The 223,892-nt window shown below is 47.5% G+C and overlaps 4 protein-coding genes and 2 non-coding genes across 27 annotated transcripts; all 6 read left to right on the forward strand.

The window, feature by feature from the left end:
- Window positions 1-18,527: 18,527 nt before the first annotated feature.
- On the forward strand, window positions 18,528-57,620 carry ATG16L1 (autophagy related 16 like 1). 4 transcript variants are annotated; one of them, XM_046018570.1, is made up of 19 exons: window positions 18,528-18,793; window positions 22,046-22,139; window positions 27,211-27,316; window positions 28,291-28,364; window positions 29,228-29,479; window positions 34,476-34,541; window positions 36,906-36,992; window positions 37,645-37,701; window positions 37,915-37,962; window positions 38,588-38,690; window positions 42,150-42,255; window positions 46,401-46,471; window positions 47,189-47,260; window positions 52,598-52,718; window positions 52,979-53,084; window positions 54,313-54,462; window positions 54,601-54,648; window positions 54,983-55,084; window positions 55,853-57,619. In XM_046018570.1, exons 1-19 carry the CDS (start codon window positions 18,679-18,681, stop codon window positions 55,944-55,946), a joined length of 1,872 nt encoding a protein of 623 aa, XP_045874526.1. In that variant the 5' UTR covers window positions 18,528-18,678; the 3' UTR covers window positions 55,947-57,619. The 4 variants fall into 4 exon arrangements, with proteins under 4 accessions (XP_045874526.1, XP_045874527.1, XP_045874528.1 ...); XM_046018571.1 differs by lacking the exon at window positions 37,915-37,962 and having other exon boundaries at window positions 55,853-57,618; XM_046018572.1 differs by lacking the exons at window positions 37,645-37,701; window positions 37,915-37,962 and having other exon boundaries at window positions 55,853-57,616.
- On the forward strand, window positions 18,758-27,185 carry LOC123950584 (60S ribosomal protein L23a-like). Its single transcript, XM_046018574.1, has 3 exons — window positions 18,758-18,793; window positions 22,046-22,139; window positions 25,257-27,185. Exon 3 carries the CDS (start codon window positions 25,857-25,859, stop codon window positions 26,325-26,327), a length of 471 nt encoding a protein of 156 aa, XP_045874530.1. The 5' UTR covers window positions 18,758-18,793; window positions 22,046-22,139; window positions 25,257-25,856; the 3' UTR covers window positions 26,328-27,185.
- LOC123951284 lies at window positions 39,623-39,897 on the forward strand. Its single transcript, XR_006820428.1, has one exon. It is a non-coding gene; the product is annotated as a small Cajal body-specific RNA 6 (non-coding RNA).
- Window positions 51,864-52,087, forward strand: LOC123951285. The gene has a single exon (XR_006820429.1). It is a non-coding gene; the product is annotated as a small Cajal body-specific RNA 6 (non-coding RNA).
- A 98-nt stretch (window positions 57,621-57,718) lies between the features above and the next one.
- Window positions 57,719-96,425, forward strand: SAG (S-antigen visual arrestin). Of its 15 annotated transcripts, none has more exons than XM_046019918.1 (17): window positions 57,719-58,056; window positions 61,750-61,993; window positions 69,717-69,851; window positions 74,116-74,176; window positions 76,350-76,394; window positions 78,052-78,245; window positions 79,842-79,901; window positions 81,309-81,385; window positions 82,250-82,385; window positions 82,916-83,000; window positions 84,962-85,034; window positions 86,951-87,088; window positions 90,126-90,203; window positions 91,033-91,056; window positions 92,608-92,663; window positions 95,754-95,763; window positions 96,164-96,425. In XM_046019918.1, exons 3-17 carry the CDS (start codon window positions 69,777-69,779, stop codon window positions 96,267-96,269), a joined length of 1,218 nt encoding a protein of 405 aa, XP_045875874.1. In that variant the 5' UTR covers window positions 57,719-58,056; window positions 61,750-61,993; window positions 69,717-69,776; the 3' UTR covers window positions 96,270-96,425. The 15 variants fall into 15 exon arrangements, with proteins under 15 accessions (XP_045875874.1, XP_045875872.1, XP_045875878.1 ...); XM_046019916.1 differs by having other exon boundaries at window positions 61,851-61,993; XM_046019915.1 differs by lacking the exon at window positions 57,719-58,056 and having other exon boundaries at window positions 60,201-61,993.
- A 7,025-nt stretch (window positions 96,426-103,450) lies between these two features.
- On the forward strand, window positions 103,451-217,283 carry DGKD (diacylglycerol kinase delta). 5 transcript variants are annotated; one of them, XM_046018558.1, is made up of 30 exons: window positions 103,451-103,627; window positions 128,223-128,333; window positions 129,976-130,056; window positions 179,142-179,246; window positions 179,505-179,637; window positions 180,886-180,992; window positions 181,353-181,478; window positions 181,608-181,710; window positions 182,336-182,498; window positions 185,292-185,400; window positions 188,524-188,663; window positions 189,837-189,921; window positions 191,099-191,193; window positions 191,299-191,398; window positions 191,475-191,748; window positions 193,082-193,237; window positions 194,117-194,245; window positions 195,473-195,569; window positions 198,022-198,132; window positions 199,666-199,762; window positions 200,012-200,119; window positions 201,099-201,212; window positions 202,263-202,397; window positions 202,713-202,864; window positions 204,530-204,641; window positions 204,726-204,818; window positions 205,785-205,904; window positions 213,480-213,597; window positions 214,773-214,903; window positions 216,134-217,283. In XM_046018558.1, the coding sequence occupies exons 1-30, from the start codon at window positions 103,472-103,474 to the stop codon at window positions 216,221-216,223; spliced, it is 3,651 nt and encodes a 1,216-aa protein (XP_045874514.1). In that variant the 5' UTR covers window positions 103,451-103,471; the 3' UTR covers window positions 216,224-217,283. The 5 variants fall into 5 exon arrangements, with proteins under 5 accessions (XP_045874514.1, XP_045874515.1, XP_045874516.1 ...); XM_046018559.1 differs by having other exon boundaries at window positions 193,082-193,231; XM_046018560.1 differs by lacking the exon at window positions 214,773-214,903.
- Window positions 217,284-223,892: the final 6,609 nt, after the last annotated feature.

The following is a 223,892-nucleotide window of genomic DNA, read 5'->3' on the forward strand; positions in this document are numbered from 1 at the left end:
ACCAGGAACAGCAGAGAAGGGCATGGCTTAAAGGCACCTCTAACTCCTTTGTCTCCTCTTTTGTCCCCTGCTACTTCTCCCCTTACCCAAACCAAGCAGAGGCCAGAGGGCAAGGGAGCCCAGGAAGCAGCAGTGTCTGTTAAGGGTCAGCTTCCACACAAGGGGCGCACTGAGAAGGGCAGAGAATGGAGGAGCAGGAGAGTGGGCAAAACAGCCAAATCAGTACAACTTGTTACAAAAATGAATTAGATCATCCTTTGATGGCAACTCTTTCAAACTATACATACACTGGGAGTAAAGGACGGGAGGGCGTGGGGAGGGGGCCACATATGCAAACAATTAAGAGAAAGAGACATTGACAGTCATTGGCATGACAGCCGCTGTTAATTACAGGAGCTAATGGAGTGGGATTCTTGGCATGACTTACTCCAAAGTAATTCATATTTGGCTTGGAAAGCAGAATGGTTTTTATAACAGATTTTTCTAATTATGTTTTGCTTATGTTAATATGAGGATTTGATTCCTCAAGTAAATACCACCTGATCACAAAGCAGGGTGGTTCAAAAGCACGCTGGGCGCCAGGTGGAAGACAGGCTGGGATTTCACAATTTGCTGCAAACGATGCAAAAGTAAATGGAAGGTTTCGCTTTGGTTTCCCCGGGGGCTGCGCTCTCCAGCTGGTGTGTAGACGCATGAAGGGCAGCTCCTCTATCTCATGCTTCCTCTGGATTCATCGAAAAGAATAACACTCAAACGGCTATGGGTAAGCATCGTCCGTAGAAGCTGTGGGAATGCATGTCCCTGGGCCTGCCAGAGCACCAGGTGCCCTTGGTCTGGATGGTGCCTGGGAATCTGAATTCCAGCAAACATTCCAGATCAAGGTGATGCCGCTGGTCAAGGCATCACGTCTGGGGGAAATGCTGTTCAAAGTGCAGGACATAGTCATGCACAAAGGAAGCAATGTGGTGTAACAAAGCAGGGAATGGTTTGGGCTCAGAGCCGGCTTCAATCCTGACTTCGCTGTTAGTTGAGGCTAGTTTTCTTCTCCGTCATTTGCAAGAAGGGTAGTACATATACATAGGGGTACACTTGGAAATGATGAATGAAAAGTGAAGATCATGACTGATACATGGTAGCTATCACTATTTGTACCCAGAAGCTTGTTGATAGAGCCTTTCTCAACATAATTGGGTTCTGGGAGTCCTAGCTTAGAAGACCCAGGGACACAGCACCCACGAGGTGTGCCAGGTCAGACGTCCAGCCCTGGGTCCCTGCGCTCACTGAGCACCGCCCTGAGATAGTAGATTTCATACAATCTTTGGTTTTCGAGGCTCCGTCTCTCCTTGTTTCCACGCAGGAAATTATTATTCATCCTGCAGCATATGGACAACAGGTTTTTACCCATTCTCTCTTGCCTCTGGCATTATACCATCCAACAATCTGGTGTTAACAAAAAATATTAAAACTAGCCATCTTAAATTTTTGGTTCTGGTTCATAATATAACACCACGAAAGGGAAAATCTTTTGCACAGTCCCAGTGGTGCAGAAACATTTAGAAATGATTCTAAATATAGACTCCTAGATGACAGAGGGGTTGTTTTATGTCATTCTGTGATTTCGTTTTCACAGCATGTTCTATGTGCTAGCATAAAAAATTTTAATGAAGTCAGAATGCTAAATTTAAGTGAACCTTTGCTCTCGTTCATTGCAATGTACAGCTCGTTGCCATTTAATTGGATGTGCATCTTGGCATCAGACCGGCAAGCAGCAAAACAAAAATCAGACCTCATAAAGCAACAGTCTTGATTATGCTGCAATTCTAAGTACCACTGTGGGTCTTTCCTAATCTTTTATGTACTTGACCTTCATGAATACATGCAAAAAGTGTTTTCAGTTGTTCCTCTTAAATCACCCTAATTGGACAGATGTACACAATAATAAATGACTTGAGGAATCATTTACATAATCTAATTACTTATCCTTGATGATATAGGATAAGCTCCAAGTTTTTTTTGGTCAATAAATAGCCTACAAATACTGCTTATTATGGGGAACAGATTTATACTGCAAGCTGTTCTAAACAGACCATTCAAAACGATCACTTATAACTTAGGTACGAAATCTACAGTAACCTGTTAGTGACTGTACAATCCAGAGTAGTTCTGCTAGAACACTAGAACCATGCTTCTCAAACTTAGGGGTACATGGGGTGCCTGGGTGGCTCAGTGGGTTAAGCGTCTGCCTTAGGCTCAGGTCATGATCCCAGGGTCCTGGGATCAAGTTCCATATTGGGCTCCCTGCTCAGCGGGAAGACTGCCTCTCCCTCTGCCTGCTGCTTCCCCTTCTTGCATCCTCTCTCTCTCTCTCTCTCTCTCTCTGACAAATAAATAAATAAAATCTTAAAAAAAAAAAACCCAAAACTTAGAGGTACAAAAAGATAACCTGAGGACACCCCTTCAAAATGTAGGCTCTGGGGCCACCCATAGAGAATCTGATTCAGTAGTCCCTAGAGCAAGGGAGAGACAAAAACAGAAACATGCATTTCAATCAACTTCCCAGGTGATACTGATATAGCTAGTGAAGTAACTAGTCCATTTTTCCTGGATGGGCAGACTCCCAACCTTGGCATCCTCCCCTGGCTGGATGCTTCCAGCTCTTGGACTTCTCTTGGCCTGACCCCATAACAGTCCAATCACAGAATAAGTTCATGAATATCTAGCAGGTTACTAGCTCAAAGATTGCTCAGAAAGGGTAATCCTAGATGCCTTTGGGGCCAAAGAAAAATGTACTATTATATGTGTTCTTTGCTTGATCCTCATGACGCCATAGAGTGAGTCTTACCCATATTTTATAGAGAAAGGACTGAGGTTCAGAGAAGTCAGGGCACTTGGCAAAGATCACAGAAGAAAGGTAGAAAACTGAGTCTCCAAGCCGTATCTTCCGTCTTCAAATGCATTCTTTCCAACTCCTTGTCAGGAGTTCGGTTGTATTGCCAGGATGTGTGGAGGTGGGTTAAACATTTTTCATAAGAAATAAACTAATTACCTCTCAGAATTAATTTTCTATGCGAGAGGAGATTTCTCTGCATTCACAGAACAGCAGCGACACAGGAAATGATTAAAATTCTAAGAAAACCTTTCCTCCGTCTCTCTATCTCCAGACCTTTACAATGCTTCCATCTTTTGGTTATGTGTGAAAATAGAAAAAAACAAGTTGAGTCCTGCGTTGCCTCCAATTTTCAAACCCTCTATCAAGGGCCCAGGGTCCCCTGGCTTGGCTCCCTGGAGCTGAGCAGAGTTGCTGCTGGAACTGTTTGCCAAGGATCAGAAGCATGATCCTCACAAATCCCCTAGGATTTCCTTATGCCTTTTGCAGTGGGGATGGTTTTGTAGTTTTGATGGTCTGCTCAGGCTGTCATAAGAAAATACCATACTGTTCAGTTTCTGGTGAAAGCCCACTTCCTGGTTTGCAGAGAGCAGTTTTCTGGGTGTCTTCACATGCATGGCAGCGAGGGAAAGAGGTCTCTCTCCTCCTCTTCTTTTTAGAAGGTCGACATTCCTACCAGTTTAAGGCCCCCACACTTAGGACCACATTTAACTTTAGTCGTCTCCTGAAAGCCCTTCTCCACTTACAGTCCCTTAATCCCTGGGGGATTAGGGACTCAGCACATGAATTTTGAGGGGGACACAATTCAGTTGATAGGAAATGGAGTCAGTAATTTTCCAGGAAAGCAACTTTGAAAAGAGGCAAGTAGGCAGGTTTCCTAATTGAAACCAGAAAGTTCTGTGTGAGAAGGTACCCTCCCAACCCTTTCTTGGAGAAAGGGATGGTGTATGAAGAAGTCAACGTGCAGGGTTATCGGCCCTCAGGCAGGGCACAAGGAATACTATTGCTCGGAATCTGCTTCTGTAGTGTCTCCCGCAGAGTTGTAGGTCAATGTGTCTGTATTTGTATGTTTCCTGGGGAGGTTTGCTTTAGTCACAATGGCTTCCCTGCTGGTTTTCAGACATATCAATCAAGTTCTGGCCTTAGGGCTTCCTTGGGCTGGGCTCCCTAGGAGCAGAGCCGGAGACTGGGATTCTCATGCAAGGGATTTATGGAGAGGTGGTGAGGGAATCAGGAGAAGTGGTGAGGGAATCAAGATAGGTCAGAGGAAGAAGTTAGGCAGATGGCAGTTTTTGAAGACGTCTAGCCTAAGCCTGTCCCACCGGGAGCTTGGGAAGGAACGAACTCCACTTCATGGAGATAATCCTATGCTAGGTTAGGGCCCCCTCCTATCAGTCAGTCATTGGCTACCTCCCAGGCATTTCCAAGAAAGGAGGTTGGCCTAGGGTAATCCTCCAGAGAAGGGGACATGTGTGAACCTTTAGGAGCCAACACCTGCTACAACAAGGGGCTGGGTGCCCCAGATGGTACAGAGCATTGGGTGAGCTCCAATTGCACCTGCTACAGAGACTGTTGTAGCTGAAACTTCGGCCCGAAAACTCCCCATCCCCACACCCCCTCCCCAATAGCCTCTTAGATAACTCCCTCATCTCCTTCTGGTCTTTGCTAAAAATCTCAGCTTCTCAGTGAGGTCCATTCCTGCCTCCCTATCGATGTGTGAACTGCACCCGAACCCCCTCACCCTCATCCTCACTCTGGTCCACTTTGTCCTTTCATGCATAGCTCTCATCGCCCACATGCACATAATTCACTTCTTTAGTAAGCCCAGTCTTTTCGGCTCATCTCTCCCCATGAGACGGACAACTCTTTAAGGATAGAAACACTGGTCTAACCTTAGCACCTAAAATAATGCCTGGCACATATTAGGCATTTAATAAATGCTCACTGAATTCATTAAGTCTTGAAGGGGTCCTGACCCAAAGCAAAGAGGAGGTCAAGAGCCTAAAGCAGCAGATGATGCCCCAAGGGCTCTAGTCAGTCCTTAAGCATGTAGGCCCTACACCTCTACATGCTTATACCCACTGGGGCCTACAGGAGGGGGTACCCCTGCCTCCAGGAATACACGGATGATACCATTTGGGGATCCAAATGAATATAAAGTCGCCATTACAATGTGCTCTGTGTCCCGCCCAACACAGCTGCTCTGCTGGGGACTTAAATTTTACTTGCCCTTCTGAAATAACCTGGTCTGTACGCCCCCTTAGGAGTTTCGGCTTCGGAAAACTGTGACCCCTCTCCCCCATGATAATCCCTTACTTAGCAGAACTTCTCATTCAAAGACACATGATGTTTCACAAACAGGAAGTGAGGCATTTTCACGACTTCCTGGGAGGACACTTCCTAACGCATGTTCTCAGAAGTCCAGTGACCAGGTTGTCGATAACTACATTCTATCTGCTTGACAAAAAAGGTAACTGGGACAAATCCTGAAAAGCATTAAAAAAAAAATCAAGTCTTCCTAGCCTTCCCCCCCAACCCAAAACAACACATAGGAAATTTTTTTCTCCTTGCCTGGACAAAATGGGCAAAGAACGTAGACAGATGTATTACCCAGAGAATGGATGACAAATACACAAATAGATGAGAAAATGTTCCATTTTGCCAAAGAAATGCAAAGTAAAACAATAGTCAGATACGATGATCATCTATCTAGTGAATTTTTTTTCTACTGTACTACCCAAACTGACAAAGATGTGGTCACAAAGAACTTTCTACAGTGCATGTGGAAGGTACAGGGGAGGCAGCCGATGGAAAGTGTGTAGCCAGCTGTTTCCAGAGACTTTGCTATCTTCATCATCTTTGACCTGCTAAAGTTAGAACTCTACTGGGACCCCGTCCCACCAAAATAATCTGAAATTCAGGGAAGGGAGGTCTTTTGAAACCAGCCCTATGGGTTTTTTGTTTTTAATTTTCAGCGGGAACCCTGCTTACCAGGTCACTGGCCATTTCCAGTTTTTGAAGGTGGTGCTTCTGTAGCAGAGGTCTTCCCTTACTACCCCCAAAAATAGCCACCCAGACTTCATTTGCTTTGGAAAAATGAACTGACATGTGCTGTTTAGTCACCGGAAGGGAAAGCAAATCCCTATGCATCAATCTTAGGGATGTTGTGAAATCACCCCAAATGGGAATCCAGGATCGCTGTGGGGAGGGGCAGAGAAGGCTCCACCCACTTACCCCCATGCAGGAGACCTGCTCTCTTGGTCTTGCCTGAGAGGTCACCATAGGGTGTGGCCAGGAGGATATCCCACACTGCAGCATGAGGGGCTGTAAGCTCCAGTCATGAGTCAGGGCCTGAGAAAGGGCTCGGAGAGACCCCTTTCCCTCTGCCGGGAGTCCTCCCCACACACTCACTGTCATCTAGGACCTGGTGTAGCACTCTGGCTTCTTCCAGGACATACAGCGGCTCGTTTCCTCAGATCCTGGCAAAGGCAAGCAGGACAGGATGGGCATCTTCTGCTTGTAGCCTCTGTGATGGAATTACATCTAAGGGGTTTTCCTGACCTAAAGTTCTAAATTTCCATTTTAGTCAAAGCTTTCTAATTACAAGAAGAGAAACGAGCTGAGGAAGAGCAGACGCTGGGCTGTCAGGGGGAGGGCAGCTCCATCCTGGGCCCTGCTCTCTCTGGACCCTTCCTCGGCCCACCTCGTCCTTGCTCCTGTCCACATAAGGCTCTTTGGCCCATTCCTGGTCTGGCTTCGCCTTTTCTTGGCATGCTGCTCCAGACCCTGAGCTCTAGCTCCCCACATTAAAAACTCTGGAAACGGAATGAGACCCCCCCTTGGGTCTGCATTCATGGCTGGTCCAAAGAGTGGAGTGGTAGAAAGGCCCAGTGATGTGGTAGAATCTTAGCCGCCAGACCCACGATGTTATCAGAGGGAAAGAGAAGTGGACTTGGGAAGGGGCAGGACCCCTCAAACGTCTCCAGGAGAGTTGGAAGCTCCTCCCTTCCCCAGCCTTCTCCTGGTCCTGGGATTCCTCCTTTGGTTCCCGGAGCAGCACATGACAAGGGGAACTTGACACGAGAAATGTATTGAAGGGGATGCCTGTGGGGGAAGATGGGAGGGGCGCTGGACAAGGCTGGTCCTCTCATGGCCAATGGGGTGTCTGTCTTCATCAGCTCAGGCAGCAATAACAGGATACCACAGACTGGGGGGTGGGGGTGAGGGGGCTGTGTGCTTAAATAGCAGACATTGATTTCTTGTAGCTCTGGAGGCTGAGAAGTCCAAGATCAAGGTTCTAGAGATTCTATGTCTGGCCAGGGCCTTCTTCTGGGTTTGTAGACAGCCATGAGGAGAGAGAGATCATCTCTCAGGTGTCTCATCTTTATATATATATATGTATATTTTTAAAATTTTATTTAAGTAATTGCTATACCCTATGTGGGGCTCAAACTCATGACCTTAAGATCAAGAGTCACATGCTCTTCTGACTGAGCCAGCCAGGTGCCTCCTCAGGTGTCCCTTCTGAAAGGGCACTAATCCCGTTCATGAGGGCTCCACCCTCATGACCTTCCAAAGGTCCTGCCTCCAAATACCATCACAATGGTGGGTAGGGCTTTAACACATGAAATTCCCGAAGGCACTTTCAGTCCATGACAGCACCCTAGAGGCAAAGGCAGAAGAGGAGTCTTCCGTGTCTCAGAAGGTCCCCTGTGATGCTCCGTCACTGGCTGGGGCGTCCGAGGGTGGCATGGACAGCTCAGATGTCCGGGTGGATTCAGAGCACAGCTGCTGGGGTTGTAAGTCAATTACTCTTCCCCAGTGGGGGAGCTGAGAGGCACAAGTTCAAAGGTCAGACACCCAGGCCCTTCTTTAGTTTAAAAATGCGAAACTCCTCCCCTTAAAAGCTGTACCAAAACAGAAGGTGAGCTAGATTGGTGGGTGATCCCTGGTTTAAGTTGCAGGTTAAGGTTTCTGTTGCCTGCAGTCGAAATCCTCCTAACTTCCGCAAGAGGCTAGTATGGTTGACGCCAGAGCGCTGACTTAAGGCTGCTTGTCCTTCTAATTCCCCGTATAAACTAGTCCTTGATGCTCAGGTTTACAAATCTGCAGACCATACCTTAACTTGCCTTCTTGCGTGTACAAGCTGGTAACTGAAGGGTAAAGTAGCAGGTGTAGAGTGGGGCAGGGTTTCTGTAATAGACCTGCAAGGACAAAGATACCCTTAGAGTTTAACAAGTCATAGGAGAGTCCCTAGCAAGAATTGAAGATCTGGGGCGCCTGGGTGGCTCAGTGGGTTAAAGCCTCTGCTTTCAGCTCAGGTCATGATCCTAAGGTCCTGGGATCGAGCCCCACATCGGGCTCTCTGCCCAGCAGGGAGCCTGCTTCCTCCTCTCTCTCTGCCTGCCTCTCTACTTGTGATTTCTGTCTGTCAAATAAATAAATAAAACCTTAAAAAAAAAAAAAAGAATTGAAGATCTGTCTATGAGATCTTTCCCCATTACTCCAGCCCCGAGCACAGCAGAGGGGTCCCTAACGCTGGCCTCAACACACACTCCTAAGTGAGATGGAGCTGAGAATGGTTGAAAAACAAAACTTCGTGCCCACCTGTAGGTTCCTACCATTTCACGGAGGTGGAGGTCAGGTTGGATCCCAAGGAGATGGGGCTTTGGGAGAAAAGGGGTAAAGAGAATTAAAGAAACTGGAAGGAGAGAGGGAGAGAAAGAGACAGAGACAGAGGGAGAGAGTGACACAAGAGAGAGACTGTGGACGAGCCGTTATGCGCCACTTTGCCCACCAGGGTGTGACCACGTGGTGCTACGCCCAAGGTCCAGGGCAGGGTCCAGGCCCACGGGAGATCTCAGAGGCAAGCTGGAAAGACCAGAGGAGCCCTTTCCGAATCTCCAGCTCTTGGCTGACTCTGCATGGGCCGGAGGGATCACTGGACCCTGCGGGGAAAGACAATGGAACATTTTCCACAATCCTGCATGGCCTTCCCAAGCTCGATCGTTCTGCCCTGGACTGGACTGCCCCACACTGCCTGGGAAGCAAGGGCGGTTCAGGGGTTACCCAGGTGGTTGGAGAAACCATGTGTCCACGTGCAGTCTTGGACAAGACTGTGGGAGCTTTGCAATTTAACTGTGGGAAAGTTTAGGAGCCCAAAGTCCCATGCACACGATGGGATAGAAAAAATTCCTTATTGGAAAGAAGAGGTGCAGGACAAAATGCTGGCATGCATGTGAGTCACACACCACAGAGTGGTCAGTCCTGTGCTCCGTGCCTGCTGGACACTGTGTCCCTGGCTGGGTCCTCCTTATTTGGAGAATCTGCCTCCCAGAGACAGTTCCCAGGCCCTGGGATTTGCAGAATGGACTGCTATTTTGACTTTAGGTGTTTTTAAAAGATGAAAAGTCCACTTGATACCTCAGCAAAGGTCCATATCTTATGACATGGCAATATTCACTTATTTCCTTCGTCAGAACCCTTCTCCACCGCTGCCTGCTTTCTCTGTGGCTTTATTGCATGAGAAGGCAGTGTGGGGAGGGGCTCTGCTCAGCTGTTGATACCCCGTGAGTCTCACCAATGGTGCCGTTTGAAACGGTGTCCCTTCACTTTCCGTTGCGGGGGAAGAAAAAATACATCTAACATAAGGCAACCGTATTTTCCCATATTCCGGGTCTATTCTGATATTTCTTTGCTGTTATTGTTGTTGTTGTTTTAAAGACTTTATTTATTTATTTGAGAGAGAGAGAATGAGAAGAGAGAGGTCAGCAAGAGAAGCAGACTCCCTGCTGAGCAGGGAGCCTGATGTGGGACTCGACTCCGGGACTCCAGGATCATGACCTGAGCCAACTGAGCCACCCAGGCACCCTATTCTGATATTTCTAATTGTAACATTTGAGTTATGAACATTTTCTCTCACCAACAAATACTATTATTCAGAACAGAGATGAACTCTGTCAGAAGTTCAGGAGATTTCTGATCAAGACACTTTTCTCCAAAAGCCTGGAAATGGGGTGCTGATTAACACCAAAAGTGCATGGTGAAAAGAGCAGTGTGTTTATCAAGATTGTCAAGGGGACAACCCTGATTTCGTGCCCACCTGTGGGTTCCTACCATTTTGCCTGCCCAGCCCTAGTCTTTTCTTGGGCTTGTCTGATGTATTAATGAGGGTTCTTGGATGGCAAGAGGAAATAAAAACCCAACGTAGGGGCGCCTGGATGGCTCAGTCAGTTAAGCATTCAATTCTTGATTTGGGCACAGATCATGATCTTGGGGTCCTGAGATCGAGCCCTGAATTAGGCTCTGCACTGGGCATGGATCTGGCTTGGGATTCTCTCTCTCCCCCTCCCTCTGCCTCCCTGCTTGCATGCTCTGTCTCTCTCACTGTCTCTGGAAAAAAAAAATGTAAACCAGATTTGGTGAAATGCAGTAATGCATTTGTTTAAGCAACCAGACTGGGAGGAGAATAGAACTGGGTTAGTTTCAGGAATGGCTGGAACCAGGGACTCCAATGCCATCAAGATTCTCAGTTTCTCATCCCCTCTTCTCCTTGTGTGATTGCCCCATCTTCTTTTCAGATTAAACTTTTCACGAAACATGGGAGGGAACATGGCGACCCACGAAACCTGATGCTTATCCTCAGACTTCCCACCCAAAGGAGGAAAAGGCTCCTCTCTCCCAGATCCAGTTTAAAAGTTCCTGTACAGAACAGTGATTGGCAAGGGTTTCTGTGCTCATTCCTGGGGCTAATTTGTGGCATGGAGGGACAGGAAAATGCCATGAATGTAGTCAGGAGGGCAGAATCTGCTCATAAAAGAATAGGGGGCTGGGCTGTCTGAACAAAAGCTGTGTCCTATGTCTCCCTTCTTCTGAGAACCATTCTCTTCCCTTCCAGCCAGGGGGAGCCATCCTGGAAGGCCGATGCTGCCCCTTCGCCCCATCGATCATTAGACATAGGCATCTGCTAGCCCTACAGCATCCTCTCCCAGGAGTTTAAAGCTGGGGCTCAGAGGTGCCAGAGCAGTACTGACAGGCCCTGACAGGGGCCATGTCTTCGCCATCAGGGTGGGAAGACTGAGAAACAAAAGAAGCCCAGCTGCCAAACTAGAGGAAAAGGAAGCAGCAACTTACGGAGGGAAGCAGATGCAAGGGCTGAGCATTCTGATGGGATTTGCATCCTGGTTCCTCTGATTCCTGGTGTCCAGCCATCTCCCCACCCACTGCCAGCTCTAGGGACACCCCGGATCTGTGTGTCCTCTCCCTTAAGGAAGCTCAAATTGCACTTCTATTGCTTGTCATGAAAAGCATTCTGTGGGCACCCGGGTGGCTCAGTCGGGTAAGCATCTGACTCTTGGTTTCGGCTCTGGTCGTGATCTCAGGGTCCTGGGGTTGAGCCCAGTGTTGGACTCCCCACTCAGCGGGAGCCTGCTTGAGGATTCTCTCTCCCTCTTCCTCTGCCCCTCCCTTCCTCTAAAATACATAAATATATTTTTTAAAGGCTTCTGATACTCTATTCATCCTAAAACACCAGCACAGCACACAGCACAGCAGCGTGGTTAAATGGGGGGAGGGTGTTCATTCTTGCATCGAAGTGTCAGTTTTCCTTAAATGAATCTGAGTTCTGCCTCTTCCTAACTCTGTGACATACACAAGCTACTTGACCTCTGTGTGTCAGTTTCACACCTGTAGAAGGAAAGATTAATAGCACCTGCATCTGTAGGGTGAAAGGGAAAGAAGTTAAACCAGGTGGAGCCCAGTCCCTGGCATGTGTAGAAATCACTCAATAAAGTTCGGCTGTTATTCACAGTAGGAGACAGCAGAGTATCTGGGAGAAATTTAAACATCTCTTTAAAGATCAAAGAAACAAACCAAGGGAGCTAACTTCCCACAAACACCCTCCCTAGCCAGGGATCATATTCCCAGCTTGTTAGATGTGCTATGCCGAACCCTCCAGCCACCTTTCCAGTATTTGGCTGCCAATACAGAGAGAGATAACAAGGACTTCCTCTAAGAAAACTGAGCTCTGCTATAAAGCTTGTGTTGGGGTATGAGGCTAATACCCACCTCAGACATCGTCATTGTTGAAATATGAAATCTGGGGGCACCCGGGTGATTCAGTGGGTTAAACCTCTGCCTTCAGCTCGGGTCATGATCTCAGGGTCCTGGGATCGAGACCCACATCGGGCTCTCTGCTCAGCAGAGAGCCTACTTCTCCCTCTCTCTCTGACTGCCTCTCTGCCTACTTATGATCACTCTCTCTCTCTCTCTGTCAAATAAATGGATGAAATCTTTAAAAAAATTAAAAAATAAAATATGAAATCTGAGTGTCAACATACATAGAGAGTAGACGGCAGGACCTGCGTGTGCTTTAGTCTGGCTGTAGAACCTAGGGATTCTTCATGATGAAATTTTCCTGTAATATCCATACATAGGCAAACACAACAACACTAAAGAGAATGAAGAAAAGCCAAGGGATAAAAATGCCAAGTAACACATGCCTATAAGGGAACATGGTTACTGTCATAAAAAACAATATTTGGGGGCACCTGGGTGGCTCAGTGGGTTAAAGCCTCTGCCTTCGGCTCAGGTCATGGTCCCAGGGTCCTGGGATCAAGCCCCGCATCGGCCTCTCTGCTCCGCGGGGAGCCTGCTTCCTCCTCTCTCTCTGCCTGCCTCTGCCTGGTTGTGATTTCTCTCTGTCAAATAAATAAAATATTTTTTTAAAAAAGCGATATTTGGAGGGATCATTAGTGTGTCTGAAAACCTGCGTTGGTTGGTTTCTTGGCCATCCTTTGATTTAGCAGCTACTGTGTGTATACAGCAGACAATTAACACAGTAACATGGTTAACTTAGCTTACTTTCACTTTTAGTGATCTAATTTTGGAAAGAGTGGAAAGGAGTGGAAATAAGGAATTGAAGATCAACAGCACTGAGATATCACCTCACACCAGTCAGAATGGCTAAAATTAACAAGTCAGGAAATGACAGATGCTGGCGAGGATGCGGAGAAAGGGGAACCCTCCTACACTGTTGGTGGGAATGCAAGCTGGTGCAACCACTCTGGAAAACAGCATGGAGGTTCCTCAAAATGTTGAAAATAGAACTACCCTATGACCCAGCAATTGCACTACTGGGTATTTATCCTAAGGATACAAACATAGTGATCCAAAGGGGCACGTGTACCCGAATGTTTATAGCAGCAATGTCTACAATAGCCAAACTATGGAAAGAACCTAGATGTCCATCAACAGATGAATGGATCAAGAAGATGTGGTACATATACACAATGGAATACTATGCAGCCATCAAAAGAAATGAAATCTTGCCATTTGCGACGACGTGGATGGAACTAGAGGGTATCATGCTTAGTGAAATAAGTCAGTCGGAGAAAGACAAGTATTATATGATCTCCCTGATATGAGGACATGGAGAAGCAACATGGGGGGTTAGGGGGATAGGAGAAGAATAAATGAAACAAGATGGGATTGGGAGGGAGACAAACCATAAGTGACTCTTAATCTCACAAAACAAACTGGGGGTTGCTGGGGGGAGGTGGGATTGGGAGAGGGGGAGGGGGTTATGGACATTGGGTAGGGTATGTGCTATCGTGAGTGCTGTGAAGTGTGTAAACCTGGCGATTCACAGACCTGTACCCCTGGGGATAAAAATACATTATATGTTTATTAAAAAAAAAAATTGGAAGGGGAGGCGAACCATAAGAGACTATGGACTCTGAAAAACAACCTGGGGGTTTTGAAGGGTCAGGGGTGGGAGTTTGGGGGAACAGCTGGTGGGTAATAGGGAGGGCACGTTTTGCATGGAGCACTGGGTGTTGTGCAAAAACAATGAATACTGTTACGGTGAAAAAATAAATTAATTAAAAAAAATCAACAGCAGTTTAAAAAAAAAAACCAAGAAATTATATTTTGAAAAAGAATAAGCGGGGGGACCAGGAAAGAGTTAAACCTCCCTGACACAGCCTCCTGACCAGCCCATTTTTACTTTTTTTTTTTTTTAAGATTTTACTTGAGAGAGAGAGAGTGTGTGTGTGAGCACAAGTGGGCGGGGAGGAGGGGCAGAGGGAGAGGGAGAAGCAGGTACCCATTAAGCAGCTAGCCCAGTGTAGGGCTCGATCCCAGAACTCTGAGATCATGACCTGAGCCAAAGGCAGCCACTTAACCAACTGAACCACCCAGGCAGCCCTCATTTTTACTTTATATTCCTTAAATAATGCACATTCAGGTCTCCCTTCCTGAAAAGTGAGCTCTGTGATCAGGATCCAAGCCTGGGCCATCTGTCTTCCCCATAGGGCTCACCCCTGTGCCGGATCCACACTAGGATTCAACTGTTGACACTTGCCAGTTGAAAGATAAAATGAATCGGAAAGACCTAAAGCGGAAGGACCAGAGTAAATAGGTCAGTCGTCTGAAAGTTGAACTTGAAGTCCGCCCAGTTGTAGCAGAGCTCACAGATGAGGTATGTAGACATTGATGGTTAGGGTGAATGTCTCTGGAAGTTTTTAACAGTGGAAATGCTGTTATGTGCCACCTGGTTATACTTTGCTTCAGTGATAAAAACTTTGCACAGAGAAAGTTCTTTGGTGAGTGATGCCTCTTCCTCTCCTCTGTGAGCATATTTGTTCTTCTTAGCATACTACTACAAGAATCTTGGGATATTTTACTTATACCTTAATCCATTATAGGCAGTCAGAATCAATCTCATAGATCAATCAATCAATCTCATTGATGTTGCTTTCCAGCAAAGCAAGCTGAATCTTTCAAACACTCATTACTAACCAGAGCAAAACCAAAAACTTCTCTCTTTAGACTCGTTATCTGTCTCCAGAATATTCAGACAATCTAATCTCCTCCTCCTTCTGATTACTCATCCCCATCCAGCCATTCCAGTCAAGGTCCTGGGAATACACCTGAAGCCTTCACATCAGACTGATTTTCGCCAGGATGCCTTCCCTTTTGTCTAATTTAGGAATTAATTATATACCATTTCAAATTATTCTTTGTTTTACATGTTCCAGTGGAGCCAAACTGCAGTATTAGCTGGAAGAGACCTGGCAACGGAGTACAGTGGTTAAGGACCCAGCTGCTGGAGTCAGGAGCCTGCGTGGGAACCCAGGTCTTGCCACTGAATAGCTAGCTGTCCTCAAGCAAGTTATTTAGCCTCTCCATGCTTCAGGTTCCTCATCTGTAAATATGTAATAAATAAGGACGTAAATAAGTAAATAAGGATGAAGATGGTAACAGCAGGGGTGCCTGGGTGGCTCAGTTGGTTAAGCGGCTGCCTTCAGCTCAGGTCCTGATCTCAGGGTCCTGGGATCAAGCCCCGCATCAGGCTCTCAGCTTATACGAGAGCCTTCTTCTTCCTCTCCCTTGGCTGATCTTCCTGCTTGTTCTCTCTCTCTGTGTCAAATAAATAAATAAAACCTTAAAAAAGACGATGGTAACAGTAGCTAACAATAACCTTACCAAGTAGGGTCGCTAGGAGGATTAAAAGAATTACAGTGTGTGAGGAAGTCAGAAAAGTTCATGGGCTAGAACACTGTGGAAACTTTTATGCTTATTAGTTATGTCCCACAGAGCTCAGCACCCAGAAGAATAAAGGGTTTCATATATACATATTCATTTTTATAACTTTCTCTTGCATATGTAGTACAAGTGTAATGGGTAATAATTAGAAAACACAATAGAAAAAAAACAATAAAATAAAAGATATAGAAAATCTTTAAGATATAAAAAAACAATAAAATAAAGATATAGAAAAAATAAAATAAAAACTGCATGTCAATGGTATTCAAATTAAAACACAAACAAAAACACACCAGTAATGGTACTGCCTGGAGTTAATACTATCTTATTTTCCTATATTCCATTCATCAATTAAACAGCATTTACTGGGGCGCTTGGGTGACTCAGTCAATTGAGAGTCCAATTCGGTTTCAGCTCAGGTCATAATCTCAGGGTCCTGGGATCAAGCCCCGTGTTGGGCTATGTGCTGAGTGCAGTCTGCTTCAGATTCTCTCTCCCTGTCCCTCTCATTCATTCTCTCTCTCAAATAAATAAATAAATAAATAAAATCTTAAAAAAATAAACAGCATTTACTGAGCACCCAATAAATAGGAAGCTTCATGCTCTTGCTATGATGCTGAGCAAAAAGAGACACACCTCCTGCCTCACAGAATTTACCACCTGGTGGGAAGACACACCTTCATCAAGTAATGATAGAACTATGCGAAGCTGCAAGTGTGATTATTGCTATAAAGGAGAGTTACGTGTGTAGTAGGGAGACCTGACCTAGTTGTGAAGGTCTCTGTTATTGAAGGTTGTAAGGCAATGATTACTGAGTTGAGAATTAATACATAGGAATTAACTCGAAGTCAGAAGGGAAGAGTGTGAACAGAGGCACAATAAATCCAAACGCCCTGCTGCGGAAAGGAGTATGATGGGTGGAGGGGAGTAAAAAAAAGGACCCAAGATGACTGCAGTATAGTAGGTAAACCTAGTGGCTTAGGGAGAGGGCACACTTAGCAGAGTTTAGTACCCTTAGTTTAGAAATTATATTTATTCATTTGACAAATTTTGCCTATGAGGAACCAAGGATGTACTCCTTTTACATAAATTAGAGTTTTTTAAAAAAGATTTTATTTATTTATTTGGCAGAGAGAGTGCAGGAGCACACAAGCAGGGGGAGTGGCAGAGGGAGAGGGAGAAGCAGACTCCCTGCTGAGCAGGGGGCCAGATGCGGGACTTGAGCCCAGGACCCTGGGAACATGACCTGAGCCAAAGGCAATTGCTTAACCAACGGAGCCACCCAAGCACCCTTACATAAATTAGACTTACACCATACACTGTTTTTATTAGGAACATTTTTGAACAATAAATGTACAATAATTTAACCTCTTACTGTTGAAAGTACAGTTTCTAATTTTCCACTATTATGAACAATACTGTGACAGATGCTTTTGTATATGGACATTTGTCCAAACATTTAACAGGAATTTCTAGTGCTCGCTTCGGCAGCACATATACTAACACGAATTTCTACAAGAGGAATCGCTGGTTCTGCAAATTTGTTAATATGTTTTAATCATAAGCTTGTCTAGAAAATCAGCACATTCAGCTGTCAAGATTTAATGCTATGTGACGCTCTGGTCTAAGTTTGATACCACTGTTACGTTTGGGGGCATCTTTGGTGACTTTCAGAAAACCGCACTCTCATTTTCTTCGGTGTGTGAGAAAGGCCCTCCTATTTCTGACTCTTCCTAGTCTTTCCCACAAATTCAGATCACTCAGTACTGACTGCCAGTGAAGTGGTTCTAGCTGAAGCTCTAGAAGCCTGACTGACCTACTCCCTCCACAGGAGAGGAAAGGCTTTTATTTATTTTTTTTTTTAATTTTACTTATTTATTTGACAGACAGAGATCTCAAGTAGGCAGAGAGGCACGCAGAGAGAGAGGAGGAAGCAGGCTCCCCGCTGAGCAGAGAGCCCGATGCGGGGCTCAATCCCAGGACCCTGGGATCATGACCTGAGCCAAAGGCAGAGGATTTAACCCACTGAGTCACCCAGGCGCCCGAGGAAAGGCTTTTAAAAATCTGTCTCTGAAGGACCTTCCACTGGATTTGAGCCACACTGGAAGAGAAGCCAGGCTCTGATATTCCTTTCATCTCCTCTGGCCTCCTGTTTCGTCCAGTTCCATTTTCATGCAGTAAATTCACTAACTAGTTAAAGGTAAATGGAGCTCAGATGATTCTATTATAGACCATTTCCATTCTACTGAGTTGATAAATGCCATCGTCTGGAGTCTGTCTTCCATGGAGCACCTTCAGTATCTACTGGCAAACTGTCATTTTCCTCTTTCAAAGTTCTGTTTATCTCCCCACCCTTAGATTACCTCCTAAGAACCCATTTACTATTAGGTCATAGATAATTTCTACACTTCATAGCTAATCTATTCCCATTTTTCTAAAACTGTTCTTTGCATTCCATATCTTCGTTGTAAAAAAAAAAAAAAAAACTATTCCCAAGGGCAATGGGACACTCTTGCCAAAGTATGAAGCAGCCAGACTTTTGGGTAGGAAGATACTGGGGGGTCTAGGTGAAGTTAGGCTTGCAATGTACTAGGCATAGCGCTCACTGCATTACATAGGTTATTCCTTTTAATCCTCACAACAACCCTGTAGGAGGGTATCATGAGGATCCCCGTTTTACAGATCAGGAAACAGAGGCTTTGCAAGATTGCCATTCATCTAGGGTCATTTAGCTACTGTGTGGGGAGTGGCCCCCACTTCTGCTTGTAAACTGAGGCGATAAAAAAAGAAAGGCAGGCCAAGGAAAATAGAAATCGGAGGGGGGGGGGTGGGGGGGGCGATAGGCAGCGAAGGAAACATCAACTGACAGGTGGCTCCTTCCCTGTCCCCTTCCCGCCGACAGCCAAGGCTCCAGCGTAGCTCGCACGCCTCCCGGCGGCCGCCTCTTACCGCCTGCGCTTCCGGCCTCGGGAGGGCGTCATTACTCAGCGCCTTGCGCCGCCACCGGCCACGCGCGTGCGTGTAGCGTAAGACGTCGGGTTAGGAGGCGGGCTTTCCGGCTTTGACCACAACCCTTTCCGGCAGGAGCCGGAAAACGGTCCCGGACGGCATTGGCGGTGGCCTGTGCGTGGAAGTGTGCTCTGGGCCGCCGGCCTTCCGGCATCCGCTGGTCGCCGATGCTGCGGCCCTGGGCCGCCATCCCCTACTAGGATTGGCGGCGCTAAGGCGCCGGGGCAGCGCGCGAAATGTCGTCGGGGCTCCGCGCCGCAGACTTCCCCCGTTGGAAGCGCCACATTTCGGAGGAGCTGAGGCGGCGGGACCGGCTACAGAGGCAGGCATTCGAAGAGATCATCCTGCAGTGTGAGCGGCGGGAGGCCCGGGGAGCGGGCGGGCGGGCGGCCCCCGCAGCAGCACGCGGGGTGCAGGCGGGAGCCGTAGGCGGACCCCTGGCGTAGCCTGCGCGCCTTGCGGCGGCCCCACAAACCCTACGAGGCGGACGCCCCATGCCTTTTTTTTTTTAGATCTTGCTCTCTGACTTTAGAGGGCTTTCCCTACTAAATTGTGTGTTCTTCGTGGGCAGGCACCATTCGCGCTTGTGTTTGTAACCCAAGCTTCCACGCCTGTGTACTTGAATAGGGTCCAGAAACGTCCCGTTTGGGGCCTTCTGTGGTTGAAACGGGTCATTGACTTTAAGCATTAACTCACGTAATTAAGATTGTTCTCTGTGAAATACTCATCCTTTGATTCCTCGGACCTCTCGTTTTTTTAGTCCACCTTGGTGTTCTTTAATTGGTACACATTTTGAGTCCTGCTGGTTAGTTGCGACATCGTTATTGGAAACTTAAACATGAAGGTTTTCTCCTCTCTCCACCCCTGTCTGCAGTTTGAACAAAAATGTTCTTACCCTTAGATGAGTCTCCCTGAGCATTTCCTTGCCCCCTCCCCAATTTTACGTAACCGATAAATGACACATTTAGGGGGAGAAATGAGCACTCCTCAGTCTTATGGTTCCATCTATGCTTTGAAGTAAGACTGACAAAAGTTTGGAGTCCATGTTGATGGTGAGATTCAAAGTAATAGTCGCCTACTAATGAATTCTGATTGTGCTAAATCAGTGGTTCCCAAACCGATGTGCACATTAGTATCACCGGGATCTTTTAAAAATTAAAAAGCCCAGATCAGTTAAATTGCAGTATGTGAGGATGGGACACTGATGGGAGTGTTTTTTGATGCTCCCCAAGTATTTCTAATGTGCAGAGTGGTTTGAGTGCTTTGGTAGATAAGCGGCATGTGTTATTTATCTTCTTGAAAATTCTATGAAGCAGGTCCTATTACCTTTTTTATACACGAGGAAACCATGCAGAGAGAGATTAATAAACTTTCTTGGAGAAGCATAGCAGATTCTTGTTGGAGTCTGGATTTGAACACAGACTTGATGGGTCCTAACTTTGTATTTTGTTTTTCTCACTGGGGTTCTGAACAAATGACCCTTCCTTGCTTTCACTGAACCCGCCCTCTTAACAAAGGTGGGAAGTAGAGTGAGATAATGTGCCGCTGTTGTGCTAATTCCTTGTACTCTAAGAGATCCTTACAGCCAGAAACACAGAAAGCCCCTCCCACTCAAAAGTGATTCTCAGTGGGTTATGTAAATTCAGGTGGTCAGGTGTTTGTGGAATGCTTTGTCTTAAAAGCTAAAATAAGCTTACAGTCACATTGGGCTGGGAGTTTGACTCCACACCTTACTGATCTTTTCACTTACCTTTCTGAGTCTGATTTGCTGCATCTGTAAAAGGGGCGAATCTCGTCCTGCCCGCTTCATAAAAACTGTATAAGGGCTTTGAAAGCCATCTACAAAATAGTCTATAAACAGAAGTTGCTATAAATGCATTGATAGAGATTGGATGGTTTTTCAGCATTGAAAATAGTCATTTTGATGGGAAGGGGGAGGATGTAGGAGAAAAATCAGAAGATCATGCTGGAGAGGGAACAGGTCATTAAATAGCTCTGGTGAATAGTGCTTGCTAGGGGGCTAGGAGCCCAGGCTGATATGAGAGGCACTTAGGGGGCTGGAGAGAAAGACAGCCTTTGCCTATTAGAGCTTTTGTCTTTAGGTCAGCCATTGACATTTGGGGGGCCATTTCCATTTTGCCTGTGGAACACCTTCACTCCTCTCTTCCATTCCCAGGCCAGTCAGGTTCAGCTCCTGCCTCTGAACCTAAAGAGAAAGATGAAAAGAGACTGTAAGGACAGATGGCAGCTTCCCTTCAGCTGGATCCTTCTCTTTAGTGAGAGGAACTTTTAGGGAGGGTCCCTCTTGAATACCTCCTGTCCTTTGAAAGACCTCATATCTCAGGGCACACACCTCTGGTGTGACATTTTGAAGAACTTATTAGAACCCTTTGATGTGCGTGAACACCCAGGGTTGGAACCATACTTCCCTGTTCTGCTGAACTGGTTGATTAAATTAACCTAAACCAAGAATATTTCTGTTTCTGCCCAGGAGTTCCATTTCCATATATAAAAGAGAAGTAGAAATCAAGACTCTCTATAAGAAGAAAAAGATAAGGCCTTCCAGCAGTATTCACTATTCACTAATATTCACTAGCATAAATCCTATCAAAATTTTGTTTTAGAGCAGTTCTAATCTCAGACTTTGAGGATTTCCGACAGTCCCCATCAAATGTAGCTATTTAGCGAGTTTCCCATGATCAGTCTCTTGTTTTGCTTAGTGCCCCCTCCCACCTTGCCAGTCCCTGTGTGACTGTCATTTGTAATTCCTTTTCCTTTGAATTCCTGCATCCTGTTTCCTGTCACATTTGTTACTTTCAGAAGGAAAACTCATTTTCTTCCTTAGGTTCTCCACGCTTGTATTCTTTGACATATTAGCATCTTCCAAAGAGTCACCTGAGCAAGGAACTTCAGAATAATCTTTGACTTCTTACTAGTAAATGCCTGTCTATGTCACTGCCTGCTGTTAAAATCTATTATTTTACCATGGCCAGTAAGAAAAGGTCTGAATTTTTCATTCTGCTCTTTCATGTGTTGGTTCCAGCTTTCATTTCTGTCTGCTTGATGGATCACTGCTGGCCCTGCTGCCTGGACTCTGTCAAACCATCCAAGCATATGAGTAAAGATCACTCTTCTGGTCCTTATACTTGACCCTCTGCTGTACTTGAGTTCCTCGAGGCCAATGACTCTCATTCATATTGTATCTCTAGTGCCTTGATCTAAAAATTACATTTTCCAAATGTAATAATAAGGTACATAATGTTTCATTTTCCCACTGTGTTTGTTTTGTTTTAGTTTTTGACTCCTGAGATAAACATAGGTAAGTGGGGGACATTCTTGTAGGGATGCTTCCACAAGTTCCTTTAGCTGGGCTGCTCCTGCTTAGTTAGGCCAGGAAGCATGAAGGAGTGTATGTTCCTGGGTTTTGGACAGTTGCTACAGTTGCTGTCCAAGTGCAGCATCTGGTACTTTGACACCTCATGAAAGTGAAATGTAACCAGTTGTCCCCTGTGGGTTTTTTGGTCCAAATATTTACAGGATATGAAGTAGTGATAAGGTGTGCATCAGTTATAATAATGTGTTTCTTCTTTTCCTTTTTAATAGATAACAAGTTGCTAGAAAAGTCAGATCTTCATTCAGTGCTGGCCCATAAGCTACAAGCTGAAAAGCATGACATCCCCAACAGGCATGAGATAAGGTATTTTGAAACTATCCTTTGTTGCTTGTGTCTCTTCAGTTAAAACGGGTCTCAGTTCAGCTGTCACTTTTTTCTAATTGAGAGGTACTGTTTCTGTGCTCCAGTTTTTGTCAGTTCCTTTCAGATAAGAACTTGTGAAGCCAGGTAACTAAAATCCTTTCTTTGAGGGTATGTACCCACCGAGAAGGCTTTTCAGTAGGTGTTGTAAGTCTGAGAAGTCACTCGAGGTGGGTAACTGGGCCAATTCCTCCATCAGCCTACGGGGTTCACTTTTTCTAAATAATCACACAAGTAGGCATTCTTGAGCAGATTTTACACAGATCTTATTAATACAGGATTGACTGGTGCATAAATATGAAGTGCTTTTTATATAATACAAGTCTATTTGATGCTTTTTAAGTTCAGTGGTTTTCAACATATTTTAGTAGAGTGAAATTAAGCTAGCAGGTCGCAGCAAGCTTTATTTATTTTACTTAAAGATTTTTAAAAAAAATTTATTTGACAGAGGGGCGCCTGGGTGGCTCAATGGGTTAAGCCGCTGCCTTCAGCTCAGGTCATGATCTCAGGGTCCTGGGATCGAGTCCCGCATCAGGCTCTGCTCGGCAGGGAGCCTGCTTCCCTCTCTCTCTCTCTACCTGCCTCTCTGCCTACTTGTGATCTCTGTCTGTCAAATAAATAAATAAAATCTTTAAAAAAAAAATTATTTGACAGAGACATAGCAAGAGAGGGAACACAAGCAGAGTGGGGGTGGGAGAGGGAGAAGCAGGCTTCCCGCTGAGCAGGGAGCCTGACACAGGATTCCATCCCAGGACCCTGGGATCATGACCTGAGCCAAAGGCAGATGCTTAATGACTGAGCCACCCAGGTGCCCAAGCTGCTTTTTTTTTTTTTTTTTTTTTTTTTTTTTTTTTTTTTTTTTAAGAAAAATTAGGAAAACCTTGCATTTTAATAGAAAGAATAAATATTGTTTCATTAAATACACACATATGTGTTCATGATGAGACATTTGATGTGTTTACATGGGTCATTCATGTAAACTATTTTTTTTTTAAGGTTTTTTTGTTGTGTTTTTTTTTTTCATATTTATTCATTTGAGAGAGAGAGTGTGTGCTCATGAGCAGGGGAGGGTCAGAGGGAGAGGGAGAAGCAGACTTGTCACTGAGCAGGGTGCCTGATGTGGGGCTCAATCCCAAGATCCCGGTATCATGACCTGAGCCAAAGGCAGACCCCTAACTGACTGCGCCACCCAGGTGCCCTATAAGCTGTATTTCTTTTTGAGGGCCGTGGTCCAAAAAAATCTAAAAGCCAGATTTCATCAGAAACAGTTTAAATAGAATCATTCTATCATCTTACTATCTTTTTCCAGATGTTTATCATGTTTCCAGATGTTTATCATGTTTGCATATTAAATTTGAGGGTCGGTATGGGAACAGTACTCATTACTACCCTAGAATCTGTGTACTTTTTTTACGTGTCAGATAACATTTAGCAACTGTAAAAACGAGTTGGTATTAATTTAAAGGTTTTTTTAAACCCAGAAGTGTAAGGTGCAGCCAAATTTATTTACCCCTGTAGCTCAATCTGCTATGTAACTGCCTGCCATCCGTGTTTCCTCATCTGGTCTCCTGACAGACCAGGGTGGGAAAGAGGAACAGAGGATCCAGCCCAGGTTCTGTCCTTGCTTAACAATAAATTCAAAAGCTGCTTCCTGACTGTGGCTCTGGGAGGCCTACTGTAGTATTTAAAATATTAATTGTAGCCTTCTGGCCAATATTAGGTATAGAAAATGCCATTTTACCTTTTTCATCTAAATCAGTTAGCTGAAAACTTGAAATATTTTGTTTCTATTACCTTTTTCATCTAAATCAACCAGCTGAAAACTTGAAATATTTTGTTTCTATCTAATTAGACTCTTGGTGACTGTGTTTCTCTCTCCTGTATTGGTCAGTCAAGTTCATTTGCTTGGAAAGGTGCTATAAATAGATATACAACAATTCTTTTGATTGAATATCACTGGAATGGTAATTTAATTGGAGGTCCTTCCTTTCCTAAAAACTTGAGCCCCTAATGAGGCCTCTCCTGATGGCCTTTTTTCTATCAATGGAGCCCTTATTTCCCACAAGTCGTCAATGATTCCTTTTTCCCTCAGTGTCCTGCTCCTCCTCGTTGGTAGTCACTCACTCAGGCATGTTCATCCTTCACTCACACACCGTTGTGCTTCTATCCATTAGTCCCTTGGGGGAGAGCAGCTCAAGTGGGTGTTTGATGGTGCCAGCAGGGTATTTACAGAAGATGGGCCTGGTGGCTTCCCTTGCCCTTCTGTCTCCTTAAGTTCTATCCATCTCATCCTAGTTATTCTTAAAATACTACCACCTGTGCTTAAAAAGCTTTATCTGGATCCCTTCTCTGCGTCCCTCCTGAAGTGTTTTAATCCCTTTGCTTTCTGTGTAGATTACAGCATAGAAGTGGTTGATTCCATTCATTTCCTGTGTATGTTTCCTAGATGGCAGCATCTAGCAAATTGTTAGAAATGCAGAATCTTGGGCCCCACACCAGACCTACTGTTTTGGTAAGTTAGTAAGGCCCGTAATCTGTAATCAGATGATCTGAGAACCACCACTTTAGACCATGGCTGCCTGGTGTCCTTGTCATCCATCCGCAGCACCAGGCAAGCAGGGAGTGACCTGATGCAATCTTGAAAGAAGGGACTGCTTGTACATTTGCATATTTCACAGTGCTTTGCATTAACATAAGAGGATTCGATAAAAATAATTTCTAGTTCTTCTGCCTAATTTAGGGTGACTTCCTGTACAGTGTGTTCCACTTTCTAACCTCTTGGCTTCTACTTCATGGGTGAAGATTGGGAAAGTATTAGATTGCCTCAAAGGATGAGGTATTAGAATGGGCTTGGAACATGTCATAAAAGTACCTTTAGAGGGAGGGAGTGTCACAGTGCTCCCTTTCCCCTCTTGTTTATGACAGGGCATATGGAAGAGGCTGTTCTCCCCTCCCTTTGGATGCCGGTGTCCTACTTTTCCAGTGTCTTCCTCGTCCCCATCTTGTGCTTTCCCTGGGTGGTGGTTTAAGTGTCTGTCTTCTGATGGTTCTCCTCTGCAGCTACAGCCCCGGTCCTGAGCTGAAACACACAGGCCAGTCACCCACTGTTTCCAACCTGGGGTGCGAACCCCTGCCAAGCCTCCAAAACTACGTGGACTCTTGAGGATGTTGAGCTCAGCTCTGGGGCTTCAGATACGTCTGTTTGCTGACAGCTTCCATTTGTTCGCCTCTGGCTTGGATTTCTGTACTTGACGTGCAGACTCTGATGGCCGATTTCCACTCCACACACCCCCTTGGGTGTCCACACCACACTCTTCAGGTCTTTCCCAAACCCCAGTCCCTCCTGTCTCAGTAGGTGGTGCCTGCACCTTTCACACTTGCTCAGGCCCAAAGCTCTGGAGTCCTCCTCCACTGCTTCCTTTCCCTTGGACTCTCCAGCCAACTCAAAAGGCAAGTCCTGTGAGTTCTCTCTTCAGAATGGATCTAGGATCTGATCACATCTCACTGCCCCTACTGCTACCACCTTGATCTGAGCTGGACTTTGTAACAGCCCATGAACTTGTCTCCCTGTTTCTCCCCCTTCCCCCTGCCGTGGTCTGCTCTCCACCCAGCAACCATAGCGATCCTGTTAAAACTTAAGTGATTCCCCCTTTTACGAAGATGGCGCCGAAAGCTAAGAAGGAAGCCCCTGCTCCTCCCAAAGCCGAAGCCAAAGCAAAGGCTTTGAAGGCCAAGGAAGCGGTGCTGAAAGGTGTCCACAGTCACAAAAAAAAGAAGATCTGCACATCACCTACGTTCCGAAGACCCAAGACTCTGCGTCTCCGAAGGCAGCCCAAATACCCTCAAAAGAGCGCCCCCAGGAGAAACAAGCTTGATCACTATGCCATAATCAAGTTCCCTCTGACTACTGAGTCAGCCATGAAGAAAATAGAAGACAACAACACACTTGTGTTCATTGTGGATGTCAAGGCCAACAAGCACCAGATCAAACAGGCTGTGAAGAAGCTCTATGACATTGATGTAGCCAAGGTCAATACCTTAATCAGGCCTGATGGAGAGAAGAAGGCATACGTTCCATTGGCCCCTGACTATGATGCTTTGGATGTTGCCAACAAAATTGGGATCATCTAAACTGAGTTCAGCTGGCTAAATCTAAATACAATTTTTTCATGATAAAAAAAAAAAACCTAAAGTGATTCCGCTGCTCACGACACTGCAGTGGCTTCCAGTCATTGTCCCAGGAGGAGCCTGGGAGGTTCTGCGTAGTTTCCCCACCTCCTCCCTGACCGTCTTCTCTACCCTCCTGCGTGTGGAGCTCCGCTCATACTTTGTCCGAGGACACCAGCTAGGCTGCCTTCTCCAGGCCTTTCTAACACTTGACGTTCCCTCTTCACTTGAGGGCCCAGCCTCCAGGGGCCATGTGGCTGGCTCCTCACTTTTTTCCGGTCTGCAGTGATGTTCTCCTCTCAGAGAAGCCTCCTCTCAGGGTGCCCCGCACAGAACAGGAACCCTGTTGCTCTGTCCCCACCTTTACCCTGCTTAGTTTCTCTTCACAGCATGTCTGACCACTGGACTTCACATATTTACTTACTCATGTGTCTGCTCTTAACTGTTTATCTGTCACCTGAGAGCAAAGCTTTGTGTTTGCTGCCTTCTCCCCAGGTCCAAGGTCAGTGCCTGGCATGTAGTTGGCACTCAAACATTTGTCGAGTGACTGGACCTTGTTGTCTCCATGTTTACCTAAGCCTCATCTGGAATCCATGCTCTGTTCCTGTGGTTGGTTTATTTTACCATGTCTCGTGTTTCCTACTTTCTACTTCAGGTTTGTAATGGCTTAGAACCACATTGTCCCCGAGAAAATGAATGGCTTTATTGGCTGTGTTGTCACATACAGGTTCAAAATTCTGAGGTTACTGTTTCACTGCCCAACTGAGGAGGTTTGGGGTCTGATTTTTTTTTTTCTCTTTCCTCTCTTTTTTGCACATTCCTTCATCTGTCTGGTTTGGGGACTTAGTCCTGGACACGATGGTGCCTGGAATGATAGTCAGCTACAAGAGATGGCCCAGCTGAGGATTAAACACCAAGAAGAACTGACTGAGCTACACAAGAAACGTGGGGAGGTACTGATAGCCGCTCCTCGTCTCTGCTCTGCTCTGCGCAGGCCCTGTGGTGGGGGAGAACAGGCAGGAGGGCACTTGCACTAGAATTTGCAGCTGTCCTGGCTACATGTGGCATCATCCTCTCTCTGGGAATGCAACATCGGGAAAGCCAAGGGCTTTCCCTCCATCAGCAAGAGGGCAAGCCACTAGGGTAGCTGCCGGTTGCTCCACTCCCAGGTGTCGTGAAAGGTACAAGTGGAGGGGCGCCTGGGTGGGCTCAGTGGGTTAAAGCCTCTGCCTTCGGCTCGGGTCATGATCCCGGGGTCCTGGGATCGAGCCCCATGTCGGGCTCTCTGCTCAGCAGGGAGCCTCCTTCCTTCCTCTCTCTTTGCCTGCCTCTCTGTCTACTTGTGATCTCTCTCTCTCTGTCAAATAAATAAATAAAATCTTAAAAAAAAAAAAAAAGGTACAAGTGGAGAAACTTTGAGGGAAAGAAGCAGGCTTTTCTGCCTGTTCGAGGGCGGGTCTCACTAATACTTCCTAGGGTGTTTGAGAATGAACCCTGCAATTTCTGAAAAATTCATTAGAAAGGACCTAAAAAAAGTCCTGGGCTATATTAATCCTGGGTGGTGATTTGATGGCAAATTATGAGAAAATGTATTTTCTCATCAATGCAGCTGAATTGATCATTTTATCAGCAGAAGTGTTTGAAAGGTGGCTGAGATGAGGGGACAGATGAGTCCTCATCCGAAACCTGGCAGTGACCCGTAGCACTTCCCATCATTCCCATGAGCATCCCCATCTGCCCTCCCACTCCTTGCTGCCACCCAGCTTGTTTGTTCCTGGGGACTTGGCCCAACTCTACAGGGCACATTTTCTTTCTTAAAAATAAAAGCGCCCCCCCCCCCCAAAATTTTAAAAAGCACCCACTGTTTAGGTTCCAGCTGAGGTCCTGAAATCTCTCATTGATGCAAGTGTTCTCCTTTCTTCCCCAGTTAGCTCAATTGGTGATTGACCTGAATAACCAAATGCAGCAGAAGGACAGGGAGATGCAGATGAATGAAGCAAAGTGAGTAGAGATGTTGCCTTCTCCAAGGCTGGCCATGGGGTTGCACTGTTTATTGTACTCTCGTGGGCGGGGCCAGTGGTGATTGCTGGCAAATGGTCACCACATGGGACTCAGCAGGAGTGTCATTTCTGTGCATGCACAGCCTGGGATTTTTTTCTACCTGCTAAGGATGGCAGAGGCAAGGAGAGTGCCCTCAGTCTTCCGGGTTCCCAGCATGCCCCTGGCAAGTACCCTTGGCCCTTGTGAGTGTCCCCAAAGCATTCATGGCTCTCCTTGTGGCCACTGCATAGGAGAGCTAGCGTCTTCTGTGGTGGAGATGGTGCCAGAGTGAGCTTGTGGCCTCTGGGAACAGGGATGAGTTTGTTGGCAGGATAATTCTTGATCAGGGAGAAGCCTGGAATTCCAAATTGTAGGACCTTTGAGCTGGAGGGAAGCCTGGGTTTCCTCTGTGCCTTTTCCCCTTGCTCTGCAGACAGGGGTCTCTAAAGGCTTAGAAAGGCATCTTTGCTCGATAGAACCGATGGAAAGTGCAGAATTTCTAGCCCTTTTTTAAGCCCCTGTTAGTACTCTATATAGGCATCAAAAGTTCCCTTTTCAAATCCTGCTTTCTAGTCCTTCATCACCTGGGTGAATTTTACCTAGGGTAAAATTCCTCTTCTAATCGGCTTGTCCTATAAACCACTGGGGCTGGGCTTGGCTAAGTGAGATGTTCATAAACATGAGTCCTCTGTGGCACCTGGTGTGATGGCTAACGTTATTTTAGGGGGCCCACGCTCACAGAGCTCCAGCACCTGGCAAGGTGCCCTGGCTCCTCACAGGGCTCCCGAGCGGGCCCATTCCTCTTCTCCACATCCTGCTTTCAGAATTGCAGAATGCTTGCAGACTATCTCCGACCTGGAGACGGAGTGCCAAGAACTACGCAGTAAGCTTCAGGACCTTGAAAGAGCCAACCAGACCCTGAAGGATGAGTATGATGCCCTGCAGATCACGTTTACTGCCTTGGAGGAGAAACTGAGGAAAACTACTGAAGAGAACCAGGAGCTGGTCACCAGGTGGATGGCTGAGAAAGCCCAGGAAGCCAATCGCCTAAATGCAGAGAATGAAAAAGATTCAAGGTGAGACCTCAGTCCACAGGTAATGGTTCCCAATTTTAGTAAAGTAGAGCCTTGTTTTCTGAAAAGACAAAAACGAACCTGGCATCTCTGATGAGGAGGGATGGCACAAGCTGGCCAGAAAACACTAATACAATCAGAAATCTCAGTGGTGTATGTAAAAGAGATTTGCATTTATAAGAACACTTTTACAGCTTAGTGGAGGATTACCTTCCAAAGGGGCTTTGGCCCGTACAGTTTTTGCCAGTGAATTCTTTCAGTGTGTCAAGGAGAAAAGCTAATTCTTGAGCAACAGAAGGTAAACCAGAATTAGAAAAAGATTGGAATTTCTCCCATCCCTAATTTTATAACACCGTCCACATCCATACCAAGGCTCTGGATAGTATGACAAGAAGACTACGGTCTAACCTCACATGAACATAGATGTGAAATTCCTAAGTCAAAGTCACTGGTACCTTTTCTTTTTTTTTTTTTCCCCCAAAGAGAGTGTGTGCGCCCACACAAGGGGTAGAGTGGAGAGGGGCTGAAGGGGAAAGAGAAAATCTCAGGCTCCATGCCCAGTGCAGAGACTGATACGGGGCTCCATCCCAAAACCCTGAGATCATGACCTGAGCCGAAATCAAGAGGTGGTTGCTTAACTGACTGGGCAACCCAGGTGCCCAAGTACCTTTTTTTTTTTTAAATTTACTGCAGTCCTACTAGGACTTATCCCAGGAATTAAAAGACAGTGTATCTGGAAATCAATTAAATCTGTCGTATGATAAACTGTAGGGCCACTATAGTAGACCCTAAAAATGCTATTTGCTCAGACTCAGTTCCTAGTTCTGATAAAAATCCTTCAACTTGGAACAAAAGCTTTTAATAAACACATATATCAGCAACCAACAGCCGATAGTGTTCTTTTTTTTTCTTTTTAAGAAACTTTTTTAAAATTAATTAATTAATTTATTTGACAGAGAGAGATCACAAGTAGGCAGAGAGGCAGGCAGAGAGGGAGGAAGCAGGCTCCCTGCTGAGCAGAGAGCCCGATGTGGGGCTCAATCCCAGGACCCTGGGATCATGACCTGAGCGGAAGGCAGAGTCTTTAACCCACTGAGCCACCCAGGCGCCCCAGCCAATAGTGTTCTTAACAGGGAGACCTTCCATCCTAGACACCAGAGTCAGTCTTGATGGAGGGAAATGTGTGTGTTGAAAATTTCCACGGAGAGTCTTAACACACACCAAAACCAGGAACAGAAGGAAGGGTTCACTGTCTCCAACTCTGACTGATGTTTTGGCCATCTCACCAGATAGGATGCAGAATGCAGGGCTACTAGAAGGGGTGGGGGGCTGATGCTTACCCACTTAGAAAGCCTAAGAAAATCCACTGAGAAAACGGACAGTAAGTGGTCAACAGATTAGAACAAACAATTTTTCTTTTCTTTTTTTTTTCTTTCAAAGATTTTATTTATTTATTTGATAGACAGAGATCACAAGTAGGCAGAGAGGCAGGCAGAGAGAGAGGAGGAAGCAACTCTGCTGAGCAGAGAGCCCCCTGGGGGACTCGGTCCCAGGACCCTGAGATCATGACCTGAGCTGAAGGCAGAGGCTTAACCCACTTAGCCACCCTGGCGCCTCATAACATACAATTTTAAAGCCCTATGTCTGTAGTTTAGAATGATTGCAGTTAATCTGAAAGAATGAAACTAGGAAGGAGTCATCATAATGATTACTAATCCTACCAAATAATATATTCAAGTAGATTTCAGAATCTGTATAAAAACTGATAACATAAGGTAGAGATGAAAAATGTGATAACCTGCTTCTTATTTTATGTAAAATTTCTAAATAGTATGAGGACTTTCCAAACATTTAAAAAAAATAGAAATAAAAAGTGGACTGTATAAAATTTTCCGATTTCTTGACACAAAAACAATCAAAGAGATGCAATCATTAGGTAAATATCCTGCTGTGGAGCAGATGAGAGAGGCGAGCCCTCTGGCAGGTGTGAGGCACAGGGAGTTGATGAAAGCAGGAAAGCTGGCCTGGAGGGCTGTCGGGTGGAAGGGGGAAGTACCTTCACATTGTCTGTGGAAAGCCTATTCCACCACCTCCCAAGGCCACCTAGGCATAACCTGAGAAGTGTTCCCACTCGTTGGACTTTATTTTAAGCAAATCCTAAGACTTGGTCACGGGTATTATTTTGTGATGGCACATTACTCATAGTAATAAAAAATAAGCAGTATCTCCCTTGGGAGAGAAATAAACTGATATTTTCATACAGTGCAGTTTTACGAAGTCATCTAAAAATACACGTCTTAGGAGTACTTAGTGACCCAAGAAAATACATGTAATTAATGTAACTGAAAATAGGGTAGGAAATGTTTTCATAGGATATGATCCAAAATTTGAATGAATTTAAAAGTTTAAAAAGGAACTATATTGTTAATGGTGTTTATTTCTGCATCGCAAGACTGTGGCTTTTATTTTCTCATTTTATACTTCTCTGTATTTTCTAACTTTATTAAGTTTCTGTCATATTACAAAATGAACTGTCCTCTTTTATTCTGTCTCGTTTTTACATTTTTTGTTAAAGATTTTATTTTTAAGCAGTCTCTACCCCCAACATGGGGCTCAACTCATAACCCCCCAAGATCAGGAGTCACATGCTCTGCCAGCTGAGCCAGGCAGGCGCCCCTCGTGTTTCAGTAAAATAGCTTGGCCTCTGCTGTGGAGTCCTTAGCTTAAAGGAAGTGAACTCACCAGGGTCACCTGGAAGTCAGTGTAGTACATTGAACACCTGCCAAGGGAGAAGCAGGCAGGCGTTTAATTAAGCTAAGGAATGGTCCTTGGTCGTCACAGTGGACAGGAGAAAGACACAGACTTCCTTTGAACATGGGGTACGAGGCATATGTCTGCCCTTGCTCCTTTGGAGTGTTTCCCTAGGGATTTGCCTCTGGGTGTATTCTCTTCCAATTGCATAGGCGGACCCCTGAGGTTTCTTCACTTTTGCTCTGACTTTACTCCTTGGAAGCTTTCCCTCCTTCCTTATGATCCCCAAGTCAGATGTTCTCCTTCTAGAGCCTTAGTTTACCTGAGCGATAGCATGGCACATTTCATGTTTTGAAGTAGCTGTCCGTGTTCTGCCTCCCTCACTGTGCTAAGGTAGGTCTTTACCATCACAGTGGCTGCTATGTTGGACACACTTGGGGAATATTTGAACTATTGAAGGCGCTGTCTTTTTGGCTGTTCTAATGAAGGAGGGGCTGCAGGTGCCTTCTGCTCCCTGAAACACTAGGTCTATCTTTTATCCTTCACTTAGAGCTAATGCCTTTGCAGTAGACGAGCTGTTACATGTCCCACACCAAAATTCTGGTTTTCCCTCAAAGGTAGTTCATAGGTCATCTATTACAGCTAAGAAAAAATTATAAAACTTTGTCATTTGTCCTATAAAACTTAGTTTTCAATCTTCCTCATATAAAAGTAAGAGTGTAGGGGGCGCCTGGGTGGCTTAGTTAGGTAAGCGTCTGGTTCTTGATCTTGGCTCAGGTCCTGAGCTCAGGGTCGTGAGATCAGGCCCTGTGTTGAGCTTTGTGCCCAGCAGGGAGTCTGCTTGTCCCTCTCCTGCTCTTCCCCTCCTCCCGCTTGTGTGTATGTGCACGCGCTCACTCTCTCAAGTAAATAAATCTTCACCTAGGTGGCTCAGTCAGTTAAGCATCTGCCTTCAGCTCGGGTCATGATCTCAGGGTCCTAGGATGGAGCCCCACATCAGGCTCCCTGTTCAGCAGGGAGCCTGCTTCTCCCTCTCCTACTGCTGTTCCCCCTGCTTACGCTCTTTTTTTTGCTGTTGAATAAATAAAATATTTTTTAATAAAATAAAAAAATGAAATTCAGAGTATAAGCTGCAATCATCCCTTCCCATGATTCTCACATGCCACCTAAAGGACTTCTCCCTGTTTCGAGAATTAACACGGGTAGAAGCTTTACAAAAAATTCCAGCAGAATTCTTGGCTGGGGCTTAATAGCAGTGCTAGAATTCCAGATTAGGGGTTCTCTATATACAGAGTGAAACCACAGTTAGAGATGAAATTGCTGTGGAAGAGAAAACAAGGCCAAGGTTAAAAATGGGGGAGATCCTGAATTTAGGACTTGGCGAGAGACAGAAATTGTTCTGAGAAGGGGTAATAGTGGACTTGACTGTTTGGCCACATTAAAATTTTTCCACAGCCAAGGGGTCCCTGGGTGGTAATCAGCCACCAACTCTTGATTTTCGGCTCAGGTTGTGATCTCCAGGTCCAGGGATTGAGCCCCATGTGGGGCTCTGCATTCAGTGGGGAGCTGCTTGAGGATTCTCTCACTCCCTCTCCCTCTGCCCCTTCCCCACACTCACTTTCTCTCTAAAATAAATACATAAATCTTTAAAAAAAAAAATTGTCCGCAGCTGAGACATCTGTATGCAGCCCTGGTAAGTGGACCCATGTGCATTTTGACAGTTCAGGAATCCCACACCTCAGTTTCCTTATCTGTTAAAGTAGTGCCAGATCTCAAAGCATTGTTACAAAGATTAAATGAGTTAAAACCTGGAAATAACAATACCAAATAGTCAGGGACATGTAAATTCTAAGTAAGTCTTAACTATTAACTATTCATGCTCTTGACATGTTGGTGTCAGACTGTTTGCTGCAGAAAGCCCACTCTTGACCGTCACTGACCCTGGATAAACCTGATGTGCCTTTCTGTCCTGGGAGGCCCCAGGTCACGATGGGCAGACTCTACCTCACTAGGTCACTGCTTTCTCTAATGACATAATCCCTCTTCTGGCCTGTGCTCTGGAATCCTTTATGACAGGGTTCCTTACTGACATTATTGGTGTGGGTTTGGGACTTGGGTATCTTTGCCCAGGGCAGTTATTTGAGATGCACTGAATATTCAAATATGTTATGAGAGCTAGTAGTTTACTGAGGGCCGAAGTGCTGTGCTTTGTTGAAGCCGACATTAACTAGTGGGCTTTCTTCATTAGGAGGCGGCAAGCCCGGCTACAGAAAGAGCTTGCAGAAGCAGCAAAGGAACCTCTACCCGTTGAACAGTAAGTAGAGCTATTCCAATCAGAACTGCTCTTAGTAATTGGATTTGCTCTTTTAAAATGTTTTTATCATGTTCTTATTTCTGTAAAACTGTTTATTATAGATTATAGAAAGGAAACTCAAAGTTCTGAGGGAGCCACTAAACACTGGTTCCCGTCCCAAGGCTGCTGCAGCTCATGCTCCTTGTGGGCTGTGGGGCTGTGAACAGATTACTTCTGCACCCTGAACAGGTGCCCACCTTGCTGCTTCCTTCCTAACACTTTGATCCATTTTCTACCTGTCATTGGGCCTCCTGGAGTGTATCGCTAGGCTGGGTTCTTTCTCTTGCTCTCTGTTCTCGGTATGTAACTTTGAGTGGAGGTGCGGGCAAACCTTTGAAGCCTAAGTGAAAATGACAGTCTCTTGAAGCAAAAGGGATTGAATTCGTTTGGAACTTTCCCTGATCTGGAGTTGGGGTAGAGAGTCTTCTGCAAGATCTGAAGCTTTGTGTTAAGAGTGGTAGGTATTTAAATTTAATTTAATTCAGTTAATGACTGAATTCCGCTTGCTTCTGGTTTATGATGTGTTCCTTTTCTACTGAAAAATATTCCAGAATATAGTATTAGAATTGTAATTTACTGCATTTTAAAATGTTTGTTTCCTTATAAATGGAGGGGACTGGTTTGAATTCAGTTAGAGGAGTCAGCCACCAGACAGGGTGTTAATTTATAGGAAAAAAAGATTTCCATACCAAGGCTGTGCTTATAGACATTTCTTCTATATTCTCAGATGTGGAAAATAAATCTGTTATATTTTATAGACACTACAAAGTAAATAAATGACTGACCTAGAAATGACCGCTTATAAAAGCGACATTTGTCTGCCTCCCTACTGCAGCATAAACAGGTGACTGGGTGTGACACAACTTAGGTCAAGCATGCTGCCCAAGATCTCCTCGAAGGGGCAGAGCAAACCAAACCTAGGAGTGCCTGACCTTAAAGGCCTGTTCTTAATCTCTGTGTTTCCCAAAGAGCAGAGTTTCTGGGCAAAGGGCATTCTTACCTTTGAAAGGTTGTGATAACCAGTTGCCACATCCTGGTATTTTCTTGTGGCCCTGGGCCTTTACAGCGTTCCGAGTGTCTTCATGTCTGTCGTATTCTGAAAACATTTACATAGGCTCTGCTCGTGCTCACTACCCTTGCTGTCTCTGTTGCTCTGCTGTCACGCTTGTATGGACACAAGTGACTCCTCCAAACCAGAACCACGAAGAAAAGAAAGGCTAGCCTTGTTCTCTTTCTTCAGGCATACCTTTGTTCTCCCCTACATCCTGGCGTAGACTGGGGTCAGTTGTGTGGAATCCTAAAATCGATAGCCAAGGAAAACAAATTTTCTTTGACTTGATTTAACTTGCTTGGTAACAAGTATATGTTTACATAATCCAGATAATTAATCATGGAAAAATTTAGCTCTCAAGTTCTAAGGAGTCTGAAGATTAGGTGATAAAGGCTTGGGTTGTTAGGTTTTATTATTTTACTTCTGATTGCAACTTGGTAGGAGGTCATTAAAACCAAAATAATTGCTTGCCTTCCCCAACCAGGAACAAGGGGCAGGGTAGATTCCAGAGGTGCTTTGTATCCGGTGGGATAAGGTAGGTAAACAACAGGGCATTTCTGTGGCTTGATTATTTCACATGAAGCATGATAGACTTCCCACATGTCAGAAGCACCAAGTGTTGAAACCTAAGCATAAATACCCAGAGTCAAAAATGAATTGTGTTGAGATTTTGCTTTCCTGTTTCTATTATTAAGGCAGTATTTAAAGCCAATGTTAACACAACCATTGACTCCGTTGCCCTTCCAGCAAAAGCTTTCCTTACTTCCCTGGATCTCCTCCTTGCCCTGTCATTTTCTTGTGCTCCAGAGCTGCCCTGGCTGTCGTCTGTGCCATGCTCAGCCCATCTCATGGGAACTGTTTCTTGGTGAGCACTGTGGTCCAGTTGTTCACATGCGGGAGCCCTTACCTGTGAACCCGGCCTGAAGGAAAGAATCTCCCTTGGCACTGGATGCATGGTTCTAGGCTTGTTAGATCATTGTTTCCTTGCTTTCCAAGTGGGAGCGATGTTCACGCCTCAGAGGATCAAAAGATCACTTTTTAAGTTCTTTTCAGCTGGAATTCCAGATTTGATGTCAGTAGGTTAAACGTTTCTTTAGTGTCATTCAGAGCGTGGCCATTCCTGTTTCTCTGAAGAGCCCTTGGCAGTTTCTGTCACGGCCAACTCACGGAGGCCGCATGTGACTAAGAGATGGTGCTGGTGCTTGCGGGACAGACTCGCCACAAAGCTCCTGCGGAGCAGGATCAAAGACTTGGCCTCTTGCCCTTCTTTCCAGGGATGATGACATTGAAGTCATCGTGGACGAAACCTCTGATCACACCGAGGAGACGTCTCCTGTGCGTGCCCTCAGCAGAGCAGCCACGTAAGTAGCTGGGGCGGGCCAGGAGAGGGGCGCTCATGCCATGGGCTGATGGCATGTTGTTGCGGTGGCAGGAGCCCCTTGCTGGAACGCCCAGCCCCTCCTGCATAGCTGTGGAGATCGTGGACTCCTGAGTGTCCCCATCTTCCTCAGGTCACCTCCACATGGGACTCAAGCTGTCTGGTGCTGCCACCACCCCGTGAGGGGAGGTGGGAGGAAGTGTCATGGCTTCCCCCAAGATGGACAGTTACACCTTGTTGGGATGATTATTTAGATCATACTGTTTACTTCGTCCTTGGGTTCTAGGATTTTTTTCTCTTTGCTAATAACTAAAGCAGGACTAAAAGGATGGGGATTGGTTATTAACAGCCAGACACTGTTAGGTCAGATTGAGTCATTGTCTGAAGCACAGTTTCTAAGACAAGTTAATTTAATGCGGGGAACCTTGTGCCTTTTAAAATTTTGAAGCTGGGTCCTCCCTCCTACCTTCCCCCTGTTTTCTGATGGTTTGCTCCTCTGAGGGGGTTTCTTGGCTGGGGTTTGGGAACTTGATGGGAAACATACTCCCAGGTACCTATTTTTGTGGACTGTTTTTATTGATGAATTATGGGCAAAATGTTTCTAAGGTTTAAACCTATCCTCCCCTCCTCTTTAGTAAGCGACTCTCGCAGCCTGCTGGAGGCCTTCTGGATTCTATCACTAATATCTTTGGGTAGGTTAGAAAACCTTCACCTTTCCTTGTTAATATGTGTGTGAATATTCGTAAGTGTTGTATATGATTTATCACCATTTTTTAAACGTACACCAAATTTCCATGGCGCCAAGTATTCAGATGCTTTGACTTCAGCTTTTCACTTAGCTTTTTCCTTTTTTCCCTGTTTTCTTTCCTTGATCTTGCTGCATACTGATCTGGCCTTACCTTTAGTCTGTCCGAGTCTCCCCTTTTGGGACATCACTCTTCTGATGCTGCCAGGTGAAAATATTCCCTCTTTCAGCCCAGCATGTGAGCGTGGCTCCTTGATAATTGTGCTGATCACCGCTTCACCCCCCCCTTGTCAGGTGTGCATGTGCCTCCCAGGCCGCTGTGCATGCTCCTCGGAGTGCTGTCAGCTTCTTGAGTGGGCAGTTAGGTTGAGCTCTGCATAGCAGGCACGCTCTCATCCCTCTCTCCTCGGGCACACGTTCAATTCCACTGTGACCACACTGGATGCTGAGGATGGTCTTAACTAGGCACCGAAGTCACCTTCTAGTAGTCTTATCAAAAGACAAACGAGCTCCCTCGGAGCAGGCAGTTACATTACGTTGAGAACGTTTTTGCAGCAGTTTATTGGCTGGGGAAGCAGTTTTGCAGGACTGCTTTTCAGTGTTGGGTTTTGGAGTCCATGAGTTAGCGAGCAATCAAGTACAGGTACGTACTGGATACCTCTCAGGTGTCGTTTGAGTGAGGATGCCTCTGGTCGGGTGAATTGTTCTGTGGTTCGAAGAGTCTAGGAGGGAGAAGAAGCTACTGTCAAAAGTCGTCTTTGAATCCCTCCTGGACATTTGGTGGACAGGAAGACTTGTGCAATCCTAATTTTTTCCTTTATGTTACTTCTTAGGAGGCGTTCTGTCTCTTCCTTTCCAGTTCCCCAGGATAATGTGGATCCTCATCCTGGTTCTAGTAAAGAAGTGAGAGTGCCAACAACAGCGATGTGTGTCTTTGTAAGTACAGTTGAACCCTACGTCCCACCAAGCTTTGTGTGGTAACCGAGCCTGACAGTTAAAGGATCCGTTCTCTACAGCAGCTGGCTTTCTATTGTTTTATTTAGAGCAATAGCAAGCTTTTACACCTGTTGGCTGTGTCTGATGGAAGGAATTGATACGTTTTGCTTAGCTTAGAGGACAGAATTTATTATAACCATTTTTTGTAATATAGGACTGGCTGAGAGAGAATCCCTAGCATGAGAGATGGGACAAGGGAGAAGGAGCTGTGGTTGGTGAGAAGTTACACTAATGTATGTCATTGTTGTCACTGGTCGGCATCGATCTAGAGTGAGATTCTAGTTAGTAGTCTGTTTTAGAAGGTGGGTAAGGGCAGCTGTTTGCTTCATGAATTATACCCAAATCTGCGTGATTTCCAGTCATTAGAAACACAAGTTTGAAAGCCAGAGACAGTCCTGGGCAGAGGCCACTGTGATGCTGGGACTGTCAGCTGGAGTTCAGAGCTGGGTGCTAGTAGAAATGAAGAAGCAGGTCCCAGCTTGGGGGAACTGAGCAGAAATGGAACCAGCCTGGAGAAATGAGGGGTACCTGACTCAGGGCTGGCAGGTGGGGGCCTAGGGCGGGGAGAGAGAAGCAGAGCCCAGATAGCTGGGCTGACTTATGGGTTACATGGGCTGAGTTAGAGGAGCCAGCTTTCAGAGGAGAGAAAGACTCACTATAAAATGGGAGGGGATTTATATGGGGAAGGCTTTCAGTTCCGGCATAAGGAGGAATCAAATAGAGATTTCCACAGAGTGAACTGGCTGAGTGATTTAACCACCTTGTATGTCATAAAGACGGTCTCCTTCCAGATGAGGAGTTGGGTTGGGGACCATTAAGGTCCCTTCCCATTCCACTCCTACGAGTCCCTGACAGGCCCAGCACCTTATGGAGGTCAGTGATGATTGGTAAAAGGTCTGATTGCACTCAGTGTCACAGCCCTTTCCTTGCCCTCAACTCCCAGCAGCCCATTGTTTTCTCCTGTCACATTTAAGTCATGTGTATGGGATAATGGAGCAGCTGATAATTTGGGATTCTGTCAGCATGTGTGTCTGAGAGTATACAGTTCACAGCTGACAGATATCCAACAGAACCGGCTATGCAGGAGATAGAGGAGCGGCAACCATGGGTGTGATGGTGCATGATCTCAAGTTTTCAATCTGAGACCTCCTGAGTAGAAAGATAGCATTAAAAAAAAGAAGAAGAAGAAGAAAGAAAAGGAAGGGAATCACATGGAGGCAAAAAGGTTGGTCAGCTGTCTGATAGCTTTTCAGCAGTGGGACACAAGGGCTGGGGTGGGATCAGATCACCAAGCAAAATAAGGTGGTGTTTATTTCCCAGTCAGTTAATAATCGTGCCTTTGATAATATTTCAGGCATCTTTTTAGTCCCAAGCAGATATGACAATAAGATTTTTGTCTTCCCCAAATGATGTTTTAGGCAAATGATTAATGACCTGTTTAATGATCTAATATTTGTAATCCATATTTTCCACAGTCTTTTTTTTTTCCTTTTTATTATGGAAATTTTCAAACATTGGTATGAGCAAGGAGTAAAAGAACTTCTGGGTCCCATCACCCATCATCCTGCCAGGCAGCCCCAGTTAGCTACATCTGCCAGTTTTCTTCTCTCTGCCCCGCACACTTTTGCTGGAGCAATTTAAAGCAAATCTCAGGCATTGTAGTTCATCCATAAAGACTTCAGCATCGATAGTCTTTTTTTTCTTTTCTCTTCTTTAAGATTGATTTGTTTTAGAGAGGGTAGAAGGAGGGGTGGAGGGAAGGGGAGAGAGAGAGTCCCAAGTAGACTCCCTGCTGAACACAGAGCCCGATGTGGGGCTCAGTCAGATGCCCAACTGACTGAGCCTCCCAGTCACCCCCATAGTCTTAATTTTTAAGAGCGGTTTCAGTGACATTTTCTGGTATTTTTTTTTTTCCCATTCTAGGAGGGGATGATTTTTACCCCATTTCCCTTCCCATCCTGAACACAAAAAAAGATACCATCTTTTCAGATTATTTTTTTTCTAGTTTGGATGCCAGTCTCAGTAATTTCCCTGTGAAGGGGTGCCAGGATAGCTCAGTCGATTTAGAATCTAACTTGATTTCTGCTCCAGTCATCATCTTGGGGTCATGAGATCGAGTTCTGCATCAGGCTCTGTGCTCAGCGGGCAGTCTGCTTGGGATTCTCTCCCTTTCCCTCTGTCCCTTCCTGCGTGTGCATGCTCTATCTCTTTTGTCAAAATAATTAAACCTTTAGAGAAAAAGAATTCCCTGTGAAGAACTTATTCTTTTTTTAAGATTTTATTTATATGACAGAGAGAACACAAGCAGGCAGAGTGGCAGACAGAGGGAGAGGGAAGAAAAGGCTCCCCACGGAGCAGCGAGCCCAACGTGGGTCTCAGTCCCAGGACCCTGGGATCATGACCTGAGCTGAAGGCAGAAACTTAACTGACAGTCACTCAGGTGTCTCTCCCTGTGAAGAATTTAAAATTCTCCCAGAGTGATACCTGTTTTGTTGAAGGCCTATTGATGATTAAGCACATTTCTAGGTCACACAACTTGGCGGAAGTTCTTTTCTATAGATGAGCAAATGAGCTGAGACTTCAGAAAGTTAAGAAACTTGGCAGAAGTCATCCTGTTAGTACACACTAGTGCTGTGTTGTTTCCAGAGTGGAATAGAATCCCAGTGTAACAGTGATGCGTAGCAGCAGGCGTGGTATCTGCTCGTATTAGGACTCCATATGAGGATATACTCACATTAGGAAAGCCATAAAGATTTCTTCTATCATGAAAAGCCATGCTGGGGGCACCTGGGTGGCTCAGTGGGTTAAAGCCTCTGCTTTCGTCTCGGGTTATGATCCCAGGGTCCTGGGACCGAGCCCCACATCAGGCTCTCTGCTAGGCGGGGAGCCTGCATCCCTTCCTCTCTCTCTGCCTACTTGTGACCTCTCTCTTTCTGTCAAATAAATAAATAAGATCTTTGGAAAAAAAAAAAGAAAGAAAAGCCATGCTGTACTTTGACTAGATAGTTTAGCATGTAGCATTAAACATAATCTGGACAAAAAGAGAGGCGGTTAATCGGAGACTTAATTTTAAGCCATTAAGATCAGAGTAGAATATAAACTGAAATTTTATTTTTCTTAAGGAGAAATGAAATTAATGCAAAGACAAACTTTAGGCAGTTAGTCTACATGGATTTTTGAATGCTTTTTAAGAAGGTTGCACTGTGCTTAAATAAATGGAACTGTAACTGTAAGAATAAATGGGGGTAGGAATCCAAGTTAGTTTATGAGCGAACCCCCTTTATTTCTAAGTGAGCATCTGATGCCTTTTGTTAGATGTCCAGAGTATTCATGTGCACTGGGCTCCTTCCTCTCGGGAATGACAGTGATTGGGGTTGAAGCAGGGTGCTTGTCTTGCAGGATGCTCACGATGGGGAAGTCAACGCTGTGCAGTTCAGTCCAGGCTCCCGGCTGCTGGCCACAGGAGGCATGGATCGGAGAGTTAAGCTTTGGGAAGTGTTTGGAGGTGAGACTCCAGAGTTGCAAAGAAAGAGGCTGTGTTGGGGACATCTGGTTGACCTTGCTTTCAGGCAATCTCTAAATCATTCACCTTCTCCAGATATCTAGTATCTTGTTTCAGGAATTATCTGACCAAAGCATTATCACCATCTCAGACACTACACTTGTGTGGATATTTGCACTGAGTTTTTAAGCAGGGGCTAGAAAATGGTTTTAAGTTAATGGATTCATTAGTATTTGTGTTTTCTCAGATATAATGAGAACATCTTCCAAGATACTATAGGTTTTCGAAGGGAAATGAAAGGTCTTAAAGTCATAGACTTTAGAATTAATCTATACATTGAGCTGAGGTGTGTGCATTTAATAACGCCACTGGCTTTGGCCTAGAGAAAAAGATTGAGGTCATATCTAAGCTTGAGAATAAAAAGAGGGATGTATCTTCCAGGAAAAATGTATTTAACAAGCAGCTTATCATCAAGGACCAGAAGATCAAGACCTCATCTCTTTGATGAGACTTTGTTTCATAAGTGGCTTCAGAATACTCAGAAATGGGATGGCATTAAAACAGGAAATGGGACTTAGTGAAATCATCTCTTAGAAATCTGAAGCTAGGGATAGCTCAATTTCAGCATTTTGAGATGTAGTTAAATCTCTCTCTTTTTTTTTTTTTTTTTTTTAAATAAAGCAGGGTTGAGGAATAAGGCTGAAGATTTTAATAAGAACCACTTTGTCAACTTTCCATAATTGTAGCACTTACATTCCCAGTGTCCACCAAGAAGTAGATCCAGCGGGCCCTTGTCTATGTTAGTTCTCCTGATCCTCGCCACAGCCCTGTGCGGCTTGAAAGACAGGCATCACCCCTACTTGACAAGACGAAAACATGAAAACTCAGAGCCACTACTTAATTTGCAGAGTTGATTTACGTGGCTGGTAACTGATTAGCGTGGCAAGGGGATGAACCAGGTCCTGAACTGGGTCTGCTGACTGCAAAGCCCCTTTCTTCCCACTGTGGCCTCCCCTGAGCTATAGAGCACCTGAAGGAACATGCAGGTGACTACTTTTGGTGTGTTCAGAGCAAGAGCAAAGAGCAGTCTGTTGATCCATTTGATGATAATAGATTATCAATAAAGCACCACATTTGTCTGCCCTGGCCTTTTTTTTTTTTTTCTTTTTCTTGAAAGTGACTCCATCGTTAAATCCCTGGCAAATACAGCTAGTTGAAGCCCCTGAGAATTTGTTCCATTTTACCCAGAAACACCTTATGAATGATAATTGTGAAAAACGTGATAATGCAATAATAAAGCCATATTGTAATAATAGAAGTTTTATGAGATTTGATTTTTTTTTTTAAACAGTAGTCCCTTTTTTTTTTAAAGATTTTATTTATTTCACAGAGATTACAAGTAGGCAGAGAGTGGAGGAAGCAGGCTCCCTGCTGAGCAGAGAGCCAGATGTGGGTCTCGATCCCAGGACCCTGGGATCATGACCTGAGCCGAAGGCAGAGGCTTTAACCCACTGAGCCACCCAGGTGCCCGAGATTTGATTTTTTAAAATCTAAGCAGAGCATCTGTTTCGTTTTTGTTCTTAAGATTTATCTATCTATCTATTTATTTATTTGAGACAGAGAGCAAGAGAGCGTGCGCACACAACAAGGAAGAGGGTCAGAGAGAAAGTGAGAAACAAACTCCCCGCTGAGCCCCAGTGTGGGGCCCAATCCCAGGACCCTGGGATCATGACCTGAGCTGAAGGCAGATGCTTAATGACTAAGCCACCCAGGTGCCCCCCAGAGCATCTGTTTTGATTATGTTTTGTGATTAAATAAAAATAACTCTAGAAATACTTTCTACTTTCTGGTAGTAAAAGCACTTGTAAGAAAATTAGAACCAACCTTTAGTAACAGTGTTAGATTTTTGCTGCTAAAAAGGAAGTAAATGGAAATGAATATTGGCAGAGTTGGTGTCAATAAAATGAAAAGTTTCTGCCGGGTCTAAGAAATAACAGAATGTTTGGCAGCACTTTATATAGTTTTGAGGAACAAATATCAGTTATGGCCTAATTATAGAGTATTTCTTCTGCAAATCCCTTAGTCATCAGGTTTTTTCTCCTTGGCTAATTTTTACTGAATCTTGGAAGAGACTAAGTCCAAAAGGCCTTTTATGAAATAGTTTGAGGGTCCTGTTTTTTACCCGTTTAAAGTATCAGAAGAGTGGCACTTTCTGCTCAGTAGGAACGTCTGTCCTTGCTCTATCAAAATTTTCCAGAAGCTCCATTGGGATGTTGACATACCTTCCCTCCATGCTCTCTAGATCTTTGGGAAGGGTTTTTTTGATTGTTTGAGTTCAGTCTCTTACATAGAATAGTATTTATTGGTCATTTCTTACATTTTGGCAATGTGTTAACTGCCAGAGAAATAGACTGCTATCTTGGGCATAATTTTTGATATTTCTTAGAATTTACAGTAATATTTTTGTAAAGCTCTAAATAAAGGCCTTAATTAATTAGTGGATATTGGCCTTTTCTGACTTTTGAAAGTCTCATGATAGCTAGGATCCAAGTAAAGGCATTAAATGTGCTATACAGGTGGGGACGCCTGGGTGGCTCAGTGGGTTAAAGCCTCTGCCTTCGGCTCAGGTCATGATCCCAGGGTCCTGGAATGGAGCCCCACATCAGGCTCTCTGCTCAGTGGGGAGCCTGCTTCTTCCTCTCTCTCTCTCTGCCTACTTGTGATCTCTGTCAAATAAATAAATAAAATCTTTAAAAAAAAAAAAAAAGTGTGCTCTACAGGTATTTTGCAATTAAATTCAGAAGGTGGGCTTCAACCAGTTTAATAATCCTGACCCTAAATGTATTTGACAGCTCCAAACCCAGTATTCATATCATAATTATTACCAGTTAGAAGTATTGAATAAGAGAAAAGGCTGTTCTTTGAGATGTTTCCTATTTTATGTTCCCTTATGAACTTCTTTTTTAAGATTTATTTATTTTAAAGAGAGGGGTGTGCTTGGGTGGCTCAGTCGGTTAAGTGTCTGTCTTTGGCTCAAGTCATGTACCTGGGGTCCTAGGATTGAGCCCCATGTTGGACTTACTGCTCAGCAGGAAGCCTGCTTCTCCCTCTCCCTCTGCCTGCTGCTCTCCCTGCTTGTGTTCTCTCTCTCTCTCAAATAAAATCTTAAAAAAAATTTTTTAATTTTATTTTAAAGAGACAGGGAGAAAGAGAATCTTCAGCAGACTCTGCTCTGAGCACAGAGCCTGACTTGGTGCTTGATCTCAAGACCTGAGATTATGACCTGCGTGAAATCAAGAGTCGGACGCTCAGCCAACAGACATCCAGGCGCCCGATCCCCTTTTATGAATTTGATTTGAATGGTTCCTTAATTGTTTTCTGAGTTTGTCATCCTTAAGGTACCCTTTAAGAAGGGGCTGAATCACATCATCTTGAGACTTGTACTCTTGTCAGTTTGTGCCTACATCATGAAAGCTCCTGTGTGGGTGTCCAGAGCTGTCTGAGAGCAGGACCCAGGAGCCTGTGCGTGGTGAGGGAGGCTGGGGGGAGGGGAGTGCTGGCAGCCAGTTGGACTGCCAGAATCTTCAGTTTCCAGAGACAGAGGAAGTATACAGACAAATTCCAGAAACTCCAAACTAGCTTTACTGGCATTCTAAGGACTAGCCAGTTACATATAACTTAAAAAAAAATTCTAATTCTAATGAGAATTCACACAGAGATTATGAAAAATTTAGTGGTGAGGTTCTATAGAAGTGATTGTTAAGTCAACACAAATATAGACCCAAGGGTGTTTTTATCTGAAATAGAAATTTTTACTGAGGAATAGCAGAACTAAAACTCCATCTCTAGACGGATTGACATTTCTTTAAAATTCCTGCACTTACTTCTTTGTAAAGGGAGTTGAAGACTCTATAAATTTTTGAAGCGAACAGGGAGCACCTGCGAAGTGCTGGGCCCTGCGTGGGCTTACACACTCGTGGCTCCAACAGCTGCCCACTCTCCTCTCTGGTCTCACCGCGGTGTTTGTCGCTCTCCGATGCTGCGTCTGTGCAGGACAGCTGCTCTTCGCAGCCTCTGATTGGCTTCCATTGTTTCAGGTGCCCCATTGGCCTTACTTTCCTTTGTCTCCTCTGTCTTCCTTTATCCAGATAAATGTGAGTTCAAGGGCTCCCTGTCTGGCAGTAATGCGGGAATTACGAGCATCGAATTTGACAGCGCTGTGAGTATGCCATGGCTATGGAAATGAGTGCACTTACAGGGGCTTAGAAACCATTTAAGACATCCGGTTCTTGAAATTTAAAAATTACTCAGTTGATTTCCCTGCTGTTCTCTGTCTTAAGTCCCATCAGTGTTAGATCAGGATGCAAGGAGATGGTAAATTCTGGGTTGGTTGTGACGGTGTTGCAATCTGTGTGGGGGAGGCAGGTCTGCAGTGCCCCAGCCAGTCAGTTCTCTGCAGGCTTGCTGAAGGTCCCAGCTGAAGCCCAGCGATGCAGGGAGAGCGACAGGGGTCTAGCTAGGTACGTGAGAGACAGGCGGGTCTCAGAGCAGTTTTGGGAGGTTGCGGGATGGGAGAGCCGATGCCTCTGGGCTCTGCAACTTGGACAGTGTGTAGACAGTTGGTATTTACTGTTACTGAAGGGGGTGGAGGGGATGGCTGATGAACTCAAGAGGACAGGCTCCAGTTTGAGCCCGAACGTCTACAGCATTCCAACGGGAGGGCAGGGTTGAGCAAGTTCAGGAACAAAGTGGATTTACCGCGGTTGGTGGCTTGACAGACTACCGGGGGTAATGGTCGGTATTCACATCAGCTGTGCAGCTTTTGAGCATCTAATAAACCTTTTTTGGATTTGATTCTTAGGGAGTTTGTATTGTGTGGACTGGAATAATCTATTTTATCTAAAATTTATCTCCCCGCCCCTGCTTATTCCCATAGGGATCTTACCTTTTAGCAGCTTCAAATGATTTTGCAAGTCGAATCTGGACTGTGGATGATTATCGGTTACGGGTAAGACCCAGTTAAGAAAGTTAGTATAACTTCCAAACTTCATGAGGTTCTTAAGGCACAAAATGTAGGAAATGACAGGTTGATTAATTAGGAGAATCGTGTTTTCCTGAAAATCATACTTGATTCCTCCCTGCCTTTCCCTTTCCCCTTGGGAAAATTTGTTTCCATGTTATATTCTTCCTTTGTCCAAGATTCAGTTTCAGAATGCTTGCACGAGGAAGCCATCACATTTCTCATGAAAGACTCAGGGTGTTCCTGTTCCTAAGAACTACATACTTGGGGCAGGCGGGTGTCCGTTTTCGCCAGAACTTCCAACGATCCCAGCATTGTTGTAGAAGTTACATTTGCTACGTCCTAAGACTCTTAATGAGCTCCCAGAGTCGAGCTGAAAGTAGGACATAGGAGTGCATGTGGATATACTTAGGGTTAGCGAGAACCACAACTCTGACACAAGGTGGGAGCAGGTGGCAGGGAAAAGGGGAAGGTCGGGGTCATGTGAAGGAATTCGTATGTGAACCCGAAGTTGTTGAGAAGTCACCTGGCCTCCACAATGAAGACCAAAACTTGATGTTTATAGTACTTTTGTTCTAGTGAAAAGCAAATAGCTTAATTTGGGGACATGTTGTTTTTCTCCTTAAGCCTGAAGCAGTTTTCACATGTGCTCATTAAGAAAAGGCTGTTGAAAAATAAGAGGGAGGCTGAGTTTCTTACGAAGAAAAAAGTTTGGCATAAGCTTTTGTACATCAGCTTGCATGAGGCATGGCGTTGAGAGCTTCTTCAAGGGAAATCTGCAAAGAAGGGGAGCTGCCACAGAATGGTCTGTTGCCAGTGGTCTGATGTGATAATGCTGGGATGCAGCTTGGAGAATCTTTGGAAATGCACAGTTCACATGTCTCATAGGCTCTCCATTTTCTTGAAGGAACTGTAGGGAACACCACCGGTATTAGCCGCTAGTCAGTACCTCATGGGCGGTGGTGATCCTTCATTCTGAGTCAGAAGAAGATCCAGGGTTACACATGCAAAGTATGGGATGGGAAGCTGACAAAGATTACGTTCCCTTGTGAAAGCTGAAGAACCTGCTCTGTGTTCTTGTCTGAATGCAGGAACAGGGAGGTGGGCCACTGGGCCCCCGTGGACAGGGCTGGACCTTTTGCTAAAGCAGTAGTCCCATCTGTTCCGTCGGGTGAACAAGTTTTCAGTAGCCATCCTCTACTTGTGCACCCTCAGGGTGGCCTGGCCTGTCCTCACCCAGCATGATAACCTGCTGTGGGCTGTGCGGTGCTCTTAACCATCGATCCCTTACTGGATTCTTGCAACAGGGTTGAATACGCCTGAAGTTCGTAGTTTGCCTAAAGGAAAAGGGACTTTTCTTGAGTGGCTCTGATGCGTCAGACCCAATACCGAGGTATTGTATGTACCCTACTGCTTTTTTCATTCCCAGGGGAACAAGGAGGGGTACGTTATGGAAAACCAAGGCTCAGTTAGATAAGCCCACAAAATTGCCTAGAGTCCCCCAGCTAGCAGATGAGAATGGGAGCTGGGCTCCTTGCTTTTCTCTGTTTGACCTGGATTATTCTAGTGTCTCTAGAGACTGAGGTACAGCAGACCTGTCTCACCATGAAAAGGGACATACAGTCTTCCTTACATTGTAGGCCATTGGGGGAGAAAAGCAAGCAGTTGAGGGGTCAGTCAGCTGTGCAGGATGATATTTTCCATTGGAAAAGAGTTCTATTCAGGTGGCCATCAGCCCTTGGGTTGGACATAAGAAGGGGACCTGCGGGGGGGTGCCAGACTTGGAAGACAAAAATCATAATGTTGGGAAACTTTCTTCAAGTGAGCTAGTCTGCAAGAGTGTGCTGAGTTTCACGGGAGAAAGTGCTCAGGGTGCTGGGGCACCAGGCTTCCGCTGGGGTTGCTGATGGGTTGGGCTGGTGCTGGGATAGTAGCCTCCATAGCTGGGCTAGCTGGCTTTGAGGGCTTCTGGTCCTTTCTCTGTGTATGTGTGATGAAGATCAGGATGAACATCCTCTGGATAAACATCTACTCTGTGACCACAGAACACACATGGCACTCTTAACGGGGTCCAGGAAGTAAATACGCTCCCTCTTGTAGGAGGCTCTGGCTTCTCCTTAGACCCTAGTTAACAGAGGATGTTGGAAGACACAGAGGTGCATGTTCGGAAATGCAGGACCCAAGCTCATAGTTTTTCTGGTAAGGGAATGGTGCTGCCAGAGACCAGAATGCAAGGAGCAGCTGGCTGAGTGCTTGCTTTAAAATCCTTGTAGTAAAGATGTGCTAGAGACAGCCTGGTATTTACAGAGAACTACTCTGAAGAGCGGGTGTTTTAGATTCCCTTAAAAATCCAGAAGGTCCTTGTAAAACTGCCTAGCTGCTCTCTAAAATGTGACTTGAGGAACGGGGTTGAATAGCCCACCTTTTTCGCTTCTCTAATGTGGACGTAGAAAAATAACCACAGTGACGAGACTGGTTTTCAGATGGTGGTTTTTGCTTCAGAAACATCCTCATTGAGTTCTGCATTTTTTCTGGGGTCAGTTGACTGGTTCGTGCTAATGGTGGTTGCCTGCATGGTGGGTGGCCCTCAGGTCTCTCCTGAGGCACGGGGGAGCACCTGGCAGGGCCCTGGAGAAGAGAGGTTGAAGCTGCTCTGATGTCTGAACATGCTGCCCTATCTCTTAGAGCCGCTGTTTGAAAAAGGAAGATAAAACTTGAAAATTAAATAAAGTGAATTGAATTAAACATTGAAAAGAAATGTCAGAAACACTGAACGGATAAAAATTTTACATAAATCTGAGGCACTTGAGATAAGGACTTTGTAAATCATGGAAAAAAGCCTGGAGGAGGCTGCGTTCCATACCTTTGTGAGCATGGAATGGGAGCCCGTCCGCTGGATTTCCTCCAAGGATGAGATTTGCAGAAGGCCAGACTTCTTTAAAAGCAAGCTAACACACATAAGAAGAGCCAGGAAAGGGGTGCCTGGGTGGCTCAGTGGGTTAAACCTCTGCCTTCTGCTCAGGTCATGATCTCAAGATCCTGGGATCGAGCCCCACATCAGGCTCTCTGAACCTGCTTCCCCCTCTCTCTCTGCCTGCCTACTTGTGACTCTCTCTCACTCTCTCTCTCTGTCGAATAAATAAGTAAAATCTTTTAAAAAAAAAAAAAGAAGAGGAGGAGCCAGGAAATAACAGTATCTCTTCTCTTTCTTTCATCAGTCCAGCAGTTTTACTGGAGAAAGCTGTGTGCCCATAGCTGTTTGCCGTAGCACCATTAGTGCTCATGAGATGTAAAGTGACCTAGGTGTCCGCTGGGCATAGAAATTTCCATTAAATTGTAATTGCCACTTGACGATTATTTAACTATCAGAGTAACTTTGAAGGCTCTTAGTGGTTGGAGGAAGGAAGAACATTAATGCTCCCAGCAGTGGGCCTTGTACACGGGGCACCTTGTTTGGTCCTTTTACCGAAACAGCGGAAGGAAGAGATTCTTCTTTCACAGATGTTCGAGCCCTAACTATTCAAAGCCAGAGCATTGTGACCCCAGAGCTGGAGCATCTTCAGCTGTCATGTGGGAAACTACTACTGTAATGTGAAAATGGCAGTGGATAATTTTTTTTTTAATTTATTTATTTGACGGAGAAAGAGATCATGGGGGGGGGGGGGGACCATGTTCCCTGCTGAGCAGAGAGCCCGATGCGGGGCTCAATCCCAGGATCCTGAGATCATGACCTGAGCCCAAGGCAGAGGCTTAATCCACTGAGCCACCCAGGTGCCCCATCAGCAGTGGATAAATTTTTTAGGAGTACTTGCACATGAGAACGATGAAAGTATTAACACGCATTTAGTAGCGTTACAGAGATGAGTGCTCACAAGCCTGTTTATGAGCAGTGTCTGTTTCTCCGGAGTCTGCCAACTGGGATTTTACTGTGGTAGGATGAAAGAAAACAGTGAATGTACCCAAAACTTTGATTTCTTTGATGATGTAATTCTTTTCTCCAAACTTAATTTACCTAGCATGGGGCATGCTCTTCCCGAGTTGAATGTCTCCCCATGAACCGTACAGTGTGGATGATCTGTGCTGGGTGGAATCCTTACCCCCATACTGTATTGAATGTAAGCCTTGTTGCTGGAGTGTTCGGGATCTTACGAGAAGGATCTGTGGGAGGTTTTTATACAGCCATAGCACAGCTGCCCCCTGGCTGGCGCATTTGTCTGATGTCGTTCAGTTTCAAAGAGGTTTAAATGTGAGAGAAACGAGTCTTCGAATCTGTGCCAGCTTCTCCCTTCGGAAGGGAGAAGTATGTGTGGGCCTGGGTTTTCTGTTCCTGTGGTGAGGTGGCGTTGCTCCACTGAGCAGGGAGGGAAGATGGGTTTCAAAAATTCTCACACTAAACATTTCACAAGAAACTGTGAGATCTCGTCTTTGGGAGTCAGTGTGGAAACCCTGTAAGTAAGTTAGCCGTTGTAGTAAGTATATGAAAGCTTTTAAAGGTTTATTTATTTATTGGTTGGTTAAAAAGAAAACCTCAACGAATACCTTCTGAACCTTTGAGATTTCACACCTAGAAGCATGCCAACCTGCATTGGAAAGTCCATGAGGAGTAGTGAAAGGTCTGACTCCCAGGGTCCCCTCCCTACACCCCTGGCATCCCCTTGGGTTCCAGTATGCCGTGATGGGCAGAAGGGTGGCTGGTGCTGGGCAACGCCCCAGGGCTGTGTTCCTTGGCGAGCACCCCCCAGCCAGCTGCTAAGGGGATTCATTGTTGGGGCTGCTGGTACCTGTGGTTATGGTCTGACATTGCAAGCTGAGATTTCTAATTGAAAAAACCCCCAGGGTTTTTAATAGTTTATTTAGAGAGTCCTAATGTTTCCTTTTGTAAATTATGCCTGCAGGGAACCAGTCTGTTCTGACTTTAAATAGGATCTGGACTTTCAGAGGCACTGGGTAAAATCTAGGCTTTGAAAAATTCTGTAATTTGATACAATCCAGATTTACAGAGAAGGTTGCAGGAATCCTGCAGACCTGTGGTATCTGTAACAGTTTATTTCAAAAAGGTCCTCCAACTGCCTGTCCCTTTTTTTAAAGTTGGCACTAGTGGTGTTGGATTTTTTTCCTATACGTTATTTGTGCTGGGAGATTTATGCTCTTCTTCTTGATTCCTTACCTCTGGGCCACACTGAAAGATAGGCTTTCTGGACGTCTTGCCGAGCCACATATCCTTTTGGCTGAATATTCCTGACCAGGTGTGTGGGTTTTGGAGAAGCCAGCTCTTCCAGCATGGTGTGTCCCCACGGCTTACCCCGGCTGTGTTCTCTCTCCTAGCACACTCTCACAGGACACAGTGGCAAAGTGCTGTCTGCCAAGTTCCTGCTGGACAACGCGCGTATTGTTTCCGGAAGTCATGACCGGACCCTCAAGCTCTGGGATCTCCGCAGCAAAGTCTGTGAGGAAATTTAGTCTCTCTGTCTGTCTGTACAATTAGATGTTAACCATAAGGTGTTTGTTGCCACACATGATACAGTTTGAATTTTAAGTCTGGTTTCATATTCAGAGTGGCGTTGAGATAGTGACAGTTTTCTGTGTTTGAGAGTGTGTTTAAATAAGGAGCTCCAGTTACTCAGGGTGAGAGGGAAGCGATGCTTCCCCACAGCAGAGGCTGTGCAGGGGCCTCTGCTCGATGACTAATGTTCGCTTTTCTTTCAGGCATAAAGACAGTGTTTGCAGGATCCAGCTGCAACGATATCGTTTGCACAGAGCAGTGTGTCATGAGTGGACATTTTGACAAGAAAATTCGTTTCTGGGACATCCGGTATACTACCCTAGAGCTTGGTGGGGGAGGCAGATGAGAGGGTCTTCCCGTGGTAGAGCTCTGAGGAGGTTTTGTATACAGGGTGTTCTTTTTAAAATCCCTAGAAGTGGCAGAAATGAGCTCTAGTCCACGTTTATCTCAGTAGTCCGATATTCTTTACCGTGAAGTAGATAGTCGTGTTCAATGATCACTTAGGAGCACACTCTCCGCGCTTAGGAGGCACTTTTTCAGCTGCTAGGAAAATGAAGATGGACAGCTGGGTAGTTGGAAATGTCACAAGTCTGCACGGGGTTCGGAAGTAGAGCCAGGCGCCTTAGTCCAAGGACATGAGAGAACACCTGTCAGGATGAGTCTTAAGAAGGGAGTGGGTGTCACATGACAGAAAGCCCCTGGCAGACTTTCCAGACAGGACAGCAGGATAGCCTGGGAGATTGGGCTGTGGGCAGACAGGATTAGCCGGTGGTAGGTTGGGATCAGATGGGTGCTTGTTAAATGACTTGCTCTTGTAAGCCGTTGGGTGTTTTAACAGAGGACCTCTCTGCACAAGTGAGTAGATGGTGCAGGGGGCGTTCAGACGGCATCCTAGGAGCCGGGACCTCCTCCGGCAGTAAAGGAGACGTGGAGGGGAAGGGATTTGAGGGAGCATTCACACATGGTGGGTGAGGAAGGGGAGGACTGAAGCCAGACCACTGACTGACTTGCCTAGGGTGGGAATTCTGCCCTAGAGTCCAGCTGCACACTTGGTATCACCCAGATGGACTTGGGGAGCCCTGGAGCTGAACTTGTAAGGCAGGGAGCCTGCGACAGGCCACATGTTTGTCCCGACCCACCAGAGCAAGTTTCTGGGCCCTTGGCCACGTTGACACCTCATCACTGGAAGGGTACTGAACGGGTCGCAGGCCTGCTTAGCTCATGCTGGGCCGAAGCTCCCTGATTGGCAGTTACTGTAGCATTTCTCCAAATGGGCAAGGAAGTTAATTCTTCCCCAATTCCAAGTTCTGGTACTTAAACTATAACTATAGAATGTATTGATAGAAAAATAGTAAAAGCAGTTCCTGAAGTGATTTTTACAAGGTTGGGACACACTGGTTGTTCTTGAAGAGTATGGCATTCTAGTTGAATTCCCTCCTTTCCCCCTCTTCTCCATGGAGCATGGTGTGCTGGTCAACACGGGGAAGTGCCAATGCTTCCACGTTCCATCTTCTCAGACTTCCCGTCACTTTCGTAGATCGGAGAGCATCGTCCGGGAGATGGAGCTGCTGGGCAAGATTACTGCCCTGGACTTAAACCCAGAGAGAACAGAGCTTCTCAGTTGCTCTCGTGATGACCTGCTGAAGATCATCGATCTGCGGATCAATGCCGTCAGACAGACATTTAGGTAACTGGAGACATGGTGGTCTGGGTTTTATTTGACCCATGCTTTTTTTCTGGGGGTCACATGAACACCAGAAGCCCTGACCCTATCAACCCCGAGTGGTGTGAGCTCTTGGGGTAACAGTGCCATTGTTGGTTTCAGCGCGCCTGGGTTCAAATGCGGCTCTGACTGGACCAGAGTTGTGTTCAGGTGAGTAGCGCTTCTTCTCCTGTCCTGCCCCCCCCCCGCCCCCGCCAAGCTGGTGCATGCGGGAGTTGGGGGGTGGGGACATGTGTTCACTGTCTAACCCTGAGGGAGTGTCCAGGAATGACCTGGAAGTTCGCCATTAGGGGTCACTATCTCTCTGTCTCCTTCCTTTCTGGTGTTCCTAAGAGCTGTTGGAGAGCTTCTAGGGAAGGTGGGCTCTGTGCAGAAGGGCAGCCCCCTTTCCTGGTTCTTGGCTCTCCCTTCCCAGTGCTTCTCCCATGGGATGCTGAACTGGGGGTGGGCGCTTGACACTTTTCCGGTCTTACTTGTTCTGCAGCCCTGATGGTGGTTATGTGGCAGCGGGCTCAGCTGAGGGCTCTCTCTACATCTGGAGCGTGCTCTCGGGGAAGGTGGAGAAGGTCCTTTCCAAGCAGCACGGGTAAGGGGAACCCTGGTAGCCCCCCTGAGGTTGTGTGCAGGTGCTGTGACCTCATCTCAGGGATCCTGCCCTTTTGGGCATGGACTGAGCCCCGGGAGGACATTGTGGGCTCGCTGGCTCCACTGTGAGCTAGGTCACTGAGGGGAGCCTGGCGCCATTCATGCGGTACAGCAAGCAGCAGTGTTTGCTTAGGGATGTGACAGGCTCTCTAGTTAGAGACCTTCGAGTAGTGGCTGCTGGAGAAAGCTTAGATCACCTAGTGTCTTCTCTCTGCTTCTCTTTCTCCCTTCAGAGCCCCACTCCCCAGGAAATTGACTGGCTGTAAACCCGGATTTTCACTCTTTTTTCAGTACTCCCCCAGGCTCTTGTTTCTCTTAGTTTTGTTCTCTCCACCCAAGCTCAGCTGCTAGTTAGAATGGAGACGGGGGCTTTCCTCCAGAACCATCTCTCCTTGCTCCCAGGGGCAGTGGCCATTGTCCACTCCCCAGTTGGGCCCCCAAGGCTCTTGTCAAAGGGTGAAGGCTATTGCCTTAGGGTAGACTTGGTTCCACCAGACTCCTTTCGTTCTTTTTGTTTCTAACCTGCTTCCTTTAGTACAGTGTGGGGTTCCTTTGAGTTCCTGTGCTCATTGCCAAGGGCCTGCCTGTGAGCGGCAGCAGTCCTGGTGAATATGCCAGGTGTTGGAGAGAGCCTTGCTCCTGGAATGCAAGGGGGCCTGGCGTTCAGCTCACTAAGATCTCACAGATGTTTCGACCTCTCCCTTTGAAGCTCGTCCATCAATGCGGTAGCATGGTCCCCTTCTGGCTCCCATGTCGTCAGTGTGGACAAAGGAAGCAAAGCTGTGCTGTGGTCAGAGTATTGATGGCACCTCCGAGAGAGAGAGAGAAAGGAGCTGAAGCTGGAGAAGCACACAGGCTCCTGCGGCGGCTCTGTCCTGGCAGGTGGCGTGTTGGGTGTAGCTTCGATATCCAGAGACGAGCCGGAGCCGCGTGGTGCGTGGCCTGCCTTTGAACAGGATTTCTGAGGATTTTAGCTGAGGTCTCTAATGGCCTGAAAGGATAACACTGAAAAAATCTGGCCCTGCAGTCACTTAGCAGGGGTTCAGGTTCTTGCCTTGATTCAGGTGGGAAACACTACTGGCTCTGATCTTCCATACCTCATCCGGGGGAGAGCACAGTCACCTGCTGGCTTCCTTACTGGCTGGCAGGGCCAGGAACGCCCCACACGTGCATGTGGGTGTCAGTTCTCCCTCCGTGCTTTCTCCCGTCCTTCCAGAGTCGGTTCTGGCCCAATGCATGTCCTGTCCCCATGGGATGGTTTTCCCAGTGAACTCACTTGAATCATTGGATTAACAGAAACCCAAAAAGGATTACCCCTGCTCTCAGCCCACAGGGACTGCCCTGATTTCTGAGGAGACGACGGGACTGTGGTTCTCCCTGCTGGTCTCTGTCATTATTACGAGGCTCTTTCTCTGCTCATCTGATTACTGTTGGAATTTCCTTAGGTCTCCTAAACCGTTCTTAGAAAGCAGCTGTTCTTCAAAGCTTCAGGTTACCTTTCTCCCTAACGATGCTATACACTTACTTCTTGGTCGAGAAATAAATCTGTTTGGTTATAAAATACTTTTTGGAAGTAGGAGAGGAAGTGCAGAAACCTCCTCGCAGGGAAGTGGGCGTGCTGTGGGAGTAGAGTGGCTTCCTGCGGCCATCTGTAGACTCCCAGAAAGTGGGCAGGGTGCACGCCTTTCTAGGTGTGCCTCGGTGACAGCCGCTGGTGACAAGGGATTGGAGGCCTCGAATGTATTAGCCTGGAGCCAGCAGTTCCGGGTCACTGCCCCTTTGCCAAGCCTATGTGCAATACCCCTTGGTGCTTTAGTGCGAGAAGCCCATTCCAAGAAGCATGGGAATGTTATCTTTAGGTGTCAGGAGTTCAGATGGAGGCCAGGGAAAATCTGGCCTGTGCCGCTTTTTTTTTTTCTTAAAACATTTATCTTTACCATTTTACCTGTGTATATCATTTTAGTTCCTGAGTGACTGAAACACCATTACTTTCACCACTTTTTAATTTGCACTTTATTTTTTTTCTTCCACACTTGTTCTCTGGACAGCTGTGGGTAGGAGAGCTGGAGCTGGTTGAGGAGGGGTGCCATGTCCATCCTCCCTCTCTCCCCGGCCCTCCCCACCCCCCTTTCAGCTTGCTGCTCCAAGAGCTCAAGGGGAGGTAGAATTCACAGGCCAGGGCGCATCTTTTATTTATTTAATTATGTTGCCCAACAGAACTTGATTGTAAATAAAAAAGAAATCGGTTATATACTTTTCAAACTCTGTGTCTCTTCATGGTTATTGTGTGCTCCTCTGTCTTTCCAAGAAAAAGCTGTTTCTTTCATCTGTTTTCGTGGTATTTGTTCATTTGTAAATAACAGCTATTTTCCTGGGGTCTCCTCATCATTCATGATTCGAGCCACGTTACCACTGCCTGTAAACCAGCATTCCAGTTTCACATCGCATGCAAGTCTTAGGGTCTCATGAATCTCTGCATCTGTCCCATGAGCGCCCAGCACACTCATGACACCCCTGCCATCAGCTCTGTGCTGCAGCCGGTGAGAGTACCCGGTTCCCCACTGGAGATTTTGTCCGTAGGATCGATGATGAGCCTTACCGGTCTCCTGCTGGTCTCCGTCCTCTTTGCTGAAGGACCATGAATTACCTCACAGAGGAGTGATTTGTTCGCAGGGCCTTGGGTCTCTAAGTAAGCACCCTTGTGCTGGGACAAATCCTGATCTCCTGAAGCCACCACCCCCACCTAAGACCTCTGTCCGTTCCCTTATGATGACTATTTGGGGCAGGGGAGACAGCTGAACATCCACTTCGCCCAGCACCTGGGGGCAGGATTCTTTTGTGACCTGAAGTCTCAGAGGCAGCCAGCAATCTCCAAAAAGCCAAAGAAGCTTTTTGTAGTCACTTTCAAGAAGGGTAAGTTATTCTTAAAAGAGGTGTGAAGTAAGCATTGTAGTAACCTCCAACTATCCTGTTCTCTTTGAACTTGGAGGGAAGCTTGGCTGCTCTCCACTTTGAACAAAGCGAAGTTTTGGTTTGAGATCCATCTGTACCGTGAAGCTCTCTTCAGGTCACCTGACTGCCCCGGCTGAGTGTGTGTGTGTGTGTGTGTGTGTGTGGGCTCACACCGGCGGTGGAAGAGGACTTCCATCTGACTCATGGTCTCATGGTCCTGACACCTCCCCCCTCCAATCTGTCAGATCATCTGGGACCCTACCTGCTGCTGTGGCTTCTGTTGGGGGTAGGAGGTGGTTGCAGGAATTTCTCCCATTTCCCAGATGAATTTGGGTGGTGAGAGCTGGTGTGCTCCCTGGTAAGTGATGTCAGCTTTGACCCAGACATGAACATATCTCAGAAGTTGAGGATTTTATTTTTTATTTATTTTTTTAAAGATTTTATTTATTTATTTGACAGACAGAGATCACAAGTAGGCAGAGAGGCAGGCACAGAGAAGAGGGAAAGCAGGTTCCCTGCGGAGCAGAGAGCCCGATGCCGGGCTCAATCCCAGGACCCTGAGATCATGACCTGAGCCCAAGGCAGAAGCTTTAACCCACTGAGCCACCCAGGCATCCCAGAAGTTGAGGATTTTAAAACATTTTTTAAATGAACTTAACGTTCCCTAGGTCATTTCCCAAAATAGTGTGATAAATCAAGATCACTGCCTTATTCTTAAAGTACATGCCACATATGTACTAGCCTTTGTCCTGTAAGTCCTGCAAAGCCCCTCTGCATCTTTCACATCGTAGCACGCAGGACTATTTGTGTGGACACTGGGGTAATCTCAGCCTGGAGGGGCCAGCCTGGCCCCAAGGGTGGCTTGGTTGGGAAGTTCCAGATCTCTTGAGCAGAGTAAGGTGTGCAGAGCTACCTGTGTTTTTGTGTGGCACAGCACACCTGCTTTTAGAGAACTAGATTTTTTTTTTTTTTTTAAGATTTATTTATTTGACAGATAGAGATCACAAGTAGGCAGAGAGGCAGGCAGAGAGAGAGAGGAGGAAGCAGGCTCCCAGCTAAGCAAAGAGCCCGATGCGGGGCTCGATCCCAGGACCCTGGGATCATGACCTGAGCTGAAGGCAGAGGCTTTAACCCGCTGAGCCACCCAGGCGCCCCGAGAACTAGATGTTTTGAAAGGTGCACATGAATGAAACCCCTCGCCCATTTGGGCACCAGGAAAGAGCGGCCCTGATGAAATTCCCCTCCGAGACTACCGGATTGCAGAAACCACAAACATTTCTGGGTTCCTGTGAGGCCTCAAATCATAATCAGGAGCCAGTGGCTCTCAAATCTTGTGATCTGTGAACTGTGTCCCGTGTCACAACTTGGGGGGAGTTTCGTAGTTAAGTGAGAAGCTCTTCCAGCGTCCTGACCCCTAGTGGGCACCACGCCTACAGTCCACATGCCACTCCAGGCCCACAGGGTGAGGCTGCCACCAGTTGGCCTGGGGCTGGCCACACGGATGCCTTTACTCCACTCCATCTTTTCTCTTGTGCCCTATGGAAATGCCCACTCACTAGAAATCCCAAGTTTTCTTTCCTTTTTTTTTTTTAAAGATTTTCTTTATTCAACAGACACATCACAAGTAGGCAGAGAGGTGGGCAGAGAGAGAGAGAGGAGGAAGCAGGCTCCCTGCTAAGCAGAGAGCCCGATGCAGGGCTCGATCCCAGGACCCTGGGATCATGACCCAAGCCAAAGGCAGAGGCTTTAAACCACTGAGCCACCCAGGTGCCCAATCCCAAGTTTTCAAGCCAGTAATAAACTTGGGGAATCTTTTTTTTTTTTAAGACTTTTATTTATCTATTTGACAGATCACAAGTAGGCAGAGCAGCAGGCAGAGAGATGGGGAAGCAGGCTCCCCGCTGAGCAGAGAGCCCAACGTGGGGCTCAATCCCAGGACCCCGAGATCATGACCTGAGCCGAAGGCAAAGACTTAACCCACTGAGCCACCCGGGTGCCCCAAACTTGGGGAATCTTGAGGAAGGTGAAATATACCCATTTGTATAGATTCTGGAAGAAAAAGAAAAGTACAATCCAGTAAAATTACTTTTAATCTGCTTCACCCCCACATAATTTGATTTTTATACCTCTGGGAGCTCTGGCTTCCATAGCACTGCCCTACCAGTTTCCATCTATGCCTCCCAACCCTTCCCTGCCTTCATTCCAGATACTTCCATCCTCTGTGTGTTCCAGCCACGCTGTGCTCCTCAAACACTCCCACTCTCCTTTGTGAGTTTTCCCCTGGGCTACACAGCCCTCATCTAACCCTGACTGACTGACAGGCTCAGTGAGCTCACCCACATCCAGTGGCCCCAGAATCTGAGGAGGCAGAGGAAACACTTGTGTGTAAGGGGCCCTGGTGCATCTACTGTCAGAGTGTTTCACAGCAAACCTTAAGCTTGTCATTTTCTCTGAATCACACATCCCAGACTACTAAGGACACCGTGCCATAGTTATACCTCATATGATTGGTAAGAACTTGGTGTCATCAACTATTCAGTCCAGATTCAAATGTTCCCAGTTGTTTCAACAGTAGGCGTTCTACTATGGGCTTGTTTGGATCAGAATTTAACATAACAAACTACCTTAAAATGTAATGGCTTGAAACGGTCATTATTTCTCACGAGACTGTGAGTGGGCCGGGCTGGCCCAGTTGGGGATGAATGGTAGAGGGTGCCCTCACATCTGGCAGGCAGCTCAGAGAGCAAGAATGATGCAGCAAGATTACACCCATTAATGTGCGAGCACTTGTCACTCCACCCGGGTTGCCTTTGTCCCATCTCACTGGCCAGAGCAGATGGCACGAGCACCCTTGCCCGAGTGTGGGGCGCCACCCAGCAGCAAGGGCACAGGACAGGAATGAATTGGAGCTGTTACGGCAGTTGTCCACAATAAGGGCTCCGTTCTGTTCTCCTTTTGGGTCTTTTTTATTCTAAAGCAGTATCTGTTGCTGACTTTTTTTATGCCCCACGCTGGATCTGGTTGACTTTCCCCATAGAAGCATTATGTGTGTCCCAGATGGGAACAGTGGCCCTGTGCACAGCCATGTGCCAGGCTTCTGTGGCTCTGCCCCGACCCTAGACATGGAGAGGAGGGCAGGTGAATTGGGCCCTGGGCTTTGTGTTCCCAGAGCAATAGCCTTAGGAGGTGGTTGGCAGTTAAGCTTGTGAGCCAGGCCGGGCAGCATGCAGGCTGCACGCAGTCTGGTTTCTGGTTAGGAAGCCCTCAGTGCTGCTGCTCCCTAGAGTACATGCCCAGATGGTTCTAAGAACCTGTACGTCAATTCTCAGGACCCCCGCTGCCCCGCTGTGGTGCTCAGCATCATGGACACTCAGTCAAGTTTGTATTTAGTAGGACTGAATCAGCGAAAAGCTAACCAGACAGCCCCAGAAGGGTGGGTCTTTAACCAGCCAATGGGACGAATGACAAGATGGGAGGGAGAGTATTTAAAAACCTAAGAATAAACCGCAGAGGAAGCAGAAGTGTTGCGTAGATACTGTTCTGTGCGTGCATGTGTAGGTTTCAGGTCACAGTGTAAAAAGTCTATTTCTTTTTTACTGGTTTTAAATGTATTGGAATTCACATAAAACTAACCATTTTAAAGTATATTCACAGTGTTCCACTGCCACTCCTGGCTGGTTCCATCAAAAAAGGGACATTTCTGAACCTGGATCAGTGTCCATTTCTCCCCAACTTTTTTGATTTATACCAAGCAGCTGATCTACCTGAAGAAAAGCGTGGGCACTTGTCTTAGCTCCGGCTGCTTTCACGAAACACCACAAACCGGGCAGCTCTGACAACAGATACTTCTTCCTTCTGCCTCTGGAGGCTGGTAGCCTGAGGTCAAGGCACCCACCAGGTAGGTTCCCTTAGCTCGGAGGTCGCTGTTGCTGCCGTGTGCTCACCCGGACTTCCGAGTGCACTTGCAGAGTGGAGAGTGGGTGTCTCTTACAGGGACACTAATCCTATCAGATCAAGGCCCCGCCCTGTGACCTCATCCAACCCTGTTCACCTCCCAGCACCTTGTCACCCTGGGGATTTAGGGCTTCCACTTGTAGATTTGCGGAGGCGCGGTGCATGTGCACAAACATTCATTTCCTCTGAAAGGCCTCCCCGTAAGTGTGCTCAGCTTTAGGAGTGAGCAGCTCAGTTTGTGCTCAGCCACGAAATCTTGTATCGATGTATTGAAGCAGCTTCATGGCCCCTGGAAGCCCCCTAGTGCTGGGACCCATGTGGCATGATGAGGATGAAAAAGAACAGAGGCTCACATGGAGGCGCATGTCAGCCTTGTGGGAAAGGACAAGGGGAAGTGCCGGGCGGAATCCTCCGCACTGTGCACACGACTCTCCTTTTAAGGGACTCATCTGCACATATGATGCATCTCCCCAGCCCCGAGAGACAGGGCAGCTCACCACTCCCCTTCTATAGAGGAAGAAGAGGAAATAGCTGTGAGGCCAGGTACTTCCCCAAGGTCCCGCGGGACCCATCAATGGGCCGCAGAACCTTGGACTCCAGCCTGGGGGTGTTTATACAGCATGGAAACCTGGAGCACCAAGTGCCATTCTCAGCACAATACCTCAAGAGGACAGTCAAAATCTCACTAGGGGTGGGACCCCAGCGTGGGTGAGGCAGTGGCAATGCCCATGAGAAATGAGCACCTGGGTCCTAATCACAGATGAGTCACCCGTGGAAGAGATTAGATTAACTTGCAGCCTTGGAGGGAAGTAGAAGGGAAGCTGAGTCCTTCCTAACAAAGAATTTTCTTATATGTCACACTGTTTCAAAGAAAGGTGGTAATGATTTCCCCATCCCCGGAAGCATTCAACAACTTCTTATTGTGCATGTTGTGGAGGAGAGCCAAACAAGGGGTGGTGTGTGGACTACATTCTTTTTATTTTTTATTTACTTTTTTTTTTTTTTTTTTAAAGTAGGCTCCACATTGGGCATGAGCCTCAGAGCTGCAGGGCTTGAACTCACAATACTGAGTTCAAGACCTGGGCTGAGATCAAGAGTCAGATGCTTAACCGACTGAGCCACCCAGGATCCCTTGGATGATATTCTTTTTTAAAGCTTCTGCCCAACTTGAGAACCCCCAGGATCCCATTTATGATTTCAGATACTGTAAGCCAGCCCAACCTACAACCACCCTCTACTCCTTAGGCCAGCTGCCCAAGAGGTCCATGTTGGAATTAAGGTGGCTTTTAAAAGTTCTGATTCTCTGGCACTCTGTAAATAGAGTTGCCCCAGTCTTTTCTGGGGCTCTCTGCTTCAGGGAAACCAAGGCAATGAGGACACAAGATTTTCATTTTATAGTTGATGTTTAGCAGGATATACCAGTTTTCTTCATGCATGTGCCCTAATAAAGCCCTAAGACGATAACCTGCCCCTGAAGCCCATAAGCCTCTTAAGCTGAACATCCCCACCCTGCCGCCCCTGCAAGCTGGCTGGCACTGCGTTTGGTACCTGGAGGTGAAGCGTGGGACTTGGAGCTTTATCTCACTGGACATCGACTTGATAGAAGCAAGCATTGCTGTCGCCAGTGGTTCCCAGACTTTGCATTCATAGGGCTGTCAATTTCCAAAATAACTCTAGGGAAAGGCTGACAACTTTTTATTTTGGCCAAGTAGGGATTTTTTTCTAAACTGCCATCTACTCTCATCTTTATGTTATAAAAGAAAGGACATTTTGTCCTTACGCTCAGTGGCTGCATCCTGAAATATTTATGAGTAAAGTGTCATGATGTCTGCAATTTACTTTCAAATGCTTCAAAAGGAAAAAGCAATAGGTGAGCACATGCACTGAAGTGTTCATTGTCAAATCTCACAGAGGACTATGTGGGTGTTTATTGTATTATTCCAACTTTTCTCTATATTCTGAACTTCACGATAGATTATGGAGAATGCAAAACTCATGGGAGGGGCAGATCAGTGGTGGCTCGAAATTGGGGGGTTGATGGAGGAAATGACTAAAATAGGGGCCCAGGGAACTTTTGGGGGTATGGAAGTGTTCTGCCTTAACCATAGTCCTAGTAAAACTCATCAAACTGCACTTTAAAATGGGCAACTTTGCATGTATGTAAAGGGTACCTCAATAACGAAAGAGAGAAAGGACATTTTAATATCCAAAAATTGAGGACTTTATAACCTTAGAAAAAAGGAGGACAGTTGGGGCGCCTGGGTGGCTCAGTGGATTAAGCCGCTGCCTTCGGCTCAGGTCATGATCTCAGGGTCCTGGGATCGAGCCCCACATCGGGCTCTCTGCTCCGCAGGGAGCCTGCTTCCTCCTCTCTCTCTGCCTGCCTCTCTGCCTACTTGTGATCTCTCTCTCTGTCAAATAAATAAATAAAATCTTTAAAAAAAAAAAAAAGGAGGACAGTCCTTTACAGTGAAGACATTTGGCTCCGTGACAAAGCTTACAACAGTGCCCTTGTTTTCCTCAGTTTTCTGCCAAGCAGAAATAAATTCATCACAGACCAGAGGCTGGGAATGACTACCAGAGACTACATTTCCAAAAAGAATGATGTCCAATATCCAGCCCAATCCCACCTGCCGGGAACTGGTGGGTCAGTGACTGAAATCCATCAGTCTGCACCCTCCCAGTGACCTGGTGTTAACAAAACTGTGTGAAAATGAGTGTCCCAAGAGCAGCCACAGTTTCAAGTGGGTCCTAGATGCTGCAGCCCCTCAGACAGGGACACGGAAAGAAACACCCTGGTCATTTGTCTTCCTCTTGTTGGCGAGTTTTTAAGGGGAAAAGCAGATACTCTTTTAAATTTATAACAGTTATCTTTTAACCTTTCTGCTTTAGGAGAAGTAAATGATTATTGGAGAAAAATTTTAAATCACAGACAAGGAAAAAAAAGGTGAAACCTGACATACCCACCATACAGAGACCAGTTAGCTCCTTAGTATGTATCCCTGCAGATTATGCATATAATGCGTGTGTGTGTTTGTGTGTGTGTGTGTATACACACAGAGTGTATGTGTTTGCAGGGTATGGTCATATTACACAGGCCATCCTATGACTGTTGTGTGGTCACAATCTCTACCTTCCAATTCCAGATATTTCTATTTTACATGTCACCTAAACCATATACAGATTTTCCCAATGGACCCAAATGTCCTGTAGATCTTATTTTTCAAATTGGAGATCCAGTCTGGGATCACACATTACATCTGGATGTTGAGTACCTTGAGTGTCTTTTAATCAAATACCTCCCTTTTCTGTGACATCAGCTTATGAAAGACACCAGCTACTTCTCTATTCATCGGGTAACTCTCTTGTGGTGTCTTCTAGCTTGTTCCTCTATTCCCTGCATTTCCCATAAACTGGAAGTGATGTTGAAATGCTTAATGGATTCCCGTTCACTATTGTGGATGCTAAGATTGACCGTGGCCTTGCCTGGTCCCCTGTTGTGCAGGCCAGGCTTGCACCTCGTGGTGAGCCCAGGATCCATTTGCCATCACTTTGGTGCTAATAGGGACAGCCATTCCTCTCCACCAACTCTTCACCTGATGGTTTTGACTCCAATAAAGAATCTTTTTTGGAGTCGATCATTTCATCAGTATGTTAGTTTTACTATCATTCAGGAATGATAAGACCAACAGATCAGGAAACAATGGCCACTGAAAAGGTAATTTGTTACTGTTCTTGAAACAGGAGCAGGCAGCCTGTGCCACACAGGGCCACCTGGGGGAAGCACCAGGTTTGGACAGGAGGCAGAGGGATGGAGGGGGAAAACATGGGCCAGATTTTCTTATGGTTTCCATGGGGAAGAACTGGTGAGGCAAGATAAGTGGGTTTAGGATTGAAAAGTTTGAATAACTTCATCAGGCTCTGTGATGACGGGCTCTCTCCGGTTGGCTGAATCCTAGTCTGGGGATGATTAGGGTAAGGCAGTAGTGGCCCTGCGTGGGAGCCTGTCCCAAGAGGAACCAAGGCTACTGCGGTGGAGTCTGAGCTCCCGATTGGTTAGTTTGCATATGAAAGGTAGCTGTTTGCAGTCTCTGGGGAAAGGGGTAGCCCTGGGAGGGGCAGTCTCCAGAGTCCGCAGAGCCCAGGATGTCACTGCATCAGAAAGGCAGAAAATAGGGGGCACCTGGCTGACTCAATCAGAAGAGCATGTGACTCTTGATCTCAGGGTTGTGAGTTTGAGCCCCACATTGGGCCTGGAGATTATGTAAATAAATAAACAAACTTAAAAAAATAGAGCAAATCAGAAGTCATGATTAATCCACTTAGAGTTTGTCAAAGTATGTTTTTCTACTTCCATCATTCCTTTTGCATTTAGTGGCTGGCATTTCTCTGTTTAAAAAAAAAGTTTTCTCCCTTAGAAATTAAAAATCCTGTTTCTCAATTTTAGCTATTGCCAGCTATCACACTGTTGCAATCCAGTGACTCATCCATGTGCTTTAAGTATAATGAGATCCCTCTTCTGGAGATGGGATAAGTGCATAAAGTCAGGGTTCTCTGCATTCCCGGCGCTTATGTGTTAGTGACGATGGGATGAAGGACAGACAGGAAACAAGATACACAGGTTCTCCTGCATGTGAGGCCGTGATGAGGACAATGGAGAAAAATAATGCAGAGGAGACCACAAGTTTTGGCGTGTGATAGACCGCACAATAGGGACCAGGTGAATGGGGTCACACTGAAGCAAAGACCCAGAGGAACTAAGGAAACAAACCAAGTGGCTCTCTGTGGGAAGAATGGTCCAGAAGGGGAAACAGTTAAGTGCAAAGGCCTTGAGGCAGGTTTGAAGAAAAGCAAAGAGGAAGGTGGCTTGGAGCAAAATGGGTGAGTAGTGAGAACTAAGGTCAGGGGTGCCTGGGTGGCTCAGTCCGCTAAGCTCAGGTCTTGAGCTCACGGTTGTGGGTTCAAGCCCTGCATTTTTTTTTTTTTTTTTTTAAAGGGACAAAGATGCCTGGGGGCTCAGTTGGTTAAGCCACTGCCTTCCGCTCAGGTCATGATCCCAGGGTTCTGGGATCGAGCTCTGCATTGGGCTCCCTGCTCTGTGGGCAGCATGCTTCTCCCTCTCCCTCTGCTGCTCTGCCTGCTTGTGCTCTCTCACTCTCTCTGTCAAATAAATAAAATCTTTTTTTAAAAAAAAGAAAGAAAGAAAGAAAAGAAAGAGGGTTAGAGGTAACAAGGGATCAACTCTTGGAGGGCCTCACAGGCATTGTCCAGGCAGGAGGAAGCCACTGGAAGTTTCCACACATGCTAGCATTTCGAATGTTAGAACAAGCTTTCTGCTTAGACTTGCTTCATTCTCAGACACCACGTCAAGTTCAATATGTGAATGTGTTAATGGCCACAGTGTCCCATCTGTTTATTCCCTGAATGTTCTCGGAAGCAGCTGTTGAATGCAATGGTGAGGGAAACAACGGGATGGGCCCCTGCCCTCCTGGAGCCTAGAGTCAAGTAAGGGAAGAGAGACCATGAAATAATTTCCCACTCAGTTGTCAAAGGCGACTGTGCCTCCAACCCAGCCTGGGAGGGAGGTTGGGAAAGTCTCCCCTGAGGATGGGACTCCTCTCTTCCAGCATCTGAAGCGTGAAAGGAGTCAGGAACTTGGAGAGAGGAGAGGATTGTTCTAGGCAAAAAGAACAGTATGGGGGAGCAGGGGGAACGCGGTGCAGGACAGCGTGGAAAGCAACTGCCCGCGTCCTCTCTCAGAGCAGTGGGAGACACTAGGTAGAGGAACGGATCAGGGCTCGGAAGGGCCTTTTTCCACGTGCAGAAGGGCCTGGCGGCTGAAGATGGATGGAGTCCGACAGCAGGCGACGTTATGGTCCAGGAAAGCAAAGCGGGTGCTGTGGACGCAGGAGACGGCTCTGGGGATGGGATGATGTGGTCAGATTCCAGAGACACTGGGTAGGCGGGGTGCAGGGAGGGGGCAGATCTGACAAGACTCATCTCCATAATCAATAGGGCGTGGGGTGGAGGAGAAGAACCTCCAGTTCTGATGTGTTTTTGGAGTAGTTTTGTTGGGGTCCGGAGCCGATGGCCAGGAAAGAATTCTTGAGACGCTTTTGGTGCCAAAAGATGATTTTATTGAAGTATGGGGACAGGACCCGTGGGCAGAAAGAGCTGCTGGCCTGGGATTGTGAGGAACAACTTATTATACACTTTGGGGGTGGGGGACGTAAAGACAAAGGGAACTTCTGAAAGGATTTTCAGATGCTGGAGAAGACTTACAGGATACTGGAGGCCTGACTATTGTCAAGCGAAGGTGGTTTTTCTCTCCAGCAAGGCATTAAGGAGCTTCCTGGAGGACCGTTCTACCCTGCCCGCCTCAAGTATTTGTCAGTGGCTGCAGGTTATAAGGACGGTTAATTTTATCTACATTTCCTCTGGTCTTTGTTTCCCACATGGGTTTGGCTTCTACAAGACCAGGGTTCATCTCGAGCTTGACATTTCCCCCTGACCTTTTCGTTTCTATCCCCACCCCCAAGGTTGCATTGGCAGCCTGCTGAGTTTAATCAAGTCTGTTGAGCACTTGAAAATCCCCTGTCCTGGTGATACTGGGAGTGAAGGGATAATCAGTCTATTTCCAGAACACAAAGAGGGTTAGGATAGAAAGTAGCTTTTCTTTAGCTCTCGTCCCTCCCACCACTCCTTCCCCACTGGAGCTCCTACATCTGTGAGCCCCTCTGGAAGGAGACTAGAGGCCTTTGCCTAATGCCTAGAACTGCTGAAACCACCAGTTCACCCGTCTCAACGCTAATCCCATTTCCACTCTGCTCCTTAAATGGGATTTGGCTTCTAGACATTGAGACGCAGGTGTGGGCCCCCTCTCCAGGTTCCCTACAAATTCCCCCACGCACGTCAAGCCAGGGGCCTCGGCAGGGTCATCTGGTTACATAGAGCAGGGGCCGGCCGCTCTCCCCACAGGGACGGAGCCCCTCGCCTCGCCTCCTGGGCCCATCTGGCTGGCTGAACAAGGTACATGAAGGCCCCTGGTCCAAAGCTTCTCAGACCCCCAGGGCAGGCACAGGGAGAGCAAGGGGCAGGACCACCGGTGTTTTCCTGTGGTCAGTCTGTCTCATTTTCACCCTTTCCATGTGGTTTCACAGACTTTGCTTGTTAATGAGACTCAGGGTGCGCTGAGGTCCAGACAGCTAAGAGGGCCTTTCCACTGTGTGTCACGCTGGGGAGTGGTGGGAGACCAGGACAGGACTCCTGGGGATTTAACACATTTTCAAAATGATATTTGCTAAGTGGTTATGTTGTGGTTTTCGGGAATCTCTCCTATTCTAATTACCATGGGACATCGTCATGATAGAATTTTGATTCCAACCTGGCAAAGTGTGCCAATACTAAAGGCTAGTCAGGAAGGCAAACCTTCTAGCTGAGGTTTACTAAGAAATGTTTGAGGCTTATGGAGAAAAAGAAAACACATGTTTGGAAAAAAGCACCCCCTACCCTGTGTCATACACACAAGACAAAAGCTTTATTTCATCAAACAATGATACTTAAGCAGATATAAGGAAATGTCTCCAGGGCGTGCAGCATCTCATGAGCAGGTTTTGTACCCAGAATGTTCTTGAGTGCATTCGCAGCATCATTTTACCTCTCCGCAGCCCACGGACACCAGGCGCACACCCCGAGGTGGAAGAAGCCAGCTGCCAGCAACAGGGACCATGGCAGCCAGCGCGAAGGGCAGCAAGTCTGAGCCAAACCACGTGATTTTCAAGAAAGTCTCCAGGGACAAGTCGGTAAGTGGTACAGAAATGAGTGGCGTGATGGGGGGAAAAATTTTTTTTAAAGGATCTTTCTTGAGAATAGACCCAGGGCACCTGGCTGAGCATGCAGCTCCCGATCTCATGAGTTCAAGCCCCACGTTGGGTGTAGACATTACTTTAAAAAAAGAAAGAAAGAAAGAAAGAAAGAAAGAGACACAATCAACACCAGAATCCTGAGAGGTTGAGGGAAGCTCTGTGTCTGTGTTCTGTCTCTATTTTGCAATGAATGATCAATGAGACATAATTGAATGAATGAATTGAACATGTATAACTTCTTTTCAGTCTCCTAAAGAACCTAACCCTGAGACCCTTAATTTTCTCCTCGTCTCTCAGCCCCCACCCCCTTGCTTCCAATTTTACTTCTTTTCCTAGCTACCCTTGAACCAATGACTTGACATTTCAAACACTGTTTTTTTTTTTTTAAAGATTTTATTTATTTATTTGACAGAGATCACAAGTAGGCAGAGAGGCAGGCAGAGAGAGAAAGAGAGGGAGAAGCAGACTCCCTGCCGAGCAGAGAGCCCAATGCGGGGCTTGATCCCAGGACCCCGAGATCATGACCCGAGCTGAAGGCAGAGGCTTAATCCACTGAGCCACCCAGGCGCCCCTTCAAACACTGTTTCGTCAATAGTAACTCATCTGGTCTTTTGTCATCTTGCCGCCTGCCCCGGGGGAAAGCCCCAGTGCAGGACCAAGGCAGCTCTGTCCTCTGTGTGCCTACCCCAGCCACCATGCCTTCAGTCCTCACTTGGCTCAGGGCCACTGGGTAAGGGAACATGGCTACCCATATCCAGGCAGCTTGTGTGCTTGGCAGAGATGACGCCACTCTTGACTCCATCAGGGCACAATAGACGGCCTAAATATGCTCTATTTTCTGTGCTTTATAAACCTGAACTTTGGATTTTTCCTTTTGGGTTTCTCAAATGTTAAGCCAAAAGCCCAGATGAAACTCTCTGATTTTCATAGTGCAACACAAGAGATATAGGTTTGCACCAGGCATTCTCTGCCCTTTCTGCTCCCAGCTAAGGAACTCCACTTTGGGGTGATGATTTGAGGACCCTTCAACCATTCCCCAAACTCTCTCCCAACTTTGCATCTTCCCAACACACTTTGTTTTGACTTCTGGCAGAAGAGAGAACCACTCCTGCCGGGCCCTGTCATTTTCCCACTTTTCTTCCCCTCATATCTATGCACAACCTTTGAACCAAGAAATTTAGAATTGTTGTATATGGGGGGAAAATCCTTCTGTTAATGTCTCACATATTAGGACTATTCCAATTGCAGCCTCTGTATGGCTCTAGGCATGGTGCACCAGGAGCCCTGGGCCCATTTCTCAGTGATTCTCTCCACTCTGCCCTCTTCTGTGATCTTCATCCTCCTGCTGGTGGCAAGATGGCTGCCTAGCTCCAGGCATCTCACCCTCACTTCCTTCCCGAAGAAGGAAGAGGTTCTTGCTTCCCGGTATCTCTTCTTCAGAGTGGGAAAATATTTTCCCAAAAGCCCTCCAGCAGACTTCTCTCATATCTCATTGGTCAAAAATGGGTCTCATGCCCACCCTAAACCAGTCCTGGATGATCAGGCCCATCAAGAACCATCCTCCAGGGCTGGCCTCCTCTTAGCTTGGGACCCCATGGGGGATAGTAAAACCCTCAATATAATTGGCAACTTGCATCCAGGAAGAAGGGCGCTTGGTTTGCTTGTTGAACAAGCAGCCGGTGGGCCGCAGTTCCACATCGTTCAGCCCCATTTCTCTTCTTGCTCTTGCCCCTTGCCTTCCCTCCCCTTCCAGTTGCAGCAGAAGACATGCCTTTGCTCCCAGCTGAGGTTCATGTTATTTACACCTGGGTCTCAGGGGCCATCTCCTCCCTAGAATTCTCCATCATCAGCCTCTCCCTCCATCCCAGTTCTTTGCCTGAACATACAAACAAGTACGGACCTCATGCGTCTTAAAGACAGCAACCAGCAAGTATGGACCTCATGCGTCTTAAAGACAGCAACCAGCAAACTCCCCTTGACCCTATTGCCTTTCCAGTTCCTCTTCCTCCACAGCTAAAGCTTGAAAAAGAAGAAAACACACTCTCTCTACCTACCTTCAGTCTTCCCTACTCCCAACCTCAGTCAAATTACTAACTAACTTCCTCCTTGTCCATTCATTCTCCACTTTGCTGCCGTCATCTCCTCCATAAAATGGGGCTATTTCCTATCTCACAGAGTAGTTGTGGGGATTCAGTGAAATAACGTAGTCGGTGCTGAGCTTGGCACTTGGGACATGATAAATACTCTGTTGTTTAGCTGCAGGCCTTTCATGCTGCTCAAAATGCTTCAACATTGGGGGCGCCTGGGGGGCTCAGTTGGTTAAGCACCTGCCTTTGGCTGAGGTCATGATCCTGGGGTCCTGGGACTGAGCCTTTCGTCGGGCTCCCAGCTGAGCTGGGAGCCTGCTTCTCCCTCTCCCTCTGCCCCTCCCCGTGCTCTCTCTCTCATAAATAAATAAAATCTTTAAAAAATGCTTTAATATCTTCCTAGAGTCTTTAAGGTTGGGCCTGTAAGACCCTTTCTGGCATCAGCCTGCACTCCCATTTGGTGGCCATTGGTTCCAGAGGCATTCTGGGCTTTGTATACACTGATTTTTTGGTTTTGTCCAGAAAACATCCTCATACCATCCAACACCTACCTCCTTCCCAGCCACCTGCCTAGGTAGTCCTTGGGGTGCTTCAACATCAGTCCTACAAAGTGAAGGTATAGGGATTCACTCCAGGATGTCTGATACAAGGGGGTGGAAATAGGAGATGATTGATTGCCAACAGAAATGATTCTGGGAGTTCACGGACATAAGAATACAAATTTAAGAGGCTTAGGGAAGAAGGGTGCTAGGCAGAGTGCACGGACTCACTCATTGGTGCCCTTAACAAATGTGAATTAGAATCCTGTTGTGCACCAGGTACTGTAGTAGAAACTTGATGGCTGAACGATGAAAGAATTCCCACAATCAAGGCACTCACAGTCCTGTCGTTTAGAGTGGTGAGTGATGGTGAATGCGACCCATGCTCTCCCACAAAGGGGGTTGGCAGAGACCTTCACTGCAAAGCACACACAGCAGACAGGAAGAGGACTGAAACAGCGGTCTTTGCCCCCAACCCCCCTGCCCCTCCTGCTCAGAGCATGGGTTCAGGTGTACCTGTCCAACAGCTCACCTGGTAGGATTTCAGGGACTCTGGAGCTCCTGCCTCTATGCTCAGTTCAGATGTACTTCTTTTTTTTTTTTTTTCCATTTTATTTATTTTTTCAGCGTAACAGTATTCATTCTTTTTGCACAACACCCAGTGCTCCATGCAAAACGTGCCCTCCCCATTACCCACCACCTGTTCCCCCAACCTCCCACCCCTGACCCTTCAAAACCCTCAGGTTGTTTTTCAGAGTCCATAGTCTCTTATGGTTCGCCTCCCCTCCCCAATGTCCATAGCCCGCTCCCCCTCTCCCAATCCCACCTCCCCCCAGCAACCCGCAGTTTGTTTTGTGAGATTAAGAGTCATTTATGGTGAAGAATAAATGAAACAAGATGGGATTGGGAGGGAGACAAACCACAGATGTACTTCTAATGAGGAGGGGAAACCTTTCATTCACAGCCGGAAATGAGAGGCTTAAACATTGGGATGAGCCTCATTTGCATAAGTATAACTTTCCACTGAAGTATTACTAGTGAATTCAACAAGGTCACCTGGTTAATGTCAGACCTGACATTGGTGGGAAAACGTGGGAGAACAGGAACCATTCAAAGGGGTGGGAAGACTTCCTTGGAGCCAATTTATGGGACCGAGGAGAGAGTCCAACTTGCCTGTAATCCATAGTCTGCCCACAGCCAAGCGGGAAGAGAGGAGGGAATGGGCAAGCGGCAGAGCCAGGCAGGAAGTCTTCTCAAGACTAATCAAGATGTGGAGTGCCTTCATGGCTTAGTCGTTAATAAGGTCATGATCTCAGGGTCCTGGGATTAGCCCTGCAATGGGCTTCTCCCTCTCCCACTCCCCCTGCTTGTGTTCCTTCTCTTGCTGTCTCTTTCTCTCTCTCTCTGTCAAATAAATAAATAAAATCTTTAAAAAAAAAAAAGAGTAATCAAAATGTATCAGTTGTTGCCAGGTTTGGGGATTTTGAGGGGTTTTTTTTTGGTTGTTGCTGATTTTTAACACGAATGCGCTAGTGTTCTTTGGCCACTTAGAATCTGCATCTGTTCTTCCTACAGGTGACCATCTACTTGGGGAAGAGAGACTATATAGACCATATTGATCAAGTAGAACCTGTGGGTAAGTTGAGTTTGGAGTAAGATTTAAGTTTTAACGCTTAAACCCATCAGACAACAGCTCCTTTTGTATTTTTTCAAATGGGCTTTGCTGATAATCTGATCAAAGAAATGCAAATTAACACATCAGAGAGGTAGCCACTGGCTGATTGGAAACAATTTCCGGGGGTGTGGGAGACAAAGAACTCGTTTCTAGAATATACAAAGAAAGTCAGCAATAAGAAAGTAAAATCCAACTAGAAAATGCACCAAGGGGCGCCTGGGTGGCTCAGTGGGTTAAAGTCTCTGCCTTCAGCTAGGGTCATGATCCCAGGGTGCTGGGATGGAGCCCCGCATCAGGCTCTCTGCTCAGTAGGGAGCCTGCTTCCTCCTCTCTCTGCCTGCCTCTCTGCCTACTTGTGATCTAATTTTTAAAAAAATTTAAAAAAAAAGAAAGAAAATGCACAAAAACCCTAAAAGCAGTTCATTGAAGAAGATATATGGAAGATATATGAATGGCAAAGAAGCCCATGGAAAAATGGTCAACATCATTGGCCATTAGGGAAATGCAAATTAAACCACAATGGACTGGAATTTCATTATACCCCTATCAGAATGGCTAAAATGAAAAATAGTGACAACACCAAAAGGTGGTGAGGATGTTGAGAAACCAGATCACTCATACATTGCTGGCGGGAATGTAAAAGGGAACACGTACTCTGGAAGAGTTTGGCAGTTCCTTTAAAAATCAAACACACACTTCCCATCTGACCCAGCAGTTGCATTCCCGGGCCCTCATCCAGAGCCCTGAAAACTCACATCTACACAAAATCCTGTGTGCGATCGTTTATGACAACTTTATTTGTGATCACTCCAAACTGGAAGGAGCCCAAACGTCTCTCAATAGGTGAATCAGTTGAAACGGGCAGTGGCACATCCATACCGTGAAATCCTATTCGGAAATAAAAAAGAACGAGCCACTGATAACACACAACAGCGTATGGCTCTCAAGACCCTGCATTATGCTGAGTGGGAAGAGCCGATCTCAAAAGGCCACAATGCTGTACGATTTCACTTAGATGGTAATCTAGGGATGATGAAATAATGGCAATGGTAAACTGATCAGTAGTTGCTGGGAGGGAGCGTGGAGGAGGCAGTGCTGAAGCTGGGTGGTTGGGGGAGGGCATGACCAGAGAGAGAGAGAGCTCTCTGGTGAGGGAACCGTCAACCGCCACATGAGATAAAATGACTTGGACCTGCACATACAGTGTACCCCATGTCAGCCAGCTTCCTGGTTTCGATATGGTACTACAGTTATCTAAGATGTAACCACCGGGAGAAACTGAATGAAAGATGCACCAGACTTCTCTGTACTATCTTTGCAACTTCCTGCGAATCTGTAATGATTTCAACTACAATAGCTATCTTAATAAAGAGAGGGTGTAAAAAACCTGGCATTTCTAGGCACTTGAGGGTGAGAATGTCCCTCAGCAGAGTACTTTCTGGAAGGTCATCTGGCAGTATGTTATCAAAAGCCAAATCCACTTCTACTGTTGATGGATACAAAAATCTATCTGTAAGGATGTTCATCACCCTGTTCATGATAATGAGGGAAACTGGAAATAAATGCCGTAACTAGAGGGGGTTAATTAAATAACTTATGTATGTCCATTCAGTGAAGCCATGTGTGGCCATTAAAATGATGAGTACATATTATGTGTGTCTTTGTGTAAGAATAGGTGTTCGCAATTTATAGTTGTATGAGAAAAGCAGTTAACTGAACTGTACGTATATTGGGATCTCATTTTTTAGTAAAACATCCTTATCAGTGCATATACATCTAGTAAAAAAATTCTGCACCGGTGTCTTAACAATGGGGATGTCTGAGTGGTGGATATTTGGGTGACTTTGTTTTATTCTTTGCTTACCTTTCCCTTTCTAATTTTCCTATAATGAACATGGATTACTTGTGCAATTAAAAACTACAGAGAGGGGCACCTGGGTGGTTCAGTCGGTTAAGGATCTTGACTTGATCTCAGCTCAGGTCTTGATCTCGGGGTGGTGATTCCAGCCCTGCTTCCGGCTCCACACTGGGCGTGGAACCTCCTTCAAAACAAAAACCATAGATAAATGTATAAAGAAGTCCTCTGGTCTCTTTCCTCTTCTCCGCCCTCATTGCTCTCTCCCTTTTGGTTTAGATGGTGTCGTGTTGGTGGATCCCGAGCTTGTGAAGGGAAAGAAAGGTGAGCCGGGTTTCTTGTCCTCCTAGGAACAGGTCTGGTCGGGACTCTGGGGAGGAGGAGCCGGGAAGCAGCTGGTGCCCTCTCGCACATCCATCACTGCCAGGCGCTGTTATCCACACTCCCTCATTAAAATCTTCAGAACACTGTCCTGTTCACATTGGAGCTCATTGTCCCCATTTCTCAGATGAAAGTTAAGACCCAAGGGAGACACTTGTCCTGGGCAGCGGGGTAAGTAAATTGTGGCCAGAGCGTGGAAGGCAGGTCCGCGGCCTCCACCAGCTGTGCGTGTGCCCTGGCCAGCAGCAAAACTCAGGAGGGTTCATTGGTGGGTTTATCCCCAAAGGGGGAAATTGAGCCTGCTAGACGTTTCTTTTCTTTTTTTTAAATGGTTACTCTGGTGGTTCTGAGGCAAAGTATCATAGCATCCTTGCAGATCTCTGCCAGCTGTGATGTGTGGGGCAAGGAGTTTGGTACTAATAATAGTTGTAGAAACTAAATTAGGGCAGACCTGAGTTATCCTTATGATAATGTCACTGACTCAGTTCCATTCTAACTATGCCTTTTGAGTGGTTGCTACTGGCAACCACCAGGAATTATTCCCACCCCTGGATGTGTCTGTGGATGTCCACCCATGGATGTGGTAGCTCTGAAGGGGCATGGCAGAAATGGGGCTGAAAGTCACCTTTTCTACTGTCTCCGACTTCCTCCTGGGCGTCCTGCTTCTCTTGGGCACCTGGAGGAGCCTGGTCTGACCCCTGAAAGCCCACACCCTTGGTCAGAGAAGGGCAGCTGCTCTGAGGGAAAGCAGGGTACAGTGAGGGAGGCATAAAGCCAGGTCATCTCTGGGTACCTTCCTCTCACAAACATTGGTTGAGGGACAGGCAAGTGATCAGTGGCTCTTCTGAGCTTTTGGTGAAGACACAGACAAAATCCACAAGCGAGGACTTCCAAGGACTTCTGATATGCTTTCTGTTCAAGAACAATGCACGTTGTGCACTTTGATTTACCCCATTACAGACTGTTGTAAATAGTCCACACCCCAAAACTGTAGTTTCCCGTAATCCTTGCGGTCTGCTGCAGGCATGGATTATGTCTGTTTAATCAAACTGAACTTTCAGAGGTGTTGACTTAGAGAATGCTTGATAAGTTTCTGAGCAAGGTGAAAAAAATGTATCTGGGATCTGGTGGCTTCTCTCCTCTTGGTCCACGAGCCCCTGTCCCGAAGCTCTGGCCGACCCCTCTCTGGCGCGGGTCTGTCTTGCTCCCTAGCACTCTTTCCCTCTGTTTACCACCTTCACTCTCTGTTAAAGCCTCCTGAGGTCCCCAGGCTGGTGGGTAGAGAGAAGGGGGTGGTAGGATGGAGGACACAGGGGAGTCTGTAGGCAAGATATGTGGTTCATGGAAAGTGCCTCCCCGTCCTCTGACTCACATACGCCTTTAGAGTAACCAGCACAAGCCTCAGCGAAGGTGCTGGATCTCCAGAAGTGTGCAGGCATCTGGGTGGCTGGGTGGTGTGGTTCTCAAAACCCCTCCCCTCCAGAGGCTCCAGGTGGGCGGGAGGGGCAGACAGTGTCCAGGGTTGCCCTGTGCTCACCTGGCCAGGCGGGGGGCACCATGCCAATGGGACAAGCCCACCTTCCTCTCATCTCCCTTCCAGTGTATGTGTCTCTGACCTGCGCCTTCCGCTACGGCCAGGAGGACATCGACGTGATCGGCCTGAGCTTCCGCAGGGACCTGTACTTCTCTCAGGCCCAGGTGTTCCCGCCCGTGGAGGCTGCCCCTGCCCCCACAAAACTGCAGGAGAGCCTGATGAAGAAGCTGGGGGGCAATACATACCCCTTCCTGCTCAAGGTGGGTGACTCCTCTCCCCCTCCAAGTCCCTGCCCTGGTTCCTTTGCCCACAGCACCTTGTAGCGTGATCAGGAGGGAAGGAGAGGGGATGGAGCAATGACTTCACATTTGTGGGCCTTCAAATTGCCTCCTTGGAGGAAATTCTAGATTGCACGGGCTGTGATTGTCTTTTTTTAAGCCCTTGAAAATAGCCTCTCAGCCTCTGAAGGCACCACTTCAACCTACAGTTTAAATATTTCCCTTCATCCGACCACCTAATTATATGGGTGGTTATTCCTTCACTTGCTTGGCTATAAAAAGAAAGAAGTGGCCCTTGGTTGGCCCGGAGGAGCTCGAAACACGAAAGAGCTCCCTGCCGGACCGACAGGAGAGCGTACTCAAGTCAGGAGTCGTCCTTCGCCTTGACTGCTGGGCCTTGGGTCCCTAGATAAATAGCCCCATCTCTCGCGGGGGGGGGGGGGTCCTGGCGACCCGCAGTACCTGTGAAAGGCTTGGGCTTGAACTCAGTCTCGGGAAAGCTGCCACTACCTCTTTCACTAGCATGTTCTTGTGTCTTAAGTTTATACATTTCTCCAAAGTTCTACGGCTCAGTCTTCAAAGGGATGGAAATTCTGACACATGCGGCAATACGAATGAACCCCGACGACATTAGACTGAGTGACAGAAGCCAGACACACAAGGACACACAAGTGTCTGATGCCAATTACATGGAAAACCTGGAGCAGTGAGATTCATAGACACGGAGCGTAGAGTAGTGTGTGGGGTTAGCATTGACCGGGGTTGGAGCTTCAGTGCGGGAAGGTGAAAACCTCCTGGGAGTGGGTGCTGGGAATATTGCAGGACAGCGTGGATGGACGTCATACCACTAAACGGTGCGCTGAAAACCCAAGTCTCACGTTGTGCATACTCTACAACCTTTTTTTTTTTTTTTAAATCACTTGAAGAAACAGTTGTGTGGTCCTGCGTGTTCTCGCAATCTGGTACTGGGAGTTTGAACGGACATCACCTTGGAGAGTTAACATGCCAACGCATCTCAAAAACCTTAGAAATGTGATTTTGACCTATGGTTCCCTTCCTAGAAGCATAGCCTATGACCTTAATTGGACAAAACTGTGCCGAGGTGGATGAAGAAGGTTTATGGCACCCTTGTTTATCGTGGCAGAAAAGCAAAGTTCCAGTGACTGAAGCATCAGCTGACCAAGGGGGCTGGCCAAATTCAATGTGGTGTTACCAAAGCTCAGAAGAGTGGCGCAACTCACGGCACAGCGAAGCGGCCATAATGCACTCTGAGGAGGGTGAGGGCGGGGATGGGAGCAAAGGAGACAACAGGACGCGTGCCTCACTGGGTCTCACCTTTGTAACACACACACGTGTACATGCATATTCGTGTGTGAGGGATCCCCCGGGACACTCGGAAGTTCACGTTCATGATGTCATTCCGGATCTTGGCAATATGGGTGAACATAGCTTTTTGTGAGTTTTTGTTGTTGTTGTTGTTTTGTTTGCTCCTCCTTCCTTTTCCCAGTTTTGTACATCGAGTGCATATTACACGTGGAGTGACCACCTCTGAACGAACTGGTTTGTTTCTTCCCACAGTTTCCTGATTACTTACCCTGTTCGGTGATGCTGCAGCCCGCTCCGCAAGATGCAGGGAAGGTTAGTTCTGAAAGAAAGGCCGTGGACTCATCCATTCCTTCAAATTACTTTTTTAAAAAATCGCCTTTTGTTCTGGACAATTTCAAACATGCACAAAAGCAGAGAGACATTGCAATGAATCTTATCTTTAGCAGCCTTTAGCCAGGACGGAGCCTGTGGACCGAACACTAATCAGTCCCACCCCTCGTGGGCCCCACAGGTTCCTGGGGAGAATCCGGCAAAAATGAAATAACAGGTGTCTACGGGGCCCATCCAAGGACAGTAGGCACTCTGGAGAACAAGAGGCTAGTGAGAGGCAAAGGGGGATCTGGGGCGGTAGTTAGTTGTTCAGGATGTGTAAAGAAGACCTCCCCAGGAGGGTAAAGGAGAAGGCATGCAATCCCAGGGGAGAGCCTTCCAGAGAGAGAGAGGCATGTTGCCTGGTGTGCGGGGCGGAGGAGCAGGGCGAAATGGAGAGAGTAGGTCAGAGGCGTGGGGAGGTGTGGACATTGGGGCCATTTCTCAGTGAGCAGGGAGCCACTGGTGGACTCCGAACAGTAGGTGCTGACTTGGGCTTCCCAAGGGCACCCTGGCCACTGCTCAGAGAGGGGTTGGGTGGGCCAAGCACAAGCTCCCATGGGGGGAGAGAAGCAAAGGGGCTGAGTGTGCGCCAGGAGGCGTCACCCAGGCACCCCTCCGGCTGGTGTATTTTTTTACGATCCCACGGCTGTAGAACCACTGAGGCTGTGGCTCATATGCCACCGTCTACACAACCGACTTCATGTCCTTCAGCCGACTGTACTTCTTCCCTCGGGGCGGCTGGTGAGCGTGGTGCCGCCCCCGTGCCCGCCGTGCGCGTGGTGACGTGCAGAGATGAGCCGGCTGGGGAGGAGCCCCACGGGGCAGAGGCATTTGTTCTGCCCACACAACATATTGCTATTGAGTCAGTTTAAAAATCAGAAGACTTTGCCCCCAATTCCATTTCCAGCTTCTTTGCAGAAGTTGGAAGCGCCGCCAGCACCTGGCCCCCATTCCAGCCGGGCCACACCTGGGTGTGGCCAACCGGCCCTCCAGGGTTGGATCCCCTGCCAGCCCCGTGGGCACCTGTGTCTACGGTGTGACCTCAGTGCTATGCATGTGGGGTCACACAAAAAGGGACAACTAAATGGGCGGGGAGGGCTGGACACCATACATGATCTCCTTGGGAGCTCGGGGCCACAATGCGCTCCCTGTCCTGACGTCGTTCTTTCTTTTTGTTCTTTCCGCACGTGGCAAATCTAGCCATCATGGGGTAGCCCTCAAAAGGACATGGATAAGACAAAAAGACGGAGTGCCATTATAACTTTCCGGGGGGATGTGTGACCCCATCCCAGCTGCCGGGAAGGGAGGCATGGACTGAAGCCTTGTCTCTTCTCTTGCCCTCTGCAGTGCTGTGGGGTCGACTTTGAGGTCAAAGCATTCGCCAGAAACAGTGCGGAGGATGAAGAGGACAAAGTGCCCAAGAAGTAAGAGTGTAGCTGTGGGTCAAGGGGCAGCGCCCAGGGTGGGGGTAAGGAGCTGGGGTAGGAAGCAGCCCCTCACTTCAGCTCCCCTGACAGAGCTGCGTGGCCAGGGAGATGGGGCCTGCCCGGCCCAAGCAGTCAGGGTGTCTACACATGGGGCAGGGTCAGCGGCTCGTCATCTGGGAAAAAAAAGGACAATGGCAGAGGGGTTGGCAACCTCAAGGTTCACAGAAGCCTCTAGCAGCCCCTGGATTCCCTCTCTCTTCAGTTTTCTTCTTCTCGGTCATTCTTCCACTGTGATGAATATACACCACATGAAGTTTACCGTTGGAACCATTTCTGAGTGTGTGCTTTGGAGGCCTTAAGTACTTCCCCTGTGTCGTGGGACCATACTTACAACCCTGTGCACTGTCTGCACCCCAAACTGTCCCCACCCAGAACATTTCGTCACTCCAGACAGAGGCTCTCTGCCTGTCAGGCAGTGACCCCCCCTGGCCCCCGCCCTTGTGGACCCCAGCGTTCACCTTCCCTCCTGAACCTGAAGGAGGTTTTCTCTTGTGCCCTCAACACTCTTCCTCACACTCAACACACGCGCTGTGGAGCCTTGTTCTAATAAATAGCAATTGTAGTAACAAGTCACGTTTGTGGGGAGCGTGGAAGCATGTCAGGCATGTGAGGTGTACAGAGCACCCCCCCACCCCCCTGGCTGTGCCCTGGAGACTGAGGGTGATAGTGACCTCAAGCCCACGCCGTCATCCCGTGGGAGCATTCCTGAAGCTTCACAGCGTGAGGCCGGGGACAGAGGCCTGGATGCCCTCTGAGGAGATCTGGTGGAAGCTCAGAACTGTCTGCGTTTGTCATCCACAGGAGCTCCGTGCATTTACTGATCCGGAAAGTACAGCACGCGCCAGCAAAGATGGGTCCCCAGCCCCAAGCTGAGTCCTCCTGGCAGTTCTTCATGTCAGACAAGCCCTTGCACCTGGCTGTCTCCCTCAACAAAGAGGTGAGCCGCCGCCAGCCCTGGGCCCCGCCTGGGAACAGGCCTCGGGTGTGTTAGCAAGCTGTCTTGTGTCTAGGCATGGTTAAAGCCCCGTTTGTGAACACGTGTGCAAGGGTGCGCCCACCTGGTCCTGGATCTTGAGGAAGTCACTGCTGAGGAGAGCCCTGTCCCTGAGCTCCCCACCAGCTCCCCTTCTTAGCATTCATTCTGCCCCAAGTGGCCTTGTGACCCCACACGGGACCCCCCCACGGCCATCGCTGCCATGACCCTCAGGACTGGGCGTTCCAGGCCGGAGCACCCTTGCTCCACTCCACCCTGGTCACTGCCGTTCTCCTCAGTGAGCCCCAGACAAGGCAGACCGTGTTCTGTGTTCTAAAGGAACCCTGTTGCTATCCCTTTATCTTCCTTGAAAGTGTGGGAATTCAGCTACTTTGATTCTGGTTAAAGGATGGAGATAAACCTAGAAAACCATGAGATTCACGATACCATGATGCTCTGTTCCTCTTTTCTGATTTAACTGCTAACTGTTTCAGATCTATTTCCATGGGGAGCCCATTTCAGTGACGATTACTGTGACCAATAACACAGAGAAGACAGTGAAGAAGATTAAAGCATTAGGTAGGAACTTCTCAAAATGGGAAGGCAGAGTCTTCTAGAATCTCTTCATCTGGTCCTATTTCCCCAGGGTCTCTCCTGTGGGCAGATAAGGCCCCCCTCCTGGGTCTTTGAAACTGCCTGTTTATCTCTGTTGTAATGGACAGCAGGAACGTACAGGAGGAAAGACCCTCAGGGGTCACCCCATGCCACCTTGTGTCCCACTTAGAGCTGTCTTTTGTCCTGAAACAACATCCCTGACAGGCAATCCTCGTTCACTCCATGCCGTGCCCCCCTGGAGGAGCCCCTCGCCAGATCCCGGGGGGAAGCCATGGGAGGAGTTTTCTTTCTGGGATCAGAATTAAGTTTTGTGGACAGAGGCAGCACAGTACAGTGGGGAAAGCACTGGACTGAGAACAGTGGGCCTAATTTGTGGACTCACGCCATGTGCGTCCTCTCTGAATTCCAGTTAACATCCACGGCACTGTTCCTGGTCTACCTTCCTGCATTGTGTGAGGCTCCAGGGACTGGAGCCTGGAAGTGCTTTTGTAAGTGGTGAAGCCCTACTACATCATGAGGACCAAGCCTTGCCTGATAATACACCTGAGGCACAACCTGCCTACTGTCCTACCCCTTTCTTCAGCTCAGAGGGCATCAAAGTACAGGGGATGGTTGGATATTATGGCCTTCTAGGGGCTACATAGAAAAGACACGACAGAATGACCAGGGAGGGTGACCTCTCAGTTCACCACTAACTCAAACAACACTCAGTGACTAAGGCAAAGCCAGACTCATAGTGTGTGTAGGGTGACCAACAGTCCTGGCTTGATAGGATTTTCTTTTTCTTTTCTTTTTTTTAAAGTTTTATTTCTTTACATAATCTCTACCCCGATGTGGGGCTTGAACTCATGACCCTGAGATCAAGAATTGCACGCTCTTCTGCCTAAGCCAGCCATGAACCCCTTGACCAGGATTTCCAGTGTTAGAATGGGCTACCTCCAGGCAGATCAAGATGGTTGGTCAACTGGGTCACACACCAGTTTCCTCTTTCCTTGTGTATGTTCATCATAGATAAGATTCAGGAGTTTTGGTGCATGCGTACTAAAGAATTACTGTAGCGTTTTCTTCATGCTCATATGAATGCATATGGCTTTGTCTTATGTTGGTCGAGTTTATCTGCATTCCATTTTCGTAGGACCTGGTATTATTTAGTGTGTTGTATGTAGCGTCTACTATAGTATTCCAGAAGTAGCAGGGTTGAGAAAGTATCATTGGATACTTTGGTTTTAAATTATTTCTCAAAACTTTATGAGTTCTCACATCAAAGCCATTCATTTTTTGAGAGAAGCTGTTGAAATTTCTGAAGCAAAATGTTAGTAGCTTTCTGTAGGCTGGGCATTGTGTTGAGTGTGTCACACAAATTGCTTCTTCTACTCCTCAGACTTGATTTGAATAGAGATTAAAAACTTATTTTTTTTGATCATCACAACAGCAATGTAAGTTAGATGCAAGCATCACCCCCATCTTGCTGATGGGGAAAGTGAGGCATAGAGGAGTTAAGTGACACCCCACGACTGGCGGCTAAGCTGGGGTTTGAGCCCAAGGAGTCTGGCTCCAGAGCCCACTTTTCCCCCCACATACACAAGTCAGGTCTATGTTGCCGGTAGATGGTTTCAAGCTTGGAAAACTGGAAGAAGGTTCTCATTAAATAAGAGTGTTGGAAGGGGTGTGGGTTCAGCGGGGAGGAGTCTTCTAGAAGGTGCCATTTTAGGGAGGCTGGCTCATGGGGCTGAGCTGCCACAGAGCAGATTATTGGCAAACAGGAGTGGCCTGGGGACAGAACTCAGAAACCCCAGCTTTAAAGCCCTGTCTGAGAAGTACACTCCAACAATTGAGCGGGAAGACCTACCGTGTCCCCGGCAGGCGCCGTGCACGTGCGTGGAGGACCCCACATTGAATCACCCACCCCTGTCCTCCCTTTGCAGTGGAGCAAGTGGCCAATGTGGTTCTCTACTCGAGCGATTATTACACCAAGCCGGTGGCTCAGGAGGAAACACAGTGAGTAGCTTCTTGGGTTTCTATTTCCTGGGCAGCTCAGGCTTCCTTGTCAAGTTCCCCTTTCGCTCACCCTTGAAAGGGAAGTAGGATGCTTCCCTTCCTTCCCCTTTTCTCACTTTAAGAGCTGCGAAGAAAGTTAGCAAGTCAATTCTGTTCTCATTCGCAAGAGTTCCCAGAGATCTCCCTCACAAGAAATAATGGAAAGGAGAGAAATAAAGATTGAAATGTCACAGTGGGAACAGCTGGAACTTTCTCTTGCTCCTTGGAATAAGTCCAGAGGAATCTGATGCGATTTCTGGTCCCGGAGCAGACAATCCAATCGTCTGTCAGCCCAGGCAAGGGTTCTCCGTCTTTTGATTTGAAAATGTGGTACCAGTGACAGCCGGGTTCCGGTGATATGTCACTTCTGAGCCCAGCGTCATGAACCATTTCTCTCCCTTCATTAAAATCGAAAGCCGAGGAATAGAGGGAGACCTTCCCAGTCCTGCTCCCTGCTCTTCATTCATACATAGGTTACTGGGGGCGACGCCTCCCCGAGAGGTTCACTCGGGCAGGTCTTTCCCTGTTTATGTCACTGATGTGTCTGATGTTTTTGTGTATGCAAAAAATACCACCAGAGCTACAAGCAGGGGGCCTGTGAGCAAAGACAACCTGATTCAGCCAGAGAACATGACGTAAACTTTAAAAGACAATTTTAGAATAAACTATTACTCAAAGCAGATCTGGACCCGAGTTTAAATATAGGTCCAGAAGGGAGGGAGGCAGGAAAGAGCTGGAGCTCCTCGGCTGCTCCCTTGGTGCTGCTGGCGGGGGCTATCTGAGGGGAGAACTCAGCCAGGGACCACTTTCTCCTTTCATCATGGGGCATATGCCATTATCTGGACTTCTTTTCAGCAATTCAGTGCATTTTGGACCAAAGGATTCCCAGGACACTGGTGACCAAGAATGGGAGGCAGGGAGCCTGAAAGCTGAGCTAGATTGTGCTTGCAGGTCTCAGACCAGAAGCCAGTCTGGAGGCTGCAGAGCCCAAGGCATTGTCCCTGAACCCCGGGGCTCCCAGGACCCTGGGGCTGACTTCTGGGCAGTGTTTTTAGGGCCACTCCCTGCCTTCTCCTGGGTGGGTATGAGGAGGGAGGCTGCACCAGGAGTGTGGACACAGGCATCTAGCTGGCTGGCCAGGCCTTGCGGCCGTGTGGACAGCTCTGGGTGCAGGTGTGGTGTGAGCCTGCCGGTGACCGGCAGGGCCAACCTCTGCAGCCTCCAGGAGTCAGGGATGCTCCAGACCTGGCAAAACCTCGCTGCTGTGTCCCCAGCTCCATTCCTGACTTGCAGAGCAGACCCACAGTTTGGCACAGGTTCCCTGTGTCTGTCTAAGTCTGAGACACACACCACCTGACCAGTGACCCAGTGACAGGGAAGAACCAGGAGAGAGACAGAGCACCATGTGCTTTGAACAAAACCAGTCCGGTCTACATGGTTCACGGAGGGCCCCACTGCACCCTCCTCAAACAGCCCGATCCTCCTGACAAGCAACAGCTCTCGGTGACAGGCCATTTCCAGCTGTGGCTTCTTGCTGGCACTGGCCGGACAGCCTGTAGCCCACTGCGCGGTGGCAGGAGGAAACTGCTGTGATCTCCGACCCTTGTGTTAGTCAGTCTCATTTAACCCAACAGAATACTCTAGAAACTCAGTGACTCAGAGGAGAATGAGGGGCTTGTCGCCAGCTCGTTTTGAGATGTCACTAGTATTTCTCGTAAGGCAAGGGCACCGATAACCTAAACTATCTTCCCTGTGAGTCACAGGGAACTTGGATCCTGGAAAATGCTCTATGGCCGATAGTGTCTCATGGGACTGATGGTGGCTTTATAGCCCTAAGAACTGTTAGCCAAATACCAACTCTGCATTTCTTCCTACAGAGAAAAAGTGCTACCAAACAGCACTCTGACCACGACACTGACACTGGTGCCCTTGCTGGCCAACAACCGGGAAAGACGGGGCATCGCCCTGGATGGGAAGATCAAGCATGAGGATACAAACCTTGCCTCCAGCACCATGTGAGTCCTCATAGCTCGAGACGAGCCCCTAAGACTCAGGGCCAGGTGGTGCTGGTCTGCCCCCTTCTTGTCTCATCCTCTGGGCTCACGGGCTCACATGGAGCCTGATCTGATGGCTGTCACTCCAGGCGCAGAGTGAAGACCCCGTGGCCCAGGCGGGCCCACACTCCCTCCCGTGGTGTGACCTGGTGGTTAGGAAGTGATCTCTGGAGGCGGCCTCATGCCAAACCCCAGCTCCACTGCTCACAGTCTGGGCTACCTTGGACAAATGACTCGAGCTGTCTAAGAACCTCAGTTTTCCTGTCTGTACAGTGGGGTGCTGCCTTTTCTCATGGGGAAGTTTACAAGGATTACGGGAGACAATCCATGTAAAATGGGGGGCTGAGTACACAGTGAGTGCTCCAGAAATGTCAGCCATTACCTTCTAAAAATAGCATTAGCTGGTGTAGTACCCTATACACAGAAACTGAGTGATGCAGGGGCACTCGGCTGGCCCAGTCAGTAGCTTGCGTGACTCTTGATGTTGGGGTCATGGGTTCGAGCCCTTCATTGGGCATAGAGAACCTTCTTAGAAAACTATAATTAAAAAAAATAATAAACTGAGTAATACAGGTGGCCTCATGCATGATGGAAAGGTCATTTATTCATTTCCACCACGAAAGGTAAAGAACGGGAGGTCCTGACAGCTGCAGATGTCAATTAAATTTCAATGAAGCTAAACACTGCTCTGCTGACCCCAACTCAAAGAACCAGCAGATCTAGCATGAACAGGAGGGAGGCTTCAAGGTCAACTATCCACTGCCACTTCCAGGCAGTCTTCAAGGCTTCCATTCCTGGGACCCTGAGTGTTTGGGGGAGGGCTCAAGGCCCACTCCCTGCCATCCCCCATGTGATGCACTGGGGCTCCCTCTGTGGCCCCACTAGGCCACCTGCAAGGGGATGCCTTCTGGAAGAGGCTCCCTGCTTGACCTCCATGACCCCGTAGCTCAGGAGCAGCTGTTCTCCAAGACAAGAGTGGGGTCAGCAAACATTTGGCAGGAAGTGGAGTCAATGGATTTTCTGAGAATAATTTACCAAGTTGGGATGTTCGATTCTAAGGCACTTTGGTGAAGGTCTGGGAGGGTGACCGGCAGGCACACTGACACTAGATCAGTTTATCCAGGGGTGGCCATCAAGACCCCAACAGTGGAATGCCACGTTTGTAGAAATGCTGTATGGTTTGTGGACTGTTGCACAACCATGTCCAAGTCCTGCATACTTTGTGAGGAAGGTGAATTTATAGTCATTTTATGAATGAGGAAATTGAAGTTCAGCCAGAAGGAAAGGCTTGACTAAGGTCACCTGGTCGGTTAATGACAGAGCAAAGGCCACTTTTAACCCTGAGTCCTTCCTTTGGCCCCAGCTTCAGGGCTGCCTTTCAGGGGCCTGGAAAGTGACAACCACAGCAGAACCCGTGTGTGTGTGTGTGTGTGTGTGTGTGTGTGTTTGTGTGTGTGTGTGTGTATGTGTGAGAGAGAAAGAGAGAGAGAGAGATTGAGAGAGAGCGCAAGTGAGGGGTATGGAGAGACTCTTCCATTCAAGGAAGATGGTAGAGGGGAGGCTTACAGCATATTCTCAGGCATGAGATGAAGCACATTCTCTCCCCCCAGCTCTTTGCCTCCATTCAGACTGTCTGTCAAGTCAGACAGTCAGGCCTAGCAATGGGGGGGGGGGGGGGGCGGTGTCTCAGGCTTGCATCCTCTTTTTGTCCCCATTGATGTCCACCTCTCTCAACTGACCACATCCCATGATTCCAGATAAAGGCATTTGCCTTCCCCAAGGAGCTCCAGGCACTAAGGAGCCGATGGAGTCTTTGGAGGGCATCGTGGCCCTGGGAGCAATGTCCAAGGTGCCTCCCATGAGAGGGATCCCAGGCTGGGGTCTTTGGGCCCAGAGCCTGTCCTGTGCTCTCAGACCCTTCTCAGGCCTCTCAGCACAATCGTGCCCTGCCTTCTGCCTGAAGCCTTCAGCTCTCTTGGCCGTGTTTGTCTGTTGTCATTCACATTGTTCTAGCAAGCGTGTCATGATGTTTTTCAGACCTTAACTCCTGTGACTGGGCATCCTGAACTACTTAATGCTCCTGCAATGGATGGCGTATGAGATAATAATGTGTTAGAACACCCAGCACGGTGCCTGTCAGACAGTGGGAGCTCAGCACCTGTTAGTAGAACCTGGAATGGAGTTTCTATGGGGAAAGTTAGATGGCACTTTCTTTGGGGACACAGGCAATGGCCTCATGCACTATGTTCATGCACTTAGACATGATGCTGGGTGCTGGGGCCGGAGCACGAAGGACAGAGAGACCTGTGGTGATGGCAGGTGGCCAGGAAGGTTTCACAAAGGAGGGTCAACATCAACTTGAGGTCTTAGAGAACAGAGGACAGCGGCATTCCAGGGCAGGCTTGTGTGTGGTGAGGCTGGTGCACGGGAGACACTGGACCATGGCAGGGTATGAGGTGGCAAAGGCAGGTAAAGGCCAGCTCACAGACTGCCTGCCAGGCCATGCTTGACCCCGGGGGGCTCTCTGGCTGCAGAGTGGCTGAGAGGTCAGGGAAGAGGCCAGGCCTATGGGAGATAAGTTATTGAGATAATGGAGGCCCAAAAAGCCTATGGAGGACTCAGTTGTTGGCCAGGGACGGCAGGTGGGACAGAGGGAGGAGCCCAGGAAGACAAGTTGGCGGGGGCTGGGGATGCATTTCTGGCTGATAAGCAGGTGGGCGAACATCAACGGAGACAGAGCAGGAAGAACCAGGAAGCACATTCTGCCCTCTGAACTTCCGGGGTTGGGGGAGAGGAATCCTGAACTCCAATGCAGGAAAGGAATCCCCTTCCCTGACTATGGAAAGTTCTAGGACTGACAGCTTGGTTGAATTCACCGGTTCCTTAAGAAGATGCACCCATTATAACAGGCATGTCTGGAGGTGAGGGTTTTTTTCATCCAGTCTCTGCTTTCTGCTGTTCCTTTGCAATTTTCCACTTTTCCTTTCTGTTTGAGCAGAATAAAGGAGGGCATAGACCGGACTGTCCTGGGCATCCTGGTGTCTTACCATATCAAAGTGAAGCTCACGGTGTCAGGGTGAGTGTCCAAGAACCAATGCTGTGGGCTCTGTCTTGGTCTCTCCCCTTCTGAACTCTTCCTTTCCTGAATGATTGGGAACCAGCAAGGTGGAAAGATCTACCAATTCTGTGGATGACCAAGGAGAGTTTTGGAGAGAGTCTCTTTGTCTCGTTGCTGACTGTGTTTGATCTGACGTCACGTGGAAAAAAGTAGAAGGAGCAAACTACGAAATACGTTAGTTTTACTTGGCAGCAGTGCACGCCCATCCACTCACGGGGTAGAAGTTGATATGCAAAAAAGGGAAATCCATTTGGTGCTACATCACACTTCAGGAAAGAAGGGCAGCAGCCAAACGAATTCTCCATAGATCTCCATTTTTGCATCTTCTATGATTCTAAGTTGTTAAAGAATCCCCCCAGGTTTGGCTGGGACAACAAAATAGAGCATGGGTTGGTTTTACAAACTGTGTTACCCCAGTGTTTGTAGTTGTAGTGGTTTTCAAAGCGAGCAGAATTACCTTTGATTTTCTCCAAGAGGATCTAAAATGGTAGAGTTTCTTTTAGTGTTAAGATAAGTGAATAGCAGGTATTCCACAAAGACTTTTGTGGTTTATTCTTGAACCTCAGGGCTTAGACCTAAGTGATTCTTCTTTTTAGTTAATCCACTTGAGAAAGAGATGACATCACAAGTAGAGAGGAAGAGTCAAGTTGAATTTTATGGGATTGCAAGGATCCCATAAGCTGTGAGTGCGGAGTGTGCCTGGGACATGTCCGTCTCTGAATAATGGGAAATAAGGTTGTGGTATCACTGGGACACTCACCAGCCCTGTTTTGCATTTGTTTCCTAGCTTTCTGGGAGAACTCACCTCCAGGTAAGCCTTGTCACCTTCCATCCTTGATTCTCAGGATGTCATAGGAAACCAATCTGGGGTTCAAGACAGTAACAGTGAAATCTGATTTGCTGACAGTTATGCTCAGAGGTGTTATGAAATGAGGCCCACTGCCTTCAGGAGGCATCTTGTGAATGTTACCTAATGGACATGAGGCTAGAAATGTTTCCTCCAGACCATAGCTGAGCCTCCCCTGGGCGAGGACATACACACACACACACACACACACACACACACACACACACACACACGCATGCACACACACTTAGAAAACTGGTCCACTCCAGGGAGCTGCCTTTGTGTCTGTGTGTATGAAGCTTACCATCTGAACCATTTTAAAATGTACAGTGCAGTGGCATTCAGGACACTTAAAATATTGTGCAACCGTCACCGCTTTCTGGCTCCTTCATATTTTTACCACTGCAAAAGGACACCCCGTACCTATTAAGTGGTCTCTGCCACCCCCCCCTTTCCTCACCCAGGGCCACCGCTAATCTTTCTATCACGATGGATTTGCCTCTTCTGGTGATTTCACAAAAGGAATTGGATGGTATCTGTCCTTGGGTGACTGGCTTCTTTCACTGAGTACCAAGTCTTCGGGGCCCATCCATGTTGTAGCCTGAGTCACTACTTCATTCTTTCTTTATGGCTGAGTAATATTCCACGGTGTGGACAGATCACATGTGGGTCCTCTGTTCAGCAGCTGGTGGGCATTTGGATTGTTTCTACTGTTTGGCTCTTGTGAATTCTAACAGCTACCCTTTTACAGATCGTGCCCAAAGCGTCAGGCCCAAAGCCACGTCCAAGGCAGTCACTGACCTTTCAGGCTCCATCATCCTGGCTCTTACTGTCTCCCTCCCTGACATAGAGCCCAGACCCCATCTGCACTGGGGTCTGACCAGAGTGGCCCTGTAAACAGGTGTGCTTTGACTAAAACCATAACGTGGATGAAGGAAGGAGAGACCCTTGCTTTTTTTCACTCCTACCTTTCTGTTCTTCCTTGGTCCAGATTTGCCTTCTATTCTCCTTCCTGACTTCTTTCCTTCCTCCTTTTTGTATAAATTCTGAGTCACCCTGAAGTCCTTCAGTTTCTGGAATTTGGAGTGGCGGGTGCTGCTCATTTCTCTTCTGCTGTCTACAAACAAGTATGTGACAGTTGATATAGAGTGAACACATAAAAAGTCACGTCCATTTTGGCAAGGTCTTTTTTTTTTTTCCCCCAAAACTGTCCCTTCGCCAGGATTTCACCTCTCCTCTACCCACCAGAGCTCATCACTGGACCTAACAACCAGAAGGAAGGGGAATGAGCCTACAAAACCCAGCAGTTTCTGCCATGCCTCAGTGAAGTTTCTGGACCACATTCCAGGGAATACATTTAAAATTCCTCCATGACCACTTCCTGATTTCTGGTTTGTTTTGTTTTAAATCTCACTGAATCCTCTTCCAGCTGGGAATCTCTGCAGCCTCTGCTCGGTTCTGTGTGTTTTATAATCCCGTGTGTCTTCTCACCCATCTGCATTCTTTTTTTCCCAGTGAAGTGGCCACTGAGGTGCCTTTCCGCCTCATGCATCCCCAGGCCGAGGACCCAGGTCAGTCACGCATTGTCTTGGCTTTCTCAAGTCATTTACTGCTTGCAGATTTCTTATTTATTCATGGCTGGTCGTTCCTGACCATGGCCCCAGTGGCATCGCCCGGTCGTGGCTTGTCATCCTCACGATGCCCCGGGCCAGCCCATAGAGGAGTGTTCATCTCCTCAGCCATGAGCCACAGGCCACGAGCCATGGCTTGTCCACCTTCATTCAGCCCGTGAATGACAGAGCATCCCTGCTCTTGGACATGGACTCTCTTTTTGGGTTTTATCAGGGATGATTTACAAGCAGAAGCTCTGGTGGGAATAGAACTGGATTGAGATTTAAAGAAAGTTTAGGTGCAAAATACGTCTGAGAAGCTGAGGCTTTTGGATTTCATTTGAAACATTAATAGGCATCCATAAGATGAGTATTTTTTTTAAAGATTTTATTTACTTATTTGACAGACAGAGATCACAAGTAGGCAGAGAGGCAGGCAGAGAGAGAGGAGGAAGCAGGCTTCCTGCTGAGCAGAGAGCCTGATGTAGGGCTCAATCCCAGGACCCTGAGATGATAACCTGAGCCGAAGGCAGAGGCTCTAACCCACTGACCCACCCAGGTGCCCAAGATGAGTATTTTTGACAGTAGTGATTGTGATGAGAATACAGAAAATACTAGAGAAAAGGGTCAGGCCAGGTTCCTGACGCTTTGGTTCCTTTGGATTGCGAACCCTCTATAGTTGTAGTAACAAAGAATATATCTAGTACAAGTGCTATAAACATGGCACCTGGCTGGTTCAGTTGGAAGAGCATATGCCTCTTGATCTGAGTTTGAGCCCCATGTTGGGCACAGGGATTATTTAAGAAAAAAAAAAAAGTGGTATAAGAAAGCAAGATTATTTTTCTTATACTTTATAGCTTTTTGTATCTTGATCATTAAATGACCTTTAAGATTTTCTGTTTGTTTGTTTGTTTGAGAGAGAGAACATAAGCAGGGAGAAAGGGCAGAGGGCGAGGGAGAAGCAGACTCCCCACTGAGCAGGGAGCCCGATGCATGGCTCCATCTGAGGACCCTGGGATCATGACCTGAGCCAAAGGCAGATGCTTAACCAACTGAGCCACCCAGGTGCCCTATGAAATGCCCTTTAAACACTAGAATGAGTCCCCTTATTCATTTTGGGTTTGTCTCAAAGTATTTTTCCAAATATTTTGGATTCAAATAGTCAATGTACTTTGGGGAAAAGTAATCTGGCCACCTTTTTTCTTATTTGTATCTGGTGGTATCATTCAGATACTATTTTTTAGCTATGTGAGATTGAGATGCATTCTGGTCCCTTTCAAGGACATTTTAAAAGAATATTTTAAAACTATGACCTGAGGCAATGCCATCATTTATGCCAGATTGTTTTCTGGAGCTGTGAACAGACTTTGCAGAAGTGGGGCTCTTCCTTTTCTGGGTATGACATTTTCATGGTCCATCATCATGGCCCTTTCACTGAACACACCACCATGTCAAGACTAAATGATCTTGTGTTCTGGGAGATCTCAGGGAGAAAGGACAGATCACCCCATGGCCTCAAAATTCTGACTTCCTGAGATTTGAGTCACAAGACTTCCATTCACAGGAGTGCTCACAACTTCCTTGCCTAGTTCTGGGCTCTGAGTCCAGACAGGTAGGCTAAGCAGAAATGGCATTAAGTTGTAGCTAAGAAACTCTGCCAGGGCCTGGGGCCAAGTCATTTATACCTAATAGGCACTGAAGAAATGCTACTAAGTTTTTATTATCTGCTGTCAAGAGCATCCACAAGGGAATGCAGGTGCTGATTTGATTCTTTCTGGCTGATGGTCCCAGGTAGTGTAATTATGCCAGCATGTGGGAGCCCAGGATGGTTCCTGCCCAGGGGGCCCCTCCGTTGGTCTCCTGTGGTTAGCAGCCATATAGCCAACTCCTTCCCAGTGCCTGAGAGACAAGAGCCTCTCCATCACTCTGGCGCTCCTGAAAAACCCTCTGGAGCTTTTCACTCAGCTCTTGATGGCTCCCCACTGAGCGTTATGGGACTCTACTAGGTGGGCAGAAAGCTAAAGGAACAAACTAACAACAGCAAAGAACCACTCAGATGAATAGCAGTTAATCAGAGGCTGTAAAACATATCTGAAAATAAAAGCCAACAACAACAACAAAATGATCAACATGTTAACAGAGAAACCAAACCTTGAGGAGCCTGGGAGTGGTTCCCCAGCTTGAGTGCACCCCCACCCCCAGCCATGGTTAGATTCCAGTCCCGGGACTTACCCCTTGCAAGCCGGACCTGAAGCTGTGAGCTGGTCTTGGAGGGTGGGTTGCAACTGCACCTGGGACTTGGCTCTAGATAGAATCCAAAGGGAGAAACGCTTTGAAAAGAGAAGGCATCCCAGAGGTGAGGGTATGACTTGTTCTGGTTGCGGGGGTGAGGGCAAAGTGTTCTGCAGAGGAGCCCAGGGTTCAGATGTGCAGCGAGAAAGGCTCTGGCAACTGGAAAAGGCAAAGAGGCAGGGAGCACAGGCAGTTGTTGTGAAATGCACGTATCTAGGCTTCTTTTCCCTTCAGCTATAAAGTCACCAAAATAAGAAATTTTCCAGGTGCAGCTATCACACAGAATTTATTCTGTGAGAGGGCACAAGGGTGGTTCAGTCAATTGGGTGTCTGACTCTTGATTTTGGCTCAGGTCATGATCTCAGGGTCACGAGGCAGAGCTCCTTGTCAGGCTCCATGCCTAGCGTGGAATCTGCTTGAGATTCTTTCCCTCCCCCTGCCTCTCCCCTGAGAGGCACTGGCTCCAAAAGAGACAACTTTTGGTCCAAGTCCCCGTTTGAGCTCTGGGATGCTGGTTAAGTTGCTTCTGAAAGCAAGCCATGAAATCAGATTTGACTAGTTTAAGGGGAAACAGGGAGTGCCCTGGAAGGACCTTGGAGGGGCTCAGAGAACAGAATTAAAGGAAAAATTTAAGTAGCCATGGCTGAGGTGGGCAGGGATCAGAAGATCACATGCCTGTTCTCTCTCTCTCAAAAGAAAAAAAAGAATTTATGCCGATAATTCTCTCTCTCTCTCCTTTACCATGCTTACAATTTTCAGCAAAGGAAAGGTGAGTCACTGCCCTGAGCTTCCCCGGGTTCTGTGACTTTCTCCTCAGGCACAGACCCCCTTTGGGGTCTTTCTGTATATACCACATGCTCTGAATCTTCCTTCTGCTGCCTAGTACTATGGCTTGTGCACACACTCGTGCACAAACACACACACTTGGTTATACTGGACATGTGTGTCTGCTCTGTGGGTTCCTTCATTTTCTCTTCTTTGTGTTCGTTAAAGAGATTTGACATGAAAAGCTGTGAGCAGAATGGCTTGGTCCCAGGCTCCATCCTGCAGGAAAATGTTGGTCAGTTCCTCTGTCGCAAAAGGAAGACCGCCCATCTTGCCTTGCTTGTGACATCACCGCGAGCTGCCGAGAGCATGCCACGATCGAAACATTCTCTGCTCTGTTTCAGTTTCCAGGATGAAAATTTGGTTTTCGAGGAATTTGCTCGCCAAAATCTGAAAGACTCAGGAGACACTGAGGAAGGGAAGAAAGACCAGGAGGCTGGGGATGAGTGAAGAAGATGCTGGGAATCAGGGTAGTTCACAGCCTGGATGAGCCATGCTCCACAGTTAGCCCTTTAGTTATGCTAAATACCAAAGTGTGAGTCTTCTCCACAGAAATAAAGTTTGTTCTGCTGCGATCTGATTCAGGCCGGCTTGTTGAGGGGGCTGGGTGATGTCACTGACAAGGAAGCTGCAGCTGTCAGGGTCCTGTGCCTCAGGTGGGGGAGGGCAGCATCTAGAAAGGGAGCCAGACCGGCTCAGCGCAGGCTCGTGGAGGTGGGAACATGCCCCAGGTTTGGTGTGCTCACCCGTGGAGCCTGGAGCACCCAGGGCTTTCTCCAGGGGTCCTGGGGTAAATTGTTTCCCCGGAAACATATGGTGGCAGGGGGAAGGCAGTGTTTCTAATGACATAGCCAATCTTAGCTCCATAGCCTCAGGAGGAGCCTCCTGAGATGAACAGGGCAAAGGACAAATGTGACCAAAACACTCTTCGTTACTAATTTAACTTTTGGTCCAAGTCCCTGTTTGAGCTCTGGGATGCTGGTTAAGTTGCTTCTGAAAGCAAGTCATGAAATCAGATTTGACTAGTTTAAGGGGAAACAGGGAGTGCCCTGGAAGGACCTTGGAGGGGCTCAGAGAACAGAATTAAAGGAAAAATTTGAATAGCCATGGCTGAGGTGGGCAGGGATCAGAAGCTCCTGGGGCTGCCCGAGAGCTCTGGGTCCCGCCCTCTGGGCAGCCATCTTCCTGGAAAGTGGCCTCTCCCTGGATGCCCTCAGTCTTGGGGTCTCTGGTTCCAGTGTGCAGGTCCTGAGCAGGAGACTCTGGCTGGCCCACCTTTGGTGTAGATCAATGCCCTGTGGCCAGTGAGGGCAGCACCCGGCACCAGGAATGGTTTGTCCTGGAAGAGGGGGCTTCTTGGTTTGAGGGTCTTCACAGAGACTGGGTGTGTATGTGTGAGGGGGCAAGGTGGCTCTGTGTCAGGGAGGAAGGTGCAGCTGAAGGGGAGATGGCACCAAGGCGCTGTCCTTCAGAATCCCCTTCCTGGCCTGTGGTACTCGCCAGTCTTGGGAGCTGCGACCAAAGGCCACAGAGGGGTCAGGGAAAGCTCTGGTATGCTCTGGACCATGCTTCAGGGGAGGAGGAACAAAGGGCTTTGTAGAGTTCTGCACAGGTCAACCCCCTCACAGAAGGTAGGAGGGTAAATGAGAGGGGACACGGGTACGGTGGACACTTGGGGTCAGGTCTCCGGGACCAGGAGCAGGGGCAGAGAGAGCAGGACAGCCGCATGGGCTCCACGCATGGGAAGGCTCCCATACCTGGGGTGGTTCAGCAGGATTCCAGACTGGCTTGTGTCCTGGGGACTGGGATTTAGGCTAGAGGCTCCACTTGGGAACGTTGGACATGATCCCCCCACCCCACCACCACCACAAAACAAGGTGTGGAGTTTGAGGCATTCTGATACTGACAGGGATGAGGATTCATTTCTGGAGAAATAATAATAATAATAATAATAATAATAATAATAATAATAATAGAGGCAGAAGACTGGGTCTTTGGCCTGTGGGCTTGCGGGTCAGACACAATTTCTCCTTGGTGTTTTCTCCGATTTCAAGGGAACAGCAGCGCCACTCCCATGCCCCCTCTCAGGAGCCTCTCAGGAGCCTCAGGAATGACCAGGGTGACAGGCTGCTCTGGGGATGAAGCCCTTCCTCTGTTTCCGCCCAAGCCCACAGGCCAGCTGTGGTTGCCTCCCGCCCGAGATCCTGGGCAAGCCGGGCACCGAGGGAATCCACCTGGCAGTGCCTGGTGAGAGGACCAGCCTGTTGGTTCCTGCATTGCTTGACCCCAGGACTTCCTAAGTCAGGGTGGATGTTAATGGGCTTGACCTTTGGAACTGTGTGGATTAGAGCTGGAGAGAAAGAGCTGGAAGGCCAATCTGGCACACCAGAGGTCCTAATGGCCCTTGCCCTCCAGGTTATTTTGGGACCAAAATGCTCCACTCACAGACTTCCAGGTGCTGGCTAGAATATAGCCTGCAGCTGGTCGGCCTGGGGAGGATGTGGGGGTGGGAGCAGGAAGCCAGCAGCCAGCTGCTCCGAATGGGATGCAGAACCTTGCTTGGGCTGGGCCTGCGCTTGCTTGAGTCTCTACTGGCATGTTGTCAGGAGGCTGGGTGTTCGTGTGCAGGTCGGATGTGAGGCCCCGGGGGTTCCTGGGTGGGTGCACTGGAATAAACGGGGCACAAAGGAATTGAGAGTGCTATGCGGAGGGAGTGGTGGCTGCGAACGTGGGACAAAGTTCGGCAACCAGCAACTGGAGGGTTGGAGAGGAGGAATCCCTCCTACTTATTATCAAGCACCTGCCTTGTGCTGAAGGTACTTCACTCTTACATCTCATCATGAGAGCCACACTCGTAAGTGGGGCCTGTCACAGCCATTTGTTCGATGAGGAAAGTATAGTTCAGAGACCTTACGTAACTTCCCGGAGGTCACACAGCTGGTGAGAGTCAGAGTCAAGACCTGAACTCTGGTTTCCCTGAGTCTGTCATCAGCCCTTTGCTCCCCTTCTGGTTCTGAGACTTTGGGGTCTCGGAGGGGGGAGGTTAGCACTTCTGACTCAGCGATGGCGGCCCTTAAGTTCTTCTTCTTTTTTTTTTTTTAAATGGAAACGTTATGGAGATAATTGTAGATTCACATGCAATTGTAAGGAACAATACGAAGAGATCCTGTGTTTTCCTCAAGGGTAACATCTTGCACAACTAACGCATGCTATCCCAAAGGACATGGACCTGGTGCGGTCTGCCCATCTGCTTCCGATTTCCCTAGTTTTACTTGTACTTGTGTGTGTGTGTGTGTGTTTAGTGAGCTACAAATTTATCACATGTGTCACTGGTTAACTTCCTTTTAGTATATGTGCTGCCGAAGCGAGCACGTTAACTTCCTTTTAAAGAGTCTGTTTTTGGGGGGCGCCTGGGTGGCTCAGTGGATTAAGCCGCTGCCTTCGGCTCAGGTCATGATCTCAGGGTCCTGGGATCGAGCCCCGCATCGAGCCCCGCATCGGGCTCTCTGCTCCGCAGGGAGCCTGCTTCCTCCTCTCTCTCTGCCTGCCTCTCTGCCTATTTGAGATCTCTCTCTCTCTGTCAAATAAATAAATAAAATCTTTAAAAAAAAAAAGAGTCTGTTTTTCCCTCCCTGTAACACTTCCCATTGCTCCCCTCCCCATTTAAGACTACTGCCTTCTTCATGGTTTACCTCACTAATCCTTGAAGGGACGCAGAGGGTGGGGACCCCAGTGGGCATGTTTGGAAATGTAACGGGGGTGGTTTTTGGTTGTCACACTGCCTAGAGCCAGGGAAGCGATATGTCACACGCAGTGAAGAAACGTCCCGCTCCAAATGTCGATCATAACCTGGGTCCAGGGTAAAAAATAAGATTATTCCCATGTTTTGAAGCGCATCATGTCTTCTAACGGAAATGGACAGGAGATGCACACACTTTTGCGTTGCTAAGCAGGGAAGGATTAAGATGTGAAGTGTGTTATTAACGCCACCTTGATATGCCCTTAAGGTGGGGTAAACTCAGGGAGGTGCACATTGTTCGAGATGATTCACAGCGTGAGTCATTCCATAAAGAGGCACCGGAGGGAATGTGCTCTTGCAGGCAAGGCACTTCGGGGGAGATCTCCAAGGGAACAGCGCTCGGCAGTCACAGGAGTACAGAAAGCCTTCTCCGCTCATCACAGGAAATACGTCCGAGTTAGGTTTCTCTGGTTTAGGAACATAATACGATTCTTAATGAGCCTAATGCTCTTTTAAAAAATACACTTGTTATTTTCGAGGGGTTTGAGATTTGTGGGAGAGTTGCTCAGTTAGGACCCTGAGCTCCTCCATACCCATCTCCCCTTGTTACAAATGTCTCACACTAGGATGACACACCCACCACACTTCGTGAAGCCATAGTGACACGTGACTAAGCTAAAGCCCAGTCTTTATTCACATTTCCTTAGTTTTTACCGAATGTCCTTTTTATGTTCCAGGATCCCACATGACATTTAGTTGTCATGTCTCGTTAGGCTCCCCGTGGCTGGGACAATTTATAGGACTTTGTCATGATTGCAATATACTTTTATCCACCCACAGCGGCTGCCTCAAAACTCACATTCACGTCTCTGGCTTTTTGCCTCTCAAATGATGGGTTCTAGAGCCCAGACGTCCCCTGAGCTTCTGTCGGGTGGAGGCGACAGGTCAGTCAACCACCTCTCACTCAGTTTGTTCCAAACCAAGTTTATCTTCATCTCCTCTAGGTCTACCTGTAGTCACTGGGGCGGCACTCCTCTTGAAAGCCATGTCCCCGGGAGACATCCCGATTTATCCTGCTCCTTAATCTCCTGACTAGGAGCAGCTGGTCCCTTTTCTTCCCACCTCTGCTGAGTCTCACACGTGTTACCTCCTCTTTCCACCACCAGGACCACTGCCTTGGTTATGCCCCCAATCAAGCATTGCCTGGATTGCTTTTTAATGCCCTGTTTCTAGTCTTTTTTCCTCTGGATCATTCTCTGTCCAGATACACTGGTTCCTCTGCTTTAAACACCCTTCAGCGGCCCCTCTGCCAAAGGATGCAGTCTTTGCTCCTGAGAACCGCACTGAGGTGCCCTGGGTCCCACTGCAGCTACGCACGTTCCCGGCCTCCTCCTCCTCCCCTCGCCCTCAGCTCAGCAGCTAACTTGCCTGGGAGTCTTTCGCCTTGTGTTTTCTTGGAAAATTCCCTCTGTCCCCTCACCTTTCCGCTCAAATCTCCAAACTCTGCTGGGGTCACTCCTCCTCTGGAGAGACTCCAGACACCCTTGAAAAGAATGAACTCTTAGTTCCCCTCCACTGACATGTCACACTCTTTATAATTCATTGATACTAAATGGCTAACCTCCATGGGGATGCAGGACAGGCTCTCCTCAGTGCCCATATTAGTTGCTTTGGCTATCATCACAAAGGACCACAGACTGGGGGTTTCAGCAGGAATTTTTCTCACAGGTCTACAGGCCAGAAGTCTGAAATCAAGATTGGCAGAGTCTGGGGCGCCTGGGTGGGTTAAAGCCTCTGCCTTTGGCTCAGGTCATGATCCCAGAGTCCTGGGATCAAGCCCCGCATAGGGCTCTCTGCTCCGCGGGGAGCCTGCTACCTCCCCTCTCTGCCTAGTTGTGATTTCTCTCTGTCAAATAAATAAAATATTAAAAAAAAAAAAAGATTGGCAGAGTCCGTTTCTTCTTCAGAGTTGACAAGCCTCTTTCCTTGGCTTGTAGGTGCCATCTCTGTGTCTCTTCACATGGTCACCCTACTGAGCCTGTCTGTGTCCAGTAGGATACCAGTCATCCTGGATTATGGCCCATCCTAATGGCCTCATTTTAACTTGATGCCTTCTTTAAAGGCCCCATCTCCAAACACAGTCAGGTTCTGATGTTAAGAATAACATCTGAAGGATAGTTAGGACTTCAACATGTGAATGTTGGGGTGGGTAGGAGCACAGTTCAGCCTGTAACAGTCCCTTCTCTCCTCTTGTTTCCTACTAGCTCCTTCAGGTCCAGCTTCCTGGGAAGGCTAGCCTAGGAGCATCAAGAACTTTGGAGTCACAAGGCCCAGGTCCAAACCCTATCTCTTTTCCACTCCTTGGAAGAGGTATCTATCTGAACCTCAAGGCCCAGTGAACTTGCTCTGTGGGGCTTGTGTGAGGATTAGAATCACTGGTCAGGTTGTCTGGTGTGTCCGCCCCGTGGTCGGCTTACGAGAGCCATAACTACCCTCATGCATTGAAGAACTTACTGTGACAACAGAAATGTTCTATACTGGTGCTGTCCCGTGTGGTAGCTGCTAAGCCACACATGGCTATTGTGTATTTGAAATGTGGCTAGTGTGACTGAGGAACCGAACTTTTAATTTGAATTAACTGGAATTGAAACTGAAGTAGCCACATGTGGCTAGTGGCTATAGCACTGGGCAGGGCACGGGGAGCTCTGGGCCTGTCCCAGCGTGTTCCTGCATTAGGCCCTGATAGGCCCTAACGTGGATGTGAGTACATTTCCCTGGCCATGTCCCCATGCTAGATGGGTTCACTTGTTTTGCCTTTGGAAAGTGTCACCCCAAGTAGTAGGGGTCAGGGCATGTTGACCGGCAGGCAGGCCAGGGGCCACCGAGTCTCCAGCAGCAGCTGCCCTCTGGAACGGCAAGGGGACAGTCATGTGGCCCCCTAAGGATTTGCCCCTCTTACCTGTCTAGCAGCAAAAACAAGTGTACTCTTTTGTACCCTCCCTCCTGCCTCCACCTACAGATTACTCCCGTCCTGAGTCCACTTCTCCATCTCTGTGGCCCTTCCCAGTGACCCAGGGCAGCCACCTGCCCTGATTACTTCAAAGCCTGGATCACAGGCCCCAGCTTTGTGACCCAGCCCTGCCAAAGGCTTCCTGTTAACACTCAGGACTAACCCCTTTATCAGGTTTACAACGCCCTATCTGACTGGCTGGCCCCCAGGCTCGTCCCTTCTTGTTATTTTGCTCCCTTCAGGCTATGTACGACTTCCATTTTCTCCCGGACACTTGTTCTTTCTCGCCTTCGGGACTTTGCCCAGCCTGATCCTTTCTCCTGTCAGGGCTAACTCCGACTAGCCCCTTGCTTCTCTCAGGCATCATTTCTCCCAGAAGCCTTCCCAGATGGAGTTGTGTATCCCTGTTCGGGCATCCCAGAGGACAGGACTTTCTTCTTTCTTTCCTCACTCCTGCATGCATCCATCCACTCCCAGTTGTTTATGGTGCAACTAAGGGTCTAAATGCCAGACACTGCTTTAGACGCTGGCAACACCATGCAGGGCAAGTCCGCGCCTCCTGGAGATCACTTACATTCTTGAGCGGGAAGACTAAAGATTAAAAAAAAAAAAGTGAACACAGAGACAAAAACACCACACAAATTGTGTCCTAGACAGAAAACAACAGACGTTAAGACGGGGGGGGGGGGGGGCCAGGAAACTTGGAGTGGGGGGGGCGGTGGCGATGGAGGGGCCCCGAGCGCGGCTCCGTCTGCGGCTGCGCGCGCGGCCGGCAGGGGGCGCGGCGAGGCGGCGTGGGGGCCCGCCCAGGCCCCGGGCCCGCCCCCGCCCGAACAGGCCCCGCCCTCCAGACCCCGCCCCCGGCCCCGCCCCCGCCCGCTGTGCGCGCGCTGGCCCGGCAGCATGGCGGCGGCGGCGGGTGCCCCTCCGCCGGGTCCGCCGCAACCTCCTCCGCCGCCGCCGCCTGAGGAGTCGTCCGACAGCGAGCCCGAGGCAGAGCCCGGCTCCCCGCAGAAGCTCATCCGCAAGGTGTCCACGTCGGGCCAGATCCGCCAGAAGGTGAGCCCGCGGCGGCGGCCCGGGCGCGCGCCCCTCACGCCGCTGCAGCCCCGAGAGGCCCGCGGCCCGGCCCGAGAGCCGCCCAGGCCGGGCCCAGCCCGGCCCGGGGTCCCGTCGGGCGCCGCCGTCCGGGCGGAGCGCGCCTCACGGGGTAACGGGCCAGGCGCCCCGCCCCGCGCCCAGGCTGAGCGCGTCGTCCCGGCGGGGCGGCGGCGGGGACCCCGGGCCGGGGGAGCAGGTGGGCTCCGCGCGGGGCCGAGCGGGTGGGGCGGGGCGCCGGGACCGGGGCGCCCGCCGCCGGTGGGCCGCGAGGAAGCCCCGCGCTGCAAAGACCGGGAGGAAACGGAGGCCTAGAGGCGGGGGGCGAGCGCACCAAAAATGGGGGCTGCTGGCCGCGCCCCGCGAGCGCATGCTCCCCTAACCCCGGGTTCTGCTCGTTTCTGAGGACTGACCCGGTCATTTCCCACTGGGTGCCCCGCAGACTCACCTGTGGTCCCCTGGGAAATCCAACCGGACTCGGCGTGTGGGGGCTCTTCCTTGACTCGCATGTGTTTTCGTGCTATTAAGACAAGGGATGCGCGTTCTCTGACCGGCTCTCCCTCCCTCTGGGGAAAGCGGGGAGAGGGGGCTTTCCCTGGCTGCGCACCCGCTGGGCACCTAACTCGGCGGAGAACTTCCAGACGCTAAATATTCGCTGCAGAAAGACGCATTTCCTTTCTGCGGGAGGAAAGTTGCGCCCTTTGTTTTCCCTTTGCGGTTCCCGTTGCAAACTGGTTATGGTTTTGGCTACAGGTGAGCCCTTGCTGTTAGAACACGGCTGCCTGGGGCAGGTGGCTGGACAGGTGGCTGAGGGCATGCTGGCTCTGTGGGCAGCCCCGGCCGATCCAGCTGGCACAGACTCATCCTGCTGCAGTGCGCTTCTGGGGCCAGTTGGGTTTAGCTGACACTTTCACTGTGGGAGCCATTTCTTGCTTTACCCTCTGTAAGCCTCTGATACTTGTGATGGGGGTAGTCTTGGGTCTGAATGTGTTACAGACAAGTTTATTGGGAAGTGTTCCAATAGGTATTGGACACCTCCTTTTTTCCAGGCATAACGGTAATAGTAATAATTGTAATGAGAGCAGTTCTTCAGCGCTTACCAGGCAATGTGCCAGGCACTTTTCTTGGGTTAACTTTACCGCAGTCTACATGTGCCGTAACTCATTTAGTACTAGCGAGAACCCATTGAGCTGGGTGTTACCTATCATCCCCATCTCAGGGGACTGGAAATCGAGGTGGAGATGTGAAGTGACTTGCCCAGGGTGTCACAGGTAGGAAAGGTGGATCTGGATTTGAACCATGGTCAGGATCCTAAGATGGACAGTAGGAGTCTGGATCCTAGTCTGTAGGAGATGGACATCTATGCATGTGACAGTATGACCTAGTAAGTCCTGTGGAAGCTCAGAGGACAGAGAATCCACCTACTGTGGCTTGTAGGGGAGCGAGGTCGCCTTTAAAACAGATCTTGAGGGAAAAAGTTTGCCAAGCTAATTGGGGAAGGAAGCACTTTCCACATAGTTGATGCATATTGACACATATTGTATGTAAAGGTTTAGGCACACCTCGGAATGATCTGAAGGTGAGTGGGTCAGGTTGAGAGGAAATAGGAAGAGGCTGGAAAGGTAGATTGGGCTGGATTTTAAAGGGCAGGCTGCGGAATTGGGATTTTGGCCTTGGGCAAGAGGGAGCCGCTGATGGTTATTCAGAGCATGGGAGTGACCAGTCAGATGTGCTTGTAGGAAGATCTCCACCTAGCCGTAAATGATACTAAGAGTTGCTCTCCCCTGTTTGATCCTGGATCCTTGTATGTGCCCAGTGTGGGGTAGATCATGGATTTACAAGTGATTAAGATTAGATCTCTCAGAGATTCCAGTGTTGTCCAGAATTCTGTCCTTTAGGAGGTGTCCTCCCCCACTCCCCCGAAAAAAAAAAAAAAACAATAGCTGCTGTACCTACCAGCTGTTCTGGTTGAGGAGGAGTGATGGGTAGTGTGTTAAAAATATACCCTGAGGATTTGAGTTGCTGAATTCAGTCACATCTGCTGTATAAATAGCTTAAGGCTAATTTTTTTTTCATGTTGTTAGAGATTGTCTGAATGTGGGAAGTGTGAGGTTTTCTGTGTGCAATAGCTCCCCCCAATTTTTTAAAGCAGATAAGCCATTCAGAAAATTGCTCTTGTATATGTGGTGCATAAGAGAAATATCCAAAATGGTACAGGGTATCATTTGGGGACTAAACGGGAAAGCTGAAACCACTGGAAGTATTTAAAACAGGGAATTTGGGGCACCTGGGTGGCTCAGTTGATTAAGTGTCTGACTTAGACTCAGGTCATGATCTCAGGGTCCTGGGATCAAGTGAGTCTGTGTCTCTGAGTTGGGCCTCCCTGCTCAGTGGGTAGTCTGCTCCCACATGCTCTCTTTCCTTCTCTTTCTCCCTCTCAAATAAAGAAAAAAATCTTTAAAACAGAGGGAATTTAATGTAAGGGAGTGGTTGTACAAGTGATTGAGAACCGAGGATGTAGCTAGTGGCCAGTGAAGCAACCCTGAGTAGGAAGTACTCTGTACTTCCTAGTAGGAAACCACTGTCACCCCTGAGTTTGGAGGACAGAGGGAGGAGGGGACATTTCCGACCCCAGGGGCAACTCCCACCTGCCAAGAGACTGAACTGCCCTGGGTTGTCTGGTGGGCCCTGGTGCCTTCAGAGGGCACAGCTGCTGCTGGAGTCTTACCCCATCCCCCTCTTGCTTGGGAAACCTGGCCTGTTAGGGGTCAACCCCTCTGCAATTTGGAGTAGAGCAGAAGATCAAGGAATGGAACTGAGGACAAGTTTTTGAAATACCAGTCCAGTACAAGCTAAGAGCTGTCTTAATGGAAAAAGGAAGGGAAGGATCTTATGACAGTGCTTCTCAGATTATAATGTTCAGGCGTATCCCCTGGGGATCATGTTAAAAATGCAGATTCTGGTTGAGTAGGTCCAGGATGGGGCCCAAGAGTCTGCATTTTAATCAGCTCTCAGGAGATGCTGCTGCTGCTGGCCCATGGACCAGACTTTGAGGAACAAGTCCTTATGGTATAGGTGTCAAGAGATGCTTTCCCAAACCCCAAAGAAATATTTAGTTTATGGGGTTCTTTTTAAAAACTTTTCCCCAAGGAGTGCCTGGGTGGCTCAGAGGTTTAAAAGCTTCTGCCTCCAATTCGGTTCATGACCCCAGGGTCCTGGGATCGAGCCCCGCATGGGACTCTGCTTAGCAGGGAGCCTGCTTCTTCCTCTTATTCTCTCTGCCTGCCTCTCTGCCTACTTGTGATCTCTGTCTGTCAAATAAATAAATTAAAAAAAAAAAAAAAAAACTTTTCCCCAAGTCTTTAGCATTATGAAAACTTGATGAGTGGAGATTTGACATGGTCGTTTAGTAGTTCAGCATTTCACGCTTGTCTGATGTTTTCCAAAGTTCCAACTGTGCCCAACAAACACATTACTTCATTTGTGTTTCCTAACTGTAAAGCGCAATAACGACTCTGTAGGACCTCCTAGTTAGAGTGGAAAAAGAAGATGGGGCTAATACACTGGTAGATTAATTCATTAGCATATTATAAAGTATTCTGAAATTTGAATAAAGAACAGTGATTCTGTGATGCATTATCAGTTAAGATAGAGTTTCATCTATTTCAGAGTTTTAAAGAAGTTACATTTTTGGCTTTGTGCACAAAAGTGCTCATATTCCTGATTTCAATTTTTATTTATTTATTAAATGATATAATTTAAAAAAATATTTTATTTATTTATTTGACAGAGAGAGAGATCACAAGTAGGCAGAGAGGCAGGCAGAGAGAGAGGGGGGAAGCAGGCTCCCTGCTGAGCAGAGAGCCCCATGTGGGGCTCGATCCCAGGACCCTGAGCTCATCACCTGAGCTGAAGGCAGAGGCCTAACCCACTGAGCCACCCAGGTGCTCCCCTGATTTCAAATTTAAACAAAGCATTTTTCCCATTGTGAAATGAAGACTAGTAGATATTAGACAAAATGTTTACGTTGTAAAAGACTTAAAAAAATAGCTTTATAAAGATGTAGTTCACACACCACGCAGTTAACTCCTTTAAAGTGTGTAGTGCCGTGGTTTGTAATATATGCACAATTGTGCAACCGTTACCACAGTCAGTTTTAGAATGTTTTCATCACCCCCAAAAGAAACCCCATAACCATTAGCATCCGTTCCTCATTCCTTCTCAATTCTCTCAGCCTTAGACAACTGCTCATCTACTTTCTGTCTTGAGGATTTGCTGATTCTGGACGTTTCGCATACATAGAATCATGCAGTACGTGCCTTTTGTGTCTGGCTTCTTTCATTAGCATTAAGTGTTCAAAGTTCATCCGTGTTGCAGTGTGAGCATTTGGATTATTTCCACTTTTTGGCTCTTCTCGATTAGGCTGCTGTGAACATTCACGTACATGTTTCTGTTGGACACGTGGGTCATTTCTCGTGGATGTCTATCTGGGAGTAGTTTTTTTTTTTTTTTTTAATTGCCATACTCTTTGCCAGAGTGACTGCACCATTTTACATTCCCCCAGCAGTGTGTGAGGGTTCTAGTGTCTCCACGCCCACAGTTATTACTTCTTGATTATAGCCATCCTAGCGGCTGTGTAGTCATACGAAAAGTTTTAAAGCTCATGTGTGTATTTAATAGCCTGAACTCTGGTGTTAAACGAAGTTGATTCACACCCTTCTCTCCCACTTAGGAGACCTGAGATATCATAGACAGTATCCTAGACCTCTCAAGACTTGGTTTCCTCATCTGGAACAGGGAAAATACCTGTTCCTGGGTTGGTGGCAGCGACAATAAATGTGTTCTTGAGCCTCGATTTCCATATCTGCAAAATAGAAAGGAAATAGGAGCAGTCAGATCCCTAAAATAGAAATGATGATGTTAAGTCATAGAAGTAAATGGGACAATCTACGTATACTTAGCATAGGGCCTGACATATCATCAGCCTTCAGTAAATGGTTTCTTTTATGATTATTTCTGTCTTTTTAATCATTCTCCCTGAACCCCTCCTCCCCCAGCTTAAGCTGGCTGATTCATCATCTCTAGCAGCCAGGAGAGCAAATAAAAATGAATGTGGCAAACAATTAGCAATGAAAATCATTTTAAAAAGTTAATTTATTGAATACGAGTGGGAATACCATGGGCTAGTCATTATTTTTCTTATTTCACAGATTCATTTTTTTTTTTCCACAGATTCATTTTAACTCAGCAAATATTAAGTGTACTAGGCACTTGGGGTACCTTACTGAACCACAATCATAAATACCTCTGGAGCTAACAGTCTGAAGATAAGACAGACATTAGGAAGGCAATTGCATAGTTAGTGTGGCATTGTGACAGGGATGAGCTAGGCAGGTGATAGCCAGGGTGCTTTGAGAGGATGTAACAGGTAATTTTGATCTGATCCTGGCGGGGGGGGGGCATTAGGGGGAGATGAGTAGGATAAAGTGACTATTGCTCCTGGTAATGGTGGGCCGAGTTAACTGACTAGTCTTCTGCCAAGCACATCTGTTAATATGAGGCAGCTGTTAAGAAAATGCAGTATTAATAGGGCTGAGACTGGGGAGGATGAAGGTCTGCAGAAGTGAGCTGGCATCTGGGGCTGGCTGCTTTTTACCTTGGGGTCAGGAATAGTTGGGATAATGTCCCTCTAAAATTCATGTTCACTTGGACCATGAGTGATAAGATTGTTTTTTTGTTATTCATAATGAGCCCCTTTTGGCTACACCTGAATTTGTGCTAATGGGGTTACTTGTGATGGGGCTCCTGGATAGCTTCAGGATGGGAACTGGTCACCAGAAAGACCAAACAAGTGATGAAAGGTGTGAACTTTCATCCTTACCCCCAACTTCCTTGGAGCAGAGGGGGTTTGGAGATTGAGTTATAAAAACTCTTTAACAAGGAGATTCAAGGAGTTTCTGGGTTGGTGAGCACAGTAGTGTGTGTGTGGTTTGCATGCCCAGAGTGGGCATGGAAGCTCTGCTTCTCCTCACTCTCCATACCCTGCCCTGTGCACCTCTTCATTTAATGTGTCTTTCTGGGTGTTAGGAAGGATGTGGAGCAAGGGAAAGCTTGGCTGCTGTTGGTGGGAATATTAATTTGGTAACATCACATTAGAAGACATTTTGGTGTCTGTTAAAGTTGAATAAATGTATCCCCTATGTTTCAGCAGTTCTACTTCTAGGTGTATGTATCTATTAGCTTATGTGAGCTAATGTACCCCAAGAGTACAAGAGTATTACTAGTGTGTTTTTTATAATAACTCACGAGTGCAAAGACGCAAACATCAGTCAGCGGTAGAAGGGATAAGTAAATTATGGTATGTTCTTACAAGAGAATATTATGCATCAATGAAAATGAACTGCTGCTACCTGCTGACTTTAGGATTAATCACAGCATTAATGTAGTCTGGGCAAAAAACCAGACATGAAAGAATGTTGTATATGATTCCATTTATATCCAGGATGGAATGGATAGGACATAAAGTGTTTAGTCTTGCCTGCTTGTGTCCTTAAGCTAGCATGCAAAGAAATGATTACCAGAGAAGTCTGGATAATGGGGAAATATGGGTAGTGATTGGATGGCCCATTAGAGAAGAAGCTTCCAGAGTACTGGTTTTGTTCTGTTCCTTGCTGTAGGTGGTGGGTTCTCAATTTGTGATAATTACGAGTATTTGTTCTGTGGACTTATTATGTATGCTATTTTATAATGAAAAGGATTTTTAAAAAAGGATTAATAAAAGAATGAGGAGGATGTAGCTGGTCAAAGAGGTATACAAAGGATCTGTGGCCAGAGGGAGCTTGGGGAAGTCAAAGGGCTAAAAGAAAGCTGATGTGGATAGAGTTGGCAAGACTTAAGGCGACCTTGATAGGGACCTGAGGCTGGGGAGCTGGGTAGGAGGCTGTGTTAGGGGGCTCTGTAGGAGTGAGGTGCTATTGCTTGAAGATTTTATTTTGTTATTTTGTTTTTTTAGTAATCTCTATACCCAATATGGGTCTTGAACTCATGACCCCAAGATCAAGAGTCGCATGTTCTATTGACTGAGCCAGCCAGCCATCCCTGCTTTAAGGTTCTAGGAAGGAGTGAGACGTAATCTGATCTATGTTGAAAGGATCACTCTGGCTCTCTTGTGGCCCCCTGAGTGGGAGCTGGTAGCCTGGGTCAAGGCTGTGGTGGTGGTGATAGAGTTCGTTGATTTGGGATTGGTAGAACTTAGTGATGGTTTGGTGCGGGTGCTGGGGAAGAGGAGGATTGTGGTTCCGTGGACTGGTTAATGGAGCTCTTCTCTGAGATAAGGAGCTCTGATGACCAGCCCTGGGATTTTACTCTTACTGGGCCCTGCTGCAGTGGTACCCTGGCTCCTCTTATTCTCAACTATCCCAATTTCACAGGTGAGGGGTGGGCAGTTAGGTGGCTTGCCAGGGTGCCATGAAGCCACCCAAGCCTCATAGATTCCAGATGGCACCTCTTCCTACTGGGTCCTACCTTGTCCCTTGATAGTCATGTGGCAGCAGTGGGAGTGGTTGCTTGAGCCTGAGAGAGGGAGCAGTGGGACCATGGGAGGGAGGGCCCACTCAGCTCAGCCACTGACTTTAGGATTCGGGCAGAGCAGGAGGAAGACCAGTCAGAGAAGGAAGTGGGAGAAGCTCGGAAGGAAGAGGAGGGAAGTGGGGGAGGGGAAGAAGGTAAGTTCCTGATTTCAGCACCCAGAGGTCCACCTGCACTATCATTACTCTTACTTTTGTATTTCCTTACAGAGTATTTTTCTGGGTATGTTTAACAGAATTGGAATGAAAGTATATGTAAATTTTCACTTTAATGTTACAAGCATTTCTCTGTGTTGTTAAAATCTCTTTATTCTTACCCCTTGTAATGGTTGTATGGTATATTCTGTGAAGAATACCTTTGCAAGGAAGGCTCTTTTTCAATTTTTAATTATGAAAAATTTAAAAATAATAGTACAGTGTATGCCTAATATACTTACTACCAAGAATCAATAATTGTTAATGTATCGCCAAAAATGCCATATCTATATGTGTTGAATATAAGTAATCTGCTAAATCTTTTGAAAGTAACTTATGGGGCACCTGGGTAGCTCAGTGGGTTAAGCCTCTGCCTTCCGCTCAGGTCATGATCCCAGGGTCCTGGGATCGGAGCCCTGCATCGGGGTTTCTGCTCAGCAGGGAGCCTGCTTCCGCCTCTCTCTGCCTGCCTCTCTGGCTACTTGTGATCTATCTCTATCAAATAAATAAATAAAATCTTAAAAAAAAAAAGAATGTTTAAAAAAAAAGAAAGAAAGTAACTTATAGGTATCACAATAGTTTACACCTAAATAGCTCAGCATGCAACTCATAAAAATGACATTTTAAAGTATATCATTATTCTACCTAAACTCCTAAAGATAAGGACTTATAAAAATAAGGATGTTTTCCTATACACAGTTATTATACCTAAAAATTAATTGTAATTTTCTAATATCTAATAAGCACATGATTTTTAGATTCCCCCAGTTGAACCAAAATGTCTTTTATAGCCTCCCTTGGGGGATCATGTACTAATCAAAATTGTTGCATTATATTTTGTTGTACCTCTTCAGTCTCTGAGCTTCAAATACTCCCCACAGGCACTTTCTCCTTCTCCTCCCCACTATGACATGGATGATTTGGAGAGACGAGCAGTGGACTTGTAAAATCTGTGTCTGGATTTGTTTGATTGTTTCCTTGTGGTTTCTTTGATCCTTTTATTTGCTGTAAACTGGAAGTGAGAGTTTTGAAGACTCGATTCTATTCAGGTTGATGTTTTGGGCAAATTTCCTTGATCTGGGATGTTCAGGTCCTGTCAGGCTGTCCCCTCTGCTGTGTCATCATTTGCTTTATGTGGAGATGCTAGATATTTCCATTGGAAGTGTGGATTTCCCTCTTTGTCAGGAGGGAACCTGTGAGGTGGTTCTTGGGCACCAAGCAAATATACTTATCTTTAACAGTTTTCAGCATTCATGCCTGAGTGTCCTGAACCAATTACGAGTTTGCAAAATGGAGATTTCCCCCTTTCTGTCATCTCTTCCACGTTTGTCTGTTGGTATTCTGTAAATTTTTCCCACTTCATCTGGGGAAGAGCTATAATTTCTCCTAAAGAAAAAAAAAGGCAGGGTAATTGCTGGTTTCTTCCTGTTTAATTACCAATTTTCAAAGTAAGGATTTGGTAGAAGAATCCTCTCCAATGGAGGCAAACGTTCCCTTTCTGTTCTCCCTCGCTGTCTCACTCTTTGTCACTGTGGATTCATTCTTTTTATTCAGTGCTTTACAGTCAGTGGTAGTCATTCCTTTCAATGCTTAAATTGTCTACTTTTTCCTAGGGGAGTCCCTTCACGCTGGCTCTTTGGCCTGTGAGCATTTGCTTGCTGTGCCTGGATCTGTCATTTCATCTTTGGGCTAGATCTCAGAGGTGGGGTTGCAGGTCATGGTGGGCTGGGGCTGAGGTGCCTGGGACAGGCAGTGCCCAGTGAGTTTAGCACATCAACCTGGTGGGGCTTTGCGTTTCCTTTTTTGGGTTTGTTCCTCTCAGTTTTGCATCTCCATTTATTTTGTGTTTCTTTTCTGTGGTTCTTATTGTTTGTGGGTTAATCTGTCCCTTCATCACTCTGTCAGTGAGCTCTTCCCAGTCTTGTCTTCTCCGCACTGTATCCTGCAGCTTTCTGAGGTATCACGTTTTGTCTTGTACATGACCAATGACATTTCCTGCAGTGTCGTTTTCCCCTTTAGCCCCTTATATGTGGATTTTAATTTTGCTGGGGTGTGATTATTTTTGCTTCCTTTTCTAATCATGTCCTGTATCGCAGCTTGTTGTACTTTAATTTCATCCTGTTCTCATTTTGGTGCTCCCTGTCCTTGAAAAAACTAATTTTTTAATAGAGTCAGTGTCTTCCTGTAATCTTAAAACAAGAAGCACATATTTGCTAAAATGGTCTTCTGGTTTCTGTAATAAATTCATTTAGATTTATGCATGTGCTTTATAATGTATTTTCAGCCCCCCCCCCCCCCCCCCCCGTCTTGTTTTGATTTATCAGTCCTGGAATGTTTTTCCTGGTCTTCGGGTTTGAAGTGCCATTAACTGTGTGCTTGGCTGCTGGAGGGAATGTGAGTCCCGCCTGAGACTGGCCACAGGTCCAGTGCTGTGCCTGTGCTGCTCTGGGCCGGCTCTCCCTGCCACCTCAGTCTGAGTAGTGTGATGCTTGGTCACCTGCCACCCGCTTTCAGCTGGCTCTGCTCTTCTGCATCTGAAGGTGAAGGTGCCTGGGTTGTGGTAGTTTTCCTAAGCCTGGCTCCTCTTGCCCCATGATGGTGAAGTATACCCCAGGATCCTGGCCAAGTGGTGTACTGTCCCTTGTAGCAAGATGGGAGAGGGGCACTCTTGTTCTTTTTCTTTATTTACCATTTTATTTAAAAATTTTTAAAATTTACTTTTATTTTGTTTTACTTCTTTATTTTTAAGTAGGCTCTATTCCCAATGTGGGGTTTCAACTCACGACCCTGAGATCAAGAGTCACATACTTTATCAGCTGAGTCAGCCAGGTACCCCCTCACTTTAACCATTTTAAATGTATACAGGTCAGTGGTGTTAGGTATTAACAGTGTTGTGCAGCCATCACCAGTATTTAGTTCCAGATTTTTTTATCCCCTAGGAAACCCCTCTCCCATTAAGCAGTCATTCCCTATTCCCTCTTCTTCCCCAGCTACTCATCTGCCTTCTGTCTACATGGATTTGCCTTTTCTAGATATCTCATATAAATGGAATTATACAGTATATGGCCTTTTGTGTCTGGCATCTTTCTCTTAGCATGATGTCTTCAAGGTTCATCCGTGTTGTAGCATGTATCAGCGCCTCATTCCTTTTTATAGCCAAATAGTATGCCATTCTATGGATATATCACATTTTGTTTACCCCTTCATCTGTTGATACGTATTCGAATTGCTACTACTATTTTGCTGTTGTGAATAGAATAGAGCTGCTATGAACAGGTTATTGGTTGAATGTCTGTTTCTAGTTCTTTTGGGTATTTACCCAAGGAGTGAAATTGTTGGGTGGTTATGTGTATATCTTATTGAGGAACCTCTAAATTGTTTCCCACAATGGCCATGCCATCTTACATTTCCAGCAGCACAATAGCAATGTAGGAGGGTCCCGGTTTTTCTGCAGTTGCCCACACTTGTTTTCTTTTCTTTTCTTTTTTCTTTTTTATTATGGCCATCCTGGTGGCTGTGAACTGACATCTCCTGGTATTGATTTGCATTTCCTTAGTGACTAATGATGTTGAGCATTTTTTCATATGTTTGTTGGCCTCTTGTGTATCTTTGGAGAAATGTCTATTTCAGTCCTTTGCCCATTTTTAAGTTGGGTTATCGTTTTGTTGTTGAGTTGTGGGGTTCTTTATGTATTCTGAATACTGGGCCCTTCAGTATTCAGTAAATTCAGATCAATGAACTTTTTCCCATTTTGTGGGTTCTCTTTTTTTTTTTTTAGAATTTTTTTTTAATCTTATTTATTTGACAGAGAAATCACAACTAGGCAGAGAGGCAGGCAGAGAGGCAGGCAGAGAGAGAGGAGGAACCAGGCTCCCTACAGAGCAGAGAGCCCGACGCGGGCCTCGACCCCAGGACCCTGAGATCATGACCTGAGCCGAAGGCAGCGGCTTAATCCACTGAGCCACCCAGGCGCCCCTGTATTTTTTTTTTTAAAGATTGGTATTATTTATTTATTTGAGAGAGAGAGAGAGAGAGAGAGAGAGAGCGAGCGCGCATGTGAGTGGGGGGAGGAGCAGAAGGGGAAAGAGAGGGAGAGAGGAAGAATCCCAAGCAGACTCTGCATGGAGCTTGATGTGATGTTTGATCTCATGACCCCAGCTCTGTACCCAAGCTGAAACTGAGAGTAAGACGCTTAACTGACTGAGCCACCCACATACCCCTCCTTTCACAGTCTTGATAGTGTCTTTTAATGCACAAAGTTAAAAATTTTTTTTCCAAAAGTTTAAAATTTTAGAGAAGTCCAGTTTATGTTTTTCTTTTCTTGCTTGTGCTTTTGGTGTTATATTTGAAAAACCATTGCCAAATCCAAGGTCATGAAAATATACTTCAGTGTTTTCTTCCAAGAGTTTTATTGTTTTAGCTCTTTCTGTGTTAATTTTTTTATATGGTGTGAGGTAAGGGTCCAGTTTCAATCTTTTGCATGTGGATATCCCAGCATCGTTTGTTGAAGAGAGCCACTTTTTTTCCAGCTGGATTTGGCCTCTCAAGCTACATACCCTGTAATACTTAAAATCAGCTGTGAGCTTCTCAGAATTGGTTGGTAATCTTGACTATTTTGGAGTGATCTCAGTGGAGTTCATAGAAGGATTGATAATAGAATCATTCTTATGGATGGTTTTGAGACAGTTACACATATGAAGGGTTTGAAAGGAATGTCTGTATTTCTGAATTTCTTTTGTCCTAGAACTCTCCATATTTCAAGTATGCGGTGTGGACTTGGTTCAGTTCTTTTCATGGTTTGGGAAAATTTGAAATACTCATCTTGTTAAGTCTAATCCTACTTGATGGTCTTTATATTTGAACTCTTTGACAAAGGTGGATTAGTAGTCAAAGCTGAGTGAAAAGAAGTCTAAGAAATTGTTCTTTATCTCTTTTTTCTGTTTTCAGATATTTATTTATTTATTTTTTAAAGATTTTATTTATTTATTAGTCAGAGAGAGAGAGAGAGAGAGAGAGCACAGGCAGACAGAGTGGCAGGCAGAGGCAGAGGGCGAAGCAGGCTCCCTGCCGAGCAAGGAGCCCCATGTGGGACTCGATCCCAGGACGCTAGGATCATGACCTGAGCCGAAGGCAGCCGCTTAACCAACTGAGCCACCCAGGCATCCCTGTTTTCAGATATTTAAAGAGGGCAAGTAAAAATGAGGTTTGTCAGTACTGAGTTATGGGTCTAATTGCCCAAGTGTATTTTTACTATCTACTAGTCATAATTGTCTAAGTAGATTTTTATATCCAGCCAGTATTGTGCATGAGCTGGAATTTTGCTGTTTATAGAAACCCTGTAGCTTCTTCACTCTCCAGCAGCACATACGGGTGCAACCATTTGGGGAAATGATTTGGTGACATGTTTGAAAAACATAGACAGTCCATACTCTTGACTCAGTAATTGCACTGGTGGAATCGTATGCTGAGGAAATAGTCTTAAATAAGAAAAAGTACAATGACGTTATGTTTATTGCAGCATTAAATATAAAAAGTTGCAAACCCCGAGATCGTCCAGCCCAGTGTAGCAACTCAGTGGGTTAATGACAGAGCTGACATAGCTTTTCTGTGCTGGCATCACGCACCCTGCATAGGTGGTCTTGCTTCCCTTTTGAAAGTGCGTGAAGGTTGCCATGAGGTGGCTGAGTGCCTAGGCCGCACAATTGGGAAGTGGCAGAGCGAGTCGTGGCTTTTGTGCCTACTGCAGCCATTCGGGTGACTGAGGAAGGCAGTAATGTGGACAGTACTTTGTCATGTTGGGGAAACAGAGAGGCAGTGTGTACAGAATGCCATTCAGCTGTGTGCAAAACACTGCATAGGAAGTAAGACAACGAAAGTTTCCGAACTGATGCCAGAGATTGTGCCTTGATACCAGGGGTGGTGCAGTTTGGATTATTTTTATTTTTACTTTTCTGAATTTTCTAAAATGGGCATATTGTTTATTAAAGAAAACAAAAACAAAAGCTTAATATGATGTCCTTCAATCGAGGTTTCCTGATGCGGAGGGTATAAAGGGTGCTGTATGCAGGTAGCAGAAGATGGAGAAGAGTCTGCCCTTAGGCTTTTTTCTGGAATGTCCTGAATCACAGTTGAAACAGTTCCAACTGTCAGATCAAAACAGAGGCAGTGTAAGGAGCCAGATATACAAAAGGGCATGATAAGTAGGACTTAAATTTCATAGTATTCTAATAAATGAATACATTATATGCAGTATCTTAGTTATGTTCCCCTTTGTTTAAACTTTTAACTCCTGTGTTGAAAATAACTTTAAACTTACCTAAGCAGAGTTCAGGGTCTTGATATAAATAAGATATATTTTTTTAAAAAGATATATTTTAACCTGACATTGAAACTATTTCATATATGAAATGCTGTCAGTTTTTAAGATTTGCTCATAATTATTTCAGTGCCCTTAAGCACTTGAAAAGATGAAACAGGCTCCAGAGAAACACAGAAAAGCAGATCTGGTCACAATATATTTGGAAAAGCAGATTATTAAATAATTTGTGTATTACATAATCCCTCTTTTCTATCTTATTTACACACTGAGAACACACTGGAAGGATGTTATCGGAGGATGTCAGTGGCAGGTGTTAGCAGTGTGGCTGGACTGAGTGTTCTCAAGTGAAGAAAAAGCACTTCCTGTAAGCCCAGAGGCGGCTGCTTAACACAGGACTCTATTTCCACCTTCTGTCTGAAGACGGGCAAGGGGACAGTGGGACCCAGGGAAGAGGCATTTGAGTAGTGATGGTTATAACACTGCTTTGCATTTGTGTAGCACTTTGCAGCTTTCTGGGCATTTCCTGCTCTGGGCAGCACCCCCTGAGGAGGGATCTGCAGGTCAGGAACCTGGGGTGTCCAGAGCTGCTGCCCTTAGCTCCAGTGGTAGCAGCTCCAGGCCTTGCATTCAGGCCTCTGGTGTGTTTCATTCACTTCTGAGTTTCCAGAGCACCCTGTCTCTACCTCTGATGGAAATTTCCGAACATACACAAAAGTAGGGAGAGGAGTTTTAATCAGTCTCCTGGTCTAAGCAGTCATCAGCATTGTGTCTTTCTTGTTTCCTCTGTCCTTAGCCCCTGAGCCCTGCTTTCTTCTAAGTATTTAAAGCACATTCCTATGGTACTTTTTATGTTGTAAAAGTATCCCTCTGTCAGTGCACAATTTCCTTAAGGGTCAAGGGTCCTGTCTCTTTCATCATCATATTCCCAGCCGTACTTGCACTTAAGTGTTCAATAAATATTTGTTGAAACAAAGAGTGCATTTCATTCCACCGGTCTATGGGGAGAAGGATTTTACTGTGTAGGCTCACAGCAGCCCGGTGAGGCTGTGGTGCTATGAGTGCACCACAGCGTGTGTGTGTGTGTGTGTGTGTGTGTGTACACGAACGTACTTGGAAGTCGATCCTGCTGCTAGTGGTTGGGTTTATCCATGTGGTGTGCAGTGGGGATGGTTGTGCCCCGACCCGTGCACATCTACCCATGTGCTCACCCCAGAGAAGTGGGAGGATTAGTTGTGACTGTGGTTTAGTCTTACCTCTAAGAACAAACAAAAGAAAACCTTCCACCAAGCATACTTTTTAATTTTTTCACTTGGTATCTAAATGTGAAATCACACAGACTTGGGTTTGAACCCCACGTCTTTCCCTTCTCTGTGGACATCGGTCCTCTCTGGACCTCAGTTTCTTCATATAGGAAATGGGGAAGCAACTCCTCACAGTGAAGATCATGAGATCCTGAGGCTTCCTAAGTTCCTGGTGCAGAGTAGGTCCCGCACATGCCCTGACTCTGTCTTCTCCCGGCCTGTTTGTGAGGAATGAGAATGAGCACACTCTTTGTGTAGATGGAGTATCTTTGTGTAGATGGAGTGGGGTCATCTGTGGAGGCCCTTAGATGGGGGCCAGTGAGAGCTGTCCTGGGTGCTGCGCCAGGTGGCGGTGGCCTCCCTTCTCTGGGAGTCCTTTTACAATTCTGTACCTTCTAGAAGGCTGGCTTCCTTCCTGTCTCGTCTGCTCTGGCCCTCTCCACCCAGAGGGAACCATTCAGTCATTTTTATTATTTTATTATTTTGGTTAATTCTTCCATTGTTTCTGTTTGGAAATTAAAAAAAATTATATATGCACATAGTTGCTTTTAATTATCTCTGCAGACACGTGTGCGTGTACACACACATCCACTTTACACAAAAGGTAGCAGGCTCCATAAGTGTTCTGCACCTTTCTTTTTTCCACTTAATAGAATTTGGAGATCATTCCATAGCTGTATAAAGATCTTTCTCATTCCTTTTACAATTGTATAGTATTCTGTTTTGTTTTTTAAAATATACCATAGCTTATTCAACCACTTGAGTTATTTTTAGACTTTTGCTATGATATTTTGCAGCAGATAGCCCTTATACAGACTTCAGACTTCATTTTATGCTCTTTGCCAGAGTATCTGTGGGATGGGCTTCTTGGAGTTGGCCTGCAGGGTGAAAGGATAGATGTGTATGTTTACTAGGTTTTGGCAGGTCCCTGTCCTCAGGACTCACCTCAGGCCCTCTTGGATTAGTGGTGCCCAGAGTACTGGTTTCCTCATGGCCTCGCCCACAGTACCTGTTTGTTTGTTTGTTTGTTTGTTTGTTTGTTTTTTCTGTCAGTCTGATGATGATAGTGTATTTTCCTTTAGTTTTCTTTTCTTTTTTTTTAATGAGATAGGTCAAACATATTTTCATGTTTTTAAGGGCCATTTTAACTTATTTTTCTTGTGAACAGATTCTTTTAGTTTTTGCCTTAAAAAAAACAGATTGTTAGTTTATTCTCAAATTTTAGAGACTCTTACTATTTAGGGATATTAGCTCCCTATGATATTTTGCAGAAAGTTTCCTCAGAGTGTGCTGTGCTTGGGCACCTGGGTGATTAAGATCACTAATACAGCTTCAGCCCTTTGGGACCCCCTTGATCTGGCCAGGGAGTCAGCCACATGATGCCTTATGACCCCACACTGTGCCTTTCTGCCTCACCAGCTTTAGATTGCTGACTCCCAGCTCATGGTCTCCCCATAGCTGCCACAGCTTTAGACTTGGTGACTGCATTCAAGGTGAGAGGGATAGGGAAGGGGGTCTTGAAGCCACATGTGTTCTGACACATGTGTGAAGCAACTCTCTTGCCTCCCCATCCCTGGCGGGACATCCATGTAGGTTTCTGTGACCAAGTGAATCATGTGGCCAGGACTGGGGAGGTGTGCTCAGCGTTGTGATGTTGGCCGCTCTTGGTTCAACCAGCCCCCTCAGAACTGAGAGTGCATTAGCAAAGAGGGGCCGTACCAGAGTAATAGGAGAGCCCTCAGATTTAGGGAAGGTGGTTGTGAACTCCAAAGGAAGGGCAGATCAAGGAGCAGCTCTTTTGGGGGAATTTTGGCCTTACACTTTGGGGCCACTCTTTGGTCTTCTGCTTTGGTCCCTCCTCATATTACTGGGGACAGGAATGTGACATCTTCCTAACTCTCTGTGGAACTTCAAGTGACATAGCGGCTTTGGGACATGGTTGCTTTTAACCTTGCAGGCAGTGTATTGAAGGAGGAAAACCAGGGTAGTAGCAAAGGGGAAGTTGGGTTCTCTTGATTGGTGAGAAAAGAATGGCTGTCCTTTTTCTGTGGGTTAGTGTTTTGGGGGTCTTTAGGAAAAACAACTCATGTGGGCACCTTTGTGTTGGATTGGTGGCAGCAGATATAGGGTTCAGCTCTGAGGAGTTGAGAGGAATTCTCCAGTACAGCAGTAACCCACGTGCACCTCTCGTCTCTCACTCCTGCTGGTTTTTGATGCCATGGAGACATTGATGTGTCAACATACAGTTGTGGCCCAAGGTGAGCAGACTTCTCAGCTTCTGAGATGATGGGACAAGACCGGGTGGTAGGTAGGTAGGGGACTTGTAGGTAAGTTGTAGGTAGTTCTGAATCAGGATGAATTGGGATGAATCTGTGGATGGTGTTTTGAATTGATGAAGCTACCTGTGCTTAATTTATTTAAATCAGAGGGGCTCCTGGGCGGCTCAGTGGGTGGAGCCTCTGCCTTCAGCTCAGGTCATGATCTCAGGATCCTGGGATGAGCCCTGCATGGGGCTCCCTGCTCAGTGGGGAGCCTGCTTCTTCTCCCCACCGCCTGCCTCTCTGCCTACTTGTGATCTCTCTCTCTCTTCAAATAAATAAATGAAATCTTTAAAAAATTTTATTTAAATCAGAGTTATCAGTAGATTTTTACAATCAGTAGATTTTTTGCCAACAGATGTTTTTGGTCTGCTGTCTAGGAACTAGATTTGAATTCCAGGTTGTCTTTTTACTAGTTGTGTGGCCTTGAGTGACTTACTTAATTCTTTGGACCCTTTATTCCCTAATCTGTAAGATGGGAATATTACTACGTAACTCTGAAGTTGATGGAAGGTTAAAAGGTAAAAATGCCAGATATGTGTATAGTAAATATGGTGAGTACTTAGTAAGCATTTAAAATAACCTCTGGTCTTTGGGTATGTCATGCATGCCTTATTTTTGATAAGAGTGAAGGGGGCCTCACATTTCTTTGTGGTCTATTAGTAGGTGTTTAACTGTGGACAAATTATTCAATCTTTCAACGCCCAGTTTTCTTATTTGCCAGTTAGAATATTAGCATGTATTTGTTCTGTTAAGAAGGCAAGGAGGGGCTCCTGGGTGGCTCAGTTGTTAAGTGTCTGCCTTCAGTCGTGATCCCAGAGTCCTGGGATCGAGCCCTGCATTGGGCTCCTTACTCAGCCTGCTTCTCCCTCTCCCTCTGCCTGCTGTTTCCCTGCTTTGTTCTCTCCGTCAAATAAATAAATAAAATCTTGGGGAGAAAAAGAAAGCGAGCAGATGTAAAAATGCTCATGAAAATTTCAAGTGATATACAAATTTTTTTTTTTTAAAGATTTTATTTATTTATTTGACAGAGAGAAATCACAACTAGGCAGAGAGAGAGAGAGGGAAGCAGGCTCCCTGCTGAGCAGAGAGCCCGATGCGGGACTCGATCCCAGGACCCTGAGATCATGACCTGAGCCGAAGGCAGAGGCTTAACCCACTGAGCCACCCAGGCGCCCCTCAAGTGATAGACAAATTTAAGGTATTAAGTTTTACTAGCTTTTTTCCCCCACAGAAACTTTTTTTTTCCCCCACAGAAACATTTTAATAGTTCTTTTGTGTATTAACTTTTATGCTAATTCCCCACTTTCTTTGAACTTTGTGGATTTGTTATCATGTGGACTAACATCAGGTTTATATATGTTTTTACTGGAGGATTAAAAAGGTTTAAGGACAAGTAGATGGCTGATGTGAATATTGGGCTGGATTTTTCACTCCTCTCTCCTTTATCTTCCCCCTTCTTTTTTTTTTTTTTTTTTTTTTTTTTTTTTTTTTAAAGATTTTATTTATTTATTTGACTGAGAGACAGCACAAGTAGCAGAGAAGCAGGCAGAGAGAGAGAGAGGGAAGCAGGCTCCCTGCTGAGCAGAGAGCCCGATGTGGGACTCGATCCCAGGACCCCGAGATCATGACCTGAGCCGAAGGCAGCGGCTTAACCCACTGAGCCACTCAGGCGCCCCTTCCCCCTTCTTTCCTGGCCTGCCTTAAGCCGCTAACCTTGTCCACTCAGGCAGGCTGGTCGTCAGGAATACGTGCACACTCTCCCACTTACACAATTGGTGTCTGCTGAAGACACCAATAGAGCTCTGCCTGAGCTTTTACTTCTATTCTTTTATTGACTAACTTTGTTTTCCCTTTCTTTTCCCATGTTGAGTAACATGCATGTAAATGTCAGTGCAGCATAAACGCGTGTAATAAACTGCATGTGTGAACGCAGCAAAGCATCAGGAGGTTGCCCCAGGGATCCTTTCTGTCCAGCATACTGCCCTTCAGCCTCTTTTAGTCACCATTGGACTTGCTCTGGTTCATGCCTTCTGCCAGTTTTCCATTTAGCAGTTGCTTTTTCTTGTTACTATTTTGCAGGGGTTCTTAGAATGTTCTGGATGCTCTCTCTGGCCATTGGCAGTATTGTGTGTATCTTTTCCCAGACTCTGGCTTCCCTCTTCCTTTCTTTGTGAGGCATCTGTGATCAACAGAAGTTCTCTGTTGGAATATAGTTGGCTTTAGCAGTTTTATAATTTGTGTTTAGTACTTTATCAGTCCTGCTTAAGACCCCCTCCCCACCAACCCCAAGGTCATAAGGTAATTCTCCTTTATTGTCTGCTGAAACTTTTAGAGTTGTGCCTTTTGCATTTCATCTGTAGCCCACGTGTGTGAGGTGGGGGACTGAGAGCATTTTTGCCCTTGGATAATCTGTTGTTTTCGGCCCGGCCACAGACTGGTCCCTCCTTGCCCCCAGCTGGAGAAGCTGCTGCTGTCACTTGTCACACTTTCAAATCTGTCAGCATCTATTTCTGGGCTATCCTGAGCCCCAAATGCTGCTTCTCGTCATTTTGCCTTAAGGAAGAGTCCAGGACAGGCACAGACTTTTGTTGTAGGGCTGTTCTTCGAAGCGCTGTTGGTAGTGTGGAGTGGGACCCGTTCCACTAGTTCTAGCAGCCCAAGTGAGTTGAGTACACGCACAGCAGTACGTGGAAATGCTCTGTAGCTGACAAAGGTACTCACTAACGTGGAAGGGTGCTGACGATATATCATGACAGGAAATAGGAAGTTAAAGTATGGTGTGTGCACTATGATTCCATGTTTATAAAAAGTTAAGAAACATGTGGGTTAAAAAACCCACTTCCCATCTTTGCTTCCTCCCATCCTGGTCACATTCCTTGTGCTGTGCTCTGGCTTCACCCTGGCAGGCCCTCCTCTGACTCCATCCAGTCGTCATCATCAGTGCAGCCTCCTGGGGGCTATCTCCTTGATCCTGGCCTTGTGCCTGCTTTCTTCTGTCCTCCCTTTGGGTTCCTGCCTCTCTGTACCTGAGTTTGGTGTCCTGGGGTTCTCGGTCTCCTGTCCCTGCTCTTTTTGTGCTCCTTTTCTGTATGTGCCTTACCAAAATGTCTCCCCTGTTAAACCTTGTCTCATACCCTGACCTCATATCCGCTGCTGTCTCTCTGCTCAGCTCAGCTCCCCCTGGCATGCTTGAGGACCTCGTGGGCATGCCCCAAATGAAGCCCCCAGCCTCCCCCGTGAAACCAGAGTCCTCCTCGTCTCCATCTGTGGTGGCCTCCTTCCCAGGCACTCTCATGTCCGTGTCCCTGTTTCCCTCCCAGAGGCTCAGTGTTGGTGGCTGCCCTTTTACAAGAGTTTCTGGACTGTTCTGCATGCTTCTAGGTTTCCCTCCGCCTCTCCTCCATACTGTGGCCAAGAGCATCTTTGCAAAGTGTACCTGAGGTCTGATACCCACAGGCCTGGCTCTCAGTAATCTGGGCAGGTTTGACCAGGGCTCCAGGGGCCCGTTCTTGCTTTTCCCTGCCCACTGGTTTGAAACCTTCTCCCCCCACTTCCCCGGCCGAAGATTTTATTTATTTATTTATTTATTTATTTATTTATTTATTTGAGAGAAAGAGTGTGCGAGCGAGCACACAAGCAGGAGCAACAGAGAATCTCAAGCAGGTTGTGTTGAGTGCAGAGCCCGATGCAGGGCTTATCCCAGGACACCAAGATCACGACCTGAGTGAGAACCAAGAGTTGGATGCTTAACTGACTGCGCCACCCAGGTGCCCCTGGTTTGAAGCCTTTTGAAGGGCATTTCCAGAGCTGCCTTCCTCAGTCCTTTGTTCCTGAGCAGGATGACTAGAGACTTGAGCTTCCCTCGTAGCAGGTGCCTGGCAGTCTTGCCTGTGGGCCAGCTGCTCTCTGTCTGCTCACCGTGGGTGGCTGTGGCACCCAGGGCCACGCTTGGACTACCGGTTTCATCCCTGGATTTACTTCCTCTCTGGAGGTGGGTGTGGGACTCACTTACCCACTCTGATTCTCAGTGCCTGTGTGTGTTTCAGATCTGTCCTTTCTGGGTTTCGGATGGTGATGAAGGTGCCCTGGATTGCTTGAAGAATAGAGTGGGCCTTTCTGTTTGTGTAAGGAATTTGACAAAATGGTTCTCAGAGCATGGCCACCCAGCATGTCCTGATCGAGCTGTGCTTGAGTCTGGGGTTTTGACTTCTCGTTCTCTGCTCCATTGGGCACGAGGAGGAGCCCTGCCAGCTGAGCAGTGTTTCCTGTGGGTGCCATTTACAAGCTGCCAAATGCAAAACACAGCAGATTATTCAGGGGTGTTATTTTCTTGACCACTTTTAGTTCATTGCTTTTGACTGAGTGTTTAAAAATATTCTGCAGCATATCTATAGTATTCTCAAGCAGCGAATCAGGAGAAGAAACGCAATTTCTGAGAAAGCTTCAAAGAAATACTGGTCTTTATCTTTTCCCCAGCCTTTTCCGCTGAAACCCACCAGAGTCTTTTTCTGAGTGCTCTTGTTCTATAAATAGAACAGCCGCCCTCCTTGGGTAGCCCGAGATCGCAGCTCTCATCCGCTTTCTGAAAGATTTGTGTGTGTGTGTGGTGGAGTGGATTGTGTTTTAATTTTGCTTTTCTTTTATGTGTGAGATGTGTGGCGGGAGATGCAAGAAAAAGTACTCTAGCATTTATCCTTTAAAGATAACTTAGTATAACTTTTCTGGGTCGGGGCTTATTGGTTTTGTTGTCTTTTTTTTTTTTTTTTTAATTTGTATTTAGAAAAGAGATGGAAGTGGTGACTTCCCCTGCAGAGGTAAGGAAGACGCGTGGGGGTGAGGAGCAGTGCCTTTGTCGAGAGAGTTCTGTGAGGTCAAGGAGGAGAGGCCACTTTGGAGCATGGCCCTGGTGCCTGTGGGTCTGCCTTGCTGTGCACAGACATAGCTGTTTGGGTCTCTGAAGAGCACGCTGACATGCACGTCCGTGTGTACTTTGCTCTGAAAAGAACGTTGGGAAACGACCTGCTAGTCCTTCCGTACCGGGGATGGTTTCTACCTGTAGCTACTGGGATCGGAGGGGGCGCTTGGTCTCTGCCTTGGAATCTGCCTCTGGTTCAGCACATGTTCCCGCCCTTCAGAAAAGCAGCGCCTTCGTTTAGGATGGCCGTTTTGGATTCTGTGACTGTTATTGGCATGTCTGTACCTTTGGTCATTGGGTGATGCTGTCGCCTTCTCTCTGCTGCTGCCAATCTTTCATTGGGAGAGCTGGCGGGTGACCTCAGAAACAAAGGTGGAGGCATACGCCGCAGCACGAGGAGGGAGGTTCTCAGTAGTTTTTCTCCTGGGACCTGGAGAAGGTTGCTATTGTACCACAAGGCCAGCTGGACAGCACAAATTCCATCCCACCTGGCGCAAGGTCACGAGCTGGCTCGTGCAGCTTCCCATGCCCGGGAAGCTCCTAGAGAGGACGTCCTGTGGCAGGGATAAGGAGGGGAGCAGCCGCCAGCACTTCCTCGCCCTATGGACAGGGCACTGTGCGGCTCAGGTTGGAGTCCTGGTGACGGCCCCATGTTGGTGAAGCCCTCAGGGGCTTTCTTCGGAGTTCTTCTCAGGGTGGGGGTGAGCTGCATCCTGAGTTCCCTCCCTGCTCTGTTTGGAGTTGGCTAGTGGAAGGACCAGACTGCACTGGTGTCCTGCTCTTGCCTTCTGACGTGTTTGGGTTACATGAGGTTTCTATATCTGGTTTCATCTTAGGTCATCTTCAGTGGCCACAGGTACCCTAGTGCTTTGGACAGATACTTTCTTTAAAAAGTTACCTAAAGTGCAAAGCTATATGGGATTAGGTAATTCTTCCAAAACTTCTCTGAACTGGTATTAGTATATGGGGCAGAGTTTTTGTGCATTCTCCCTGATTCCATGGTGAGACCCCTTGTACATTGGCCATTTCTGTTAGCTGGGGAAAACAGTGTGTGCACGTGCCGAGAGCCAGGCTCCTATTTTAGGCACGTAGTTTATTCGTTTTGTCTCTTAGTGGCTCCCAGTGGTTCACATGTCTAATGATCAAGTAGCTCTTTCAGCATTTCGTTTCTGAGTGCTCTGCAGGGCTCCCTTGTCCTGTTAGACTGGCCCCCGGGACAGCACGGGAGGGGAAACAGCTCCAGGAGAAGCCATGCCCCCCGTTCTTGGCTTTCATTGAGCCACGGTGAGTGGACCACTGTCCACCTCGGCTGTTAAGGGAACTCCAGGTAAATGGTGGACTGATTGGATTTACGGGAGGAGAAGAGTGTGGTGACTTTGGTTGTGGCACTCCTGTCTGACAGTGTGGGCAGAGGCATGTACCCAGCTTGTGAATAGGGTGAGGGTTGATTGAGGCACAGGCCTGGGGCTGTGCTGAACCCCACAGCAACCTACGTCGACAGTTTTGGCAACGCGATCCTGAGAAATGGCAGGAGGCCAGAGAACACGGAGACGGGGCCAAGAATAGCTGAAAATACCAAATGCTGAAGCTGGAGAATGCTCTGGCCCCTTGCTGCTTACTGTGTTCCTGCGAGTCTTCTTTTGTCCCCCTTCTGTTGGTCCCCTGGACATGGCCAGGCACACCTTGGGCTCCTGACACCCTCACCACTCAGGCATGCCACCGTCCTTCAGAATTGTATAGCCCTCCCAAGCAGTGCGTTCGGCCTGTGCAGAGGCCAGGGTCTGGGGAGAGTGTGAGAAGTACTTGGGTCAGGCCACTGGCCTAACAGGCAGGCACTGGCCCGTTTGTGTGCAGTTCCGCGGGACGGGCACCAGGGCACTGTGCAGACGCTTGCTCACGAATTGTTTCTGTGCTTTCAGACCGTCATCAAAGAGGGGATGCTGACCAAACAGAACAATTCATTTCAGCGATCAAAAAGGAGATACTTCAAGCTGCGGGGGCGAACGCTGTACTATGCAAAAACGGCAAAGGTGAGGTGCAGTGAGTGGAGACCACTGGAGAACAGACTCGGCAGGGTCTCTACCGAGTCCTCTATCAAGTCCTTATCCTGGGACAAACCTCCACTGCTTAGATCTGTTATTTCCCGTGAGTTTGGTAATACTCTGCAGTGCTAGCTTTAATTTGTTTCAAGGCATGTTTTATTTCTTATAAACGTTGACTTCTACTGAGTGTTTTCCCCCTTAATATTCTGTGTCACCAGTGGGGAAAGGGGGGAATGTCACAGAAATAATCAAGTTACAGTGAAAGCTCTTTTTTTCGGAAGGATTGGGGTCACAGGCTTATAAATCTCTTATGGGCTAAAATATCTTTTCCTTAAAAGCAGTTTATTGAGTTATAATCAGCACTCAAAAAGCTATATATATTTAATGTGTACAGCTTAATGAGTGTGGAGGTAAGTAGTACATGCCTGTGACACTAATGGAAGCTGTTTTTGGAGCGTATTGGGCTTGTTGATGTGTGAACAGAACTGTGAAGTTCTAGCCCAGCTCCGCCTCCCGTTGTGCTGGCTTGTGTGAGCTTTGCAGGGAGAGTCACCAGCAGCTCTAGAGAAAGACAAGAAGCCAGTGAAAGCCTCTGAATTCCCATCCTGTTTAAATGAATGTGTGTTTGCAAAGCTAGTTTTTGGCGTCCTGAATACCAGTATTGTATTGGTATTGTTGTCAATACTGATGTTTTGGTATTAAAATGTAAATGATTTAGATTCCAGACTTTTTTTTTTGGAGATGGATCCCTAGAGAATGCATTAAAATTTTTGAAATTGAACAGAGCAACTTGTTTAGAGAGCGTTCTGACCACATCCCTCATTAAAAAACAAAATAACACTTATAGTTGTGTGTGTGTGTGTGTGTGTGTGTGTGTGTGTGTTTGGGGAGGGGGTTTAGGAGATGAGGCTTGTTACTTAAAAGGGTGAGTCTCTTTCCAAGTCATTAGCATTTCCTCCAGGGGTTCCCAGTGGAGTCTTCTTAGAGGGTACAATAAGGTAAACAGGAGATGGGGACTATGGGGAGGAAAATAGGTTGGGGGGAAGTTTCCCCGGCATAATTCCCAGTCCTCCTTCTGGAGCCTGGCTGTCTCTTTCTCCAGGACTAGATTCCCTCTGGTCTGCTCCCTTGTTTTTTTTTTTTTTTTTCCTCATGGCCAGATCCCTTCTATCTATATTGGTCTCGCTTCCTAGAATAATTTGTTTTAGCCAGGCAGGACCTTTCCCCCTAAGTGTGATTCTAGGTGGAAGGATGGAGGATCCTCGGTCTGGAACCCTGCTCCCTCAGGTAGACTCCGTGTGAGGGCATATTTCACATACAGAAGTGAAATGCTGATTACAAAAAATAAATACAGGAACCACAGTGGTTTTTTGTTTTGTTTTGTTTTTCTCCACGAATGCAGTCACTCATGAACTCCTGGCTTAAAAAACACACAGAACTCTACCTTTGGGCTCTGTGCTCTTGCTAGAAGCAGGCAGCGGTGGACGCAGTTAGTGTTCGTGTAGTTGTCAGGTGCTCAAGTTTTAAGGCGCTTGGGTGCCTGTGGGTGTTTGGCTGGGCTTGAGGGAGAGTGGCTGGGCCAGGGTGCCTTGGCCCTACACTGACTCTGGTGCCTCTGTCTCTTCTCCAGTCGATCATATTTGACGAGGTGGACCTGACAGATGCCAGCGTAGCTGAATCCAGCACCAAGAACGTCAACAACAGTTTCACGGTAAGACTCTGGACCACACCTTTCTTCATTCTACACCACATTTTGCTTTCCTTTTTAATCTGAACAAGCGTGTAAGAGTAGTTCAGACTGTTTTATTTTTTCTGATTGGAAGTCTTCCTGGCAAATTTTGAATTTAATGTTGAAAATAATAGAATGGTTGGAGAAAAACTAAGAATTTGGCACATAAAGCTCAAAAGAACAAGAGGGTCCAAGTGAATTTTTTAACATGTTGTTTTTTAACATGTTTCTCTAACAGTTCTGCACAGAGGCTTGTTTTTTACAATTATTGTAGAAAATTTGAAAAACACAGGAAACTATGTTGAAACAACTAAACAACCGTAATTCAGCTGCCTTAAAACATATGCTGTTGATATTTTGGGTGTTTCTTTACTTTTAAACTGTTCCCCTCCCTACCCCCAAATTTATAGAAGTTACATTGTACTTTTTGTAAAAGTTCCAAATACCCAAAATCATGTGACCTCACCACCCAGAGGTAGCCAACTGCTTACTCTAAAGTGTTCATCTTTATTTCTAAATACCTGTGCCTTCCCCCACATACACCATAAGATTATTATGATTCTTTTATACCAGTTATTTTTCCTCTTGACAATTTATTTATTTATTTATTTATTTATTTTTAAAGATTTTATTTATTTATTTGTCAGAGAGAGAAAGATCACAAGTAGGCAGAGGGAGAAGCAGGCTCCCCGCTGAGCAAGGAGCCCGATATGGGACTCGATCCCAGGACACTAGGATCATGACCTGAGACAAAGGCAGCCGCTTAACCAACTGAGCCACCCAGGCGTCCCAACCTCTTGACAATTTATGTTGGGCATTTTTCCATGTTGATTGATCAAAATGTTCCTCATATTTTTATTTTTTTTTAATTTTTTATTTTTTAAAGATTTTATTTATTTGTCAGAGAGAGAGAGGAGTGAGAGTGAGCACAAGCAGACAGAGTGGCAGGCAGAGGCAGAGGGAGAAACAGGCTCCCTGCCGAACAAGGAGCTCGATGTGGGACTCGATCCCAGGACGCTGGGATCATGACCTGAGCTGAAGGCAGCTGCTTAACCAACTGAGCCACCCAGGCATCCCCCTCATATTTTTAAATGGCTTTATAGACAGCATTTCTGGTATGACTACAAGTTTGGTTTCGGGGGGCTGACTTTAAAATCTGTATAGATGGTTAAGTTTCTGCCTTCTGCTCAGGTCATGATCCCAGGGTCCTGGAATCGAGTCCTACATGGGGCTCCCTGTTCAAAGGGGAGCCTGCTTCTTCCTCTCCCTCTGCCTGCTGCTCCCCCTGCTTATACTCTCGTGCATTCTCTCTCTCTCTCTCTGGCAAATAAATAAAATCTTAAAAAAAAAATCGTGGGGCGCCTGGGTGGCTCAGTGGATTAAGCCGCTACCTTCGGCTCAGGTCATGATCTCAGGGTCCTGGGATCGAGCCCTGCATCAGGCTCTCTGCTCCGCAGGGAGCCTGCTTCCTCCTCTCTCTCTGCCTGCCTCTCTGCCTACTTGTGATCTCTCTCTCTGTCAAATAAATAAAATAAAAATCTTTAATAAAAAAAATCCTTATAAAGTATGACTCTAAATGGCAGGAATGGAATATTTAGAAGCTTGTTTCTCTGTATTAAGCTTGCAAATCTAGAAGTAAAGTATGCTCCCTGATTTTTTTTTTTTTCTAGTTCTTTTATAACTCAGTCAAAGTGGGTAATTTTCTTTTTACATCTAGGATCTGACATTTGGGTTAATGTTAGTTTCAGATACTTTCAGGTTTTATTTATTTATGGGCTGGTTATTGATGTTGCTGATTCGAATGGGATTTAAACTTCTACTTGTTTTGATATAACTAACTGCTTGGTTTTAGTTCATGGCTTATTGAATTATTCAGACTTTCCTGGTGGTCTTTCTTATTTTATTCTTCATTTTACTTAGAATATTTTTATTTTTACTCCATTAATTTTATTGTTTACTTACGGGCGGGGGAAAGACTTTTAAAACTGTAAATGGAAAAAAAAACTGTAAATGGATTATTCTGTGATTTGTGGCTTTTAGAGTTTTTAAATAGGAATAGGTATTTTATTGGAGTGTTTTTGAGAATTAATTTAGTTGATCATGTTGGTTTTAGGTATTTGTACATTTAATAAATTGTTCTTGATAATGTTAAGTTTTTTTTTTTTTTTTTTTTCTTTTTAATGAAGAGGCAGGAGGGGAGACAAGGCCAGGGTGAAGCTGGCAGGGGTGGGGGGTGCGGACCGTGAGGGGTTGGCAGGGAGTGTCGCAGAGCCCGGCCCTGGGGGGTCCCAGGCTGCCGGAATCAGTGCAGGGCCAAGAAGGGTCCGTCAGAGATGGGGAGTGGGCGGGGTGTGGGGTCCCTATCCTAGTGTGCCAGCTCTGGAACCTTCCCGGAGGAGGGACTTGATAATGTTAAGTTTTTCAACCCAATTTTGTGTTTAGAATGTTTCTATCTACTGTGTATGGATGGAGATTTCCTTTAGGGTAGGAGGTAACTTGTGTTTTGATCTCAGAGTTAAACTAGCCCTATAAAATTCATTTAGTAACTTTCCATAATTTTATGTGTTCTGGAACATCTATATAGCTTTAGAATTGATTGTTTCTTGAAAGTATGAGAGAACTTATTTTAAATTCTCTGTCATTAAGATTGTTCAGGGAGGGGGTGCCTGGGTGGCTCAGTTGGTTAAATGTGAGTCTTTGTCTTTGGCTCCTTGGTCATTATCCCTGGGAGCATTTCCCTGCTCAGTGGGGAGTCTGCTTCTCCCACTCCTGGTCCCTCTGCCTGGTGCTACCCCTGCTTGTGGTCTCTCCCCACCAAATAAATAAATAAAATCTTAAAAAAAAAAGCCTTAAAAAAAGAAGACTCTCTAGGGAGGTAAGGCTGTGAAAAGGTTGAGCTTTCTCACTTCTTGACTCCATTTTTGTAATTTGCTTTCCCACTTATCCCACCTTTGAATTTAGTAGCCTGTATTATTTGCACTTTAAACCTCAGTGTTTCTGGTTATATCCTTTTCACATTTCTAATTTTATTTGTTTAGCTTTTGTTTTTCTTGTTGGATTTCTTACTCCATCCCTTTTGTTGTTTTGTAAGAGAACCAGTTCTTGGATTATTGATCAGTTCCATTTTTCTGGTACCTAATTCAGTTTCTGCATCTCTGTTTGTTCTCTTTTTGCTTTTCACAACTTTTAAAAACAACTTACTGATTAGCTTATTCTTATTTCTGTTATGTGTGTGCATGTGTATATAATTAAACAGACAATAAGATTGTCTATATAATGAAAGTATGAGGGACTCTGAATTGAACTCTAAGTGCCTTTCTGTTCACATTCCAAAAGTTTTTTTTTTCTCCCAGTAGAATTACTTTACTAATCATTCAAGTTATTAAAGAAAAATTTGAAGTATATCAATATAAACAGGAAATTAAAAACCATCCTTATTCCTATTACACAGAGATATCTGGTAATATATTTTGGTTGACGTCATCCCACACACACTTTTTAAAAAATATTTTCAATGTTTGGGCACCTGGGTGGGTTAAAACCTCTGCCTTCGGCTCAGGTCATGATCCCAGGGTCCTGGAATGGAGCCCCGCATCGGGCTCTCTGCTCAGCAGGGAGCCTGCTTCCCTTCCTCTCTCTCTGCCTGCCTTTCTGCCTACTTGTGATCTCTGTCAAATAAATAAATACAATCTTAAAAAAAAAAAATGTTTTCAGTGTTCTTTCTTTAGTTAACAATGAGCTTTTCCTTTCATATATATCCTTTAAAATCTTATTTACTAATGTGGCATAGTATTCCATCATATAAATGTGTAAGTTTATTTAACCGGACCTTATAGTGGATGTTACATTTTTCCTATCATAAATAATATTGTGATATATACTTGTACACAGATTCTTTGGTGCATTTCCAATTATTTCTGTAAATTCCATTTGAGGTACAAAGTATGAACTTTTATTTTATTTTATTTTTTTTTAAAGATTTTATTTATTTATTTGACAGAGAGAGATCACAAGTAGACAGAGAGGCAGGCAGAGAGAGAGAGAGGGAAGCAGGCTCGCCGCTGAGCAGAGAGCCCGATGCGGGACTCGATCCCAGGACCCTGAGATCATGACCTGAGCCGAAGGCAGCGGTGTAACCCACTGAGCCACCCAGGCGCCCCCAAAGTATGAACTTTTAAAAAGCTTTGGACAGGGACGCCTGAGTGGCTCAGTCGGTTAAGCCGCTGCCTTTGGCTGAGGTCATCATCCCAGGGTCCTGGGATCGAATACTGCATCGGGCTCCTGCTCGGCAGGGAGCCCACTTCTCTTTCCACCTCTGCCCGCTTGTGTGCTTGCGTGCGCTCTCTCTCTCTCTCTCTCTCTCACTCTCAGACAAATAAATAAAATCTTAAAAAAAAAAAAAGGCTTTGGACAAATAAATGAGGTACTGAATATGTGTTACAACTTGTATGAGCCTTGAAAACATGATGCTGAGTGAAAGAAGCCAGACACAAAAGGCCACATCTTATGATTCCGTTGATATGAAATGCCACAATAGGCAAGCCTGTAGAGATGGAAAGTAGATTAGTGGCTGGGAGGGGCTGTGGAGGAAGGAGGAATGACTGCCCGAGGTATAGGATTTTTTTGAGGGGCTGACATAATGTTTTAGAATTAGATACAGGTGATGGTTGCACAACTTTGTGAGTGTGCTAAAAACCACTGAATTGTATATTTTAAAAGGGTGAATTGTGTGGGAATTGTTTCTCAGTAAATATATTATGGAAGAAATAAGATGGTACTATGCTTTTGGTACTATATGAGTTAATATGGAGCTTTGTCAGCCCGATCTGAGAATGAACCCTGATTTATACATTGTCTCTATGGGAAAAGGTGTTCCGAGTGCTAAACACTTGACTTCCAGATGTAGAGCCTGTCTGTGTTGGAGAGACTTTTGGAACTACAGCTCTGTCAGGTAGTCATGGATAATTTCTAGCCTTCAAGGGCAGAGGCACCAATTATTTCACATTTATTTTCCGTTTCATTAGTGCTTTAAAAACTGCCTTTTCATTTGAGGATGTGCTGAAAGGACCAGTGAAAGATTAATACTGAGGTTCCCCAGAAACATTCCAAGATAAGGAAGCTCATCCCATGAGTGATTCATGATGGCATATGGAATATGGAGATAAACGGAGAGAGCTTGCAGTCCAGTTCCCCCTAGTCATGCATCGATAGAGAGTCCTTCAGTTCTGGGACTGTGGGTAATAGAAATATTTTCTATGCTTACAATGAACACTTAACGATTATCCCTCTTTCTGACTCCCTGTGCTGTTTACCGACTGAGTTCTGAACCGGTTGCATACCATACGGCGAACTGCCTAAGTCTCTTTGCAGGTCTGCCATTGGCTGGGCCCTTATGGACTTTGCTCAGAGTGCAGAATGAACAAATGGTTTCGCCCAGAAGCTGCTACATTTCCTGGGACATCTCATTTGGTTTCTAACTATTCCAGTCGTAATTTCCCAGTTTCACAATTTCGGCTAAAATTGCATGCCTGATAAAAACAACTACTCCGTGAAAGCTGCTATTATCATGAATCAGTTAATGCTTGGGAACCTTTTGTATTTGGAGACACAGGAGTAAATTTCCTCCACAGTGCAAAAGGCTCCATTTTTATTCCTCTTCCACATGGCCAGACTGTACGGTAAAGAAATTGGGACCTCTTGGACAAGAGACTTCAAGGGACATGGGTGGAGATATTTGGGGAGAGGAGAAATTATTTAGATGGGCTGGGTGGAAGAGGTGGAACAAATGAGGCTTGTGTACCTAGACAGGTCTGCTTGTCTTCCTGTTCTTTAAGAATAAAGCGAAGCTAAAGACTTAAGGATTGCCTTCAGAGTCTTCATAGGTGGTGTGGTGGTGGTGGGAGCTTCCGGAAGATGGGGAGTAGAGCTGACAGTGTCTTCTGTCTGTGGGGCTGCCCCTCACAAGGCCAAAAAAACAAAGTGGCATGAAGAGGAAAAGGGGATTTGCCAACTTAGATCCCAGCCTCTGTAATAACATGAAATTGTATGTTTTTGATGATTGAACATGTTAATCATAATGAAAACTTAAAGGCTTTTGATATCTCATTGCCTACTTGACCTTAGAGCTTATGTCAATAGGACTTCATGAACGTTCTTTTTTTTTTTTTTTTGAAAGTTCTCTTTTTCCAAAATTTTTGCAAACACCATGTGTTAACATTTTAGAATATCTTTACCACTTGGCTAGTTTAAAAATGGTAATTTGTTTTGATTCATTTCTTTGACTATCAAAGTGAGGTTGAACACTGGCCATTAAATTTCTCTTTTGATGAATTGATTTCTTCCTGTGCTTTCAGCTAGTTGGCACTATCTTTTTAGGGTTCAGAATTACTTCACTCATTTCACTTTCTGTCTAAATCTGCCCTCATTGGTTGTAATAGTTTTAGTGCTTTGTCTTTGTCCCTTTTTTTTTTTTTTTTTAAACTAGATTTCATACACTAATAGTAGGCCTGATGTTACCGGGTTAAAATGCTATTCATTTTTCCTTTATGCTTCTTTCCATTTTCTAACATGTTTTAAGATCATTTTTAGCTTTATGATCACAAAGTTACAGATTTGTGCTGAAGGTATATTTTGACTACTGTAACAATCCAAAGGAGTTTGTCAAAGTAGAATTTCTGCTTTACTGGAACTTTATATATTTCAAATAAATTCTTAGATTGAAAAATGACTTCCATACCAAAAATACACAAGTGTAAGTGGAAGCTTGATGTTTAACAGCCACTCAGATCAAGTGATAGAACATCTCCCAAGTCCAGAGAGGCTCCCTTCATGATTAACCTCCCCTCTCCAAATGTAACCACTATCCTGACCTCCAACACTGTAGATTTTTATTTTATTTTATTTATTTTTATTTTTTTTAAAGATTTTATTTATTTGACAGAGAAATATCACAAGTAGACAGAGAGGCAGGCAGAGAGAGAGGAGGAAGCAGGCTCACTGCTGAGCAGAGAGCCCGACACGGGATTCGATCCCAGGGCCCCGAGATCACGACCCGAGCCGAAGTCAGAGGCTTTAACCCACTGAGCCACCCAGGTGCCCAACACTGTAGATTTTTAGTTTTGAGTGTTTTAGCTATTTGATATAAACGGCGTCATAATGTATATTTTGTGTCTTTGTGATCTGTGCATTTCCTAATATCATGGCACTTGGGATTTTTCTAGTTGTATTGTTAATTGATTTCTAGCTTCATTCTACTACGGTCCGAAAATATACTCTATGATTTTAATCCTTTGTAATTGTTGAGACTTTTATGACCTACCAGTTTTCATAAATGTTCCATGTGCATTTGAACATAGCTTAGATTCGGAGTTCCTATATGCATTTGAGTAGGACAAAGGTTTAGCTATTTTTCTCAAATATTTTATAACCTACTGATTTGTTTTTCTGCTTGTCCTATTATTAAAATCTATTAAAATCTCGGGGTGGCAGGGTGGCTCATTCGGTTATGCGTCTGCCCTCAGCTCAGGTCATGATCCCAGAGTCCTGGAATCAAGCCCCACATCCAGCTCCTTGCTCAGCGGAGCTCTCCCTCTGCCTGCTGCTCCCCCTGCTTGTGTTTCTGCTCTCTCTCTCTGTCAAATAAATAAATAAAATCTTTAAAAAAAAGATTTATTAAAATGTCCTACTATGATTGTGGACTTACCTGTTTTTTGTTTTCATTCTGTTGTTTTGCTTTAGAGGGTTTTTTTAAAAAAATATTATTTATTTATTTGACAGGCAGAGATCACTAGGCAGAGAGAGAGAGAGAGAAAGAGGAGGAAGCAGGCTCCCTGCTGAGTGGAGAGCCTGTTTTGGGGCTCGATCCCAGGACCCTGAGATCATGATCTGAGCCGAAGGCAGACACTTAACTGACTGAGCCACCCAGGAGTCCTTCTGAATTTGTGTTTTTTCCCACCAGTCCTGTGGTATTGCTAGAGCTCTTTTCATCCTCTCAACCTCTTCCACTTAATGGTTGAATTGGCAATTCTTGCTAGTTGAATTTTTTTCTGTATCATGTCACTCAGTGATACTTACAGGTATCTGACATCAAGATCACTTTTTATGTAAATATGAGAAATGTTAGATGCCATTTGTTTGAAAGGTAATATGTTTACCAAAGGGAGTCAAGTTTGGTCTTTGTCACAGTTTATACTTTGTTGTTTAGGTCTTATGATCCTATTTTGAATTTACTTGATCTTCCAGAGATTGATGAAGAATTACTCTCTTCAGGATAATTATATTTGTCATTTTAATCTTGTATTTGCAACACTTTCACTTTCACCGTTTTTGAAGCTCTTTTATTTTTATTTTTTTACACATTAAAAAAGATATTTTATTTATTTATTTGACAGACACATGACAAGAGAGGGAACACAAGCAGGGGGAGGGCAGAGGGAGAAGCAGGCTCTCTGCAGAGCAGGGAGCCCTATGTGGGGCTCTATCTCAGGACCCTGGGACCATGACCTGAGCTGATGGCAGACCATGATGATGGAGCCACCCAGGTGCTTCTATTTTTGTTTTTTTTTTTGTTTTTAAAGATTTTATTTATTTATTTGACAGAGAGAGAGATCACAAGCAGGCAGAGAGGCAGGCAGAGAGAGAGGAGGAAGCAGGCTCCCTGCGGAGCAGAGAGCCTGATGCAGGGCTCGATCCCAGGACCCTGAGATCATGACCTGAGCCGAAGGCAGCGGCTTAATCCACTGAGCCACCCAGGCGCCCCTTGTTTTTATTTTTTAAGATCTTATTTATTTGAGGGAGAGAATGAGTGAGAGAGAGAGAGGGCATAAGCAGCGGGTTGGGGCAGACGGAGAGGGACAAGCAGATTCTCTGCTGAGCAGGGAGACTGACCCAGCGCTCAATCCCAGGACGCTGGGATTGTGACGTGAGCCAAACGCAGATGCTTAACTGACTGAGCCACCCAGGTGCCCCTTTGAAGCTCTTTTAGGCACATAAGTATTTTTTTGAAAGATTTTATTTATTTACTTATTTGAGAGAGTGTGAGAGAGCATGAGTGGGGGTGGGGGGCAGAAGGGGAGGGAGACTCAGGCTCCCGCTGAGCAGGGAGCCCCACTTCGGGCTCGATCCCTGAACTCTGGGATGATGACCTGAGCTGAAGGCAGACGCTTCACTGCTTCACTGACTGAGCCACCCAGGTGCCCAAACACAGAAATGTTAATACCTTCATTATTGAGTAATTATTTGTCAATAAGGTAACATCTTTTTTACACTGAATAGTCTTTATCACTAACTGTACTCTGTCTGATACTAACATTGCTCTATTTCTTGGTTCAGAATTTGGTAATATGTCTTCCACCCTCACTTTTTTCTTCAGTTTTTATTTACTGTTTTAGATTTAATTCTTGTAAACAATATATTGTTAGAAGTTGTTTTTCCTCAATCTGGAGCAGTTTGTAATAGTGAACTTGAGACATTTTCTGCTTGTCAGGGTTTTTGCACATTTGACTCCTGTGTTTAGTGGCTGACTGTGTTGTGCTATCTTGATTGAATGCTTTCTCGGTATCTCTCTTCTGTTTTGTATTTTTGCGAGTGGTATATGCACCATTTACATTTATATTTGGTAGTGATTTGAATTTAAAAATTCCTATAAAAATACATTCACAGTTTATAAATTTTCTTATGTTGTATCTGCTTATAGCTAGCGCACGTGGTGATGTCCTTTTTTGGTGAAGCTGTGTACTTCACGGGGTTTTCAGCCACATAGCACATGATGCTTGCTGCTTTCTTTCACCAACCATCGTTGTTTGCATCTCACTAATGAAAGTGAGAAAGCGCTGAAGAACAAAGAAAAATGATGTAGAATGTTGTTCCTTCTGCAAAGGAAACAAAATATGTTTGTTTGTTTTTAAAGATTTTATTTATTTATTTGACAGAGAGATCACAAGTAGGCAGAGAGGCAGGTTGTTTGGGGGGGGGGGAAGCAGGCTCCCCGCTGAGCCGAGAGCCCGATGTGGGGCTCGATCCCAGGACCCTGAGATCATGACCTGAGCTGAAGGCAGAGGCTTTAACCCACTGAGTCACCCAGGTGCCCCTGTGTGTTTGTTTGTTTTTAAAGACTCCTTGCTGAGCTAGGAGCCTGATGTGGGGCTGGATCCTAGGACCTGAAATCATGACCTGAGCTGAAGGCAGACTCCCAACCATCTGAGCCACCCAGGCGCCCCAAAATAGAGTGTTTTTTATTAGATAACTCTAGCAGCATGATGTTTCCTAGTGTTGGTGTTGGAGGGGAGGCCTCTGAAGCCAGCCTTGGTGTTATCATCTTTGTAGATAACCCGTACATTTCTTCCTTGTTCTTTTTTTCTTTTTCTTTTTTAAGCAGGCTCCATGCCCAGTGTAGATCCCAACACGGAATCAAAACCTGAGCTGAGATCCAGTGTTGGACACTTAATGAACTAAGCCCCCTAGAGCCCCTGTAGATTTCTGCTTGAAATCTCATGGGACTGTTTTTCTTTTGTGTGATAATTGGATTTGGTTACTAATTCGTCTGGTATATAGTAAATCTTCTGCCTTCCAGACGTGGTTTTGGTTTTCCAACTTTGAAAAAGTCTTTTTTTCCTCGTATTTTCTGTATAATTCTGTTTGTTTGCTTTGTCTTACTCTTTGGGAACCTTGTTGTTTATTCATATACTGATTCAGCAGCATGTGCCTTTTGCAAGCTTGCCCAGGGCCCAGCACCATGCTCAGTGGTCACCTGTCATTGGTGAGCAGAGATGGAGAGGGGCTCTTCATCAAGCTGGCATTCTTCTGGGGGCTCAGTGAAGCACACACCGAGAGGTTACAGGCTGAAATAGGTTACAGGGAAGGAAGGCTATGTGGGGCATCGTAAGGAGGACCCCTCCACCTCCCACACACTGGTATCCAGATGGAGTCAGGAGGACTGCCCCTGAGGAAGTAATGTTTTAACTGAGATATGAAGACTGGTTAGTCTTCACTGAAGAAGTGTGTGCAAGTGTGTGAGTGTGTCTGTATGTCTCATGCCTGTAGGCATCCTAGAATAGGCCAAGTCCAGGGACCAGTGTGTGCAAAGGCCTTGTGGTGGAAGATGCAGTGTAGACTGTGGAAAGAAGCAGAAGAAAGGCCGTTTGGCTGGCTGAGGCCAGAAGGAGCCAGAGACCATTGGGGGCCCTGGGAAGGGCTTGGGACTTAGTCCTTCAACCCATAATACCATCGAATAGTCTTTTGGGTGAAATTCCCAGATTTGCAGTGAGAACGTTTTACTCTGGTTGCACTGTGGAGGGTGAACTGGAGGAGGAAGGGAAAGGGTGGAGAGAGTGTAGGATGTGGGGGCCGGGAGAGACCACAGCCCTCACTAAGAGAGGGTTGCTTCAGGTTCTGAGTGGAGGGGGTGGCGGGTGGGCAGTGGACAGAGGGTGCATCAGCGCAGCTGGGATGGAGGCAGAAGAAGGTGTCTGGTTCCCCCTAGCACAGCTGCTGGTCAGGCAGGTTAGAGTCCCAAGGCCAGGGAGTCCTAGGGGGAGGGTTCTGGATCTTCTGTGCTTGTCACACTCTTTTGCGTCATTTTAATTTGTTGGTTTTCTCAAATCCTACTTATGAAAGTTTTAATTTTGTTTCCTGTTGCATTTACTTTTGATTTTTACCGCCAGCCAGCATTGCTTTCACGTTCTTTTTAGTTTGTTTTTATCCTGGCTAACTCTTGGTTGATAGAGCGGTATTTTATTTTATTTTATTTTTTATTATTATTATTTTTTAATTTATTTGACAGAGAGAGATCACAAGTAGACAGAGAGGCAGTCAGAGAGAGAGAGAGAGAGAGAGGGAAGCAGGCTCCCTGCTGAGCAGAGAACCCGATGCGGGACTCGATCCCAGGACCCTGAGATCATGACCTGAGCCGAAGGCAGCGGCTTAACCCACTGAGCCACCCAGGTGCCCCCGATAGAGCGGTATTTTAAAAGTGCTTTCTGTTTAAGGTAGTAGTCATTTTCTGCTTCAGAGAAAGATTTTCCATATTCTTTTGGGATTCCAAATGTTCTCGTTGACTTGGATATCCCCACTCCACCCTCACCCCCGCCCGCCTGAGCTATTCATCTTTGAGCTCTCCGTAGTGGTTCTACAGCTTCCCATCCTGTGCAGACTTCGCTTACAGCCTTCCCGAGGCGGGAGCTCGAGAGCCTTCTGGGCATTGGAGGGCTGTCAGCATGCAGGGCTTTTACCTTGTTTCTCCAAGTTTGTGTTTTCATCATTTTCCATTTTTGTCCTATTTTAATAGAGCTGTGATGACATTTCATCACCTCCTTTAATGTTACTCAGTGTCAAGATGCGGCAAGAACAAGTCGAGGCAGTGGAGCACAGCACAGCTGTGTTCTCACGCCGCCACCCAGCCTGTCCCTCCCAGTCCATCCTCTGAGTCCCTTCGGTTTTCTTTGTCCCCATGTTGCAGTGTGTGCTGCGTGAGAGCAAGGTTTTTGTTTTGTTCACTGCTTCACCCAAGAGCCAGCACACAGTGTTTGTCGAGGAGAGATTTGATTGCCACTGATCCAGGATGACTTGGGACCCGTTCCCCCGGCTGCTGTCCCTCAGCAGAGCGCTTCCAGCGGGCCACACTCTGGGTTGCCGTGCATGGCTCCCCTCCTGCAGCCTGTGGCCCTGGGGGCAAGGCCGAGCAGCCACAGAAGCAGCAGGCTGGGGAGCAAGCAGCTCTGGGCTGCAGTGAGGCCAGGTGTCAGGGACAAGAGGCCCAGAGGCCTGAGGCTGAGAGGGAGCTGTGGCCAGCATGGCGAGTGCCTGGGGGTAGAAGTGGTTCTTGCCGGAATGGCAGAGCATGCGAGGGCGACCAGATGGACGGAGGTCAGAGGTGAAGTACTTTCCAGGCTGTGTGGAGTTGGGACTTTTTTGCCATGGGTACTGGGATGCCATCCAGATTTTGAAAGTCGTTTTTGTTACAAGCCTGGCTGTTGTGGAAGACTCGATCTTCCAGGAGGAGGTGGCCAGAATGGGTGTGGGGAGGGCTGTGGCCCAGTGGAAGGTGTGGAAGCCTCCGTGGAGCCACAGAGGTTGACAAGGGTCTGGATGGAGAGCACAGCTGCAGCACTTTCGTTAAGCACCTCTCGTAGCAGTGCCTTTCCTTGTCTTACTTGACTGGGGAATTTAGTAGGATGCTGAAAATAAATGGGGTTTTGAGCAGTTGGATGATTATTGTCTTCCAGAAGGTAGCTCTGCCTAAGGCCCCACGGTCACCTGATATGCGCAGTGCCAGACTCAGGGGGCTCTGGACACTCTCCCTTTCTTTACCAGGGCGCATCGCTGTCCCTTCCAGAAATTTCACCTGAGAGACTGACTTCAGGGTTGCTAGTGTCAGAGGCACTGTCCCTTTTGAGGGAGGCAGAATCAGCTGAATTGAATTTAGTGAAGATTTTCTAAATTAAGTAGGACGAGGGCACTTCTCATCGGAGGGGACACAGGTGTAGCAGATGGACAGCGGGAAGCAGGAAGAGGGCCACCTGCAGGCAGGTGTGGGCTGAGTACTGGCCCATGTCCCTCAGATGGCAGGGAGCCTGGAGCACACGGGGATTGTGAGGCATTTCCACCCTGGGAGAGGATGGTGCCTCTCTGGAAGTTTTGCTGCCTGGAGTCCTTCGCCCCAGTCAGGGATGTCACCTGCTGTCATGGTGTCATGTGCTTGTGCCCTCGGGGTTTGCCTGAGCCCCCTTCCTCCAATTCCTTGGGCAGTGATGCTGGCGTGGGTGGGACCTTGGCCCTGGGACCAGCAGCTGGCTCTGGTTTTGTCGAGGCACACATCCGATTCCCCGTGCTGGTGGGTGGGTTTCTATTTGGGGTCCCTTTCGTGGGGCTCTGGGTCTCCCCTGAGCAGCCAGAGGGCAGGGACAGAGGCTGTCAGTGCTGTGAGAAAGCCAGTGCTGTGGGCGAACAGGGGCCTGAGGGAAGGACAGTGCTGTGTCAGGCTGCTTGTGTATTAGAGACTCATGCTGTAATATGTTCAGTTACTTTTACTTCATTTGTGGGGGAAATTATGTGCTATGTGGTATTTCCATACTTTGGTTTTCCCAGAGGAAGGAGGGCCTCTGTCTTTGAATGTCCAGAATTTGCATTTCCTCAAATGTAAGGGCATAGATGATAGGACTGGGTTACATTCCTTTCTTTACTGTTGTATGTACCCCCCCATGAGCCCTCGTGCTGTGCCAGTGCTCAGGGGCAAGGATTGGGAGGCTGAGCCACGAATCCCAGCTCAGCTTCTTGCTAGCTGAGTGGCCCTGGGCAAGTCATTAGAGTACTCTGAGCCTCAGTTTCCTCATCTGAGAAATGGGGGATAGTAATAACCTACTATGGGATCATTGGGAGGATTAAATGAGTTAATACACAGTAGGCATGATGTAAGTGTTTGCTGCTATTAACAGAATGATTATAGGCATTCACTGCCTATCTGTTCAATGGGGGAATTGACAGCAGTGATACAAATTAATTTATGATGTCATTTGGTACTTAGACTTTTTTTTTTTAGTTTGGTTTACTTATATTTAAGTGAAATGTTTCATACATTCTGTTTGCTGAATAATAACTTCTCATTAAAATCACCATGGATGGGCACCTGGTTGGCTCAGTGGGTTAAAACCTCTGCCTTCAGCTCAGGTCATGATCCCAGGGTCCTGGGATCGAGGCCCGCATCGGGCTCTCTGCTCAGCAGGGAGCCTGCTGCCCCCTCTCTCTCTGCCTGCCTCTCTGCCTACTTGTGATCTCCCTCTGTCAGATAAATAAATAAAATCTTAAAAAAAAACAATCACCATGGATTGGGATACCTGGGTGTCTCAGTCAGTTAAGCCTCTGCCTTTGGCTCAGGTCTCGATCCCAGCATCCTGGGATCGAGTCCTGCATTGGGCTTCTTGCTTGGCAGGGAGCCTGCTTCTCTCTCTGCCTCTGCTTGTCACTCTGCCTGCTTGTGTGTGTGTGTGTGCGTGTGTGCACGCTCTCTCTTTATGACAAATAAATAAGTAAAATCTTAAAAAAAAAAATCACCATGGATTATGCTGGACTTCACTGGACCTAAAGCAGTCTTACTGTTTTACCTTTATCCCTGGGGTCCTGGCAGCAACTGCACTTGAGTCGGACCTTGAAGAGGAAAGACAAGTTTGACTGGAATATACCTGAAATATAAAACCATTAAAAAGAGTCAAATTCTACCCATTTCTAAAAGCAATTATAAATCATTGAGTGCCACCTCGGTTCTTATCTCATATGGTCCAGGGGACCTGGCGTTCCCTAGCTGTCCCAGCCTCTTGGCCCACCATGGACCTGCTCTTTGTAGGGTACAAACCCCTCATGCACAGATCACCCTGGTCTTGGTGGGGCACCTCAGATCTGAAGGCCCTTTCCCCAAGTTCCCTCCATATACCCTGCCCATCCCTCAAAGGTCAGGTGAAAACTCTCCCTCGTAGGCTATTCCTGTTTAGGCCACGGTCAGAAGGGAATACGTTGCTGTCTTCTGCACCCTCAGGGCAGTGGTTCTCAAACTTATCTGTGCCTGGGCACCCTTGGGGGGGGGGAGTTCCTGGCACCATCCCCAGAGATTCTGATGCTGACTTGTAAATGGGTGATTTCTCAGAACTTTCCATGATTTTGAGGTGCAGCCACGTTTGGGACCCACACTCATGTGATGCCAAAGGAGCACAGGCTCCTTAGTAATCTGTGTGCTCTTGGTCACACCTTCTTAGGTCTTGACTTGAGGCCAGGGGTTCTCTTTGAAGCTGCTCTCCGCGGTGCAGGATACACACGGCCTGTGCCAGCAAGTGTGAGCCAGGAAGTAGGTTTCGTTACTTCTTTCTGTTCAGAGAGGATATGGAATTGTTTCTTCTTTGTGAAGTCCCACGGAACAAACGTCCATCACTGCGGACGATTCTGTGGGCTAGGCCCCATCTTGCTGCTGTTACCCTCTTACAAATGCCTTGAGTACTGGGCGGGGGAGCTTTCTGGGAGCTGTGTATCTCTGGATTCTGGTGAGCAACTTGGGGTCGGGCCGGCTCCTTTGCTGTTTGTGTATGTGTCTGTGTGTGTGTCCATGCGTGTGTGTGCATGTGTGCGTTTTCTAGCAAGTTTGATTGTTTGAAAACTTCTTGTTTACCCCTGGAGAATACAGGAGTAATTCGGCAACTGCATGGTCTTACCTTGGCACTCTGATTTCTGAAGTCGAACAAGACCAATTGGAAAACACGCATGGTTTGGAAAGACTTGTTTTTCCTTCTTTCAGCTGTCCATTGTGGTGGTGCACTATTGGGTGCCTGAGGGCAGACAGAGTGGACAAACACGTTCCCGGTGCTCGGGTACTTCTCCGAGGCTGTTAGACGTGAAAAGAGGTAATTATGGTGACCTGTGACAAGTGTAGCAGAATCAGGTAAAGAACATGGTGGGAGCACGGAGACGGAAGCAGCTGTGCAGGCCTGGTGGCTGCATGTGGACATTGAGAAGGGGCATGGGAGTGGGCTCTGGGGCGGAGTCCGGGAGCGTCCCAGGACCGCAGCTGCGTGGAGGACAGCTTATCCATTTATTGTGTAGAGTGTGTACATGGAAATAATGATTTTAGAGGAGACTTCAAGGGGGGGATAAAAGGTCACAGTAGCTCAGCAGCTGCTTTCTATCTTTTGGTCCCCTTTAGTCCTATGTCAGAGGTGTGTGGTACATTTCACATGTCATACATACAGCAGTATGTGTATAGTTTTATATTTTTATCATAAACACTTCCACTCATGAGTCTATAACAATCACTTTTATAGGTGGAGATATTTCATTTGTAGGTCTGGCGGAGTTGATCAGTTAACCCTTATTTCCTCACTCCTGCAGCATTAGGGACTTAAAATGCTCTCAGTTTTTCCTGTTTGGAGATGCTGCTAGATCCAGTGGGGGACATCTGGGAAGATGGGTGTGGCCTCCCCTGCAGAGCAGCCTCTGTGCTGAGCCCCGGCCCAAGGGAGGATGCTGCTGTTCTGGAGAGGGCAGCCTGCCTGTGCCCTGTCTTGTGTCCTTTTTCACTGCTCTTGCGGGTCCTCAAAGTTGATTCAGGTTTGGTTCTGGTTTATAGCTTCATCAGCTTCTGTTTACCTGAGTTTGGATGGATCATGATTGGAACTGTAATGTATCCTACATCCCCAGAATCTCGGGCGAGTGTGTCACATACCTGTGATCAAGGAGAGAAGGCCAGGCTGGGTTTGATGATGAGGAGGCAGGCTGATGAGGGAAACTGGGCGGAGGTGGCTGAGCCGGCTGAGGAAGAAAGGAGAGCAGAGGGGTGGGCTGGAGAAGGGCAGTAGGGGAGTCTACGCAAATGCTGGTGTGAAGGCTGGCAGGGGTTGGAGGGAACGGAAGGAGCAGGGGCACAAGGCAGAAAACCAGAAGTGAGTGCCTGTTGGCATCATATAAGAACAAAGGGAAGGAGAGGCCCTATCAGATACATTTAAATTTATTAAAATTAAAATTCAAGGGGCGCCTGAGTGGCTCAGTGGGTTAAAACCTCTGCTTTCGGCTCAGGTCATGGTCTCAGGGTCCTGGGATCGAGCCCCGCATTGGGCTCTCTGCTCAGCAGGGAGCCTGTTTTCCCCTCTCTCTCTGTCTGCTTCTCTGTCTACTTGTGAACTCTCTCTCTCTCTGTCAAATAAATAAGTAAAATCTTAAAAAAAAAATTAAAATTCAATTTTAGGAAGATGGAGTGGCCAAGTTAGGGGGGTTGACAATAAAGGGGGTTTTCGGGATAACCTGGGTCCATGGCACAAAAAAGATGTGCCCATATTTCAATATAATTTCCCATAAATTGAATGAGAATTATATCCTCCTATGGAATAAGCATATTTAGGGGACTGCTTCTGCCAAATGCCATACTGAAATCTCACACAACTTCCCCAGAGTAGGCTGTGGCACCTCTGCTTAGTTGTGTGTCTACACCATGTGACTTAATGGGGCAGGGATCGATTGAGCAGACTTTGCTCCTGGCATCCATTGCCCTTAAATGACTGTCAGAATAACCAGGTTATTCAAAGCAAGGAGTGATTTGTTGTGTCTGTATGTGGGAAAACTTCCTTTTCCTCAAGGAATATTGTTGAACTATTTAATGGTATCCAGAGGTTTTACAAGGTCTGGTGTAAGGTGGTTTTCTTTGTTAGCTGTGTGACTCTGTTTCCTCATCTGTGAAAAGGAAATAGCTTCTAATAGGTCATCGGGTTGACAGAAAGTGCTCTCTGAAGTTTTCCTGGTGTTCTTTTTCTTTTTCTTTTTTTTAAGATTTTTAAAATTTATTTGACACGAGAGAGAGATCACAAGTAAGCAGAGCAGTAGGCAGAGAGAGGGGGAAGCAGGCTCCTGGCTGAGCAGAGAGCCCAATGCGGGCCTCGATCCCAGGACCCTGAGATTATGACTTGAGCCGAAGGCAGAGGCTTAACCCACAGGCCACCCAGGTGCCCCAGTTTTCCTGGTTTTTATATACACCATCAGTCATTTATTCATTAAATTCATTAATTTATTCATTTTAGGATGGCAGTAGAGTTCAACTTGCCACACTTAGCAGTTATTTCGATTTAAATGAATTTCAAAGGATTTCAGATGAGGTCCAGAGAATATAGAAAAATAGCATGTGCAGCCGAAGAGTAGGTATCAGGAGAGTTACTCTCCTTAGAGCTATTGGGCACTAACTAGTAAAAACAAGAGAAAAACTTTGGTTTTTCTTTACCCTTTACTTCTCCTGTTTTTAGTTTTTATTCTCCAATAACTCTAAATAAAAAAGAAGCTCCATATAATGGATTTAAGTAATTTTTTTAGTTGTTTTTAATCTCATCTGTTTGACATTCGTGTTTGTTGAATGAATGAAAGTTCCTTAGTAGAACTCTATAGGGTAGAACCCTGGACCTGATTTACTCAGCTGTTTCCAGCAGACGTCAGCCTGTGAGGTGGCCAGGGCTGTTCCTTCGGTGAAGAACCATGACCTTTATCCAGATTTCAGCATCAGTTTTCCTTCTCAACTTATTTGGAGCTCAGATATTTGCTGGGCAAAACCCCTGCAACCAGTCACTTTGGCTTAGAGAGAGGAAAAGCTATATATATAATTGGCAGATTTCCTTCATGGAAACTCTTCCCAATTTCTGTGACTGCAGGCCTGGAGCTGGGGTGGGGAAAGTCATAGTCATGGGCTGAGGGTGTCCCAAGAGGCCTCTGAAGCTAGAAGACCTGCCAGACAGGAAGCCCCATGTATTTAGGACAGCAGCTCCTACTGCCTGGGCTCACTGCCATGAGCAGGCCCACCATGGTTCCTGCTCAAGCGATGGGCTCCAGGAGAATTGACCTCACGCCCTGGCTGTGCCAGCTGTCAGCTGTGGGACCTCCACTGCTTAACACCTGTCGTTTCATCTTCCCATCGTCAGAGTTGGGGCTGTACTACCTCACCTGTGGTGGTGGGGGCAAGAGCCTAGTACATAGTAGGTGCTTAGTGAATTAGAGGCTGTGATTGATGAAATACCCTTTGGACAGGGGTGCAGGACCAGGAGAGCAGCTGCAGGAGGAAATGAATCCAGTGAATTCCCTGCTTTATAATCCACTCTGTGTTCTCAGTTTCAAGAAGCAGGAAGAGGCAGGCTTTGAGCCAAACTGGTAGTGTGTGTTTACTAAGTATGGGGTTTTGCTGAAGGCAGCACCTGCCTCTGGGTCCTAAGAGCCAGGTACGCCACACGAGGGCTTAGGATTCAGTTCTTACGGTTGTTTCAAGCAGGTAGAGGGGAGGGGACTCTTTTCTTCTGGCAGCCTTTTGGTGAGTGCTAGGGCCAGTGGTGGGTGTCTGTTAAGTGTATTTAGGACTGGGGGTGGGAGAGGACTCTGTCACTTGTCTGGGCTGTGTGGTGTTACCAAGGAGGAGTTGCACTTATAAAATCTAGGCCATTTTCACTGTACGTGTGTGTGTGTGTATGAATTGTTAACACTTCTGTTTTTATTTATAAATAATAGAAGAAACAAAAACCAAAATGAACAGTTGAGAGACTGTAGTTTGACTCCAGTATTTTATAAAGAGAGAGTTCTTTGGGAAAAGAAACCGTGGGGAAGTTATGAGGATGCGATTGAGTTTTTTCTTAGGGTGTCTAGGAAATTAATAACTTTAGCTCTCCTTTACCTAGTATTCTTTGGTACGTGTGCCAGGGATATGACTGCATCAAGTCCTGTCTGGCTTTTTTCCTTGAAACTTAGGAAAATGATATCATTCTTTAGAATATTATGTTTAAAAAAACCCTACTTTCCTGTCCCAGAATAACCTGGCATTTCAGAGTAGGTTGAGTAGGGAGTAGGAGGTTTTTATTTCCTTGAAACAACTTCTTATCAAATTAAGATAATTCCCTGCTCTCCCTGCTCTGTGCCAGGGAGGCTGCTGTTTATTGACTCACTACTTTCCCCCCTCCTCCATAGCAGAAGCACCTGCTCTGAAATGTAAACTCAGAAATGAAACATGTGATCTCCCCCCCCCCCCTTTTTTTTTTTTTAAAGTCAGGAGGACTGTAGGAGCTGCTCTACCAGTTCTGTACAGGGTATCTAGCTAACCCTCCAGACCTCAGCCTGGGGTTGAGGAGCTCATGGGAGGCTGGGAAAGCCGCCTGCACAGGGCTGTTCAGGCCCTACCCAGGCTGGCCTCTGTCCCTGCTGGACTTTTTTTTTTTTTTTTTTTTTTTTTTTTAAAGTAGGCTTGATGGCCAACGTGGGGCTAGAACCCAGGACCCTGAGAGCACATGCTCCACTGACTGAGCCAACCAAGTGCCCCCTGGCTGGACTTAGACATGTCATGTGCTCTCCTCACTGTCTCCTGATGTTCACTGGCTGCAAAAGTCCAAAGGTGGTGGATCAGAGTAATCACACATTTGGAGAATAGTTAGGAGTGGGGTTGGTCCCCACCCCATCCGAGGCTTCTGTCCTGCCCCTGGCACTGAAGACCAGGACCACTTCCATGACTGGAAGGCAGGGGCCCAGGCATAGCTCATCTTCTAGGCCACTGCCAGCTCTGGCTCTCTCTCTGTCTTCTGAGGAATGAATGCTGTGGTTTGCTTTATGCAATAAGTATCTAATCACACCGAGGTTTAGACTGGGTGTTTGTTGTTCCCGAGCCGTAAGTGCTGCTTTGTCCAGCGTGCTGCCAGTTCACACACCCTGTTGTAGATGAGATAACACCGTTAATTATTTTTAGCACCCACTTTGACTTGCAGAAATTTCCTGGCTTGGATGATAAAACTATATGGTCACTCTAGTCATTCAGAGGAAGGTTCACCCTGTCCAGTGCAGGGATTGCGGAGCTGCCCCACCCCTGCCCCACTGAAACTGTCACCAGACAGGGCAACTAACATTTCCATCCCCTCTGAGAGTTTCCTCATGATCTATCCTTTCTCTGCCCCCTCCTCAGGCAAATATGGATCTGTTTTGTGTCTTTAACATTATTATTTTTTTTTAGGATTCTGTATAAATGGAATAATTCAATGCAAATTAAATAATCATTGAATATAAGTTGAAAGTATGTCCCCCTTTTTATGGCATCTTTGGCTTAGTATAAGGATTTTGAAATTTTCCACATTTGGGTATGTCAACAGTGTGTTCTTTTCCCCCAATTTGTTGATCCATTTACCTATTGGTGGGCATTTGAGCAATTTCCAACTTTGAGCTACTGCAAGTAAAGCTGCTGTGAACATATGTATACAACAAGTGTTTGTGTGGACATAATGTTTCCATGTCCTGTGGTAAATACCTAGGAGAATTGCTGGGTCATATAGTAGGTGTGCGCTTAGCTCTGTAAGATCCTGCTCAGCTGTTTTCCAGAGTGCCTGGGATTTCACATGACCTCCTGCAGTGCAGGGCATTCCGGCATTGGCACCTGCTGGCGTCAGTCTTCTAGCTAACGTGTCCTCACAGATCTGTAGTAGTGTCTCATGGTGCTTTTCATTTCCACTTCCCTGATGACAAATCATATCATCATCTTTTCATGTGCTTCTTGGCCATTTGTTTGTGTTATTTTGTGAAGTGTGTGGTAGAATCATTTGTCCATTTTTGCACTGAATTGAGTTGTGAGGTTTTTTTTTTTAAATTATTATACTACTTAATTATTGGGTTGTAAGATTTCTTTATGTATTCTGGATATAAGTTCTTTGTGTCACATATGTGTTTAGGAATGTTTTTCCCAATCCGTGGCTTGCCTTTTTTGTGCATGGCATCTTTCGAAGCACAGAGTCATTCTTTTTGTGAAATTGAATTCATTAGTTTTTTTTCTTTATGGTTCATGCTTCTTGTTTTTCAATCCAAGAAACCTTTTTCTGCTTCAGTATTGCAAAGGATTTTTTACTAGAAGTTAGGTTTATAACTAATGTACAGTTAATTTTGTGTGTAATGTGAGGTAAGAGTTGATGTTCATTTTTTCCCTTATGGATGTTCAGTTTTTCCAGCAGCATTGTTGAAGAGATGTTTCTTATCAATCACCTTGACACCTTTGCCACAAGTCAATTGACCATATATTTGTGAATCTGTTTCCTGACTTTCTGTCCTGTTCCATCAATCTATATAGCTCTAATCTTACCCCAAGACCACACTATATTATTATAACTTCACAGTAGGTGTTGAACTCAGGGTAAGTCCTCTAACGTTTTTTTCCCCAGAAGATATGATTTATTTATTTGTCAGAGAGAGAGGAAGAGAAAGAAAGCACAGGTAGTGGGAACATCTGGCAGAGGGAGAAGCAGGCTCCTTGCTGAGCAGGGAGCCTAATGTGGGGCTCCATTCCAGGACCCTGACACCGTGACCTGAGCCAGAGGCATACGCTCAATTGACTGAGCCACCCAGGTATCCTGCAAGTCCTCTAACTTTTGTTCTTAGAATTGCTTTGGTTATTTCTGAGTCCTTTCCATTTTCATGTAATTTTTTAAAATAGTCCATTTCTACAAAACAAGCTTGCTGGAATTTTTTTTTCCTGAAGATTTTATTTTTAAGTAGTCTTTACACCCAATGTGGGGCTTGAACTCAGGACGCTGAATTCAAGGTGTTCCAGCCTGCTGGAATCTTTTTTTTTTTTTTTTTAAATATTTTATTTATTTGACAGAAATCACAACTAGGCAGAGAGGCAAGCAGAGAGAGAGGAGGAAGCAGGCTCCCTGTGGAGCAGAGAGCCCAATGCGGGGCTCGATCCCAGGACCCCGGGATCATGACCTGAACCGAAGGCAGAGGCTTTAACCCACTGAGCCACCCAGGCAACCCCAGCCTGCTGGAATCTTGATTGAAGTTGCATCAAACCTGTAAATCATTTTGGGAAGAATCAATACCTTAGTGACATTGAATTTTCCCATGAATGTAATATAACTCTGTGCTTATTTAGGTCTTTAATTTCTCTCAGTAGAGTTTTGTGGTTTCCAGGATATATATCTTTAATGTCTTGTTAGATTTATTCCTATGTAATTTATGTTTTTATTTCCTATTAAATAAATGAAATATAAAAATATGTTTCATTGTTTGCTGCAAAAAAAAAGTATAATGGATTTTGTGACCTTGGAAAACAACTTATTAATAATTCTAGTAGTTGTTTTGTAGGTTCCTCAGAAATTTCAATATGAACAGTTAGTTGTATCATCTGCAAATAGAGACAGTTGTACTTATTTCTTACCCAGATGACTTATATTTCTTTTTCTTTCCTTGTTGCAAAAGCCAGAACTGCTGATAAATGTTGAATAGATGTAGTGTAAGCAGGAATATTTTCATTTCTTCAAATCTTAATAGGAAACAATTCAGCTCTTTACTATTGAGTATGATGTTAGCTGTGGGCTTTTTGTAGGTGCCCTTTATCAGTTTGAGGATTTTCTTATTTGCTGAGAATGTTTATTATGAATGGGTATTGAATGTTGTCAGATACTTTTCTGTATCTACTGAAGTTATCATATGTTTGTTTTTACCTTAATTTTATTAAAGGCAAATGAAATTGGTTTTCAAGTGTTAAACCCACCTTATATTCTTGATACGAACCTTATTTCCTCATACTACCTTTTTATTGTTAAATTCAACTTGCTGTTATTTTGTTAGGGATTTTTGCATCCATATCCATGAGAGATATTTGTCTGTAGTGTTCCCTTTCTTTTCACCTTTGTTGGGTTTAGTACTTAGGTTAAGTTGGCTTTATAAAACATAAACTAGCATTGTAAGAGAAGGGGCGATATCATTGTTCCCCCCTATTTTTTCGATAAAGTTTGGTGTTATTTCTTTCTTAAATTCTTGCTAAAATTTACCAGTGAACTTGGTGTGGAGTTTTTTTTGGGGGGGAGGATTTTTGATAGTACTTTTTGACATTTTTTAATCAAATTAAAACTTTTTTTTTTTTTTTAAAGTAGGCTCCACATCCAGCATGAAGTGCAACGCAGGGCTCGAATTTACAACCCTGAGATCGAGACCTGAGCTGAGGTTAAGAGTTGGGTGCCCAATTGACTGAGCCACCTGGGTGCCCCCATAAGTTAAAATTTTTAATGGATATAGGCTATTTAGGTTTTCTCTTTCTTTTGTCAACATTAACATTATATGTACCCTTTCTTTCATCCTCTGATTTCTGTTGGAGGGAGAAGGGTAAGCTTTACGAGAAAAGGGGTATCCTGGGGCTTACTGACTCACTCTCTATTCCAGCATCCCAGAGCTATGCCAGGCACAAAGTAGGCATTCTATAAATATCTGTTGGGGTAACTAGCTCATAGTTGCTGTGTGTCTGTCACTTGGCATCTCCGGGAAGCTTTCCTGTCTTCTCCATCCACATGGGATTGTGTCATAGCTGTGCCATGACAAAGGGAGGTGGCTCCTGAGTCAGGCCAGCCTGCCTCAGCCAGCCCGCATGCCTTGTCCTCCCACGGTGGCTGTTCAGATGCCCGGTGATGTTTCCACAGCTCTGGTAGATAGACCCTCTGAGTCAGGACTTGCCAAGGGAAAAAAGTATTTTCAACCCTTTTTCTGTTTTGGTTTTTTAAAATGTTAAATCCTGTGGTTGGAATGACTTCTTTTCAGCTTTGAAATATACTTGAAATACCAGAGGAATACAGGAAGCTTGGTCAGAGGAAAGGGATAAATTGTTTAGGTTTGAAAGGGGGGTTATACATGGGGCAAGATTATCCCAGAAGGCGGTTGACGTTGTGTGTGATTTACCTGCCTTATTGGGAATGTAGTCTGAGATGTCCTTTCCTGGATCGCTTACAAATGACCATGCTGGACCAAGTACATTCATCACTTGGGGAGTTAGAAAGGACAGTGTGATTTGGACTGGGCATCTCTGAGAGGACATGACTCTGTTCGGGTCCCTGGCAGCCATCTAGAAAGATCTAGTTCCCCCTCCCTCCTTTGTGTCTCGGTGGCTGGGTCTTTGCACCTCCAGGAGCTGCAGGGTGTGGGAGCTGTACACAACAGCAGTGCTCCTCGTGGTCCTGTCTCCTTCCTGAGCCCCTGCTGGCACTCAGCAGCTCTTCCAGAACACATGGGTCAGACTCCCCATCCCTCAAGCGGGGGGTCCACAGACCACATTGTGTGCTGGAGGGGACCAGTTGGCCAACTGTCTTCTGGTCACTGCTCTGCCTCCTACAGCAGTGTGGCCTTGGGGAGTTACCTGTCCTCTCTGGGTGTGTTTCCTAATGTGTGAAATGGGGTTGGGGCACATGGTCATCCAGTCATAGGCATGTGTGAGTCTGTGACCTCAGCTTCCGGCTGAACCTCAGCAGGGCCACTTGATAACCGTGGATTGTGAGGAACAAAGGCTCATCTATAACGTCTTTGTCCCCTCCTCTACCTCCAGCTTTGCATCATGGCCATGAGATATGAAACCTTCATCATGTTGGTTAGATATCTGACCAACTCCTTAGAGTTAGTCCTGGAGGGGAGGAGATGGCTGCCCCTTGCATATTGCATGGTGGATTGCCTGGGAGGGGAGGGACATGGGAGACATGGAAAGGGGTGGACAGGACCCCTGCCTTTGATTCTGTTCCCGCTGGCCTCCTGCTTTGTTGGGAGCCAGACTTGAGCATATGCTCATGCATGTCACCGTGTTGTGGAGCGTGTTCTTTCCCAGACAGCGTGGCTCTCAGACTGAGCCATAAGAAAGTGGGAGAACATGGGAGTCCTTAGTGTGCTGGGTAAACCACCTGGAAATACTCCCTGTGAGGTGGGGACAGGGTGTGTGAGGGGAGTTATGCTCAAGGATACATCACTGTGCTGTGTTCCACGGCCACGAGGGTTTTCACCCTAAAGCACTCAAGGACTGACCCTTCACGTAAGCAGGACGTGTTTGAATTCTGTGAGAATTCATTGAGCAAGTACTACCTGCCAGGTGCTCAGGGATTCCTCTGGGAACAGAATGGAGGCCCCTTCCTTGTGGAGTCAGAGGCGGAGAGAAGGGACAAGGTGCAAATTCCATCTTTTTTTGTAACGCATTGCATTTAACCCCTTCACATCAAATTCTCTTTATGCTCCTCCTGAGATACATGTGAGCACTAATTTATCTATCCGAGGTTAGCAGCAGACTTCTACAGAAGGCCAGATATTTTAGGCTTTGTGAGCAATGGGGTCTCTCCGGCCGTGTGTAGCAGTCAGACACAATATGTACAGGAATGACTGTGCTCCCATAAAACTTTCTTTAACGAATAAGGGACAGGTTGTAGAGTTTGCGTGGCCTTGACTTAAGTCCTCAGATTTGATTTTCGGTGTTATTATTTCAACCTCACTGTTACTGTATTAAATCAAGCTCCCTTGGTGTTGCTGCCCATTTGAGTTGGGAGTTTTCAGTTCTAGTTAATGGAGAAATCAAGTTATTGATCTGGAAGAGAAAGAAGATTCCATTTCTGTGCCTCGGTCTGCGATGATGAGGGTGGTGTCTCAAGGTTAGGTTTGGGGTGTTGAACAGGAAACATAGGTAACAGTGGTTTAAATAAGGTAGAGATTTGTTTATCTGTCCTCGAAAAGACCAGGGGCCAGCCGTCTGGGGCCAGTGTGGAGCTCCGCGGTTGGCAGAGACCCAGCTTTCTCTCTGAGGGTCCCCTGGTGGGGCTAGATGCTGGCTGCAGGAGCCACAGGAAGGAGGTGGGCCAGGGCAGGGGTGGCCAGGGCTGTTCTGTCTTTCCAAAGAGCTTTCCTGGGAGCTCCCCCAGTGCTGTCCCTGAGCTGCAGGAGCCGTGGGAAGTGCACTGGTAGCCAGGCTGAGCAGGAGGCTACCTGGAACAGCAGGGCCATTCTGGAAGGTAGAAGGGGAAGATGCTAATTGCATAGGCAGCTGGTAGTTTTTTGTCCTGGATGTTGAGTTTGTAGATTTAAAAAAAAAAGAAGAAGAAAAAGGCAGAGATGTATTTTAAAATACTTTTTACTTTTGAAAATGTGGAAAATACAGAAAACCAAAAGAAGAAGAGAAAAGCCATTTAGTCTCACCACTTGAGATACCAACTTCCAGTTTTCCATGCTGTGTGTCCTGCCCTTTCAGTCTCTTGTCTTGTTTTATGCAGTAATGTGATGTAATACACCCTTTCCAAAATTCTTTGTAAGCCTTGTTTTCCCCGAGTGAGGTGTTTGTCTCTTTTCTGACTGCCTCCACTGTTGCCTGGTAGCTAGTCCCTGGTTTACTTAAGCACTGGAAGTGTTGGACATGCACACATCCTTGAGATAAGCTCATCAGTCAAGGTGTGCACGAGCCTTTGTCCTGAGGGTGGATACCTGGCAAGCCGGGGGATGCTCGTGTTTTTTGCCCTGGGAAGTCTTAACTGCTTGATCAGTTTGACCTTCAGTGATCAGAAAAGTGCATGGCTGACCTTGGGCTGTAGAGGCTGCTTATGTCTCGTCTCTTCCTCTCCCGATACTTGTTGACTATAATGTTATTGTAGATGCCCTTGGCTATGTGCAGATTTGGCATCACATAATTCCAAAGAAAAACAGACGGATTGTGACAGCATGGGAGTGGTCAGATTTGAGACTGTTGAAGTATTCCCATCATGCTCCCTCTATCTCCACATCCCTTCAAGACCACTGCCAGGGCACTTTTAATTTCGATTCCATTATCGCTGGGATAATAATGACCCTAGTGCTTGAACTAATGACTTGGAGCTAATTTTTCCCTCTGTGTGGTAGCCAGATGCAGTCACAGCCTTTTCTGCGGCTGTGTTTCTCTCTCACATACACTGGCGCAGCCTCTGAAAGGGGCCATCACTCTCCAGGGCGGGGCCAGCCCAGGAGGAGCACGGCCCCGAGCTTCTGGGGCCTTGGGACTCTGCCTGGGAATTACTTATATCTTAGATCTTTGTGCATTTTGCTAGTCTCGCTCAGACTCAGACTCCCTCCCATCCATCAAGCTCCCTCACCTCTTTAAAAGGTAAAGTTCTGGGGCACGTGGGGGGCTTCATCAGACAGATGTCCGACTCTTGATTTCAGCTCAGGTCATGATCTTGGGATCATGACCTCGAGCTCCACATTGCGTGGGCCTCCAGCCTGAGCGGGGCGTCTGCTTGAGATTCTCTCTCTGCTTCTCTTCCTAAACCCCTGCCCCACCGTTTTTTTTCTCAAATAAATAAATCTTGAAAAAAAGATAAAAGGTAAAGTTCTGTATTCACTGTAGTATTTCCTGTATTCACTTTAGTAGTTCCTTTCAAAATTGAAAAATGTGTACTTCTGTTGCTATTGTTTCCAATGCTTGGTTACAAACTTGCAGGGGTTTTGAGTGTCTGCCCCAGCTCATCCTTTCCCATGAGACTTCTTTATTTTCTTTCTGAATATGAAACTTCTCAGCAACTAAAAAACCCTGCCTTATAGCAAAACACCTATAATGTTTTACTCATGCTAAGATTGGCATATTACTGACTTTTTTAATACAAATAACATGTAAAAAACACTCAAAAGTCTTATCACTGAGATCCCAAATATAGACACTATTATAGAGACCTGTGGTTCTCAATCATGGGAGGGAACAGGGCGGGGAATAGGAAGGTGGGATTTGCCACTTGGATAGAAGACATTTGGCAGTTGAGGACACTTTGGTTTGACATGTGGGGGCTGGAGTTGGTGGTGTCTCTGCTATTGGTGTGTCCAGGAATGCTGTTCAGCACCCCATAGTGCTGTAGGGGACAGCAAAGAATTGTTTGGCTGAAAATGTCAGTAGTGATAAGGTTGAAAACTGTTATAGAGGCAAATGGTTTGGTAGGTGTTTTCCTATGAATATCAGTAAATAGTATAACAGTGGGATCATTAATACATACTAATGTGTAACCTTCTTTTAAAGTGCATTATATTGGGGCACCTGGATGGCTCAGTGGGTTAAGCTGCTGCCTTCGGCTCAGGTCATAATCTCGGGGTCCTGGGATCGAGTCCCGCATTGGGCTCTCTGCTCAGCAGGGAGCCTGCTTCCCTCTCTCTCTCTGTGCCTGCCTCTCTGCCTACTTGTGATCTCTCTCTGTCAAATAAATAAATAAAATCTTTAAAAAAAAAATTTAAAAAAATGCGTTATATTGGGGGCTCCTGGGTGGCTCCGTCGTTAAGCGTCTTCCTTCAGCTCAGGTCATGATCCCAGTGTCCTGGGATCGAGCCCTGCATCAGGCTCCCTGCTCAGTGGAGAGTCTGTTTCTCCCTCTGCCTGCTACTCTGCTTGCTTGTGCTATCTCTCTGTCAAATAAATAAAGTCTTTTAAAAATAAATAAATAAAATGCATTGTATTATGGGGGCGCCTGAGTGACTCAGCTGGTTAAGTGTCTGACTCTTGATCTGAGCTCAGGTCATGATCTCAGCTCAGGTCATATCTCAGGGTCGTGAGTTCAAACCCCATGTTGGGCTCCATGTTGGGCATAGAGCCTACATTAAAAAAAAAAATGAACATAAAAGTAATGCATTATATTATGAACATCTGTGTCCATGAGTACACGCTGACATTGCACTTGTAAAATTTGGCTGTATGGTTTTCCATCGTGTGCTTTGGAGGGTTGGATTATTTATAGTGCTTCACTGTTGGAGGAACGTTGAGTTTTGCCCTCTGTGGATCAGCTTCTCGTTTCCTGCCTGCTGTTGGGGAGATGCGGTGTGGGTCACTACCTCCACACCTGGGGTGCTCGTTGTTGAACGGCAAACCCCTCCTTCCCCTGCCAGGGGCTGCCTGCCTCCAGCACCCTGCTCAGGGTCACCTATAATCTCTAAGATTTTCACATGTTGAGCACATTCCAAAGGTTAATAAAGTGCTATAGAAATATTGACTAGATCAATAATCCCAAATATTTTTGTTGCATTTCAGTTTTAGGTATAGCTTTTCCTTTTTGCTTCATCTTGCTTTTTCTTTCCTTTTAAAAATCTGTCCTCTGATGGATTACAGTGATTTTGGCCTCTGACCCAGTTGGCTTTGCTTCCTACCTGAGTGTCCTATGTTCCTGGGGATCAGTCTCCTTGGGATGGTTGGGAGCTGGGGTGGGGTGGAGGTGCTTACCCTGTGGACTGTGGGCCCCTGGGCAGGCAGAATCATTATGGGGGTGGGGATCCCCTTTTTCCTTTGAAGCTGCCCTGAGACTGGAGATGAGCCCAGCTTTAGAGAGAAGTGCCCTGGCAGCAGTTCCTTCCTGGGCTCTTCTGGTGGTTGGGCTACATGCAGTGGGCTTCCTGGGGGTCTGACCCTGTATTCTGGGGCTGCTTTTGCCTAGGGACCTCCTGGTGCTTTTTTATATGGTGTTATTTTTGTGTTTGGTATGGCTCTCTGTGAGGAAGTCTGTTGTCTATGCACATCCCAGCTGTTTTGAATAGTCTGGGTCTCGGGGGGCTTCAAGGTAGGGATCTGTGTGTGGCAAATCCAGTGTTTGGGGCAGCATCAGAACAGCAGGATGTGAGTAACAGGAAGTGACAGGAATTACCAAACGCGCCAGATACTTATTCTTGGCCACCTTTCCGAGTCCCACAGGCTGGGGAGCTATATTTAGCTTAGTATTTCCAGGTTCCTAATCCTGCCCGGACGCTGTCCCTTTGCTCCTCTTTTGGTCAGTGACTCAACTTCGTAGTTCTGATTTGTTACTCCAGTGTCTCTGGTCTCCTTCGGTGACACACAGGGTGTTGTACATCGATTTTAAAACTCGATTTTTGTTTTTGCCGGGCCACTTCAATTCTGATCCATTTTGAGGAGTCAGAAAATGTTCTGCAAGAGGGGAGAGCGGCAGGTAAGAGTTCTAGGTGTTGGTGGGCAATGAGGCTGTGTGAAGCTGTGGGGGAAAGCAGTTGAAGTGTAAGGATTTAAAATGAAGTGAGTGGAAGAAATGGAAGATTATTGTAAGCGTCTCTGGAAGTGTTGATTTTTGTCTTGTGTTTCTTAGGGGTGGAAGGCTGGGATTTTTAAAGCCATAGGCTTGGTGATGTGGCTTCCCTCCCACATGCTAGAAAAATCTTTGGTCCCCATCTGGTCAGACAGAAAGCCTGCAGGTCAGATCAACTTCCCTGTAATGAATTTCTGTTGTCTGAACTTTGTCGCAGGAGAGATTACACCCCCCATCCCTAGGACAGGCACTGCGGGGCGGGGAGATGGTCTGTTTAGCTGGAGCACACTCACTCCTTTGAAGCGCTGTAGACAGGTGTGGTGGTGGGGAGTACTTCAGGCAGCTGCCGACAAGGTGTCCACATGGATTGCTCGGTGTGCCCTGTGCCCTGCTGTCCAGCAGCCGGGGAGCCAACCATTTGCTCTCATGCACTGCTGTGCACACTGACCTGTGCTGGCCTACAGCCCAGCCTGCGTCTTCCTGCTGGAGGACAGCGGGGGATGGAGCCTGCCGCTGGTGGCAGTCATGGCCTACCTTCTTCACCCTGAGAATGACAGCAGGGGACAGGTGCTGCTACTCTTTTTGGGTTAAGAAACCGAGGCCTAGAGACAGGTCATTAGTACCAGTGGCTCCCTGATGTCTCTGTCATAACTGCTGTGCTGTCCTACCCTTCTGTGCTGGACACCCTGTACCCTCACCCAGACTTACTGAGCTGGCTTATCCTCCAGCCGCAGGACGTGCATCTCTGTGTGCTTCAGTAGACCTCAGAAAGGAAGTTTCTATGGTTTGATATTAACTTCCGGTGGCTGCCACGCTGATGCCTCACGGAATGGAGTGTGTTGGAGAGGTTTTCGGTTAGTCTCTAAAAGCTTCCTTCTCAGCAGTCCCACCAGTCCCTTCCCCTCATAAGCCAGTGGCCTTACTTTCTTTCACACACTCCACCAGTTCTTTAGCGTGCAGGAATGTACTCGAAGATGAGAAATTGGAGAGGCAAATTAGGAATAGTTTGTGTCTGCCATGAAATGGATGGTAGCCAGCGAAGGCAGCTGGGTGTGTGGCAGCCGTGGGAGCCCCTGGAGGAGGGCACTGTGTGGGTGAGTGGGGTGTGGAAATACCGCACCACGTTCTGGCTCCCCCCATTTTACCAGCAGAATCCGTCTGTCGGCATGGTCACAGGCTGACCCGTTCCCTTCTATAAGGCTAGACTGTAAACTAAGTTACTGTAAGCTGTACCTACTGGGTACCTGTATTTTCACCTGGATACATGCAGTAAACTGTAAACTGTAAATATAGGACATGCTGTGTGTGTCTCAAGTTCTGACTTGAGTTTTTTAGCATATTTTTGTGCTAAAATGTTTACCATTAAAAAATTATTAAATATTTCAGGGATTCAAAAAGTAACACAATGAGTAACTATGTACCCTGTGCAGCCAGAGAACGAAACAGTATGGATCTACTTGGAAGTTCTTTGTATTCTGCATCCTGCTCACCCTCTGGCCCTCCCTCCTCAGAGTCACTGCAGTTCTGAGTTTGCTATTTACCGTTTGTTTGCCTTTTTTTTTTTTTTTTAAATCCTTTCTCTCCCCCATTATGTAGGCATAAGCAACACAGAGTATTTGGCCAGGTTCATAGTTTTGAGGAAATGGTGTCATACCGTACATCTCCTGCAGCTTGCTCTTCTCAACCGGCATTGTGTTTCCAAGACCTACCTTTGTGGATACCACTGTCTTCACTTAAGTAGTTCAAGGTTAAAAGTGACTGATTCCTGATTCCTGGAGTTAGATCAGAATTTCTGGGAAGTGGGACATGAGCCTCAGAACTTTTTACAAGTACAGCCCTTGTTGAAGGATCACAGTGCTTGGTTGTTAGTTTGTGACCTAAGTAGTGGTCCAGTGTCCAGAGTGTTCCACCGTTGACCTGTGTCTTCCCAGCTTTGGCCATTATAAAAAGCACTGCAATTCCTTTTTTTTTTTTTAATTTTTATAAACATATAATGTATTTTAATCCCCAGGGGTACAGGTCTGTGAATCGCCAGGTTTACATACTTCACAGCACTCACCATAGCACATACCCTCCCCAATGTCCATAACCCCACCCCCCCTCCTGACTCCCCTCCCCCCAGCAACCCTGTTTGTTTTGTGAGATTAAGAGTCACTTATGGTTTGTCTCCCTCCCGATCCCATCTTGTTTCATTTATTCTTTTCCTACCCCCCAAGCCCCCCATGTTGCATCTCTACTTCCTCATATCAGGGAGATCATATGATAGTTGTCTTTCTCCGATTGACTTATTTCACTAAGCATGATACCCTCTAGTTCCATCCACGTCGTCGCAAATGGCAAGATTTCATTTCTTTTGATGGCTGCATAGTATTCCATTGTGTATATATACCACATCTTCTGTATCCATTCATCTGTTGATGGACATCTAGGTTCTTTCCATAGTTTGGCTATTGTGGACATTGCTGTTATAAACATTCGGGTGCACGTGCCCCTTCGGATCACTACGTTTGTATCTTTAGGGTAAATACCCAGTAGTACGATTGCTGGGTCATAGCGTAGTTCTATTTTCAACTTTTTGAGGAACCTCCATGCTGTTTTCCAGAGTGGTTGCATCATTCCCACCAACAGTGTAGGAGGGTTCCCCTTTCTCCGCATCCTCGCCAGCATCTGTCATTTCCTGACTTGTTAATTTTAGCCATTCTGACTGGTGTGAGGTGGTATCTCATTGTGGTTTTGATTTGTGTTTCCCTGAAAGCACTGCAGTTCTTATACCCACCTTCCTGGGTACACGGGCACGAGTTTCTCTAGAGTGGGTTCCTACGTGTTGAATTGTCAGGTGTGAACATCTGAAGCATGATGAAATATTGTGGGATTGCTCTCTAAAACTTAATTAAAAAAAAAAGATTTATTTATTTACTTGACAGAATGAGAGAAATTGCAAGTAGGCAGAGAGGCAGGCAGAGGGGGAGGGGGAAGCAGGATCCCTGCTGAGCAGAGAGCCTGATGCGGGCCTGGATCCCAGGACCCTGAGATCATGACCTGAGTCGAAGGCAGAGACTTAACCTACTCAGCCACCCAGGGGCCCCTAAAACTTAATTTTTTAAAACTACCACCAGCAGTGGTAACTTATGAGTGATCTCATCTCTTTCTTTCTTTCAGAGAGAAAGAGGGCGGGGAAGGGCAGAGGGAGAGAACCTTAGGCAGGCTCCGCACTCAGGATGAGGCCCGATTCAGGGCTTGTGAGTTGAACCGAAATCAAGAGTCGGATGCTTAACCGACTAAGCCACCCAGGCGCCCCTCTCATTTCTTTTTTTAATGCAGCCAGACTTATGGCAAGGTGAAATCCTCATGGATGACAGAAGACGTTGGGCATGATTGAGATTTGATAGACACTTCAACCTCAGCATGTTCAAAATTTTGAGCTACAAACCCGTCCCCTAACTGTAAGACCTGTTCACAGCCTTCTTCATCCCAGGATGGCAGCTCCATCTCTCCAGCTGTTCAAGGGGTAGTTGTTGGCTCCTCTTTGTCCCATATCCCATCCAGTCTGTCCTGAAACCCTGTTGCCTTCAGGGCACTCAAGAGTGCAGCTGGCTGCTCCCCTTTTCTTCTCTCTCAATTGGAATGCTGAGCACCCTCCCCAAAGGGTACTGACTTCTGCCCTACCCCTTATGTTCTCTTTTCCATAAAGCAATCAGAATGTTTTTTATTATTATGTTTTCTTTAAAAGACTTAGAGAGAGAGAGCGAGAGAGAGAGAGAGCGCGAGCATGAGCAGGGGGAGCTGTAGGCAGAGGGAGAAGCAGGCTCCCCACTGAGCAGGCCTGATGCAGGAGGACCCTGGGATCATAACCTGAGCCAAAGGCAGACGCTTAACCAACTGAACCAACTGGGTGTTCCAAGAACGATGCTTTTTAAACCTAAGTCAGTTGTGGACCTTCTTCTTCTCAAGAGCACCACAGCTTTCCATTTCACTTGGCATAAAGGCCAAAGTTCTTAGTGGTGCCTGCATGACACTCTGTGGCCTGTTGCTTCTCCAAGTTCATCCCTGGCTCCTCTTCCCTGGTTCCCTTGGCTCTAGCTGCCAGCTGTGCTTCTGCTTTAGGCTGTGGTCCACTCATTTCCTCCCATGTCCTTCCAGTCTTTTCCAATGAGGAAAAGGGTCTATTGACCCTGATTTCCTTTTTCTGATCTTTCTTCTTTCCATAGATTTGTCACTGGTCACTACTCTCCATACTAAGTAATTTACTTCATGGTAGTATGTAGTATTCATTTCCTGTCTGCATTTGAATGAGAGCTCCATAGGAGCGGGGGTCTTGTTGGTTTGTTCAAGTGAAAGCTGCCTGAATTTACTTCTGAGAAGAAAGAATTTGGAGCCCAGACATGAAGGTTAAGCGTGGGAGAGAAGGTGAAGCTGGCCTGTGGGGGGACTGTTTGCGGAAGGACACGTCTGAATGTGGGAACGGTACCCTAAGGGGGCTCTCTGGTTGGCAGCAGGATCTGTGGATCTGGAGCTGGGGGGCAGCTTGTCTTGCACTTGTTTTGGGTCTGTCCCGCTTGCACCTGCAACAGCTGCTGGGGTCAGCCCATCCACGATGTGTGTGGTGCCGTGCGAGGGTGGGACCTGTGGTTCTGATATCCTCCCTCCGTGGCTGGTACGAGATGCAACTTCATTGATTTTTCAAGCACTGTTGTGTGTAGGAATGAGTCCTGCTATTTCCGGTGCTCTCTCCTGCAGGCTCAAGTACCAAGCCACGTGTCACAGCCCAGTCGCAGAGCTCTGTGACCTTCGTGTGCTTACTTGGACTCAGGTGTATGGAGAGGACCTGACCAGGATTTCTTAGAGTATGTGCACCAAAGGTGTGTCTGCATATTTCCTTAGTAGATAAGGTGGCTCTGGAGTCTGCACTGCCTACAAATGACTTTAACAAGATAAGATTACACTTTTAATTTGTGCCGGCGGAGCCCTTGTCCTTAAGAAATACCACATTGTTCTGGAGTTACTCCCTATTTTCCCATTTTAAACATATTAGATATAGAAAGTTGATTGTGGTTACTTATTTCTAATTAAGCCGTTTTATTTTAAGATCATTGTAGATTCACATGGAATTGAAATAATATAGAGATCCTTTGTGTTCTCTACCAGTTTCCCCTAGTGGTAATGTTTTGGGAAACTGTGGTACAACATCACCACCAGGATGTTGACATTGATACAGTCAAGAACCAGAAGGTTTCCACCTCAACAAGGATCCCAGCGTTGCCATTTTTAGCCACACCCATTCCCTTCTCTAACCCCTGGCAACCACTAATCCGTTCTTTTTGTAATTTTGTTATCTCAAGAATGCTGTATAAATGGGAACGTATGGTAAATAACCTTTGGGGGTGGGCTTTTTTTTTCACTCAGCCTAACTCCCTGGATCTCCACCCAGGTTGTTATGTGTATGATAGTTGCTGCTTTTCCTTCCTGAGTGGTATTCTGTGGAATGGTTGTGCCACAGTGTGTTCAGTTACTTGCCGCTAAAGGACACCTGGGTTGTTTCCAGTTTTTGGTGAATGCAGATAAAGCTGTTATGAACATTCATGGGTACGTTTTTGTGTGAACTCAAGTCTGCAAGTCTTCGTTTCTTTGGGATGAATGCCCAGGAGTGGAATTGCTGGGTCATATGGTAGCTGCATGTTTGGTTCTTTAAGAAATTTCCCAACAAACTGTTCAGCAGAGTGGCTGTATGATTTTATATGCCCACCAAAAATGTGAACTATATTCTCCATATCCTCTCCAGCACTAGGTGTTGTCACTCTTTCTTATTTTAAGCCATTTAGTAGGTGTATAGTAATAGTGCATTGTGATTTTAATCAGCATTTCCTTACTGGCTACTGAGGTAGAATACTTCTGCTTATTTGTCTCTGTACATGCCCTGACACTACTGGGGTGTGGCCTGCGGGGATGGACGTTTCTACTTGGCCTTCTCTGGACACTGTGCAGTGGGGTGGTGGCACACCTCGTTTCTGCTTGGCACAGTGGGGGTGAGGGCCAGTGTATTCCGTGGTGTTTGGCTGTAATAGAGTGGTTATTTGCAATTCTCCTATTGATTTCTGCCTTGTTAGGCTGCCCCCCAGGGCTAGAGAGAGAGCGAGCAGGTTTTTGGCGGACTTTTTAACTCTTTCTGGCTGCTGGCTTCCTCATCTCCACTCTAGGATGCTTGAGGCCAGTGGAGACCCCAGGAACTCTGTTTCAAGTCATTCTGAGGCCCTGAGGCCCAGTCTCTCTGCCTTCTTCTGTCTACCTTTCAGAGTCTTCTCATATTTTTATTTTTTTAATTTTTATTTATTTTTTTAAAAGATTTTATTTATTTATTTGACAGACAGAGATCACAAGTAGGCAGAGAGGCAGGCAGAGAGAGGGGGAAGCAGGCTCCCTGCTGAGCAGAGAGCCCGATGTGGGGCTTCATCCCATGACCCTGGAATCATGACCTGAGCTGAAGGCAGAGCCTTTAACCCACTGAGCCACCCAGGTGCCCCCAGAGTCGTCTTCTCATATTTTTAAAATATCTAACGTCCAGTGTTTTAGTTGTACTTAGCCAGAGGAATAGGAAAAAAGTATGTCTAAGCTTCTTGTTGGAAGCAAAAGTCTGCTTGTTACTTTTATTATTTTTTGGACCCGTAAATCTGACAAGAGTGTCTGAGCAGCCCTCAGTCTGAGCTGCATGTCGTGGCCTTCGTGGCCTTCGGACCCTCTCAGGCCCAGACTGTGGTGTTTACTACTATTCACGTTGTTTGGTTTGGGCCCAGTGGTTCCCGCATGACAAGGTTTGCAGGATCTTGATCTTTTTGTCATTTAAGGTCACATTTACGAATGAGGGGCACATCCAGATAAATCTGTGATTAGGAATTGCTGGACAGGATGTGGCTGGTGAGTCAGGGACTGCCCTAGTCATCATCCTCCAGACCTACTTTCTCTATCTTCTCATTGAACACTCGTAGGGAACCTGGTCAGAGTGGGCGGGGCAGCGGGCAGATGACTCAGTGAGCTGTCCCTGTCGTCCTTGCCCCGATGCTCCAGGCCATTGCCCCTGCCAAGAAGGAAATGCACCGTGCCAGACTGTGTGTTCTGAGAGCCTGGGAGGACTCTTGGTGAGTGCTGGTTCTGCCCCTCCCTCAGGCCCTCCATGCCTGGCCTGACTCCTCTTGCAGTTGTGCAGGGAATCCAGTGGGATGCCCCTCTTGAATGGAGGTCAGGAGCCAGCCTGCCCGGTGTCCTGGCCCCTGCCTGCTTCCTTAGCCCGGGACGCAGGGCCTCAGTTTCTTCTCCCAACACCTACTTTATGAGGTTGTGGAGAAGATGTCATGTGCAAATATCTGTAAACACGCAGCAGATTTCCTGAGACTAATGAGTGCCCAATTCTAGTGGCTGCCACTGTCATCTGACACTTTCGTTGCTGTCCCTGTCACAGGAGCTAGTGCATATGTACTTGAAGTCCACATTGTTCATTTAAGCATCACTTCTTTTTTTTTTTTTAAGATCTTATTTATTTATTTGAGAGAGAGAGAATGAGAGAGAGAGAGAGAGCATGAGGAGGGGGAGGGCAGAGGAGAAGCAGACTCCCCACTGAGCAGGGAGCCTGATGCGGGGCTCGATCCCAGTATCACGATCTGAGCTGAAGGTAGTAACTTAACCAACTGAGCCACCCAGGGGCCCCTTAAGCACGACTTCTGTATGTCTCTGGCATGTCGCCCTTTTCACCGTGGTCTCTCAGAGATCATTGCCGGTGTTTAAGGACCACCTTGGTTAATTCTTCCCAGGCTACTGGAAGATATTTGACTGGCTGGGGTGTCTTAGACTTGTTTGGAGGAGCTATTTTCTCATACCTCCTGGATGATCATTTGTATGAAAAGATGGAAGCAAAAGTTCACATTTCAAATAAAACTTCTAAAGCTCTTTTTTGGAGTCTTTAGCATATATTATAAGCTGAAGGTTTTATTTTGGTTTATTTTTCATCACAATTAAATGTACTTTTTTTTTTAAAAGACTTTATTTATTTGACAGACAGAGATCACAATTTTATTTATTTGACAGAGATCACAAGTAGGCAGAGAGGCAGGCAGAGAGAGAGGAGGAAGCAGGCTCCCTGCTGAGCAGAGAGCCAGATGCGGGCCTGGATTCCAGGACCCTGGGATCATGACCTGAGCGGAAGGCAGAGGCTTTAACTCACTGAGCCACCCAGGCGCCCTTAAATGTACTTTTTAATCTCCATTACCTATTTCCTCCATGCTCCCATCTCTCCACCAACCTCCCCTCTAGTATTGTTTATTCTCTGTAGTTAAGAGTCCGCGTCTTAGTTTGTTTCTCTCTTTTTTTCCTTTGCTTATATGTTTTGTTTCTTAAATTCCACATATGAGTGAAATCACATGGTATTTGTCTTTCTCTGACCGGTTTATATCACTTAGCATTATAGTCTGTAACTCCATCCATGTTGTTGCAAATGACAAGATATCATTGTTTTCTGTGGCTGGATAATATTCCATTCCATCCGTTCCATTACACGCACACACATACAAAACACACAACACACACACACACACTACATCTTCTTTATCCATTCATCCATCACTAGATGCTTGGACTGCTTCCATATCTTGGCTATTGTAATAATGCTGCAGTAAACATAAGGGTGCATGTATCCCTTTGAATTAGTGTTTTTATATGCTTTGGGTAAAAACCCAGTAATGTGGTTATTGGGCCTTAGGAAAGTTCTATTTTTAATTTTTTGAGGACCCTCTATACTGTTTTCCACAGTGGCTGCACCAGTGCTCATTCCCACCAACTGTGCATGAAGGGTTCCCCTTTCTCCTCATCCTTGCCAACACCTGTTGTTTCTTATGTTGTTGATTTTAGTCATTCTGACAGGTGTGAGATGATACCTCTTTGTAGTTTAACTTGCTTTTTCCTGATGATGAGTGATGTCTATCATCTCTTCATGTGTCTGTTGGCCATCTGTATGTTTTCTTTGGAGAAATGTCTGTCTGTATTTTCTGCCCATATTGGATTATTTGGGTATTTTTTGGTTAGGTTGTGTCAGTCCTTTATATATTTTGGATACTAACCCTTTATTGGCTATGTCATTTGCAGATACCTTCTCCTATTCAGTAGGTTGCCTTTTAGTTTTGTTGATTGTTTCCTTCACTTTGCAGGAGTTTTTTATTTTGATGTAGTCCTAATAGTTTATTTTTGCTTTTATTTCCCTTGCCTCGGGAAACAAATCTAGAAAAATGTTGCTGCGGCTGATGTCAGAGAAATTACTGCCTGTTCTCTCTTCAAGGATTTTTATGCTTTTAGGCCTCATATTTAGATCCAATCCATTTTGATTTTTTTTAATATGGTGACAGGAATGGCCCAGTTTCATTCTTTAGCATGTAGCTAGCTGTCCAGTTTTCCCAACACCATTTGTTGAAGAGACTTTCCCCAGTGCATATTCTTGCCTCCTTTGTTGCAGATTAATTGACTATATAATTGTGGGTTTATTTCTGGGTTTTCTGTTCTATTCTATTGATCTGTGTGTCTATTTTATGCTAGTACATACTGTTTTGATCCCTACTGCTTTTTTTTTTTTTTTAAAGATTTTATTTATTTGATAGAAAGAGCTCAGGTAGGCAGAGCGGCAGGCAGAGAAAGAGGGAGAAGCAGATTCTCTTCTGAACAGGGAGCCTGATGTGGGACTTGATCCTAGGACCCTGGGATCATGACCTGAGCTGAAGGCAGATGCTTAATGACTAAGCCACCCAGGCACCTCTCCTGATTCAGTTTCATTGCTGGTAATTGGTCTGTTCAAGTTTTCTATTTCTTCCTGCTTTAGTTTTGCTGGTTTATATGTTTCTAGGAATTTATCCATTTCTTCTGAGAAGTTGTCCAGCAATGTTGGCATATAGGTTTTCATAATACTTTGTTATAATTGTTATTTCTGTGGTGTTGTCTGTTATTTCTCCTCTTTCATTAATGATTTTGTTTGAACCCTTTTTCCCTCTCTTCCTCTCTTTCTCTCTTTTGATGAATCTGGTGAGAGGTTTATCAATTTTGCTAATCTTTTCAAAGAATCAGCTCCTTCATTGATTTTTTTTTTGTCTTGTTTTGTTTCTGTATCATTTATTTCTGCTCTAATCTTTATTATTTCCTTCCTTTTGCAGGGTTTGGGTTTTGATTGTTCTTTTTTATCTCCTTTAGGTGTAAAGTTGGGTTGTTTATTTGAGATTTTTCTTGCTTTTTGAGATAGGCCTGTATTGCTATAGACTTCCCCCTTAGAACCCAATTTTGCTACATCCCAAAGATTTTGGGCTATTCTGTTTTCATTTTCAGTTGTTTACATGTAATTTTTGATTTCTTGATATCTTTGTTTTGTAGCATGTTTAACCTCCATGTGTTTGTGGCCTTTCCAAATTTCCACACTGGACCCAACAGATTTAATAGACATAGAGAATTCTATCCTGAAACAGCAGAATATACATTCTTTTCAAGTGCACATGGGACATTCTCTAGAATAGATGAGATATTAGACCACAGAACAAGTCTCAACAAATGCAAAAAAACCCGAAGTCATACTGTGCATCTTTTCTATTTATTTATTTATTTATTTGAGAGACAGAGATCACAAGTAGGCAGAGAGAGAGAGAGGAGGAAGCAGACTCCCTGCTGAGCAGAGAGCCCGGTACTCGATCCCAGGACCCTGAGATCATGACCTGAGCTGAAGGCAGAGGCTTAACCCACTGAGCCACCCAGGCGCCCTCTGTGCATCTTTTCTGACTACAGTGCTATGTGATTAGAAATCAGTCACAAAGCTTTATTTGTTTTAATAATTTTTTTAAAAAAATTTTATTTATTTGACAGAGAGAGAGATGACAAGTAGGCAGGGAGGCAGGCAGAGAGAGAGGGGGAGGCAGGCTCCCCGCTGAGCAGAGAGCCCAAGAGGCTCGATCCCAGCCCTCTAGGATCATGACCTGAGCCAAAGGCAGAGGGTTAACCCACTGAACCACCCAGGTGCCCCAATAATTTTTTTAAAATAAAGAATTCACATACATGGTACAGAAATTGAAAGGATAAAACGTTTATAAAGAAGGTTTCCTGGCTTGCAGCGATCCCGTCATTAGAGGTGACCAGTTTTTTTCCTTCTTCACCCACAATGTTTCTGCAGTTTGCTTTGAGCACTTGACAATATCTCTGAGAGGTTGTTCCTGTAAGTGCATGAGGAAGTAGTTTTGTTCTCTTTAGTGGCTGTGTAGTATTCCATTTTATGAATGTACCACAATTTGTGTAGCCAGTCGCTACCAGGCTTACCTTGATTAGTATTTGGGTTATTTCCACTCTTACTTTCTTCACAACGAGTGAACATGATATGGCGGTTCTCATGAAGACATATTTGTTGATTAAATTTATGGAGGCACTGTTGCTAAGACAAAGAAGTATATTTTAAAGTTTGCTAGATTGGGGTGCCTGGGTGGCTCAGTCGGTTAAGTGTCAGAGTCTTGGTTTTGGCTCAGGTAATGATCCCATGGGTCAGTAGATGGGGCCCCATGTCAGGCTCTGTGCTCAGCAGGGAGTCTGCTTGAAGATTCTCTCCCTCTGCCTCTCCCCCTAGTCACGCATGCACAGGCACATGCTCTCTCTTCTCTCTCTCTCAAATAAATGGATCTTAAAAAAAAAGTTTGCTTGATTTCACTAATGTTCCCCATAGGGGTTGTACTCATTTATACTGTAGCATATGAAAGGCAGCAGGGTCTGTTATCAAACTTTTGATACTCTATAAATCTGGTAGGTTAAAAAAAAGTATTTAGTAATTTTAATTTGCATTTATTTTACGAGTTAGATTAAACATTTCCCCCTGTGTTTGGATCCATTTTTTTAAGCTTTTATTTATTAATTTGAGAGAGAGAGGGTGAGGGAGGGAGAAAGCATGAGTTGTGGGGGAGAGTAAGAGGGAGAGGGAGAAGCAGACTCTCTGCTGAGCAAGGACCTCAGTGTGGGGCTCGATCCCAGGACCTTGAGATCATGACCTGAGCCGAAGGCAGATGCTTAACTGACTGAGCCACCTAGGTGCCCTATTTTTTTTTTTTTTTTAAGATTTATTTATTTATTTCAGAGAGAGAGAGAGTGTGTGTGTTTTCGGTGGGGAGGGGCAGAGGGAGAGCGACTAGCAGACTCTGCACTAAGCTTAGATCTGGTGGCAGGGCTCGATCTCATGACCCTGAGATCATGACCTGAGCCAAAATCAGTAGTCAGATGGCTAACCGACTATGCCACTCAGGTGCCCCTGGATCCATTTCTAACACTATATTAGAATAGGTCTGATAGTCTCTCATGTTCATTCGCACATTTCCATCTTCTTTTGCCTAGTTCTTCTACATTTGCGTTTCTAAGCAGACTTTATTCAAGCGTCTGCGCAGCTGTGCCATTTTTCTTTTGATTCAGTTATATGGTTGGTTTTATTCCAAATCCTGTATTCTTTTTAACTGAAATAGAGCATCATATGGAAAAGTACACTTTCTCCAAGTGCACAGCTCGATGGATGTTCCAGATAAAGAAACAGAACATTAGCAGCCTCCAGTAGCTCTCCCATGTATCCTTGTTCCCAAAAGCAACTACCGGAAGCAGCTAGCTTCTAACACCATTGATTAGCTTTGCCTGGTTTATCTTAACTTAATATATGCATATGAGATTTTATAAACACAAAATCTTCTTTTGTGTCTGTCTTCTTTATTTCAGTTTTGAAGAATACATTGTGTTATTAGCAGTAGATGGTTTATTCTCCTTGTTCTGTGGTTTTCCGTTATATTAATATATTACAGTATATTTATCCAGTCTACTAGTGCTGGGTGTTTGGGTTGTGTTCATTGTAGACCTGTTAACAGTAGTGTTGCCATAAATATTTGTGTGGGTTTTGATGAGGAGTGTTTGGGTGGAATTGCAGAGCCATAGGACATACATGAGTTCAGCTTTACTGTTTTCCATAGTAGTTGCCCCAAAGTGCCTTCCTGCTAGCATCAGGTGGGTGTTCTAGGTGACCTGCATCCTCACCGATACTTGATGTCCATCTTCTTCAGTTCAGCCCCCATGAAAGGTACAGCATGTTGGGATTTTAATGTCCAGTTCCTAGATTATTAACAAGGTTGAGTGCATATTCATGTGTCTTATTGATTGATTGTTAAATAACTGTTTGAGTCTTTTGTCCATTTTTCTGTTAGTTGGCCTGTTTTCTTCTGATTGTTTTGATTTTTTAATTTTTTGAAAATATTTATCAGAATAAGCGAGGGGGGGAGTCTCTCTTTTTAAGATTTTATTTATTTATTTTTGAGAGAGAGCGAGCGAGCAAGCGCAGAAGCTGGGGGAGGGGTAGTGGGAGAAGCAGGCTCCCTGCTAACCAGGGAGCTCAGTGCAGGACTTGATCCTGGGATCATGACCTGAGCTAAAGGCAGATGCTTAACTGACTGAGCCACCAGGTGCCTGAGAGAGAATCTCAAGGAGACTCCATGCTGAGCTGGGAGCCTGATGCGGGGCTCGATCCCATGACCCTGAGACCACGACCTGAGCCGAAACCAAGAGTTGGAAGCTTATCTGACTGAGCCACCCAGATGCCCCCTTTCTTACTGATTTTTAAGTTCTCCTACCCTCAGGAGAATTTCAGAAAGTGTCTGAAGGTTCACCTTGGTTTATGGCTTTCCTGGCCTGCCTCTGAAGATTAGGAGAGAAATGCTTCCACCATTCTATGATATCCTTTCTCTTTCAGTCTCTCTTGTCTTGACAGTTTCAAGGTCTGCAGGGTGCTGTCACTCTCTGGTTAGTGGGTATCCAGGTCATGGTCTGTCACTTTGCTCTGTAGTCTTACTCTGCCCTCTCCCTTGGTACCAAGTGTGCTTATTCATCACTGAATCTCTGTGATGTCACTGATTGGTCCTGTCAAGTTCATGTATGACGCTCCTTTTAATTTGCGTTTATCATTTCAGTTGATTTAGTTATGTGAGCCATTTCTTTGCTTGAAAAATACAGGGCATTTTTGGTCTCTAAAGTCTTTTCTGTGTGAAGGCTAGATTTTGGGAATAGTGGGAAGAGTTTTACCCTTTATGCACCATTCCTTGGCTTCTAAGAGTTGTGGTCTTGGCTGCTATCCAAGCAGAGGACAGTTTTATTTGTAGGAACATCTCTTCCTGCCTTCTTCCTGTCCTGTGAGCTGGATGAGCAGCCAGGAGAGGTCTCATCCAGCACCTGCTTCTCTCTTGGGGCCTGTCCTGACCCCTCTGTCTCCCAGATCAAGGAACTGAAGAAGAAGCCCTGTGCAGGACAGCTCTCTTACTGGCAGCTGCTCATTTTCCTTTTCTTCTGAGGAGACCCTTCTGTCCCCACTTTTCTTGTGCATTGGCCCCAGGGTGGTGTTAGGGAAACAAAGAGGGCCAGGCAGGAGCCTTTGTTGGGGTGTGTGACACTGCTAGTTGGTGTTTGGGAAGCTTCCTCAGAGCTAGAATGCTGTTGAGGACCTTGTCAGGAGACCAGCATGAGGAGGAGCCTTTCAAGGAGATGGAGTCATGACCAGAGAAGATGATGGGACAGAAGCAGAGATAGACTTTTATTTGGTGGGAGTCTTCTGTGACGATTCCCATGGTCTGGAACATGGACTGTTGGTATTGGAACGGTCTCAGGAAGGAGGTGCCACATGGTCCTGTCAAATAGATACTGCTCTAAGATCAGGCCCGAGAGCCTAGAGCAGCGCTGGTGTGTGTGTGTGAGAGAGAGCGTGCCTCCACACTCAGATGACACTGGGGTGTAACACCGACATGACATCCCCCGTGTTCAGAGGGGTGTGTGGAGGTAGCTGCTCTGGCTCACACAGCTCGGCAGAGCTTCAGACCCAGAGGGATGTCCTAAAGCCACGCCAGTCTTGTGCACATGGGTCCCTTTCAGTCCCATAACAACCCAGGTAGCTAACTTTTATCCTCCTTTTCCAGAATAGAAACAATGACAGTCTGCCCATGTTTCCTGGCCAGTCAGTGGCTGGGTAGGGTTCAAATCTGAGTCTCTCTGAGGTTTCTTTACACCTGCACAAGTAAGAGTTTTTTAAAAGGGCTGAAACCAGGTTCTTGGACATTTATCTGTCAGTGTTTACTCCCTGTAAACAATCACACAGATTGAGGAAGGGATGTCACTATTGTTTGTTTCCTATTATTCCCTGCCTTTAAACACAACAGTTTTGTCTATAACTTGCTGCCTCATGGTGCCCAGTACTCATGAAGCTATTCCACGGTACCCCACTCCTTTGTCTTGTGGAAGACGGGCCCAAAGATCCATCTTCTCAGATGACATAGGCCGAGTTCTGGAATAATGTGGGCACTTCATCTTGTAAAGGTTGTCACAGGAGTAGCAGAAGCAAGACCTAAAATAGAAAGGACATAAAAAAAAATGTCATTGTTCTCTTCTTTAACTATTGTATTGCAAAACTCTTAATATAATCCCTGAGTTATGAAAAGAAAGTATATTCTTTCTTTAACTGTATTTATTACACTGACAACAATTTTAAAATATTAGATCTCACCCCAGAATGAATAATAAAGAAGTGTTTTCTGAGATTTTATAGGCAGTTACTGATGAAAATACCTTAAAGTACTGACCTCAGGCCATTGGCAGTTGCCAGCTCTCCCATGGCCTTCCCTGACCACCCTGTCTGTACAAAGCATCCACCAGCCCCATTCCCACACCCACCTTGTCTTCAGGACCTGTATCGGTGTCTGAAATAGTGAGTGGGAACCTGGCCTGTCAAGTCTTGGGATCTCAGATCTAGAGCAGACACTTAGCATGTGCTTGCTGGGCAGATCCTGGGATATGGGCTGTTCATGATGCTCTCCATGTCTAAAGGACAGTGGCTGCCACCCCATACCCCCACCCTCAGGAGGGGAATCCAGCTTCTCCAGTCGTCTGTTTTCTCTATCCTCCAACTCACTGCCCCTCCTGCCCCCAGCTTCCCCAGTCTGGCCCCTACTGTAGTTATCCTGGTGACATGAGAGAATGAACCATGGATTTGTCACCCAGTTCTAATTATCCCCTTCTATGATTAAGATTTATAGGTGGTTATAGAAATCACCAAAGAGATCATTTATAAAATACCATTTCTAAATTTTTTGAACCAGAAACACGATCATCTAATAATTCAAATTGGGTGTTGCTAGTACAAATTAAAGCTAAAAGATGGGCCAAAATCCAAAAGTTAAGTAACATATTTTATTGGGGAAGCAGGCATTTTCCTAACACTGCTGGTGGGAATGCAGATGGCATCAGCCCCGTGGAGGGAATTTGGCAGCAAAATTACATATGTGCTTGCTCTTCGTGCAGTTCTGCTTCTAGGAACCTTTCTTCCAGATATGCCGGGAAGAATGTGAGGTCAGTGAAAAGGCTATTCATTGCAGCACTATTTGAGGTAGGAAAGGATTTTTAACAACATAAGGTTTCTGTTAATAGGGACCTGGTTGAGTAGACTCTGGTGCTTCTGTCCAGCGGAGCCCTGTGCAGCTGTCAGGGAGAGTAAGGGAACACTCCATGTTGCTGAGGAGAGGTGGGCAGAGTAGATAATAAATGAAAAAGAAAAGGCAGAGAAAAATATGTGTGATATACTACTGTTTTAAAAAGGGGGACTATGAATAGATATATATCTATAATAGATATAGATATATGTATTTGTATCTGTCTTAAAAAGGAAGGATAAACCATACTCGTACTTATTTTTTAAAAGCTGCCGATGGGGAAAGGAGGGAACCAGGGCTGGGGGGACACAAGTCGAAGCTGGACTTCTGACTGTACCTGTTTTTTAGCTTTGACTTTGGAACCATGTAGATATTTTACATCATTACAAAACAAAATACATAAAATGTTACAACTTTTGACAATGTTTACCAAAATTTTTAAATTTTTCCCTAAAAAGTTTATGCTGTATTTAGCTCCCATCATCGCTTGAGGAGAACTCTTTTCTCCCATACTTCTGCCAACACCAGATTACCATCTTTCAAAACTTTGCCAGTCTGATAGGTGAAAAATAGTTGGCTACTTTCATCTCTGTTGCCCAATGACTAGAGCGGTTAAGCATCTTTTTATTTATTAGTCCTTTGTATTCTGTGGAATGCAAGTTCATGGCTTTTCTTGGTAAGAAAGATTTTTCTATTGATTTGTAAAAACTCTTTATATGTTGTAGATAAAATTTTCATTTGTTGATTATTACCAGGTTCTTGACCTCATTTCCAGTTAAGTTGTTCAAGCCCTTGAGTATAGTAGCTGGTTGTTTTTCTCTTGTCATACAGTACAGAGTTTTATACAAGAACATTATGTATGATACATTTGAAATGCTAACATCATATTTAGAGTAACTTGGACCAGCTTTTCCTAGACTGTTCAGGTGCTGGACCTCAATCTGTGAGCTCTTTGGAGTGATAGCAGTTGTGTTTTCTTTCCTTTTTAAAAATTTCCTGTGGCTTATTACCATGGTCTAAGTGGTAGGTGGTTGGTGAATATCTGCTGAAGTTGGTTTTTGGTGAACGTATCAACTAAATTTGATTGTTTTTTAAGTTTGAGACTTTTCTTGATTTTTAATGCTCCATGATGATCATTTTTATGTTTGGTTCAATTGAGAACCTGAACGAGTCTGCTCTTTTTCATTAAAAAAATGTATGTGGTGAAAGTAGAGTTTTGGAAGTTTGTATAGTTGTTAGTGTTAGTCCTTTGTTCATTGCTCTATCGCCTGTATTTCTTGTTTCTTTCTAGGTCATCACTCCGTGTAGGAAACTCATCTTGTGTGCCGATAACAGGAAGGAGATGGAAGAGTGGATCGCAGCGCTGAAAACCGTCCAGAATAGGGAGCACTTTGAGGTCTGGAGAGAGAAACATCCCTTCTTATTGCTAGCCCATTAATATTCTGCCATCGAGCATCAGCCACGTGTGGACTGAGCCGTCTGGCACTCACTTTCTCGCATATTCCTGGTAAAATTAAGGCTTGTTGCTTGTCCTTTTGGCTGATGCTGTTCTCCTCTCCTCTCTTGGAAACTTTATTGAATCCCATTCAAGTTACCACATTCAAGGATGTCGAAGGGACACCTTATCTTTGCCATCCCTCTTCTGTTCTTGCAGCCTACCCAGTACAGCATGGACCATTTCTCAGGGATGCACAACTGGTACGCCTGCTCCCACGCGAGGCCGACCTACTGCAACGTGTGCCGGGAGGCTCTGTCCGGGGTCACGTCACACGGGCTGTCCTGTGAAGGTATGAGCGGCGTGGTACTCTGCTGGGAAACGTGGTCTGAGGTTGGACCTGATGAAACCTTAAAAAATCTTGAATGGTCCCCACAAATCAGTCAGTAGAAAGTAATTTCTGGGACTCCGTGCTTTGTTTATTTTACCTACTAAGGAGTCTGATAAATTATTGTGTATTAGTAACGGAACAAAGTAAAAAGTGAAGTGGTAATGAGACACCGAGAGGAAACACGAAGAACACAGAGGAAAAGAGGTTACAAATCTGTGCTCCCTGAGGTAGGTATGCCCTTCAGTAAACTGAGCTGTGAATAAACCCATTAAACGTGGTCTTCCGGACCTGGAGGGCAGCTTACAGCGGTGCACAGAGCAGAGGGCAGGAGTGGAGGCAGACCAGTTCTGGACCCTGGGCCAGTTCCCCCCCTGCTCCTGTTCTTGTACTGCCTGTGAGGTTAAGAATGGTTTGTACATTTTAAATGGTTGGGGGGCACCTGCGTGGCTCCGTTGGTTAAGCGTCCAGCTCTTGATTTTAGCTCAGGTTATGATCTCAGGGTTGTGAAATCGAGCCCCATGTTGGGTTCCGTGCTCAGCACAGTGGCTGCTTGTCCCTCTCCTCCCTCTCTGTCCATGCCGCACCTTCCCCCCATGCACTCACACTCTCTTGAATTAAAAAAAAAATTTTTATAAAAAGATTTATTTGACAGAGTGAGAGTGTAAGCAAGGGGTGAGAGAGAGGGATAGGGAGAAGCGGACTTCTCACTGAGCATGGAGCCCAGCATGGGGCTCTGTCCCAGGACCCTGAGACGAACCTGAGCTAAAATCAAGAGTTGGACACTTAACCGACTCAGCCATTCAGGTGCCCCTAAATAAATAAAATCTTTCAAAAAAAATGGTGGAAAAAAATAAAGAGACAATTTGGTGACATAGAAATCCTGTGATTTTTAAATTTTGGTGACTGTACATGCAGCATGGTTCGCGGTGGCTCTCGTGCTGCTGGGCAGGGCTGAGGAGTCGGGTCAGAGCCCGCGTGCAGTCCCATAAAGCGGATGCCCGCAGTCCTGGATGCTGGTCTCACTGTGCTCAGACTCTGCACGTGCCCCCACTGTGTTGTTTACAGCATGGAGTGTGCACCGTGTTCATTCCCGGTGGTCCTGGAAGAGCAGGGCACGTCATGCTGGACGCTCCCCTCAAGCGCGGGGAGCACTGTGCCGAGCGAGGCTCAGGGTCGAGGCTTGATGGTACGGCATCTGTTCTCTCACAGTGTGCAAATTTAAGGCCCACAAGCGGTGTGCAGTGCGCGCAACCAACAACTGCAAGTGGACCACACTGGCCTCCATCGGAAAGGACATCATTGAAGACGAGGATGGGGTATGCATGGGGGAAACTGACAACCCTGCACCAACCCTCTCCCCATTATGCTGGCATCAGTGCAGGAGGCCCTCTGCCCCCACTGGCCTGTGCTCACTTCTCCTGCTCACACTGGGTGTGGGGGGCTCGGCATGGTCCACTGCGCCTCTCAGCCTGGCCTGTCCCTGTGAGTCCTGCTGTGCCCACTGGCGGCAGGAGTGGGGTGCCGGGCAGCACGCTGCAGACCCTGCCCTCCCCCTGCTTATGTCGGGGAGCAGGTCTTCATTGAGTTATTCCAGAGCGTTTTCGCATGAGGGCTTCCTGGCCCTGTGTGTGGGGCTCTGGGGACGTCCCTAGGGCACACGTCTCTGTGCTTTGCAGATTGCCATGCCGCACCAGTGGCTGGAAGGAAACCTGCCCGTGAGTGCCAAGTGTACAGTGTGCGACAAGACGTGTGGAAGTGTGCTGCGCCTGCAGGACTGGCGCTGCCTCTGGTGCAAGGCCATGGTGAGTGGGCAGGCTGCATGGGCCTGGCACCTGCTCCCTGTGCATTCTCAGCCGGCCCCGAAGTGCCCACTCCCGCGGTGGCAGGGAGTGTTCCGGGGGATGCCAGTGACCCCTTGTGATGCGTTTCAGGTGCATACGTCCTGTAAAGAGTCCTTACAGACCAAGTGCCCGCTGGGCCTGTGCAAGGTGTCAGTCATCCCACCCACGGCGCTCAACAGCATCGATTCTGACGGTGGGTGCCTCGTGCTCTCCTGGCTCACCCACGTTCTCCCCTTCCCTGCACCAGAATGGGTGACGCTGGTGATTTGGGGATGAGGTCGGGAAGCGGTCAGGCCTGGCGGCTGGGGCGAGAAGATGTGCACAGAGGTGGTAAAGGAGTCTGGCGGCCATTGAGCACACTTGGACGGGAGCTGGTGCACTGTGCTCTCCATCTGCTGGCTTCCATCGGGCAGCAGATGTGAACCAGCGTGCTCACCCGCGCCTGCTCCCCTGTCTAGGTGGTAGATGACAGTGTGTATTCACAGGCCTAGGTAGGAGGTGGGAAACTGGGGTATGGATCTTAGGAACTAGCTCCTCCAGATTGAGAGCAAGAGAGAAGGACAGCAGTGAGGTACATGGTCTTTCTGAACTTGAGTCATGTAAGCACAAAGTCAAACTGCCTGGGACCCCCATCATTCTCCATGGGGAATGGGGGTGGGGAAGATTGTTTCTTGATCTCTCTGGCTGGCGACTGGGTATGCACGTGGAAGTTACAGGTCTCTTGCAGGTGTTGGCTGCTTTTTTATATGATGGGGCCCCTGCTGGGCTTTTGGACAGCTTTCTCATTTTCCCCTCTTCCTTTCGATCCTCACATCCAGGCTTTTGGAAGGCCACATGCCCTCCATCCTGCACAAGCCCACTGTTGGTCTTTGTCAATTCGAAAAGTGGCGACAACCAGGGTGTGAAGTTCCTCAGAAGATTCAAACAGCTGCTGAACCCCGCCCAGGTCTTTGACCTCATGAACGGAGGACCACACCTCGGGTAGGAAGCTTATAAAGTCGATCTTTCTTGGAGTTCTAAAAATGTTTGAAGGTAATGCATTGCTCGTGAACAAAATGATTCAAATATACAAATTTAAATAGGAAATAAAAATAGCCTCTGTTGAATAGCGAGTAGAGCTGCTTGTCTTTCTAGCTTTCACGTGTGTCTTTCAGTGGTGCAGACACACTTTGAAATTGGTTCCCTCCTGTTACCTCCCGTCACAGCGGCCTGCTCTTCGTGTCTGTCAGCAGGGGCGTGTCCTCAAGCCAGCCATTACGGGTCCTCTCATTCTCAGTAGTGGAGCCTGGGACTGAGGAGGACGTGTTTCTCCAGTGAGGCCCCCAGGAGAGTCTTCATTTGGGGAGACACAGGAGGTCTCTTATCTCACAGGTACCCTGTACTTACAGGGCCCGTGACATGTGCAGACATGTGAAGCCCAGTGTGTGCGGCAAAGTAATTAGGCCTTTCTCTGTTAGCTGGGGATCTGAGGTGTGTTCTTTTTCCTTTTGTACATTGTGTAGTTTGTGGAGAACATTTGCTGCTGTAGTGAGCTCTTAGCTTCCTTGCTTGGCAGCACCAGTTCAAGGTAGGGCTCTAGGTGGTGGCCTTGCCTGGAAGGGAGATTGTCCAGGATATTTGTTGTGAAAAGAGCTTACAGAATGTGTTCTCTGGTGTGTTTCGGCCTTGGAGGCTCTTGGGAGTGTGTTGTTCTGCAGCCAGGTGTTGCTGGAGCAGGAGCTTGGGCCCCTGGCAGGGGAAAGAAGCATGCCCACTGGCACCCTAGGGGTCTGGCATGTCGCTTTTCCTCATGGGCAGCAAGGCCCCGCCTGGAAGCAGTCATGGGTGGCAGCTTGCTGGCCTGGTTCTCAGAGGCCACGCTCCACGCATTTCTGCACGTGGACTGCTCAACTCTTGGTCTGTGTGTGGGAGCACAATACACTCTTGGTCTAAGAGTCTTAAAAAAAAAAGTCATTTTAGTTAAAAAATAGGACCAGTGGTGGGATCATCACGTGCCTTTGTATCCCAAACTGGGCCTGTAGGCAGCAGGGCCCCAGGTTGTTGAGTGGGGCCTGTGGAATGGGCGGGGCAGGCCCTGCAAACCCCTACCCCGCCCCCTGCAGTCAGCCCTGGGAGTTCCCTGGGGACCAGCCCCCTGTGGGAGCCCCTGCAGAGGTGCTGTGTGTGTTGGTTTAGTAAGTTCCGGTTTCTGGGAAGCAGCCTTGACCTCCTCCAGTTCACCACAAGACTTGGAGGCCCTGCTTCATTTTCCTGGTTCCCAGTCTGGATGTGTCCCATCTTCTCCAGAGAAGGAAGGCCTGAGAGAGACCAGTGTTCGCAAGGGAGCATACGTGGCCATTTCTCTCACAATCTGAAGGTCAGGTGCAGTCTTGTTGCTTCAGGCCCTCAGCCCTGCTGATAGCCTCAGTTTCGTGCTGTGTCACTCATCCCTGTTTATTTTGTGAGGACTTCTCTGGCCAGGACTCTGTGCCAGATGCAAGGGGAAGTAAGGTAAGGGGACCTTGTTTTCAGGATGCCCAGCACACAATCTGTGGCGTGGACAGGGCTATGTACAAATTGTTTAGGAGCCCAGGGAAGGGGCATACAAATGAACTGGAGAATCTCTCAGTCTCTCTGCCGAGCTGGCGCTGGAGAAGAGTTATTGTTCCAGTGGCACAGAGGGAGGCAGGCAGCCTGGTAGACAGAGGGCGCTCTGTGTGCAGAGAGGTGAGGACACAGTGGGGTGGCTGGGAGAGCTGTGGAGCTGGGACAGGTAGCGGGCAGCTCCAGGCCCAGAGGTTTGAACGTTGGCTGGAAACAAGTGGCAGCTTCTAAAGCTAGACAGTTAGGGTGCCTGGGGAGCTCAGTCAGTTAAGCATCAAACTCTTGATCTCAACTCAGGTCTTGATCTCAGGGTTGTGAGTTCAAGCCCCATGTTGGGCTCCCTGCTGGGTATGAAGCCTATTTAAAATAATAAAGCCAGGGGCGCCTGGGTGGCTCAGTGGGTCAGAGCCTCTGCCTTTAGCTCAGGTCATGATCCCAGGGTCCTGGGATCGAGCCCTGAGTCGGGCTGTCTGCCCAGCAGGGAGCCTGCTTCCCTCTCTCTCTGCCTGCTTGTGATCTTTGTGTCAAATAAATAAAATCTTAAAAAATAATAATAATAAAGCTAGACACTCGGAGAGACTTTTGGGAAGGTCATGCTGGTGGCATGAATTGGAGGGGTCCTGAAGAAGATGGGAGGTAGGGAGGAGGCTGCCATTCTCTGAGGAAGGAAGCTTAGGTTGAGGAGGTACCTGTAGAATATGGAGTGACATGTTCTTGTAGACAGGTGAAGTGTTTTCCTTCAGGAAGGCCTGGAGGTCATCACTCAGGTTCATTGGTATCTGTGTGGTCCCTGAAGCCAAAACCCGGAGAAGGTCTCTCAGGAGAAGGGTGAGGAATGAGCAGAAGACTGTGGTGTTCTGAAGGGACATTGCCTGTAGCAGGGTGCCCAAGAGGAGCACAGGAGGGAGATGGAGACAGATTTGAGGGGAACTTGATGGATCTCACACCTAGGAGGGAGGGGCAGTAGCCTAAGCTATGTGAGTGAGGGGCAGTGGGCACAGAGGCATGGGTGGGTGGCCCAGTGGGCTGAGTCTGAGCACACCTGGTCTCTGGCTCCCAGAGGCCTATTCACAGTGGAGAAACAGATCAGTTGAGAGGAGTGCAGATGGGGACTTTTGGCTCAGGACTTGCTGACCATCATTTGTTCTTTAGAATGGACCTCATTTCTTTGACATTCTCTTTTCTCTGCAGCTTACGCTTATTCCAGAAGTTTGATACATTCCGGATTCTGGTTTGTGGTGGGGATGGCAGTGTTGGCTGGGTTCTCTCTGAAATCGACAGCCTCAATCTTCATAAACAGGTGCGTGGCCGTGTAGGGGCCCAGCCAGGGGAGAGTGATCTTCTGGTTCCGTGATGCTCCTTTTCCCCTTGGCAGGGTGTGGCGAGGGTCTCAGAGGGAAGAGTGGGCAGCCTGACGGCATCACAGGGCTCAGGAGCTGTGCTGTAGGAATGGGAACATCACAGTTAGAAGTGAAGGGAGCTACAAAAGAAATTCCAGTCCTTGGAGGTCCCAGGCAGGGGCAAGTTGGGTGGGACTGCCATCTCACGGCACCCCACTGGCTTCTGTTGGCTAGTGGTAGAATCTGCTGGCAGAAGTAGATGAGAACGTTAGGTCACAGGGTTCACTGGACTTAATGTCTTTGTTTTTTGTTTCTTTTTTTTTGTTTTGTTTTCATTGCTGTTAAATTAAAAATAGATTTTCCTGTTTGGAAAACAAAAAAAATGTTCATTGATTTTCCAATTGGCTCCATCATCCTCATTTCCCACCCCCCCCAGCATTAACCACTGCCACTAACATTTCAGTGACGCTCTTTCAGACCTTCTGTTGACATGTATATATAGTGTAAGATATGGCGCTGTTTTAATTTAAACAGTCCTGTCACTGTGTTTTGCCTTGTGCCGCTCATCAGTAAATAGAGAGCCTTGTGATGGTTTTCCATCGGCGGAGCTGTGTGGCCCAGGTTGTCTTGCCTCTCTGCTCTGTGCAGGCTGAGGTTGCTCTCAGTCAGGGCTGCACCAGTTTCCCTTCCTGATGCTGCAAAAGCTGTCCCTTCCCCTTCACTGTCTGTTGCTTATCTTCTTATTTTTGCCTAAGTAGACAAAAAAGATAGGCTTGATTTTTATTTCTTCAATACTGATGAAGTCAAATATCTCAGTTAACTATGAGTTTTTAGATGAATCAGGTGTTCATGTTTTTTGCCTAGTTTTCTGTTACGATATTTACCTTTTTAAAACATTTGATTTCTAAGAATTATTGTTATATCAGTGATACAAATTTCTCGTTGGTCCTATTTTTCCTAGTTTGTCATTTGCTTTCAATGTAGGTTTTTCAAATCTTTGACCTGACTTGGGCATGTTTTTCAGAGATATAGCCTTGTCTCCTGACTCTTAGTGTTGCTGGTCTTAGTAGGTGGGTGGACTTCCGTTGTCTGTGGTGAGCCCTGGGCCCTGGGATGATGCTGAGAGGTGGCCCATCTGAACCCGGCCTGTGCAGGTAGACTGCTCTGTCAGGCACGTACTGCCCCCTAGTGGTGAAGGTGGACTAGTACACTTGGGTCCAGAATTATTTATCACTAGTCAGGAAGCCAGGGAGGCTAGTCATCTGTTTACATCCATTCGGCTGAGTTCACTGAGCATCCACCTCCTTTGGCTTCTCTGTGGCACTTGGTCCTGGTCACTCCCCCAGTTGCCTGGCTTCCCTGAGATTCCACCCTCACCCTTTCTCTGTTTCTCTTTTTCCTGGCTGCCCTCTGGCCTGCCTCCCTGCCTCAGAGTGCCTCAGGCCTGGCATTTTCAGCACAGAGCCTACTGCTCAGCCCCACCCAGCCTGCATTTCTTTCCCTGGAGTCTGAAAATACCATCCACCAGACATCTAAGCCAGAAATCTGACAGTCGTTCTGGTTTCTTCCCTTGCCCTCCCTCATGTTGTAGTTAATCACTAGCATTACACTCCAGTGTCTAGGCCACCTCCTGTGCGCTGCTGAGTACACCTCAGCTGACCCTGGGCCTCTGTCCATCTAGGCCTCTGTCTGTCTGCTCCTCACTCAGGGCCTTCCCCACGGGCAGTTTTGCACACTCACCCTCACTCATTCGAACTGAACGTTCTTTGGTGGCTCCTTGGCTTTCGAATAAAGTTCAGATTTAACACAGTTTACTGGAGCTCCTGGTGTGGCTCCTTCATCTCTGCTTCTCTGACTTCCTCACTCCTGACGGGGCAGGTGGGTCACCTCTCCACCTGGAACACCACTGTGTCTTCAGTACGCAGCCTGCTCCCTTTCTTTAAGGCTCTGGCACCTGGTTCTCTCCGCATGGTGTGCTGGGCCTCCTTGTCCTTGCAGAGGACCAACTGTGTTTCCACATGCTGCATGCGGAGCTGGAGGCCGAGTTCTCGGGCATCCAGCATATAGGGAACTCTCTGAGCCCAAACTGGCCCGATGAGAGTTCCAGCTGGAGGGCCAGGCCTGAGCAGTGCACACTGTCACTCTGGGGAGGGTCAGGTGGAAGGCTGGAGACTGAGTGCGGGGGTATGCTCAGGTTTGGTGACTAGACTGTTGATGTCTTGGCCCCTGCTTTTTTTTTTTTTTTTTAATTAAAATTTTTTTTTTTTTTAAGAAACATATAATGTATTTTTAGCCCCAGGGGTACAGGTCTGTGAATCACCAGGTTTACACACTTCACAGCACTCACCATAGCACATACCCTGCCCAATGTCCATAACCCCACCACCCTCTCCCTACCCCCCTCCCCCCGGCCACCCTCAGTTTGTTTTGTGACGTTAAGAGTCTCTTATGGTTTGTCTCCCTTCCAATCCCATCTTGTTTCTTTTATTCTTTTCCTACCTCCCAAACCCCCCACATTGCATCTCCACTTCCTCATATCAGGGAGATCATATGATAGTTGTCTTTCTCCGATTGACTTATTTCACTAAGCATAATACTCTCTAGTTCCACCCATGTCATCGCAAATGGCAAGATTTCATTTCTTTTGATGCTGGCCCCTTTTTTGATAGGACTTAGAAGCGAGGAGTGAAAGGACACTAGTGATGTTTTTGGAAGCTGATCCTGGCTTTAGTGAGTAAGATGTAGTGGATGGAAAGGTGGTGGGGGAGCTCAGAGAATGATTCTCTATAGAGAAAGGGACAGGATTGTGGCCAGAGCAGTGAAAATGGGAAGGAAAGGAGTTTTGAAAATTTTTATCAGAGAGGTCGTAGAGGATTAAGTGTCAAGATGAGAAATGGGTGTGGGAGAGGGTGGCTCAGTTGGTTCTGTAATCTCTCAGCTTAGAAGACCCTCGGTGGTCTCTTGCGGGCTCTGCCTAGATTATGAGAGCCCACCCGTCTTAGAGGAGAATCTCACTGAACTTAGCCGCCTGTGTAGGTAATGAGGGTGTTTACTGCCGTGTCTTCCCCTCTGTGTCCTGCCAGTGTCAGCTGGGAGTGTTGCCCCTTGGCACAGGGAACGACTTGGCTCGAGTGTTAGGCTGGGGCTCAGCCTGTGACGACGACACCCAGCTCCCGCAGATCTTGGAAAAGCTGGAACGAGCCAGCACCAAGATGCTGGACCGGTGAGTGGTGGGCATTCTCGTGCCATACAAGGCAGGTCACCTTGACCAGGTGTTCTCAGTCTGGACTCCCTGAAGAACATAGGTCCTATGCACCTGTTTGTAGAAATTGGACCTGAATGAGAATGATTGAATCAGTGTTTGCACCTGAAACATGAACATGAACATGACGTAACATGAACACTGGATGAGAATTACACTTTGGTAAGAAACATGAAAGAATCAGATCTGGGATGTAAATCCCTGCCCTGTCACCGAGAGTTGCATGAACTTGAGCATTTTACTCAGTCTTAATGTGTCTTAGATTCCTAGTCAGGAAAAGAAGAAAATCCCAGCTACCTTGCAGGGGTGTTGAGAGATGAGAATTAATTCATTTGGTAAATTTAGCTAGAGTTTGTGGAAAAAAAAATTAGACCTGATTAGGAATTCTTTTTTTCTGATAGTTTCTAACTTTTCATCAGATTATGCAGAAGGTAAAAACAACCAGAACAGGTGAGGAACTGGGCCCTTGTGCTCAGGTACGAGGAGACTTTGGGGTGTTGGAGAGGGCGGCTCTGCCCCCTGTGGACACTGTGAGCAGAGTTGGCCTTATCACAAGGCAGGGCAATCCCGTTTCCCCACATTCTGTTCCCAGAAGAATCTGAGTTCTGGGTAATTGTCCTGGGTAGGTTTAAAAATACTTTGGCATCCTTTTTGAGTGAGCTACTTTTAGTTCTGAGCTAGAAGTAGGAAATCCCACTAAGCACATGCCTGTGGGAAATTGGTCTCACTGAAAACGCTTCATGGTCTCAGGAAGATCCTGCAGTTGCGATTGGCAGTGTGATTTTGAGCACACTGGCTGCCCCTGCTGTGTCTTCTTTCTTTAAGGGAGGAGTCTGTGCCGTTGGAACCTGTGAAATGCTCACACTTGGGGAGCTGGCTGCTGGCTGGGGGGCGGGGGGTGTGTGTTGGGGAGGTTTAGCATTCTGCAGAAGGGGAGCCCTTCTCTCGTGGAAGCAGGTGTTCCTTCCTGGGATCCCTTTCCCCTCCTTCAGGAGGGCTGTATGCCTTACTGGCTGTGACGCTTGTTCTCAGTTATGGGCCACAGAGTGGAGAGAAAGGGCTTCCGGCTAAAGTCAGAGTGTTAGCTTCCCAGGGACTGGGCTGACCTGCTGACGGCTGCCTCTGTGTGCGCAGGTGGAGTGTCATGGCTTATGAGACCAAGCTCCCGCGGCAGGCCTCCTCTTCCATGGGCACCGAAGACTTCAGTGAGGGCTCTGAGGTATTTGCTGTCACCCACACCGGGCATCATCTCACTGGCCCACTCACCAGTTCAGGCCTTGTCCCCTGCCCTCCAGTGATGAGCCTCTTTAAATGTCCAGCCCGAGGTTAGACCCGCAGAGGTTTGGGCTCAACCCCAGCTGGCCCCGGAGCTGAGTGAATTCCGACTACCGTGTGGGCTTTGGGGTCATCTGGTGGGCTTCCCGGGGTTGCCCCCAGCATTTGGGGTCCCTTGTGACGACTTAGGACTTCCTGCTCTCACAGCGTACGTTCCTGAGACTGCTCCTGTGCTGCCATCATCCCCACCAGGCCCCAGGCTCCCTCTCTGGACCCACCTTCTCTAGACCCCCCTCCGTCTTGCTGCCCTTGTGGTCAGCCTGTGCTAGTTCAGGGTTCAGCTCTTCTCTTCATATTGTGGGACTTAATGGTCCCCTCAGGGCCTAGGCTTTGCCCAGACCAGTGCAGCACTGGGCACATAGCCATGCTCCTCCCCCTGGGCAGGCCGGCTGCTGGCTGAGTGGAGAGAATGCTCTGCCAAGGGCTGTCTCTCCATTGGGAGGGTCAAGGACAGTGGGCTAGGGCAGCGGTCAGCAAACGATGACCTCCCAGCTCCAGTCTGCCCATGCCTGCTCTGACCTGGCCAACGAGCAAAGAATGGCTTGTACATTTTGAGGAAGAATACAGACTGCAAAGTCTGAAATATTTACTGTCTGGCTCGCCCTGGGCTTGGGCCTCAAGGGTTTGTCACATGGTAACCCCCATCAGCAGGCGGAGGTGAGTGGTGACGGGGTCCTTTACATTGAGAGGAGAGGGGCCAGGGCCAAGTCCTGGCCAAAAAGAGAAATGTGTTGTCCGCTGGGAACGGAGCCTTAGTTAAGGAGGCCTGCCTGTCGGCCTCGCTGCAGTGAGGCCCCAGGATTGAAGACTGCAACTCCCAGTGCCGACTGGGGATGTGTAGTCAGACTAAAACGGCGCAAGCTCTCTGCGCGTTGGCTCCACGTGGTCTTTTTTGTTAAGATCTGTCTGTTCCCAGCTTGAGGAAGCTTTGAAATCTCTCAGCCACACTGGCAAATCTCAGGTTGGCGCATGAAGGAAGCGAATGCCCCAGGCTAGCCGGGGACGGGGGTGAGTGTGCTGGGAGCTTCTGGTCATGCCTCCCTGTCTTGGGGTAACTGTAGGTGCAACAAATTCTCTTCTATGAAGACTCAGTCGCGGCCCATCTTTCTAAAATCCTGACGTCTGACCAGCACTCGGTGGTGATCTCCTCGGCTAAGTGAGTGCCCGGCAGCCTCGGGGGAGCCAGGGGTCAACCTCGCAGGGCGCCCGGTTCCCAGGCAGAACTTTCCCTGGAAGTGTCTTTCCACGTTTCCTCCCACAGAGTGCTCTGTGAGACAGTGAAGGACTTCGTGGCTCGGGTGGGAAAGGCCTATGAGAAGACCACCGAGAGCTCGGAGGAGTCAGAGGTCATGGCCAAGAAGGTTTGTCCTTGTGCCCCTGGGCAGGAGGGTGTGGGACAGGGAAGGACTCCGCCCCATTCCGTTTGTTTTCCGCCAGTGCTCTGTCCTGAAAGAGAAGCTGGACTCTCTCCTCAAGACCCTGGATGATGAGTCCCAGGCCTCTTCCTCCCTGCCTACTCCGCCTCCCACCATTGCGGAGGAGGCAGAAGATGGAGATGGGGCAGGCGGTGGCTGTGGCTCCACAGGGGACCGCTCGGTGGGATCGGCATGCCCTGCCCGGCCGCAGATATTCCGTCCTCGGGAACAGCTCATGCTCAGAGCCAACAGTCTGAAGAAAGCCATCCGTCAGATCATAGAACACACAGAAAAAGGTAGCGGGTCTCTTAATGATGAAGTAGCTTTCTTCAGTAGGCACTGGGCACTCTCTTTTCCCCCAAACAGGGTGACAAGCAGGAATCCACCATGTAGGTCACAGCCAGACGCCCCAAGGTCACTTGCAGCCTATGTGGTGGCAGCACCTCATATCCGAGAGCGTGCTGGAGAACATTCTCCATCGTCACCACACTTGTGTCTGATGGAAGGACCAGAGGGAGCCGAAAGTAGAGGGCAGAGCAGGACGGTGCCCCCAGCAGGGGAAGATGTAAACGGGTCCTTGGGTGGGGGACCCCTCCCTGACAGGGGCCTGGCCTGTGCTAACTTCTGGCCCTTGGGTGCAGCTTGGCAGAAGCAGGCAGTAGCAGCAGATGTGGAGAGAACCTCTCTAAGGGGAGGTGGGGCTGCCCCTGGGGTGGAGAGTGTTCTGAGAAGAGCCTCACACTTGGAGCCGAGGAGCTCTGAGGAGGCCCTAAGGCAGCGGGGAGGCCTGGGAGAGGTGGGCCTGGCCCAGGGTGGTGGGTGAGGCTGTCAGCTGAGGTCTGGAGAGAGGGGCTGGCACAGGGCACTGCTGTGTCGAGGAGTGGGAGGCCAGGTGAGTGTGAGGTGGTCAGAACAGTGGAGGGCTCTGAGGGGTCCCAGGGCTGGGTCAGCCGCTATGTCCCAGGTACTTGGGGCCAGGTGGCCAGGCTGCTGACTCTCCATGATGAGCCGGGGGACAGTGGGTAGGCGGACCGTATTGGATTAAAGACTCTGCCAGCTGGTTGCTCCCTTTTTCTGGATTTGATTTCTAAGCTTTGAAGGAGCAGGTGCAGGGTGACCGGTGGACTTCTTGTGTCCAGGCTCCCTTGCGCTGTGTTGTCCTCAGTCGGTGTGCTCAGAAACCCTCAGAAACCATTTCACCGCACTCCCATTCACCCCAGACCCTTCCCAGCAGACTGTTCTCCTTGTCCTTCAATGAGAAGCATGAGTTGTGACCCACCCCCCACCCCCACTGCTGTGTGTGCACCAGCCCTGCTCCTGGCTCACGGTTGGTGGAGGCCCTGTGTGCCCTCATTTTGCTCGCCTTCTCCACATCTTCCAGCCTCTCAGCTCTCCCCTTTTTCCCAGCCTGGCCACATGGATGCCCAGTGCCTGGCGTTCTTGCAGGTCTGGGAGAACAGTGGGGACAGGGTGGCTGCTTTGGGCTGTGAGTCTTCAGCTGAGAGGACATCTGAAGAGAGCTCATGGGGGCGAGGAGGGGAGCCCGTGTTGCATAGGAGCTCTGCGGCCCTGCGCCGTCCATGTGCTCTGCCGTCGTGCGCTCAACTGTGGTGTTCTTTTCTTGCACAGCTGTTGACGAGCAGAACGCCCAGACCCAGGAACAGGAGGGGTTTGCCTTAGGTCTCTCTGAGTCAGAGGAGAAAAAAGACCTGAAGTCAGATGACAGAGTGTGTCCTACCGAGACCTGCGGGATTGCAAAGGGCAGGAGCCTCCGCAAAGGTACCGGTCAGTCCTGGTGACCCCATCGCTGTGGTTGGGCCCCTGAGGTTTGCCACAGTTGGGAAGTTTTAGGTGCCTTCTCATAATTGCTTTAGCCACTTGGCAGTGTAAAGTCATGAACACACAGCTTGTTTCCATGCACCACCTCCCTTTTCTGGGGAGGGTCCAGCAGGACCCCCATCGGAAGGAGTGTGCTCTCCTCAAAACTTTCCCATACACCCAAGACCCAGGCTTAGGCCTTTGGGTCCTCCTGGTGTACCAGAGGTCCCAACCCAGGGCAGGCACCCCTGGCTGCAGCCAGCCAGACACTGTGCACCTGTGCAAGTTACTCCAGGCCAGGCTGCCTGGCATTTTGGCTAGGGTACCTCCTAGCCATATGGGGTGTCTGCCAGGGGACCGTTATTCCTCCCAGAGCAGCCCCACAGCCCACGCTATTGCTGTGTAGAGGTACTGCCTTCCCCACTATGTGTAGTCCCCTCCCTCGGAGCCTGTACACCTGCTGGAAAGTGTCTGCCTAAGCATTTTACTCAGTGACCGTTACTGCTCTGAGCTCCACACTGCCCATGCACGGATGCCCATAGCCCAGACTGTGACCTGGAGTCAGCTGGGCCTCCCCATCCCAGTCTCGGCAGTGCCTCTTTCACCCTCCAGTTGGCATCCAGACTCACTTACCTCTTGGGCCCCTTCCCATTTCTCCTCCTCTCTCCTGGGCCTCTTGATTTGTCTTATACCCTCTGCCAGGGGCTGACCAGGGACTGACCAGGGGCTGATGACCTTCCCACTCCCCCTAGCCCTTACGATGGTCATTTCTCTAATGACTTCTCCCAGTACTTCAGCGATGTTCTATTTTGGATGGTTTTATGGCTTTCTGTTCTGTTTTTGTAGTGTCCAAATCCCCATGTGAGAAGCTGATAAGCAAAGGAAGTTTGTCACTGGGCAGTTCTGCCTCTCTTCCTCCCCAGTCAGGAAACCGGGATGGCCTGCCAGCCCTGAACACCAAGATCCTGTTCTCGAGTGAGTGTCCCCTGCAGGCTGGCTGTGTGTGTCTGTGGGCTGGTGCAGGTAGGGCGCTAACCTGCCAGCTGGCAAGGTCAAGGAGCTGTTGCTTTGCCTGGCGCTGAGTCTGTGGGAATGAATGAGACCAGGTCCTTGTTCTACGAGACCAGGTCCTTGTCCTTCAAGAGTTTATATATAGGTCTGTGGGAAACAGAGATTGGGTTTCAGAGTTATGTCATGGCATGTAAAGTACCTTTATTTTTCATAAAGGACAGCCAGCACCCAAATCGCTGCCAGAGGCCTTGGGAAGATGTCATCAAAGGCGTGATACTTGAGCTGGGTCCTGAAGGATGACTAGGAATTAACCTGAGTGAAAAGGGAGGGGTGGGCAGCGTGTGATGGGGAGCCAGTCAAGTCATCCTGTCATTTCTAGCATGATTGTAGGAGGGCACTGCTGGCCACCAGGAGAGTATGTCTCTGTCTCTGCTTTCATTTTGCCCAGGTTAGGGTCGGGGTAATCTTCCCTCCAGAGGGACTGTGGCTATACTTTGTGTCTGCAGAAGGAAGGAGTAGTACAGGGGGTTGAGGTTGCCGATAAGAGGCCCCGACCAACATCCTGAGGCCTCCTGGGCCCGGCAGAGTGCACGCTACACCATCTGCTCCCATAAGTGATTTGGTAATTTCTAGGTGAATCTCAACTGAACAGAGAGAAAATTCCAGAAGTCCATGGGAGATGAGGCTAACAAGATATATTTGGTTAATCAGAGACATAATTGTCACCAGAAGGGGTTAATTGGCAGAATGTTTAAAATCAGAGCTTCATTTCTGCCTTAATGTTTATGAGTTAAAATTTGTAAATTGGAGCAGGTTTGTTGGGGGTTCTGGTCACTCGGGGTGTTCCCTGCCGTACGATTGATGTTTAGGGTTACTTCTACTGAGAGATTATTTCGGGGGAGCTTCTCACGTGTAATGAGAACTGTCTTTGTAAACTCTTCTTTACCGTGTCTTCAGGTGGTGGTTTCTGCCACCCAGTGTGTTTGTTTTTGCTCTGTGAATAGCGATTTATAATGGTGATTTTGGACCTGAAATACTTAATTGTCAAAATTTGGATCTGTTTATACGTTATTTAGAAATAATTCAATTGAAGTAATGTTTTGAAGAATATGTGTTTCTTAGTCTGGAAGACACGAGCTTCTCTTAATTCAGTGAATCCTGACTTACTCTATTTACATTTCCTCCTTGCAGATGTGCGGGCTGGGATGTCTGGTTCCTTGCCTGGAGGTTCTGTCATCAGTCGCTTATTAATTAATGCTGATCCCTTTAACTCGGAACCAGAAAACCTGTGAGTATGGGGGTCAATCAGGCGAGCATGTTGTTAAAGGAATGTTGGAGTGCAGAAAACAAATTTGGAATTGGCTGCAGGAATTCATGTACAGTTGACTAGGTGATCCTTTTCCAGCTTCGTTGGCTGATAAGGAAAACTTGGAAATTGTGATGCCTCAGCTAAGTGTCTGGTTGGAAACGTCTTGTGATGGGTGTAGCCTGTCCTGGCTCATCCCAGCTTCCTGCACGGGTCCCTCCTCGGTGGTTCCTGAACATCCCCCAGGGTCTGAGGTTTCAGCAGGTTCAGAAGCTTCTGCTGGGAGCTGACTTGGCCCTTGTTCTGTGTTTGCTCCCCAGGCCCCCAGCTAACCCTGCATTGGCACCTTGTCGTGACACCCTTCCTTTCCCCACTCTCCCCTATTGGTGCTGCAGGGGCCTAGGTTCTGGGGCCAAATCTAGGAGATACTGTCCTGGGTTTGGGATTTCAGGGAGGAAGGCTCCAGGGCTGCCCTGTGGGCTGGTGCTATGTAGTCTGTCCTGCTGCTCAGGCACTGAGGACTCTGACGCCGCAGTTCTTGTGTGTTTGGAGGCTGGTTCTTGTGTCTGGAGACACACATATTTGAAAACCTGGTCTTCTAGGTTTTCCCTTTTGCTGGCTGATAGCAAGGTCCGGGCGGCGTGGCTGGTGGCAGTAGGTTGAATGTTACTGGCCACATGAGTCTGGTGTGGTGAAGGGTAACAGGAATGTGAAGCTTTGCACAGGCTTGGGGGCTTCTGGAGAGCAGAGCCAGACGTATGCAGAGCAGCCTTGGTTCAGACACCTGCTGCCTGATGCTGGCCTCATCCCAGACCTGACACTGCTGTGTGCCTGGCCCTCACCCTGCCGCTCTGCTCTGGTCCTCACCCTCCCCAACACCTTTCCTCAGTAAGGCCAGGGCCCAGCCTTCCATGAGCAGTACACACATGGCCTCCAAAGCTACATTCTTCATTTGTTCCCTTCGCCTGAGATCACTGAAGTTCCACATCACAGCTTAGGCGTCTGTGTCTTTTCCTCTTGCTCTCTTCATGTAGAGCCAGTCTCACCTGGAGAGATAGGCCGCTCTCCTCTGTCCATGCTGGGTGGCATGTCAGGGCCTGGCTCAGGGGCCCCCAGACTTGTCATTCTGCCTTTGTCTGCAGTGGCTTCTGGGGCCTGGCTGCCTCCCGCTTCCCAGGTCCCTGTGCCCAGTTTCTCCATTCTCCTTCCCTTGTCCCCATGCTGTTTTTCTGAATCGGATCCCTCCCTTTTCCTAGGACCTATAAATACTGGTCAGCATGTGGTCTTTTGCTCAGAAAACAGTTGTGTCCTGAGCTTTGCTCTCACTAAGCTGTCAGGCACTTGGATTATATGTGTCATAAAAACACATCCATGGGGTGATTGCTTCTCAAAGCAGACTTCAAATGCCTGTAAACCTTAAACGTGGTGGGGTTCTCACCCCCCAGGCAGTATTCCCTGGGGAGTTTGTGGGGGAACAGCCAGCAGGCATGCCAGGCATGTACTTTTCTCCTTGCTGTTTTCTCTGGGAGAGGGCTCTGTGCTGCCCTGGAAGGAGAGGAGGGTCCATGGAGCCCTTTTGTGACCCCTGTGGTCACAACGATTGCAGGGCGAGGATGGAGGCTGGGAAGCTGGAGTGAATTGAGTCTTGTCAGTGGCAGACACAGAGAAGGGAGGTGTTGCCATGGATGCTGGGATAGACGTTTTCGCATTTGGAGATGGCTTTGATTGGGCTTAGGGATGTTTGAGGCATGTTCTGAGACCCATAGTTGAAGCTGTGGGAGTATATGGCTGTAGTACTGTCGGGCTTCACGCTGCTGGGGGCGTGAGATGGTGCGACCGCTCCGGGAAACGGTCTAGTAGTACCCCAAAGCCCAGTTTCCACGTGGCCCAGAGTGCCGCTTCCAGGGCCACACGTGAGAGAAGGGAGACCGCGTCCACACCAGTGTGTGTATCGGTGCTCCCACATCCCCAGCGGAGTGCTGGCCAGCCATCGGGAGGGATGAGGCCCTTAGCACGGTTGAGCCCTGAAAACGTTACGCTCTGTGTGAGGAGCCAGATGCAGAGGCCGTGCACTGTGGCTTCCACTTCTGTGAAACTTGCAGAGTAGGCACAGCCTGGAGACAGAAAGCAGATTTGTGCTTGCCAGGGCTGGGGAGGGTTTGGGAGCTGATGGCTAAGGAGGAGGACAGCTTGCTTCTGGGGTGATGAGATGTCCTAAAATGGATAGTAATGATGGTGACTTCATTGAAGAGGTTAAGAATCACCGAGTCCCACGTTCTAAACGGGTACGTCGGGTGGTCTGAGAGTTCTCGGTCAGTACAGCTGCTCCTGAAGAGCAAGGCATGAGTTTCGCCCTCAGGGAGAAATGCTTGGAGGTGGGAATGCTGCCAAGTGACCCAGGATAGTTCTCACTGGTCGGAAACTCCCGTTGCAGAGAGTATTACACAGAGAAGTGTGTCATGAACAATTACTTTGGCATTGGCCTGGATGCGAAGATCTCCCTGGACTTCAACAACAAGCGCGATGAGCACCCGGAGAAGTGCAGGTAGGCGGCAGCGTGTGTGCATACCTGCTCTTTGCATCATCCTCGCTTCTCCCTCCCGGGAGTGAGGTGACTTCTGGAGTCAGCGAGGTAGAGGGTGTGCAGAGTGCAAAGGCAGAGGCGTATGTAAAGCCCGAGTGCTTTGTTGTCCGAAATGGAGGTGCTTTTACGCGATGTGGGTGGAACCAGGTCAGAGTCCAGGAGGCTGGCCTGGAGGAGGTTTCCACCCCTCAGGGTTGGCGTGGTGGGGCAATTCCACATGGGAAAGTGAGAGACTGAGTCAGTCAGAGGGTCCAAGTCTCTGGACAGTTGTAAGTTCACGGTGATGCTGTAAAGGGGTAGGTGGACACACCTCAGGGCTTGCTCTGGTGATCACCCAAGTTGTGTGTAGTTGCAGATTTCTCGGAAAACAGAATCAAGCGTAAGAATTCAGGAAAAATGGGGCACCTGGATGGCTCAGTGGGTTAAGCCTCTGCCTTCAGCTCAGGTCATGGTCTCAGGCTCCTGGGATCGAGCAGAGAGCCTGCTTCCCTTTCTCTCTCTCTGCCTGCCTCTCTGCCTATTTGTGATCTGTCAAATAAATAAACAAAATATTAAAAAAAAAGAATTCAGGAAAACTTTGAGTTCTGGGGCTCGTTAAGTAGAGGAGACTGTTTCCGAGGCCCCAGGCACATCTCTGTTTTACAGCTCATGGTGATGAGCCCGAATCATTCAAAAGTGCTAGTTAGTTAGTTAAAAAATAGCTGAAAGGGGCATTGCAATGCACGTAATTTAACAGAGTAAAATAGGTGAACAGAGTCATGCATCATACAGGTTTAGAACCATGGGACCCTGATAGGATGCTCCCTAAGTTTGTAGCAAGAGCTTTGAAAAGGTCTAAGAGGAATTCCATTTCTAGGAGTCTATCCTAGAGAAGGAACTGGAAATGTTTGCAAAGAGGTGTGTGCAAAGGGATGACTGCCACGTGATTTACAGAGCCCGGGAGTGGGAAGTGGCTGGGTTCCAGCAACCATGGGGAGCGGGAAGGCACCCTGCTGGGGTCAGTCCTGCCTCGAGACACGGGCTGTAGGGCCAAGTGAACAGATTTGGTCAGGAGACTGTAGACCGGCTCTTTCACGTGTAAGCCAAATACCTTGAGAAGACTGAGGAAGTGCACTGAAGTTTGTCATCAGCAGTACATACAGATGGGGGGATTATGAAGATTATTTGCTGCTTTGTGATTTTCTGCATTTCCCAAATTTTCTGTGATAAGCATACTTTTATAGCTAGAAAAAAATCATTATTATTATTTTTTTTGGTGAGGTTCTGTAATGTCTATAAGTTACTTTTTTGGGAGTGTTATTTTTCAGCAGAATTTTCCATTAACAGATATATTTCTTTATGCATATCTCACACATAAAGAGGAACTGTCCTTCCTCCCCTCGAGGTGTCTGTGCTGCATCTGACCAGTGTGTGATCAGCAGCTCGCGGCAGCAACTGTAGCTCCCTGAGTAAAGAGAGCTGCGATGCTGTCCGTTCTTTTCTTTCCACCTGCAGGAGTCGGACCAAGAACATGATGTGGTACGGAGTTCTCGGAACCAAAGAGCTGCTGCACAGAACCTATAAGAACCTAGAGCAGAAGGTCCTCTTAGAGGTGAGCAGGAGGTTCTCCTGCAGCTGCAGGTGCTCGGGCCCGTCTGGTCTCCTCTTAGCCTTTCTCCGACCTGGGTGGGTACTCCCTTTGCCCTTTTGGTCCCTCAGTGAGAGCTCAGCTGTGACCATGGCCTCCTCAGCCTGGCGTGGGGGGAAGGGTGGGGGAAGGGGAGGATTGCTAGTAAAGAAGGACCAGGTTGATGCTGCGCATCTTTCTTTTTTTCCTTTTTCCGGCATTTCTGCTGCACAGTGTGATGGGCGACCCATCCCACTCCCCAGCCTCCAGGGGATTGCTGTCCTCAACATTCCCAGCTATGCCGGAGGGACCAACTTCTGGGGGGGCACCAAGGAAGATGATGTACGTACTGGGGTCCTGGATGGCATGGCCCCAGGTGGGTGTGGGTAATTCCTTCAAGGAGCATCCACCACTTCAGGCCCTGATGGAGCACTCCACCTCTTAGGGGGGCTCTGTTAGTGGTGCAGAGGTAGGGACGGATCTCCTCCCCTGTGCTGTCAGTCGGGGTACAGTGGAGAACAAGACAGACAGCTACCCCTGTCCATGAGAAGAGAAGCCAAGCAGGACAGATGTGGTCGGGGTATAGGTATGATGCAGAAGCCAGGCCTGTCTCCAATTTGGGGCAGTCTGGGAAGGCTTCTCAGAGGAGGGGACATCTACACTGAGACCTGAAGGAAGACAGGATTGGCTGGGTCAGGTGAGGGGAAATGTGGAGTGGGGAGGCTATTCTAGGGAGTTGCTGGAACAGTGTATATGACAGCTCAGTGGTGAGAAAGGATGTGGCTCGGAGAAGGTCCCTTGACAGTGTGCAGTGAGTGGAATGCAGACAGGTTCTCAAGCCCATGTAGGGTTGTGTTATCCAGGGAAACTGTGCTAAGATCTGTGGGAGGCACTAATGGCCTCTTACCAGGGGCGTGGTCTCCTTCCTACATAAGAGCTAACAGAAATCGTGAACGTGAACGACACACTGGAGATGCTCTGGTAGCTGTTGAAAGCACTGGGCGTGCGTTACCTCAGTCCTCATAAGAATAGACCAGGGTTAGCTCTGGTTCGCAGATGACAGGGCTGAGGACAAGAGAAGTTAAGTGACTTGCTCGAGGTTACACTGCTAGTCAGTGGCAACTCAGAGATTTGATTCCCAGCAGCTGGTCATAGAAACCCCCTCAGTAATGCATTTGCCCCACAGCTGCCTCTCAGTTAGGACACACCACCCCCTGGTAGTGCCCTGTCTCTAACCAGAGCAGTGGCCTGTAGAGGGAGCACAGAGGGGTGTGCAGGGAAGTTCGGAGCAGAGGTCCACTCTTAACACTGGTCCTTACAGACTTTTGCAGCTCCATCATTTGATGATAAGATCCTCGAGGTGGTTGCAGTGTTCGGCAGCATGCAGATGGCCGTCTCTCGTGTCATTAAGCTGCAGCATCACCGAATCGCCCAGGTACCAGCCATGGTCTTGCAAGTGGGAGGGACCTGGGAGGCAGTCTGGCCTGGATATGTTTGGAGAGACAGGGCCTGGGCCAGAACCAGTCTCTTGCCTCAGTGCTCTCCTTGCACAGAGCCCAGAAGAATGGGTGATTTTCTAGGACCACCCATGGCCCTGCCTCCTGGCCCAGAGCCCTTCCTCACCTGCTGTATGACAGTTAAATGACACTCTTTCAGAATTGGGGCCCACTGAATCCTGCTTGAGCTCCCTGCCCTGACTTTCTCTCTGGGTGCACTGACCTGTCCCCTCTGTCGGGGTGGGATGAGATGAGACAGGCCCGACTGAACTCGGCCCGAGCCTGCAGCTTTTAGCAGCCACATCCTGAGTTTGGGAACAGAGGCCAAGCAGTGAGCAGTGGAGGAAGCATGGTCTTCCTGCTGCTCTAAGGCCCAGCTGGAGAGGGGAGTAGGAGGAGGCTCCCGTAGTACTTATTTCTGGTGATGGGTAGGGAAGGGCAGTGCTCTTATGCGTAAGGAAGTGGGGAGTTTGATAACCCAAACCCCATCCAGTGACTTTCTAGTCCTTCCGGCCTCATTCTGCCCCCATGTACGGTAGGATGTTTGAATTTTATGATTTTAACTCTTGGGCATTATTTTTTGTTGAAAAGAGAAACAGTGAGTCATTAATCACTTGTTAGGAGGGCTTTACCCTGTTCTGGAAGTATTTGCCATGTGCACAGGGCCCTGTGGCTCTTGCCAGCCGTGAGTCCCACCCTGGGCCTGGTGCTTATGCCTGACCACTGAGGTCTCCTCGCTGCAATCTCAGATGCAGTGCTGGGTGAGGGGGCGGCGGGGGTGGGACAGACCTGGGGGCTTCATGAGCTGTGCCCTGGCTGGGGATGCTCTGGCCGCAGTGGTGGTCGGCAGCGGGCGTGGTGTCCCCCCAGACATCAGCTGATGGGTGCAGGGGGACATGGGACAGGAAGGCTCCTGCAGTGCTGGGATACAGCCCCCTAGCTCCTTGGTTCCATGCAGTGCACGAGTAACGCCTGTGATGTTTGTTCAGTGTCGCACGGTGAAGATTTCCATCCTGGGGGACGAGGGCGTGCCTGTGCAGGTGGATGGAGAGGCCTGGATCCAGCCTCCAGGATACATTCGGATTATCCACAAGAACCGGGCACAGACGCTCACCAGAGATAGGGTAAGAAAGGCTGCCTGTGGGAAACCAGAGAGAACACACTGGTCCCAGGGCTCACCTGCAGGCACATGTGTGCGCCTTCTCAAAAAGGCCCAAGTTTCTAGTGTTTTGTTCTAGGAATTTACTTTTGTTAGACACAGAGTTTAAGGGAACAGGGGTGTAATTTCCAGGACCACTCCCCCTCCTTGGTGTGAAACCGAACTCTGTCTCTCCTTTCTGGCTGTTGTCCAGTGACTGTCCCAGCAGTATTTGTTGTTGGGCACCTGCTTCCCTCTCGAGAGAGCAGTGCATGGTGTGATGGTGCGTCCTGTGCCCTAGGCATTTGAGAACACCCTCAAGTCCTGGGAAGACAAGCAGAAGTGTGAACTTCCTCGCCCTCCGTCGTTCTCTCTGCACCCGGAGATCCTGTCTGAGGAAGAGGCCACCCAGATGGACCAGTTCGGGCAGGCAGCGGGAGCCCTCATCCACAGGTGGGCCCTCGCCTTCCCTGTGCTGTCAGCCTCCTGCGGCTGGAGCCCCTGGGCCCCCGGCGTCCTCGTGGCTGCATGGTCACTGCTAGGGTGCAGGCGTGGTGTCCCTCCTCTGGGGCACGTGTGCCAGTCTGCCTCCTTCATCAGGGCCCAGCTGGGGTTTCTACGGGCCCTGAGCTTTGGTTCGTTTCTGCTCACTGAGTTGCAGAGATTGCCTGGAGTTCATGTAGCTGGGAGCTTAAAATCCACTGGTGTTTTCAGAGCCAGCTCACAAATGTAGAAATCTGTCTCCGATTCTTCAGAATAGTCCTGTTACTGCCTCTTCTACTTCAACCCAGAGAGCAGGTTTGTTACCAAAAAACAAATGCTGTAGTTATTAGGAATAAAACAAAACCACCAGTACCCAAAGGCATTTCCTTCTCTTAATCTGCTTTTGAGAAGTGGCTCCTGGAGCCACTGGGGACGACCTTCTGCACAGTGGTCCCTCTCTGCCACTGTCCATTCTCCCCACCTGCCTGGGTGCTGGCTGCCGTTGGGCCTCACTCTGAAAGGGTCGTTCATCCTGGTGACCTGTGCCCTCTCAGTTGCCAGATCCCTTGACTCTCTTCGGCTGCCGTCTGGTTCTGGTTTTCAACTGTATTTCCCTTCCCTGGTCGCCCTCTGAGGCCACATGCTGGCCCCGTGCTCCTTGACTTTGCCTCTGTGCTGCTCTGTGGCTTCCTCCTCCTCTCCCCTTGCCGAGAGCACTGCTGCCGTGTGGGCTCTAGGCTCTGTGTGCCCTTCCGGGTGGTTCTTCTGCCTTTCCCCTGGCATCACCCTCTCAGTCTGTGGGTTGGTAGCTCTCCCGGGATTCCTGTAGGCACTTCTGGTTCCATGCCTCCTTCTGGATCCCCGCCCTTGAAAGCATGTCCTGTACTGTGTCCTCTGTCTCAAGTAGCCGGCACCACTTCTTGCCTCCCTTGCCCCTGTGACCAGATCAGTATCCCGGCTTGATGACTTCGCTTCTTACGTTCTTTCTCAGTTCCTTGCTGTATAACAGGCTTCTGCTTTTCTTCTATCTCATTCTTGTTCCCTCAGAGTCTGTGCCAGTCCAACGGGTGGGGACTTGCCATCTCATTGTCTTGTTTAAAGTCCGGCAGCTGCTCCTAGTTTTCCCCAGGGTAGGACAAGTGGTTCCCCATTCTCCTTCTCTGACTTGTGTGCTCCCTCTGTCCCTGGTGCTCTTGCTGTGTCTGACCCTGTCACCGCCCCCTATTCGTGTCCGTCCCTCAGGCCAGGGGCTGCTGCCTGGGGCCATGTCCTAGAGTCTCAGCCTTTTGAACCAGGATCATCGTCATAGAGAAGGGTCCTGTCAGGGGGGGCAACGTCCCCTTTCAGGAACAATCTGCTGTCTCCACACAACAGGCCTGCAAACCATGCTTCCTGTCAGCTTGCCATTTTACAGGGTATGAGTCTCATTTTGGATATTTTCCTCCCTGGTTGAGTTTCTGGAGAAACTTGGATTTTGGTATCCCATTTCCCCCCTAAGACCTGGTCTGTTCCCTTTTGGCTGGGCTGTGTCTGTGTTGGGCCTCTGGGCTGGACCTGGACCTGTGTCTGAGTGAGGTGACATGATAGGCTGCCCATTCATCTGGTCTGATGAGTGCTGTGTTTCTTTCTCTCTAGTATCCGGGAGATCGCTCAGTCCCATCAAGACATGGAGCGGGAACTTGCCCACGCTGTCAATGCCAGCTCCAAGTCCATGGACCGAGTGTATGGCAAGCCCAGAACCACAGAGGTGCCTGTGCTTCTCAGGTTTTGCTCCTCTGGAGTCCTGTAGCCCGTGGGCCTTCTACATGGGTGTCCTTCTGGTTCCTCTCAGGGGCTGAACTGCGGCTTTGTCCTGGAGATGGTCAACAACATCCAAGCCCTGTGCAGGGAGACGGCACTGCTCCTGGCCGGGAGGGTGGCCCTGGTAAGCCGGGGGGGCTGGCCCCCCCACTGGGCATGCAGTAGTGCCCACTGTGCAGGCAGCAGCAGGTTTCAGCCTGGAGCTCCTGGCCTTACGAATTCTAGACTCTAGAGGTCATCTGATCTGGGCATGTGGTTGGTTCTCCAGCCCTCTGGCCATGGCTCAACCACATCATTTCTAGCATGTTAGACTCCTGTGGACAGAACCATCTTTGTGGCTGTACGCAGAATTCTGCCTTAGAAATCTGCAGGCGTGGAGCCGTCTGCCTGTGACCAGGGAGGCAGACTCTGTTCTCAGACATGCTGTGCTATTGCCCTTCCTCACTTGGCCCTGCCAACCTGGCTGAGGAGTCGGCACTGGGGAAGCATACAGGTTGGGTTTCACTGAATTGCAGAAGCTAAAACAGGGAAGACCCGAGGGCTGGCCTAGCCAACATTCTTTTTTAAAAAAAAATGAGTACGTGGAGGTCCAGGAGGTGGAGTGACTTGCTAAAGATCACACATCTGGAGAACCACCCCAAAGGTCTAGTTTCCATGTCATCTATTCATTTCACAGTAGTCTGCTCTTCTGAGTGTGACGGCTGCTCCTTCGCTGCCTCATAGCACTGCCTGCACTCTGGTGCAGGTCTAGTCCTGTCTTCTTTCTGACATAGGGCTTCCAAGGTAAACCCAAGTAGGTCAAGTGTCAGTGCTGCTATTTCAGTTTTCAGACAAGCTTAGTTTTTTCCAGTATTTATGAAAAGAGAGTTTTAGTTCCATCACCCGATTCTTCTTAGAAGGGAAAATTCTGAATCTGGCCCCTTAGCCAGTGCTGTTTGACTTCGTTTCCTTAGGAATTCTTATAAAAACTGTCTGAGAACCATCACTTTCCTTGGAGCAGACTACGTGCCTGCATGGGGGCTTTGCTGTGGCCCCAGCTCCTCATTGCTAATGACCAGCTCTGTCTCTCTTTCCTTCCTGCCTGGAGCAGCAGTTGGACCCCCCTCAGAAAGAGCGGCTTGGAGCTGCTCTCACAGAGGTGGACCAGCAGCTCAGGAAGCTGGCGGACACCCCCTGGCTGTGCCAGTCCATGGAGCCTGGTGATGAAGAGGTATGTGGGTCACAGACCTTCAGCTTGGGCGCCTCTGGGTGCAGTGGCTCTCCCTTCAGTACTTGTAATTACTGTGATCTGTGTAGCTTTGAGGTTAAGATGGTGTCCATTTTGCAGCCCCTGATAGGGCTTCTCAAGACTTCTCTATTAAAACGCATTAGAGATATGGAAAGCCTGGCAGGTAGGAAGGAGTCGGGAGTTAGTACTGAGCACAATCCTTGATGACTGGGCACTTACCGCCTTCAGAAACAGAATGGCAGGGCTGGCCATCAGATAGAAGGCTGAGGCTAGCCCCACCGTTTGTCCCTGGTGTGAAGACACATTGGATAAATGGCAGCTTCTTGAGTTTGTTGTTGACAGGGACAGAGTTGGTGTGTTCCACTCAGTCACTCTTTTCTTTTGCATGTGTTTAGATACTCCAGCATGCGTACTCCCTATCGCCAGGATAGATAGAACCCTGGGCATGTTGCACCCTGGCTTGCCTCCTGCAGCCGGTGAACAGGTAGGAAGAGTCCAGGAGAGGTGCTTGTTGGATAGACAGTTTTGTGGGCAGATCTTGTTAAAGGTGTACTGTAGATTGTCTTTTTTATCAGGGTAGAACAGAAGTGGGCCAGGAGAAAAGTTCTTCCTAGGGTAGGGTACTACAGTCTTGCAAGAGAAAGAACTGTTAGACATTACACATCTGACAGCCCTACTGCCAGTTTTGTTTGTTAGAACCTGTTGGTAGCAGTAAGGTGAGGTAGAGAGGAAGGCTACAGTAGTCTATCCTGTTCTTCCCTGAAAATGCAGGCATTTGTTGACAAATGCAGCCTTGCAGGGAAAACTGACTCTGAGGCCTTCCAGTGAAACAACAAAACTCAGTAACTTAAAGTATGAGGATATTTTGGCTTAACAGGACTGGCTGAGCTCCTCAAACTTAGTTAAATTATTAACTGTAAATACAAAATTTTCATTTAAGAGAAAATTACTAAAATAAGAATATATGGAATATTTAATAGATATAGCAGTAACATAGCTCAGGATTTCCAGATTAAGTTATAAAAGCCTATGAAGTGGACAGTAGGTGGGGAGGCTGGGAAGAAGACATGGACAGAAGAATGAAGGCACATTAAGGTGGAAGGTTTAAAAAAAGGGTTCTTCACTTTGATTCTTTGGAAAATGCAAAGTTAGTAGTATCTTTAAAAACTTAAAGGTAGGGGCTCCTGGGTGGCTTGGTTGGTTAAGCGGCTGCCTTTTGCTCAGGTTATGATCCCAGGGTTCTGAGATCGAGCCCGCATCAGGCTCCCTGCTCAGTGGAAAGCCTGGTTCTCCCATGCCTGCCATCCCCCCTGTTTGTGCTTGCTGTCTATCTCTTGCTCTCTCTGTGTCAGATAAATAAAATCTTAAAAAACAAAAACAAAACCAAAAACCCCCTTAAAGGTAGTTTCTAGTAGAATTGAAAAGATTTATGTTTTTCCAAATCCGTTTTTCAGAACCAAAAACAACACATAATCTACACTAAAAGAAAATAAGAGACTTAAAAAAGAGAGAGAGAGAGAGGTAGGCAAACCATAACAGACTCTTAACTACAGAGAACAAACTGAGGGTTGATGAGGGAGGTGGGCAGGTAATGAGCTAGATGGGTGATAGGAATGAAGGAGGGCACTAGTTGTAGTGAGCACTGGGTGTTATATGTAGTAAGTGATTAATCACTAAATTCTACTCCTAAAACCAATGTCGCACGATATGTTAACTAACTAGAATTTAAAGAGAAACAGAACAAAACAAAAAACAAAAAAAGAAAAAAGAAGGAACTAGTAAAGATGTAGCTAACAGCATACAAGTAAGATAACAGAAAATGATACAGCTTCCCCTTTTAATAGCAAATTATTATAAGATTGTGTTAAAAAGGAAACCTAACCATATACCAACCATAGGAGTCCAGTTTTCTCTCTCCATCCTCAGTAAAAACTTACGACATAGAAAGATTAAAACAATTTTAAGGAAACACAAAAAGACTGAAGTAAATTTTAATATAAAAATATAATTGTAATACATGATTAAAACATCACTTTATATTGGTAAAATATAATTTTATAGTTGTAAGATTTATTTTTGTCTTTTTGGTCTATTAGTTACTCTGATCATGAACTCTGATCATGAATGTAGAGATCTCAATTTACATTTGTGGGGTTTTTTTTTTGCTTTCTGTGTTTTGAGGATATGTTATTGGGTGCATATAGGTTTTGTTTTTATGTAAAGACACTCAATAATTCTATAGTAATTTCTTTTTAAGTTTACTTGTTTGGTATTTTCATTTTCATACTTTTACTTTCCAGCTTTATTTGGAGTGTCTCCTTTATAAATAGCATGTTGTCAAATTGAGGTTTTATCCAGTTGGGTAGTGTGCATTTTAACTGAGGAGTTCAGTCTGTTTATATTCATTGTGATTACTGATCCATTTATCTGTATATTTTGCCATATTTTATGGTTTGTATTTGTTCTGCTTTTTTTGTTTAATTTCTTTTTTTTGATTGGTAAGTCTCCCCTTTCTCCCACACAATTCTCTTTGTACTCTCTAGTATTTTGGAAATGTAAGCTGTCTATTCTTTTAATGACTATCCCCCAGTTTTAATTTCAATTAACATAGAATCTGTGAAGGAAAGACTTCTGAAATGAAAAGTGACAGAAACCAAATTATAGTGTGAACCATCACTATCAGTCCATGAGTAATGAAATAAATTATCATAGCATGCAAACAAAAGAAAATTTAAAAAAATATGTGTGAGTGTGTATCATGTTTTTCCATTGAGAGAATTTTATACTCTGTAAACATGGACTATGTTTTTTTTTCCCCTCTTACCCATAGGACAGTTTCAGAATTGGATCATGTTTTAGATAAGCACTACTGACAGTGGAAAACTCTTTGTTATTATAGAAATTAAGGGACGAGTTTAGAAACTCTTAAACAATTAACAGAAAAATTTTATTTCTGTTGAAAATAATAAAAAATTGAGGCTTGTACTTTGGATGTCCCTTCTTGGTTTCATTTTTTTAGTGATTTATTTTACTGTATTTCGTAAAGTATCACTCCACTATGGAATGGAAATTATTAAAGTTGGTTCCTTTCCAGGAGTGGTTTGAGCAGCACAGTGTTGGGCCACAGGACACCTCAGACATCAACTCAAAGTAGAAGTGCCAGCTGTCAGGTGTGGGCCTTGGGCTCCCATGCCCAGCCCAGGGTGGGTAGATTCCTCCTGCATGCAGATTGCCTCTGAAGACAGAGGGAGGGCTCAGTCCATGGGCAGTGTAGCAGCTGCTGCAGTGGGAGACTCGCAGCTTGGTGCCTAGTTGCGGGATGACCACAGTGGGTTGTTTGGGACTTTCAGGTGTTAGTACTAAAAGTGTCTCTTTCAGGGATTGTGGTTCCAGAGCTTTAAGCCTAAAAATATTTTCAAAACAAGTAGCATCAAATGTAGAGCCACTGCCGAAACAAACCAGCGCAAGTCCCTCCTGGATGTCTGACCTCATGAATCCTTCAAGCCATGTCAGTAGTTGCCCTGGTTTCTAGAGCTCCTAGCTGTGGGCTGGTGAGATGGTGCAAGGTGTCAGGTGGGAAGTTGTACAGATGGTACCACGGGCAGGTTAGTCACAAAACCAGAAACCCTCTGGAGCCAGCTGGGGCAGAGCAGGGCAGGGCCGGGGCAGTGTTCCTGCCAGCATTCATCCCCTGGGACCTCAGCCCAGAAACTGCAGCCAGCTGTCCTGGGAGTGAAAGGAAAACCACACGTGCTCTTGAGGGCCTTCTGGGCTATCCAGGGCTCCTGCCTTCTCTACCTTTCTCTGCTGGCTGCCTCACAGCTCAGTGCTCCCAGCTTCTGGGACCTCTGCGCAGTTTCACCCATGCAAGGGGAGAGAGCAAGTGGAAGCTTGGAAGGCATGGTGCCATACTCTACTAGTGTAAAAACAGGACAATGACTTCTTTGAAAGCAAAAAAAAAAAAAAAAAAAGTTGGCAAGTCTGCAAGCTAGTTCTTTGAAGTACAGTTGACTCTTGAACAGTACAGTTTGGACTGCGTGGGTCCCCCTATACAGGTTTTTTTCTGATTAATACAGTGCTATACTGTAAATGTATTTTCTCTTAGGACTTTCTTAACATTTTCTTTTCTGTAGCTTTTTAAAAAGAATACAGTATATGATATACATAGAGAATTTGTGTTAATTTATGGTATTAGTAAGGCTCTTTGGGGAGTCAGAAATTATACATAGATTTTCAACTTCATGGGTGGGGGGTGGCACTCCTGACTTCAACGTTGTTCAGAGTTTAACTTTAAAGTACAAGAAATTAAATCACTCTGTGGCAGATATAATCGAGGAAGGTCTGGACAGTATGAAGTGATAAAGGTCATGTAACAACAGAGAAGAGGATAAATCAAGTATATTATTTTCAAAGAAATGCTAATTTTAAAAGTCTTGCTAAAACCATTGAAATGTCAGGAAAAAGTTATACAAATTGAAATCTAAAGACATTTTAAATTATTTTTTAAAAGATTTTATTTATTTGAGAGAGAGAGAGAGAAAACATGAGCAGGGTGAGGGGCAGAAGGAGAAGCAGACTCCCTGCTGAGCAGGGATGTGGGGCTGATGTGGGGCTCGATCCTGGGACTCCAGAATCAAGACCTAAGCCAAAGGCAGGTGCTTAACTGACTGAGCCACCCAGGCATCCCTAAAGACATTTTAAAAAGAATAGCCACAGGACTACTTGAAAAAATAATTATCTCTGAAGGAAAAATGTCAAGGAATGTGTAATTCCCTATATAAGAAACAGCATTAAACCTAGGAAAAGATGGACATTGGCACAATTTGTGTTTTAAATTGTGATAAGAAACACACACAATTTACCAGGTCTGCTGTTTTTAAGTGTATAGATTAAACAGTGTTAAGTATAGTCACATATTGAAAAGCAAATCTTAGGAACTTTCAAATAGTTCATTATTTTAAAAACTAGCAAATCTGATTTCAAAATCCTGTATTATCAGTAGATCTGCAAAAACAATTTATTACTATTTTTTAAAATTTTTTTTTAAGATTTCGTTCATTCATTTGAGAGAGAGAGAGAGTCACACAAGCAGTGGGAGAGGCAGAGGGAGAAGCAGGCTCCCCACTGAGCTGGGAGCCCAACATGGGACTTGATCCCAGGACTGGAGATCATGACCTGAGCTAAAGGCAGATGCTTAACCATCTGAGACACCCAGGTACCCCAAAATTGAAAGCAATTTTTTATAAAAGAATTCCGGGTGGGGAGCACCTGGGTGGCTCAGTGGGTTAAATAAGGCCTCTGCCTTCGGCTCAGGTCATGATCCCGGGGTCCTGGGATCAAGTCACGCTCGGCGGGGAGCCTGCTTCCCCCTCTCTCTCTGCCTGCCTCTCTGCCTACTTGTGATCTCTGTCAAATAAATAAAGAAAATCTTAAAAAAAAAAAAAAGAATTCCGGGTGGAAAGTGCAGAGGGACTGAAAGGCCATTTTGCACCCCCCTGTCCCACCCCAGGAAGCACTCGATTTCCGGTGGGTCATCCATGGGTGGCGGCACCTGTGGTGAAAGAAGCTGCTGGCCCCAGAAAGAGGATGGCGGGCCTCACCTGTTGGGAGGCAGTCGCAAGCCTGTAGCATCCCTAGCGACAGCGTCCTTTCTAAAGGCAGGAATCTGGATCCAATCTGCGTGGGCAGGGGGTGGGGCGGGCCGTCTTACTGGGCAGGCAGCTGGTTTCTCTGTAGTGAAGGATGAAGCCGGGGAGCCCGAGAGCCACAGCAGCTGAGTGTCACTTGTGGCCCTCACGAGGGTCCTGGTTCAGACACACCAGCCATGAGGGTAAGCCTTTGGAACAGGCGGGGAGATCTGATGTTATTAGACGTACGTGAGCTCTTGCTGGTGTCCGTGTGGTGATGGTGCTGTGGGAAGATGCTCTAAGAGTGCATTCCTGTCTTTTAGGGCTGCATACTGAAGTATTTGTGTGTGTGTGAGGGGTAGTTTGATGTCTGGAATTTGCTTAATTTAAAAGGTGGGGAGACAAGGTCATACATTGATAGCCTTATTCTGCTGGCCTCCCAGGATAAAATCCCCGTATTAAAAGTTAGAAGTAGGGCGCCTGGGTGACTTAGTTGGTTAAGTGTCTGCCTTCAGCTCAGGTCATGATCTCAGGGTCCTGGAATCGAGCCCCACATCAGGCTCCCTGCTCAGCTCTCCTTCTCCCTCTCTCTCCCCCTATGCCTGCCCCTCCCCCTGCTTGTGTTCTGTCTCTCTGACAAATAAATAAATAAAATCTTTTAAAAAATAATAAAAGTTAGAAATAAATGTGATCCTCATAGGCATTTTAAAAAAAGGAAATTGTAAAGTCAGGCATAGGATTCTGTTTGGGCTGTGGGGAGAACAGCTCTGGGTTGCTGCGGGTGCCCCTCCTGTGGGAGCGCTGAGGAGTGAGGTGGGCGCCCACCAGTCCCAGCACAGAAGAGCCTGGGCGCCGAGGTGCTAATGGTTTTTAACAGAGCAGCTGTTAGAGTGGATGGTTGATGATTTTGCCAAGTTAAGAAATTTGTAAAATAAGTTCCTTGAGCCCTGCAGTCATCAGTTAGAAATACCATTGTGAGAAGTCTCTTTTCTAGTAGAAAACCTGAAGCCGGAAATGCCTCTGATCAGAAATCCACGAAGGGGCTCTTGGGGCACCAGGAGGGTTGGAGGCACTACAGAGCATGTTCCTGGACGTGAGGACCTGTACTCCCCGCTGCCCCTGATTTGGTGCAATTCTAATGAAAATCCCTGTGGCATTTTTTTCAGTGGGACCACATGTCCCTTTCAGTCTGAAAGTATCTTAAAGCTGCCAAATGTGACTGTGCAGGTCAGTGTGGGGACGTCAGTAGAGAGGGCCCTGGGGCAGAGGCCAGGCCCTCAGGGGCAAGAAGAGACAGGCATTCCTGGGACATAGGAAATTCTGCTTTATTTGTGAGTACGGGGGTAGGATGTGTACACACGTAAATTCAGGCCTGTGTATCGTGTGCAGAGGCCCGTGGCCCTGCTTCTGTGTGAATACACTCAGACCAGCTGGGAAGGGGCAGTGTCATCTCTGCGCATTTCCTGTGCAGCACTGTGCAGGGAGGTGCATTGTGCAGGGACCCAGTGCTCCTGTCCCTCAGTGATGCTGCTTTGGGGAATAGGTTCCAAGGAAAGACCAAAAAATGCCTGAAAAGCTTTGTTTTTAGAAAGACACTTATATCCCACTAGTCCCTGTCTGCCCATGCAGCTCTGGAGATCGGCTGTGACCTACTGGATAATCTTTGTGGAATGTATTGGTATTTGGGTAATAGTCATAAAGCTTTTCAATCACATGAGAAACACACGTTATAAAATAAGGAAATCAAATGTGGTATTAGACACTGTGTGATCACTGTGAAACCACCTTTAAGAGGCGTTACAGATAAGTCTGTGAGCCTAGAAACCAAGGGGGACAGTGGTAAAGCAGGGACCGAGCCCCCTGCCCAACGTGTGACTCCTGCCTGGCTGCTTCAGCCTCTGACTCTCCCTGCCTCTTGCTTCCCCCACAGAATGTGATGCTGGAGCTTTCCAAACGCAGCCGCAGTGGCAAGTTCCGCCTGGTGACGAAGTTTAAGAAAGAGAAAAACAGCAAGAACAGAGAAGCTCGCAGTAGCCTGGGAGCCCCGGGTACCTGCCCTCCTGCTGTTCTTCTGGCTGTCCACGCCGGCTGTGGGGGCCATTGTGGTCTCTGCTTTTTCCTGTGGCCTTTTGGCTCTTCCCTGTGATCCCTGATCACGACCCCTATTGCCGCGTTGTTTGTTGAGGGAGCTGCCCCTGCACTTCCAGCCCTGTGTTGTCGCTCCTGCCCGGGGTCACTCCCTGTGCATTCTCCGATGACTGACATCACGCTGCGTGCCTGCCCTGGATTAGGGGGTACAAGGAGGGAGGGGGACACTAGAGGTGATAGGACACTCAGAGACACAGAGCACACACTCCAGTCTTGTGCGGGGCCCCACCGGGCCCGCCTCTTGTGAGGGGCTGCTGGTCCCCGGCTGACAACTCATGAGTCCAGGCCCCATGCTGGAGCCCGGGCCACCGGTGCTTACAGCTGGGGAGGTCAATAGAAAATGGCACTCGAGGATATTTTGGGGGGAGTCTGTAAACTGGGGCTCTTAGCATGCCTGTTTCTAGTGCTCTCAGGTGCCAAGAAGCCCCGAGTTTGGATTTGTGGGTAGTGGTCATTGCCTTTGATTTTTCTTCTTCGCATGTTTGTCCAGCAGTTGGGTTTCTTTTAATGACGGTGGCTCTGGCTACGTGAATCTCTGTTTCCCTTCCTGCTGTGGACCAGAAGTGACGGGACCCTCCAGAGAGGAGGGCAGGCTGGCTTCAGCAGCACAGTCATATTGGCATTTACCTCTTTGGGGGTGTCTGGTCCCTCCTGGGACATGGGGGAAATGACCAGGCTGATGGCTGACCTGGCAGGAACAGACTGCAGCTCCTTCCCTTGGAGAGCGGGTGGCTTCCTGCTGCTTTCTGCATGGCTCTGGGCGGTGCCTGTGGCTGGGCGGTGGGTTCTGGCTGCTGAGGGTGTGTGGGGTCCCTGCTGCTGGGGCTCTCAGGAGCCGGCTGCTGGGGCGTCTCAGGGCCTGGCTGCTGGGTGTCTTGGGTGCCAGCTGTTGGGGGCATGTGGGTGCCAGCTGCTGGGGTGTCTGGGGTACCTACTGCTGGGGCATCTTGTCTGGGTGCTGGCTTCTGGGGCATCTTGGGATGCCTGCTGCTGGGATGTCTCAGGTGCCGGCTGCCACCTGCCTCGCGCTGGGCTCTGGGCACTCACTGCATTCGTGCTTTTCCGTCTCCGACAGTTCACCTCTGGGGGACAGAGGAGGTTGCTGCCTGGCTGGAGCACCTCAGTCTCTGTGAGTATAAGGACATCTTCACGCGGCACGACATCCGGGGCTCTGAGCTCCTGCACCTGGAGCGGAGGGACCTCAAGGTACTTCCACATCGTCTCCTGGGAACCCGCCCTGGGCTTCCCTGCACTCCCTTCTCTGTCCCCTCCCTCCGACCTGGCCATGTCCCAGAATCAGGGCTCTCCTCATGGTTCTCTTGTGTGCGTGTCTCGGGGTGATGCGCGACGGTGGCCAGCAGAGCGCCTCTGCTCCCCGGCAGTGATGTCGCCACCCCCCACAGCCAGACAAAGCCAAAGCGGACATGATGGAGAACTTTGCTTTTCTTAATCTAATTGGACAAATGAACTATTTTAACGTTAACAGTCCTGTCGAGTGGGGGGCGCCTGGCTGACTGTGAGTAGAGCATGTGACTCTTGGTCTCATGGTTATGGGCTTAAGCCCCACCTTGGGGTGGAGCCCACATAGAAATAAACTCTGTTGGGGGACAGCTCTATGCTAAGGAGTCAGCTGAAGAGCCCTGTGTGACAGTGGCCCCCAGCACACGGGGGTCCCTCTCCCTTTGGAGCTGACACACAGGCACCCCACGGAGATGCTGTGAGGGAATGAATCTGAACTGTTTGGTTTCCCGGTGCACAGGACAGTCACGTGTAGAACATGCAGTCTGTCAAGTGTGCAGCAGCATTACGTCTCAAAGGTGTGCCTGCCTTAGTGGAAAAAATACTAGTTGCTAAAAATTGCTAACTGCCATTTGAGCTTTCAGTGAGTCCTAATCGGTGGTCATCGATGACCGCTACAAATGTAATAGGAAAAATGTCTGAAACATTGTCAGAATTCCCAATATGTGACACAGAGGCTTGAACAGAAGCTGTCGGAAAACCGGGACCGACAGACTTGCTGGACACAGGCTGCTAGGGGCCCTGAGTGTGGGAGGTGCGTGGGGTCTGCGGGTGCAGTGGTCGGAGGCAGGCTGTTCGCAGCTGGGGTTTGCGTGGGCCAACCTGAGCCCGGGGCTCCTGGAGCCATGTCCTGAGTGGGTGAGGGGGCCCGTGGGGACGTCCTGGATGGCAGCTTTGTTGAGTCACTATATCCCTGCTGCCAGGCCAGCGTCCTGGGTCTGTCCTGCACGGTGGCGGGGACTGAGGCTTGTGGGAGGGGTGTGGCGGGCATCTGCACGACTCTTCACGCGTGGGCCATCTCCAGCTGGTGTCAGTGTCTTCATTTTTTCTTCCTCACTTGTGTTCAGAAAGCCAGGTAGAAGGCCCGCGGGGGCCAAGCCCCCTTCCTGGCATCAGGGTGCTGTCCTCTTGTTGCAGGACCTCGGCGTGACCAAGGTGGGCCACATGAAGAGGATCCTGTGTGGCATCAAGGAGCTGAGCCGGAGCACTCCTGCCACCGAGGCCTAGCCCTGGCCCTGTCGGCCTGCGTCCCCCGCGCCCCCCACGACTGAGGCCAGGCACAGCGCCTGCCCCTTCTCATGGTGCTACTCCCTTTGCTCCAGACAGGAAGCCTTGCAGACGCCCGTTCTGTGACTGCTCCGGGGTCTCGAACACACCAACATAGCTACCTTGAAACAGCACCTCGTCCCACCCGGCGTTATGTGGGGCAGACCGCCACCTCCCCTCCGCTCTTGCCGACCTGTGACCTGGGCCGGGCCTGACCTCCTGGGCCCCAGGGCTGCCCGGGATTGTCCTGCGGGTTCCTCACCGTGAGCCTCATCATCGCACACCGTGTGGCATCTCCCGGGCATGCAGAAACTGACCCAGCTGGCAGCCTCCTGCACTGGAAAGATCTTTCTGTGCCCACCAGCCACCCAGGTCTTGGCAGCACCCCTGCCGGACCACCCATGGCTGATGTCCCATCTATGGACGAGGTCTTCCACAAAGATCTGCCTCTCGTCGCTTGAGTGTGACAGGAGCGCATTGCCAGTCCCGTCCGTTGTCACTAGACATGGAGAGGAGGCAAACTCATTCCTCCTAAAGCCAAGTAAATGGGTGGCTGTGATCTTGGGCTGCCACATCCCTTCTCCATTGCTTTTGGTCCCTTGTCCTGATTGGTGCCCTCTCTTGAGCTGCTGGTGTGGGACGTGGGATGTCTGTCCCTGAGACGTCGTAGCCTCTCTTATCTCTCCACAGAGGACGTATTTGTGTGAGCATGGTGGTGTGGGGAGAGAGCACTTCCTGGGTGCTGGGAAGAGGTCTCTCCCTATTCTGGGGGAGACCAGGCTTGGTCCCAGGCCAGCGTCCCGACAGTTTGACCATGTGGATGGCTCTGTCTCATGCCACTCTGGCCAACGTCCCCAGCCCTTGTGGGCCCGGGTGGGGCAACAGTGTCTGGCTGCCAGCCGGGGCCCCATGCCCCAAAGGGGGTGCTGAGCATCAGCGTCCGCAGGCCATGCCACCCCATCTCTTGGAGCTCGCTTCGCCCCTCGTCCATGTGAGGGGACTGGGCTGCAGGTGCTGTCTGGTCATCCTTGAGGGGACCCTGGGGAGCTCACCACCAAACAGCCTCTACTTGCCACTCGCTTTGCAGGCCCCTGTGCCTCCCCTTTATTGGTGTGCCCGGTGGGCCCTTCCGTGAGCCAGCCTGGCCCATGCCTCCGGTTTGGGGGTGCTCCTGCTGGTGGCCTTCCGGGCTCCCAGCCAGCTCCTGTCCCTGAGGGTAGGGTGGCAGTATTGGGTTTGGGGTGAATAGGCCTGTGCTCCGCAGGGCGCTCTGCTGCGCCTTTGGAGGTAGATCGGGCAGCTGTGCATGGCCTTCCCCACCCCAAGGTCCAGTGCCTGCAGATGCCGTTTGGGACGTGGAAGGCAGAAAGGAATCATCTGGCCACCAGGAATCACTGGTTTTCCAGGTAGAACAGGCTGAGAAAGGAGACTGTGGGGACCTGAGCCCGTGGTGCCAGCACTGTGTCTGCGCTGTCCCCTCTGGCAGGGACCGGGACAAGCATGCCCATGGCGAGTGGGGGGGGGGGGGGGAGTGGTGGCCGCGGCTGGGTCTGAAACTGCGGGCCACCCCAGGCCCTCCAGGTCCTCTCTTGGGGAAGCCTGAGGGTTGGGTCAAGCATGGTGTTTTGAAATTAATGTGTTGTCAGTGATGAAAACAACACTGTTTACATAGAAACCATTTTTCTGATTCTTGTAAGTTGGAGGTGAATGGAGTAAATGTGAGTGTCGCATGGAAGTGCACCGGTCTAGGGCTAGCGCTGCATTGCTGTGGGGGCCGCGTTGCCCTCCGTGGCCCGCTTCTCTGCCTGGCCCCGATGTCCCTGCTGTGGCTAAGCACGGTCCCGCCGGGACCCCAATCCTGTCAGCATGGAGGGAGGAAGGGTCAGTCCTGGGGAGTCTTGGAGAAGAGGTTTTGTGCCCTCGGGTGGGGCTTACCCCTCATATTTATGATCTTAATTTATACAGTGCCCGCCGTGGAAGCAAATGCCTCCTGTATTGCTGTGTACATACCCGATCTGGGGTTGTAAATAGGTTGTTCTGTGTATAAATAAAATCTTCCATTGGCAGATTTCTTGTTGTCATTTCCTGTGCTTTGACGTAAAACATTACTTGCTCAAGTCTTTCCAAACTGGATTCAGGATTATGTTTTTTAGCTACTCTAAAAATAAGCTGAACCGGTGTGGTTAAAGAACAAAATGGAAAGCCATTGTGTTTTTTAAAGTGCGAGTTCTTGGGTCTGTTGAATTAAAAACTCGGCAAGGAGGTCGGGCTGAGGGTCAGACTCCATCACAGGCAGCCTGGACCAGTCTACTGAGGCCATGTGATGGAAGCAAATATTCTGACCCTCCTAAACCTTTCCTATAAAACCACAGACCAGCTCTCCCACCTCTCTGTTTAGTTCCTAGTACCTTTATCCCAAGGCAGCAGCCTCTCCAAGCTCAAGGTCATGCTGTCATCTCTCAGTTCTCTGGGGTGAGGCATGGTGACTGGGATCACAGAATTGAAAATGAGGCTGACAAGGTTCAAAAGGGCTGCATGGGCTTTGAATACACTGGTTGCCTCTCCGACAGCTCTCTCTCCCTCCCTCCTTGCTCCTCGGGGGCCCAGGTGTACTGTGGTGTGCTCCCTCCCATGTGGCTATCCAGGATTAGTCTCATGGTTATAAGATGGCGGCCACCACCCCAAGCATCACGCCCAAAAAGTGACCCAAGTCCAGGGTAAGGTGTACGTGAGCAGGTGGTAGTCTCTTCTGTGTCTCTTTTTAAGATGAACCTTTTCAGAAGCCCTGCTTCTGCTGACCGCTCCTCATACCTCATGGTCTAGAGCTGCACACAAACCCGGGTGAAAGGAATGGGATCATGCTGCTGATGACTGATCATGCGTGATCAGTTTGGCTAACGCATGGAATGTTTTATCCAGATGCTGGCCTGAGTGGTTTGCACATACTAACTCCTTGATTTCTCCTAACAATCCTGCCTCTTACAGATGAAGAACGGGCTCAGAGAGGTTCCCAGCTTGTGGCACGTCACACAGCTATCATGTGGCAAAGGTGGGAGTCACAGGGCAGGTTGGGTGCCTGAGGTCCTACCTCGGGTGCTGTCCTGTGTCCCAGCCCTGACACCAAGCTCAGCCCACATAACAGGTGAGAAAACTATCCCAGTTTGCTGGCCCAGAAGCCCGGCTCTGTACGGCTCGGCAGGGGTGGGGGTGGGGGGCCCTGCACGTCTGGGAGGGGGGTCTGGGGAGGGCTGCTGTGGGCTCTGCTAGCTGCTGGCCTCCACTCTGACCGGGGAGGCGCACTGCACGGGGCTGGGCTCCACTGTGTCACAAAGCAGGCGGGGAGCCGGCAGGAGACCATGTGGGGCGGGGTGGTGGGGAGGCCAGACACCAGCCCAGAGGGGACGAGGGGGAGGGTGCAGGTGTAATGCGATGGCCAGACTCGCCAAGGCTGTGTGTGCAGCAAGGGATAACCTCATGCTGCTTCCTGTTAGACGTCGTCCTCCAAGGAAACCCAGGTGCTCTACGCAGTTTACCTTCATCTGATCCAGCGACAGAAGCTCCCGAAGTGAGGGAAGGCCAAGCTGCTTGACCTGTGATGGCTCAGACCAGTTTGTTCTTTGTTCCTAGAGCAGTCAAGGGTAGGTGTGTTTCTGCAACTGAGGCTGCAGTCCCTCATGTCCCTTGGGGGTTGGGCCGTCATGGCCAAGGTGGCTTTGGTGGTCACCTTCCTGCTGGGGTGGGAGGAGTGTGAGGCTTCCCGAGCCCACCTGGACAAAGGTGGTTGGAAAGGCAAACCACCCTCCTCGGCCCCCGTGCCCCACCATGCCCAGCTGCTGTGTGCGAGCAGGGGCCGCACGCACACTCGCTCATCGATCATCATCAGTTGTCCCTTGCTCTGGGGCCCCTCCGCTTTCCGGTCTCCTTTGGGGAGAAGGTCCCTCAGTCAACACACACCTTGCCCACCGTCCTCCTTTAGAGGGTTTCCAGGTGTTTTGCAGGAGAGAGGCATGTATCCCTGAGGGGATCGGAAGGGTACCCCAGAGCCTCAAGCTGTCCCTTGACAGAGCCTCAAGCTGTCCTCTGGTCAGCAGTGTTCCGTCTGCCAGAGTGGCCCTTACCTGCTGCCGGGGAGGCTCTCCTTGCTCCTGGAAGCTGACGTCTGTGACCCAGGGACTGTCCCGGCCCCACCCAGGCAGTGTTCCTGGCGGTGCCCTCCTGTGGGGGGGGTGGCCTCCATTTCCCAAACTCCGGCCTTTGCCACAGGCTGTGGGGCTACTCTGCTGGCTCCTGGCTGAGCGATTACACTGCCCTACTGGCCGAGGGTGGCTGGGGAAATGAAGCCTGGGGGCACGGGGGCTAAGGAGGAAACCGAGACTCACCTGGACACTGGAATCTTTCTCCTTCCGTCTCTCTTTGTCCCACAGTACTTCATGAAATGGGGAGCTTTGATTCTTGGTGTTTCTTCTCCTGACCCCAGCCTAGCTTCTCTTCCCCTGCCGAGGGTGAGCGCTGGTAGTGCTGCTCTTGTGGACATGCGTGCAGGATGCAAGGAGGACTTCGGCTTTTTGCTAAAGATAGTATCTAGGCTAGATAGTATCATGGCTTTTTTTTTTTTTTTTTTTTTGAAGAGTGCACATGAGGAGGTAGGTGGGTGGGGGCAGAGGGAGAGGGAGTGAGAACCTCAAGCAGGCTTCATGCCCAATGTGGAGCCTGATGCAGGGCTCCATCTCGTGACCCTGAGATCATGACCTGAGCTGAAATCAAGAATCAGACGCCTAACCGGCTGAGCCACCCAGGTGCCCTAGGCTTTCAGGACTGACTTGTACTAATCCTGGGCTTAACATTTTAATATTTTAATATTTTGTTCATCATGGATTTTTCTGCATTAATTTTGATTTCTAAAAATGCTGTTACTAAAAACTGATCGGTCTTGACTACCAAGTTTTTTGGGCACTTCAGGTTTTTGCCCAAGGCCTCCACTTCCCCGAGTCCTGGCCCACTGTTGCATAATCTAGTTGTGAATGTTAGAAGCTCCGACTCCCTGGCATTTGTGGACGTCACTGCTTGATGCCGATAAACATCAGTTTTCTATCTCTTGTGCCACTAACAGATCCCCACATCATCTGGGTCGTGTGTTGTGCTCAACATTCTCCAATCTCCTTGGTAGTCGCACCTCCTCTGAGATCAGTTAGTAATGTGACCAAGTGTTGGCCAAAAAAATGTAAGTATTTTTCCTTCTGCTGTTGGCCTGGAGGGTGGACATGATGGGTGGTGCTCCTGCAGCCAGCCTGGCCACGTGATGGCGCTGAGCATGGAAACACATGTCAAGGGTGGCAGCCCACTCTTGGCATCTCCATGGTCTCCCCAGAGTTCCTGGCCCCCTCTCTGCTCCTGCCCAGCAGCGTTCTCTTAAATGAGTGAGAATTACACGTGTCTTGTTTTGTCTCTAAGTTGAACCTATCCCTGTAGCAGTCCTTCTGTAAAGATTTTGTACTTGGGAAGCAAGAGTGAAAGCATACAGAGACATGAGTTATACCTATTAATGCAGGTGTGAGGCCAAAGAGGCCCAAACCCCAAGGGGATGGGTGAACTGTTACAAAGAGAACTTGACAGACAGGTGCACACATGGGGCAGGTGTTTGCGGTGCATGGAGGCCTCTCTAAAGCCAGGGTCCGAGAGCATCAGCGTTGGCCTGAACAGAGGAGCTGCTCACCCCAGGGACGGCAGCACCGACCCTGCCAGCCCAGCCCGAGGTGCTGACCTTAGAACGTGTCTGTATCAAGTGGGAAGCATACTGGGCACAGCCCATTCATGGCTTCCGAATCACTAAAGCAAAACAGGTTTGCAAAACAAGAAGAAAGCTGGCTGGCTGGGAGTTAAAGGCTTTGTCACTCACGCTATTGATGGAAGCAGATCAACTGTGAGCTTCCTGAGCACTCCCAGGAAGCGTGTCACCAAATCCCATGCTGGCGGGTGAAAGCTGTGGTCACTCAGCCCCCAGGGTCACCCATCCCAGGCCTCCAGGACGGGCACACTCAGGAGGACATGTGTCCAGGGGGTGCTACCCTCTCAGTGTCCATGCTGGGACACTGGACATCGATCCTCTGGAGAACAGGAGGGCGACCAGAGAGGTAAGTGAGGGTTTGCCTCTGGGGCAGGACCAGGAGCTTGGGGATTGCTGTCTAGCTGCGTGGGTCCTGACTGCTGCATTTTTGCCCTCATTTTCCAGAAGAGGTTCTGCTGTGGTCCTCCTCACCCCCTTTGTACATGGATTCCGGGTCTGATTCACCCTTGTCTCTCAGGCACCGTTTGCTGAACTGTGAGGATGGCTGTCCGCTGGACCTGACCCAGAGGAATGTGGCCCAGAGACCTCAGACCTGAGCTGGGGACATGGACTGCGTGTGAGTCGCCTCCCCTGGCAGGGGCAGGGGGTGCCAAAAGAGGGACATAGGTGTGGTCAGGGTGTAGGTGAAACAGCTGCTGGTGTTACGGTGGGTGCCGTTCTCTTGGAAACATACAAGAACGGGAGGAGCCCAGCAGATGCTGGCAGCCGGGGCTCAGGACCTTGGGCCAACGTGCTCCCTCCAGGAGACCACCTGCTGCACCCTCCCCCACCCCGGGGCCTGCATTCCGCTCTGCTTCTGGGCGCTTGAGTTGCCCAAGTTGGGTTCAGTCACCTGGAAGTGAAGGGTCCCGGCCATGACCCTCTGCAGCGAGCGACACAGGGTGACTGCGGTGAGTGGCTGTGCTGCAGGGGTGCAGAGGGACAGAGAGAAGTGGGGAGACTGCAGGGAGGCCACAACCCTCTTCTTCTGTGTATGGCTATCCTTGCTTCGTGGTGCCTCGGTAGGTGAGCAGATGTACCCACTGGTGTTTCTTTTACTGACTGAGCTTCGGGTGGGTGTGTCCTGGGGCACAGACCCAGAGGAGTGGGACAGGCAGGGGAGGGAGTGTCCGCTGTGGTCCTTCCCAGCTAAGTGCCTTCCAGAGAGAAAGGCATCTATAAAGCCATGATTTGGTAATCATCAGGATATTCTGGTGAACCCCCCCTTTTTTTTGGCCAGAAAAATGTCCTAGGGGAAGAAAGGTTTTCCGTCATGAACTACCCTTGCCACTTCCTTTCCCTAGAAGGGAAAGAAAACAGATCACTTCTAATTTCTTCCGATACAGTTTCCCCCTTGAATTGGGATTTATTTAAAACGCAAACATACTTCTGTTCTTTTTGAACCAGCACCAACACGGTATTTCTAAATATAAACGTTTATTGAGCATCTGAAGTGTGCTTGGGGGAAAAATGCCAAGGAGAACATGGAATAGTTGGTGCACAACAGAAACGGGGCGACTACAACCCGAACAGAGTTTAACAGAATCTTACAGCTCTCCATGGAGTCCCACTCCCTGCCCACGCAGAAGGAGGGGAGGGAGAGGCCAGGCCAGAGGGCAGACAGCAGCCCGAGGCTCGCACATGAAGGCACAGCCGCCTGCGCGGCCAGGAGGACTGTCTGGCGAGGCCTCCTGGTTTCCCCAAAGCAAAGTTTTTCGGTTATTTCTTTAATATTGGATCACCTTAAAACAAGGGCAGATGAAGGAGCTTGCGTCAGAGCAGCAGGAACGGAGCAGCTTCCCCGAG

This window comes from Meles meles, chromosome 9 (assembly GCF_922984935.1).
Source record: "Meles meles chromosome 9, mMelMel3.1 paternal haplotype, whole genome shotgun sequence".
NCBI classification, from domain to species: domain Eukaryota; kingdom Metazoa; phylum Chordata; class Mammalia; order Carnivora; family Mustelidae; genus Meles; species Meles meles.

What these genes read in the sequence shown, in the direction of transcription:
- ATG16L1 (XM_046018570.1), top strand. Translation starts at nt 18,679, where the DNA reads ATGTCGTCGGGGCTCCGCGCCGCAGACTTCCCCCGTTGGAAGCGCCAC. An exon ending in CGAAGAGATCATCCTGCAGT is followed by an intron (nt 18,794 to 22,045) that starts GTGAGCGGCGGG and finishes CCTTTTTAATAG; the next exon opens with ATAACAAGTTGCTAGAAAAG. An exon ending in GAACCTCTACCCGTTGAACA is followed by an intron (nt 34,542 to 36,905) that starts GTAAGTAGAGCT and finishes CCTTCTTTCCAG; the next exon opens with GGATGATGACATTGAAGTCA.
- LOC123950584 (XM_046018574.1), top strand. Translation starts at nt 25,857, where the DNA reads ATGGCGCCGAAAGCTAAGAAGGAAGCCCCTGCTCCTCCCAAAGCCGAA.
- SAG (XM_046019918.1), top strand. Translation starts at nt 69,777, where the DNA reads ATGGCAGCCAGCGCGAAGGGCAGCAAGTCTGAGCCAAACCACGTGATT. An exon ending in GCTTGTGAAGGGAAAGAAAG is followed by an intron (nt 76,395 to 78,051) that starts GTGAGCCGGGTT and finishes TCTCCCTTCCAG; the next exon opens with TGTATGTGTCTCTGACCTGC. An exon ending in GTGGCTCAGGAGGAAACACA is followed by an intron (nt 85,035 to 86,950) that starts GTGAGTAGCTTC and finishes TTCTTCCTACAG; the next exon opens with AGAAAAAGTGCTACCAAACA.
- DGKD (XM_046018558.1), top strand. Translation starts at nt 103,472, where the DNA reads ATGGCGGCGGCGGCGGGTGCCCCTCCGCCGGGTCCGCCGCAACCTCCT. An exon ending in CGGGCCAGATCCGCCAGAAG is followed by an intron (nt 103,628 to 128,222) that starts GTGAGCCCGCGG and finishes CTGTGCTTTCAG; the next exon opens with ACCGTCATCAAAGAGGGGAT. An exon ending in ACTTCAGTGAGGGCTCTGAG is followed by an intron (nt 189,922 to 191,098) that starts GTATTTGCTGTC and finishes GGGTAACTGTAG; the next exon opens with GTGCAACAAATTCTCTTCTA.